The 288,358-nt window shown below is 40.5% G+C and overlaps 4 protein-coding genes across 10 annotated transcripts; 2 read left to right on the forward strand and 2 right to left on the reverse strand.

The window, feature by feature from the left end:
- The first annotated feature begins 22,953 nt into the window (after positions 1–22,953).
- Positions 22,954–126,263, forward strand: UBR2 (ubiquitin protein ligase E3 component n-recognin 2). Of its 4 annotated transcripts, XM_048843047.2 has the most exons (48): positions 22,959–23,104; positions 26,486–26,514; positions 27,581–27,840; positions 32,448–32,526; positions 36,064–36,177; positions 43,343–43,473; positions 44,904–45,042; positions 46,286–46,348; positions 48,737–48,857; positions 56,293–56,400; positions 58,991–59,079; positions 60,388–60,486; positions 63,255–63,418; positions 63,504–63,603; positions 64,835–64,963; positions 65,808–65,991; positions 67,741–67,802; positions 68,770–68,880; positions 74,514–74,579; positions 79,265–79,387; positions 80,873–80,936; positions 81,388–81,512; positions 83,022–83,074; positions 83,329–83,431; positions 84,168–84,216; positions 84,832–84,986; positions 89,522–89,624; positions 90,411–90,520; positions 90,801–90,881; positions 97,434–97,615; positions 99,266–99,465; positions 102,524–102,617; positions 104,129–104,290; positions 108,112–108,209; positions 108,734–108,809; positions 110,797–110,945; positions 111,067–111,122; positions 111,606–111,702; positions 114,302–114,369; positions 115,052–115,187; positions 115,821–115,911; positions 116,530–116,660; positions 118,327–118,435; positions 118,696–118,752; positions 120,843–120,920; positions 121,288–121,458; positions 122,285–122,386; positions 123,821–126,263. In XM_048843047.2, the coding sequence occupies exons 1-48, from the start codon at positions 23,080–23,082 to the stop codon at positions 123,960–123,962; spliced, it is 5,238 nt and encodes a 1,745-aa protein (XP_048699004.1). In that variant the 5' UTR covers positions 22,959–23,079; the 3' UTR covers positions 123,963–126,263. The 4 variants fall into 4 exon arrangements, with proteins under 4 accessions (XP_048699005.1, XP_048699004.1, XP_048699001.1 ...); XM_048843044.2 differs by lacking the exons at positions 26,486–26,514; positions 60,388–60,486 and adding an exon at positions 60,217–60,315; XM_048843043.2 differs by lacking the exon at positions 26,486–26,514 and having other exon boundaries at positions 22,960–23,104.
- Positions 126,264–134,755: 8,492 nt separating this feature from the next.
- On the reverse strand, positions 134,756–153,132 carry PRPH2 (peripherin 2). The gene is made up of 3 exons (XM_048843049.1): positions 152,552–153,132; positions 148,219–148,465; positions 134,756–134,992 (listed from the first exon to the last, which is right to left on the reverse strand). The coding sequence occupies exons 1-3, from the start codon at positions 153,130–153,132 to the stop codon at positions 134,756–134,758; spliced, it is 1,065 nt and encodes a 354-aa protein (XP_048699006.1).
- A 13,232-nt stretch (positions 153,133–166,364) lies between these two features.
- Positions 166,365–169,483, reverse strand: TBCC (tubulin folding cofactor C). Its single transcript, XM_048843040.2, has one exon. The coding sequence runs from the start codon at positions 169,371–169,373 to the stop codon at positions 168,249–168,251; it is 1,125 nt and encodes a 374-aa protein (XP_048698997.2). The 5' UTR covers positions 169,374–169,483; the 3' UTR covers positions 166,365–168,248.
- BICRAL (BICRA like chromatin remodeling complex associated protein) lies at positions 169,418–240,037 on the forward strand. Of its 4 annotated transcripts, XM_048843038.2 has the most exons (13): positions 185,770–186,040; positions 188,417–188,566; positions 212,118–212,166; positions 217,307–217,355; positions 217,455–217,523; positions 220,382–222,085; positions 224,398–224,503; positions 225,767–225,867; positions 226,434–226,495; positions 226,644–226,789; positions 226,983–227,077; positions 232,481–232,583; positions 236,229–240,037. In XM_048843038.2, exons 3-13 carry the CDS (start codon positions 212,123–212,125, stop codon positions 237,026–237,028), a joined length of 3,279 nt encoding a protein of 1,092 aa, XP_048698995.1. In that variant the 5' UTR covers positions 185,770–186,040; positions 188,417–188,566; positions 212,118–212,122; the 3' UTR covers positions 237,029–240,037. The 4 variants fall into 4 exon arrangements, with proteins under 4 accessions (XP_048698993.1, XP_048698994.1, XP_048698995.1 ...); XM_048843036.2 differs by lacking the exons at positions 185,770–186,040; positions 188,417–188,566 and adding an exon at positions 169,418–169,491; XM_048843037.2 differs by lacking the exons at positions 185,770–186,040; positions 188,417–188,566 and adding an exon at positions 170,031–170,362.
- The last annotated feature ends 48,321 nt before the right edge of the window (positions 240,038–288,358 follow it).

Genomic DNA, 288,358 nt, shown 5'->3' on the forward strand with positions numbered 1-288,358 from the left:
GTCAGTGTCATTATCCCCAATTTACAGATAGGGAAACAGAGTAACAAAGAACTAAGATATGTAGGGACCTAATTCCCATGTCTAAATGAGGATCTGAGCCTTTGCCTCTTTGTCACTCAATTTTCCTATCTGTAAAAAGGGGATAATGATACTCGGAGAACCTGGCCAAAGTGACTTGTTCAACTTCTCAAAACCACCCAGTCTTTAAAGGTAAGCCCAAAAGTCACTTACTTTAAGCCACTTGGCAACCTGAAATCCCTCCACCCACTGGGTGCTAGTTTCTGGGAAGACTCTAGACTTTGTTTTAGGAGTTGCCCCTTACGTGTTTCTTACAACTATCTTGAGAGAAGGGTGTGTTCACACATCAGTCCATATGAGATTTTAACACAACCCATAGCAAGGTTTCACCCAGGTCATATCAGTCGTAGGGAAAAGGAGAAGCACCATTTAAATGGTTTTCATGTCTCTCTCTCTTTCTCACTCAAATGGCACAAAAATTTGTTGGATAGTAGAGTTTGAGTACAAGACCTGATGTCAGGAATGATGTCTAGAATTACTTTATTTACTGTATATATATTAGCAATTCATATTTTACAGGAAAAGATCGCCACAAAGTGTCACGGTGACATCCACGATCAGGCTACTGGCACCAGTTAGATCTTGTTATCGTCAGGAGGAAAGACCTACCCTTAGTGCAGAACACTTGAACATTCCACAGCTGATTGTGACACTGACCACTCCTTGATTGTTAGCAAAGTGAAAATGTATTCTACTATGAACTTGATTATTACTGGATGCCCCTCCTGGATGGAAACATTTGGGTCACAGGTCAGCCTGGGATGGGGAGGGACCCAGATCAACATCTAGCTTGTAGACAGCACATCCATCCAAAGGACACTACGGATTAGGAACAGGAAGTGAGACAAAGGATTAGTGTGCATGTTTGTGTGTAGGCATGCAAGTAGCTGCCTGGGAAATGGCCTTGTGATAGGGGAGACTAGGTAGCAGAATCTAATCGGCAGCACTTGTAGGTATAACCAGATAAGCATGACCAGGATGATTGGCCTTGGAGTTCCCAGGGAAGGACTGAGAGTTGAGTAGGGCTGAAAAGGAGAAAGCAGACATGATAGAAGCAATTCTGTGGTTTCCAAGGGACCGTATCATATGCCCAATACCAGGTTTACAATGGCTCCAGTGGCAGCATGGCACCAGGCCCAGGCTCCAAAGGGGCCTTGGCCCGGCCCAGCCTGCTCTGCTTGGGCTGCGATCCGAGGCCCTGACAGCTCTTCTCCACCCCAGCCCCTGCCCAGCGCTCGCTCCTGTTGGGTCGCAGGCTTGCTGAGGGTCCTCTCTGCCCTCTGGCTCCTCTCTACCTCCTGGTCACAGCTGAGGCTGAGAGAGCTGGAACCTGGTGCTGCCTGCCTGTGGCTGCTGACCTCCCACCACAGCTCCGCACCCGCCCCCCGCCCGGGGGACTGACTCCTCCCCCTCTTCCTGAGCTTTGCATGCCAGGGGCTGGGGTTGATCCCTCCTCTTCCCAGCTCCACATGCTGTGGCCAGGGCTGACCCCACCCCCGAGCTCTTCTCACCACTGCTGGAATTGGGGCTGACCCCTCCTCCACCCGAGCTCCCCGCACCACTGCCAGGTGCTGGGGCTGACACTCCCCATACTGCTGCCAGGGGCTGGCCCCCAACCCCCACCAGCTCCATGCTGCCCGGGGGTGGGCCTGACCCCCCAAGCTCCGCTACCTGATACCTTGCGTCGCCAACCCCACACGCGTTCCTCCACGCCCCACTCGGGGGGCACACCCAACATTTTTGGTAAACTGGGCATTTGTTCATTTGCTCTTGCCAACTGATCAGTTGGCAAAAGCAAACGGGACAAATGCCTGTTTTTCTCAAAAAAAGTCAGGATGGCCGGGACAGAGCTTAAAAAGGGAACTGTCACAGCCAAAAGGGGATGTATGGTCACCCCACTTCCAGGCAAGTGAGTCCTGAGGGAGCCCAGCTGGGGTGAGGGCAGAACCTGGCCTGGCTGATCGTGCCACTCTCGAGAGGCCGGAGCGATTCCCTGCCCCAGCACTGTACCAGCCCCGGCCGCGCTGCCAGCTCTGCCTGGCAGATGCAGTCACCTCCCAGCAGGGCTCGTGAGTGTGGCCGGGGGACAGGGTGTGAGGGAGTGGGTCTCTGAGGGATCTTTGGGGGCAGTGTTGGGATGTGAGGCGGTGTGGCTGCTGGGCAGTGGAGGTTTGTGTGTTTTGGGTGCTAGGCAGTGGGGGGGTCTGAGTGGAGTGCTGTGTAGTTGTGGTGGTGGGGCTGTGGGGAAGTGCATGAGGCAGTAGTGGTGCAGCTCTGTGTGGGGAATGCTGGGCAGAGGTGGTGGTGTGCAGGGCGCTGTGCATTTCTTGTGGAGGGGCTGTGTGGGGCGGCTGCTGGGCCTAACAGTTCTGGGGGATGCTGGGCATAGGGAGCTGGGGGCTGTGTGGCCCAACCCTGTGGAGAAGAGGCACGCTAGCAGCACAGGGCTGGGTGGGCCAATGTGCATATAGCAACTGCCGGTTTGTATATAGTGCTCTTGCACTGGGCTGCGCGGGGCCACACCTGGCATGCCATGCCCAATTGCCCCTGGCTGGCCCCTCCAGGGACCAACCTCCCCATGCTGTGCTCCATTGATCCCATGGGGGCCCACAAATATGTTTGGCGCCAGACCCACAAAAGGTTAATCTGGCCCTGCATATGCCAGCTGGGGAATAATTGGAGTATAATGCACATCACCCCATATACCAGGAGCCGGGGGGAGGGAGGTGTAGAAGCTAGTTGGCTCTATATAGCTGGGGAAATCCCCAGCACGGAGATTGTGGGTTGTTTTCACTTCCTTAACCCCTAAGTATTAATTGTGGCCTTTTTTTAAATTTTTTTTACTTTTGTGAAATATGCTCAGCTCTGAGACTGAACACGACAGGTCTGTAGGTTTGTTCCATTATATATCCTCTGCTGTTCAAATATTGCATTGTTAGAGGCCATTTCCACTGAAATATTTGCCAAAACTCCCCTTAAGTACAGTGGTTCCATTCAGAATCACACCTACACCGAGGTATATTTTCTAGTGATGATCCCATGTTTTCCCTTTCTTCACAGCTAGGCAACCCAAAGATGTTGGATTGTTCCACACCTGAAAATCCAGGTGTCTTTTCTTTACTCTCTCTGACCTTGCTACTTGGTAGGTTGGAAACTTTTTCTGTTTGGTTTTTTGTAAGACTGTTTCACAGTCTGAGTAATGTGGGTCACTAGGCTTTCCATTCCCACTCCAGTAATGGTTATAGTATTCAAATGTATGTATGTCTAGTTCAGTGTTCACAGTTGCAGCTCCTGCATGCATTCAATCTGCTTCTTCACTGCATTCGTAATTAATTGCTGTATGCTCTCTCTCCTCAGCTCACCTCCTTTTACCAATGGTAAGTCCACTTTGCTCAAGTGCTCTTACTGAAGCACTACAAGATGGCATCTTTCACTTGTCAGGAAACAGGATATTTAGGGTCGAATGAATAATCTTGACATTTGTTTCCCCTTTGCCTTAGATATTTTACAATAGTTTTATGAATCTCAGATATTATACATTTATTGGACTTTGTGACTGTCTTAAATATTCTTTACTTGCTATGTGTAGTGGCCCCCAAAGAGATGTCTGGCCATTAGAGATCCTGACACACACCCACAAGTCTGGTTCTAATGATCCAAACAATGAGGTTCCACCATTTCCCTTTGTAGACTTTTGCACGGTGCACGGTAATAGACCCCCTCCACGCTATGGATGTTTTTACTAATATGCATCTTACATTTTCTTTGCTCCATTTCTTCCCATTCTAATTATATGCTCTTGCACGACCTTAAAACTTGTATTTTGTCTCTAGGTAAGAATATGCAGTCCCATACACACACACATCTTTGTCAAGCTGATCATAAGTATCCTGATTTTGTAAAAACAAACAAAGTAATAAATCAGAATCTCAGCATTTGTACCCAGCTCTGGAGGCTACAGAATGCTCCAGTCACCTCTTAACCTGACTACTGCAACATCCAGCTTTCTAGTTTCCCCTCTCTATTCCCATCCAACATGCTTCCAGTAAAACAATTTTATTTTTTCACCATTCCAGACATGTCTCCTTCATTCTTGAATCTGTATGTCTGCTTCAGTTCTTTGTCCTCATTTAGTATCTCTCTTTAGGTATAAGGTCCTCTGGCTGCATCTATACTCATACACCATTTCCTGCATTACACCCAAGTCTCATAGTTATCCCCTGTGTCTCTGTCAACTGCTCCAGACCCAGTCAGTAAAAAGCAGGTCAGGCTGCCTAAAAGTAGGTCTATGCTGTGTTTCTAACCATCTTTAAAATAAGCTTAGCTGAAAACCAGTCCGGCAAATTTCCCAAGGTACAGAGGTCCGTAGAATGAAATACCTAGGCACAACAGGGTCCGTTAAGTAGCCCAGTGCTGTGTTAGCAGGAGAGAGGGAGGAGGGATGACTTTTGTGGGTTTGTCAAACCTTTATTTGTTCATGTTTGTTTTGTATTTAATAGGCTTACAGCTGTGTCTTTGCTCTTTAGAGCACTGTATTATACACTGAAATGGATGGTTCCTTTCAGCAATTAAACAAAGCCAATAACCTGAAAGAAACCATAGCTGAAAAGCACAATCTTGACCTCTGATTGACCTTGACATTTACAAGGAAAAAGAACTTTTCGTTTAACAGACAAAACAAGTCAGTGAGCCAGGAGGAACTAGAAGAAAATGGTTGTGTTGCTTTTTGATTACTTTGTTTAAACCAACATACTACATGGTTTACAATACTTCATTACAATGTATTAGGGCTTGGAGATGATTTAATGCCTGTTTATAATTCAGACCATTCTTGAAATAAACAAGTGAATGTTTGGAAAATGGATGAAGCTGGTCTGCTGGAGACATCATTAAACACATCTCTGAAAAGCAAAACACGGGCATACTACACTTAAATGTCTTTTCCTCCTACCTTTGGCTGTATTTCAAGTATTTTACCTAATGATGTATATTCAAAAGTAACATTGCACTATAAAATTGCCTAAGTGTTTAAAATTGTCTAATACGTATAAATGTGTAGGGTATTGCTTTGGACATAGAAAGGCCAGTTCTTCAGGGTTTTTTCCTCCCACTTTTAAAAACTGTTTAGCTTTTAAAAATGGGGAGTGAAAGAGAAAGGAGAAAAGGCAAAAGAGAGGAGTTGGTACTGTTACGTTAGACTCCCTTGCTAGAATCTAAATTAAACCTGCTACAGGCAGCTTTAATTTATGCTGACTCTGTTGTGATGATGGAGGGGAGAATTGTTTAAAATGAGGAACTTTTTCATTTTCCTATAGTCCCAGGTAACTTAGGGCATGACTACACTTGCAGATGTAGAGCACTTTGAGTTAAACCAGCCTTCGTAGAGCGCAGTAGGGAAAGCGCGGCAGTCTGTCCACACTGACAGCTTCAAGCGCACTGGAGTGGCCACATTTGCGGCACTTGCAGCGGCATTGGGCGTGGTGCATTATGGGCAGCTATCCCAGCATGCAAGTGACTGCAATGTACTTTTCAAATGGGGGGGGTGGAGTGTGACAGGGAGTGTGTTGTGTGTATGTGGGAGGAGAGAGAGCAGGTTTTGGGGGGGGGGCTGAGAGCAAGTCAGCATGCTGTCTTGTAAGTTCAGACAGCAGCAGATCCCCCCTTCCCCTCGCCCCTCTCACACACAGCATTCCACAGTAATGGTTGCTTTGTATCGGAGCAGATAAGCATGCCGGTTGCCAGAAACAGAGCTTTGAAAGGCCACATCCGCATTCCTACAGCGATTCAAAAACAATGACAAGAGTGGCCACTTGACTTAAGGGGATTATGGGACATTTCCAGAGGCTGATCAGAGCACAGTAATGCAACGCCTTGTTCACAATGACGCCCGGCTGTTGTAGCCAAGGCGCAGCAAATGTTATTCCACTCACCGAGGTGGAGTACCCGCAGTGTTGTAGCCGCGGATTCAGAGTGCTCTACGTGCCTTGCCAGTGTGGACGGGTAGTGCGTCTGGAGCTCCTTTATTGCGCTGTAGCTCACAAGTGTAGCCAAGCCCTTATTCACTCCTTCCCCCCACCTTTGACAGGTGGTCGGGGAGAGAGGAGAGGATTCACACTTTGCGTTATGTAGCACCCACAGATCTGGATTTAAGCATGATTTCCATTCCCTTGTGAAAAAATCTGGAGGCTGTGTTAGTATGTAAAGCTACCTTAAGTGGTTGCTACTCAATGCAGACATTGCCCATCTTGTTTTCCACCCCTCTGTGGTCTGATGTGCTCATGGTGACCTGAGCCACCGTAAAGGTGGGCAAACATATTCTGTACCAGATGGACCCAGTGCATTGTCTTGACATTCAGCTGCAGATACAGTGACTTACAGTAATCCAGTCTGCATATGACAAATGCATGGATTACTGTGGCCAGGTCACCTTTGAGAGGAAGGGACAAAGATTCCTAGCAAACTGGAGGTGAAAGAAGGCATTTTTGGAAATTGATACTACCTGGTCATCCAATCTTAGTGATGAGTGAGTCAGACATGAATGCAAGGAACTAGACTAGATGACATCTCAAGGTCCCTTCCAGTCCTAGGATTCTATGACTGAGGCTTTGGACCACTCTGAGAAATGGAGGCTGTATAATTTTGAAAAGAGGTGGACACAACATCATGGCCAGCTCTTTGAAGTGCTTCCCCTTTCCAAACAGCATCACTTCAGTCTTGCCTTGGTTCAGCTTGGGCCAACTGTTCTACAACCAAAAGCTAATGTCCTGTAGGCATTCTGACATATTAGTAGTGGTGATGGTTGCATCAGTTAAGAATGAGATATATAGTTGACTGTCATCAGCATACCGTTGGCAGCTAACTTCATTGCATTTCACTGTCTCTCCCAGGGGTCTCAATAAATATTGAAGAGAAGCAGGCAGAGGCAAGGTGTAGGGGCGACATGTGGGGTCAAGTGCCCCCGCAAAAGGGTTCTGTCCTTGCAAAGTCAGCATGAAACAGGACTGACTCCTGGCTTAGCCATTTCTTCAGAGTCTGGAAGGCCCTCTCGCAGTCCTCGGACCACTCCATGGCCGAGAGTTCTTCATGAGGTCTGAAAGGGGGGACAGCTAGGATGGTGAAAACTGGTATGAAGCATCAATAGTACCCTACTAGCCTGAGGAACTGCCTTACCTGCTTCTTGGTCATAGGGATGGGGCAGTCTCTCAGGGCTTGTACCTTGTCCACCAAGGGGCATGCCTGGCCCTTTCCCACCATATACCCAAAGTATGTCACTTCTTCCTCCCAGGATCCACCCTCCCACTCTTTCCTCGACCGACTCCGCATGTTCTGGTCGGCCTTGTCTTGGCTGACCTTAGACTGTGGGGTGCTCAAAGTAATATCCTCAGGTTACACCCTGCAGTTTGTGACCAACCGTCCCTCCCTGTCCCACTTCAGGGACCCTTCTCACGAGCAACTCCTCGTCCAAGAGGTCGAGAACCTCCTGCACCTGGGAGCAGTGGAGGAGGTCCCTTGAGACATGTACTCCTGCTACTTCCTGATCCTAAAAGCAAAACGGGGCCTCAGACCCATCTTGGACCTATGTCATTTCAACAAGTCTCTCAAGAATTTGAAGTTTCGCATGGTCTCCCTGGCCTCCATCATCCCCTCCCTGGGTCCGGGATTGTGGTATGCCACCCTCGACTCGAAGGACGTATATTTCCACATTTCCATTTTTCCGGGGCACAGGCGTTTCCTTTGTTTTAGGCTGGGCCAGTGCCATTTCCAATTCACAGCATTGCCATTCAGTCTCTCGTCAGCCCCGAGAGTATTCACGAAGTGCACAGAGCCCATGGCTGCTTACCTGAGGCACCGGGGTGTTCAATTTACCCCTACTTCAACGACCGGCTAATAAAGAGTTGGTCCCGGGATCAAGTGCGGCAGCATCTTAATCTGGTTTGTTCCACCTGTCACGATCTGGGGCTGTTAATAAATAAGAAAAAAGTTGACCTTAAGTCCAGTGCAATGCATAGAGTTCATTGGAGTCGTCCTCAACTCTGCTCCGGCCAGAGTCTTCCTCCCTGAGGCTTGGTTCCAAGCCATGGCGGACCTCATCTCATGCATGCAAGCCCAACCTCTCGCATGCCTGTGATTATTGTGTCACATGGTGGCATGCACTTACATGGCTCAACACGTGTGGCTCCGTCTCAGGTATGGCTGGCCTTGGTCTATGTACCCAACAGACAGAGCATGGACTGGGTGGTCAGGGTCCTGGACCATGTACTGTCATCACTCATCTGGTGGCAGAATCCTACATTGGTGTTGGGGTGGGAGGGGAAGAGTTCCCTTCGTGGCTCTGTCCCCATCAGTGACCCTCATCTCCAGTGCCTTGAACCTGGGGTGGGGAGCCCACCTGGGTGATCTCAGCATGCAAGGCCATTGATTGAGTCATGATTGCTCCCCACACATCAACATCAGGGAGCTCAGAGAGGTTCATCAGACCTGCTAAGCCTTTCTACCTCACATAAAATAGCAGGGTGGTCCGGGCCGTGATGGACAATATACCAGCTATGTTCTATATCGACAAGCAAGGCGGAGTCAGATTGTCTGGCCTTTGCAAGAAGCTCTCAGGCTCTGGGTCTTCTGTGTACAGCCGCACATCTACCCGGGGCCAGGAACGCTTTGGCAGATCGCCTCAGCAGGACCTTCTCATCTCACCATGAGTGGTCCCTCAATCCAGAAGTGGTCATCATCTTCCAGAGGTGGAGGACTCCCCAGGTGGACCGGTTCACATCCAAGGCAGAACAGAAAATGCCACATTTTCTGCTGGATGCGGGGGAATCAAGAGAAGCTCCCTGTCGGATGCTTTTTTACTCCTGTGGTTGGGCGCTCTGTTGTATGCCTTTCCCCCAGTGCCTTTAATTCACAGCGTCCTCATGAAGATCAAGCAGGACAAGGTGAAGGTGATCCTCATAGCACCAGCTTGGCCGCACCAGCACTGGTTCGGCATGCTTCTGGACCTCTCGGTGGCTGTCCTCTTACAGCTACTGCTCAGGCCGGACCTGCTGTCCCAAAACCACAGCAGTCTTCTGCATTCGAACCTGGCGGCAGTGCACCTGATGCTTGGCTGCTGCATGGTTAAATGCGGAGGAGCAGCAGTGCTCAGCTGGTGTCCAAAAGGTCCTGTTGGGCAGCAGAAAGCCCTCCATGAGAGCGACCTACCTGGCCAAATGGAAACGGTTTACTTGTTAAACCTCAGATAAAGGCATTCGGCCTGAGTGGGCCTCATTGCAGTTAATCTTGGACTATCTTCTGCATCTCAAGCTCCAAGGCCTTTCCCTTTCATCTATCAAGGTCCACTTGGCCACTATTTCGGCCTTCCATCAGCCGCTCGAGGGTAGGTTGGTTTTCACCCAAGACAGGACTGTCCGGTTCCTCCAGGGCTTCGAGCGCCTCTACCTGCATATCAGGAATGCGTCCCTCCGTGGGACCTGAATCTTGTGCAGTCGCAGCTCACGGGGCCTCCCTTTGAGCCTCTGGCTTCCTGCTCTTTCCTTCTCCTTTCCTGGAAAGCCTTGTTCTTGGTTGCAATAACATCTACCCACCGGGTCTCTGAGATTAGGGCACTTACCTCAGAACCACCCTATGTGGTCTTTTACAAAGACCAGGTCCAGCTGTGGACTCACCCGGCTTTCCTTCCCAAGGGTAGTTTCACAGTTTCATACGGGCCAGGACATTTACTTACCTGTCTTCCAAAGCCGCATAAGTTGGAGGAGTGTAGGTTCCACTCCCTAGACGTCAGGAGGGTGCTAGCCTTCTACATTGAAAGGATCAAGCCATTCCGCAAATCAAAGCAATTGTTCATCTGCTGCTGGCCTGGGGTACTGGCCGCCAGCCCCCTTGTTACGCAGACAAAACTACACAGGATTGTTTCAGGGGACAAGACGAGATGTCACGTTTATTCTAACACAATTTGATTTATGACCAATAACTAATATCTAATATCTATGTACACACACGCACATCAAATGTTCTGCAGCTGCTGTATAGTTACCAGTCCTGAATGTAGCTTGAGTTCGTGGCTTGGGTTCGTAGCTTGTGGCGGCTAACTGGCCAGGAAAGCCGGGCACAAGGAAGAGCTGGGTCTCTGTTGGGCATGCACCGGTGCCCTTCCATGTTGGCAGCAGAATGTTACCCTCCAAAGTTTTCCATCTCACCCATCCTTTCTGTAGGCTTTAGTTTGAATCCAGAGTCTATAGGTCTTGCTGTGTCATGCTGCCTCTGGTTTCGGTATGATTGATCACCTGTCAATTGCAGACATGACTTTCAGCCTAGGACCTGGCTTTGATGTTTCTTCAATTGGACTTTTGTTCTTTTCTTTTTAGGGTGGACTCTTCTTGTTTTGTCAGGGGGTTGTCTGCATCTTCAGCCATTGGTGTTTACACTTTATTTCATCAGGACAGGCTGGGGCTGGAGGTTGATTCCATCATCCATCCATACCTCATTCACACATCTAAACTAAACTAATAAGATTACAGCAGGGTTTTGCAAAAATGAAGGTTGCAGCAAGCTTTTACAAAATGGAGTGAGCATTTTAAAATGGAGTTTGAGTTACAATATGGACAAGTGTAAGGAATGGCAAACAGTGAACAGAAGTTACAATATAGACAACTATAATGAATGACAAACAGTGAGTGGAAGTTACAATGTTGAAACAGTGTAAGTTTCAGTGATTTAAGCAGCAATTGGATTGAAAGTGAAACTCAATTAGGCAGTTATTGGGGTAACCAGTTTTATGAATGAATGTTGTTTCATTTATAAAACTTTACCTATGAAGTTATATTAATAAAGTGAACAATTAAAAACAATTTCATTGATCAGTTCTACACCCTGCCAGCTAGGGTTCCAGCCACCAGCCACGAGTCGTGGGGGCTCCGCTGCTGGCCTGGGGTACCAGCTGCCAGCCCCCTGCCAGCCAGGGTTCCATCCGCCAGCCCCGCTCAGCCCGCTGCCGGCCTGGGGTCCTGGCCACTGGCACTGGGCTCTGCAGCCGCCCCCAGCTGGGGCCCACTGGCCCCAGCCTGGGGCAGTGAGGGGTACACACAGGGACAAGACGAGGCACAGCTCAGCACCCCCACCTTAAAAATTGTTCCAGCGCCACTGTACTGGGATATTTTTAAGTGCTGATTTGCTGCTTACATCACTATCACGCCACGTGGAACAGCGCACTGCATTTGACGTTGAGATTAGAATGTACATGCAAGAACTGGAATCAGAATTTTCTGATAAATTTCAAGATTTCCAGCAATTTGGCCAATGCTTTCTTTTCTAATTAAACCTAAAAAGTTCAACAAGAGCAACTTGGATTGGTCTGTATTTCAGTCGATGGGTGTTGAAGATTTCGAAATGCAGCTCATTCCGTTAAAAAGCTCAGAATTGTGGGCATCAAAGTCTGGAGGTCTGCGGAGTGCACTTGAAGCTACCGAGAGAGATCATGGGGCCTCTGTTCTGACCTGCTGGACGTCCCTGCCAGTGAAATTTAACTGTTTGAAGAAAATTGTGTTTGCAATGCTTTCAGCATTTGGATCCACATACCTGTGCAAACAGGTATTTTCACACATGAAATCTGTCCTCTGTCCCTCTACAGTGGATGGCACTTTGACCTAATAGCTGGAGATCCATGTTGTCATCAAATGGAGTTGCAAAGAGTTGCAGAACAATCAATTTATAAGCACCTGGAGGATAATAGGATGATAAGTAATAACCAACATGGATTTCTCAAGAACAAATCATGCCAAACCAACCTAATTTCCTTCTTTGACAGAGTTATGGGCCTAGTGGATGGGGGGAAGCAATAGATGTAATATATCTTGATTTTAGTAAAGTTTTGACAGAGTCCCACATGACATTCACATAAACAAACCAGGGAAATGTGGTCTAGATTAAAGTACTATAAAGTGGGTACACAACTGGTTGAAAAACATATTCAAAGAGTAGCTACCAATGCTTCACTGTCAAACTGGGAGGACATAATTAGTGGATTTTTAATTCAATATTTTAATTGATGACTTTGATAATGAAGTAGAAAGTATGCATATCAAATTTGCAGATGACACCAAGCAGAGAGGGGTTGCAAGCACGTTAGACGTCAAGATTAGAATTCAAAACAACCTTGACAAACTGGAGAATTTGCTTGAAAAAAAAGAAAAATCAGTGAAAATAATTGCAAAGCAGTACACTTAGGAAGGAAGAATCAAATGCACAAAGATAAAATGGGGAATAACTGGCTAGGTAGTAGTGCTGCAGAAAAGGATCTGGTGGTTATAGTGTGTCACAAATTTAACATGAGTTAACAATTCTGGGGTGTATTAACAAGAATGTTGTTTGTAAGACATGGGAAGGAGTTGTCCTGCTCTACTAGGCACCAGTGAGGCCTGAGCTGGAGTATTGTGTCCAATTCCATGCACCACAAAAAATATGTGGACAAATAGGAGAGAGTCCAGAGGAGAGCAACAAAAATGCAAAGAAGTTTAGAAAAACATGACCTATTAGGCAAAGGAAAAATTAGGTATGTTTTATCTTAAGAAACGAAGATTGAGGGTAGACCTGATAATAGTCTTCAAATATGTTAAGTGCTGTCACAAAGAGGATAATGATCAACTATTTTCTATGTCCACTGGCAGTAGAACAAGAAATAATCAACTTAATCCATTCTGCAGCAAGGGAAATTTAGATTAGATATTAGGCTATATCTACACCACAGTTTATGTTGGCATAATTCATGTCATTCAGGAGTGTGAATCACCCCTATGAGTGACATAAATTACATCAACATAAGCTCTGGTATGGACAGTGCTATGTTGGTTGGAGAGCTGCTACCACCTCTCGTGGAGGTGGTTTTATTATGCTGATGGGAGAGCTCTCTCCTGTTGGAATAGAGCGCCTTCACCAGATATGCTTCAGCACTCTATGTGTAGACAAACCCATAGAAAAAACTTTTTAACTATAAGGATAGTTAAGCACTGGAATATGCTTTCAAGGGAGGTTGTGGAATCCCTGTCTTTGTTTGTTTTTAAGAACAGGATAGACAAAAATCAGCCAGAAATGATCTAGGTATACTTGTGCTCTTTCTCAAGGTCCCTTCCACCCCTCCATTTCTATGATTCTATGGTCTAACATTGTTTTGCAAGACATGACATTGCATGACTAAATCATGTCATCATGACATGCTGAAATCATATTAGCAACAGTTCTCAACCAGGGATCCAGGGCTCCCTGGGGGGTCACGAGCAGGTTTCAGGGGGACACCAAAATAAACCAGAGAGCAGGGCCAGTGTTAGACTTGCTAAGGCCCAGGGCAGAAAGTTGAAGCCTGAGCAACTTAGCTTCGTGGGGCCCCCTATGGTGTGGGGCCCTCGGCAATTGCCTTCCTTGGCTTCCCCCTAATGCCAGCCCTGACTTTTAATTTACTGGGTATGCAGAAAAACAGTTGTTGTGGCACAAGTGCGCCATGGAATTTTTATAGCGTGTTGGGGGTGGAGGGACTTAGAAAGAAAAAGGTTGAGAACCCCTGATATTAGGATATGAAGATGTAGCATCACCATTCCCTGGCTGATAGGAGAGAGAGAGTATTTCCATCCTATTGTCTCTCCTCATATTCCCTTGTGATAGAATCTTCACTGAGATGCAGGTCAGTTTGCTTAGTAATACTTGTGCTACCTAATAAAGTGCCACCTTACTAACCCCAGGCTGAATACCACTGCTGTAAAGGATAATGGCCACATTTATGCTCATGTTTTCTACTCCACTTTTAATTTTAATATAAAAACAGATTTCCTCCTATATCCTTCCCACTGTTATTTAATTTATCCCATATTTTTACACTGTCCATTTGATATCTTGCCCCTTCCCCTCAAAGTGTGTCTAAAATCTTGGGGAAAATAAACTCGCTTGTGGTTTACCACTGGAAGGACTACCAATATGGTATTACTACCCATTGTAAAAATAGAAACTTTCTAGTTTACACACTGCTTGCCATACAGTATTGTTAATACTCAAATGGAGTTAATAATTTGAATCAACTTGTTAAAATACACCAATAAAATTATTTATATTTTTATTATATATGGTCAATTGTGGAAGTCTTGCTTTGTGAAATGTATCTTATCAATGTACCAACTATTGGGTTGCATATTTCACATTAATTTTATAATTTATGTTATTAGAGGTGAGATGCTGTAACTGTGCCTTAGTGGGTCACAACTGAGGATACCAAATTTAGGACAAACTGCTGAGAAATAGGGCAAACACAACCCAAAACTGGTGATTATTCTTTTATAAGATTTACTAAACCAGCCACAAAAGTAAACTTCTATTTCACCACACTGACTAACAAGAAAACATAAAGGCAGTTTCCTCAGGCATTCCAGTTCTTATATCACCACCAAAAACACTGGATTCAGAGATGAGTGGTTCTTTACAACCAGTCTCATCAAATAATAGGTTCTTCTGATCCCAAAGGACCAACCACACACACCCAGGTCAATATAAAACTTAGATCTTACCCAAAAATCACGCTGATGCCAATCCTTTTGTATCTAAAATTAAAGGTTTATTTATAAAAAGAAAGAAAGAAGAGAGTTAAAAATTGGTAAAAGGAATCAATTTCATACAATAATGGCAAAGATGTTGGTTCAGGCTTGTAGCAGTGATGGAATAAACAGCTGGCTTAAGTCAAGTTTCTGGAGTACATCCACAGCTTGGATGGGTCATTCAGTCCTTTGTTCAGAGCTTCAGTTTGTCGCAAAGTTCCTCCAGAGGTAAGAAGCAGAATTGAAGACAAAATGGAGAAGGTGCAGCTGCCTTTTATAGTCTTTTGCCATGCAGCCTGTGCTTCCTTTGTTTCAGACACAAGCTGCCCAGCACCTATTAGAGTTCTTTCCATGGGCATGTCCATGCATGCCTTGCTGAGTCATAAGGTGTATCTGCCTTCTGTCAATGGGTCAATTGTATAGCTGATGGTCCATAACGGACCATCAAGCAGCAAGCAGTGCTGATGCCAAACTGTCTGGGGGTGTCACCCAGAATCATAGCACAAGTCTGAAATACAGACATACATACATATCTATAACTCATAATACAAAGGTGATGCAAACATATAAACAAGATTACCATATCTGGCAACTTATAACATTTGTGCAGATATCTTACATGCCAAATTTGGCTGTGACCAGTGTCCCAGTGGGGGATAACTATGGTCACTCAATTAGGATGAACTGCAAAGAATGGGGCAGACAATTCCCATAAAACTGGTGGATATTCCAATACTTATAACTTCACATACAAAAATGACATATGCATACAGATAGCATAATCGTAACCAGCAAAACATAACCTTTTCATAGACACCTCACTCGACAACCTTTGTACAATATTTGCTGCAAATATATAACAGTGGTTGCAACAATGCTCTATATGGTCATATTCTAATCAGATAACATCACAGATGCTATTTTGGACAAGACAAGAAAGAGAATTTGTAAATAGGATTGACAAATCTGTTTTTCCAGTATTGACTTCTAGGTTAGTCTTAACTAAGAAAATGATAGTAGACTGTGACTGTACACCTCTCCAATTGGCACTAGTGAGAAAAAATATGTAAATGAATGCATCTTAAATTAATCTACATTTGCAATGCAAAGTCATTATTTTGGTCATTGAAATCTAACTATGAGGCCTTTTAATATTACATAAAGATGACTGAGCAAACTGTTCTGTCAAAATCATTGCTGTAAGAGATGTACGTCCTGCTCCTGCAAAGACTTACACACATGCTTCACTTTCGCTTCGAATGGCACTATTTATGTGCATAAAGTTAAGCATACGATAAATCTTTGCAGGAGCAGGACTTTATACACAGGTGTTTGATATCAACCAAATGAAAATAAAATGCTGATAATTTGTTTTAGGTGCAAAACCAATTAAGAAGTTACAATAGCACACTTGTTTTACAAACCAGACAAGGAAGTAAACATTGTTTGAAAAAGGTCACTTATTTTGTCATCCAACCTGGCTAAGAGGAACAAAGAAGAATCTTTCATAATGATCAGAATGCAAGCCTGAGTCAATCTCCTGAGACCGAACAGTTTTCTTTATTACTGCCAGAATAAAATGTTAATGTGGGAGAAGAATAAATTGCATTTTATTTATCTGGATCTATAAAAATGGCTCCTAGCCATATACTCTAGGCATTACTGACATATTTTGTAAGTATTTTTAAGTTAGTACTCTAACATAACTGAACTACTTCAGTCAACTTCAATACAGTCAACAACCACCAAACCAGCAACTTAAAAGCTCAGTTTCCATCTCCAACAATTTCTTTCCATTACAATTTCCCCATTCCTGTTTTCAAATGTCTGGGGAAAAGATAAGCCTTGCAACAGGCCTTGAAGATCATCTGATTCAAGCTATTTTGGACCAAGCAGGGAGCACATTCCAAAACCAGAGAGCCCCTTTTGTGAAATTTGCCCTGCTAGCAGCCCTTTCTCATTATAACAGCAGGATTTCAGCTTGAGCATATCTGCTGATCTCAGTTGTGGTAAGGGGGAAAGAATATTTAAGGTAGGTAGGTCCTAAGATATTTCAGGTTTCACAGATCAAAACCGATTTTATATGGGAATGTTCAATCACTATTTGAATAATTAGTATTTAGTTTATTTATTTACATGGTGTATTTAACTTTTATTTGTTTAACAAAGATAATACTTACTAAAATGCTGTTGTATAATAGAATTCAGGAATTCACCCAGAAGTACAAATAATGGCTTTTAAGGACAGAGGCTATGAAAGAAGACACGCTGGTAACTAGCGGGTAAGCAAGGAGGTAAAATAATCCTAAAAGACATTGTGTGTGCACACATCCTAAAGGACTATAGGCTGCAGGATCAGGTTTCTGTGGGTTTTTGTGGGGTTAGAGCTAAGGATATGTTGTAGACCTGCAGGAAGCTACCATCGAGAATGCATTCTAATCCTATTAACGTTAACTCCTGTTGGTCTCTTCTCTGCACTGTCATGCCTTCTCAGAGGATGGGAAAAGAAGGCTGGGCAGTATGACTCCTCAAATTCAAGTATGATGTTTCTGAATTCTAATAAAAAGAAAAGGAGTACTTGTGGCACCTTAGAGACTAACCAATTTATTTGAGCATGAGCTTTCGTGAGCTACAGCTCACTTCATCAGATGTATACCGTGGAAACTGCAGCAGACTTTATATACACACAGAGGATATGAAACAATACCTCCTCCCACCCCACTGTCCTGCTGGTAATAGCTTATCTAAAGTGATCAACAGGTGGGCCATTTCCAGCACAAAGCCAGGTTTTCTCACCCTCCACCCCCCCACACAAATTCACTCTCCTGCTGGTGCTAGCCCATCCAAAGTGACAACTCTTTACATAATCAAGTCGGGCTATTTCCTGCATAGATCCAGGTTTTCTCACATCTCCCCCACCCCCATACACACACAAACTCACTCTCCTGCTGGTAATAGCTCATCTAAACTGACCACTCTCCAAGTTTAAATCCAAGTTAAACCAGAACATCTGGGGGGGGAGGGTAGGAAAAAACAAGAGGAAACAGGCTACCTTGCATAATGACTTAGCCACTCCCAGTCTCTATTTAAGCCTAAATTAATAGTATCCAATTTGCAAATGAATTCCAATTCAGCAGTTTCTCGCTGGAGTCTGGATTTGAAGTTTTTTTGTTTTAAGATAGCGACCTTCATGTCTGTGATTGCGTGACCAGAGAGATTGAAGTGTTCTCCGACTGGTTTATGAATGTTATAATTCTTGACATCTGATGTGTGTCCATTTATTCTTTTACGTAGAGACTGTCCAGTTTGACCAATGTACATGGCAGAGGGGCATTGCTGGCACATGATGGCATATATCACATTGGTGGATGTGCAGGTGAACGAGCCTCTGATAGTGTGGCTGATGTTATTAGGCCCTGTGATGGTGTCCCCTGAATAGATATGTGGGCACAATTGGCAACGGGCTTTGTTGCAAGGATAAGTTCCTGGGTTAGTGGTTCTGTTGTGTGGTATGTGGTTGTTGGTGAGTATTTGCTTCAGGTTGCGGGGCTGTCTGTAGGCAAGGACTGGCCTGTCTCCCAAGACTTGTGAGAGTGTTGGGTCATCCTTTAGGATAGGTTGTAGATCCTTGATAATGCGTTGGAGGAGTTTTAGTTGGGGGCTGAAGGTGACCGCTAGTGGCGTTCTGTTATTTTCTTTGTTAGGCCTGTCCTGTAGTAGGTAACTTCTGGGAACTCTTCTGGCTCTATCAATCTGTTTCTTTACTTCTGCAGGTGGGTATTGTAGTTGTAAGAAAGCTTGACAGAGATCTTGTAGGTGTTTGTCTCTGTCTGAGGGGTTGGAGCAAATGCGGTTGTATCGCAGAGCTTGGCTGTAGACGATGGATCGTGTGGTGTGGTCAGGGTGAAAGCTGGAGGCATGCAGGTAGGAATAGCGGTCAGTAGGTTTCCGGTATAGGGTGGTGTTTATGTGGCCATTGTTTATTAGCACTGTAGTGTCCAGGAAGTGGATCTCTTGTGTGGACTGGACCAGGCTGAGGTTGGTGGTGGGATGGAAATTGTTGAAATCATGGTGGAATTCCTCAAGGGCTTCTTTTCCATGGGTCCAGATGATGAAGATGTCATCAATATAGCGCAAGTAGAGTAGGGGCTTTAGGGGACGAGAGCTGAGGAAGCGTTGTTCTAAATCAGCCATAAAAATGTTGGCATACTGTGGGGCCATGCGGGTACCCATAGCAGTGCCGCTGATCTGAAGGTATACGTTGTCCCCAAATGTAAAATAGTTATGGGTAAGGACAAAGTCACAAAGTTCAGCCACCAGGTTAGCCGTGACATTATCGGGGATAGTGTTCTTGACGGCTTGTAATCCATCTTTGTGTGGAATGTTGGTGTAGAGGGCTTCTACATCCATAGTAGCCAGGATGGTGTTATCAGGAAGATCACCGATGGATTGAAGTTTCCTCAGGAAGTCAGTGGTGTCTCGAAGGTAGCTGGGAGTGCTGGTAGCGTAGGGCCTGAGGAGGGAGTCTACATAGCCAGACAATCCTGCTGTCAGGGTGCCAATGCCTGAGATGATGGGGCGCCCAGGATTTCCAGGTTTATGGATCTTGGGTAGTAGATAAAATATCCCAGGTCGGGGTTCCAGGGGTGTGTCTGTGCGGATTTGATCTTGTGCTTTTTCAGGAAGTTTCTTGAGCAAATGCTGTAGTTGCTTTTGGTAACTCTCAGTGGGATCATAGGGTAATGGCTTGTAGAAACTCGTGTTGGAGAGCTGCCGAGCAGCCTCTTGTTCATATTCCGACCTATTCATGATGACAACAGCACCTCCTTTGTCAGCCTTTTTGATTATGATGTCAGAGTTGTTTCTGAGGCTGTGGATGGCATTGCGTTCCGCATGGCTGAGGTTATGGGGCAAGTGATGCTGCTTTTCCACAATTTCAGCCCGTGCACGTCGGCGGAAGCACTCTATGTAGAAGTCCAGTCTGCTGTTTCGACCTTCAGGAGGAGTCCATCTAGAATCCCTCTTTCTGTAGTGTTGGCAGGGAGACCTCTGTGGATTAGTATGTTGTTCAGAGGTATTTTGGAAATATTCCTTGAGACGGAGACGTCGAAAATAGGATTCTAGGTCACCACAGAACTGTATCATGTTCGTGGGGGTGGAGGGGCAGAAGGAGAGGCCCCGAGATAGAACAGCTGCTTCTGCTGGGCTGAGAGTATAGTTGGATAGGTTAACAATATTGCTAGGTGGGGTGAGGGAACCATTGCTGTGGCCCCTTGTAGCATGTAGTAGTTTAGAAAGTTTAGTGTCCTTTTTCTTTTGTAGAGAAGCAAAGTGTGCGTTGTAAATGGCTTGTCTAGTTTTAGTAAAATCCAGCCACGAGGAAGTTTGTGTGGAAGGTTGGTTCTTTATGAGAGTATCCATTTTTGAGAGCTCATTCTTAATCTTTAATAATATTTCAGAAGTAGAAAGGTAAAGACATGACCACAAAAGGTCTGAAACATTATATCCAGGAAGATGTTACACTCGTGTTGAAGTAACAGATATACAAATTACATTGCTGTTTAGATCCCATTCCTTCATATGCAAAGCGTGGTACCTCTCACATGACCAGACCACAGAGGTTTTATTGCTTTTTCCATGCTTATCACAGAAAGAAGGGCATCTCATTATGTCATGTAGCTTTTTTTCCTCTCCCTTCCTTCTGGGAGAGGCCTCATCCCATATGCCTTATGCACCTGCAACTCATGAATAGAAGGTGGAATGGACATTACGGATAGTTTGAAAAAAAAAAATCCATGATTCCAGAAGGACTTTTGGCATTCCATGGACTTTTATTGAGAAAGCGGCAATGAAAAAATTAATAAAATGCACTAGGTTAAAACATACATCCCTGATAAATTAAGAACAAAAGCAAAGTAAACTTATTCTCACAAGGTTGAAAGTCAAAATAAATATTCCAAAGGCCATTCATTTATCTGTTCTGCCCAGCTATGACCCAGGCAATCCTCTTCCAGTTACTGAAGGCAAACTCTCCCAGAGTTCTGTCTTCCCTGTTATTCTAAAAGCCCAGTGAAACTCCAAAGCAAATTTCACACTCTTATAACACACACATATCACTGACAAAAACCACAACCAAGTGAGTTCTGAAACCATGAATCTCCATCAAGCAATGCTTGCATAACATACCATGTCTTGTGTGTGTCCATGTATGTATGTATATGATATACACTGATGCCCTCTACTGGATGAAATGTCAAATTGTTCAAGGGTTATCTTGTTACGGCATAAGGCCAAACTTATGTATATATTATTAATAATAATACACTGCCATAAGTATATTTGTTGCTTTACAAACAAATGAAAGATAGGCTATCTGCCCTGAAGAGTTTGCAATTTGGTCATTAGTTGGGGAAACTGAAGGGGAGGAAAAAGAAAGAAGAAACAACAACAACAAAACCAACAAACATGCACACAAGGATCAAAAGAAACTGGTGGAAAATTGCTAACACACATTGTTATCTTTTTACTCCCTCCTTAATATCTACCATTGTTGTGATTAGTACAAATCACCACCATCTCTGACTACTACCTTATATAATCACATCTGTCTCTCCCTTGCCCTCTACTTCCTACCCATTTGTCTGTGTATTCACCTGTTGCACATTAAATCCTGGATTGTGAACTCTCTGGAGCAGAGATTGCCTTTGTGTTATTTGTACAGTGCCTAGCATGATGGGACCCTAATCCCGGTTTGCAGTATCTGTTCAGTACCACAATTTAAATAAAAAGAAAAGGAGTACTTGTGGCACCTTAGAGACTAACAAATTTATTTGAGCATAAGCTTTCGTGAGCTACAGCTCACTTCATCGGATGCTTGCAGTGGAAAATACAGTGGGGGATTTATATACACAGAGAACATGAAACAACGGGTGTTACCATACACACTGTAACCTTTCCCTCCCCCACCCCCTCCTCCCCGCTCTCTTGCTGGTAATAGCTCACCTTCCCTGATCACTCTTGTTACAGTGTGTATGGTAACACCCATTGTTTCATGTTCTCTGTGTATATAAATCTCCCCTCTGTATTTTCCACTGCATGCATCCTATGAAGTGAGCTGTAGCTCACGAAAGCTTATGCTCAAATAAATTTTTTCGTCTCAAAGTTGCCACAAGTACTCCTTTTCTTTTTGCGGATACAGACTAACACGGCTGCTACTCTGAAACCTGATAATTTAAATAATAATCTCTAATTAGTGTATGGCATTTAGGACTGGTCTACACACAAAATTGCACCAGATTAACTGAACATGTGATGTTAAACAAATGTAGCTTGCACCTAAACTGCTAAAAACTAGGTTTAAACCATTGTTAGGGTCCACACACAAAGTTACATTGATTTAACTAAAATGGTTTACCATCTCATCTTTTATTATACCAGTGCAAGTAGACAAACCTCTAAATACCACAGTGATATATGCTTTGAATGACTTAGAGGAGACAGATTGAAGCATATATGAGAAAATACCTGTAATGGAGATTGTGCTGTAGCTCAAATGAGTGAGGCCTATGTTTCTGGAATGGAAGGTTTGGGGTCAATGCTACTAAACTACCTAAGACTAGATGATCTAGGAGTCCTTTAGGAGTCACAGAACAACTTGCAGGAGAGTATATTTACAGCATTGCTAACCTTTGCACTATTTGTACTTGTCTTAAAGCCCCAACTCCTGGATTCATGCAATTAAACAAAAGGAGGAAAAAAGCAAATTTCTAGCCGTCCTAGTTGTGGAGAAAAACCTTGGGACCCACATTCACACGAAAGGCTTAAAAACTAGAAAACAAATCAACTGAGCCAAAAGATATTTTTTAATAATCTCTGGATTTTTGGAGGCCTGGGCTCCTGATTTTTGACCACTTGCGATTGGAGATAACCCTGGAAAGTGTGTGTGTGTGTGTGTAAGCTAACATTACAGGTGTTGCATTGCTGAGGACAAGAAGCAACACACCTCTAAGCTGACATGAGGCACAGCCCCCTGATGCCGCCAAGCTGCAGTGCTTAGGGCCTCAAAGCCCTGGGCCATATATGTGGGGGAGGGGAGGGGAGGGGAGAGCGAGCAGGAAGGTTATGACGCCAGCCAGCCAGAGGAGAGAGCCGCCTTACCTCCCTGAGCGACAGAGCACCAGCGCCAGGAGAAAGACTACATCCCCCACAATGCACCGGCGGCCCATGATGGCGTCCCCGTGGCGGGAGGGGGAGGGCTGTTATACGCCGCCCGGCGGCGGGGGGAGGGGGAGAAGCGGAAGTGGGTTCTCCCCGCAGGGAGGCCGGCTGGGTCCGGTTCCGGGTGTCACCTACTTGGCGGTGCTGGTGGAGGGGGGAGGAAGATGGCGTCGGACTTGGAGACGGAGGTTCAGGCTATTGACAGGAACTTGCTGGAATGTTCTGCCGAGGAGGCTGCCGTGGTGAGGCTCGTCCGCCCGCGGGCCCGTTAGGGGCTCGGTCCCGCGGGGCGGGGCGGGTATGTGGGCGGGCGGGCCGGCAGGGGGTCTGTAGGGCCAGGCCCGGGGCGGCCGGCGCTGGCAGGGGGGAGGCGGTCTCTAGGGCTGCCGGAGGGGAGGGGTGAGGCGAGGCCTGAGGGAGACGGGGCGTAAATGCGCTGGATGGCGAGGGGCGGTTGCGGCGGGGCTGTTCAAAGGGGTCCCGTGACTTAGGCTCATTCTGCCCCCTGCGTGTGAACTTGCTGCTGTGACAAGCCCGGCGAGGGGTGACGGGACCTGGAAGGGAGGCGCAGAAGCCGCTCTCCCGTCTGCCTGGCTTGTGCGCGTGACAGCCCTGCCGTGTAGAGTCCGCCCTGCTGTTTCCTCTCTCAGACCGGTCACTTGCCCCGTCTCTTGTTTTTCACTGACTGTGTTTCAGGTGGCTGGTTCCTCCTCCCTTCGCAGTTTTAAAGTGTTGTTCTTAAGATTTCTTGGGAGAAGGTTTTAGAAACAGTGTTTCCTTCTTCCCCCTCCTTAGCTTTTAGGTCCCAAGCTAGGAAGGAGCTTCATGTGTACAGACCCGTGAACGGCGTCCCATTGATTTCAGTGGGATTCTGTGGGAGAGCAGTGGCCTGCCCTCATGGACCTGTTTGCAGGATTGGGGCTTTCATAAGCAAGCAGTTTTGTGTTCTGTGCCAAGTGTGTTTGGGGTTATTAGGAGGAAAAGCCCAAGAGAAGATGTTAGTAAGAACAGTTTAATATCTAAAATTTCCTATGCTATTACATTGAGTTTTAAGGTACAACTGCAGGATGATGGACCTCTCATGCTCATGGAAACATTTAAGAGCACTGTGTTTAATGTCTCTCTTGTGGGACCAAGGCCCTGTAAGCACTTATGTATGAGAGTTCCATGATTCAGGTGCAGAACTCTTGGGTGTAACTAGCATCAGAGCCTAAAGCTCTTTGTATGTACATTTCAATGACAGATTTACAATTACTTATCTGGAGGAAAAAAAGACATTCCCGTAATTCAGATTATCATAGTATTTTTATTCTACTAATATGTATGTTACCTCTTTTAATGCAGATATGGGGTGGCAACTGTGAAAATTGATTTGTTCCATGTTTTCTCTGCATTTTATTTAGCTGGTGTGTTTAATGTAGGGGAATAAAAATACTTTGCATACAGTGGATATTTAAAAATATTTACCTACATAAACATGACTAGGTCACTGTCACAGGTTCTTAAAACGTTTACAAGGACTAGAGCAGGGATTGGCAACCTATGGCACTTGGCCCGCGCCGCTTCCTGCAGCCCCCATTGGCTTGGAGCAGCAAACTGCAGCCAGTGGGAGCTGTGATCGGCCAAATCTGAGGACACAGCAGGTAAACAAATTGTCCCGGCCCACCAGGGGGCTTACCCTGGCGGGCTGCATGCCAAAGGTTGCCGATTCCTGGACTAGAGTGTATTAGGTGGCAAAAAGCTATTACCAGAGAGTAAGGCTTTTGGGGAAAGGAGCAGCAAAGGAGCATGCATCCTTTTGCTTCTAATAAGAGCCTCTCATCCTGTGGTAAAATGTAATTTTTTCCTTTTTCTCCCACACATCACTTTACATACTGGTATTTACATCCTAAATTCAGTCATGGATTGATCTCTTTCAGATATGCAGTAATTACATCAGAGACTAAATTACAAGCTTTGTGGTGGTTTTATTGCAGTTTCAGTCTTCTAAAATGGAAATCTTTTGAGAAACATACATATACTTTTAATTATGTTTTACGTTTAAGTAAAATCACTTATACATGCTTTGCAATGTTGAGTTGACTTCTTGCAGGCTCATTGAGTGAGAGGTATTCCTGTTCTGGAACTGCCTCTGAGCCTTGCCTACTGATCTCCAATTGCCAGATTTGCTTGGTGGTAAAGCGGGCTTTGCCATATTCTAACATTCTTACTGTCCAAAAATGATTTCTATGTCACATTTTTCCTGTTACTCATTTTGTCAGCCAACTTTTTGGGACAGTTCAGGGAAAAACTCATTTGATCCTGCTCTGGGATACATTACTTTCTCCTAGTAGTCCATACTACTTTGCTTCTGATTTCTGTTTAGACAAGCCAGGACTTGAGTCGAATCTTAAAAGCCCCAGTGAGGTCACTGGGGCTCTGGACAGACATGGGGCATGTGGGTGGAGATGACACTACGCAGCTTGTGGCATTGGAGCCTAAAATTTCCACATGCAGTTACTTTGTATAAAATTTAGTATTTGCATATGCAGCTTAGCTTTAGCTTTGTCTTGCATGGGCAGATACTACAGCTTGTACATGTAATTGCAATATTTGTCAGACAGATTAAGCAATCAGTTCATACATGTATTTGAAAGTGGAACCCTTGCTGAGATTTGATAGGCCTCAGAGTTTTATTTAGAAAATTAAGTTCTGTATCCTTGGCTAAATGTAACCTACTTCAGGGCAAAATTAAAAATAGATTTATTAAAACAGTTAATAATTTTAGAAAATATCACTGACTTTCAAGGATAAATTAGCAGTTTATGTGAGACCCTTACAGAGAATCTTTCTACCAGTATCAGAATAACCACAATTATTGGGAAGGGTAGGCTGCTTACCAGGGACATGAGATTTTTCTCTGACTGGGTACTTGTCTGAGCTTGTAGTAAAATGAACTCCGGTTTTTCCAGATAGAAGGTAGTAATATACTATAGAGTTGAGATGAAGCAAATTTAAGATACTTGGCTAAGGAAAGAATTAAAACAATAGACCTTATGTGTACTGCAGAAAATGGCCTTGGAAATGACCCACTTCTTGGAGAAACACCGCAGGAGATGCAAGGTCAATTCTAATGTAATTAGATTTAGTTCCCAATACAGTAGTAGAAGATATTCAGCACAAATGAGGAAGACTAGATTTTTTTTCAAAAAGTTTTTAGTTATTTATTTATTTACGAAGGCTTACAAGAACAAAAAGTTCAAATTCTTGGAGAGAAAAGAAGATGCGGGGGGGGGGGCGGGAAGACAGTGTAGTTTCTTTGGTCTCTTATAAGAATGGTTGGTTTAACTATAGAACAAAGTAACTCTGAGATTTTTGGTTGATGGATTTTATTATTATTTTTTTTTGTAGTCTTTCACCCAGGGCCAGGTTGGAAAAATTCCAGTTCTCTGAGCACCAAAGGTAGTTTAGTACTAGGAGACCGAGTAGTTTCATTCCCAGGGCTTTGAGAAGTCAGGACTGGGGGCAGGAAGGGTAGAGTAAATTTCTACCATCAGTTCTAAGAATTGTATCAGAAATAGTCTAGCAGTAAAATTAGCTGCTTCTAAACTGTTTAAATATGAAATTTTCTGCTATGGTTCTAGGTGTTCAGCGTTTTCCAAAGAGGCACTGTGTGAGTATCGTAAATGGAAAAATTGCTATATAAATTTAAAATTGCAAACAGTATATAAATAAGGGTAAACCCTAAGCTCTTTCATGAAGATTGTTTCAGAATGGTGTTTGTCTACTCTAATATAGGTCCTTAAGACAATAAATTATTGCAGTGAGATCAAGCTATAGCATCTGGTTTCTAAAACCAGTTATTTCTGTATGAATAGTTCTTGCTTTTCATCCATCTTTGGGTTAATTCGGAATGAATTAACTAGTATTCTCATAATCTGAAGTTACCAAGAAGTATTTGGTAGTAGTAATTACATGTTGGTAAGGTTTATACACAGTACAATACTGAATCAGTGCATACTTGTAGTATATGTATATGTTCGTTGTTGTTTATATTCTATAGTAATGATTATCAGTAAAAATGGCAAACAGTAAAGTCTTCAGTTACATGGTTGAAATAAAACAAATATAATGAGAGGGACAAACTTTTACAATATACATATGCCATCTCACCTTTTGTACCTTGTGTAATTGAGGGGGAAAATTTTTGACTCTAGGGGATACAGCCAATACACCCTTTGAAGGTCACTGTTCAACTTGAAACTTTTAAAAACTGGAATAACAGTTCCAGTTTCAGACAGATTACCCTTTTAAACAGTATGTCCTGAGTTTGTTTTTAAAAAGGATTCTTTAAACAAAAAAGTGTAAGGAATTTTCTTCTTTATTGATGTTTGAAGGTCCTTTCAGAAAGGAAAGAATGGACTATACGCTATGATGGAGATTTTTGAGAGTTAGGCGCTAATTCTCCTTTGTGCCTTTGAAAATCTCCCTGTGTGTGCTGTCAAATTCACAAAATATTCAATTTGGAAAAAAAAATTTTTGCTAATGGTTTATTTGTAGTACTCTATGTTACTTGTAACTGTAGTAGTTGCAAAATTTTCACAGAGAAATTTGACTTTAAAGTTTGCGGTGTCCCTTTAGCTCTTAGGTTGAAAAGAAAGGTGCTACAACGTTTATGACTGGGTGGTGTTGATTTTATTTGTGAGTAATTTTGTTTAATGTTTTCTTTTTAATTAAAGAAATGGCTACAAGCACCTGATCTTCCTAAAGAAGTATACCTGCATCTAGCCTACTATGTACCAAAAATTTACTGTAGGGGTCCTAACCCTGCTCCACAAAGAGAAGACATGCTCGCACAACATGTACTGCTGGGACCAATGGAATGGTATCTATGTGGTGAAGATCCTGCATTTGGATTTCCAAAACTTGAGCAAGCAAACAAACCTTCCCATCTCTGTGGTCGGGTTTTTAAAGTGGGGGAACCTACATACTCTTGCAGGTAGGTTAATTCTACAATTCCCGTAAATTATTAATTCTCAACTTTTTTTGGTGGAAACATTTTTGTCCTAATGAAAATGTTAATTGTCCATATGTATTTTTAGTATACTTGGAACATGGTGGGTGTTGTTTGGTTTGTTATTGGTAACATACTAAAGGCTTAGGAGGAAGAAAAATTAATTACAGCATCAGTATAATTAAACAGCCTTAGTTTTTGAAAATGTCAGCGTTGGTTATTTAAAAAAAAAAATACTCTTAGATAAAGGGGAAGGGAAGGTGGATAAACTGTCAAATCATGTCCAGGGCTTAAATGCAAAAATTGAAATTAATTAATTCAAATGTTTAACATGCATCTACAGATGTCCCGCCTGTGTTCTGAATATTTTCCAATGAAAAGTTCAATTAGTGGTGATTTAGATTGATAGGCAAAAGAAACTAACTTGTTCATCAAGCCCACGCCCCCATTCAGATGTCTCTTAAAAATCTCATTTCTGTTGTGAAGCCTACAAGAAGTGAATAGGAGGATGTTACCAACAATATTAAAAAACACACTATCAAGACCTGTATATGACTTAAAGTAACTATGATTTTATTGTCACCTTGTCTGTCTTGTTCCTTTCCCATTTTTTGCTATGTTAACCTTTGTACATTTTCAGCACAAGAACCACATTAGAATGGTCATACTGGGTCAGACCAGTGGTCTGTCTAGCCAGGTATCATGTCATCTGACAGTGCCCAATGCCAGATGCTTTAAAAGGGAATGAACAGAATGGCAATCATCAAATGATCCGTCCCCTTTCACCCAGCCCCAGCACACCTGGCAGTCGGAGGCCGAAGGACACCCAGAGCATGGGGTTGTGTACCTGACCATCTTGGCTAATCGCCACTGATGGACCTATCCTTCATGAACTTATCTAATTTATTTTTTGAACCCAGTTATGGTTTTGGCCTTCACAGCATCCTCTGGCAACGAGTTCCACAGGTTGACAGTGTTGTGTGAAGAAGTACTTCCTTTTGTTTGTTTTAAACCTGCTGCCTATTAATTTCATTGGATGATCCCTGGTTCTTGTGTTATGTAAAGGAGTAAATAACACTTCCTTATTCACTTTCTCCACAGCATTCATGATTTTATAGATCTCTATCATATTTCCCCTTTAGTCGTCCTTTTCTAAGCTGAATAGTCCGTCTTTTTAATCTCTTCATATGGAAGCTGTTCCATACCTTCAGTCATTTTTGTTGCCCTTCTCTTTATCTTTTCCAATTCTAATATCTTTTTTGACACGGGATGACCAAAACTGCATGCAGAATTCAAGGTGTGAGCATATTTACTGCCATCTTATCTATCCCTTTCTTAATGGTTCCTAACATTGTCATCTTTTTTGACTGTTGCTGTACACTGAGGAGATGTTTTCAGAGAGTTGTCCACAGTGACTCAAAGATGTCTTTCTGGAATGGTAAAGCTAATTTAGACCCAATCATTTTGTGTGTACAGTTGGGCTTATGTTTTCCAATCGGCATTATTTTGCCTTTATCAACGATAATACTTCTTATTTTATGAAGTGCTTAGCACACTTCCGGTTACTTGAAAAATTATGCTTTAAATAAATTGGTTAGTCTCTAAGGTACCACAAGTACTCCTTTTCTTTTTGCGAATACAGACTAACATGGCTGCTACTCTGAAACCATGAATAATAAGCTTATCCTAAATTTAAGCAATTTATTTCTGTTCTGTCATTCCCCTTTTCTCATTCTGGGATATTTGGGGGTCTTAATTTTTTGTCTTTTGCACCTGTCCTCTGTGTCTCCGTTCCCCTTTTCACTGAGCCATTGGAGAATGCTGGCCATTGGAGAAAGCTGGGGGAGAATGTGGACTATCAAATCCACTCCACTATCAGAAACTCAGTACTGGCTAAAGTGCTGAGCAAGTGTGGAAATAAGTACCTACAAGCAGATTTTCTTCTGCCTCACTATTGCAGCAAGCTAGTGAAGGAGGTAGGGTCATAAATTGAGTTGTGTGAATATCTGATTTTTTTTCAGTTTGCTGGCAGTTCAAAGGGAAAAATTATTTTGAGTCAACTCAAAACTGAGTTACTTTTTGAATTTCATCTAATTGTAAAGTTGGGGGAAAAGCTTCATTTTGGGTCAAATGAAACATTTTATTTGAGCTGAAACAAAACATGTTTTGGCAATTTAAACTTTTTTCAATAAAAGCAAATGATATTTTGGTCTAGATTCACAAAACTGAGGAGGTGGTGGGCATGGTGGTGCCCCCTTTTTACCCAATAGCCCAGGATCTGGGACTTGAACCCATGTTTCTTATATCCCAGGTGATTGCCCTAATAACCAGGCTATTGGTTATTATGGGATGGGTCTCTGAGTCTCCCCTGTTGAAGCTGTTTCGTTTTGTATTAACTATTAATTGGAGCAGGGACTGGAACCGGGGTGAGGCTGCTTTCCCTCCCGCCCCTTACCCCCTGGTTAGTGTCATTCTCCCTCTCTGGATTGATGAATAATTTTTTATACAAAGTGGAGCAGCTTCAACAGGAGATATTGAGACACAGGGGGGTCTCACCTGGGATATGGAAATCTGGATTCAAGTCCCAGTGGGGAGTTGAAGCTGGATCTCCCACATTCTGGGTGAGCAACCTAACCACTGGACTATGGGGTGTAAGGGTGGTAGTGGCAGCAGAACCATCTCACCACCTTTGGTTTTGTGAGTAGCTCCTAAATACTTTTGTGAATCTAGCCTGAAAAAAATCAAATCTAATTCCTAATCACTGGGCTATAAAGTCATTCTTACTCTTTCTAACCCAGAAACATGAAATTTCCCTTACTTGAGCTGATGAAAACTGCCCTGTGGGAATTAGAGTAACTTCTTCCAAACCTGTATTTTCAAGACCAACATCTCAAGATACTAAGACAACAATAGCCAGTGTTGTAGGAAAGCATGGAAAAATGCAGTTCCTTGATATAATCGTCAGAGAATGATAGTTTTACTGTTTAAATTCACTTGGTATCTTTATCTCAGCAGAAAATGTGAAAAATAGTTCAGGTACACCAATATGGTTGATCTTTGCAGTTTTCAATATGGAAAAGTGATTTGTGCATATCAGGATTGAGTCTCTACTTTTCTGCTAGGGCTATAGTACATATATTGTTCCTGAGAATCCTTTTGTACTTAATAGCTTATACTTCATAGTTGGCGGCAAATGGGGGAGAATAATCTTTTTCTTAAACCCTCCAGGATACAATTTTTTTTATTTTTTGTAATCCATGAAATACTCTAAAAGTATGAGGACCTGAAAAATATTATTTTTATTTATTTATTTTTAAGAAGCTTGTAGACCTGCAGCAATGGATGTTAGGTTTCCATACTTGCCAAATAAATCATCTTTATAACTGCTGGTGAATGGCCATGTGCATTTTTAAAAATCCCATGATTATTAAACAGTTAATTTCCCCCTACACAATATAATAAAAATAATTGACTGCCTGTAACCAGAAACAAGAGGTTATACAAATGTAAGTTATTCAGAACAAAACAGCTTGCTGGGATTAGTCACAGGTTTGTGTTTTCCCCACTAATTAAATTTGCACTTAAAATAAACTAATGTAAACAAAAAATAGTATTGGTAATATTTATGTATATTTATGCTGTGGATCCATGATTATCCCTCTACTAATACTGATTAATTGGACAAAATGGAATTAAGAATATAGTAGGTGCTTCATAGTCGGTTTCTTTTTTTAAATCAAATAAGGGATTAGTTCATGTGAGTTCTTGTTTTATATTCTTTCCTGATGGACATCTCAGGAAATCCTTAGTTTCTCTCCAGATATTTTTTTAGGTGGTCTTTATTTTTCCGTTTTGAAATCTGATTCCCTGAATCTATCTCAGTGGCTGTCAGTCAGTTGCCTATAGTGTCAATATATCTTTGATCATTCTTGTGATTTGTTTTTTTTCAAATGTTTGGCTATATGTAATATACAATTGCCTTGTTCAGCTGTTCACCTATTTTCTAGAGGTGGTATATCCAAGTGATACAGTTAGTACCTGTAAAAAGTGTTTGCCTTCTCTAAGTGGTCCTTGACCTTCTGGTTGTTGTGAAAATCTTGTTCTTGGAACTCATTAGAAGATTGTAGGACTAAACTTAGAAGCAAAGAGTTGGTTCCTAATCTTTTTGCATGTAAAAGTTTCATATCAAGGTGTGATGAAAATCTATTTGCACTGATTACTTAGGGCCATGTCTAGCACTTGCATCCTATATCCTGAGAAAACTTGCTTCCTATACCTTAAAAACAGGTTTGAATCTGGTAACATAGCTGGGTTACCAGTTAATGTACTTGTTTCATCTACTGAAGGTAATATGTACATTACCCAAATGCTTTTCCAGGCCTACTGCCCAGGCTGTTTTTCATAGCCATTCCTGCTCTGGGAATAGTTTTTGATAAGACAATGAGAGGAAATTCTATCCCATTTCTGAATAGCAAACAGTTTAGCAAGAAGGCTCACATTCATGTATTTTGAAAATAAACTGTTGTGAGATGCATAGTTAAAAGCTAAAGTAATATTTTTTATGTTTAATTTTTTCCTCTGTTTGTTTACAGAGACTGTGCAGTTGACCCAACTTGTGTGTTATGTATGGAGTGCTTTTTGGGAAGTATTCATAGAGAGCATCGATACAGGGTTAGTAATCTTATTGGAGTATATGAATTGGGTATAATATTTCTCTTATGAATGGGTATATTCAGAGTTCCAGTATATAATTTATATTTAAGAGTGTGTATGTATTTCAAAATAAAGTGTGCATACGAATATACATGCACAGTATGGTTGGAATGAAAAATGTGCAGTGTAATCTTACCAGACCTGGGAGTTGTAACCTCAGTTTAAAAGCTTAGCTTTAACAAGACTTAGTTAATATTTGAAACCACTGAGCAAATTATTATAGTGTTCCTACACTTTAATCTTAAATATATTCACAATTCTAAATTAAACATAAACTGGAGTTAGTTTTATTATGTTAAACTTGTGGTTTTCAACCTTTTTCATTTGTGGACCCCTAAAAAATTTCAAATTGAGGTACAGACCGCTTTGAAAATTCAACCTGTGATCCACAGACCCCTACCATAGAAATCTGGGACTGAAAACTGACTGAACAGAATTCAACTATAAGTGTTGCATATGCTCAGCATGGCATTGAGCGCAGTGTGAGAAAGGGCACTAAACTGTGGGCTTCTATGGTAATGGCACTTTCAGATTTTGACCTGGAGGTGGGGGTATTCACATATTTTTGATTGATCAGAAAAATGGAATGCCTTTTCTGGAGTCTAAAACTTTATTTTCATGGTTACTTTATGCAGACACTTTAGACATAGTGTGCAGATCCCCAGGGGTCTGCAGACCACAGGTTGAAAATCACTGTGTTAGACATAGTTTCACTTAGTTTGGGCACTATATTTAGGCTTGTTTTTTTTTTTAAAAGGTGTTGAACAAACGTACGAGTGAGAGAAGTTAGTTTTAAAAAAAGGAACATTTTGGTTTCTTAGATTTAAACATACTTCTGCACTGCCACGAATTCCTGCACAACAGAAATTTGTTAATGCATGAGTAGGGACCGACCAAATTCATGGTCAATTTTGGTCAGTTTCACGGTCATAGGATTTTAAAAATCGTAAAAGTCTTGATTTCAGCTATTTAAATCTGAAATGTCATGGTGTTGTAATTGTAGCCGTCCAGATCCAAAAAGGACTTGTGAGGGGTTGCAAGGTTATTGTGTGGGGGGGTTGCAGTACTGCTACTCTTACTTCTGCGCTGCTGCCTGCAGAGCTGGGCCCTCAGTCAGCAGCTGCCACTCTCTGGTTGCCCAGCTCTGAAGGCAGCAGCACGGAAGTAAAAGTGACATGGTATGGTATTGCCACCCTTACTTCTGTACTGCTGCTGACGGGGCTCCGCCTTCAGAGCTGGGCGCCTGGCCAACAGCTGCCGCTCTCCGGCCACCCAGCTCTGAAGGCAGCACAGAAGTAAGGGTGGCAATATTGCAACCCCCCTAAAATAACCTTGTCGGGGCGGCAGGTTTATATAATTTTTGGTGGTGCCCAGAATGGGTCCAAGTCTCTCTTCCCTCCTCCCCCCCCCAGCCCCTACCTGCCTAAGGCTCTGGGGGGGAGTTTTGGGTGCAGGAGGGGTGAGGGGTTGGGCTCTGGGCTGGGGAAGGGGGTTGGGGTGCAGGCGAGGGTGTGGGGGATGGGCTCTGGGAGGGAGTTTGGGTGCGGGCTCTGGGCTGGGACAGGGGGGTTGGGGTGTGGGAGGGGGTGCAGCGCTTACCTTGGACGGCTCCCAGAAGCGACCCACACCCCCCTCTGGCAGCAGCTCCTAGGAGGGGTCTCCATGTGCCGCTGCCCGCAGGCACCGCACCTGCAGCTCCCATTGGCTGCAGCTTGGGGTGGGGGCAGCACACGGAGACATGCCCCCCTCACCTCCCAGGGCCGCAGGGACAGGCTGGCTGCTTCCGGAAGTGGAGCAGGCAGGCAGGAAGCCACCTTAGCCCCTTTACGCTGCCGGTGGTGGTGGTGGGGGCCCCGGGCCCTTTCAAATTGCTTGGGGGTGGCAGGCGGGGCCAGAGGGATGCTCCGGGGAAGGTGCGTGGGGGCAGCAGGCGGGGCCGGGGAGAGACCTGGCTCTGAACTTTGGTGGAGCCGGGCCCCTGTGCTCATATTGGTGGAGTACGCAAACTATGGGCTGATACTTTGAACTGAACTTTGTGACCCATCTACAACTCCCTTTTGGGTCAGAACCCCCAATTTGAGAAATGCTGGTCTACCCTGTGAAATCTGTACAGTATAGGGTAAAAGCACACAAAAGACCAGATTTCACAGTCCATAAAGTGTTTTTCATGGTCGTGAATTTGGTAGGGCCCTGTGCATCAGAGAGAGAAAACGAAACTCTAGAAAGAAAAGTGACATAGATTAGTTTGTCAAGCTGAGTGAAATATGAAAGTAAATACACACAGCTGAAATGAGTAAAATAAAAATTTAAGCTTCTTTAATCTACAGTACTGTTAGTAGTACAGGTGAGTATATTTTTTTAAACTTGATGTTCCTTTTAACTAGCACAAGTATTTACTTAATTAGTCTTTACATATTAGTCCGTTTCTTTGGTATTGTCAAGTCTGTAATAGAATTTCTGTAAAAGTGTTACAGATGAAACAAGTGGAGAGAACTTCTTTTCCTTTCTCAATACCCTGTGATAGCATACTTACGTTTCCTATTGTGGAGGGTGTTAGTATGCACTCTTAATTTAATAACTAGTAATGCAATATGAAACAGGAATAGAGGTTTTTGGAGGTGTAAAGTATTCTGTCAAAATGAAAAGAGACCTGAGCACCATGACTAGACAGAAAAGGAGAATGTGTACTGTGAAGAATCTGTGCATCAAAAATAGGTGTCAGAATCATATGTATTTATGAACTCCATTCACAATTGTGATTTAGGAAAGAATTGTATTCAATACTTATTTCAAGAGCTTTTAATTTTAAAATGAACTAACAGCGTGGAAATAGAGCAGTGCAGTGTACACATGCACATATTTGTCATTAGAGAGACAAGGTGAGTGAGGTAATATTAAACCGACTTCTGCTGGTCGGAGACACAGGCTTTTGAGCTATGCAGAGCTCTTTGGGTCACAACACTGTAAACAATTTTTTTCACTATCAACTTTAGTAAGTGTAACAGAAGCCAGTTGTTATAAATGTGGCCCTCAAACTCTACGGACTATCCCTCAGATGTCCCTGTATAGTAGGATGTAGCAGTATACAATTCGTTTTGAAAACTAAGTGTACTGTTTATAAACGACATTATAATGCAAAAATTTTAAATATTGGAATTTGAATAAAAAAGATTCTATTTAAAAAATAAAAATAAAATCAGACCAGCCATCTGTGACTGATTCAGAATAAACATATGCTTGTAATTTCTGTGTTCTATAAATACATCCTATGCTGTATGCGACCTGCCCATGCCTATGCTCTAGAGTTACTTTAACAATATAATTGAAAAAGTTTTTAAAAAAAACAGATGAAGGATGTATTGACATGTTTTTATCATATTTATTTGAGTAGCATACAGGAAAATCTCTAACAACATAAAGGTTAATGTATTGTTGCTTTCAGTATACATAGATCTTGCACATGCATACAGTTTTGTGTGTTTTAAACAACTTCAGATGACAACATCAGGCGGAGGAGGTTTCTGTGATTGTGGTGATACTGAAGCTTGGAAAGAAGGTCCGTACTGTCAAAAGCATGAACTTAACACGGCAGAGACGGCAGAAGAGGAGGTAGTAAATACAATTTTTATATATAGATATTGTGTAATAGTGCTAACTTAGGACATTGAATGCTGCCAGACCAAATTATGCACAATTCTGAAATTCAGAAGGTAAGGGAAAATAAATCTCTAATCATTTTGTATGTGACTTCTGTAAGGTTATAAATTCACCTCAAAAAATAAGAAAACTAAATGCTATAGAAATAATATCTATATACTTCAGTGTTTTAGTGAAATGGTGGACTCTTACATTTTTAATAAATATTGGAGCATTCGTAGTGTCCTAATATTTGTTAAAGCTTTGAGACCATGAGTAAACCAAACTGAAAGAGAATTTGCGTTAAATGATTTAGTTGGTTGAAAATTTTGTCTTTATATATTTACTATATCATCTCAGCACATGGATATTTGTAACTTTTTATCTAAAGTAATTAAAAGAAGTTATTTAGGACGGAAGCTATTAGTCTTCTCTACTCAGCCAGTAAGTAAAACAAATTGGAAGCTTGCAGCATGCTAAATATAAATATTGGTACTATACCATATTATACACTTGATAAAATTAATATAAAATTACATATTAAAACTACTTTGAAAACAAGCTATTTAGATTGAAAAGTCAAGCATGCAAAAATAGAAAAAGCTAGATTTCTGGTTGCCCAAGTAGCCTTAGTTCTGTCCCTTCTGCATCCATCCTATGCACTGAGTGAAGAAAGAGTGCTGTGGGGAAAAAGAAGGGTAATTAAAGACTGTATTGCAATGCATGCATATAAGGGAGCAAACTAAGTTTGCACATGCAACCTAGATTCTGACATTTCTTAACACTCGTGCTAGACTTTGCAACCTAAATAACTTTCTTTTAAAGTAGTTTTTTAATGTAACTTCCAAGGGGTTTTTAACAGGAAAAAGTTTAAAACAAATACATTTTGTTAGTTACAACTGTAACAAACCCCTCATCATAGATCATCAGCAGGGTTTGAACCATGAATCTTCGGCACTGCAACAGAGTTCTACCAGTTGAGACACAGGGCTAATCATGTTAGCTGGTAGCATAAGAAGGACGTTATCCCAGAAAGACGGATGGACAGCTAATGCTGTGTGCTGGGTCCAAGGAGGTTTATGTGGGGAATCTGCCCTGGCTCTCCATTTCTTCTCCACTGGGTCTGAGAGAGCGCCTTCCCTTTTTTGGTGCCCCCAGAGAGGAGCTGGGACATGTGCTAAAGGGGATGGTGCAGGAGCCCAACATTGCTGTGTCTGGTGTGCGTGCATGCGCACTCTCTCCTCTCCCCTCCCCCCCACCCCCCCAATTGCTACAGCTGCTCCAACAACTGCTAGATGTTTCCAGGTAGTGTGTGGTGGTGGTGGTGGTATGGTGGTGCTGCTGCTGCTTGGTAAATGTGTGGGCCTGACTCTTCAGAGTGGTTTGTTAGTTACTTTTGTATGCTGCCAAAATTTCCCATGGAACACAAGTAACAGAAGGGAAATGGTGACTTTTAACAGTTTATAGCTCTGCCAGATCTGAACAGAACTTAATGGGAGAAGGGAAGAAAAGTCCCTAATCTGAGGGCCATGTCTCTGCTGAATTTCAAAGGCCTGCTGCAAAAAATGGAGATGTTTAGAGCCTCTCAAAATATTCTTGGGGTCTTATTTTTTTTTTTAATAACTGAAAGTGTTGGGCATCTCATTACTGTTGTTTTATATTTGTCTGTCTAACTGCTCTAGGAGCCTCTGACATATATTTAAAAATATATCAAATCAGAGAAAGAATCAGCAATCCCGTATATTTAAAAAGCTAGGGAACAAGGCAGCCCAAATAAACCAAATCCCCATAATACTTAATATTCCCCAACACTATATACTTCTTCAGCAGCTCTTTTAAGAAGATGTGCCTGCAGCATTTATTATTTTTCGTTTGTATTTCCACATCATGTAGGAGTCCTAATCATGGATCAGGACCCCGTTGTGCGTGGTGTTGTACACAGAACAAAAAGACAGTCCATGCATTAAGAAGCTTACAATCTAAGTAATAAGACGAGATATAACCGATGGATACAGGCAGTGAGGTGGGGTGAGGACAAGGAAACGGTGAGACAGCATTGGTCAGCATTGTAGGCAGCAGTATCAGTGCAGCAGCAGCCACACAACTATTGTCAGTTTTTTTCTGTAGGCATTATGGCAAAGGAGAGCTTTAAGCAGCGTTTTGAAAACAAGTTAGTAAGGTGGCTTTGTGCATGTTTAAAGGGAGCTCCTAGCAAGTGTCACAGGGAACACAAAGGTTCTTGGTTTGAAAACTTAACAAATGGGTAATGCAGGCTGGCATCATGGGTTGATCAGAGGCAGGATAGGGAATGAGATGCTAGGTAGGGTGGGGAAGTTCAGAGGGCTCAGAAAGTGATATAAGCAGTTTTAGACTTGGTAGCATTAGTTTTTTATCAGTAAATGTCTATTTTTTTACCATATACATACAAACTTGACAAAAATATTTCTAGCTGTGATGATCAAAATTTACAAATGGGCAATGTAAGCTTGAGAACTTATGAGAGTTTGATATTTATCTTTGTATGTTTTGGCATGTGATGTTGACAATTTGTGTTTTAACAGTTATTAAATATTAACTACTTGAATCTTAACAGCTACATTCCCGCCTCCTAGTTTTTTGGTGGCTGTGAAATTTTAAATAGAAAAAATGCTGAAAACTCCTAATTTCATGTAACTGAAATTTTTAATTGATAAAAATCAGGAAGAGAAGCTTAGAAATAAACATAGATATTATCTGTCAAAATTACAACAAAAAAATTTGAATTCTGCCATGCCTACTTACGTTTGCTGCTACAAACAAAGGGAAGCCAGGGGAGAGATGCAGAGAGCAGATGAGAAGCCATTAGTGATGAAGGACTGGAACTTCCAGTCATGTTGCCAAGTGACAATGATGAACAATGGCGAAAGAGAACAGGTGGTGGTCTGAGAGGGGGAACTCAGCAGCAGAGATTAAAAAGAGAGCAGTACTTGGTGAAGACCAAGTCAATTGAATAGCCCTTATGGTGAGTGGGAGAGTGTATCTAGGGCTACAGGTTTAATGAAGTGGAGAGGATGAGGAAACATGCAGCTTAAGGGGCAGATAGGTTATCATGGAAGTTAATGTCACCAAAAATGGGTGTGGGAGATTGCAAGGAGAGGAATAGAGGGAACTCGGAGTCAAAATCTCAGAGCAGGGCTGATGGGGATGAGTTGGGTGGACAGTAAAGTGGAGGAGGAGGAGAGAAGAGTTGAATGCAGCAGTGTTCAGAAGAGGTGGAGGAGTGGGATGGGGAGGTGGGAGGGATTGGAAGTGATAGGAACAGGAGATCAGAAGACCAGCATCTTCACCATGGTGTGATCCAGAGTGGGGAGTGAAAGAAGGAGAGGCCTTCATAAGAGAAGGCAGTTGTATGGGCATTGTCAAAGGAAGGGATCCAGGTCACTGAGAGAGGCAGGAGCTGGAGGGAATAACCTATGAAGAGGCTGTGGATTGCTGTGATCTTTTTAGAGATGGATAGCTAGAGAAGAGGAGGGAGGTTAGGAATAGTGGCACAAGACGGGTAGAGATGGTGGTGGGGACAGGTGAGGGGATATAGTGCCAGAGTTGTCGTCAGAGGTGATGAGGACTTTCAGATTTGGGACCTAGATTTCTGCTGTTTGTGGAGGGAATTAGATAGGGTGGAGAGGGGCAGAGATGTAGGTAAAGATGGTAGAACTGTAGAGGGAGTGAGGGTAACCAGGAGGAGTTGTTGATGGTAGTGGGAGAAAAGGGAGGAGGAGAATGATGATGCAAAAAAGAGATGTGGTGACAGCTGTGGGTGAGTGGCAGATGGTCTGAAGTTTAATAGATCCTGGGGTATTTTGGACCTGGGGGAGGACAAGGAGTGCATTCCAAAGGAGAGCTAGATAGATTCATGGAAAATAGATCCATCAATGGCTATTAGCCAGGATGAGCAGGAATGGTGTCCCTAGCCTCTGTTTGCCAGAAGCTGGGATTGGGTGACAGGGCATGGATCACTTGATGATAACCTGTCTGTTAATTCCCTCTGGGGCACTTGCCATTGGCCACTGTCAGAGGACAGGATACTGGGCTTGATGGACCTTTGGTTTGACCCAATATGGCCGTTCTTCTGTTCTTATGGAATGTACTTTTTTTTTTATGACACATGAATTTCTTAAAACTGAAAACTGCAATAATATGATACCCATCAGCCCTGCATAAAACTAATAAATCAATCATCTGGAGCTTTCTGAAGTTAAATTAGTTCATGGAAAAATTGGCTCTGTTTATCTTGAGGCTATTTTAATTCTCCTAATGGGGAGAAGAGGTTGTGTGGTGGTTTTTGTTTTGTTTTGTTTTTTGTTTGTTTTTAATGAAAGGGGAAAGCACATGAGCCAGGAAAATAAGAGAAAAATGGTTATTGGAAAGTCACTATATCTGCATTAAGCCTCAATTTTAATAGATTATTTTCAGGAGCCAAAAAGAATATAACATCTGACTGACCTATCATGCATTATTTGTTTACTTAAATACACATTTTTAACTTAAGTCCAGGCTGTGGAGGTTTATTAAGTGGTTCCTAATTTTTGTTTCTATGTCCACTATGTGTGTGTGTTCTTCAAAAGGCTGCCTATATATATAATCTATCTATCTATCTATCTATCTATCTATATAAAAACACATTGACCAGCCTTTGAAACCAAAAATACATCACTCAATTCTGATGACGAAAGGCTGGATTCTTCCACCTTCCTTAGATCTGGTAGAATAAGCGTGGCAGAATGTGGTGCTATGGCCTTGTAAACATAAAGACTATGATATTTTTAGCTAAATATTTAAAGTGACTTCTGTGCAAAGGAAGCAACTCTTTTGCTGGTCTTTATCAGTCACACAGCTGATAACTGTTTAGTTTTCAATAAAATCCTAACAGTTCTGATGACATAGATTCTAAAATAAACGTGTAATTGTATCTATGTGCATAGTACAGAGTTACTACCTGGTACAAATTTCTTACATGGTCACACTGGCATGTTTGATACAAAGAAGTAGATACATAAGTGATAAGTCAGGCCTGATGTAATAGGATCTGTAACAATTATGTTCCCACTTATATATAATTTCTTTTTAAAAAGGATAACTTGCAAACATGGTGTTAATCTTTATTGTATGCTGGATACCCCAAATTGCCAAGATTATGAGGGTCATTCAGCACAAATTTATTTAAAATATCTTCAATTTTTGTTTTTGTTCAGTGAGTTGGTCCCCCTGAAATCTGGTCTGGTCAAGCCTTGCTCTGCACTTGCAGCATGCAGCAAGCTATATTGTCTCAATTACCATGGAAGTCCGTTATAGACTGGCTCCATGCTAGAGGGAAGATGAAACACTGGAGAGTTAGTGCATTTAAAAAACAAAACAAAAAAACTGCACTTTTTTTTACCCTTTTGATTGTAAAATAATTTTAAAAGGTAGTAAAATAGCACCATGTGCTCCAGAGGCTTTCTATCTGATGCCTATGCCTCTCAGGAGGCTACCTTTGCTCCAGTGAAGTTCTCTGGTACATCAAGTTGCATTCTGATGCATATGGTTGTGGAGTAGGAGTAGATAGCGGTTACTCCAGGGAATCTGAAATCACGAGTGGGCAAATACAACTTTTGAATCTTTGCTGTGCTCAACATCCTTCTTACTTTTCCTATTTTCAGACTGATGACATAACCTTAAAGATGGTTAATAATAAAATATCTATGGGTCACCTTTAAAATGTCATTTTATTTCAATATCCTTTCCTTCTCATGTGGACCATGCGCTCCTTTTAAGGAACAACCTAAATTTTCAGCATCGATGACATCACCAAACTAGTGTGCACTGCTTTCCAAAGTCAAGTTGTACTGCTTCTCACTCATTTATCTTAATTTATTATTATTTATTATTGTAATGACAGATTGGCTAAGGTTAACAGTTGCTTGGTCTTCATGTGTTTAATGCTACTTATCAGGAGGAGGTAAAAACTCTTATAAAAATTTGCTTTGGAGTAAAACTTGTCAAGAAGAAGGAGGGGAGACAGGGAATTGGTTTGCTAGCCCTGAAGGAACAGTTTGATTTTTTGCAAATGTTATTTCTAGTTTAAGATTCCAAGTTCTCAGTCATAAAGCTCTAAAAGGATTTCAGTTCAATAAATAAGCTGAAATGTGATTGTTCTACACTAGTTTCTAATCACTTGTTTTGTCCAAAAATAGAACCATTGTCTGCTAATTTTAGTTGCCAGTCTGTCTTGTGCTATAGTTTGAGCAAAGGCATTGCACTGCTGGGGGCTCAGTGAACCAACTTCATATTCTTTTGGGTTTTATTCTGTTTTCCTGTTAAGTTATGAAGATGCAATAACAGTTTAAAATAAATCAGGGCTGTTTTGGGTGCAAGCAGTCATTCTCCATTTCCTTTTCCACCCCTCCCTCCCCCATTGTCATTTAATTCCTTAGTGTAGATGACACCTACACATTTGGACCATTTCTATTTTTCACATGCATATGGGGGGAATTCAGTACCTATTTCCCACCAGACTATAATCACTTCAGTGAGCCATTATAATCAAACTGGCATTCTTCAGGTTTTGTGGAATTCATGCATGCTTTACAGACTTTTTTCTGCACTGAATTTCTACTTTTGAAAATAAATTAGTAAGGTATGCATAACTAGTGAATGGCTGTAATTTTAAATTCAACTGTGGCATTAAATGGGATAGTATAAATTTAGTATTTATGTGTTTTGCATTTTGGTGTAAACTTTTAGTTTAGATGTGGCCATCGAGTACCACCATATCTTAGAAATATTTAACAAGAAATCATCATATGGTTACACAGAAACAGGCAAGAGGGAGAGGAGTGAAATATACTATTTTGGCACCTGGAATCTTGTTTACAATTTGTAATGTACTATAACTAGTGTGAATACAAAATTTGACAAAAGGAGGTGTGGCTTTGATAATTGTTGATACTATAACTGACTAAGTTAAGTGAAATATGAATAATGAAATGTCCAATACAAGCAGGATAATGATGGTTTGAGCCCAAACTCAAATGGTTCTTGTTATTATTGCTCATTTTCTTTGTTTAATTTTCCTATAATGTTTTTCTACTATCTCACTACAATCAATTTCACTTTTCAGGATCCTCTGGTGCATTTATCGGAAGATATGATAGCAAGAGCTTATAACATTTTTGCTATCATGTTTCAATATGCAGTAGATATATTAACATGGGAAAAAGAAAATGAATTGCCACCTGGTTTAGAGACTGTGTAAGTATATTCTTTGTGTTTGAGGTTTTCAAGACGTGCAGGTGTTTAAAATATAAAACTTACTTTAATTATGTTTTTTCCAAAATACTTCAATACTTGAAGATAGTCACTTCAGTTAGTAAAACTCACTTTGCTCACTTTAGTCTACATCAGTGATACTTGGACTGCGGCTCGCGAGCTGCAAGTGGCTCTTTAACGTGTCTTCTGCGCCTCTTTGCAGCACATGGTATTAAAACACTGATTTAATTATTAACGAGTCAGGATGTTTTTACTATGTTATTAACAAATTAAGTTGTCAACTTGCACTAAGTTATTAACTTATTTGCTGTAAATATGAATAGTACTATAGTAAATGAAACAATGAAGTCACACTACTGTGGCTATTTTGAGTAAGCTCATCACTAATTTGGCTCCTGAACCACTGAGGTCTGTATCACCATGCTGTCTTCCTTTAACTCCAATAGGAAGATGATGTAGACAAGTGTCTTTCAAAACATTTTACAGTTGGGATCATACAATGGATCATCTCTCTTCCTTTTCCTGCTTGCATAGACCATCTCCAGTGTTGTCTGGTGCTCAGATAATATCCTTGTAGCAGCTACAATTGTTTACGAGGAAAAATAGTATTTAATTCTATGTATCATCTTAAAACAAGTAGGGCAGGTTGATGCCACTTGACCAACCAGCTCTCTTCAAACCCACTGTTGGTCCGTGAATTACAACTTGGGAATTATCACTGTAGAGTGAAATAAATAGCACTAGGAATAAAACATCTTTATTTAAAATTTGATTCTACTACAGTAGTTTCTTTTAGTTCTGCTTTGTGTGGGAAAATACTGTAAATGGTGGAAGTTATAGAATTATATTTAGCACTGATTTACATTTTTTTGATAAAAGTATGGAGAACTCGTCTAATGGCTTTATTGGTTTAGTATCTTATGTTATGAAGTGGTAAACATAGATTTGCAAAAGACTTCTGGATTCTGGTTGCTTGGTGGAGAGAGACCATTAGGGAGACCTAGAAAAGAAAGGGGTAGGAAAATAACGCCAAAGCTATGGGAGAATATTGTATAACAAGTATGTTAGATAATTTTTCCTTACTAGAAAATGGCTAGCCCAGAATAAAAAAAGTGCACAGAAGTAAAGTCAGGAATTGTCAGACTGACTTAATACTCTGCATCTTTACTCACTAGGAGCTTAATCCTTCAAGGTGCTGAGCACTCTTGTAAGGTGCAGAATGCCTTTAACTCCCACTGAAGTCAGTGGGAGTAGAAGGCACTCATCAGCTTCAGGATAAAGCCCTGTTGATTTACATCATGAGTGCCAGGGTTAACCCAAGCTTAGATATTGGGCTTGTTGGAAATTATTAAAATTAAAAATAGATTAGAAGCTTAGTACTTAATTATATAAATGTGGTCTTTATTTTATAGTGAGAAGAGTGACACTTACTACTGCATGCTTTTTAATGATGAAGTCCACACGTATGAACAAGTTATATACACTCTCCAGAAAGCTGTCAACTGTACACAGAAAGAGGCCATTGGATTTGCAACAACAGTAGACAGAGATGTAAGTAACTTCCTTGCTGGAACTTGAATTAAAAGTAAGGTCAGGGTGAACATATATGACTAAACTTAGTGCTTTTTACCTTTAAAGTGGTTGTGAGTCTTCCCAGTATTCTTTCTCTCCTTTCACCCCTTGGCAGATAAAAGGCTTTCAGAGGGGATAGAGAAGAGCTGGCAGTTTCACAGCAGCTGGAGAGAGCAGGGAGTTTAGCACCGAGTTGACTTTACCTTAAGGGGCCCACTGATCTCCTCAAGATCACCCTCCTAGCTCTGCACATCCCACAGCTGATTGTGTGTGTTTGAGGATGGAATTCTTTTCTTCCAGGATACATTTGTGCCTCATTTCTACATCAAACCATTGGCCATCTCCTTCAGGGAAGGCACTTCCTCAATGTCCTTCTTTCAGACTGTTCTTTGCTGATGCGAAGTGAGAGAGTCAGTTTGGGGCCTCAAAATGTCTAAAGTTAAACATGACTTTTTTCAGTTATTCTCCCTGTCCCAGATAATATTTTTGTAAATCATTGGTTAGGCATCATATAACTTAAAAGGGACACTCCTCTGGTTAGGCATAAAAAGTGCCGGACTTTTCCCATATTGTATGTCCACAATGCAAGCTTTTTTTTTTTTTTTTAAACAACTGAACCTTGCTGCATGGTAAGAGACTGACACCTGAATTGATGTTTTGAAAGCAAACCAGTTCATATGTACTATAAAACATATACATATGTACATATAAAACATTTTGTGAGCCACTTTGTTTATAATACAACATGAATAAATCAACTGTGCACATTTTTAATAGGCATATTTAACACTAAAGAAAGAATCACTGATTATAAGGTCCCCAAAATATTCAGATAAAGCCAGCACTGCAGGTACTATCAGACTAGTCAGGTGAAACTATAGGCCTAACAAGCTTTACAATATAGCTTCTTTAAAGGTATTAAAATATATCATATGATATAAAATGTCCTATTTTTAAATTAGCTGGAAAAGTACCTTCATACGAATACTATAAAATATACTTTAATAGGAATTAGTGTTAAATTTTTGAATAAGAAGGTCACTGTCAGATTCTTAGGATCATATTAAGCTTTTTCTAGAAAGCAACTGCAAATGTGATTAATATAAATGGTGACTTATTGCCTATGATTTACTGTTCTTATTTACATTAAGACATAGAGTTGAAGCTTATTCTTGTGTTTCAACAAGCTGCTTATTATCATCTTGTTTTTATAAATTTAAAGGGACGTAGATCAGTCCGATATGGAGACTTCCAGTATTGTGATCAAGCAAAATCAGTAATAGTGGTGAGTGATTTTACATACTTAATCTGTTCTTCTTAGATTCCCATAAAATGCTTAGTACAGCACAGTTTTGAAATACCATGTACTATTTTGATATTTTAATGTGCAAAATATTAATTTTAACTAATAACTCTGTGGTGGAGGTTGAGGATGGCAATACAATGCCAGTCTATACTTTCTCGCATCTTTCTGTGGCCTAATCCTCATACCAGTGCACTTCTGGAAACAAGAATCTCAGGTCTAGGGCAGTTTTGACACATCATATTTCCATCTCTGTAATTCTCAATACTTAATCAGCATTTGGAATAATGTTTTTATTTCACTCTTAAAGAGCAGAAAATATCTCATGGAAATTTTTGTATTTACAAATTTCTCCTTTTCTTGATGGTTTTTTTTTCCTTCAGTTTCTTGTTTTTTAGGTACGCTTGCATGAAAGGAGAATTTTTGTTACTTAGTTCATCTACTCTTAATTATTCCTTGCTTGAAATACTAATATTCTGTGATCACATTCAACTAGCTGTTGTCAGAGGGGATGACTTCAGGTTAAGCCTCAGAAGCAGATATTCATAAGCAGCAAAGAACCCTGGGTTTTTTATGCAAGTGTCATGAATAATAAAGGTTTATGTCTTCTACATTTGTGCTTGTCCTTTTTTAAGCTTTAGAATCAGAAATGCATAATATTGACCCAAGATTCTTTTAGTATATAAATTCTAGAAATTTTTAAATTTTAGACTAAACTGAATACAAGTTTGCAAATTCTACTTTACAGTAACGTTAACAAATATTGCTTTCTAAAGAAAAGAGAAAATATATTTCCAATCTCTCAGATTATGCGTGTTACACAAATGTCTTTTTGTAGTTGATTTAATGAACTGGGAAAATCATTTTCATGCTTCCAGATTGGAGCACAGTTCTTACTGTGGAAATATTTTACATCACTTTTTAAAGCAGCGCTTTCCAGTGAAGTTGTGGGGCATTCTCGTTAAAATACATGGTATATGTCACAGTAGTTTTGAGACTACACATCAGATCATAGAAGTAAAAGTAACTTATAAAATGCTTAAGCTATCCTAGAATCTTATACTTTATCAGTTAACACCAATAAAGTCAAGTAACTGAATTTGTTGTGTGTGTTACTTTGGTAAAAAATTGTTCATTTTTTTTTTCAGTGAAAGCATAAGTCACTGAAATAGTTAAACTGTTAAAACTTAAATTGTAAAACTGAAAATGTACTTAAGCTACAAAGATAAAAGTTGAATAATGTAAGGAAAATGAGTGAATTTATTCATAGGGACATCTGTTTACCATCAGAGCTTTTCAAGTGAATTACCTGTGTGAAACAATTTATTGTATGTATAGTATTAGACTATTTGGTTTTCATTCAGTTTTACGAACTGAAGTGACTATCTTCAAGTATTGAAGTATTTTGGAAAAAACGTAATTTCATATCTCTGTGAACAGGCTTTCATGCTGCATGCTTGTTTAGGTTCCAGAAACACATAATTACGTTTCAAAATTTGGCATTTTATTTAGTTGAAGGGACACCATCAACTTGAAAATTGCATTTCCATATCAGTTATCTTTACCTATTGTTATTACAAGTAATCCCAAAGATGAGTAGCACAGTAAGAGATCAAAGGGGAAATATATTTCTTTAATTTCAGTGTATTTACTTTGTGGATGGTTAGTTTCACTATTTGATTTTGCTAATCAGCTGCTATGTCACTCTTATGCATTGCTCTGGAGGAAGCTTGCTTTCATACTTTCTGCCTGAGGTTTTTCAAAAGGGTGTGTGTCAGTAAGAGGCAGGTGTTAGATGTGTGCCCAGGAGGAGAGGAAAGGTGATGGGGAGGGGCAGCTAAGCATGCTGGGTGTTAGTTTTTGACGTGGCCAAAAGATCCTTCAAAACATCTTATTTTTTTATTGGAAGTTTTTATAACAAACTGTTATACTGTTTCAGTGCTCAGTCAGAAAATTATACAGTGCGCTCCTGTTTATGTGAAGGGCCTGGGGAATAGTTGAAATGTCTGGTTAACTGGGGTTCTGTTGATCAGAAGTGCTATTAACTAATGTAGGCCTACCTTGGGTGGGGGAAGGGAGAAAATACTATGGATATCAATAAAGGGAATTCAGAAAACTGGAATTATACTGGATTTTTTTTCCCCAGCTAAAAATTTTAAGAATAGAATTGACAGTTTTCCTTGTTTATGTACTGTTGGAAATAATCCTATGCTGGAAGAACTGTGATAGATTGCCTATTAATAGGTCTCCATTTTAATTTGTGTGATAAAATGTTTTAATTTAGTGTGCTGTGTGTTTCTCTACAACAAAACTTGTCTTTCCTGATATTCACTTTTAACTAAGCTTCCCCCTCCTCTTTTCTTTTTTAAGAGAAATACCAGTCGCCAGACAAAGCCACTGAAGGTTCAGGTTATGCATTCATCTATTGTTGCCCATCAGAGTTTTGGTTTGAAGCTCCTGACTTGGCTTGGCAACGTTATTGGATATTCAGGTAGGCAAATTCAAACACTTCTGCTATAGACTAGAGGATAATTTAGAGGCTAACTTAATGCTAAAAATAATAATAAAAATATTTTATATTAAAACAGCTTACCTCAAATACGTAACATGTTAGACAAACCCATTAATAACTTTTGACACACTTCATCCTATTGTCTGCGCATTGATTTGTGCTCCCCGAATCCTGACTCCCATATGAAAGTGCTTTATGTATTCACCATGCTAAAATTGCTAGTGTTGAGCAGAAACAGTTTGAGAATTGCTGTTGAGTGGTGTGTGCTAACAGCATACCTCTCTGCCCTTGATCACTTTTAAATGAATGAAATAAATTAAAACAAGGGCATCCTGAATAGATGTTAATAATACTCCTTTTTTTATTTAATGAGAACTGATTGTTTCATATATGTCACAGTGTAACTAGAACAGCAAAAATGTACTTAATGTTCTCAAATTCAAGGAGTGTGAGGGAGGAAGTGAGCCAGTGAAGCACTGAACAGAAGTTCAGAAGGAGATTCCCTCTGTAGAAGGAGGGAATCAAGGTATGCAGTCTCATTTCATGGGGAGTATCTTGTGAATTCTGCCTGAAGGGCTCTCTTCCCTCTCATACAACAGCATTCTTATGGTTGTGGCTAGGGAAATGAAAGTAGGGAAATATAGCTTATTAATGAACTATGGGCCTAACTTTTGATTTGGTTCCATCTGTGGCATTTACATGGCACCATGGTCCTGTTTAAAGAGGACTCTGTTAATGTGAACTAGGTACCTTTAATTTCATGCCTGCAATGGCCACCCTAGGAAGTTACAGTGCAACTTGCTAGCATGTGCTGCAGTTCACATCCCCGTAGTCTGAATTGTGGGGCCATGTAGACGTAACCTATGTCTTAGCCAACTAAAGGGACAGAAGTGAATTAAGAGGGAAGGGCTTTGGCATGGTTATCAAAATATAGATGTAACCCCACTAAAAATATTGTTTTGGCTATGTATGTTCAAAAATCTTCTAGAGTTATTAGTATAGTGTTTATGCCATCACCTGCAACATCATAGGACTGGAAGGGACCTCGAGAGGTCATCTAGTCCAGTCCCTTGCACTCATGGCATGGCTAAGTATTATCTACACCATCCTTGACAGGTGTTTGTCTAGCCTGCTCTTAAAAACCTCCAATGATGGAGAGTCCACAATCTCCGTAGGCAATTTTATTCCAGGGTTTAACCACCCTGACAGGACGTTTTTTCTGATGTTCAACCTAAATCTCCCTTTCTGCAATTTAAGCCCATTGCTTCTTGTCCTGTCCTCAGCGATTAAGAAGTAGAATTTTTCTCCATCCTCCTTGTAACAACCTTTTATGTACTTGAAAACTCACCTCAGCCTTCTCTTTTCCAGACTAAACAAACCGAATATTTTCAACCTTCCCTCATAGGTCATAATTTTTGTTGCTCTTCTCTGGGGTTTCTCTAATTTGTCCACATCTCTCCTAAAATATGGCATTCAGAACTGGACACAATACTCCAGTTGAGGCCTAATCAGCAAGGAGTAGAGCGGAAGAATTACTTCTCATGTCTTGCTAAGAACACTCCTGCTAATACATCCCAGAATGGTGTTTGCTTTTTTTGCAACAGTGTTACACTGACAACTCACATTTAGCTTGTGGTCCACTATAACCCCCAGATCCCTTTCCGCAGTACTCCTTGGCAGTCATTTCCCATTTTGTATGTGTGCAACAGATTTTTCCTTCCTAAGTGGAATACTTCGCATTTGCCCGTATTCAATTTCATCCTATTAGCTTCAGCCCATTTCTCCAGTTTGTCCAGATCATTTTGAATTCTAATCCTATCATCCAAAGTACTTGCAACCCCTTGCAGCTTGGTATCATGTATACATTGCCATATCTAACTATGCATTAGTTTGAATGATTGGACATGTAGTTCTTTTCATATAATTTAATATATAAAGTAACATAAATCAGAAATTTCTGACTGGGTAGTGATAGTGCATGTGTTTGGTAATATACTGCACACGCTATATATCTGGGTTAGTTGTGAGTATGAACTAACGGAGAGACGAATGGGATATACAGTTTTGAGGAATGCTTACTCTGATTTTCAGGCAAAACTTTCAACCTGGCATTATCTGTATTTCATTTTTTGTGAGCTCAATTTTGTGGTACAATTAGTTGTGCTAGTCACTTTCATAGATTCATAGATATTAAGGTCAGAAGCGACCATTATGATCATCTAGTCTGACCTCCTGCACAATGCAGGCCACAGAACCTCACCCACCCACTCCTGCAATAAACCTCTCACCTATGTCTGAGCTATTGAAGTCCTCAAATCGTGGTTTAAAGACTTCAAGGTGCAGAGAATCCTCCAGCAAGTGACCCATGTCCCATGCTACAGAGGAAGGCGAAAAACCCCAGGACCTCTTCCAATCTGCCCTGGAGGAAAATTCCTTCCCGACCCCAAATATGGCGATCAGCTGAACCCTGAACATGTGGGCAAGATTCACCAGCCAGATACTACAGAGAAGTCTTTCCTAGGAAACTCAGATCCCACCCCATCTAACATCCCATCACAGGCCATTGGACCTATTTACCATGAATAGTTAAAGATCAATTAATTGCCAAAATCATGTTATCCCATCATACCATCTCCTCCATAAACTTATCGAGTTTAATCTTGAAGCCAGATATGTCTTTTGCCCCCACTGGTTCCCTTGGAAGGCTGTTCCAGAACTTCACTCCTCTGATGGTTAGCAACCTTCATCTAATTTCAAGTCTAAACTTCCCAATGGCCAGTTTATATCCATTTGTTCTTGTGTCCACATTGGTACTGAGCTTAAATAATTCCTCTCCCTCCCTGGTATTTATCCCTCTGATATATTTACAGAGAGCAATCATATCTCCCCTTAGCCTTCTTTTTGTTAGGCTAAACAAGCCAAGCTCCTTGAGTCTCCTTTCATAAGACAGGTTTTCTATTCCTCGGATCATCCTAGTAGCCCTTCTCTGAACCTGTTCCAGTTTGAATTCATCCTTCTTAAACATGGGAGACCAGAACTGCACACAGTATTCCAGATGAGGTCTCACCAGTGCCTTGTATAACGGTACTAACACCTCCTTATCTCTACTGGAAATATCTCGTCTGATGCATCCCAAGACCGCATTAGCTTTTTTCACGGCCATATCACATTGGCGGCTCATAGTCATCCTGTGGTCAAGTACCAGATTGCACCTGCATATAAGTGACTTAAACATATGAGTGAAAGTGAGGGTCAATACAGTTTTGTGCCCACAACTGACTAAATTAAACCTTTTTATGATTCAAAAGGAAAAAAAATTCTATATTTGCTGGTGAGAATAATATGCTTACATCCTAATTTCTGAACTCTATATATTGGTAGGAAATAAGACATGGGTCTCTTGTAGTTACTTTGCTGAATGATTTAAGCATCTCGGAAATGCAATATTGTACTCTCTAAGGTGTCATCTTATGAAATGGGATTTAGAAATTTAAAAATGGTCTTCTTTGGCCTTTTGTACTCTTGCTCCCAGCCCATCCAGATTCTGCCCACCAATTTGTGCAAGCCTCAGATCTGCTGAGTACCTTTCACAGGGTCTGAAGGAAGGAGGGGAGAAATGTGCTGCAGAGGTGATTGAGCCCCAATTCTGCATGGGCAGAAGGAGAGCCACATATGAAAGGTCTACTCTGGCCACCCACCTAGGAGTAATGATCTGGGCCTTCATATTTTATGAAATGAATGTCAAGCCTTTGCCAGCGCATGAAGCGGAAAGCTTATTCTGGTATTTGCATAATAGGATGCAAACTCCTGAGTAAACCAACAATAAACTAGCAAACATATAGTTCTCATCCTTTCGGAAATAAACTGTCTATTCACCTTTTATTGGATAGTGTGGTGGATTTCTTATTCCCCATCTTTCCCAATATAAAAATAAACAAACTGAATGCTAGGAGTTTAGTGTGCATCCGCAGTGGGGGGATTGTTATAGCTGCATGTGAAATGAAAATGTCACTTCCCTCCCATTATCAGAGTGCTGAACAACCTGTTGTAATCAGACTCCTTCAATAGGGCATAGAAAGGCAGAAGTGTAATCCGTCAGCATTATTCCTTTTAGTTGGATGTTTTATGATGGTCAACCTGCTGTAAAATTTTAAAAAGGAATTTGAAGCAAATCATGTAGTGCAGCAGTCTCCTGAGACACACATTAACCTTATATAGGACAGGAAAGTCCTTATTACAAAATGTGTGTAGTTATAGAAGCATAACTGGAACAGCATATTGAATAGCAAATGGGGAGATTGCCCTAAAGATTCTACTATCTATGTAGGTTTCATATTTCTGAAATGTTCCTATGGGCCCACCACTCTGATAATCTCTAACCCTTGATGGCCACTTTATCCCTTCGATGTCTCTGATGCCATCCTCAGCTGCTCAACATGACTTGGGCAATAAAATAGTTCCATTAAAAATATACCACGATTTAATCCCTGTCCTTTCTAAAAAAACTATTTTTAATATAGTTGCAGAAAGCATGTTTGTGCTTTAATAATAATTATTGTGAATGGACTTTACTGCAGAGTTTTAGTTTGTATCTTTCTGCCACCCTTGTCTTTTCCCCCCCCAATTACATAGACTTTTTTTTACTTTGAAGTACATTTCATATGATACTTAAAGAAGAAATATCTAGGAAACTTTTTTTTTTTAAGGAGTCAGTTGTTGCTTTTTAAATGCAGGAATATTTGAGATTTGTTTCTGATGAACTCCCTCTAGCAATCTAAGATGATAGAGAAGAGTTCTGACTTTTTTACAACTGTTCGCCAGGTTTGAACAGCAAGGTACAGTCTCCTTTTCAAATCCAAACCCAAACTGTTTGCCCTAGATATGAAAAAATGTAACATTGGAAAAAATCTCTGTAGGGAGAGGAAAAAATAAAACTCAAAGGGTACTGGCAAGGGCCCCAAACCTCTATTTGCATCTGTTAGGAGCTGTGCACAGGTCAGCACTATTAAATTAACAGGGTTCTGCACATCCACTGGGTTCCATGCTTAGAGCCCTCCGTAGATACAAAATTTGTATCCACATCAGATCCGCAAGCTGCAAAAATGGTCCACAGGTATAAAATAGATATCTGCAGATTTACCGGGCTCTAGATACAAAATTTGTATCCCCATCCGATCCGCAATCCACAAATTTTTTTCTGTGGATAGCTGAGGATTTGCTGGGCTCTGTCGATGCTCACTGATCCAGTAGGACTAGGGCTTAGAATTCTGCTTTGGGAAAGTACATGCATAATGATTATTGCTATCAGTGTGATCAATTCACAAACGGAAATGTAAACTTCAACCTTGGAACTTCTTATTTTAGGATGATAGAGTTTATCAGTTTATTTTGTTTGGAAACAGTATTAAACTGTCGTTTTTTGAGTAGATTGTAAGCAACAGCATACATTGTATGACATAATTACCATCCTTCATTCTTTCCAAAGACCTGCAGAAGAGGAGGATTAGGAGCTAATCTTTTTGGAAATAAATCATGTGATTCTTTTGTTGGCAAATATCCATTGCAGCGTTCTTCCCATAAGAGATTAATTGAATGCTAAAATTGTCCATGCATTGATTATTAGATTTTTTTTCCAGGAAAATCCATTATTAGAAAACATCTTTTGGAGAACGGGGTTTTGTTTATATTCTGTACATTCACATACAGAGAAGAACTTTCTGTTTTATAGTTCAGCCAATTATAAGAAAATGGCTTTTGGGGATATACTTCTAAAGCTTTCTACTCAAAACCCCCACCTGTGGGCCAAGACTGGTTGCATGGGATTGGTACAGATACCAGTATTTGGATGTATATAGTATTATAAAAAGGGGAAGGACATAAAATTAATGGGATTAAATGGAGAGTTTTCTTTATATTAAGTTCTCCAATAGTGAGAGATGTTAATCTGTGAAATAAACTCTCAACAGAATAAGTGGAAGCTATTTGTAAATTTATAGTGAATGGTCCTGTATTGTGACAAAGATAAACTAGATGACTTAATAGGTTTGTCCATCTCCAGGTTTTGAAACATTGGAAGCATGTAGTCTTCATGAATTATTTCTAACGTGTATTTATTCATCAGCTGCTGGGTGTGGTGCATTGTATAAAAACACATGAAGTGAAAAAGTTTGTTTAAAATGGTATAGGTAGCCATTTTTGTAATGTTCTTCATCCATTAAACTGAAAAGGGACTTAGTTTCCTTTTGAATCTTCCTTTTTATCACTTCAAATGGTCTTTCATGATAAAACACAACCATTTCCAGACCTGGGTGTTTAAAATTGGGCTCCCAGAACTACATTTATGCAGCTAAATCAAGATGGACTGATTTTTTCAAAAGGTGCTGAGCCCTTGATTTCACTGGGATTTGAGAATGCTCAGAGCTTCTGAAAATGAACAATTTAGCTGTCTAAATGGCTTAAGGTACCCAATTTTAGACACCTGAGTTGAAAAATTTTCAGCTCATAACTTTTCATTATAACAGTTTATATGCAAACAGTTCTTGAAACAATTTGCTTTTGCTAGTTAACTTCCTCAAGAGAGGGAAAATGTACGCTCATTAAACCTGGGATAAGGAGTCAGGAGATCTAGTCAGGTCTCTGCTCAGATACAGATTTATTATCTTGGTATCTAGGGGCAGAAGTACATGAATTTAGGGTGGGATTTTTTTTAAAGTGCAATTTATGCACATTTGAAAAATCCCACCCTCAGTTTGGTAGTCTTTCAGTGTAACTGGATATTTTTATTAGAGGGAAAAATAATTGTCCCTCTTAATTTCCTGTGCAGCCATCTGTAGGCAGAAATGCAACACTTTTGCTGCATGGGAGGCCAGACATTGGAGTGTTCTGCTCATTCTGCTGAAAGCACACTAACCACGGTGCACAGGAGTGGAGAAATAGAATTATGGCTGGACCAGGAGAACAGGGAGGATATGGTCAATTGTTTCCTGTAGATGAGGAAGCCACTGACTAAAACATATGGGAAGTAGGAACCAGTTTTTATGTCCACTGCTCCACCAGGCCTTTAATCCTCTGCCTTATTCACTTTGAGCGTGCCCATGAGCAGTTTATAATTGATATGTGCCTGCCCTGGCTCTCCCCTTCCCCCAGAATTAGCTTTTATTTCCTTTCTTATTATGAAAGGACAGTTCAAAAGCAAAAGAAAGTGGAAGATATATTTCAGACCTTGATTATTTTTGCTTGGTGAGCTTAAAAATAAATATTGTGTGTGCGTGCGCGTGCGCACACCCACACCCACACACACCGATGCACACTCAGTATATTATGTAAACTTCCATTATGCTACATACACATTTAACATAACTTTTTAATGTTAAATAACTTTTGTATATTTATTCCATGATTTGTTTTTGTTAAGATGGTCTTCGTCGAATATTGTGTCAGGTTGGTTTACAGGAGGGACCAGATGGTGAAAATTCTTCTCTTGTAGATAAACTAATGCTGTCTGATTCTAAACTGTGGAAAGGTGAGTTGTCCCCCACTATTTTTAAGAAAATGACTTTGTATGTGCTAATAGAAAGCACTCTGACCATTTTATTTTGTCTTATCTGTTCATGTTTTAAGCAATTTTTATTGCCATCCATTATAGATGCAATTGCCTGTTTACAGATATACTGTGTTTTACCTCTTCACAAATTGGGATTATGCTGAATTGTGAAAGAATGGGATGGCCCTTTTAGCACTATAGTGAAGGTGGAGTAGAGCTTTCTGTTTAGAACAGACTTTTCAAAGGGCTGTAAAGTTTACATGTGTATACATATTGACCTGAAAATTGCTAGGCCAGTTGAAGGCCCAGGGTAAAGACAGCAGCACAAATATGCCGTCCTTTGGGGTTCCTGAGACAGAGGCACATTCCTCCAAAATGGTCTTATTTTAAAATTTGCTGGTTCTGTATAAGGACAGAAAGATGCAGAGCTATTTTTTCAGGATGTATTCAAACCCATTGAGCCGAGAACACCCTATGGAAATGACTGCAGCAGTTCACACACCTGTAAGTCTCCTGTGCTGCTATTCCAAAGTGCTTTAAAATCCACTGGCTTAATATGATTGGCCTTAAAATTGTCAGTCCAGGGAGTGTGGTAGAGTCTGATATAAATTTTGAGTCCTTTGTTCTAGGGCATCCTGAGATACATCCTCCCCCCCTCCAAAATGACCTGTTTTTAAAATGACATTTAAAACAAACATTAGAAAACCAGGGAATACATAGTTTGCCCCTGTGGCAGTGAATGGAAATATAACAGAATTTTTCCAATCACAAACACATGCCACTTTCTCGATACCTCCACAACTCCAGATCTGTGTGCTACTGATGTGTTTCCAGGAACCCTCACTGTGCTCTGTGCACAACGTTGGTCTGAGGAGTAATAGAAGGGATTGGCAGACATATCTCCATAGGTACTAATTGTATGTTTACACTGCAGTTAAAAACCCATGGTTGGCCTGTCCCAGCTGACTCAGGCTAAGGGGCTCAGACTAAGGGGCTGCCTAATTGCAAGGTAGACAGTTGGTAGACAATTGGTGCTTGGGCAGGAGCCCAGGCTCTAGACACTGTGAGGTGGGAGGGTCCAGATACTCAGACTGCAGCCCCTTTCCAAATATCTACGCCACAATTAAATGGCCTCTTAGCCTGAGCCAGAGCTAACTGGCACAGGTCAGCTGCGGGTGTCTAATTGTAGTGTCGACCTATCCTAAGGCTATGTGTATGCTGCCCCTCAGTTCAGACTGTGCGGGTATGCATAGCAATGTGCACTAACGTGCAGCACTGTAACTCTCCCATGTGGGGGGCTCGGCAGGCGTGAACTAAATGGTTCCTAGCCAGAACTTCTGGGTTCTAATTCCAGTTCTGCCATTGACTCCTTGGGTGTCCTTGGTAAAGTGGCTTTGCCCTTCTTTGCCTCAGTTTCCCCACCTGCAAAATGGAGATAATGACACTGATCCACCGCACAGAGGAAATCAGGCTGATGATTATTATACATTAATGTGAACTAGGAACCTTTTAGATTGTGTCCACAGCACTCACATGGGGGAATTACAGTGAAGTGCTTTGTGCACTGTTCACACCTCTGCAGAGCAGTATAGACAAGCCCTTCAACTAAATGAAGGATAATGTGATGCAGTCTCTGTGTAAGGGACTCATTAGAGCAGGGATTTAAGTACACTTTAAAGTTTCTCCCATACTGCTTTCTTTCCTCCTTCCTGCTGACCTCCAAGTGTCTTGAGGAAATGTATAGTGCTGTAAACTGATTCCCATTCTAATGGTTCCAGTAGGCAAATGGGAAGAGTTAAGGTTGCATGTAGCAGGGGAAGAATGACCCTACCTGTACTTTTCCTGATTTTCTAACGCTTTTATTTTGTGTGGTTGAGTATTTTCCTTGTCTTCAGAATTTTCTGTTTTTGACTGCAAACTTCAGTGTTCTTGAAAGTTATGAGGCACTGATAATTGACCATCCCTTCCCTTTTACCAAAGTTTTTGTTGTTGCAGAATCTCACATGTAAACAGGAAGTAGAATGAAAGTTCAGATTTCTATTGTAACTTTTGGAACTATTTGCCAATTTTCAGGGGGAACAAATATCTGTAATCATTCCACATTAAACAATTTAAAGTGTTTAATTATTGGTATTTGACTTAAAACTGATCTATAAAGATTTTGTTTTTAAAAACTATGTTAACAACATAGTGACGGAATTTATGTGGAGAATTAGTAAAAATAACACACAAACATATTTTAAAACAAAATAGTTCTGAACTAGTTCCTTCTTATCTGACAAATCCTGAGTGCACTGTTTTTTGTATTTCCTTGCAACAGTTGACTATGTCCTCAATGGTGCAGAAAAACATAGGGAAGAAGAAATAACCCTACAGGAAAAGTACTTTTTGGGGGAACCTGAAGCTTTTTCTCTCCATTTTCTATCAACTGCCAAATGTTATCAAAACACTCTTCCCTCTAGATTGGAGGGCAAAATTTCTTCTTTCTTTACGAGGCTACCATTACAATTACTTCCATGATAATCTGACAGTCAATAATGGCAAAATAACATGTAAATTTTCTTAACAGGAGCTAGAAGCGTGTACCATCAGTTATTCATGAGCAGTCTACTTATGGATTTGAAATACAAGAAACTTTTTGCTATCCGGTTCGCAAGAGTAAGTAACTCTTATGATGAATGGAAAATGCTTCAAAATATAGCCTAGAAAACAGTTTCAAGTAGAACATACAAAACTAATGATACTCTGTTGTTTGGAATATTGGTTGGGATTGTTTGTTGTTTTTTTTAACAGGTGAAACTCTTTAAATTAGAACCTCTCTTGATTTGCTTCTGTGTTCAAAAACTTAGTTATCATAGTACCTTACCACCCGGAAAGAAAATAGATCTTTTGGGTTCCCAATCTAATGCAGTTGTTAGATCATCTCTAACACAGAATGCATCACCTCTGATGTTTTATCCTTCCCAACCAACCATCCAGGATCCCATTACTTGAGAATCAGTCATTAACCATTGTTGGTAGTGCTATCCTGAAGTGACCTCTGAAAGTCAACTATATTTAATATTATTACTTGCAACAACTCATTTTTGAGATGCTTTTAATCAGCTTTCTGACATTCTGCTCACTTTCTTGCCTCAAACAAATAACTTTTTTTAAATTAGTAAATAAAATATTAGTAGTCTTCATAGTGGTAATTAGAATGGGTGAGTTGATTTTATGCATGTGTAACGCCGACAGACTGTTAGCTAAGGCTGTAGAGCAGACTCATAATCTCTTTTTCTCTCTAAGTGGTTTCAGTGCCATTCGATGGGACAGAATACCACACCCAGAAGGTGTGTGGGTTATATACTTCCCCTAGCTGAGGAAGCACATCCAGAGCTTCAGAGACTTCCCAGTTGAAATCCCGGATGAGCCCCCACTTGTAACACCGACGGACCCTGGTTGTCGGTGGGCAAGATTGAACCTGGGACCTATGGAGCTTAGTGCATGAGCCTCTACCACATGAGCTAAAAGCCAGCTGGCTGTTAGCTAAGGCTGTAGAGCAGACTTATAATCTCTGTCTGTCTCTCTCTAAGTGGTCTCAGTGCCACTAGATGGGACAGAACACCACACCCAGAAGGTGTGTGGGTTACACATGGGCTGGAAAATTGTCATCCCACTGTGCAAGGTTTCCTTTTAATGATGGATCAGTACCACTGTCTATCATAGTGTTGAATTTCCCCAGTGCAGACATTGAATTTAAAGCAAACGTCAGGTCGGTGTGGATTAGAGGTGAATTTCCCCCTTGTTGTTTAGAATTACCGGCAGTTGCAGAGAGATTTTATGGAGGATGATCACGAGCGGGCAGTGTCGGTGACTGCTCTATCTGTCCAACTCTTCACTGTACCTACTCTGGTGAGTAGTGCTTGCCTTTTTTAAAAACTGATAGTTGGCACTCCTTGCCTTTTTTTGCCTCCTTCTTAATAGAACTATGAGCGATTGCAGAGTGATTATGTGAAAGATGACCACGACAGAGAGTTCTCAATTGCTGACCTCTCGGTACAGATATTCACAGTGCCTTCACTTGTAAGTACTAAAAACTTAAAAAAAGAAACTCTTTTTTTGTTAGGAGCTGCACTAAGAACTTGAGCTTATAGACCACTAGATCTCTCTGAACATTTGTAGTACTACTGTGCAAATCAGTGTGCTGCTGACTTATGAAAACTAATTAGTAGTTTGTAAATATAGGTACAATTTACTAAGTGGAGCTGGACCTATGCTGCTAAATTTTGAATCTGTATCAGAATGTCCCAGAGTAAATGGGACCTATTCCTTTATTTTGGACACATCTCTTAATTTTTTTCCATTAATGAATATATAGAGAGAGATTACCACTTAATAAATAGTTTTAACTTCTGACTATGCCAAATATCCATGGTAGGTGTTGTAGGGGGTGGTTACAGAGCACACCATCCAATGGTGTGGCACTGCACCTACCATACCTGAATTCCCTTCTTGATTCTCCATTCCATCCATATGCAGCCAGGAGTGTTCACATAAGGTTCCCTGTCTTGGGATCTGATTTATTAAATCCTTACAGAATAAATCTGCAGTTCCTTTGGCCCTTCTAGGTTCAAATTCTTCTTTCCTTGGGGCTTCCAATTTATTCTTCCTTCAGGCTATATTTCTCTCCGCTCCCCAGCTCTCTCTCTGCCTGAGGACATCAGACAATCGCACTCCATCATCTGGGCTTCTCTGGGAAGACCTGGGCTTAAACTTTTTCTTCTCTTAGGGCAGGGTCTCCACAGCATCTTTGGTCTGTGATTTAATCCTGATAGGTTTCCCCAGTCCACCACCATCCTGGTTCTACCACAGGAGACCCTCCTTGCAGGTCTCTGTTGACTCTTGGTTTCCTTTGAACGTGAACTGAGAACACTCCTTTTTAATTTAAATGGACAGACCAACCTGTTACAATAAGGTTTCTATTAAAAATCAACTACTGCCTTTTGCAGGATTTTGAAAACTTTTTTCTAACAGAAATCATGTCTGTCTGTATATCATAAATTATTTTTTAAAGTGAAGAATACTTAAAAAGAGTAGATGAACTCAACAGAGTTTCTATCTTCATGAAGACATCTTTGGAAATTAAATAAAATGAGGAAAGAAAATCTGACTTACATAGAATATTTCTAAAAAGAATGCTGTTGGAAGTTTTCCAAGTGGAATCAACTTAAAGGTAGATTTAAATTTCTGAGACACTGGAAATCGTGGCAGTCAGGTAGGTGTTTTAGGAACTGATTTTAGGATAACTGTTCTAAATTGTGATTTGTTTTTAACAGTTTGCTAGGTGCTGCAGATGTCAGCTGGTAGCATATTCTTACCTCTTGATTCAGGAAGTCAGGGTTCTCTTCCTAGCTCTGTCACTGACTTGCCCTGTGTGCTAGTGCACACCACTTAAACTCAGTTTGCTCTTCAGTAAAATGATATCACCACCACTTGCGCTGGTGTTGTGGGGCTTATCTAGGTAATGTTAGTAAAATACTTAGTATCACTTAAAAACAAATTATGTTTTAAAGCATATTCCCAAAATGTTTTTTTAAAAAGTTTTAAGTGTTATCAGAGAGAGAAAAGCCAAAAAGGAAGTGTGAAAGAGGTCAGAGTTGTAGCCATAAGGATTGAGACAAAGAAAATATTTTTTGAAGTATAAAGGTAATATTTTAAAAAATAAGATCAATTAGATTAATCAAAAGCCTCAGTCTCATTTCCAGGTTCTTTGCTAGCATATTTCCCCAATTAAAGCCATTATGTATTGGCTTAATTTAATTAATCCTCTTAATCTTATTAAAAATTGCTCTTGTACAACACAATCACTTGGTTGTACATGGGATATAATCATGTACTTTGTATGTCCTTGATCCAGCAAGGTACTTTATTCATGTGCTTAAAAGTCAGGCACATGCTTATCATTTTGGATTCCATGGGATTGCTCATGTACTTAAAGTTAGACATGTTTCTAATTACCATGCTGAATGAGGAATCAATCCTTCAAGATGACCACACATTTAAATTAGACTGCAGTTTTGGTTTAAGTTTTTATCACTTAGTGCTTTCTTTGTGTATAGTGTAGTAAATTATCAGGGTACTTAAAAACATGTTTAAACTGGTGAATTAAATTAAAGAATGGAAAGTCCTCAAAAAAGGTAGTGGGCAAAATTTTCAAAGGGCCTCTGTGATGTAGGAGCCTAAGTTCCAGTGTAAGTCCATGGTACTTAGACCACTTAATCAATGACTAGCTGCTGAAAATTTTACCCAGTAAACAACTGTGAAGAGGAAGCAGGAATATCTTTCTGGTCTTTTGTTTGCAGCCTCAGCATTTATTCCCAAATACATGAATTGTTTTTCTTCGGCAATATTGCAGAAAATCTTTTGGGGTATTTATTTTCTTACCATAGTCACTAGACGACCCAATTCTGCACCAGTACTCCATTGTGCCTGATGCTTACAAACCCAGAAGAACAAAGATGACCCTTACCCCATCACATCTTGCCTCTTGTCTTTTACTTAGATTGTAACAGGTGGATTCAGACAAATGGGGGAGGACAAAGAAATGCGACAGTATTGGTTAGCATGATAGACATGGGGGTAGGCAATAGATAGCTTTACAGATGAATTTTTATTTTCCCCTATGAACACCATTTTAAAGTAATGTTAAAATATAGAGGAACACCAGCAATATAAATGGTTTGACTGAAAAGGCATAGATTTTACTGGTAAAAATGCAATATTAATTTAGCCTCTTTCTCCTGTCAGCGATGTCTGTTGATTACAACAAACTTTAATGTACTTTCGCATAGGCTCGAATGCTGATAACAGAAGAAAATCTTATGACCACGATCATCAAAACTTTTATGGACCACTTAAGGCACCGTGACATCCAAGGCAGGTTTCAGTTTGAACGATATACTGCCCTTCAAGCTTTCAAATTCAGGCGGGTTCAGAGCCTTATTTTGGATCTCAAGTAAGTATCTCAATACTAATCAAATTATTGAGTACTTTAAAAAATGATTAAAACTAACTCACAGATTTGTTTCTTCTGTATTCAGGTATGTGTTGATAAGCAAGCCAGCTGACTGGACAAATGACCTGAGGCAAAAGTTTTTAGAGGGTTTTGATGCCTTCTTAGAGTTACTAAAGTGTATGCAGGTATGTGAATCTGTGAATTTTAAAATAAGCACCATAAATTTTCTGTCTTAGTAAAATGAGTATTGTCAGATGTAGAACACGTTTTTTTTTTTATTAGTAAAATTGTTACTTCAAAGTACTGGTCATCTTCAGGAAATTAAGTTATTTGAGCATTACCAAGTGTACTCAGCTCTGTACAAACATACTGAGAAACAAAGTCCTTGTCCCAAGGAACTTTATGAATTTATAGCCTTGATGGTATCCTTTACTGTAATGTTTTTTGATTCCTTAATACAGTGGTCTCCTACGTTTCTTGTGGGAATAGCATATTGCTATTCCCAGAAAACTATGGCGGGCGCCAGACACCCCGCTGCTGAAATGCTGCCGAGAAGCGGCAGTGGCAAGAAGCAGCGCTGCCGAAATGCCTCTGAGAAACGGCAACGCTTCTTGGCGGCATTTTGGCAGGTGGTTCTTCGGTGGCGGCATTTCAGCGATGGGGTGTCCTGCGGGCGCACAAAAGTGCCCTGGTGGGTGCTATGACACTTGCGGGCACTGCGTTGGGGACCACTGCTTTAATATATTACATGTTGTTCTAAATTTTTTAAGTATTTTGAGACTAATGATGCTTTTATAAGGACAAACTACTACTAGGGCAAAAAGGCCTGACCGAACAACACTCAGTCTTCTCAGTGCTCAGTGACTGGACAGTATGCTTTTCCCAGAAAATGTTAGCTTTTGTTCATCCTTTTAATACATTTATTTTTGCTGGGGGCATTCCGTCATAATCAGACCATGCTTGAATGTCTTTTTGGGTTTTAAATTATTCAGATCCACAAACTAATAAAAAATAAATCCCCAGAAACATCTTTAACAAACTGAATTTGGTATTTAGAGGTTTTTCCTTTTTAAGGTTTTGCCTCTTGATTAAAAACTTATGTAGAGAGAATTAATGACTCTGTCTTCAATTTGAGATGCTTCCTAAATCAAAAATAGGATTTGCCTTACCAGATCAGACCAGTGACCTGTCTAATCCAGTATTCTTTTATTTCCTCTGCATCCTGAATTGTTTAATACCATTTTTTCATCTTTGTTTTTAAATTTGGCTCTTTGATTTCTCTCAAGATTTTTTCTATACTTCTGTGATATGAGCAGAATGTTGAAACTGTATCAGTAATTACTCACTTAGTCTTATGGTAGCACCAGTAGGGGTTTTTAATAACAGTTAATCTTTATGATTCTTTGTGGTTTTTAGGGTATGGATCCAATAACTCGTCAAATAGGACAGCATATCGAAATGGAACCAGAATGGGAAGCAGCATTTACATTACAGATGAAATTAACGCATGTTATTTCAATGATGCAGGACTGGTGTGCTTTAGATGTAAGCTGCTTCTGCTTTTATATATGAAGGGAGATGTAGGTAGATGCATATCTAATTAATAGTAATAGAACAAACATACATACCTGCACAGATTTATTTTGCCCAGAAGCAGTATTTTTAATCTGTGATGGATTAAATCTACATAGGGTTTCAATTAACAAAAAATCTGTGTATGTTTCTTGGAATGGACATAGGAGATCACTCTGAACATTTTGGAGTTCAGCTAAGTATCCAAAAGTTTGTATTGACACAGTGCCTGAAGAGTAGATTTACTGGAGAAGAAAGAGGGGAATAATTTTGTAATAGAGGAGTTATCAGGTCCCAGGCCCTCTTGATGCCATCCAGAGAGGAAAACAGATTGCTGAACTCTAACAGGATGATCTGCAATCTCTCTGATGACAATTTCCTCCTTAAATGGACCTGCTGAATAGGACTTCATATGTGGTGAGTTCTCCTTTTAGAACATATGAGCCCAGAATAGTCAAATATTAAATTTGACTTTAAACTGTAAATATTCACCATAATCATGAACATTGTCAGCAGGCTCATATAGTGACAGGTACACGGTAAACTGTGATACATACTCCTATTTAATCGGACTTAGCTTGGTGATTTGTGTCCTCTTTAATGAGTGAACAGCACTTGGGAAAGAGAGGAACCATTGACCTTCTGTGCTAATAAGGAAATCTTCAATTTTAAAATAGTAAGATTATATTAAGAAAAGTAAAAGAAACTTTGCATTGAGAAAAAAGTATTTTTGCATTTAGTATGTTATAGACTGTACATCATTTCAAAGGGCTCTGTTTTCTTCGTGATGTTTATAAACCACAATCTTTTTTTGTAGGAAAAAGTACTTATTGAAGCTTATAAGAAATGCTTGACTGTGCTGATGCAGTGTCACAGTGGCTTTACTGATGGTGAACAGCCTATCGTTCTCAGTATATGTGGTCATTCTGTTGAGACCATCAGATACTGTGTTTCTCAGGAAAAAGTTAGCATTCATCTCCCAGTTTCTCGTTTACTTGCAGGTAGGAATGAACCTGGTTTTAAAAACGTTTCAGAAAATTGAAGTAACACAAATATGCATCTTGCATGCTCACAGATATGCGATTATATGCCATCTGAGGATAGCCAGAATACAGTGTACTCTTGCCATCTCCCCAAGACCTCTCCATGCCAGGGGCTGTGGGAAGAGAGGTGTAGGGGATGGCTATGCTGGCACTGTGCCTGCTTGGGACCCCTTTATGCCCTGGGAATCCCCAACAGGGGGTTTGCAGGTGGTTTCTGCTCCTTCTGTGTCACCTCAGTGGAACAAAGGGGAGTAGACAGGGCAGAGGATCTGCCCCAATGTATGGATTATGGTTCCATGCTGTTTTTGAAATATGTTCAGCCCTCAGGCTGAAAAGATTGGACACCACTGTATTAGAGAAATGGTTGCAAAATATTATCTATGCATTACAACCAGCATTGTTCATCAGGAATTTAGGTAGTGATTGCATTTTTCCCCTTACATTTTGGTTCAGTAATTGAGCAATTCTATTGGAAATAGATGAAGGCTATCTCTACATTAAGAGCGTTTTACTGGTATAGGAATACTGGTATACTTAGCCTACTGGCAAGGTGCTTCTAGCATGAGCACAGCTGTACCAGCAAAGCTGCACTTTTCCTGGTATAGTAAAACTGCCCCCCTTGAATAAAACAGGCCATACTGGTAAGAGCACAGTTTTGTCAATAGAACTGTCTGCATTAAGGGGTTGGACAGAGCCGTGCCATCAGGTCAGGAATTCACACATCTGACTGACATAGCTACGCTGGCAGAAGTCTGTAATGTTGACCTGGCCTTTGACTGAACTTTAGCTCAAGTGGAATCAGTAAGTCATTTAGTAGCAAGAGTGACTGGCATGCTGACAGTTAAATTTTGGAAATTAAGTGGGCATTTGATATTGCAAGTTCAGTCGGTCAGGGTCAAATTATTTTGAATCTTCACAAGCAGCAGAAGTGTTGCAATTAAGAAAAACTTGTCATGTTTAATAGCTCTTAAAATTAAAGTCTGAAGACTGAAAGAAGGGGAAAGTGAGTTTGTCATTGGTAACTTGCTCTTATAGGTAAAGGATGGTAATTGGGGAATATTTCTCTTTTATGAAAAGAGCCGGTATTTATGAAACATGTATCCTTTGTTGCTGAATAGTATTTCCAAGACAAGGGAAAGAGCTTTACTTCTTGTACTATGTATCTTTGTATGTGTGTGCACGTGTGTGTGTGTGTGCTGTTCTATATACACTGCAAAGCTGATCATCTGCAAAACTGAGAGGGCATGCCTTAGGAAAGGTCGGATACCATGGTGATGAACGCAGTATAAAAATCTGAAAAGAATAAAATTGTTTAAATGAGGTGATCTTTTTGTACCTATTGAAATACTATATTAACTGAATTTCATTCATTATATTAGCTGCCAGTTATGGCCTCTGTTTGATTGAGACAGGGGTATAACTTTAGTATTTTGGTTAAAAAAGGATCTATACAATAGGAACAGACTTCATCCAAAAGTTAATCTTTGACATGCTCATACGTAATTTCATAGGTGTCTTGATGAGATGTATGAAAATTTGATTGTGTGTACATTCTGCATGGCTTGGGGACTTTGTCTGGATATACTGATGTGTCTTAAAACAGTGTGGAAAGCTTAAACTATGCAGATTGTGGCAAGAAATGTATTTTTTTAGGCTAATATGAAGTATGTATTAAAATGTATACTTTTATTTTGGATATCCATACAGGTTTGCATGTGTTGCTAAGCAAAAGTGAAGTGGCATACAAGTTTCCAGAGCTGTTACCACTGGTACTGTGAAATTTAATTAATGTTTATAATACATTTTGAAGATGAAAAATGCCATATAAGTGTTTAGAATTTAGGGGTAACAAAATAACTTTTTTGTTATATACTTTATTTAGGAAGACAATCTGTTTCAAATATTGGTAGTTCTTTAAGAGTCAATCCACAATCAGTGTTTTATTAAAACTGTTTAAAGATTTTATATTAAAATCTCATTTTTGTTTCTCATACCCTATCTCCACTTCATGTTTCAAGTTGAGTTTTGGGACTGTTACCAGAAATTAACTCCTTCTGTTGGCAGTGACAGCTTTAGCATATCCTGATCCAATACTCTCCTATTCTCCACGTGTCTCTTTTGGGGCACCTCATGCAATCGTTTTAAATATAAATATGGACATTGCTTAAATTTTAAGTGTGGAGGAGAGGGAGGTGGGATGTTATAAGAAAAGGGCTAAATGGAAAGAACATATAAAAAAGAAAGGAGGAGGGGGTTGAATTGGCGGAAGAGATGACACTGACTTGTAAAAGAAGAAATAGTTAACTTTTGAATGAATAAGGGATACACAGAGTAAGAGATCAAACAAAAGGAAGAGGAAGAAAATGATAGAGAGTTAAGAGGAAAAATAGTGATCTATGATTAACTTTCCAAAAATATTAAATAGTATGATAGTATTGATGCATTTTTTTTTCACATTCAGGAGAAGCTTAAAGTATAAAAACAGCTAAGGGTTTTAAGAGTAGGATATTGATCTTGGCCAGTACAATACCAAACAAAGGTAAAATGTGGGATAAGTTAACAGGAAGGGTTGATTAACTCATTTTAATCTATTTAATTTAAACACTTACAATATGTTTGTGTTGTGTTTCCTTTTTCTGTTCCTAAAAGTCTTCAATGGTTTTATGTCATCTTAGATTAATTACATTTTTGGTAATTAAACTAAGGTTTTGCTATTTTATATTTTATTTTCTGTAGAGTGAACTTAGCCCACCTTTGTTAATAGAACACACGCTACGATGTCTAGTTTTGTGTGCCCAAGTGCATGCAGGCATGTGGAGAAGAAATGGGTTCTCCCTTGTTAATCAAGTAAGTGGTTTGATAGCTGTGATGTATATGTTTATGCTAGTTTGTTGTAATGATCCTTGTGCCATTGTCGGAAATGGCTAGAATATACTCTCTTTCTATTAAAAACAAAAAACCCTCTAATCTAACTTTAAAAAGTCACTGAGGGTATGTCTACAATGCAAAAAAAAGAAAAAAGAAAAAAAAAAGACCCATAACTGTGAGTCTCAGAGCCTGGGTCAGCTGACTCATGTCTGTGCTACAGGGATAAAAATATCTGTGTAGACATTTGGGCTCGGGCTGGAGCCTGGCCCCCTTGCTGGGTTTAAGAGCCCGGATTCCAGCCAGAGCCCAAACAACCGTGCAGCTATATTTATCCCTGTAGAATGATCCCCACAAGCCAGAGCTGGTTGACCTGGGCACTGAGACTCTGCCACAGATCTTGTTTTTGCAGTATAGATGAGAGTTTAGGAGCCTAAATCCAGCTGAAAGTTTTTGGGACCTACACTTCTAAATCATGTAGTAGATGTGTTTTTTGAAAATTTTAATCAGTCTTTAATTACATGCTCACATAAGGTTTGTTTCCACAGGACCCCTGCCTCATTGAGTGAACAGGCCAGGTAGTGCTGAATAAATGAGGCAGCTGCTAAAGGTTTTTATTCTCTTCATTCAGTTAATGGCCCCAGACTTATTTATTGCACACTATTCAAAGCATGCAAGAAATACAGAATTAAGTATTTCCTCATGCCCTTTTTGTAGGGTGCTCATCGCTGTAGTATTGAAGTGTCTCACAAATGCTAATTTATTTGCATGCCTCCACTGTGAGATCAGAGAGCAGTGTTATCCTCATTTTACAGATGAGGAAATGGAGACAAAGAGACTAGCCTGAGGCTGCACAGTAAGTGGCAGAACCAGGATTAGAACTGAATCTCATAATTTCTAACCTTGTGCTCATGCCTCCAGATCACATTTTGGAGTTGCTGAGCATGCACAGCTCCCATTGACTTCAGTTGCAGGTGTGAGTTCTGTGTTTCCGCAGATCAGGCCCCATGTGTGTCAAGTTGAGCAGTCAGTAAACAAGGAATACACAGCTAGTGGCTACCTGCCAAAGTGATTTGCTCAGGATAACATAGACTATGGCAGAAACAGGAAAAGAGCTCAGTTCTTGTTTGTGGTGTTCACTTCACTTAACCACAAAACCAGCCTTTCTCTCCCTTTAGTCCCCCACCACATTCACTACACACTTTCCAACTTCTGCAACAAATGAGGCAGGAATCCTACAAACAGCCTCATTCGCTACTCAATCCTAATTCATCCTTTGAACACCATCCATTCTGTGCACTGAATAAGATGGGTCCTGTGGAAAAAATTGTATGTGATCATATAATTAAATATGGTGTTGTAGTTCAGCCTCCTTGGGTACATGCATTAAGGTTGTGTGGTATAGGGTTGAAAGGTGTAGTTTTAAATTCTTGGAGGCCAAGTAATTTAATTTTAAAAATGACTACAAATATTTATTTTAGAGAAACAATAGTAGGCCAGCTCTTAGTAATTGTTTCTCTTACTCTTGGGGTGTGGCTCTCATGGCTTAGTCATATTGGGGTTCTTTTAGGTACCTTAGGGGATACCCTGATTACGACCAAGCAGAATACTCACAATTATTAACCATGGCTATTTTATTATTAAAGAAGGGACGGGAACACTGAACACAAATGATAAACTGGTTACTTTTGTTAGTCTCTTTGTACATCTCTCTGTGGGGAGCTTTTAAGAGAGATTACACCTCTAGGGCTCCTTTTCTCCTGAAACAAAATTATTTTACCTAAGGACATACTGTGGAATGGATTCGCAATCATATTAGTCTTAACTTATTACTCAAGACTAATATGATTGCAAATCCATTCCATTGTATGTCCTTAGATAACTAAAAATGTTTATAGAGGGCCAAAACAATTTTGTTTCATGGTATATTGACCTGTTGGCTATTAATAAATAAGCAACCAAGTTTGTTGTTGTTGTTAAAGTAAGCAGTCTTAAGTACATCCTATGAAATTGAAAAAAATATTTAAACCAGTTATTTAGAAGAAACTACTTAAGGAGCTGTCTTGAGACAGGCCAGTTAAGCAATATTAAGAATGTTCGCAAAAAGAAAAGGAGGACTTGTGGCACCTTAGAGACTAACCAATTTATTTGAGCATGAGCTTTCGTGAGCTACAGCTCACTTCATCGGATGCATACCGTGGAAACTGCAGCAGACTTTATATACACACAGAGAATATGAAACAATACCTCCTCCCACCCCACTGTCCTGCTGGTAATAGCTTATCTAAAGTGATCATCAAGTTGGGCCATTTCCAGCACAAATCCAGGTTTTCTCACCCTCCACCCCCCCACACAAATTCACTCTCCTGCTGGTGATAGCCCATCCAAAGTGACAACTCTCTACACAATGTGCATGATAATCAAGTTGGGCCATTTCCTGCACAAATCCAGGTTCTCTCACCCCCCTCCCAAAAACCACACACACAAACTCACTATCCTGCTGGTAATAGCTCATCCAAAGTGACCACTCTCCCTACAATGTGCATGATAATCAAGGTGGGCCATTTCCAGCACAAATCCAGGTTCTCTCACCCCCCCCCCCACCCCCATACACACACAAACTCATTCTCCTGCTGGTAATAGCTCATCCAAACTGACCACTCTCCAAGTTTAAATCCAAGTTAAACGAGAACATCTGGGGGGATTTAACTTGGATTTAAACTGGGGTGGGAGGAGGTATTGTTTCATATTCTCTGTGTGTATATAAAGTCTGCTGCAGTTTCCACGGTATGCATCCGATGAAGTGAGCTGTAGCTCACGAAAGCTCATGCTCAAATAAATTGGTTAGTCTCTAAGGTGCCACAAGTACTCCTTTTCTTTTTGCGAATACAGACTAACACGGCTGTTACTCTGAAACCTGTCATTAAGAACGTTAAATCCCCCTATTTCTCTGCTTACTGAAGTTTATCCCCTGTCTTCTCTCCAGGAGTACACATACTAACAACTTGGTGATTAACAAGAGAAACTATTAGTCCTTTAAGTTACAATAGCATTTCAGTACCCATAAGTTTTAAATATAGTGTCTGAATTAACTTCCTCTCGCCAATCCATGTTGAAGTTGTGGAAGGGTTTTCCTTGGTTGGTTTCCTCCTGAGTTTTCTCTCTTTCTTATCTGCCTGTGGCAGCTTGCTTGTGGAGATGGAAAGCATGAGTTGTGGTGTACTTGCTGTCTAAAAAGAGTAGCTGGAAGTGCGTGGATGATGTGCCCACTTAAGATCTTTTATATCCTTTCTCCTATTTTCATGATATTATAGGAAAACACTCCTTTTTCAGGCTTGTTTAGATTCAAGTTCAGTGCTGTCACTCTTTTCACTGGCTCCATGCCTTTGTGGATGGTCCTCGTTCTTATGAATATGTAGTTTATTTATGAGTATGCAACATTTCTTTAATTGCATTTTTTTTCTTGTGGCAGGAAAACATCAGACAACTTTCAAAGCTAGTTATAACTTTTTTCTTTTTTATTCATTCCATTTTCTGAGAGATTATTTAACTTTTATTAGAATTTGACAGGAAATGAAAATCTGTTTTCAAAAACTCCCAAACACTCCGGTTCTTTGTATTGGAAATTTTCAGTTCTCAAAACAGTCTTTTAAAATTAACTCTTAAAAGTCTGTTTAAATTGTGTCTTCTGTATGACAATTTTTGGATTAATGATTTTGCTCATCTTCCTGAGTAGATTGAGTTGTTTGAACCTAATGCCAGTAACTAACTAATTTCCAACCATATCCATATTCTGTACTTAAATTACTTCTTATATTAGTAACCAGTTATAGCATCAAATTACCTTTCTGTATTTGTACATAAAACAAGTTACTATTTATATAATAATATCAGACAGTTGTTACATGAACATTTCATTTAGATACCAAATATACATTTCAAAATAAGTTTGCCATCTTAAGCATTTGAACACTTAAAATACTTCCAGCCATACATGTTTTTCTTAGCGGCTTATCCGAATGAAGTTTTCAGAGTAATTATAAAATTAATTTCAATTAGATTATTTCTAGAATTCCATGTGTGGCTTTAACTGAGGTTTTCTTTGCACAGATCAGGCTAATAGACCTGCTCGTATGCCTTCGTTTATTGCTCTAACTCATCCTACTGATTAACAGTCCCTACTACTGATAATACACCTTAACATACCCTCTACTTCAAACATATATGTTTTGCATTTTCTGCCTTCTTGAGGTATGCTTCTCCTTGGGAGACAGAAGCAGAAACTTTCTGAAATTCCTTTGGTTAACTTTAGATATACAAGGTAGATGAGAGAGTGCCTTTTATTGGACCAACTTCTGTTGGTAAAAGGGAGATGTTGCAGAAATTTAACGTTTTGTAACATAAGTAGCTAAATATACCTATTGTTATATTTCCAAGATCCTGGCTATAACAGTATTGTAGCTATCTCTCAACATTCAGAAAAGGTGCAAATAAGTTTGTAACTGCTTTAAAATAGTAAGTTATAATTTTATTAATATAGTTTTTGCATCAATATTGAGGTCTCTTCTCCACAAGGGGCAGCCTAAGTTCTGGCTGTTCCTAACTTTCATGTGCTTGACTTTGCAGTGTTCTTTTAGCATATGGCTTTTGGAATGTATTTTTATTTATTTATTTTTTTTAAGGAAAAAGGTAAAAGCAAATTCTGTTATGTGCAACCATAACAACTGGTCCACTGTGCATCATCACTAGGGTTTGAACCCTGAATCTTCAGCATTGCAGCACAGCTTGAGCTAGTTATCTGGAGGAGAAGGCTGTTTTCCTGGAGATTTGGGGTAGAAATGGACATCTGAGTGGGAAGGGGGTTCAGGGAGAGCCTCATCCAGATCTCTTCCCCCCCCCCCCCCCGGAGTTGAGGGAGGTCCTTCCCCATGTGATGTCCCTAGAGAGAGGGGGTCCGCTGGAGCCATGTAGTGAGTTCTGGGGTTGCTGGGGGGAACCTGGTAAGTCTGTGACGCTGGCCCACCCCCCAAAAGTTCCTGGAGAGGGTGTCTGTTCCTTGGGTTTCCTGTACATTGTGTTTGGTGCTGCTGCTTTGGGCGTATTGTGAGGCAGACTTAAATTAAAATATTTGTGTTAAATTGTTTGGGCATGCTGTTAAATTGTTTGGGCATGCACTCAGTAGAAGCGAAATGGCAGTTCTCAAAAGTGTCTGTCAACCAACCTGAACTGAACGTCATGGGAGAAAGAAAAGACACTTTTTTGGCCACAGGACTTTCTCACTGGTGAATTTCAAACAATGGCAAACAAATGAGGGTGTTAAAATTTTTCAAAAGAGATCAGGAGTCTTTCCTAATGGAAAATATTAGGCAACCTAGATATATGGGTTGTTCCAGTTCCCTCTTTAACTATCTTCAGGTATATTACCTCACAGTGAGTCAAAGGTACGTAGGTATCCAGTGTGCATTTGATTTTTCAGGAATTCCTCTAATCCATTGGCTAATTCATCCCTTTTTCTCTAATCCTCTATCATGAGACAGAGTTAGTTTCTCCATTGACTAAAGAAAGCATTTTCAGAGCAGGAGGAGAATTTATTAATAAAATGCATTATTTTTCAGATCTATTACTATCATAATGTGAAATGCAGACGGGAGATGTTTGATAAAGATATAATAATGCTTCAGGTAATCGCTTCTTTGTGTTATATGTTATATATGTATATTGATAGAGAAACCTTAATATTGTATGTCCTGAATTTTTAACTTCTTCACATTTTTTTATTGGGGTTTCAGTTCTCCCCTTTTGTGTTTAAATTGTCTTTTTCAAGGGAGGAACATCTCATTTAGGGGGAACTGTGAAACTGACTATTCTGTAGAGCTGTCAGATGAACTAAGTAAACAAACTGAAAGACTGGGGAGAAAACATTTCAGTCTGGCTTCTTTCAATTATCAGTGTTACCAACTCTTGCAATTTTCATGAGTCTCATAATATCTGGTGTTTTTTCTTAAACCCTGATCCTGATTATTTAAATCTCAGCATCATTTTAAAAAATTAAAAATAAAAAATCTCACCCTCATGATTAAAAAGAGAAGCTTGAATAATAAAAGCTCAAAAACCAGAATGCAACCCCAAATTTATTTCTAAAATCTCATTTTTAAGACCATTCCATGATTTTTTTGGCTCTGACTCATGATTTTTGAACATTTGGGGTTGGCAACTCTGTTATCATAATCATTTGTTACTTGTAAGTATAGAAAGTACAAAATTTTCAGACACATGATTTGCAAGATGGTATCTCCTTAATGCGGTATTTTAATCATAGAGATGCATATACATAAATCAATTCTATAAGTAAAATTTTATTTGGAAGTCTTGGATTTTGATTTTGTCCTCTATCACAACGGTAAACACAACAGGCCTGACCCGACAAGATATTGACCTGCTCATCACTTCAGAAGATAAGGCCCTAATTTTGTCATCTAGATTAACATTAAGATGAATATTCAAGAGCAGCTCTATTTTTGATCCCCACTTCAGGTTAGAGGCAAGTGTTAAGGCCTGTATTTGCCCAATGTTAATCTAATTTAAAATATTCTCTTTGCAAGAATTTAAGAGTGTTTAGGGTCCCCAAAAATCCCTGATCCTAAGCTCTGCCCTTAAAGCTGCCTTCTGGCAGCAGTAGAGCCAGGGTCCCTATAGTTAGTGGAAGGTGTGTGGTAGTGACTGCACCCCTAAACCCTGAATTGATAGAGCCAAGCACGATAAGAATCAATGGACGCCTTCCATCCTTTCCTAAGGTATTTAGCTGGATGATAGGCAAGGTGGAGAACAAACATCCATACCAGAGATGTCCCTCTACTCTTTAATGCCCCAGCCTCTCTATGAATTGGGAAACAAGCATCTTCCTCTTCCTCCTCCTCCCCCACAAGTCCCCTGAATGGGGAGAAGGACTGAGATGGGGGTTTGTGTCGAGGATAACACAGCCTGTTGTTCCTCTGTCCTTTGTGTTGCATTAAAGGGAGCTCTGAGAGCAAGGAGAAGCCAGTGTGGCTCTTCTTGTACCAGGGCTGTTGGAGCTCAGGTGGCTGGTTTGGCCATGGCTCTCCCTGCTCTTCTTTCTCCCTGTGTATTGATGTAGATATGGAAACCATAGCCATAGTATGTTAAACACACAGGCCGAAACTGTATTTAAAACTACTACCCAATTGAGGTAACCATTCCAAACTACCCAGTGGAGTGGTTGCAGTGCAGACCTCAATTAGTACCAGTGATCCCAGGTACTACAGACCTGAGGGTAGGCTTTGTATGCTGTCAGGCCTGCCCAGGGACCCTAACTGGAAGCTGGAGTCCTGCCTTTCTGTCATCCTCTCTGCTACGGATAGGAGAGATGGGTGGAGCCACATGCTGTATGACAAACTGGGGCATACTACCTCACCATGCCCAACTGTGCCCATGACCAATGCCCAGGCAACCCACAGAATTAGAGACCTCAGATTAAACATTTTCTGAACCATCTCCATGGAACCTGTCCAAATTGTGATGATTGATTGTAATTCTAAATCCTAAAATTCAGCTTCCAAGATCCTGAATGGAAGGTGATAACCCATGCAGCAGTTTCCCACTTTTGCCATATGGTAAAAATCCCTTCCGTATCCCAAACTGGTGATCAGCCCCCAGGATCGAAGGAGATCCATCATACTAGCTTAATGGTGGGAAAGGTGGGGCTGACAGGCAGCGTGAAATGGCTGCTCACTTGTTCAGCAAACTGTAGTGATTTATCTGCTGCTCCAGCTCTTCTTGGCTGGAGTGAATCACCAGGTCCCATTAAATCTCCACCACTCAATGCAGCAATGGCATGAGGGACAGGCTCTGTTGCCTGGATGCAGCATTCAGTATCTTTCACCCCTCCCTGCAGCACAAGGAAGATGGGGAAGGTGAAAGAGAAGCATGAACCCCACAAGTGTGCTGAAGACAAATGACGGGGGAAGCAGAGGGAGCATGTGGATCATTGCCCTCACTACTTCTTCTGGTAGAGATTTCATTTCTTTCTGACTCTTGCTGTTTCCATCCCTGTTAAAGCCACACCCTCACACAGATCCAGAGGGCAAGTGTGCTTCCAATCTTTATAATTGTTGTGGGAGCATTCCCCTTCTGTGCTAGGCTACTACAAGACTGGTCCCTCTGGCTCCAGCACGGCTGTTTCTTCATGTGGTTCCTTCAGCAAGCCCAAAAGGACAAACTGGAATGAGCAACAGGGGATGGATCACTTGATGATTACCTATTCTGTTCATTCCCTCTGGGGCACCTGGCACTGGCCACTGTCAGAAGACAGGATACTGGGCTAGATGGACCTTTGGTCTGACCCACTAGGGCCATTCTTATGTTCTTATGGAGTCTTTACCCTTTTGGGAGCTATGTGACTTGCAGATGTTTGCAGTGACACAAGGCAGTCTTTTCAAAACAAGACCGCTTTTATTAGTCAACTGGAATACCATTTTTTAGGGTCCTTAGGTTGGGATGGAAAAAAAAGCTTACTTGTGTTTATGTTGGCAGCAATACCTGCCTCTTTGGCCCCCAATATCCAGGATTTCATCTCTTCTCCGATACTGAGCAGCAAAGTTCTTATCACAGTGTGCTCTGACTTCCAGTCACTCTGTTTTGCCTTCCCGTCACTAGAAGTTAATGCCCTTTGTTGATCTTTTATTGTATCTCCAATTTAAATCCATTTACATATTGACAGTTCTTGATCACATAGGCATGTTTGAATTGGAATGAATGAATGATCAACACCCATCTCTTATTCCCCTGTCTCAGAGAAGGATTTAACCCCATAAGTCCTAGTAGGTCACAATACATAAGTGAGTGGGGAAACGGAGTCGTGCGTATTTTTTATAAAAATGCAGACATGTTACACATTCTCCACTTCTCACTCCCTCCCTTCAAGAAGAAACTGAGGGGGATCACTTGTCCAGTGGTCTAGAGATGTTTGTGCTATTGTGCACTACTTTCAGGACAAAGCATCTGCTATTGCATTTGTGCTCCTCTTAAAATGAGTTACTTCCATGTCATAATCTTGGCGGTGTAGACTCCATTTTAACAACTTGGTGTTAAAAAACTCTCATTTGATACAGCTCAGCCAGGCGTGGTGGTTTCTCATTCGTGATTAGCATGATAGTGTATATGTAAGTATTTTTAAAAGGGGCTTTTCAAGGACCTAAATCTTTCTATCATTAAACTAAAAGCCAAGAGAAGATTTGCTCATCTGTCATAGGTAAAGCCAAATAGCTAGCATGAATTATGAACAGTTCAGGAAAGATGGGTTTCTGAGCTAGGTTCGTTTGCTGCTGATCAGTAAAAATTGGAGCTGATGGCTATGCTGCGCTTACTTGTCCCGAGGCATGATGAAGCAGCTGTTCCAAATGGGGGACCAGAAAAGGTCCCCTGTTCTCCTGAAGGAAACCAAGCAAGGTGAGCAGTTGTAACATTACAGAGTTTTGAGTTATCCACAGTCCTTTTCAGTGAACATCAGCAGAGGGATATGGCATATTCCTGGGTTGAGGACAGGAGTTCTCAGGGGTTCTAACACAATCATTCACCCATAGATTATTTTATTTTTTTAAATAGGTCCAGGTTATTCAAATAGATAATGTTAGGCAATTATGGATCCTGGTCCTCATTTTTTCTTAAACTGTAGATTGATGGGGAAAGGAATGTTACCACATTTTAAACCAGTATTCTTTTTTTTATAATATTATTTTCTGATCAGGGAAAGCTTGGAAAGTCTTCATTTACCAAGTTTTTTGGGGAGGAATTATTTTTAAATAAGTAAAAACTTCATTTATATAGGCATATTCAATGATCCACAGTACTTCTTAGTTTCACAAATTGGGGTGGCAGAAACAAAAAGATAGTGATGAGATAAGCCTAAGAACTGAAAATTTAGCTTGTATGGATTTTATTTATAACACGTTCGCGAAAGATCTTAAGTTGTAACTTTTTTGGGGTAGGGACTGAGTCTCTGTTTTTAAAGCACCAAGTCCTATGGGGTCCTGTCCACGATTAGGGCCTCACGAAGTTAATTCAAATCTTGCATTTCAACTGTCTGGTAAAAACCAAAAGGAAAACAGCCCTGGTCTTGCAAGAGACTCTGTTCAGGCAAACCTGTACACCTCTCTGGCATCACTTGCAGGATTGGTGCCTATATGAGTAATTTAAGTTTGTATGGAGAAAAATAAATTCCATAAGGAATATACTATGAACAAATATAGTACTTTGTGCATAATATCCATCCACCCCATAATTCCACCTGTTCACTTTTGTACATGTGTAATAAACTTTCTGTTTTTCCCTTGAACTTTTTTTTAAATAGACAGGTGTGTCCATGATGGATCCAAACCATTTCCTGATGATAATGCTGAGTCGCTTTGAACTTTATCAGATATTTAGCACTCCAGACTATGGCAAAAGATTTAATACTGAAAATACCAATAAGGTACTCTTTTTTTTTTAAAAAAAATATTTTTGTCATAATTTTTTAAATGGAAAAACTGCTAAAAAAAAATTTTTTTTTAAACTCTTAATGGTAAACAGATGACTACAAAAAAAACCTACAATTTAATAGTCTAGGGCCTTGTCTACCCTGGCACTTTTGTCATTAAAATGTCTGTCACTCAGGGGTGTGAAAAAAACCCCCACTGCCCCTGGTGATGGAGCTACTGCCCTTCATTGGAGGTGGTTTTATTTTGTCGCCAAGAGAGCTCTCTCCTGGCTACAAAGAGAGGCTACATGGTGCACCTTACAATGGTGTGGCTGCAGTGGCACAGCTGTGCCGTTGTAAGTTGCGAAGTGTAGAAATAGCCTTAGAATGACAAAGTAACGGCATTGAAAGGAGTGTGGAAGTTTTGATTCCTGGGCCATGTAGCACTAAAGCAGAAATTTCCCCATATAAGGAGCTCTTGGGTGGTTTTAAAATGTAGATTTAAAATGTCATACCACTATTGTTGTCTCACTCTGGCTAATCAGGTTCTGATGTTCTGCGAAGACATTACACTGGACTCTTGGTGAAGAGACAGTTTCTCATGTCGTTCAACAGCAGTCTGGTTAGAGAAAAGTGATGATGTTGGATTCCAGAGGGAGAATCTGGCAGAAACAGTGGTTATTACTCAAAATAATACCATGGCAGAAATAGTGTCCCTAGCCTCTGTTTGCCAGAAGCTGGGAATGAGCGACAGGGGATGGATCACTTGATGATTACCTGTTCTGTTCATTCCCTCTGGGGCACCAGGCACTGGCCACTGTTGGAAGACAAGATACTGGGCTAGATGGATCCTTGGTCTGACCCAGTAGGGCCATTCTTATGTTCATATCTGACGTGCGTTAACACAAGTGAACTCGGGAAACAAGAGAAGCTGTTTTGAAAGTGCTAAACTTTGTAAATTAAGTTATGATGCATTAATTAGAAAATCCATTAAATAAACACCTTCAAAGTTGATATGCACAAACTTTTACCTAGTTTCTAAAAAACAAAATGAGAAACAAACAGAACCAGTCCTCCATACAGATGTTTGAATTGTTGAAGAATCTTCAACAAAACCAAGATTCTCGGTTTGCATGTGGCGAAAAACTTGCATGTTGTGATGTTCCTTGCCTCATACACTTGCATCTGGGTATTGAAATGCACACAAAAAAAATCACACTCAAAACTTGCTATGGGTGCAGTTTTGTGTAAATAAACTGGAATTTTAAAGTAACACCACAAATTAATAATGGATCATACGTTTAGCATTTAAGAAGAGTATAAAGAATTATTACTGCATCTCAATAAATGACTAGCACTGATAGGTTTAAGGGTGAGCATGGGCAACAGACCGTAAGCTGCAGTTTGAAATCCTAGAAAATCTATTTTCAAAAAATATTTTAAAATATGTTGTTAACTGAAAAATGTTTATTCATTTTTTCTCCATTTATTTTCATTCAGGATGTAGTTCAACAGAATAATACTCTTATAGAAGAAATGCTATATCTAATTATAATGATTGTTGGTAAGTTAAGATGTGTTTAATCAATTCATTTCAAGTTGGATCATCTTGGTAGCATTTTACATAGCCATGTGGACCACTTGAGTTTGTTTCTGTTCTCTCATTTCTTGCACCTCATGATCCTTTCCTAGGAGAAAGGAAAGACCCTTCTTTGTTCAGCAGTGGCCCTTCTGACATAAGAGTCACATTTACCAGTCCCTAAAAGTGTTCACTCCAGTCATTCTTCTCTAGACGTATACTCCTAAAGATACAGGGCCTCAAGACTAGGTTGGCTTAATTTGTGTCTTGGGAAGGGTGGTGGGTGAGCCAGAGTTCATGAAAGCCCCTTTCCCTGAGGCTATGCGGGGAAAGAGAATAAGAATACTTATTTTAAACTAGTTTTTCAGTGAGTAATTATGAATTTGTTCATTATTGTGTTCATAATTATGTTAATTAATTGTTTTTATTTTTACAGGAGAGAGATTTAGTCCTGGAGTAGGACAGGTAAATGCTACAGATGAAATCAAGCGAGAAATTATCCATCAGTTGAGCATCAGACCCATGGCCCACAGTGAATTAGTAAAAGCATTACCAGAAGATGTAAGTAATTTAAAAAAAAATATGTACAAAGTAACCTGTATCCAAACCTTATGTGTCTGAATCTTCTGAAACAGGCTTGTGTCCCATACCTTAAGCTGGGAATGTGTTCCTCTGTAAGATAAGGGTATGGGCAAGTTCAGATAAATGCTACTCAAACAGTTGGTGGAGAGTTGTGTGGTGGAAGAAGGAAATTCTATAGAAGAGGAAGGAGTGGAGCATCAGGAACTCCTCAGCCATCTGCCTTCAGACTGTCCATAATTGGGAGACCTGGTGATGTGCATTTGCTCACCATCTGAGTACCTTTCCCAGACCTGAAGAAGAGATCTGTGTGGTTTCAAAGCTTGTCTATATCACCAACAGAAGTTGATCCAACAAAAGATATTACTTCACTCACCCTTGTCTCTTGGAATGTATAGTCAGTAGAGGATCCTAACTGCAGGTTTAAAACCTACTGAGCAGCTCTTGCAACAATATAAACTTTCAGTTAGCTTAGGTGTATTCAGCATCCCCAAAGTTCTTGGCTAATTGAGACTGCATGGTATTATGCCCAATATAGCGTACTGTAAAATGGAACGCTGTACTTGGATAAGAAGAAACACTGATTATTGTAAATCTTGGATAAATACTTGTATAAGATAGCAAAAAGAGAATTCTTCCAATGTTTTTAAAATGTGGCTTTAAAAAAAATTTAAAACTGAAAACTCCGGAAGAATTGTGACCTACTTTCAAGTTGTGTAATAAATTTTCATTGATTAAAAAAGAAACTTTTTTATGAAGATGATTCCAATCTCTGTGAATCACTTGAGAAAGTAAAAGTAGATTAAAACCTGGAATTTAAAATGAGTTACATTTGTGATTCTTGAGTAGTTAAATAAGGTAGTATTTACTGATCCAGAGAGAATGTCTGAATGTCTGGTTTGGTTTTTGTAACACATCTTAAAGGGGGGATGCTTGCATGCAACTTGAAATCTAATCAGTTTTTAAAAATGCTTTAAGTACTTCACTAACCATGAGTTGTCCTGCCGGGTGTGTTGTTTTTTTTGTTTTTGTTTTGGTGGGGGAGTTTGAAAGGGGGATTGCAAGCACATTTTACTATTTTTTACTTTGCTCACTTGTATTTGTATAAAAGGCTCTTAGAAACAGAAGAAACTGACAATACATAGGACGCTGTCAAATGCATAAAATAACAAAAGAAAATAGTTCTGTTTTTTAATCTTTCAGTTCCAGTAATTTTAGGTGTAACTTGTACAATAGTAGCTTTAAAAAAAAAAATACTGAAGTGTAACTCTAAAATTGGCATGGTCTCTTTTAAGATAAAACTGTAAAAACCATTGAATTTGTTTAAGACTGCTAAAAAAGACATACGTAGAAAGTGCCAGAAGAATGACTTAGTACTGCATATATTTTGCATCATGTGCCTGGTGCTGTATTTGATATGGCAGGAAAGAAGTTAATCAGATAACTAATGTGGTTATACATAATTTCTTTTTTTTTTTCAACTCCATGCAGGAGAACAAAGAGACTGGAATGGAAAGTGTAATTGAAGCCGTTGCCTGTTTCAAGTATGTTTTACTTTTTATTCTGATATCTCATTTTAAAATATTGAATGCGAGTTATTTATGTAAGGGAGCAAAACCATAGGCTAGAGCCGAAGCATTTCCCCACACAGCTCTGCTCAGGTGCCTCATTCATAACCTGTATCACCTCTGCTGTTTTATTCCTAGGATGTTTCATGAGCAGCAATTTTTAATCATGCCAATTTAGTATTAAGTTGCTCATATCAATGGTTTAACTAACGTATGTTCTTTCTTTATAGAAAACCTGGATTAACAGGCAGAGGATTGTATGAACTAAAACCAGAATGTACCAAGGATTTCAATCTCTATTTCTATCACTTTTCAAGGGCAGAGCAATCTAAGGTAACTAACAAAAACCAAGAGACTTATCACTTCTTACATTGTCTTCTGTGTACTTGGCTTCTAAAGCTGTATTCTTCTTTTAAGGGCTAATATGAGCCAATATTTTACAAAAAGCTTTACTCTTCTAGAGCATGTTTAGAGAATTTGACTCTGATTCTACAGGAAACCCTATGCCACTGAAAAGAACAGGAGTACTTGTGGCACCTTAGAGGCTAACAAATTTATTTGAGCATAAGCTTTCGTGGGCTACAGCTCACTTCACCACGGTGCAGAGATCCACTGAAATCAGTGAAGCTTCATGTAGGTGTAGGAGTCTGCCTGCACAGAACTCATTGCTTGGTTAGGGTCTTAATGTACCAAAAATACTTTGATGTCATAAGTTTCCATTCAGTTTTATGGAGTTCACCCACTTCAGTGGTTCCAATTTATAAAAGTTCTGATTTGTCTCAAAATTGTTGTGTTAAAATAAATCCAGATTGAATCAAAATACAAGAAAAACTTAGAGCAACACTAACAGTGAAATAATCAAATACAAATGTAACTTAAAGTAAAATATAAAGCAAGAAAGTAATAAATGTAATTTCCAGTGAGTTTTGCTAGTGTCTTTAATGTAAAGATTATGGGGTAGAAGGAAAAATTGAAAGGACACAACCAGGAAAGTAGAGGGTGTGTGTGTGTAGTCACTTTGTGTCTTTGTACAGATTTGGAATAATCTTAGCACCATTCCTTTTGTCAGGCAGAGGAAGCACAAAGAAAGCTGAAAAGACAAAACAGAGAAGATACAGGTATTACTTCTTGGGGAAGTAGAGGGGAGGGGAAGTATGGTATATGTATTCCCATGGATGCCCCCATTTTCTCTTATTTTCGCACTCAAAGGCTATGCATTAGAATAACACCACCTTGTAGAGTAGCCAAAAAGCAATCTTTTTCTCCAACCCAGTAAGCAAGGATTTGAATTTAAATCTGTCTTGGAGCCAGCCTTCTGAACTCCTTATCCCCCCAGCATAGTTGCTTTTCTAACTCAGAGTAATTCTTGTTAAACAAAGGTGTCCTATTTTCAGAAAAAAAAATTGGTCTAATATCTGTAATGCCTACTCTTAGTGTTTTATATATTAATGCTTTTACTTCATTTCATTACCCCAATAATGTAAGGCAAAACGTTTGTGCAGAAATTAATGCTTTCCTTTGTTCCATGTCTCTGTTTAATGCTTTTTTATAATTCAGTTAAGTAGTTTTTAGGTTTATGAAGTACTTTACCTAATAATACAACTTATCAAGCAATTACATAGTACAGTATATTGGTTTAGATTCTACTAAATTGTTAAGAGAAGTTCTAAATTGTATAGGTATTGGGAACGTTTCAAAAGCTTTAATGTTTAGCAAATGAATTTCTGTTTCAGCACTTCCACCTCCTGTTCTGCCTCCTCTCTCTCCTCTTTTTGCAAGCCTGATTAATATTCTCCAGTCCGATGTCATGTTGTGCATTTTGGGAACAATACTCCAGTGGGCAGTAGAACATAACAGCTATGCCTGGTCTGAGTCCATGCTGCAGAGGGTATGTATAGACATTTAAGTCTGTGCACGTGTTAGAGTAGAAATATCCATTTTAGTGTATTGATATTTACATCTATGTATAGATCCTGGTAACTTTAATGGCATCAGGAATATCTTAACAGCCAAATGAGCTAAGCTGAAAAATGTAGAAGATCAAATGTAAATTGAGGATTTTTTTTCTAGCTTACTGTTAGTTAGAAAAATAACACATAGTGTCTTCACCTAGTTAATTAGTATTAGTTTTGAATTGCATGCAGCAAATCATCTTTGAGTATGAAAGCACAGGTAGGGGAAGCAGGTTCTAGAGCTCTTGGTACATTTTTAACAGGTGGCCTCAATTTCAAATATATTTGTATATGTAGGAGGAAAGAATTCTGTTTGGACTAGTTAGAATAATTAATTTTATGGTAGGGAAAGCATTTGCCTTCTCTTGCAACCTTGTATTTTCAAGATTCTGTAACTTTCAAAAAACAGTACATTTGGGGGTTGAAATATCGAAAGCTTGTTCTCTACTCAAAGGTAAATCTTTTTTGAAAAATGTGATTTTTAAAACAACAAAAAAAACCAAAAAAAAAACCAAACGGAATGAAATTTTGAGACACACAAACAAAACTAAAAAGCAATTTTCTCCAGTTACGGGACTTTTGAGATTCTCTGTCAATTTATAATTGCCTTTTTTTTAATAAAAACACATTTTCAAGCTTGGCATAGACTTAATTCCCCCATGAGGGCCCTTGTCTTTGATGTATGAAAAAAATTAGTTTACAAATAAAAATTTAATCTTAACTGGCAAAAATAAGGATTACTCATTTATTTAAAGACTGTAGGATTGGGCTCAAAATTCTAACCATTTGAAAATGTTTTTGATTCTGAGATCATACATGTCTTTATTGGAATGTTGAGACTGAATTTCCCAACTGTGCTTTTAAAATTTACTCTGTTTTGATGCTTTGCACTCAAAATATGCAGTGTATAAATTTGAACTGAATTGAATATCACATAAAAAGAAAAGGAGTACTTGTGGCACCTTAGAGACTAACCAATTTATTTGAGCATGAGCTTTCGTGAGCTACAGCTACAGCATCCGATGAAGTGAGCTGTAGCTCACGAAAGCTTATGCTCAAATAAATTGGTTAGTCTCTAAGGTGCCACAAGTACTCCTTTTCTTTTTGTGGATACAGACTAACACAGCTGCTACTCTGAGACCTGAATATCACACCATAATATTGTACAAAATAATAACTATGTGCTAGAGGGACAAGATGTAGTTGCTGTGGGAACCATAACATTGAAATCTTAACAACGTAAGAGTCAGGAAGTTTAATCATAATTAAGGCTACAATTTAGTCAAGGAGGTCACGGCAGTCACGGATTCCGTGAATATACCGGACCTATGTGACTTCTTCCGCTTCAGCTGTGCTGAAGCCAGGGCTGGAGGCGGGACTGTGTGCCCCTGCCCTGCTGCAACTGGGGCTGGATGGCTAGAATCAGGATCCTGCAGCTCCTGCCCCACGGTTTGTGGAGGGACTGCAGCAGAGTCTACACGTCCCTGCTCCATGGCTGTGGCCAGCTCCAGAACTGCAGCTGCACCTTCCCCCACTGTACCCCCCCTTCCTGTGGCTACTGCCGGGGGCTGTGCTGCAGTCGGGGCTGTGCACCTCAGCCTCGTGGCTTCTGCCAGGAGCTACAGCTGCGGCCACGTGCCCCTACCCGGCAGCAGCAGCTGGCTGCGGCCAGCTCCAGAGCTGGGGCTGCACCTCCCCTGCTGTGCCCCAGCCAGCCCTGTGGCTTCTGCTGGGCATTGTGCTGCAGCTGGGGCTGTGTGCCCCTGCCTGGGGGCTGCGGCCAGCTCTGGAGCTGGGGGCTGCTGGAGCTGGGGGTGTCCCCTGCAATGGTGGGCGTCTTGGCCTGTCAGTCTCCCCCTTCCCCCATGAGACTCCTTTCATCCTCCCTATTTAGCCCTGCCCCCACTTATTTTTAATAGTCACCGATAGTTCACGGGCGCCATGAATTTATGTTTATTGCCTGTCACCTGTCCATGACTTCTACTTAAAATAACCGTGACAAAATCTTAGCCTTAATCATAATTCAATAACACATTTTTCATATGTTTAATAGTCAGTATTTGAATATGTGAGCCTAATTCTACTCTATTTGCATATTAGTCCCATTGAAGTGAATGGAAGTTGAATGCATGTATTGGAGAGCAGAATTTTGCCCAAACAGTGACAGACTGCATCATATTGACAATTACCCATCATATTGACAATTATCAGATAGTTTGGCTTGAATTAATAGTTTTCCAGTTAATTCATTTTAGTTCCTTGGTTATGTTGGAGGATCCCAGGGCTTTGCACTTTCGCTTTATTATCTTCAGCAGTGTTACACTCAGGATTAGTGACTGTTTGTCTAATAAATGGCCCAAGGTGGTTACAATTTACTAGGTTGCTCTTGTTGTTAATTCCTGGAATTGAATGCTCCAGGACATGTGGAAGAACTTTCTCTGACTTTTCTGGAACTTAATCTATGTTAGCCAGAGACAGTGTGTTTGACAAGCTTCAGAGCTCACTAATAGGTTTATCTATTTTAAACTCTTGATTTCGGCCATTTTATGGCCAGTTGGGGCAGTCTGTATTTTCAGTTTAATGCGGCACCATTTATAAATTGGTAAATAACTGGATAATTATGGGTGCTTCACCTTAGGATGTATGTGCTCCCACGCATTCTTGATCACAGACTTTTAGTTAGCAGGGCCTGCACCTGCATGCGATACACCATTGTGCTCTGATCAAGGATATGTAGGGAGGGCAAACCTGCCACTGCCACTCCAGTTCCTTCACAGATGTCTTTGGCTCAAGATGGAGCATTATAGTGTCCATGTTAGCTTCACAGCTACTGCCTTTATTCTTTATTTTTTTCTTAGTGTTTTATTTAATTTTGTTCTTTGTTTCTCATTTGGTTTAAGCACAGGCTTATGCTTTTGGGGGGTCCTCCCCTCAGTCCCCAGCCAGTTTTTTTTTTGTGGTTAGGGCCTTCTTCACCTTTGGTGTTCGTCTGCATTCTCCCTGGTTAGATTATGCCAAAGATCCTGGGTTTCCAACCCTGCAAGACCTGCCATGCTTCGTTCCCTTCAGTGATGGGCATTCCAGGTGCCTCAGATAGAGTCCCATGTCCCATCTAAGTGCAAGGTCTGTTCCAGATTAAGAGCAGATCTAGGAAACTGAGGAAAGATAGATAGAAGCTCCTCTTAATGGCGTATTCTTGAGAGGTGTGGGGGGGTCCTACTTCCTCTCTGTACATTGGCCTCAGCTGCTCAGACTGTTCCGGTGTCTTCAACCTTGGTAAACAGAGACCATGGGCCAGCTTTGGAAATGAAACATTCTAAAAGGAAGAAACCACATTCCCTAGAGAGACTCCAGAAGAAGGGAAAAGTCACCTTTGAGGCCAGGGAACTAGGAGACTTCGCATCCTGATATGAGTACTGCTAAGTCTTTTACAGGCCCCTGGACCAAGATGCCAATAGACCAAGACGACTTCTGGTACACCACTCATCGAGAAGTCTTCTAGCAAACTGCATCAAAGAGCACTGTCATCGTTGGTACCAGAGGCGGAGACCTCTCGACCAAAGGACTCCTTGCGGAGCAAGGACTTCTCTAAGAAGCCTTCTTCAACTCCAGTACCATCCTTGGGTCACTGTGTGACCCAGGGAGTCACTCAGTGCCAAGTGGCAGAGGACACGCCATCCTGTAACTTGCATCAGGTCAGACACACTCGTTGCTCCATCATTGCCTTCCCATCTGCTGCAGAGTCTTTTGGGGTTTTTGGTTGAGAAGGAATGGAGTGGTGGCAGGTCTGCCCCTCCTTATGTACCCTTGCACTGGAGCATGAGGGCATAGGTGCAGACCTCTGGACCCATGGCTACTGCTAACTAAAAGTCTCCAAGAACGGACTGTAGCATGCACATCCTAAGGTGGAGCATCGACAGGGACAACACCTCCAAGAACTCCAGTTACTGTACAGATAAGTAACCTTTTCTTCACAGTTGCTACACAGGAATACAAAACCTTGGAAACACACATGTAGTATACAGTACTTTTTGTGACTTGGATACAGTAATAAAAACTTAGTTTTCAGAATTAAGACAGATATGCCAAAGACAATCTTAGAGAGAGAGGGTGGGTGAGGTAATATCTTTTATTGGACCAACTTCTGTTAGTGAGAGAGACAAGTTTTCGAGCCACACAGAGCTTTTCCTCATTTCTCTGTGTGGCTTGAAAGTTTCTATCACCAACAGAAGTTGGTCCAATAAATTATCTCACCCACTTTGTCTCTTTCTAATATGCTGGGATTGACACAGGTACAACTACGTTGCAAAGACAATGTAGGTAGTTACTAAATGAAGTTCACTTTCTTGTAATTTTGCTTTTTACTCAATTGTTTTTCTCTCAATATAGTGTTTTTAGTTCCTTATAGACATTAGGGGATTGTATAAAATGATTTTTGATACAATGTCTGAAATTAGTGATTTTTATATAGGTTTTGCACTTGATTGGAATGGCACTACAAGAAGAAAAACAACACCTAGAGAATCTCAATGAAGAGAATGTTGTAACATTTACCTTCACTCAGAAGATCTCAAGTATGTCCATTCCTCAAATGTTTAGCAAATTCAAAATCAGGAATATTAATCTCTAATATTTTGTATATAAAACTCTTCTGCCCTTCTGAATTGAGATGCATTAAAAGGCCACTTTAAAAGATGCTTTTTTAATTCACTTTAATGCTGTATGTATATAATTCAATGCATAAAACCCCCAGAAGTGTAGAATTCTACAAAAATAATCCGTTGTAGAAAATGTGCATGTACATAAGTGTTTAGGTTCTGAAATATCTAATAATAGGGGTAGTGTCTGATAAGCTTAATATTTATCCTCTTGTGTTTTAAATATTATCTTTTTCTAATATTACATTTTTCTAAAATGTCCCACTGATAAGCTTTTTTGTTGTTTGTTTTACTACAAATTGACTAAATTAATATTGCAACAATCTTAAATCCTGCTCCTTAACTTAATGACCAAACACTGGGTATTTTGGGCTGATAGCTGTATATTTGATATAAGTATCTTGTTATCCCTCCCATGCATCTTCCAGCTAGTTCCTGTGATCTGATAAAGTCACTAAATTGACAAGATTCTTGCTTTGAAGTGAGCAGAAAGTTTCTCTCTATCATTCCCTTGCGCCAGTTCCAAGCTAGCACAGAGGGCAAGTGGACAATGTGTATGGTCTTGAAAACCCGGTCAAAATTATATCTCTTAATCTATAGGATTTAGAGATGGCTTATGAAGTTATTTTGAAACATAACATGTTTAGTCCAGTATAAACAGGTCAAATACACTAAATATAGCTGTCTATATCTTTGCTCTAGGACCTGGAGAGGCACCCAGTAATTCCCCTAGTATATTAGCTATGCTAGAAACTTTGCAAAATGCACCTCATCTGGAAGTGCACAAAGACATGATCAGATGGATACTGAAGGTAAATCAGAGTTTTATTTCCAGGATTTTTCATGAATGATATAAAATGTTCATAATACATAGCTAATTAAATTGGGCTGGTTTTAGAAATGCATTATTAGAAAAAGTGACTGTTTCCTTATGCTTTCCTCCACCAGTTTGTTTGTTGCATCCTCTCATCTTACAGCATCCAGCACAGTGGTGTTCTGGTCCATGAATGGGAACCTTATACACTATCATAATACAAATAATAATTGTATGTTAGTTAAATGCCATAAATTAACTAATTTTTCTTGTTGCAGACTTTTAATGCCATTAAGAAACTAAGAGAGAGCTCTTCTACGAGTCCTGTGCCTGAAACTGAAGGAAATATTATAGAAGAGGTAAAAATAAGCTACAACAGGTTGTTGTTAGTTGTACTAAAACAGATACAGGTCATGAACTGCAATGGACTACATTTTTAATTAGTGACCTAAAATCAGGGTAGAATCTGCAGATGTCTTTTAAAAATATAGTTCACATTCTGGCACACAAGCTGTAGTTTAGTCAGCCTAGGTACAGAGATGTTAGTTCAGTCTGTGGGGAGGGGTTCTTACTATATAACTTCATCAGTGAGTTTGCATTTTTCCTGCCTGAGGCCTCCCTAGCTGGTAAGCAGGGCCTGGAGACTCTACTCTTTCCATTATTTCTGACTATTTTGGAGGCTGCTCAGAGACATTTAAGAGAGAAATATTGTTTCTCCTGTTCTGTAGGTCATTCCATGTGAAAGGGTATTAGATCACCCTACCTATTTAGGTCTAGACTGTGCTCATTAGGCATGGCTTGGAGTAAAGGGTATTGGGAAGACACAGTACTTTAGGGAAGCACAACTTATATGGAGGGGAAAGCAGTGCCATGGCCCCACCTCCTTCACAGGAGAAGAAATGAAGCAACTTCTGCACTTCTGGGACTCACACATGGTCTGCAATTCTGCCTGTCTCTTACATGAGCCAGACAGATGAGAGGACTGCATAAGAGCCAAACAGAATCATTTTATTTATTTAGATTGTATAATCTTTTGTGACTTATAAATAACTGAGGAATTTAAAAGTAAATATGTTAAAAATTGGAAATGTAACATTAAGTTCTTGGAGTGCTTGCACATGTTCATTCCAGTGTAGGTGTGTGCGTGCCCCGAGCACAGTTGCTGGCATTTTTTCCCTTAGTGGTATACATTTGGTTGGTTCTAGTGCTCCCTGGCATTGCGGGCTCATAGCGTTTGTATAAAGGTCCCTACCGACTCCGCTCCCCTTCAGTTCCTTCTTACTGTCCATGACGGTTGCTGGAACTTTCATTGCCTAGGCAATACTTCTCTTAGTGGATTTTCTCTCAGTTTTAGTGTACATAGTTATTGTAGTTTTAGAAGTTAGTGTAGTTTTAGTAAAAAGAAAAGGAGTACTAGTGGCACCTTAGAGACTAACCAGTTTATTTGAGCATAAGCTTTCGTGAGCTACAGCTCCCGAAAGCTTATGCTCAAATAAATTGGTTAGTCTCTAAAGTGCCACAAGTACTCCTTTTCTTTTTGCGAATACAGACTAACACGGCTGCTACTCTGAAACCTGTAGTTTTTAGTAGTTTCTAGATTGCTTGGGCTCCTCCACTTTTAGATAATGGAGTTGTCCACTGTCCCGGTGCCGAGGCATGCTTCGGTCACCAGGGTTCAAGCCTTGCACTTTGTGCAGTAAGTCTATGCCTTTGAGAAACCCGCACTTGAGCTGCCTCAAGTGTTTAGGGCATGCTCATAGGAAAGACTGCTGTCAAATTTGCAAGGAGCTTAAGCCCTGGATTCAGAAGGACCGAGCTGCTCGATTGAAGATCCTACTCATGGGGTAGCCCTAAGGCCAGCCCCAGAGCCACGCTCAGACTCAGCACCAAGTGCCTCGGTGCAGAGCGCTCCATCAACCGGGTCTCCTGGCACTGATCATCTTCCCTGGTGTACAAGAAGAAACACTGCAAGCACCAAGAGAAGAGGAGTATCTTTGGTGCCAAAAGACTAGGGAGAGAGCAAGACCCATGCCAGGCTGCTCTTTGTCCCTGATACGTCACCGTCAGGAACCCGCAGCCACGGCACCACAGTGCCCTCTAACGATGACTCAGAGTTGCTGACAGCGGCAAGATCTCTTCAGCGACCCTCTTCGGCACTGAGTGGCATGGCACCGCCCTGGTCTCCACAGTGCAGCTCATAGTCATCAGACTTGGAATTGGGACTGTAGTCCCGCACATCGGTGCAGCCGACCCCACCGCTCCCCAGGCATTCTTACCCCACCTCAGCACCGAGTTCTTTGGTACCCCTGGGCACCTGGCTGTCATATCTGTGGGGTCTGACTACCATGCAGTGGCCTTTCTGGAACCCTTGGGGGTTTTTCCCCACCTCATGGACTTCTTTGAGAAGCCAGGGCACCACCGGTACTGTGCAGGGATACCCCAGAATCGGACTCTGGTACCGAACACAGCACCAAGCCCCAGGACAAAGCACTGCAGGCTCCTGTGGGTGCTGAGGAACCAACCAAGGTGCCTGGTCCAACATTAGCCCCCTCTTCCTCCTCCCTGGACAAGGCCATGGTGGTACCAGCGACGTCCCCATCTCCAGATAACAATAAGGCTTACCATGATCTGTTGAAACAGGTAACCTCAAACCTAGGGGTCCAAGCGAGGATGGTCAAGGAGGTGACACATGGCCTCCTGGACATACTTTCGCCAGCGGGCCCCTCTAGAGTGGCTCTACTGCTGCATGATGCTCTCATGGAACTGCTTAAGGCCCTGTGGCAAACCCCTACCTCCCTCTCAACGGTGGCAAAGCTCACAGAGCGGAAATACTTTGTCCCCGCCAAGGGATACGAATTTCTTTTTTCACCCCCCCCACCCCCCCCCGGGGTCATTGGTGGTCGCAGCAGCCAATGAGCTAGGTCACCCAGGACAGCCAGGTTCTACGCCCAAAGCAAAGGACCCTAATAAGTTGGACCTATTGGGGCAGAACGCAAACTTGTCAGGGGCCTTCAGCTTTGTATAGCTAACCAGCAAGCCCTGCTGGGGCGCTATGACTTTAATATGTGGGAATCAATGGCAAAATTTGGGGAGCTATTTCCCCAGGAACCCAGGCAGGGGTTTTCCTCCCTAAAATGAGGAAGGCAAGACCATGGCTCGAGCGTCTCTGCAGGTTGCCCCGGATGCTGCTGACTCTGTAGCCAGGTCAGTGGCAACTGCGGTTTCAATGCATAGGAGCTCTTGGTTGCAGTTCTGGGGGCTTCCCCAGGAAGTGCAACAGACCATCCCAGATCTCCCATTCAAGGGCTTCTCGCTTTTCTTGGAGAAGACAGACGATAGACTGCACAGCTTTAAGGGTTCCCAGACAACCTTGAAATCCCTGAGACTTTATGTACCCAGCAAGTTCAAGGAAGCGGTATAGGCCTCGGCAGATGAGCCATTACTTCATGCAGACTGCCAGGCAGGATCAACAGAGGAGGAGGAACAGGAGATATAGGCTCAGACCCCTTCCCCAATCTTCCTCGATAGGCCCTGCACATTCGTTTCCCAGACAACCTGCATTGTCCAAACGCCTGTTTTGATGAGACACTTGAGGTCAACATCACAATCCAATATGTACTGGATCTAACTACCCCCAGTTCTCCAACCTCCTTTCCTATTTCCTGGATGCCTGGGCCCATATCACCTCAGACCGCAGGGTTCTCAGCATGATCCAATTCCTTTCTACTCTCCTGCCCTTCCCTCTTCAGGGACCCTTTTCACAAGCTTCTGTTGGAACAAGAAAGCCAATCCCCCCTTCAGGTGGGAGCTGTCAGAAGGTTCCTATTCACTTGAGAGGAAAGGGGTTCTGTTCCCGCTATTTCCTAATTCTGAAAGCCAAAGGTGGTCTCAGACCTATTCTAGACTTGTGACATCTCAACTGATATCTCAAGAACCTGAGGTTCTTCATGGTCTCCTTGACTTCCATCATTTCATCACTGGATCCCAGGGATTAGTATGCTGTCCTCGATCTAAAGGATGCCTACTTCCACATTTCAGTTTTTCCTGGTCACAGGCATTTGGTAATGTCTGTAGTGAACTGAAACCACTACCAGTTTGTGGTGCTCCCTTTTAGCCTGTCGACCGCCCTGCAGGTTTTCACAAAGTGCATGGTGGTAGTAGCAGCCTTCCTCAGAAAGAAGGGAATCCCCATGTTCCTATACCTTGACAACTGGCTGGTCAAGGGCCAGTCCAGAGCTCAAATGGAGGCCGCCATCTGTCTCATCCAGTTGATCTTCAAAGCATTAGGCCTTCTGTTAAATGTCCAGAAGTCCACCTTGATCCTGGTTTAGAGAATAGAGTTGATTGGAGCACTACTTGACTCTGTGCAAGCAAAGGCTCTACTTCCGGATGACAGGATCCTCTCAATTATGTCCCTAATAATATCTCTTCAAGGTCATCGGATCACAACCGTGCGAAACTGCCTGAGCATCCTGGGTCACGTGGTGTCATGCATACATATAGTACAACACTAGACTGACTCAGACATCTACAAGCCTGGCTAGCCACAGATTACTCCCCCTCTTGCCATCACTTGGACTCAGTGCTCACGATTCTGGTACATGTCCTCAGCTTGCTAATATGGTGGCTAGATTGTATGTGCAGGGGTACCCTTCTAAAATACCCAGTCATCCTTGTCTCTGGTATGCGATGCGTTGGCTCTCTGCCAGGGAGCCCACCTGAGGTCCCTCAGAACCCAAGATCTTTGTACTCAAGAAGAGCTTTCCCTGCACATCAGTGTCAGGGAACTTAGGGCAGTGGGTCTAGCCTGTCAATGTTTCTACCTCACCTGACTGGCAGATCCATTTCAGTCCTCATGGACAATACGATTGCTATGTTCTACATAAACAGGCAGGGCCGGGTGTTTTCTTTCCCCCTGTGCCAGGAAGCAATCCACCTGTGGGAGTTCTATATATCAATCACTCCATCAGTCAGAGGCATCTTATGTTCCTGGGACTCAGCAGATCTTTCTCCTCTCACTGTGAGAGGCCTTTTTGTCCAGACATTGTGAGGGACATCCCCTAATGATGGGGGACACCCCTTATAGATCAGTTTGGCACCTGAACCAACAGGAAGTGCCACCAGTTTTCCCTGTGAGGTCACAGCCCAGGCTTTCTTGCAGATGCATTCTGGTTAGTGTACAAGGCACCTGTGCTATACATTTCCTCCTATCCCACTGATTCACAAGGTTTTGATGAAGATCAAGTGGGACTGAGCATGGGTCATCCTCCTAGCCCCGGCAATATTGGTTCTCCATCCTTCTAGCCATGCAAATGGATATACCACTGCAGCTTCTGCTGAACCCAAACTTGATATCCTGGGGTCATAGCCAGCTGTAGCATTTGAACCTCGCATCCTTTCATCTGGTGGCCTGGGAGGTCCATGGCTGAATCCAGAGGAGCTAGTTTGCTTAGAGCAAGTCCATGAGGTCCTCATGGGCAGTAGAAAACCATTCACCAGAGCCACATACCTGGCAAAATGGAAGTGATCCTCCATCTGGTGTTCTTGACATCAAGTCCTGTCCTTGCAGTCATCCCTCCAACTTACTCTAGATTACCTGCTGCTGCTCGGACAACAAAGTCTAGCCATTTTATCAGTCAAGGGCCATTTAGTGGCTAGCTTGGCCTTCCATCCCAAGATTGACAACTGCTGTCTTTTCACAGTCTGTCTTTTCATGGTCATCTGGTTTCTCAAAGGCCTGGAGAGAGTATACCTACAGGTTAGGGATCCCACCCCCACGTGGGACCTAAACTTTGTGCTGTCAAAGCTCACAGGACCCCCATTTGAACCCTCTGGCAACATGCTCGCTGTTACAGCTCTCCTGGAAAGTAGGCTTTCTGGTGGCCATCACTTTGGCCAGGCGAGTTTCGGAGATCCAAGCCTTCACCCCAGAGACCCCATATACCGTCTTTTTCAAGGACAAAGTTCAGTTGAGACCACACCTGAGATTCCTTCCAAAAGAGGTCTCGCAATTCCATTGCAATCAAGCAGTTTTTCTGTCAGTGTTCTGCTGTAAGCCACATGCAAATAGAGAAGAATAGTGCCTCCGCTGGTTGGACATTCGGTGTGCCCTGTCTGTTTTACATACAAAGAAGCAAACCATTCCACAGATCCACTCAGTTCATTATAATAGCAGAAAGAATGAAAGGTCTCCCCATTTCTGTACAGAGAATCTCATCGTGGATTACTTTGTGTCTCAGAGCATGTTACGAGCTCGCAGATATTCTGCCCCGGCCTAACCTACAGTGCGTTCTACAAGGTCCCAAACCTACTCCGCCGCTTTTTTGGCACAAGTTCCAATTCAGGACATCTGCAGGGTGGCAACTTGGTTGTCAGTTTACACGTTCATGACTCCATACGCCATTACAGAACAGATCAGAGAGCATGTCAGCTTCAACTGGGGTGTGTTCCAGTCAGCCTGTCCTTAATCTCCAAACCCACCTCCAGTGCAACTGCTTGCAAGTCACCTACATTGGAATGGACATGTGCAAACACTTGAAAAAGAAAAAATGGTTATTAGCCTTTCTGTAATGGTGGTCCTTTGACATATGTTGCACATGTCCATTCCAAAATCTACCCTCCATCCCCTCTCTGAGGCAGTTGGCAAGTAGAAACTGAAGGGGAGCGGGGTTGGCAGGGTCCTTTTTACTGACGCTATGAGCACACTACTCCAGGGGGAACTAGAGCTGATCCAACTGATACAACTAAGGGGAAAAAATCCAGCAACTCTGCTGGGGACGTGCACACACTTCCATTGAAATGGACATGTGCAACACATCTCAAAGAACAACAGTTATAGAAATGTTAGTAACCGTTTTTGGTCCATTGTAATATCTGTTTTAAAAATTATTAACTGAACAATAAAATTGCAGGGTTCACGAGATAAAGACAAAGCTGAGAGGAAGCGAAAAGCTGAGATTGCCAGGCTGCGCAGAGAGAAGATCATGGCTCAGATGTCTGAGATGCAGCGGCACTTCATTGATGAGAACAAAGAACTCTTTCAGCAGACTTTAGACGAACTAGCTACTTCAACCTCCAGAGTACTCGATAATAGGTGAAGGGAAAACATTTTAAGTAAAACTTTGAGAGAGTTGATAAATCTCTTTTGTTAATTTCAAATCAAATATTTTCTGGTTTTTCTATTTGAACTCAAAAGCTAAATTTTCCTTTTCTCAGCTGACAACTGTCCAGCTCTTTCAGACCATTTGTTGCTTTTTCAGACCACTTTTTCCCTGCACACTGCTAAAATTATTGCTGAATTTGCACTAAATATCCATGACTGATTCAGAAAATTAAACAGACAAAAAAAACCTGCCTGACTTATAAAATCTTGGTTAGGAAGTGTGGCCAGCATGATTAATTGTTAATTATACTAGGGAAAGTTGTTTTGGACATAGGGAAGTGGGAGTAACTTGTATCTGTTTGTGGGGAAAAATTATTTGTAACCAGCTGAAGATCTAAATTAAGGTGTATTTTGTGGGGGATTGGCAGATGGAAACCATGTGGTATTTGGTCTGTGAAGCAGTTGGGGGCAGCTGGGAAAAGTACAAGCTTGGCCTATATTTATATATTTCTGTTTTATCTGCTCTGAATAAAGATTTATAAAACTCTATGGTAGTACTTATGAAATCCTGAAAGTAGTATTCCAAACCTAACAATAGACCATTAACATTAAAAAACCTACATTAAAAGAGAGTTAAAATGCCATCTTAAACTAACAAAACCAATCTGTTAAGAAGTTGTTGGGTAAAAACCAAAGCCTCCAGTATTTGAGTTTGGATGCTATCTTTAATGATGATCCCTGTCTACTAGGTATAATTGGATATTAAATTATTGTCCCCCTCCTTGTAAACTTTAAAAAACAAACCAAACTAAAGACTACGATTTGCATACACCTCTCTAGCTTTTACTTTCAAGCTTAATGGTAACGATTTAATTGCAATTTTAATCTGGAAACAGTTAAAATATGATTTCAAGAAAACAAAATATTTTCATGTTGTCAACATCTGGAGGACATAAGGTCTCTCTGAAATGTATAGTTGTACAGTGGTTTTTGGGGACATGTGCATGGATGTATATACAGTAACTCCTCACTTAACGTCCTAGTTATGTTCTTGAAAAATGCAACTTTAAGCGAAATGATGTTAAGTGAATCCAATTTCCCCATAAGAACTAACTCCCCCCCACCCCATTTATATTATGTTGCAGGGAAATTTTTTCACCGGACAAGAGATTATATACATATACAGTATAAGTTTTAAATAATTTTAAACAAACAAATTAATAGAGTACTCACCAGTGATGATTGCGAAGCTTGGTTGAGGCAGGGACATAGCAGGGTTGGGGCACCAGGGCTTGCCCTGCTCCACCTGCCAGACACTCCAGCCGGGGAGCGGGCAAGCCCCCGTGCCTGGATCCTGCTACCAGGCTGGAGCACCGGGCTCGGGGGTGCCAAACAACGTTTTAAGAGAACATTGAAGAACTTCAAAGGAGTATGTTCTCTAATAGGTCAGCAACCTAATAACAAAACAACGTTAACCGGAACTACGTTAAGTGAGGAGTTAATATATGACAAATGTTTGCTTATTTACAAAATGAAAATGAATGAACATAAAACTACACCAATAAACTAATAAAAACTTAAAGCATGATCTAATTTAAATAATTGTCAAATAGTGTACTCACTGGTATAATTTGATTCCAGTCCTACAGTTTCAGATACAAAGCTTACAGCTTTGGGACCAAAGCAAACTAGAGTGACTGAACGGAGACAGGTTGTTACCTGTATATTGTGTCAAGAAGAGCAGGAGGTTAAAGTGGACAGCAGGGCTATGGTCTTGGCAGCATTTGTTCAGAGATCTACTGTATTGTCTAAAAACCGGAACAAAGTTATTCAGGATCCTGGTAAGTTGTGTTCATATTTTGACTATAACATTCAGAAAGAATCATCTGTATCTGCCCTGATTCTTATTCTGAAGTAGAGGTGTTCCACTGTGCCCCTTCTTATTAGTTATATATTTGTGAGCAAGTTCAGATATTGTAGTCAGTGGCAAAACGCTCACTGACTTTGTTAGCGACATGCCTCATAAGTAGTAGCTAGGAAACACAGGCAATATAATATCTAAAACGCTTCCTCTAGTCACAGTTATAAATTCAGTTATTGAAAACTGAGGTGTATTAGGTGAAGGTACTATATATTTTCGTGGGTAGAGTAACGGGAATGAGAGAGGGTCAATATGGATGTATTGGAGCTGATATACCAGTCATTATTAAAAGGCTTGGGCATGTGAAGCCATTAAATGTTTTCCAGTTACTTGAGTTTAACGCCAAGCCATTCCTCAGTGGCTTTCAGATGTTAGTCCCACGTTTTTCTTTATTCCATCCCAATTATTGGTTTCAGAGTAGCAGCCGTGTTAGTCTGTATTCGCAAAAAGAAAAGGAGTACTTGTGGCACCTTAGAGACTAACCAATTTATTTGAGCATAAGCTTTCATGAGCTACAGCTCACTTCATCGGATGCATAAAGTGGAAAGTACAGTGAGGAGATTTTATATATACACACAGACCATGAAAAAATATACATTGTAAGGAGAGTGATGACTTAAGATGAGCTATTACCAGCAGGAGAGTGGGGTGAGAGAAAACCTTTTGAAGTGATAATCAAGGTGGGCCATTTCCAGCACATTTCCAGGAGTTAACAAGACCGTCTGAGGAACAGTGGGAGTGGGGAAGGAATAAACAAGGGGAAATAGTTTCACTTAGTATAATGAGTCAACCACTCCCAGTCTCTATTCAAGCCTAAGTTAATTGTATGCAATTTGCAAATTAATTCCAATTCAGCAGTCTCTCGTTGGAGTCTGTTTTTGAAGTTTTTTTGTTGAAGGATAGTCACTTTGAGGTCAGAAATCGTGTGACCAGAGAGATTGAAGTGTTCTCCGACTGGTTTATGAATGTTATAATTCTTGACATCTGATTTGTGTCCATTTATTCTTTTACGTAGAGACTATCCAGTTTGCCCAATGTACATGGCAGAGGGACATTGCTGGCACATGATGGCATATATCACATTGGTGGATGTGCAGGTGAACGAGCCTCTGATAGTGTGGCCGATGTGATTAGGCCCTATGATGGTGTCCCCTGAATAGATATGTGGGCACAGTTGGCAGCGGGCTTTGTTGCAAGGATAGGTTCCTGGGTTAGTGGTTCTGTTGTGTGGTGTGTGGTTGCTGGTGAGTATTTGCTTCAGGTTGGGGGGCTGTCTGTAGGCAAGGACTGGCCTGTCTCCCAAGATTTGTGAGAGTGATGGGTCGTCCTTCAGGATAGGTTGTAGATCCTTGATAATACGTTGGAGGGGTTTTAGATGGGGGCTGAAGGTGACGGCTAGTGGCGTTCTGTTATTTTCTTTGTTGGGCCTGTCCTGTAGTAGGTGACTTCTGGGTACTCTTCTGGCTCTGTCAGTCTGTTTCTATAGGACAGGCCCAACAAAGAAAATAACAGAACACCACTAGCAGTCACCTTCAGCCCCCAGCTAAAATCTCTCCAACGCATTATCAAGGATCTACAACCTATCCTCACTGTACTTTCCACTTTATGCATCCAATGAAGTGAGCTGTAGCTCACGAAAGCTTATGCTCAAATACCTTGGTTAGTCTCTAAGGTGCCACAAGTACTCCTCTTCTTTTTGCCAATTATTGGTGTAACTTGAAGCCTGATAGTGCAAGATCTAGCAAAAATACCCCACATTCTGGTAGGCAAAATAAATAAATGAATGAAATAAAATATGCTATAATAAATTAAGAGGCAGTGCTGATATCTAGCTACAGTGGCAAATGGAGCTGCCTGCCCCAGTGTTTCAAATAGACCTTTCGCTATGCATGAGGAGGCTTGTTAGGAGCAGAATTACCAGCTCAGCTTCACAGTTGCCTCAGCCAATGAAACTCCTATAGTTTTCTGCTTGAGGATGTCTGCAGTGCAGGTGGGAGCGAGTTGCACAGCCTGCCTATACAGACTCATTAGCAGGGTCCAGGCTAGCATGCTAAAAGTATAAATGTGAATGTTCCTGCTTTGGCCTTCAAACTCACTTTATCCTCTAGGCTTGAGAGCTTGAACTGGAATGTCCCACGTTGATGTTTTTAGTGTGCTAATGCTAGCTCCCACCTGCAGCATAGACATACCATCAGAGTCTCCCAATTCTCCCCCATTTATGCCCTCCTCAGAAATCACTCTGGGCCATAATCTCTCACTACACTGAGGATATGTTTTTAGTACATATATCAGTTCTATACCTGGATTTATGTTAAACATTTGGCAGCAGTCAGTTCATTTAATGTGCATAGGTGACACATGCCTTAATAATCTGTGTAAAATATTTCTCAGTACAGGGTTTTTTTTTCCTTGTTAGATTCTTTTTGGTAGAGAAACTCAGAAAAAACACTTTGGTTTCAAGACTTTTCTGGAACAGCTAATTTTTGGTTGGTTGGGATTGCTTCATCCTAAATATTCTCTGTTTATATTACGTGTATACAAATACACAACATTTTTCTGTACTATACCTCTCTATTCCACTTACAGAAGATGAATAATGTTCTGTAGGCCTGATTCCCCTCCCCTCCCCCCCAGGGGTCCTGAGCACCCAAAATTCCAGTTAAACTGAATGGGTGCTGCTGGTGTTCAGTGCCTCTGAAATTCAGGGCCTGTTTGATGATTTCATCTTTAATAACTAATTATTATGTATTTATAACTGAGCCTTTAAACTGTGTTTCAAATGACCTAGCTAAAAAGTATATTTGTAGGGATTGGTAGTATGCTTTAAATTGACTTTCTCAAAGGACTAGTAAAAAGGTGATTTTTTTAATAACATTTAATAAAGCATGTAAATGACAAATGTAAATATTTTAATGTCAGAAATAAATATCTGTTTATTATAGAAAGATTTAAATGCAAAATTGTTTGTTTTTACGCAGAAAAATATGACCCATTATTCATGCATCCAGAGCTGTCATGTGGAACACACACGGGTAGCTGTGGACATATTATGCACGCTCACTGTTGGCAAAGGTAATTGCCATGTTTAGAGTTAATAGAAGTGAACTTTATTTTAAACTAGACATAAATGATCCAATCCTTCTCCCACTAATACCAGTTGGAGTCTTAACGTTTACTTCAGTGGAAGGATTAGATGTCAAATACATAATTTAAAATAAAGGCTGTTATAGACCAGTAAAGATATCTAAGATACAAAAGAGAGAACCCATTATAGCTAAATTGCAAACAAGATTTATTAGAAATGATAGTTTAGCATCTGTCATCTTGATATTTTGTCATATAGAGGAGGAATTTATGTGCATGTTGTTAATACTAAAAAAAATTAGTTTACAACTTAACAGTTTTTAAATTTGAGTGGATAAAAGTTTAAATAATGTCTGTAGAAGCCAGAAGGGTTTACCTTCATATGTAAATAGTACTTGTATAATGCTAGGATATTCCCATAATATTAAATATGCATCCTGAAATGATCAATTCTTTACAGCCATTGCTAAATTTTAATGTTTAAAAAAATGTTTGAATTCTTGCTTAATCTGGAGTTGAGCAAATAATTTGCAGAGAATAACTTATTTGTTCAATATAGCCTTTTCTTCTGCTTGTAGGATGTCCGTATTTCCTTGAATTTGTTCTTTAATTTGCTAGACTGCTATTTTAGCTGGTACGTCTTAATGCAAGTATTCAGTAGTTGAGCTTCATTAATTTGTTGATTAGTCACAAGTCTTTAAGGCATTGCTTCTGCTTCCTGATTAGAACACAGTTTATGATCAGGAAAAGAGCTTGTAGAATAGTGGAAGTTGGCAGTATGTAAGGGCTTGTCTACACTTGGAAATTTAGTAAAAGAGCTATTCTGGAATATTTATTTCACTATAAGCTCCCATATGGACACAGTCTCTTATTTTGGAATAAGTTCCCGTTTCTCATTTAGCTTAATCTACTTCCCAAGTGGCTTAACATCAATATTTGTTTCTTCTTCTCTGAGCAAGCAGACTCCCACCCTGCACTCAGGATTGAGTTCTATGTTTGGAATTTTGATTCTTTAGTTCTGGAACACTTATTACTGCATAAAACTTTGTCTTGGTACTTTGGTTTCCCTGGCAATGGCCAACAAAACTGGGAACAGAGAACAAATTTTCATAAAGAGAAGGAAGAGGCACTATTCATTGCTAAAAATTTTTTTTTTTCTGAATAAACCTGAAGCCAAGGATTCTCCCCAAAGCCGCCTTCTTACAGTCTATTTCAAACTTACTTAAAAAAAAAAATCTAGAAAATCCTGATTTTTAAACCTGAAAAGAATCTTACTTTATGTGATTTGAGGTCCATTGCACTAATATTTTTGGTTGAAAAATTAGCTAGAGCTAGCAATTCATAATATTTGATCAACAAGAATGTAATTTTCATATCCAATATTTGTATTTTAGATAATGTTCTTACATGAGCATGAAAAAAATGTCAGTACATATTGATTCATACATTAAAATACTATTTTACTGACAAACATTAAATTAATATATTGTTTTCTAAAGGTATTTTGATGCTGTTCAAGCAAAGGAGCAACGAAGACAACAGAGATTACGTGTGCATACAAGTTATGATGTAGAAAATGGTGAATTCCTTTGCCCTCTTTGTGAATGTTTAAGCAACACTGTTATTCCTCTGCTTCCTCCACCAAGAGGTTTATTTAACAGGTCAGTTTGCTTTTATAAGCATCCTTGTTAACCATGGAAAAAGCCCCCTCTTAAATCTGTGTAATCTAAAGAATCAGGGCACAATTCTGCACATGCCTGTTATCAGAGCTACACATAAGATGAGATGGTAAATGTTTGCAGAGTTGGGAGGTGCATGTGTACTTCTACCAAATTTTAAAACGCTTTGCTGTCAGTGAAACTGGAATGTGAATTAAACACAGTCAATGGACTACAGAATTGCCAACTCGCTTTGGTATAGAGAGTCTTGTGATATTTTTTTAAAAGTTGCTCATCTCAGGGACAGCAGATTTTGTCATGTGAAAATCCTGAGCTTTTCAAAATTTTCACCATTTCCCATTATTTTAATAATCTGAAACTAGAACGAGGTTGCCCTCAGTCAAGATAGCTGCCTCTTATGCTTTGTGGTTTGGAAATTACAAGAGTATAGAGGGATAGGGAAATGAGGATAATTGTGTGAGGATAGAGGAATGTGTGGAGGGCAGAGAGGAAGATTGGTAGGAATCACGAATATAGAGTGGCAGGAAGGGTGACTGATTGGACTCAGCAGGAGAGGAAAGAGCTGGAAAGAAATTGAAGGACTGTAAAGGGAGAATGGGAAAGGAAGGAAAAATCAGAGAGGAAGGTGAGTGTTGGGGGAAAGGTGGGTGTAGAAAGGAAAGACTAGCTGCTTCTGCACACCAGGGAGTGGAGTTTTCCCTCCAACTACCAGGGAAGGAGATGCTCTCATTACTGTGTGTGTGTATTTTTGTGTACGTGCAAGGTTGAATTTTCCACTTAATATGATCTCACATGCGCTAAGGATTTTCCTCAGTCAGAAAGCAGACCTCCAAAACAACTTGAATTTATTCTTGTTAAATCATATGTACCAATTCCATTATTTTGGTGGGTAGGGCATCGTGGCTTCTTGCTTTAATTATTTTGGTAAGAACTTCAAATACCTTTGGACATAGGTGCCCTGTACATAAATTTATTACAAGTTTTAAACATTAAATATTTGTCAACCATGTGGCAGGGCTCACTTGCTCTTGCCTCTGCTCAAGTCCATGAACAGCTCAGAGACCTTTTTGCTGATAAAACACCCGGTGCAGTTTATTTACAATATTAGGTTCCACCATCCTTATACAATATATAGCCTTACCCCTATAGTCAAGGGAGCCCTCTTCTCCTTAGGCAAGCAGAGGAGAGTGATCCTCCACTTGCTTCTCCACTTCCATCTTGTGCCTCTTGTATCATCTGTGTAATGGCTTAATTAGCCTCTTAGTTCTCCTCAACCCATCAATTAGGCACAGCTCTTCTTAATAAGATCTCTTCTAGAGTAATTAATTAGAGTTGCAGTGACCAGAGTGCTGGCTCACCTGTTGGTGCCCAGCACCCTGTCACAAACCTACAATTCTTAAGGTCTTTGTAGATAGTACAGAAACTTTGTGGTCTGCTAAGTTGTTATAAGTTACTAATAATAGTAACTGACGGCATCAATGTGCCTCTGTATGATAAAACTAAATCTTGCATTAGTGCTGTGGAAGAACATAAGAATGGCCATACTGGGTCAGACCAAAGGTCCATCCAGCCCAGGATCCTGTCTACCGACCATGGCCAATGCCAGGTGCCCCAGAGGGAGTGAACCTAACAGGTAATGATCAAGTGATCTCTCACCTGCCATCCATCTCCACCCTCTGACAAACAGAAGCTAGGGACACCGTTCCTTACCCATCCTGGCTAACAGCCATTAATGGACTTAACCTCCATGAATTTATTCAGTTCTCTTTTAAACCCTGTTATAGTCCTAGCCTTCTTCACAACCTCTCCAGGCAAGACGTTCCACAGGTTGACTGTGTGCTGAGTGAAGAAGAACTTCCTTTTATTTGTTTTAAACTTGCTACCCATTAATTTCATTTGGTGGCCCCTAGTTCTTATGGGAACAAGTAAATAACTTTTCCTTATTCACTTTCTCCACACCACTCATGATTTTATATACCTCTATTATATCCCTCCTTAGTCTCCTCTTTTCCAAGCTGAAAAGTCCTAACCTCTTTAATCTCTCCTCATCTGGGACCCGTTTCAAACCCCTAATCATTTTAGTTGCCAGTATATCTTTTCTGAGATGAGGGGACCACATCTGTACGCAGTATTCAAGATATTGGCGTACCATGGATTTATATAAGGGCAATAAGATATTCTCCATCTTATTCTCTATCCCTTTTTTAATGATTCTTAACATCCCGTTTGCTTTTTTGACTGCCATTGCACATTGCATTGACGTCTTCGGAGAACTATCCACGATGACTCCAAGATCTTTCTCCTGATTAGTTGCAGCTAAATTAACCCCTATCATATTGTATGTATAGTTGGGGTTATTTTTTACATTTATCCACATTAAATTTCATTTGCCATTTTGTTGCCAGTCACTTATTTTTGTGAGATCTTTTTGAAGTTCTTCACAGTCTGCTTTGGTCTTAACTATTTTGACCAGATCTTAGCTATCAGTGGAACACATGAATACAGTTTTCTTCAGTATGTCTGTTTCTGTTGTAGTGTACTGTCTCCACGTAACAATGAATTGTCTAGTTTCTCCAGGTCGAATATTGTCAAAGCAGATAAAACTAAAAAGATTAAGGGTGACTTTTTTGTAGATTACAGTACTGCTTATCTGTTAGCCTTTGTAATAGTTTTGTGACCATGGGAAAAAAAAATATTTACATACAGTCACTTTTATTCAAAGACACTTCATAAAGCAAGTTCTCTTTGTGAAATCCATAAATATTTTATTGTTTTGGTCATTATCTATTGAAAATTTCTATTGCCTGCATAGACGCACATATAAATTCAAAACTCTCTTCAGTAACCCAAGTTCTGGAATATAATAAACATTTTTAATGGTATCCTGATAAATTTTAGATTGGGTTTATAGGAAAAATATCTAATGTAAAAGATCTGTGTAGCACAGTGGCACATGGCAGAACCTGTAGTTGAGTAAACATCAATCATTATCAGATTAAGAGGTCAGAGCTGCATTAAAGAGATTTGCACTGCAAGAGTAGAATCCACCACACACAAACTGTCATGTGGATTAGTTGTCGTCCGTCCCCCTCCTTGAATGCTGTCTTATTTCTCATGGCAAGTACATTTTACAGGGGCAGTGACAAAACTATCTCCACACAACTTGAAACAGAGACTTTTATGGTTAAGTATTTACTAATTGTAACATGGGTCAAAAGTCATATTTGCAACCCAAAAAAATTACCAATAATTCAAACATGAAATTTGATTCTGTTGAAACTAAAATCTTTATGGAGACCTTAAGGCCTCAGGATTTGTGAATTTCTGTTATCCCTGTTGATGATAATATACAGATAGCTATATCAAACACTTCATTCAAAGTACTATCACAGTGAGTTGGTCTTCTGAATGAGGGGGTAGGAGATTTTAGCAAATGTGTAAGATGCACCACTGTAGAATATAGGAAAAGTAAGAGTAGTACTTTACATGGTAAATCCGAGTAATCTATAAAATATGCACACGTACCAGATATTCTATGGAACAGTGGAGCAGGACTGTGTTTCAGTTTTAAAAAAAAAAAGTCATGATGGCATATTGTGATGGTTTATTGCATTTTGAAGTATAATTATGGTTTACACCCCTCTTCTCCCATAATCTTAATATCTGATTTTTTTTTCTCAAACTTTGTGCTCAACCTTACATAGGAGAAATTATGCAAATTATTTTTTTCAGAAAGAGAACAATAATATATATTCTGAAATAGTTTAATTTTTAAAGAATGTATGTATTCTGTCTTTTGACAGCTTGGATTTTTCAGACCAACCAAATCTAGCTCAATGGATGAGAACAATATCCCAGCAAATCAAAGCATTATATATACTTCGCGATGAAGAAACTGCTCGTAAGTCTGAAGATCTAATATTATATATCCTGAAGTATGGAAATGTTGTTGTCACTGAAAAGAGACTCGGCAAATTGTCACTTAGACATGGAGGTTTTACCTTCTGGTATTTTATTTAAATCCAGATCAGGTTGATAGTCTCTCTGAAAGTTCTCATTGGATAACTGCTCCTATGTGAATTGACTTTGTTGGTCTCCAGTTAGTTCTTAATGTACCAGTTCCATATGTCACAACTGATCTAGCTGGCGACCATGTTTGCAGTCTCAGTACTGAAGCCAAGAATTGCATGGCAATGAGGGTTGAATTAACACTTTCCATACAGCTGGTCTTTCCGTAGTGCAGCTGAGATGATGCTGGCAAAAAAATGTGGTGAAGTTACATCGCCACTGCCCATGTTATAATTATTCTGAGGAATTCTGAACTTTAGTTTCCAATGTTGTCAGTCTGCAACTTTCATGAGCAGTAAAATTCACAAATAGATAAAATAATATAATTACAGAGTTTATTGGACTTTTTTTATACAGATAATTCTTGTGGTAACTCAGAAAAAATGGATGAGCTACAACTACCTAAAGGATTTAGGCCAGACTTCCAACCAAAGTATGTATTTCATCTTTAAAAATTATTCATACCTTTATGTTATAGCAGGGGTATAGGCAGAGGTGCAAGTAAGCCGGTACGCCCCGGTACAGCGTACCGGCATGAGCTGGTGCACCGTACTGAGGCAGCCCAGCTTCCCCGGGGGCAATTTAAAGGGCCTGGGGCTCCCAGCAGTGGCTGGAGCCCCAGGCCCTTTAAATTGCCTCCAGAGCCCTGCTGCTGGAGCCCTGGGGTAGCGGCTGCAGGGCTCCAGCGGCTATTTAAAGGGCCCGGAGCTCCCCTGCTTCTACCACCCCAGCCCTTTAAATAGCCACCAGAGCCCTGCCGCTGCTACTCCAGGGCTCCGGGGCCATTTAAAGGGCCGAGGCAGTAGAAGAGGGGAGCCCTGGGCCCTTTAAATAGCCCCCGGAACTCTGGGCTGCTGCAGCTACTCTGGGGGAGGGGCGTGCACTTACCTTTCAGGGTGGGCTGGGGCTGGCTCTGACCCCTTCCGCCCTAGACCCAGCCCCTTCCGGGGGCCAGACCTGGCCCCAGCGTACCAGTAAGTCACCCCTGGATATAGGTCTAAAACTGGGGTATATTTGTGTGCTATAGTGCTTCAGCTGAATAAGCTAAAGAACTCTGAATCACACTTCCATTAGAGGAGCTGAGCTTATGTTGAGAATTTGGCCATTATACACCACTACTTTTGCACAACAGTCAATCCTCGATTTACATGGTAGTTATGTTACCGAAAAAAACACTGTGCAAATAAAATCGCATTAAAAAAATACCGAGTGTCTATGGGACATAAGGGTTTTGGTTCCAGGCTCACAAGATGACCTCTCTAATTTATACACTACAGTACTACAGGTTTTATTAAATATTTTTAATGAAATTTAAACTTATTACAGTACAGATACTAACCTTTACTGATGTGGAAGATGAACTTGATACAGTATCAGCATCATGTTGTTGAAGTCAGAAGTCTGAGTTTTTTGTTTATCTGGGGTGTCTGGGGCGGCTGGGGAGTGTGGAGCAGTGGGGTGGGCCTTGACTTTGAGTGGGTGGGCAATGATGAGGGCGGTGGAGGGGAGGCAGGAGGGATGGGGCAGGAAGGGTGGGGCTGCCTCCACTCACCTCCTCCAGCTGGCCTTGTGGGGGTCCATAGACATTCTGGCAAGGGGCCCCCCAGGCACGCACCTGGGATAGGGGGTTGGAGTGTGGCAGCTTGCACTGCTACGCCTACCCGCCTGGAGCTCCTGCCAGAGCATGGGGTCAGGGGCTTGCCCTGCTCCGGCCGCCCAGCGCTTCTGCTGGAGAACAGGATCAGGGACTTGCCCCCTCCACCAGCCTGTCGCTCCTGCCAGAGAACGGGGTCAGGAGCTTGGCTCACCTGGTGCTCCTGCTGGAGAGCGGGGTTGGGGGCACACCCTGCTTGGGCTGCCCGGCGCTCCTGCCGGGGAGTGGGGTCAGGGGCACGCTCCGTTCAGGCCACCTGGCACTCCTGCTTGGGAGCAGGGTCGGGAACATGCCCTGCTCCGCCCGGCTGGAATGCCAGGCAGGTGGAGTGGGGTAAGCCCCCCTGTCCCGACCCTTTTTTAATGGGAAAGTAAATTAAAAATTCTGCCCTCAAATTGGCACATATTACTCCCATTAGAGTCTTAAAGATATTCTACCCAGTTGTGTTGAGGGCAAAGTCTGGGTAGTGCCGTACAAATATGTAAAATTCCAGTCTAATCCAGACAACCAAAAAATTGATTACTGCATTGCATGGCACAAACTGTTTAAAATAGCATAAAATGCCAAGTCTTCCAGTATTCACACAAATGCCACTGTTTAGTTAGTAGACTACTTTGCTTGAGTCAGGTAAGCAGGACATGGTCCAAAAGATCTGTCAACTTTGTATAAATCAGAGCATTCAGATATTATGCTTCCACTTGATGTTTAATTTGCCTATTTTCAGAATAGACTTTTAATGCCAATCAACCAATATCTCTCATCTCAGGAGTCTTTATTCTGAAAGCATTAAAGAGATGCTGACAACATTTGGTACTGCAACATATAAAGTGGGACTGAAGGTGCATCCCAATGAACAAGATCTGCGTGTACCCATAATGTGCTGGGGTAGCTGTGCTTACACAATACAGACTATAGGTAACATTTTGTTTGTAGTAACAACTACTGTGTGTTGGCAAGAGGCTTTTTATTTATTTAACTTTATTTATTTTTTATTTAAATTTACAGCTCTGAAACTTTTTTTTTTTGCCTTCTGCAGAAAGAATTTTAGCTGATGAAGATAAACCATTATTTGGTCATTTACCTTGCCGACAGGTAGGATCAAATAGCAGCCTCCGTTCTGAATCACTGGGTTGTCTTTTTTTTAATCCAGAGTGCCAAAATTGTAGCCTGAAATTATTGGAGAGTTTCATTTTAACTTGGGTTACACCCTTTTCTCTACTGATATCTGATATATTAACTTGAAACAAATGTAAAATATAATTAAGTTGTTTTTCTTCATGAATGCTAAGTATAATGGGCTTGGGTTTCTCGTCATAATGACAGTCAAAGCAGGGAGCTTTGAGATTGTAACTGTGTTCTGTAAATCTGTTTACACGTGCGCACACACACACTGATATCTTTATTACATTGAATTTTTGGCATAATCTATATCTCTCAAAATTATGTGGTAAAGACTAGCTACCTATCTAGAGTAATGTACTATATAGATTATAAAGGCATCATTTTATTCCATCTTGAAGACCTTAATTGTGGTGATTAGTTTGGGGTTGTGTGGTTTTTTTTGTTTTTTTTTAGGATGACTGCCTTACTTCATTAACAAGATTTGCAGCAGCACATTGGACAGTTTCATCTCTTTCGGCAGTACAGGGTCACTTTTGTAGGCTCTTTGCATGTAAGTTCAATTCATTATACTAATTATTTTTGCATAATCAGTACAGCCACTGGTAAAGCTGACAAAAATTAGCTTACAGCAAGCAATATGATTATTTGAGAAACTATATAAGAAGATAAAACCCTGAAGAAACTTTAAAAGCTGTGAGACTTGCAAACGTGCTTTTTTATCTAAAATTTACATGATTTAACATTAATTTGATAAGAACATTTATTTCTGGCATACTTATTGTTACTGTGAATGCACGAATCAAGTTTCAAAAATACACTACAGGAAAGTAAATTTACAGAATCCCTATTGTGGAATGGACTGATGGCGGTTTTTCTTTGTGACCCAGATTTTTTTAACTATTGTTAACAATATTTTAAGTAATTTGGATCAATAATGTTGAGATTTCTCAGTATTAGAACTCGGGGGTGTTTTAGTTTGAGTAGCTGGAAAGCATAGCTTTTGATACTGGCTGAAAAAAAAATCTAATGTAATTACATTGTGTTAACTTGAAAACTATTTGAATTAAAATATCATAAAGCCCTAAGCTTGAAATGTTTGTGGAAATAGATGAGCAGTCTTAGACATCCCAACACTTGAGATCTAAGTCATCTGAAATAGAATATAATAAATAAGATATATTAGCCTGATTATTAGAGATTGTGCTGCTCAGCACCTTTGAAAATCAAGCCAATATCTATACCTTTGTATAAATACATGTATGCTATAAACAGTATATTTCTTGATGAAAAGAACAACACTGTCAAGAATTAAGTAATGTCAATGTCAATAGAACCCCAATGTAAAATTTAAAGCTGTATTAGTTTAACTTACCTTTTTTTTTTCTTCAAGTTACTTAAGTCCTTGTAAGATGAGATAAGTGACAGTAATAATAATCATCAGTAAAGCAACAATTACTTTAACACAAGGTTATTAGATGGGATGGCTTGTAGGGTCTGCACTATACAAAAAGTGCTGTTTTCAGACAATGTTGAGATTCATATATACTCTGAAGCTATTAATAGAATCAATAGAAGTGGATCAGTTGCTGACATCTGCAGTACTAAAGCCAACAGTGAACACTTGCAGTACTAAATCTCTGATAGAAACTGGGGGAAAAAAATTATCATAGGTGTTTATGAGTTTGTTGAATTTACCAAAACACTAGCACTTGTAATCTGAAGGTATTGGAATCATCACAGTAGTAAATTGTTCTCAAATAACAATAGCTGTTTAAATTTGCCTAAGCATTCTTCAGTTATTAAGGGAAGATTAAGTGCTCTGGAAACAGTAAATCACCTCTTCACTTGGAGTATTTGCAGTTGTCAACATAAAAATATTCTCAGGTGTGGTGGCTTACATTACTGTACAGTTTGTGACTAAGATTTTTATTATGCTCTTCATCTGGATTTTTCTATCTGGGGTAACGATGTTCAGAGGGAATGCTTTGTGATATTTTTCTTTGGATGTTGCTTTAAATAGTAGATGGTTGTATCTTCAAGGAGGTTGGTTTTTTGTTTTGGTTTTAAATGGAGGTACTCTCCATGCAAAATGGGTCATCTATTATTGCGTGGAGTGCTTGATTTATGTTTACTGTATGCTTGCTATTCTAAGTTTACATTTGCACATGGTACACTAAAAAAAAACCAAACGTACTGTTTTGTTAGTTGCATTATTATTCCACTGGTTACATTTATTTAAAGTAAAATTTAAAACTATGGGAAGCACTAGTGTCAAATCAAAGCAGGGGTTTAAACCAAGGCTCATATTAAGCTGACTCTCAGCCATGTACATATCAACTGCTATCCTATTTTCCAAAATCAAAGCTTTGTCTTTGCTACAGACTCACTCAAAAAAAAAAAATCTCAAAAATGTGATCTCAGCTGGAACAATAGCTCTGAGAGGTGTCACTTTCCCCATTCATCTCAGTGAGGTGGTGTCATCACTGGGCTTCTGAGTTGATTTAAATTTTAGCATGGTAATTAATTTGTCTTATAAAATAGGAGAGAAGATTCACAGATCTACACAATTTCTGTGAGTAAGGTCTCATTTTTGGTGCCATAAGTGGAGATAACACCACTTATTTATTTTTCCCTCATTAAGAAGGAGCCAACCCCAAAGAGCACTGCAGAGATTATGGACATATTGAAGCCCGGAGAGGGGAACCAGGCTCAAGTAGCCCAGCAGAGTTCAGAGAGCTGCATAATATCATATTTTAAATGTCTGCATAATCTACAGTGAGCAGTGTCTCATTTTGGTAACTCGCATGGGCAGAGCTTGGGAGAGTACCACCACTTTTTCTATTGCAGTCCCAGTTGTAACCAAAAGAAAAATCAGAACAGAATGTACTATACAGTTTTATACAAATTATTTTGTTCTTATCTCATTTTGGTGAAATATAAAGTTTGGAAACTAGAATAGAACCTGCTCCAGCAGTGTGCATAAGTTCTTGAATTAATTTATTCCTAGCCAAAACCGGAAAGAACTTGTGAGTAGACACTTAAAACATTTAACACACAATTAAGATTGCTATAGTCTATTCTGTAGCAAAAATCAGTGCCCATTCCCTTTGTTGTGTAATTAATACATTTTTTGTTTTTTATATATTCAGCACTGGTGCCTAATGAAAAAAATGGAAATCTTCCATGCATACTTGATATTGACATGTTTCATTTATTGGTAAGTTTTTCATAATGAATACACCTACACCTTTGGTCCTATAGATTACATCTACACTGCAAAAAAACATGGGGCAGTGAGTCTCAAAACCTGGGTCAAATGGGAGCGTGTGAGCCCCATGATTCTATGGGGCTAAAAATTGCAGCGTAGACATTCCTGCTCAGGCTGGAATCCAGCTCTGAGATCCTCACCGGGTTTCAGAGTCCAGGCTCCAGCCCAAGCAGGAACATCTACACTGCTACTTTTAGCCCTGTACTCTAAGCCTGAGTCAGTTGACCCAGGCTCTGAGACTCGCACTGCTGGGCTTTTTGCAGTGTAGATGTACCCTTAAGCATCTTTTATATATCAAAGCTGCAGTTATATATTTTCTGCATAACCACAAGAGTTTCGAGGAAAATGTATGGCAAGTTACGATTCTTTCTCACAGATGTTTAAACTTAATATTTTTTGCTATATTACAGTTTATTCTCTGACTTGGGAAAAAGGGCAGGGAACCCTGCATTATTTGACAGTTATCCCTATGACACATGAAGGAATGGGATAACTGGCATTAAAATTAGTCCCATCGAGTGTCCTGCAGCACAAAGGATGACATCAAGAAAAAACTTACTTATTCTTGAGGCTGTGGCAGAGAAGGGGAAGATATTCATTCTCTTATACTTTCTATTTTTTTCTATTACAGGTAAGCTTGGTGCTCTCTTTTCCTGCCATATACTGTCAGGATTTTTCAGGGGTTAGTCTTGGCACTGGAGATCTTCACATCTTCCATCTTGTCACAATGGCACACATAGTGCAGATTTTACTTACTTCATCAACAGGTAATGCCTCCGTTTTTGTTTCACTATACATTTTTCTTTTAATGAACACTAAGGCCGGGTCTACACTTGAAAGTATAGCTATGTTGCTATTTCATACAAGCAAAGAACCCTTAGTGCTAATTAAAAGCATACTCTATCAGTCACAAATCATACACCCCCATCAGCATAACTGTGCTGGCAAAAGATTACGGCGCAGGCTGGGTTTAAACTTTTGTTTCCCAAAGAAAATAATCTGTGCTTACTAAAGAAAGGAATTAATGCATCCTGCTTTTAGTACTCATGTAACAAGAGGGTCTGGATATGGTATATTGTGCAAAAAAGATCTGTTCTGTGTGACATTGGCAGCCATTCCTGATCCCTGGGAGGAGACAAAACAATCTTTTCCTTGTTTTCTAATGGGGTATTTCTCTTGTTTGTTCTTGGCCTTCTTGTCAACATTTGGTTTGTCATTATTTTAAATGTTTGATACCGATGATAATATAGCCAGGTCTTTAATGCTTCATTTATAAACATCTGTAGTATTCAGAGCTTCACCTCCTCTCTCACCTATTTCTAAAAAAGATTTGTCCATTAAAAATTAAGTGATTTCTAGGTTTAGAATTGTACCTGATTTATTTTTTCTTTGATCTTCAGAAGAAAATGGCATGGACCAAGAAAACCCTAATGGTGAAGAAGAAGTAGCAGTGCTTACTTTGTATAAATTTCTTTGCCAGCATACAGGAAGGTAAAATTATAGTCTCTAATTTACACAACCATTGTTTGGTGGTGGGACCAGCAGAGAATCTGTAACACCATATAAAGGCTGAATTTGATGTACTGATGCTGTTAAGAGAATCATATTTTAAATTAAAAAGTTCTTACTCCTTGTGTGCTACCAATTAATCCTGGTTCATGATTAACTGAAAAAAGTCACATGACAAATCAGAAAATGTCTGTAATTTACCTCTTTAGAGTTCAGTAATATTGGACTATAGAATAGAATAATTTTGATCAGCCATTTGGCATACATAAATAAATCTTGATAGGTTGCAGATGAGTTCCAAGAACTTATTTACTTCTTAGCCACTCAGCCTCTCCCAAATTTTTGATTCCTTATTGTGTTATCTATTGAAATTTAGAGATTCATAAAAAATATTTATCTTCCCATTAGTGTTAGCTTCAAAGTAAACACTCTTTACCTGACATTTGTTTTAGCCAAAGTCAAAAACTGCTCAATATGAAGTATGGCCTAACTTTTATTAAACATATTGTTGTTTAGCTCAGCAGCTTTGTATTAGCTCTATTTTTTACTTACACACACTCTCTCTCTCTCTCTCACTAATTTTATTCATTCTGTTTTAAGTGCCTTGAAAGAAATGTCCTCAGGCTGGCATCTGTGCAGGAGTATAAAAGCTGGAATTATGCCTTTCCTGAGATGCTCTGCTTTGTTTTTCCATTATTTAAATGGAGTCCCAGCACCATCAGAAATTCAAGGTAATGTCCATTTATTGCTAGATGTACAGGGACAGCTTTGTAAATGGCATGGAAAAAAATGATTTAAATGCCAATGAAAATAAACCACATTAAACTGTCCTTTCTGTAGTAGGTGAAATTAATACTTATTAATAATTAATATTATAAAAGTATAATTAATGCTAATTAATAATGCTGACTTATTACTGATTCAGGACTGTATCTGCACAAAACTGCAAAGCAACAGAAAAGGTTTTTTAGTTTTTGAAAAGTCACTTTTTAATTAAAAATAGGCAAAAACCAAACAATTTTGCACTGTTGTATCTTTGTGTTTCAAAATAATATAGGACACGAAATTGATATTCTAGCAGTTAAAAGGAAGTAAAGGCTCATTGCTTGTTTGAAATCTCATCTTTATTACCTTGAGCATTCTTCTCGTACGAGACCTGCTCCTGCTCCCTTTGACTTCAGTGAGATTAGCAGCAGGCCCTTAATTTTGAATTAATCTTCAAAAGTGAGAGTGTTACACTATATTTACACTACAGTTGAATTCGTGATAGCAACAACCGTAGCTGAGTTCCAGCTATGGTTCAGATAGGATTTAGATATAAGTCTGGAGGTGTTAGTCATAATCAAAAAGAAAAGGCACATATGAACACATACTACTCTCGGTTCCCCATATTTAAAATTGAATTATTTGATATTTTAGTTCTGAATTAAAATTAAAGTCAGTATTTTTTTTCATATAGGCTATTATCAAGACTAGCTCTTGCTGTGTAACATTTCCTTGAGTTATGGCCCCTCAACAAAATGTTGAAACGAGTAAAGGATACTTTTATTGGACTGTATGCAAGACTTTGCGTGAAAAACACTCCCTTCTTCCCTGAACTTCTGTTTTACATAGCTGGGCTTTCCAGTTTTTTCACAGTCTGGACCACATCTTAACTGGGAGCTCATTTCATGAGCCATAACTGGCACTAACTTGCAACCTTATTTGCACTGCCATTGCTTGTGCTATATCTGTTCTGTGAATAAACAGAGAACTTCAGACTCCAGGACTTTCAATCTGGCACCTCTGACCAGCCTTAAATTCACAACACATCTTAACGTGGAGTGTGTGGGGGGAAAAGTCACCCTTTTACATTATAATTAAGGCTATAAGTATGTCACGGAGCTTGCGGAAGTCAGAGAATCTGTGACTTCCAGAGACCACTGCAACACTGGGGCCCCGGAGTTCCCCAGCTGCCACCACCAGTGGGGGATTCTCCCTCCGCCCCCCAGCTCCCAACCCTGCAGGGTGGTGGGGGATCCCCCGGAGATCCCCAGCCACCCCCTCCCCGGGGGTGGGGGGTCCCTCCGGAGCATCTTTGGGGGTGGGGGATCCCTCCCAGCCACTGGGCAGGGGTGGAGGGCTGCAGCTCCCTGCTGCTGCATGCAGTGGGGCATGGTGCTGGACCCTCCTCCCTCTCCCTTTTTTCAGGGATGTTTTTAGTAAAAGTCAGGGACAGGTCATGGCTTCCATGAATTTTTGTTTATTGCCTGTGACCTGTCCAAGACTTTTACTAAAATTATCCATGACAAAATTATAGGCTTAATTATAATCCCCAATTAGGGTTGTGTTTTATTTGCTGTTGGTGATATCTTCCAAATGCAACTATTTATTGTCTGTCTTTTTCTGCATTTACAGTAACTGGGGCAAGCCAGTTTGAACATTTATGTAGCTATCTTTCCTTGCCAAACAACCTCATTTGCCTTTTTCAAGAAAATAGCAAAATTATGAACACATTAGTAGAAAGGTATGAAACTTTATTCTTTAATTCTAACATAAAGTATGCTGCCCCAGAAATTTAGTGTAAATATTTTCCCAGTAATGCATATATTTGGAAATGAAAGATGAATGTATTTTAAAAATTACCTGTAAAATACAGAAGTTTTTGGAAGAAGTCTTTTGGGATGGAAAGTATATTAAATAGATCTATATTTTTTACTTGTTAGTAGTTGTTCCTCTATAATATTGTTTAATGAAGACTAAATGGCATCTTTTTTTCTCTTGAAGTTGGTGTAGTAACAATGAAGTAAAAAGGTACCTGGAAGGCAAAAGACAAGCCATAAGGTGAGTATGGAGGGATTTTAGGATGGGGGAGAAAAGTTTTGGGTTTTTTTGTTGTTTTTTTTCCCCCTCTGTAACTAAATGTAGCAATTTTTCCTGTACTTGGTCTGTCAATAAAGTAACTTACAAAAATACAGCTTCAAAATGCAATTGAAAAGCATAGCTAGAGGAAGAACCGAGATATATTTAATTATCTGTAAGGAGAGTGAAATACTGTTTAAATTCAGAGATTCTGTGAAGCTTATAACGATCTGTTCTGGATATCTCATTTAACCTCCTGCATAACACTCAGGCCATAGAATTTCATTCAGAAGTTTCTGCATCAAGCCCATAACTACTGGTTGAGCTCGAGCATATCAGTTTGAAAGACATTATTAAAACTTACATTGTGTAGAACAGTGGTTCTCAACCTATTTACCTTTGCGGGCTGCATGTGCAGCTCTCTGTGGGCCGCATCCGCACAATATATATACTACAGTAGAAGCTGTGTTATCTGGCACTTTACCAACTGGAAAGCTGTAGAAACCGGCATTTCTGATATCCATTAAAAGTCTGGTTGGTGCAGGGCAAACAGACTCCCCGCGTGGCTCCATGTGGCTCCCCGGAAGCGGTGACATGTCCCTGCTACTCCTAGGTGGAGGAACAGCTATGCGGGCTCTGTGCGCTGCCCCCGCACCAAGCACTGGCTCCGCAGCTCCCATTGGCCAGGAACCGCAGCCAATGGGAACTGCCAAGGCGGCACCTGTGGGTGGAGGCAGCGCGCAGAGCTGCCTGGCCACGCTTCCACCTAGGAGCAGCAGGGACATGTCACTGCTTGTGGGGAGCCGCCCAAGCTGAGCGCCGCCTGGATCCGGCACCCCAAAACCCCTCCCAAAGCCTGTACCCTGCACCCCATCCCGTGCCCCATCCCCTGAGCCCCATCCGACACCCAGACCCCACCCTCCCACCCCGTTGGTAAGTATAATGCTTAGTTAACTGGAATTTTTGACTTAGCGGCACCCCCCAGGCCCTCACATGCCGGATAACAAAGCTTTTACTGTACCTGTATGGCCCTGAGGATGTCACGTGGGCCACAGCTCTTCGCTGATCAGGCCGCTAGTGGGCCGCAGGTTGAGACCACTGGTGTAGAATCTGAAGGGAAAATATGAAGGTCTTGACATTAATACTCATGATTTCCCAATTACATAAATATTCAGTGTTAGTGTTTGTGTAATGAAAAAAAGAAACACAAATTTACTCCTTGTAGCAGAAGTCTCTTGGATTAGAGAGTGGCTGTTTTCAAAACAATATTAGTTGTATCAGAGACTTGCTTACAATATTCTGATCCTTTAGCAGGAGAAATGTTCATATAATCCTATCGTGTATCAGGTTGAAACACTGTCTAAAGTATGCAAATGAAAGAATATATAATTCTTGGACTTTTCTTGAGCCATACAGGAAAAATAATAAAAATATGACTCCATGCAAACCAAATCTAGTGTGCTTCAGTTATGGGATGTTGGAGTCCTATTTGGTACATCAGTTTATGAGGCTTATCACATCAAGCTGAAAATGTGCTGCTGTTTAACTATTCACATGGGCAGAGAGGAAGAAAACTAAGGCTTGTGAGTAGTGCTATGAAACAGCAAATGGAACAGTATCAAGTAAGGGCTTATTTATGTGGTGAGGTAATACACTCAAGAAGGGTGTGATATCTAAAGTGCACTGACTTGTGCATTAATTGGTCTGTGTAAACCCTGTTGATGCACCCTAGAAGTTCATTAGTGTCCTTTAACATAGCACTGGGATGAATGTGGTTCCAGCATGCCTCCACCAATACTTATTAGGTAATCATATAAATTGTTCTATGATTTAATATAAAATCAGTGTAATATTTAAAGAAATGTGTGTTCACAGTAATTTTTATATCAAATTTCTTACCCCTATATGCCATTTTAATGTATTGTCATAGATACAGAGACTGGTGTAAGATATGGAAGACAAAATTGAGTGACTTACATAAGATTGTTCCTGAGGTAACACTTGGGAAAATATGAGTTTGCAATGATTGTGTCCACTGTTTGTTAAACATTTGATTGTTTGTTTCATTTTAGCTATGCAAGAGAATCTAACAAATTAATAGACCTTCCAGATGATTACAGCTGCCTCATTAATCAAGCATCTAATTTCTCGTAAGTTTTTTATGCAGTTATGATGGTGAGCGTTAAAAGCCACTTGTTGCTTTTGATGAACGGAAAAATCTTCTAGCATGAGAGCCTTGAAAAGATTGTTTAGAAAATCATAAAGTAAATGGCATATGTTCACTGCCATCTTTTCCACTAATGTGCCTTATCTTCATTACTTATTTAAATGAAACATAAACTAAAAGGTTTGGGTGGGGGGAGGTATTAGAATCTGTAACTTCATTTAACTGGGGAAGTTTCCAGAATAAATTTGAATCTATTGATTACCATTTAAAGTACTGAGCTATAACTCCATAGTAGAGATTTAACTGTATTCACCTACCTGTATGGATTTTTTTTGTTTGCTTATGCAAAGGTGTCCAAAATCAGGTGGTGATAAAAGCAGAGCACCAACATTGTGCCTTGTATGTGGGACCATGCTATGTTCTCAGAGTTACTGTTGTCAAACAGAGTTAGAAGGGGAAGATGTTGGAGCCTGTACTGCACATACATATACATGTGGTTCTGGAGTGGGTATATTTCTCAGGTAAGGACTTCATTGTATCTAAATTTTATTAGTAGGGTACATGTTGTACATGAGCATGAAGTGAATATTTCCATAAATGTGACTGTTGTACTGTATGTAAAGACAATTATGTTCATAAAAAATAAGTTAATTAATAGTTGCACAAAAAATAGAGGTTTTTTTATCCTCATTGCACTTCAGAATTTTTAGGAGCTTTTATCTTTGAGGGAATAAGATCTCTTACAAGGTTCAAAGCTGAGCAGAAAAAGGATGTGTTCCATGTATTGTGTAACAGTTCATGGAAATAAATGAAATGATCATGGTAAACGTTCTATTTTTTCAGAAATCATGAAAATAACTTTGGTGTAAAACTTAGCTCTTAATTAATTTCACAGGAATAAAACTGTGGCATCAGATTATAATAATTCTCCCATCTGCTGACACAACAATACATGTGCATTGAAGGATTAGACCACACAACTTGTTTCAGGTTTTTCATAAACATTTGTTAATGAGAAGCCAATTTATTTATTTATTTATTTTTGCAGTGTTAAGTAGCTTCTAAACAGATTAGTTCAGGCATGCTGATATTTATGCTGTAACAGATAAAATGTGGAACAACATTTTGTTTGTACTATTTTATTACGTATATACTATACACATGGCATGGGAGGGATTACAAATATTTTTGAATGGTACTTACATTTTAATTCCACGGTATGTGGAGATTATATAGAATCACAGATACATGTGTGAGTTGCAAGAAGCTAATGTTCGTGAAAATACCAGAAATGTGGTCACATCACAAAGTTCATGACTAAAATGTCCTATGTGTCTCTCTGTGCAGAGTACGAGAATGTCAAGTGCTATTTTTAGCTGGAAAAACAAAGGGCTGCTTTTATGCTCCTCCCTATCTTGATGACTATGGAGAAACAGACCAGGGACTCAGGTACATTTTCTAAAGAATGTTTTAAAATATTCATTGAAACACTTTTTTTTACTCTCAAAAGCAGTTGGTTCATATAATAAGCTTAGTTATGTATTAAATAATTTATAACTAAGCTGCTAAAGTTGGGCAATAATGTAGTTGTGTGCTGCAGTAATGTCTAAAACAAACCTTTAAAAAAATATTTATTTTGTTAGAAACACCTGATGAGAAATAATTTACCTGGTATAAAGAGGTTTCCTGAAGGGTAAAATCTTGAATAATGTCTCCGCATCTCTGAGGTTCCATAGACAATACAACTGACAAATATATGTCCTACTTTTTATGCATAATTTGTTTATTAAATATAGTTAATTATGTATATATGTCTATATCAGATGAAAATCTCCTGTTGCAAGTTGACTTTATGTAGGTCTGCATGCTGGTTTCTGTGCTGAAGCCTTTAATCTTAGGGGGAGGAGGTAGCTTAGACTTCAGTAGCATTTACTCTTACTGGCTTTATAGGCAATGGAACCAGATCCTTCCAAATGGTCAGAATCATAAAGTGTAAGCTGGTGGTGGCATACAAAAATTGTTTAAAGCTCACTTCTATATTGCCCGAATCCTGGTGCTGCTTTGTACTTGCTGTTCCCCCAGCCCAGGAGCTGCTTGTAACTTATGCCAGCATTTAACAGTCACAGGGAACTAGAACAGGCCAAGTTTTGTGTGTCGTGAGGGTGGGTCGTCCCCCTCCCCGACCCTCCCCAATTCTGTATCAGTGTCACCTTTTGTCCACAATGCTGGCAGGAGATGAGCTGAATAGTGTATTGGCCCATGCATTGTCTAGTACAGTCCTGCAAGGTCATTCTTGCCTGGGTCGGATAAATTAAGCTTGTGCTATACCACTGGTGTTATTTGACCATATAGTGGCACCTGACAATTTGATCCTCTATTTCCACTGGCTTCAGAGGGGAACATGCCTCACCTAAGCAGTTTTCTCAAAGTTTGCCATAATATGTACCTCACCTATAACCAGATAGTCCAAATATAGTGAGGTTGAGAAGCATGCCATGGTTGTCTCTCCTTAACTTCTTCTGCCTTTATAGATTATTTTTTCTCCAATATGCCTCCTACTGTGGGGGAGCATATGGCCCCAAACTAAGTTAGTATCTCTCCTCATCTTGAAGAGATGACATGTATCTACACAAATGTAAAGGGCTGTCATTTTTAATGATGCTCATTACGCAAGATGAAAATTTTGTCTGTAGAGCGTCAAATGAAATACTACAGGATCAAGTTACTTTGGCATCAACTCTCAATGCAATTTTTGCAACAAAATATTATATATACAGTAACATTAAAAGATTATGTAAGTGTTTTGTGTATTATTTGTGAGTACATAAGTGCTCTATAAGACTTCACAGTTGTTAGTTTCCTGATAAATGTATTTTTTTTCAGGCGTGGGAATCCCTTACACCTGTGCAAAGAACGGTTTAAAAAGATTCAAAAACTCTGGCAACAGCACAGTATCACAGAAGAAATTGGACACGCACAAGAAGCAAATCAAACACTAGTTGGCATTGATTGGCAGCATTTATAATTGGTTATCATCTGAGAAGACTGGAACTTTATTTATGATGATTTTTGTAACCCAGTAAATTTTTCAAATAAAAGAGGGATTAGGAAAAATTTTTTGAGGAAAATAAAGACACAATTCCAGTCCTTCTATTTAACCTTTGTTTTCCAGTTTATTTTGTAAAGATCCTGGTTACAATAACCATGTAAACTTTTTTCTATGTAAGCAGGTTTTACTAGTAGTATTATTTGCACTGTGCTTCCTTCACATGAAACCTCTTGGGGTATAGAACCTGGGCAAATGAACTTAAGTTTCTGGGACAAAAGAATGACTCTTCTTGGAAATCTGACTCTGATTTTTCTAATGAACTGCAAGAGAGAAAAAAACTGCTGAAATGGAGACTAGATTAAGCACAATTATTGATTGTGTTTTGCCCTTTGCTAGTAATCTGAGCCGGTTTACTTTATTTATTATTCTGCATTTTAATACTTAAACTGTGTACATGCAATGGAATAAAGTAAGGATGAAAATAATGTAGCAAATGGATGTATCTGTCTGCATCAGTGGATAACTCTTAAACTCGGTGTATTTAAAATTTATTTTTTAATTCGTATTCTTGCAGATTTTTTTGCCTTCCAGTTGATTTTCTTTTTACTAAAAGAACTAACACTAGCTTATAAGTAAAACAATTTAATTTAAAGCTATTTCTGAAGCATTGCACTCCTTACACCTATTGTGTGGTTTGCAATTTGAATATAGTAGGGAAACCCTTTCATTTTTCATGATGATTGTTTTCCCAAATTTAAAGGGTTGACGTGTTTTAGAACATATCTTAAGGCAATTGGCAATATATTAAAAAAAAGTTACATTTTTCTTCATTTTTGACTTCCATCTTTAAAGGAGCAAATACCACCTACATCTTATTGCAGTTTACTAATTTCAGGTCTTCAAATAGAAACTCTCAGACAAAAATGAACCATTTTCCTCTGCATATGAAGGACATCAGTCACAGAGCATTTGTTTACTCCTGTTCATTTCCTTTTAGTTGTACCATCAAGTACATTTACTTTCTGACATAGTAGACACTTGACTAAAGCTCTGTAAAGATGTTTGTCTATAGTATATTTTATAAATATATTCTATATCTGCACAGATTTTGCACTTGGTATGTAGGTGCCTGATGGTATAGTTGTATGTAGTAAATGCAATGTTAGACCCCCCAAGAAATCTCAAAATGACATGTTCTGATAAAAAATCCATAATCTTAATGCCTTCCAAGTTTTTGGTAAATTATTAAAACAATTTATTTACATCGTCCTGAGTTTTAATAATCAAAGTGATTCTTTTACTGAGGCTTGCTTTTGATTTCCTCTTCAGCCCAGACAAGCAATCCTTTAAGTGGCTGCTGTCTTTATTTACAATAGGTTTGATTGGGTTGTTTGTATTTTTACAGATTTAATGTTTCAGAATAATTCTGTATATGTCACAGTGTACAGGACAATTCTCCACAGGCTCAGAAATAGTCTTGAGTTAAGATGTAGACAATACAAAATAGAGAAACTGAACAATTATCAACTCCTATTTCTTAAGGCTGGTATTAGATAAGACATTCTTGTCTGTAACGGCTCTTTGATCTTCATATATACACCTCACTTTTTTATAAGAAAGCTGCAAAATCTGCAGGAAGAAAATCAGCATTAATGTTCCGTCAGTCTACCCTTCCTCTCCTTAGTTATATATCAACTTCTTGCTGTGCATGTCATAAAAGAATTTTCTTCTTCTGCAACACTATTCTTTTTACTGAAAGGCTTCCTGCTTCTGCTTTATTCCTCCTGTCTAGGGAACTTAGTTAAAATTGCATTAAAAAAATCAGTTTTATCATGGGTATATATATTCCAGAAATAACAAAATGGTATCTGCCACAATTCATTACACCGACAGATTTTCTGGGTAAATCAAAATATTGACAGAAGGCATTTTTCTCATTTTTCTGAGATGCAGAGGGTTGAATGGATTGATGGAATTATGGCTGCAAAAAATAGCAAAGTAAACAATTTATCCTGTTTTCTGTAAGATTAGTCATTCTTAACAATCTGGTTTCTTTTCTGATTTGTTTTGCATGTATTTATGTTCACTGTAGAAATATTTATATAACATGGTTTCAGTATCAGGGAAGAAATACCTGTAATAAATTGGCTATAACTTTAATATCTGTGGACTACTTGTAAAATTTGGAATGTATCATATGTAAAAAAAAAAAAAAAAAAAAAAGAAAGTAAAAAAGTTGGAAGTATCAAAATAAATGCTTTCGGTGTTGACATTAAATACTTTTATAATCTTTTATTTATTTTTAGAAAAAGTTTTGCTGAACTTTGGAATTGTTACCTTTGATTACCTTGTTGCTCCATAGTGTTAATCACAGGATAAGAAAAATACCTGGATATGCAACACCTGCAATTCCCTGACTAAAAATTTAAGCTGATTATAATATTAGTGTCAGTTACTTTAGTTCACTAACCCTGTCTTGACCTCTACCAAAAAGTCTGATCATCATTTAGCAGACATACATTTTTTAAAGAGCTGATTAGTAAACACAATTTAAACTCACTCGGAAGTAAATCAAATGGGGCAAACAAAGCCTGCTATTTCTTTCCCCAGGAGGTAGGATGTTGCCTTTTCTGTTGCAAACTACTATGTACGTAATTTTTTTTGTTTTGTTTAGAATTCAGGTCTATCCGTCCTTTGTGCTTCATTCATAGCTGTCCAGAGGTCTGGGTCTCTTCGTCTTGTTCATGTCTGCTAATTACCTGGTAACAGTTGTGCAGCTCAAAAATGTGAGTTATAACCTGTTGCATAACATTTGTAATGAATGAATGTCAGAGTTATTTAAGTTTACAACAACACATCTACTTAGTGAGTGAGACTCTTCTGAAGCCCCAAGCTTGTAGTAGAGAGAGCTTGCACAGAGTTTCCCTCCAAAACTGGTTCAAATTTTCCCACAAGGGCCTTCAGATCAGACCCTACCTTTTTCAGGCAAGATGGCACTTCTTTGCACTGTCCCTAACCTATCATGGGAAGCTGCCTCTTACTTTGGTGCAACAACCATATAGTGCAAGTTGTCTGCTGATGCCGTTGGTCCCCACAAGTCTGCATTAACTAACTTCACTGCTTTCTGTTGCTGGTTTCTGTTGGTGAAGAGTTGCTCATGCTAGCTCCACTGCAATTCTCTTCTGCACTCCCCTGCCCCGCCCCGAGCTGCCGTGTCTCCTCCCCCCCCCCCCCCCCCACCACTCATGCATGCTCTTGTATGTCCCTCAGAGGGCTTCCCATACTACCTTCTGCATTGGTTAGTCCAGGATCCTTTCTACAAACGAGCATTGGCAGGGAGATGGATTTGGAGGATCTAATAGGTCTGTAAACACAATACTGATGGGCCTCCATTTTTGATTATTTTCTTTTTGATTTCCTGGTAATTTCAGTGTTCAAAAATTTTAAAAAATTGTGAAAATAGGTAAAAACCAAAAACAGAGGTGGGGAGCTGTATTAATGGGGGCTAAGGGCATGGGGTGCTAGCTATATCACAGTTGAGAGCCTCCTGCTCCCTGCATCATTGGGCAGTCTTGACTGCCAGAACCCTGCTTCCTGCTTTCCGGACTCCCCTACTGCACAGAGGAGGTGAACAGGGCTGTGCTAAATGACTGGGATCAGGAGATGAAAGGGAGGCTAAACCCTGTAAGTACCAGCTCCCCTGAAAGAGAAGAGCCTCTTCCTGGGCCCAGACCTTCAGCACAGCCCCATCTGCTTCCTGTGCACATGGTCTGTCCATCAGAGGAAGCAGATGAGTCTCTGTGCTCTGGGGTTGCGCTGAATGGCTGGGATCAGGAGATGGCTCTGTTCGGCAGGAGTCCAGTACTTATAGAGTGCAGCTTTCCAATCCCTGCGGGCCTGACACTGCAGTGGTCAAGTAATCGTGGCTGCTGGGACCTGGCACCCTGCCTGTCTCCAAAAAATTCTCAGATCCTGAAAAAGCCAAAATTTGGGTGACATTTGGTAAAAAAACAAAAAACAAACTAAATACGAGTTTTAAAAAAGACCAGGAGTTTTACTAAATAAATTGGTAAATACCAAAAACGAAGGACCCTACAACTACACTAATAAACCTCCTTACCTTGGATTGGCTCCTCCTAGAAGGCGAACAGCTGGCTTATTTACAGCCCACTTAGTGGAACAATCTCCGCTCACTAAGGCTCTTCACCTGTGCATTTCCTTCAAGCTGTCTGATGTGGTGAGGACCAAATCTTCAGTCCCACTCCCAACACTTTTCTACATACCAGGAACAACAGCACAGATGTTGTTTTAGTCAAACAGTGACCTAGTATCCTAGTACCCAGGTATGAAAAGGAAGTCTCATTGGATGAAATATAAATGAACCATTACTACTTGTAGTCATTGGAGATCCCATGTAAAATTCTGCAGATAACTGATCTTTCTGTTTGCTGATTGTTCTGAAAAATCAAAGAAAATCATTTATTTTAAATGTTTGAAAAATTGAAAAATTCATTTCTGGTCAAACAAACCTGTTTAGATTTTGAGCTTTTAACATTTTATTTTTTTAAATTGATGATTATTTCAAAATAAAGTCACTTTGAAATGTTTCATTTTGAAAAGAGCAAAAGATTTGCGGGGAGTGTGTTTTGCCAAAACAATTGGGCAAAACTGACATGACTTCACAAAACACTTTGGTTTTGTCAAATCTACGTTTTTTGCTAACAGAGGGAAAAAAATAGGCTAAAAAATTTCACCCAGCACTAGTCCCATAGTACTTTGTGCATAAGCGTTTAGTGTTCTTGCCAAATTCTTACTCTGGTATTTTGATTTTACTAAATTCTTCCTGTCTTCTTGAGCTGGATGTTAATCTTCACTTGTACTGCTAAACAGCTGCCGCAACCCATTTCAGAGGTAAAATACCTACCTACCACTTGGGGTATCAAAGGTGTGATTCAATAACCTAAGTTTAATTAAAGATAAGTGTGTTGTATCTAAAAAATTGCCAAACTATGGTTCTACTCCTGCAACTAAGCAAGTGCCTGGCTGCAGCAGCCCATCCATATATTATCAATTTTGGTATAGGAGCCTAAATATTTACATTTCTGGGCTCAGACTTCCTGTGGAAAGCTTAGAGCACATTTTGCAGCTGATACAAACTTCAAGACAACAGATATTTTTGAATAGTACAAAAGTTATAATAAATTTAAGTATTTTTTCTTAACTAAAATGAGAAGTTCAGACCTAAGGAGAGGTGAGTGAAATTTTAAGGTCTCTTTTTGTTACATTTCATTTTCTGATGACAATATAAATCAGTACCAAATGATCCCAAATTAAACCTATAGTGGCATAACTTCATGGAAAGGGGAAAGAAATTATGCAGGGAATTTGTAGCACCAGTACTGTCTCTGTCCTTGGTTTATTTGGACAATTTTAGAGTAATTGCAAAGCAAATTAAGCATGCAGCTGCACTCATATTTTACATGCAGGATGGTTCAACTACATGTTTCATAATCTCTAGCTGTTAAGTCTGAGACTAATGATAATTTAATGTGCCACTAGGATAAATGGGACATTTCATTGCTCTTAGAACCATTTTTTGTCTACCGAGCTACATTAGTTTCTGTACAAAAGGCTACTTTTGCAAGTAGCAGGACTCAGTTCTTTTTTTTAATGGAAGTTTCGCATTCTGCAGAATACGAAGGTGTCTTGGGGCTAGATAAATATATCAAGTGGGCTAGATCCTAACACCCCTTTATCTAGGATATGTTTGAGAGAAATAATGGTTCATTTAACATGATTATTCACTTCTATTTCATTGGAAGTTGTCACATTCTGAAACTATTTCTGTGATCTCTTACTTCTAGAATTATGCTTCATTTTTCTTCTCTGATTTTTAATGGGAGATCTTACCATGAGTCAATTTGGGGAAGTATGTCTCTCATACTTGACACTTTCTGTCCCACTGAAGCAAAATGTGGTGTGTGTATATATCCTGCTGGTTAAAGTTGTTCTTAGTGAGTTTCAGGTGTGCCTGGTTTCTCCTGATTTCTGTTTCTAGTTGATGGTCACGGATTCTGTTTTGGGAGGAGGGGGCAGTCTGACATTCTCTCTCTCTCTCTCTCTCTCTCTCTCTAATGCATTGAAATTCAATAGCCTCATGAGGAAGTACAAAGCTTTAATTAGATCTGTTGCAGACCTGCCAGATAGTCCTTTTGTGCCGACTTTTCATAGTGCATTTAATTCTAATGCTGGCCTTTTCTGAAAGTCTGATTTTTCTGCAGCATCAGTCAGAATAGTTGGTCACTAATGGTACATTGACATTCTAATGGGCTAACATCCATAAGATAAATTGATTATGACTACTTTGGGGAGCCATGTCTGGTGGTTTAAGTACAGGATTGGGAGTGCACAAAGCTGGGTTCTATTCCTATGTTTGTGAGCATACCTACCTCGAGTACATTTTGAGTCCTAATTTGTTTGTTTATAAAGTACTTTGGGATCCTCATATAAATGAGTCAGTCACTGAACATAATAGACGTGAAGTAAAATCTTGTAAAAGATTGCTACAAGTATGACTAGTTCCGATTTAACTGAAAATGAAGAGCTCTGCATTTCCTCACTGTTTATTTACCAGAAATAGCTTTATCTAGGCATTCATCTCCCAGTAGGGGACCATTATCACATGACTCTTCTCTTCCTCTAGCCTTATCTCTTAATTAACTAATCCCTAATGCTCTTTATTTTTTAAATAAGCATGTGATCTGTCCTCATTTTACATTGACTCAGTTAAGGGCAATGATTTTTTTAAAAAATCTAGTAAAAATTCAGTAGAGTGTTGCTGGAATGCCTTTCTTTACTCCATCCTTGTAAATTGTCTTTAACAATTGCAGTTCTTCTGGGGAGCCTAATATAGCCTTCCTATGTTACTTGCTAAGCCGTACGCACACAGAGAAGGGACTATTTGTTCAGTATTATCAGGTGTCCAGGGTAGTGTAATGCACGAAGGTTAATCTTATAAATTGTATTAAGGTTACTTAGGAACTGTTTGCTTTGAGGAAGCAGTTTATATTTTCCTCACTCGAACGCTTTATCAAATAAATGTTCCATGTCAGGTCAAATAAATGTAATTGATAAAATAGCCTCCTTTGCTGTGTAAACTATGTTTTAACAAAAAATAGCTGTTACTTAAATGGTTAAAATTTAAAACCTTAAGCCAGTTTTCAAACCTGGATGCCTGAAGTTAGGCTCCAGGAAGGTACCTTAAAACGAAGTGATCTGATTTGTATTCGTTTTGGGCATGCCCACCTCCTACTGAAGCCAATGTGAACTGTAGGTGCTTCAACACCATAAAAACCTTTTGGAAATCGGGCCTAACTTCAGTCACTCAGGTTTGAAATCTTTATCCTTATTATTTAATTTAAAATAATAAAGTGGGGTGTTCTTTAATGCAATGGCTTTCCGGGTCAGATTTTTTTTAAAAAAAAATGTTAAATTGAATTGTAAAACCCACTTGAATTGATTTTCAGAGATCCTGAGGACCTGCAGCTCCCAATGACTTCAGCTGAAGTTGTGCTTTTCATCACTTCTGAAAATCAGGCCCTGGAAAATTATATTGCTCTTGAGGTCATTGGGAGCTGCTGGGTGCCTGGACTTTTTAAAGTCAGGCCATTTACTTAGGTGCCTGAATATAGACTAAAGAGCCTAACTTGTGGATTTTATGCTTGAAAGTCTTGACCTTAACTCCTTTTTTTAATTCTCTATGGAGCAGTATATACATTAAGCATTCAGTCTTGCATACACAAAACTCCCAGTGATGTCAGTGGAGAGTGTTATGTGCACAAGGAACTCAAGAAGAGGTCCTAAATGAGTCCAGTGCATTGTGTTACCAGTAAGAACTGGGAGAGTTGGGGGAGTGTCTATACCTCCTTAACCTATCCAGAAGCTCAAGATGTGGAGCATATGGTTTTTCCTCAAAGTATTGTTCACAGGAAGGAAGGTTTCCAATTATGAAAACCTATAAAATAGGGCATTTATATACAAACTGAAGACCTTAATTTAGAACCCGAAAGATCAGCTATCATGCAAATTAAGGAAAAACTGTATTCAAGTGTATATATTTAACATTTTCATTTAACAAGTGTTTTTCTTGCAATATATTTTAATATCTAAATTTACATTTGTAAGCAGCATATATATATAGATCTATAGAACAGCATTTACAATATCACAGATTCTTTGGTTTCTGTCTGAGATTGGACAAATAAATATATTACAGGTTATATAATACAAATCAGTCATCATACAATCCAGTAATAATCATAAGATATTACAGAGACCTTCCTTAAGTGGGAAACTTTCCTATTCAATGTTAGCGTATTTAGTATTTGATTTTATTTATGAGCCCAGTTTCAGTAACCAATAAAGCCTACCCTCTCTGTGTCCTGACACAGATCTGTCTCCTACAATGTGTCTGTCCATCTAACACAATGAGGCTACTGCTCTCGGGATCAGCTTTGTGATGCTGGTGGTAGAAGCAGAAGCGGATATGAAAGAGAACACAAAGAACCCTCATAAAGGGAGAGGTCAGAATCCTTGTCATGAAATTCTTCATCTAGGTCATCTTTTGCAAAGCTTTCTTACTGACAGATCTGGACATAAGAAACACCAATCAACAGCTTGTCCTTTGCCATGGACCAGCTGAGATGAGCACCAGGTCATGTGGATTTCTAACTGAGAAGAAGGCAGTTTAACTTTGTGCTATGCACAATTTTCCTCAGCAAAGCATGAATGGTAGCAAGTGGAGTTTAGCAAATGGACTTATCTGTTGATGCCCTCATGCTATTTCTGTTTTGTGGTGTAAAAAGCTAGTTTGATTTTTCTCACAATTGCTTTATATCCACCTTGAGGAGGTGGAAAGGTACAATAAGAAAAAACCCAACATGCAAATGACCTGTAATGTCCTGGACACCGAAATGTAGAATATGGTGTGACATACAGAACATCCATAACTGGCAAGTTATTAACTGATTCCATCCATCAAAAGAGGAGCTGTCCACTAGTTAAAATAAAAGTTACAGTAGCTCTGTGTCTGGAATACTGCTGGGGAGAACCATTTAGAAAACATACAATTCATTAGAAAATATAGCTATTTAGCTGAACACTGATTAGGCAGCTGTAGACAAAGCATCTGAAGACCAGCAATCAACTAGATTGGTAAAATGTGGTTGAGAGAAAATACCCTCAATTAGACAAAAGAGTAAAACTTTTGCAGAGGGAAGTTTAAAAAGCTCAGTGCCTGACCATTGCAGATGCTTAATTCTTTAGAACTGTACCTATACTACTAACAATGTAGGTTAGGCTAGGTTTTGCCCTCTACAGTTTGTCTCTTTGCCTGGGCTTGTCCGGCAGCTGTGCAAACAAATACCCCAGATATCCCTTTTCAGGAGCCCATACACAGCAAATTCATTCTATGTTTTATTCCAGCTTCTTAGAGCCTTGGTGTTTCTCTGGCTACCACCATATTTTGAGTGATATACAATGTGTTCCAAGTGCACCTAAAAGTAAATCTCTGACAAAGAATTAATAGAATGACACCCTAAATTTTCTCCTTTTAGCACCTTTTATCATGTGGTAAGTGATAAAGGAAATCAAAGGATCATAATCTGGCAAAATAATCTTCTCAAAGATTAGATTAGTCCTAATTTTTTCCAGTGGTCTAAGGATAGGTTTAATGCATTTTTCTACTTAAGGACAAATGGAATGGATTTGTAAATAATTTGGAAAGCTCCTCTAATGCTTTAAGTGTTAATTTCCAAGGTGCCATTTTTTGTTATGAGTTGGTTGCAAGGAATTCTCTGGAGAAAGAGCTTAGGTTTCATATTATTTTAAACATATGTACAGAATAACCATAACTGGCATATGATTGCTTGATTTCACCCTTTAGTTTAAATATAGTTTAAATTACTTTAAATATAAAATTCAGTATAATATCTTCCATACCCCTTCAGGATATATGGCTGAAAAACATCCTGAGAAACAGTAAGCATAAGCCGTATCTTAGTTATTGTCACGTTAGTTGCACTGTTCTATTTAATTACAATTTTTACACAGTGCATAAATTCTCAGTACAATTGTTTTTTATTCTGTTCATCTTGTGGTGAACATGAAAGAAAATACCATCTCTTAGCATATTAACAAACATCATATTATATGAGAGATTTGTGATAATACCAGGTAATCTAAAAGTTATATACATTTCTGAAAAACTTTCCTTCAGGTTTATTTTTAAAGATTTTACTCCACAAAATACCAACCTGTTTGCCTTTTAACTTTAAACATTAAAGTATGTTGCTCAAATGTGTAAACATGAGTAAAAAACAATTAAGTTTTCAAATGCCCTTTTTACATTACCAAAAAAAAAAAAAAAAAATGGAAAGGGTCACAATGTGATGTCAGCCAATTTAAAAAAAAAATCTTTTGAAGTCTAACTATCATGCAGATATGTGTAGACCCAACTGTCCCGAACAAGTGAGCATGGAGTCTTAAAGCCCTAATTGTGGTCATTTCCCATAGAAGTTATGGAGACCATTACACTCACTATGAACATAGGTAAATATATTATCCCAAAGTGCACTATATAGCATACCCCACATATAAAAAAGTATGTAGAAATGTATACTTGTGATGGTTTATACATTTTTCTTAAGTACGTATTCACAATTCTCAGTTTTTTCATTTTTCTTTGATAAAGTCCACCTCTGTCGAGAAGCTCAACTGACTGTTGAGATGGCTGGAGTCTTTCCACCTTCCTCGCCTTCAGCCCCTTCAGCACCTGCATCCACTTGATTGAACTTACCAATCTTTTTCAAACTTTCTAATGCGGATTTGAAAGTGTCTGTCAGGCTCTGCTCCAGCAGCCACCCCTCGCTTTCACATTCAGGATCCTCAGGATTGGCGATGCTTTCCAGAGCGGTTTGCAAAAGACGCAAACCAACCATCACAGACACCTGCGTAGGATGCATTGGAAAAGGGCAATGAAATGCAGTAAACCCCTTCTGCACATGCGCACGGCTGAATAGCTTCACCCTCTAGCACCACAGAAGTAATACTCAACCTGTAAGTTGACTCTTGAGCCCTGCTGGTGGTATATGAGCCTCTGCAGGTCTGAGCAGTACTCCATTTTCTCTACCTGCATCTCAGGTGATTGCAGTGCAGTGCCAGGCACAGGAATGCTCTCTGACAGGCTCAAAAAGGCTGTGCAGCCCAGAGCAGTGGTATGAGATTCCCCCAAGATTAAATGAGTTGTATGAACTCTCCCTTCTTTTGAGTAGCTAGGAGGAAGAAGAAAGTGGAGAGATTCCCTTGCCCCCAAAGGGTCAGAAGCGGGAGGCAGGATGGCGTAGCAAGGAGTGGGAGGAGAAGTAAAGACCCCGAGGAGCAAGGCAAGAGAATGGGGCAGTAGAAAGGAGAAATTATGTTGCCTGGAATGAGGGAGGAACCACAAAATAACCACCAGGTGATGTGCTCTCATCCATGATTTCTGATATTTGGCTCATGGATGGTGGTGACATGGAATCTTGCTGAGGGAATACCCACAAAGTCAAGAAGTAGGTATTACAACATGTCAGACTGCTGCCCAATGGTGATTTTTTGTGCCTTTGACTCAGCTTGTTGTAAAAGTACCTCTCCATCTCATCAGACGCTGCTGCTCTGTGGAGTATAGCCTTTCCAAAGGCATTTGAATGGCAAGTCCCATGTCTCTGCACTCGACCTTAATAAAACTTTGAGCAACATCAGCTTTAGTACCTTCAGTCTATTTTAACTAAACATAAACTCATTTTCATGCTGACTTACTGTCTTTGGCACATATCTTAATATGATCAAGGAGATTGTCCTGAACAAAAACCTGGTCATGAGGTCCAGGACCCTAGTGAGTTTAGTGTGTGGACCATCAGCTAATTCATTTGTAGTTCTGTTTTCTTTTTATATTTAAAAAGATAAAGGCAACACAAGAAGCAACACCAGTGTATTCGTCATTGTTTAAATCTGAAAAAAAAATTATTTGGGTAAAATATTTACCAGTTTCAGAAACCTCCATCATATATTTTCTATGGTGTTAGGGTGGTTTAACACCACTGACACTCACGGAGGAACCCATTAGACCTCAACTCTGAGTTCGGAGAATAAGATGCCATATGGGAACCTTTTGTTTTTAAGAGTTCTTCTGTCTCCTAATGCTGTTCTGAACTGCTCAGCTTCCTGCTGTGTTGTATTTATGGAGAAGACTGAGCTGACTGAGAGACACTAGTGAGAGGAAGGAAGCACTGCCTCTAGAAGAGCCAACTTTATGCAGCATAATAGAAGAGCAGGTAGGCTAAAAACAGGAAGAGAGCGCAATAGGGTTAATTCAGAAACAAGGTCTAGTCCACTTATTAATAATCTCGTGGCATTTGTTCGACGAGTAGAGTGTTAGCCCCATTATCCTGCCGAAATTCCAACCGTAGTAACTGCATTGTCTTCCTAAATTCCCCTGCCATTTCAACCCTCTACAGTATTCCACCTCACTTTTCTTATCCTAAACAGTTGTGTTGTTACTGTAGGCTGTTAACACATTAAATCCTAATGGCCATGCTTTATTGAAGTGATTGCTCTCTGTCTACAGCACAGTTGTGACTTAATTGATAGTGGTAAGGTACTTTGAGATTTTTATGATGAAAGGAGTCATTAATGTGTAAATATTAGTATTCATTGAGACCCTTTAAGGGATAGGGGCAAGCTGCAAAACTTCAATCCAAATTTGTGATGGGAGTGATGCAGATCTGTGATTTGGTTCAGCCCCTTAGGATCAGTTGCAAAGTTCAGATCCAGATTTTGGACAACAATAAAGATTGGGCTGCCAAGATCTGGAGTGTCGGTAAGACTACGTCTGATTTTAACCATCCCTAACATCAGGGTTATGGTTGAACACTGTCTCAGATCCCTAGTTAAATAAGACTACTTTTGGTTACCCCTCAATTCCACCCTACAAATGCTGCAGGCAATTTTGTCTTCTCTTACTCAAGAACAGAAAGGGGGGGGGGGGAAATCTAACACAGACTTCCCTAGCTACTCCACGTATCTCCCCAAGGGCAGCTGGAAAGAAAGTTGGCTATATACTATCGAGTGCCTTTCATCTCCTCTTTAGAATGGGACCATACAACAAAAAAAGACGCATGTCATTGTCCGCTACAAATGCTTCCGGAACCTGCTCCTGGAAAGCACTGAGTATTTTCTCATGAATTCACAAAATAAAAACTTTAGCAACTGACACCATTTTATACCAAGATCAAAGTGAACATTAATTTTCACAAATAACTCTTAGATGTTAACTGATTTCTGTCAATCTTGAGGTCAATCCTTCCAATTTTGGACCCAATCCTGCCACCCTTACTCATGAAATTAGTGCCATTGCCATCAATGATTTACTGCTGTGAGTAAAGGTTTACAAGAGTGGACCCAAAATGTAGTCTTCATATAACTATAGAGCAAGTAATTTTCACTGTGCTACTCCATTGCTCATGAGCAGAAGTTCCGTTATGGCTGGCTCATAAGCGTTCCCACCATTTTATAGTGCATATAGTTCTCAACTGCTCTGAATTGTTTTGATATGGTTTTGGCAGCTAGTGTAGCTGAAACAGCTTCAGACAAGGTTCCTTATTACATCCCACAATTTAAGACTCCCTTTTCTAACAAGGTCTCACTTTGTGGTTTTAAAATTCTGAGCCCCAAAACACACCTCTGATATGGACTGAGAGTGACTTACTAAAGAGCAATGCAATGCGCATCTCCTCCAGTGGCTCAGCCCACCTTTTCCACCACAGTTCCAGCTTCTGACTGTCTCGGGAGCCGGTGAGTTAATGGTTGAAAAGTGAACTTGTATGTCCTGTATGAGAGCACAGATCAATGATCTGTTTCTTGTTAAACTGAACCGTTTGGTAAATTATCTACCATACAGAAGTTTTTGTATCGCACCCATTAATATTGTATCAAGGTGCTGAACAGAACGGTTAGTTCTTCAAGTGTGTCTGCATATTCCCACTTATGGGCTCTGTGTCACCATGTGGTGCCTTGTGTTGGAATCTTCTTTTAGCAACATCAGCTAGAACACTCTTGCACTCCCCACTCCTCTCTTCAGTGTCACTCGTGCTCTAAAAGGAGGCATGTTTCCCCAGTTTCAAGATCGTCTTCCTCATCTCCTGTTACGAAGAAGAGGCCAGAAGGTGTCATTTGCTTGTTCGCAAAACATCCTATCCTTCCCCCTACTACGCCTACGAGGTCCCCACAAAGCTGGATCTCCATACATCTCTCTGGATCCATTGTTATCCTCAGTACATTCTATCTCCGATCCAGAACAGGATCCTTACCAGGAGGAAAACGGGAAGAACGCAGAGATCTTTGGGTCATTTTGTATCACTCTTTGGTCTGCCTCCTGTAGGCATGTTCCCCCTACTCTAGCTGTTGGGGAGACTGGCAGTCCTGAGGCCAGTGGTCTTATTCAGGGCCACGCCTCAGGAATTTTCAGTTACCCTCCACATGGATGGAGAGGTAATGTTTCATCTGTAAAGGATCCAGCAGTCCAGAAATCCTGGGATCTGACTCTTCCAGATCTGTTGACATTAGACAGTGATCCCTGAAATGCTGTCTGAGGAAGACGAGGTGTAACCCTTCTCTTTAAACAAGAATATTTGGAAATGGACTAGGAACCTGGTTTATCACCTCTTCTCCTTCCAAAGATGCTACACAGTTCCATGATTTCGCGGATTTTATGAGGTCCACTTTAAATCTTTCTGCAATGCCTGTGGAATAAACTTCTCACCTGGTGTTTGATATCCTTGGTGCTACTTCAATACAGAATATCCCTACCAATTTTGGATGGTTTGCTACAGCTGGCTAAATCTGTGTGCACCATGCCTGCTCCTTGTCAAAATGTTTCTAAGAAAGATCACAGGTTTGTATCAGATGCCCTTTGAAGGGTTTTCCTGCTTTCATATGCACCCTAATTCACTGGTGGTGGCTGCTGCCAGAAACAGGAAAAATCTGGACAACCACACTCCCCCCTTCCCCCCCCCCCCCCCAGCTGGCAAGGAAGGGAAAAGATTGATCAGTTGGGGCGAAAGGTGTTCTTTTCATTGACGGTGAATTCTCAGGTGGTCATGGCTTGCTACCAATTCCATTGATGGCAGAAGCTCACATTGTTTTTACAAGACTTACCTGACAACAGAAGGAGGTTGGAAATGTAGCCAAGCATTCCATGGGGGTCTCTTTTGATGCTTCAGAGTCTGCTGCCAGGGCATTGGTGTCTGCTGTAACCATGAGGAGGCATGCTTGGTTTTTTTCATCCTCCCTAACTCTAGATACTAAGCGTAAGCTGGAGGAACTCTCCTTTGAAAACAGAGGATCTTTTCAGTGATGAAAAGACAAAAGGCCTGCTGGAAAAAACTAAAGGACATGAGACAGGCGGCCCAATTTCTAGGTAGATTCCCTCTGTTATGAGGAGGCCTTCTACTCCTTTCTGGTACTAGCGACAGTACTCCCCAGTCTTCGTCTTACTTTTCATCCACTCAGAGATGTCAACAATACCAGCAGCCTTCTGCCTTCCAGAGTCAACATGGAAAAAGGTCTTTGAAGCCAAAGTTTAAATCTAAACAACCTGCTTCCTCATTAGAGTCTTTGTGGCAGAACAACAAGTGTCGTTTTTGATGAGATGATCAGGAGTCAAGAAGCAGCAAATCAGGACCAACCAACTGTTCTCTGGAGACAGACTAGCTCTGCATTATCAATACATCAAGGCAAGTTACATAGGATTTATGGGTACTAGAGATTGTAGCTCTCCCCAGAAATGGCCTCTCCCCAATTCACCCTACCCTTCACTCTTCAGGGACCCCTCTCATGGGACTGTTGTTCTTGCAGAATTAGATAAGTTGCTACGGATAGGAACAGTTGAGAAGGTCCCCAAATGCTGGAGGAGTCGTGGCTTTTACTGCTGTTACTTTCTGGTGCGGAGAAATGATGTATCAGACAAAATCTCTAGACTTAAGGGACCTGAATAAATACATTTGGAAGTTTTGGTTCCATAGTACCTTTGCTGTCAGTCATGGATTGGTTTGCGACTCTTGATTTAAAGGATGCATATTTTCGTCAGTCGATTTGTCACAATCATCGAAAGTACCTTCAATTTGTGCTGGATGAATGCCATTTTCAGTACAGGGTGCTCTCATTTGGTCTCTCCACATCACCTGAGTTTTTACAAAGTGCCTGTCTCTGGCAGTGATTCACCTGAGAAATCAGGGTATTTTTGTTTACGTCTGTTTGGACAATTGTCTACTGAAGGCCAGTGTGCGCAAAGACCATTCTTTTTTCAGACCTCCAGGCTTCTTCTCAACTGTGCAAAGTCAATTCCTGTCCTACACAAAGGATTCTCTTTGTAGGGTCCATACTGGACTCTGTGGGAGGGAGAGCCTTCCTAGCAGAGGTCAGATTTCTCAAGATGAGCCATATCTATTAAAAACTCAACAGTGTCTCACTCAGAGTAAAATTCCTTTGTGGTCTCCTGGGGTCTGATGGCAGCCACTAATTATGTGACTCTATTTGCATGTCTGAGAATCAGACCTATGCAGCACTAGATGTCTCAGGTCTACAGACCAAGCCTTCATGTCGCACTATGCCCCAGAATGTCAGTCTCCCTAGAATAGTGGTCAGTCAGAGTGAATGTGCTCAGAGGTTCAATCCCCTGGATCCATCTTGGATGGTAACTTCAGATGTGTCAAACAAGAATTGGGGGGATGCATTTGACAGTTCGAGGGCACTCGTATTGGGAGAGAGCCCTGCACATAAACAAGTTGGAATCGAGATCTGTTCATCTGGCCTGTCAGGTTATTCCTTCCTCACCTACAGGGGAGGGTTGTACAGGTGGTGGCAGACAATATATTGGCAAGGTATTACATTAACAAGCAGGGGCTGCTCATTCTGTTCTCCTGTGTGCAGAGTAGGTCTCTGGGATTGGTGTATCAGTCACTATGGCTATCTTGTGGCCCTAAATTAGCTTGGAAAAACCAATGTAGTCACAGATCATCTCAGCAGAGACAGCTCTCAGATGCCTGAATGGTCCCTAAAGGATCAGTTGGTTCAGACTATATTCCCCAGCTGGGGTTGACCAGAGCTGGACCTATTTGCAACGAGGTCCCACAAAGTGTCACCTCTTCTGTTCCAGAATGGACAGGGACAGTCTATCCCTGTCAGATGCTTTCCTTCTGTACTGGGGAAAGGGTTTGATATTTGCCTCCCCCCCTCCCCCCCCTTCAATTGATCCAGTTAGTGAGAAACCAACATCAGGGCAGGGCAAGGATGATTCTCATGTCCCTGTCTTGGACATGTCAACAATAGTTTACTGATCTTCTGAAACGGTCTGGCAGAGTCTATATGAATCTTCTTCTGTTTCCAAGCTACTGTCTCAGCAGGAGAGCAAGATCTTTCACCCAGACCCACAGTCTCTTCACCTGATGGTGGGTGGTCAGACCTTGACTCTGCTCTTGAGCAGTCATGTCCTTTGTGCAGGACATACTAATTAACTCTAGAAAATTATCTACTAGAAGCTGTTTCTGCTTAAAGTGGATCAAATTTCAGGCCTGGATGATGGGAAAACCTGATTCCCATGTATCTGCTTCTATTCTTTATGTCCTGGAATACTGAATGTATTTAAAATCTCAAGGGTTATCTAACACAGCATTAAAAGATCACTGGGCATTCATCTCAGAGTATCACACTTTAGTTAATGGTAGATTGCTGTTTGTTGATCGTTTGGTCACAAAGTTTATCAACTTTGTATTCCCCTCTTAGAGAGCCTGTCCCTTTTTGAGATCTCAATTTGGTGTTGGCCATGCTGATGAAATCACCCTTTGAACCCTTGGCTGAATGTTCTGCCTATTATTTATCTATCAAAACAGTTTTCATTATTGCTATTATGGTGGACAGGAGAGGGAGTGAATTGAATGTCCTAACGGCTGATCCGCCTTTCACTTCTTTTCATAAGGCCCAGGTAGTTCTCAGATCTGATCCTAGGTGCTTTCCTGAGGTGTCTGATTTCAACATCCGACACTTAATTTGGCATTTTCTGTTAAACTGCATCCCAATCGGAGGAATCTGTCCTACACACTTTAGATGCCAGAAGGGCCCTTTTTTTACTACTAAGATAGAACTAAAAGTTTTTGTAAATCATCTAGATTGTTTGTCTTATGCTAAACACCATGTGGGTTATACAGTTCCTTCACAGATCGATCATGTGTTACTGACTATTACTAGCAAAAGTTCCTGCATCTACTTCGATTCCACTGCATTCCACTACGGCTGTGGCTACTTCCTTCACTTCTCTTAAGCAGGTGCCAGTTGCTGAAATTTGCAGAGCTGCAAGAGGGACTGTGGTGCACACTTTCACTCAACACTATGATTTGGACTTGGCCTCTAGGATGGATGCTGGATTTGGCAAGGCAATGCTTGTCTATTGAATTAGGATCCTGTTCCCACCTCCAAGTTAGTTTCAAGTACTGCTTATCAGTCTGTCCCGTAAGTGGGACTGTGCAGAGCCACTGGAAGAAATTTAAGTTACTTATTTGTAACTGGAGTTCGAGGGCTCTGCATATTCACACTTCTCTCACCCTTCCCCTCTCTGTCGGAGTCTTTGTTGTTGGGTGTCTCTAGCTTTGCGGTGGAAAGTGGCGAGTGCACTCCACTCCCTATATAGCCTCAGAATGTTGGTGATGCAGAGGGGAGGGGAAGGAGATGCAAGACCCTTCTAGCAGTGTCACCAAGAATACGGTTTTACCGCAAGGTGACACACACAGTGCCCGTAAATGTGATTATGCAGAGCCCTCTCAACGTACCAGTTACAAGAAACCTACCTTCATATCTCCATGCCAATGAAATGTTCATGTTATCAGCAAAATCAATGTAACTGGAGTAGAGTCTCAACTTCAAAAATACCCTTTTTGGTGCCTCACTGGTATGCGTTTCAGCTGTAGATCCTTGGCTAATTACAGTCCATCAGAGAAGTAGTGATAGTTGTGGTCTGAAAGCTTCATTGGTTTCATTGATTGTCCATTGCCAAGAGGAGATCAGTAAACATCTGTGATAAATATTAGTTTTATTAGCACCTTTGAATAGTGAATAGTGATGCATTGTTGACTTGCTGCAGGATCTTGGGGGGATGCCTAAAGCCATCCCTTGACTGGTTTTCGTGTTCTTCCCTTTTTTAAAGTTCTGAGTTGTTAATCACTGACTCTTTCATCTGGTCAACATACATGTGAGATTGCTCGGTGAGGAGGTGGGGATGGTCTTGGCTGCAATGCCATCAGTATAATGACAACATTTAGCTTTAAATCTTCTTTAACACCAACGGTGTGGGTTCTCTTCTTTCTCGCAGCGGTTGACTGAGCTAGAAGGCATACTCAGCTGGCTGAGGATCAATTCAGATGCGACAGGTATGCTGGTGGGCAGGGGAAGTGTCACATGGATCTCATGATGGGCTAATGGTGACTGCTTGTTCTACTGAAGGAGTCAGCTCAACTTTAGTCAATGGGGTCATTTTAGACCTCTGGCTTACCTCTAGCTCTTTTACCAATTTATTGGGATAACAGACCTCCTTTCACTGCCATAGACGTCCCTTCAACGATCCATGCCTATGTTACCTACCTGTTAGACTTCTGGAACATGTTGCATATATGGCTACCTTTAAAAGTCACTAGGAGCCTTCATCAAGTGTTGAATGCAGCTGCATGTTTGCTTTTCAGGCTGAGTCATCCAGAGCACATCCTGTGTGTTTCAAAGGCTCCATTTGCCTCCTACTTGCTTCAGGGTCCAATTCTAAGTGTTGGGTTTACTCTTACACCACTCATGAGGCCTACCTAAGAACCCACCTCTCACTCTGAGCCATTGTGATAGCTGAGATCCATGTATATCTGTTTTATACAATGTTTTCTGAGAGTCTTAGCTACCAGATGAGCCTCCTCTGCTGGTAATCTTTAGTTTGCATTTCCTGGACAGTCCTTAGGTCTGGAAATTGCTCTCTGGACTGGTTAAAACAGGTAGGAAAAGTCACCAGAGTTTGAATTAGTTGACCTTCAGAGGGAAAGCCCATCTGTTTACCTGGGATTTATCCTGAAGCAGATTAGCCAGAAGGTGCTTTGAACTTTTTTTTTACATTGAAGACGGTCAGTTATGTAGAGTCTAAATGTTCCCAGAGGATATGGCATGTCACGTGTTTTTATAAACAAAGGAGCTTTAATACTTAACAATTTATTCACTGTTTGCTTCTAATGTTTCCCATAGAAGCTTGAAATGAAATGGTCTTTACAGTACTTGCTCATGGTTCTAAAGACAGATGGAGTCAATGCCTCTTTGCTCTTTATTCCTCTCTCTGCATACCAGTGTCACTGAAACAATCGGAGGGAATACACACAGCTCTGAAAACATGGCATGGTGCTTATTAGTTAGGTGCTGTTGCCGTGCAGCTAGTTTGAACTCTCACTGTTTCCGGGTACAAAGCAAAATTGGGAAGCTATGGTGGTGTTATTTGGCTTTTCAGCCACCCAGCGTAGATGAAAATAAAATGAGAGAAATGGCTTTTTGTAAAGGGAACTCATGCCTCACCAATCTATTACAATTCTTTGAGGGTGTCAACAAACGTGGACAATGGTGATCCAGTTGATATAGTGTACTTGCACTTTCCAAAAGCCTTTGACAAGGTCCCTTCCCAACAGTTCTTAAGCAATCTAAAGAGTCAGAGGATAAGACGGAAGGTCCTCTCATGGATCAGAAACTGGTTAAAAGACAGGAAATAAAGGGTAGGAATATATGGTCCGTTTTCCCCATAGAAGAGAGGTAAATAGCAGAGTTCCCCAGGGATCTATACTGTGTGACATTCATAAATGATCTGGAAAAGGGGGTGAACAGTGAGATGGCAAGGTTTGCTGATGATAGAAACTTATTCAACATAGTTAAGTCCAAAGCTGACTGTGAAGAGTTACAAAGGGATCTCATTAAACTGGGTGACAAAATGGCAGGTGACATTCAATGTTAAGTGCATATTGGAATGCATAAAGTAATGCATATTGGAAAACATAATCCCAATTATACATACAAAATGATGGGGTCTAAATTAGCTAAATTAACTAAAATAAAAAAAGGGGGATCTTGGCATCACCGTGGTTAATTCTCTGAAAACATTCTCTGCTGAATGTGCAGCAGCAGTCACAAAAGCTTTACAATGTTAGGAACCATTAGAAAAGGGATAGATAAGACAAAACCTATCCTAGTGCCACTATATAAATCCATGGTATGCCCGCATCTTGAATACTGTTTGTAGTTCTGGTTGCTCCATCTCAAAAAAGATATAGTAGAATTGGGAAAGGCGCAGAGAAGGGCAATGAAAATGATTAGGGGTATAGAACAGCTTACATAAGAGGGGAGAATAAAGAGATTGGCACTGTTCAGTTTAGAAAAGAGACATCTAAGGGAGGGGGATGTGAGAGGTCTATAAAATTATGAATAGTGTGGAGAAAGTGAGTAGGGAAATGTTATTTACCCCTTGACATAACACAAGAACTAAAGGCACCCAATGAAGTTAATAGGCTGCATATTTAAAAAAAAACAGACAAAAGTACTTCATATAACACGCAGCCAACCTGTGGAATTCATTGCTGTGGGACGTTGCAAAGGCCAAAACTGGTGCAGAAAGAATTAGATACATTCATGGAGGATAGGTCCATCAATGGTTATTAGCCAAGTTGGTCAGGGATGCTACCACATGCTTTGGGTATACTGAATCCTCTGACTTGCCAGAAGCTGGGACTGGACGACAGAGGATGACTTACCTAATAATTGCCCTGATCTGTTGATTTCCTCTGAAGCATCTGGCATGGGCTACTGTCAGACAGGATACTGGGCTAGATGGACTGTTGGTCTGACCCAGCATGACTGTTCTTATTTAGAATTTGAAGGATAATTTCTGATTTCAGTTTGTAGGTAGGCTGAATTCTCACCTAAGCCAAGGGGTCAGTGTCCCTTTAGTAATATTACCCAGTATAGAATAGTCTTCTCCTTATTTAATACTGACATGAATCTAAAGAAAGAACTGTAATATTATTGTATAAATTGGTGATTGTTGGTTTCCTAGATTGACTTCTTTCAAGGACCCCATGTAATGGTAGCCTTCCCTTTGCTAAGCAAGGAGACGGTCATAAATGTGATTCTTCATCTGGTTAGACGGGGACTGAGTTCTTCCATAGCATCCTGTTCTTGGTAGCAGAGGGAGCTCAAGACCCAAATCTGGATCCCCTGCTCTGACACTACAACATCAGGCCAGCCACATATGAGGTGTCCCATCTTAAAACAATAAATATAGCTCAGTATTGCCATTGCTCATGGTTGTATTATGAGTCTCACGCTGTTTGGTGTTTTTCAGGAGCCCCAGTTCCTGGCATCCTCTGATTGTATGAAAATCACACCTTTCATTGAAAAAATGAAAGAAAAAAATTCCACTCCTTATTCCTACAGAGAAAAGCTTGAAAATGTGACCTGGCTGCACCCTGAAGGTCTGGAAACTAAAAAGCAAATTTTTTTTTTCATTTAATGATTTCTATCGATTTCAATATTTCTGGGGCCTGATTCATGATTTAATTTACATTTGATTAGCATTACCATATGGTCTGCTCCTCCATCCTGTAATTCATTGCCTTTTTTCATATATATCAGTACAAATAAGAAATGTATTTCCACTCCTCTGTTTGTAATGTCTCTTGGTTTTGATTTTCTATAAAGTTGCTGGCTGATTTTCCCCCCATATTATATGTTTTTACAAGAAGCATCAATGTCAGCGATGGGTGGGGATTGTTCATTTTTTAAAAAAAACAAACGCTGCATGTTCTGCTTTTCCTTTGGGTATGCAATGATTTTTAGAGGTAGGGAGGAAATTGAAGGTTTCAGTTGTATTTGCCAATAAAAAGCAAATTTATCCTTTTAAAGAGGAAGTAGAATATATGCAGACAACACACCACCACTTTATATTAAGGCTGTAATAAGTCATTGATTTGTATTTATTTAAACTTAAAAGTAACTCCGCATCAGAATGAAATATTTAAAATGGCTGCTCCCTACTGGCAGCAGCCATTTTAGGTATACTGCAAAGTATGCTTCCGCATATTTCCCAACCTGAACTGCACCCTTCCCTGCTGATCTGGCTCCCTCCTGCTATCCTGGCAGGCTCCGTACCCGCTCCCTCCTGCTATCCTGGCAGGCTCCGTACCTGCTCCCTCATACCAACTCCAGCCAGTTCCAGCCGATGCTCTGACTCCATTCACATTCAGTATTCACTAACTACTATAGCCAGTTAGCTGGCATTCACCCAAATGCAGAAAACGTCTTCCTCGCACTGTACAGAATGTAGCTTAAAACCAAAACTCCACTACCAGGAATGGTGTCCAGTAATAATTGCAATGTGCTGTTTTAGACAATAATACATACTATGATTTTTAGAAGCAGAATGGAAATGAATTCCTGTTCTACATTTAGCCAGTTCAACTAACCTATCATCTGTGCTCAAGTAGTTTGATAGAATCAGTCAGGAGGCCTAAACAAAAATCCTGGATCTGAACACCACTGAACCTTGTTGTGTTTGGACTCTGAACCTGGCTCCAGATCCAAATGTTAGGGATGGCTTGATCTCTTCACTGAATTTTACTTTCACTTTCTGCTCCAAAATACACTAGCCATTTTTGACTTATGGGTTTAATATTTTTGACTCTCAGTTGTCTGTGACTCTCTCTCTCTCTCTCTCTCTCTCTCATTATTTTCTCCTAAAACTGTATTTTGTATTGAAACAGAAATGAAATCTGGTACCTTTTTTCTTTCTGACTATTTGTCCATGATATCTCAGTACAACTCTGGGAAGAGGGGCTGGTTTTATAAATTAACCTGTTCCTCTGTTAGCTGACTAATTCTGATGCACAGCACAAAATATTGTAGGCCACAAAACAAGCATTAGCTATTGTTTTAGATTTGCCATCCATAGATTGGTGGATTATTTATTTTAAATAGCTATGTTAAATGAGAAGTACATTTTTCAATGGATAACACGGACTATTTCTACAATCCCCGTTCTAATCAAACAGACATAGATGGAGAAACTGCCATGTCAGCATGTTACCTCAAAAAGCCAGACAAAGAGGACAACACCACCCATGGAGCTCATCATGCTGCTGTAGTAGAGCAGAAGTGCCTCCCTGCAGCCGCGATTCCACAGGTTGAGCTCCTCTGTTTGGTAGTCGTAGCTGTAGTGAGCTGAGTTGTTAGTGACTTGGTACTGGATGCAGGGTCTTGGGGAACTAGGATTGCAGCAACTGAAGGGAACTCCGTCAACCAAGTACCTTCCATCCACATTGCTTTTAATTCGACTAGGAATGGGCAAAGGGCAGAAGAAAGTGTAAATACATAGATAATATTCAGCTGAGTGAGAATTTGAATACATGAGAAAGGGGGAACCAAAGGCAAAATAGTTTCCCAAGTGTTTTATGATCATGCACTTTCTAAAGATCCTGTCTGTGTCCTCCATATATACACTCATGTACACTTACCATGAAAAGCCTGCACCTGCTTTTCCTCTCTGTAGACCTAGGCATCATCTTTGTTGAAATAGCAACGTTCCATCCCCAATAATATGGGAAATTAAACAATATTAAAGACAGAGGTAAATTTCATGAGAGGTAATCGGAGAGGATTACTGCCATCCATGGCCATGGATAAAGATCTACCCCAGTCACTGGGGCTGTCGTACCCAGCACCACCACTAATCCATCATCTTTTCTTTGACAATAGCCAATATCAGGGTACACTAATTAACTTTAGTGAAAGTCACCCAGGATTTAAAATAAGTGTGCTTTAGCAATGATATGTATAAGGGTGTTTGAAGTCTGTGCAGGAATTATTGACCTGTTGTACTCCATTTTCGAATTCAGCACTCAATAAAATAACCATTTAATCTAATTATTTGTGCCTCGGTGTGTCCAGCTAGATATTTATAAAGCACCCAATCACTGTAAATATCTGTGCCTGTTTCCACCAAAAATTGAGAGGGGCAAAAATACTTTGATGGCTGGAGCGCCAGCAAATATCCCCAGCTTATCTAACACCTTTACATTTGGTGCCCATGTGAAACAGACTCTGACATGCGAAGTATGTAAAAACCTTTTGGGAAATTTTAAAACCCTGAAATCTCCTCCTCGATCACCTGTAACTGCCAGCGAAGGCTATATTTTCAAAGCTGTGCTCCATGAGGGTGACCGCAAAATACGTGTGTGTGTGTGTGTGTGTGTGTGTCAACTGACAGCCAAATGGGTAGCAGCATGCACAAATGAATGGTTTTGTAGGTGCAAAGCTTTGAAACCATAGTCTAAATGTCTCTGAATACCAAACAGAATCCAGTTCTGAATGTAGCATGCTTAGGTTCTGTTCTAACTCCCACTGACATGAACACCCAGAATCCCTTTCATTTCAGTAGACCATGAATCATGTTTAAAAAGAAAAATCAGATGCTGCAGGTGAAATCCTGGTGCCATTGAAATCAACAGGAGATTTGCCATTGACGTCAGTGAGGCCTGGATTTCACCCTAGATGCACATCCTGTGACTATACTGAGTCCTCTGCAATACACACAATTCTGAATTGAAGATCAGAATTGGGCCAATAGACTCAACCTGATGGGAAGCTGAATTTTTTTTTTAAAATTCATTCTACTTCCCACCTTAGTGTTGGGCAAATCTACAAAAGGAAATTGCCAGGAATCTCATATTCCTGAGCAAGACCCTATTTTTTAAACACAATATAATCCTGTTTTCTCCCAGTGCTTTGCCCTTCTGTTGTTGATGGATTAAGTTACAGCTCACAAATCTTCAGATAATGCTAGTAGGGTGAACATCTCATTATGTTTTCAAGTAGTTATTTATATCTAAGGATGTCTTCCGCAACTCAAAGTGCTCCCACATTAAGCAACAAATAAAAATGTATTTGTTATAATGTCTCAGATCAAAATGCTACAGAATAATAGTTGAGTGGGTCTTCAATATTTTTAAAAGCAGCCAAAATGGCAAGCAAGCAAACAGATCACTCAGGGATCTGGCTTGGTGCATGTGAGAATATTTTTTTTTTAAATCGCTTCAGTCATTTACAGTTACATAAATTATTTTCAAAAATGCCTCAAGCCAGAAAGTCGTCTTTGTGCATCAGTAAAACATTATAAATTGATAACATTTTAATCAAAATTCATAGGCCACTGTTCTTAAATATTTAACTTGGCAAAAAGGTTGCTGGGTATTCACACTGACATCTTTTTTTAATAAAACAAGTTAATTTGTTTGCACTTTTTTTTTAAAAGAGTGGAATTTATGTGCCTGAATTGATCTGGAGATTAAGACCTTCCTATACACTGACCTCCAAGCCATTAAGGTGTTTCTGGTCAATAATCCGTTCCACTTTCTATGAAATACAGAAGCCATATGAGGTCAACAGGAGCTTAACAGCAGTGTGTCATATACGTTCACCAAGATCTCAAGGACATATTTATTTTATAAAAGAAAAACCGCAAACAACATTAAGGGCTGGTTGATTTTAGTTTTCATTCAGTCTGAAGTATCAGCAAAGTCTGAAGTAAATTAATAAAAGGAAAAAAACCCACTACACCATTACAGCTATTGCTGTGTCCTCATTTCAGATTCTTGGAGTGATCTCATGTAACTTTTACCAAAATTCAGTGGAGTTGTGACAGTTTACCCCAGTTCAAGGTTTGCCCCCTGTACCAGAGCTGTAGCCATTGAAGTGCAGCACTGGGGACCCCAGAGAACTGTGTTCTAATCCTGGCTCTGCCAATGATTCACCAGGTATCCTTTGGCAAGTCACTTAACATCTGTTTCAGTTTCCATAACTGTAAGTAAGGATTATTCTTCCCAATTTATCCACCTTTCTCATAGGAATGGTGTGAAGGTAAACTCACTAAGGTTTGTAAAAACAGTTTAAACACTTAGCTGAATAAAGTCTAAGAATTATTTAATCTTATTCTCTCCTCCAGTCATAAGGATTTATAGGCTTCATTTTCTGTACATCAAGAAAATCTGAGTACCTTCACTCTGATATTCTCACTTTTGTTTTGTCAGATACAACATGATACTCATAGGTTTTATATTTTAAAGAATTACAGATAATGTTGACTGTTATGTTCTGTTACCTATTTCATGAAGAATACAGTAGATTTATTCTTTGTATTTTCCCTTTAATTTCATATCATCTGAGGATGGGGGCAATTTGTTCACATATTAAAGCACTCACACACAAAGCTGACTAGTTGTAAGTACTATACTAAAGGACAAGCACAGCACCCCAAAGGTCAGACAACAATTAATAGCACAACATGGTAGAGAGAGTATAATAAACCCATTAAGGGAAGTAAAAATTAAAATGCTGAAGGGATAAACAACCTTGTAGTTTTGATTTAAAAAAAAACTGAATTAATAGTAAAGGAAATAATATACTTCAGCTGGCTTTCATAAAGATGAAGTAGTGATACAATGCCAGAGTCTAACAATTCCAACAGTTCTGCAAGACAAGGTCCTTTTTAACAGTAAGTCAGTGTTATTCAATGGAAATACTCTTCAGAACAGGTAGAGTTTAATACTTTGTTATTCATGTACTCTATTTCTGGAGAAGGCAGGGAAATGCTGTATGCAACTGGGTTTATGATGTGGAAGAGCTGAAATATACATAGGCTTGGAAGTATTATATTTTTATCAATAAAATGTGAGTAAACATTGATTTCACTATACACACACCCGCTGATGAAGGAATATTTCCATCTATAATAATCAAAATGTACCAATAAGAAATGCTGCCTGAGACTCATGTTAGAGTTTGATTTAAGGATATTTATTTTGTATATTTTGACATGTGATGTTGACAACTTTTTGAATCAACATCTGTCATTAAATAAATATTGTCTGACACCCCTGCATAATTTTCTGCAACTGTGAAAATTTAAGTTTTTAAAAATGTTTAAACTCACTATTTTATGCAACTGTGAAAATTTAAAACAAATAAAAATGCTTAACAATAAACAATCAATATCAAAAAGATAAATAAAAAGTGAGTTCTTCCAAGCCTAAATATACAAAAGGAAAGCCTGTTGAATGGCAAATAAAATGTTAGATGTTTTTATATGGTCCTTTAATATTTAAGGCTAGATAGAAGAGGATAATAGCTCAGAATACTACATTTTTATGCCCCAGATAATGTGGGGTGAACTTGTCAGGAGATGGTCATCTGTTTGAGACCTTGGAATACTGGTCTCCTGATTTAAAGTATAAATGGAGAGAAAACCCATCCTAACCAAAAGTAGTGTAACAACTCTGAACTTCCATCTCTGTTTCAATGTAGATTTTTTTAGTGTGAGATGGATCAAATAATTCTATAATATAAAATCACATTAAACAACTTACTCTTTCACTTCTTTGGAGCCAAAATCCAGATATCTGTTGCTGATCCACTGAATCTCAAACCAGTCTCTGAAACCATTGTTTCCACAGCATCTGAACTCAATTTGGAGCATGTCAATTGTCTTCTTCATGAAGCATCTTCCTGGGGTATCAGTGTCCCTATAGAACTTCATGCCATTTTTTAGCCCATATGCTAATGTTGTCTCCAGAGAACCTCTCATGAGAAAGCAAATCAGAGCAATGAAAAAAATTAAGAAGTTAAAAAAGAAACACAACACCAGGTAAGGTTTCAGCAAAGGCTTCCACTTTGCAAATTTAGTTGGATCTAGAGAATCATAGCAAATTTTGCCAGCAAGAGCGTTGAAGGCGCAGGATAATATACCCATCAATATCAAAGAATTGGGCACAAAATGGCTTTCAGAATTGTCCATCACTTCACTTCGCTTCCGGAGCTCAATTTTGAGGAACAATCCCATGCTAAAAACAATGATTCCTGCGAACACTGAAAACCAGTTCATGAGCCATAGTCCCTGAGCTAGTTTTACCCTTTTCTTCTGGTTGAATTTGACTTTTAGTAGTGCCATCTTTGTAATACTGGATATTGAAAGATTCCACGGTATTGCTCCTTTTCTTGACTATGAGCAAATTTAGAAAGAACTATTCAGGCCTTTAAAAAGGCTCTGCATGGCATACTTTTAAGTGAGCCATTTTTCAGTCCTTCCATCTTGAGTTCCTAACCTAGGACCCAAGCAAGCAAATAACAGACGTTTCAAATTAACAATTGCACGTTAATAGAGAGAATTTGCAAATAGCACCTACACCTATTTCTGGTGGTGACTTCCGAGCAAAAGAGAAACAGTCTCAAAATTTCAAACAAGTTGATCTGGATCTACAAGACGTCATTCTAATACCTTTAATCAGTTTGATCCAATTTAGAGAAATCTCTGCTAACAGATGAGCAGTGGAAATAATCCCCTCATTTTACTATTTAGTGGATTTGTGCCTTCATATGATAGGTTACATTGTACTAGAATGTCAAAGCCTGGAGATATAAAGAGATGCTTGTTACCAGATGAATATAGGTCCAAGATAAAAAGCTGTGTCAACAAAGAAAAGTATTTTGTATATGACAGTCTGAGTTACTTGTACCTACAGCTAGAAACACCATTCTAGTGCATAGGCTTCTCTGTTCACCCTGGACGGCTTACAAGTTTTGTTTTGGGAGCAGTTAAGAGCATCATTTTCAGTAACCTAAAAATTTAAGCTTGTGCAAACCCCGAAAGAAAGTAGACTATAACTAGCCCTGACAAGATAGAAAAAAGAACCATCAAATACACTCACTAAATAAATCATAGCCTAAAATCCAGAAACATTTGTTTGAGTCATGAGCAGTTTATTGGCTAATCATGATGGGTCAAGGTGTGGGAGAAAGATTTGTCAAGAAGGCATGAAAAATAATTGCCTTCAGGGGAGTTACACCAGCGATGAATTTGGCCAGATGATTAAGAAGGGAATCTCTGCTTCATCATCACTAGTTAATACATAAGAGATACTATTTTAGTCCTTGAGACTCTCTACAGAACATTTTAAGACATACATAATGGAATTCCGTGAGTCTCACCCATTTTCATTTAGTGGATGAATTGTTAATACAGAAATTGAACAGAAAGGGAGGTGGCTCACAACAAGACATGCTTACATAACATCCTTGTGGCAACTCCAGCACTCACTTACACCGAACAGCAGCATTAGGAATGTATGTATGTAGATTTAACTGCCTTTTATGCTATAAATAGACTTGGCAGAATTCAATTTTTATAATTTCAATGCATTTTAAGCATTTTTCTATTTTTATTAATTTAAATTTTCAGTTGTGGGAAATTATGGGGCATTAGACAATGAGGGTTAGACAAAAATTATTTAATGACAGACGTTGAGGTTCAAAAAGTTAAAGGTTTATAACTGTTAAAACACAAATTGCCAACATCACATCAAAATATATTAAATAAAGAGTCTTCAATTAAACCTGAATAAGTTCTCCAGCAACATTTTTCTTACTTTCCCTATCTGTAAATTTCAATGACTATTTATAGAAGTACTGTACTTCTTCATCAGTTTGTGTTTGTATGGTAAAATCAATGTTTACCAATAAAAGCGAATACTTCCTAGCCTAGCTAGTAAGGGTTTAATGCTTTTAAAAAAGAGTTAATAATAGAGTCTCCTTTTTCTCTCAGTTTCATTTCCCTCTCCATCTATTCTCATCATCTGGCTCAGAAACAAAAAAAGAGAGACTAATTTGGAAACCTCTGCAATAAAGAAAAGTGGACTAAGCAAACTGGAAAGACACATGTAAAAATAATAGAAAGGAGAGTGCTCAGGTGTTAATGCAATGTATTAGACCAGAGATACTCCACTCTCAGTGGTTCAAGAGCCAGATTAGCTATCAGCATTACCCAAAAGAGCCACAGTAGTGTGAATTCATTGTTTCATTTACTATAGTACTATGTAGTCATATTTAAACAGTATGACAGGGGAAATGTTATATATTATTCTCACAGCAAAATGACTGACCAAGTATTATTTTATCAACGACGGTTGGTTAATAACATAGAAAAAGCATCCTGATTGGTTAATATTTAAGGCACACAGGGTTTTAATATCATGTGCTTCAGAGAGCTGCAGGAGACACATTAAAAAGCCACTTGCAGTTCAAGCCTCTCAGGCTCAGTCTCACTGTATTACAGCCTAGAAGAACCACACTAAGGGTATGTCTACACAACGAAATTAGGTCGAATTTATAGAAGTCGGTTTTTAGAAATCGGTTTTATATATTCGAGTGTGTGTGTCCCCACACAAAATGCTCTAAGTGCATTAACTCGGTGGAGTGCTTCCACAGTACCAAGGCAAGCGTCGACTTCCGGAGCGTTGCACTGTGGGTAGCTATCCCACAGTTCCTGCAGTCTCTGCTGCCCATTGGAATTCTGGGTTGAGATCCCAATGCCTGATGGGGCTAAAACATTGTCGCGGGTGGTTCTGGGTACATATCGTCAGGCCCCCGTTCCCTCCCTCCCTCCGTGAAAGCAGCAGCAGACAATCGTTTCGCGCCTTTTTTTCTGAGTTACCCGTGCAGACGCCATACCACGGCAAGCATGGAGCCTGCTCAGGTAACCGTCACAGTATGTCTCTTGGGTGCTGGCAGACGCGGTACAGCATTGCTACACAGAAGCATCAACCCATTGCCTTGTAGCAGCAGACAGTACAATAGGACTGGTAGCCGTCATCGTCATGTCCGAGGTGCTCCTGGCCACGTTGGCCAGGAACGCCTGGGCAGACATGGGCGCAGGGACTAAATTTGGAGTGACTTGACCAGGTTATTCTCTTTAGTCCTGCAGCCAGTCCTATTGAACCGTCTTATGGTGAGCAGGCAGGCGATACGATGGCGATGCTAGCAGTCATACTGTACCATCTTCTGCCAGGCAGGCAAGAGATGAGGGTGGCTAGCAGTCCTACTGCACCATCTTCTGCCGAGCAGCCATGAGATGTGGATGGCTTGCAGTCCTTCTGCACCGTCTGCTGCCAGCCAAAGATGTAAAAGATAGATGGAGTGGATCAAAATAAGAAATAGACCAGCTTTGTTTTGTACTCATTTGCTTCCCCCCGTCCCCCGTCTAGGGGACTCATTCCTCTAGGTCACACTGCAGTCACTCACAGGGAAGGTGCAGCGAGGTAAATCTAGCCATGTATCAATCAGAGGCCAGACTAATCTCCTTGTTCCAATAAGAACAATTACTTAGGTGCACCGTTTCTTATTGGAACCCTCCGTGAAGTCCTGCCTGAAATACTCATTGATGTAAAGCCACCCCCTTTGTTGATTTTAATTCCCTGTAAGCCAACCCTATAAGCCATGTCGTCAGTCGCCCCTCCCTCCGACAGAGCAATGGCAGACAATCATTCCGTGCCTTTTTTCTGTGCAGACGCCATACCAAGTCAAGCATGGAGGCTGCTCAGCTCACTTTGGCAATTAGGAGCACATTAAACACCACATGCATTATCCAGCAGTATATGCAGCACCAGAACATGGCAGAGTGATACCAGGCGAGGAGGCGACATCAGCGCGGTCACGTGAGTGATCAGGACATGGACACAGATTTCTCTGAAAGCATGGGCCCTGACAATGCATGCATCATGGTGCTAATGGGGCAGGTTCATGCTGTGGAACGCCAATTCTGGGCTCGGGAAACAAGCACAGACTGGTGGGACCGCATAGTGTTGCAGGTCTGGGACGATTCCCAGTGGCTGCGAAACTTTCGCATGCGTAAGGGCACTTTCATGGAACTTTGTGACTTGCTTTCCCCTGCCCTGAAGCGCATGAATACCAAGATGAGAGCAGCCCTCACAGTTGAGAAGCGAGTGGCGATAACCCTGTGGAAGCTTGCAATGCCAGACGGCTACCGGTCAGTTGGGAATCAATTTGGAGTGGGCAAATCTACTGTGGGGGCTGCTGTGATGCAAGTAGCCCACGCAATCAAAGATCTGCTGATATCAAGGGTAGTGACCCTGGGAAATGTGCAGGTCATAGTGGATCGCTTTGCTGCAATGGGATTCCCTAACTGTGGTGGGGCCATAGACGGAACCCATATCCCTATCTTGGCACCGGAGCACCAAGCCGGCGAGTACAGAAACCGCAAGGGGTACTTTTCGATAGTGCTGCTCTGGTGGATCACAAGGGACGTTTCACCAACAGCAGCGTGGGATGGCCGGGAAAGGTACATGACGCTGGCATCTTCAGGAACTCTGGTCTGTTTCAAAAGCTGCAGGAAGGGACTTTATTCCCAGACCAGAAAATAACTGTTGGGGATGTTGAAATGCCTATAATTATCTTTGGGGACCCAGCCTACCCTTTAATGCCATGGCTCATGAAGCCGTACACAGGCAGCCTGGACAGTAGTCAGGAGCTGTTCAACTACAGGCTGAGCAAGTGCAGAATGGTGGTAGAATGTGCATTTGGACGGTTAAAGGTGCGCTGGCGCAGTTTACTGACTTGCTTAGACCTCAGCGAAACCAATATTCCCGCTGTTATTACTGCTTGCTGTGCGCTCCACAATATCTGTGAGAGTAAGGGGGAGACGTTTATGGCGGGGTGGGAGGTTGAGGCAAATTGCCTGGCTGCTGGTTATGCACAGCCAGACACCAGGGCAGTTAGAAGAGCACAGGAGGGCGCGGTACGCATCAGAGAAGCTTTGAAAACCAGTTTCATGACTGGCTAGGCTACGGTGTGAAAGTTCTGTTTGTTTCTCCTTGATGAAACTCCCCGCCCCTTGGTTCACTCTACTTCCCTGTAAGCTAACCACCCTCCCCTCCTCCCTTTGATCACCGCTTGCAGAGGCAATAAAGTCATTGTTGCCTCACATTCATACATTCTTTATTCATTCATCGCACAAATAGGGGGATGACTACCAAGGTAGCCCAGGAGGGGTGGTGGAGGAGGGAAGGAAAATGTCACACAGCACTTTAAAAGTTTACAACTTTAAAATTTATTGAATGTCAGCCTTCTGTTTTTTGGGCAATCCTCTGTGGTGGAGTGGCTGGTTGGCCAGAGGTCCCCCCACCGCGTTCTTGGGCGTCTGGGTATGGAGGCTATGGAACTTGGGGAGCAGGGCGGTTGGTTACACAGGGGCTGTAGTGGCAGTCTGTGCTCCAGCTGCCTTTGCTGCAGCTCAACCATACACTGGAGCATACTGGTTTGATCCTCCAGCAGCCTCAGCATTGAATCCTGCCTCCTCTCATCACGCTGCCGCCACATTTGAGCTTCAGCCCTGTCTTCAGCCCGCCACTTACTCTCTTCCACCTCTCCTCCCGGTCATTTTATGCTTTTCTGCACTCTGACGTTATTTGCCTCCATGCATTCGTCTGTGCTCTGTCAGTGTGGGAGGACAGCATGAGCTCAGAGAACATTTCATCACGAGTGCGGTTTTTTTTCTTTCTAATCTTCACTAGCCTCTGGGAAGGAGAAGATCCTGTGATCATTGAAACACATGCAGCTGGTGGAGAAAAAAAAGGGACAGCGGTATTCAAAAAGACACATTTTATAAAACAGTGGCTACAGTCTTTCAGGGTAAACCTTGCTGTTAACATTACATACATAGCACATGTGCTTTCATTACAAGGTTGCATTTTGCCTCACCCCAGCACGTGGCTACCCCCTCAACCCTCCCCCCTCCCCATGGCTAACAGCGGGGAACATTTCTGTTCAGCCACAGGCAAACAGCCCAGCAGGAACGGGCACCTCTGAGTGTCCCCTGAAGAAAAGCACCCTATTTCAACCAGGTGACCATGAATGATATCTCACTCTCCTGAGGATAAAACAGAGAGATAAAGAATGGATGTTGTTTGAACGCCAGCAAACATACACTGCAATGCTTTGTTGTACAATGATTCCCGAGTACGTGTTACTGGCCTGGAGTGCTAAGGTGTCCTACCATGGAGGACGCAATAAGGCTGCCCTCCCCAGAAACCTTTTGCAAAGGCTTTGGGAGTACATCCAGGAGAGCCACGAATGCCAGGGCAAATTAATCCTTTCACATGCTTGCTTTTAAACCATGTATAGCATTTTAAAAGGTACACTCACCGGAGGTCCCTTCTCCGCCTGCCGGGTCCAGGAGGCAGCCTTGGGTGGGTTTGGGGGGTACTGGCTCCAGGTCCAGGGTGAGAAACAGTTCCTGGCTGTCGGGAAAACCGGTTTCTCCGCTTGCTTGCTGTGAGCTATCTACAACCTCATCATCATCATCATTTTCTTCGTCCCCAAAACCTGCTTCCGTGTTGCCTCCATCTCCATTGAAGGAGTCAAACCACATGGCTGGGGTAGTGGTGGCTGAACCCCCTAAAATGGCATGCAGCTCATCATAGAAGCAGCATGTTTGGGGCTCTGACCCAGAGCGGCCATTTGCCTCCCTGGTTTTCTGGTAGGCTTGCCTCAGCTCCTTAAGTTTCACGCAGCACTGCTTCGGGTCCCTGTTATGGCCTCTGTCCTTCATGCCCTGGGAGATTTTGACAAAGGTTTTGGCATTTCAAAAACTGGAACGAAGTTCTGATAGCACAGATTCCTCTCCCCATACAGTGATCAGATCCCATACCTCCCATTCAGTCCAAAGCGGTCACAATGGAGCACTCTGGGATAGCTCCCAGAGGCCAATACTGTCGAATTGTGTCCACAGTACTCCAAATTCGACCCGGCAAGGCCGATTTAAGCGCTAATCCACTTGTCAGGGGTGGAGTAAGGAAATCGATTTTAAGAGCCCTTTAAGTCGAAATAAAGGGCTTCATCATGTGGACGGGTGCTGGTTTACATCGATTTAACGCTGCTAAATTCGACCTAAAGTCCTAGTGTAGACCAGGGCTAAAATAGAGCTCTTCTCCCTCCGCCCCTCTAAATGGTGGCCAAAAGAACAGGTAAACAGAACTGTGATGCTCCCAATTTCTGAGGAGGAAAGCACAGATCATCTGACCTATGTGCATCCTCTAGTGGCTGACAACAGAATGGCTAAAAAGAAAAACAGTGTAATGAGAAGGCTGTTCCAATCATCAGATCTATTAGCACAGAGTGAGTCTCTTTAAAAAAAATTAAGTGTAAAATATAATAAGAACAAAACCACTCAAACCAGAAGCCTACATGTGAAGAGTCTGGTATTGTACAGTAAGACGGAAGTCATTCTGTTTCCATTTGAAAGCACAGGAAATCAGAGATTATCTCAAATTGTGAGGAGCGTTACATTAGTAATTGTAACTACTGCTAAATTATCCCAAGCTTTTTTAAAAACTAGAACGTTCCTTACCAACTCTAATGACCATTGCTTTGAAAAGGGGGAGTGTAGCGAGGCAGTGTGGCTCCCCGCCGCCCCGGAGAGGGTCGAGCCCTTCCAGACACCAAAGTGGGTGGAGCTAGGAAGCTCTGAGCCCGCCCCTCAGAGGGACAGGCGGGCGACCCAGAAGTAGAAAGGTGCAACCGGGAAGTATAAAGTTGGGCCCTCAGAGCTCACTAGAGGACCAGCTGCCAGGGAGGCTAGACGCAGGCAGCCTAGTCTGCAACTGGGAAAACTCCATGGCCCCAGGTCCATGCCAAGACAGCTAGGCTAGGCTATCCAGGGGAGTTACCGGACTTGCCGCTTGTCCACTGCCCCGAGGAACCCATGGTGCTGGATCCCCCTGGAGAACACCGCCGTGATCCAGGTATCAGAAGGAGGGGAGTTAGGAAGTAGCCCGGGGACAGCCGACCTTAGTCTGGCTGTAACTCTGCCAGAACCCATGTCAGTGTGTTGTGGTCAGGATCCCCACTGACCCAGCAGTGGGTACTGAATTCTGCACCCTCTTCACTGTCTAGATGGATTTATGGTGGAGCCCAATGTAGAGCACACTGCAGTAACCTAATCTCAGAGAAAAAAAAGTATGTGTAAGGGGATATAATTTTTTTTTTTCCTGCTTGGCTAGTGTTGGCTGAGGGGGGAAGAGTTCTAAATATTGTGTGTTAGACTCCACCAGTCTTATGCACAGTGGATGATAGGTCCATCAGTAGCCATTAGCCATGATGGTCAGGAACACATCCCTATGTTCTGGGCGTCCCAAATCCTCTGTTTGCCAGCTGGAATGGGATGATAGGGGATGCATCACTTGATGATTGCCCTGTTCTAGTCATTTTCTCGGAAGCATCTGGCATCTGCCACTACTGGAAGACAGGATACTGGGGTTAGATTGACCACTAGTCCCACCCAGTATGACCATTCTTATGTGTAGCACCTTATTCAACGCATAGTTCTATTGAGGCTACTATGGAGTAAATGTGGCAGACTCTGGCCCTGTAATTTTTAAGTGCTGTCTGTGGGCTTGTCTAGATGGGGAGTTTGTGCTTGGCAAGCTGGGGGTAAATCTACAGCACACTACCTGGCCACGTGGACCCTGCTACTGTGCACTACGAATGGTAGCAGTACCACATAGCCAGTGGGCCACATGCTAGTGCACCTTAGATTTCCACCCCAGCTTGCAGTGGGATAATTCTGTCCAAACAAGGCCAGTATATTCATGTACCTGCTCATTTTTCCTAAATAAATAAGGCATTTGAATGAGTCAACTTTCATGTTAGTTTTCATGAAAAATAAGTTAATGGTTGACAGATGGAATAGTATTGTGTAGGGAGGAATAAGTTTTACAGTGCTGAAGTTTAAAACAGGTTATTAACCTATGCTTAAAATGTTTTATTAAACTTCTTTTCTCCCAACACATTCCACCTTTAAGAATCTTTGTGAAACCATAAAATGAACAATATTTATACCATCATAATTACATCTCTTGTCATTTTCCATTTGATTTTGAAGAGACAACTGTTTTCTGACAGAGTATGGTAACTGCATTTTTGGCATCTCAGCTGGCATGCCCTCATTCATGCTGAAAGGTCCAGCATTGCAGCTCCCCTCCTTCTATGTCCATTAATGCTGCTTGGAATGCCAAAGGTCACAGTATAAGACAGTAGCGGGAAATGGTCCTTTTCCCGACTGGCTGAGCATGTTACCTTCAGGACAGAATGCTTTCTTCTGGGTCAGGAATGGCCAGGACTCAGTGCATGGCGGTGAGACAAGGCCATACTGCTCATAACACACTAACACAGTTGCTTGAACCCAAACACCCCTTCCACCAACACTCAAATCTCTCTACACTGCAATAGAACACCTGTGAATGGCCCTTGTCAGCGGGGCCCCAGAGCCCAGGCTCCAGCCTGAATCTATATGGCTATACTGCAACTATACAGCCCATCCCGGGGCCTAAGCTCCTCTGGGGAACTTTCTGATGCCCTCCTATTTCCCCCCCCCCCACCACCGCAAGGAACATCCCATTGCAGAAAACAGACAGAAAAGGGACAAAAGCTGGTCTGGGGCCTGCTATGTTTCTGGCTCCAAATGAATGTTTGTTAATATAGGAATGGAAGGGATTTCTATTCTACACACTAGTGCAGTGGTTATCAGGAGTCCCAGCTAGCAGCTAGTGGTAGATTGTATCAGGGGTGCTGGAACAATTTTTATAGTGGGTGTGCTGATGAGGAAACCATGTTTTTGGTGTTTGTTATGACTACTTGAAGACAGGGGGTGCAGCAGCACCACTGAAGTGTATGACCGATTAGCTAATGACAGATTGTCGCATCGTCTGTCCATCCCCTCCCCCACAGTATAGAGTTCAAAATGGTGACCAGAAAATGCAAACGGTAAAAATGCCTTGAAAGTGAATTTTTACTGGAAAGCTGCAGATTTTTGGCTAGGGCATTCCTATTTCTTAATAATAATTTTACTTTTCCATGCCTGTAAACATGCTGCTCTGTAACCACTCAATGGTGTAACAAACTGCCTGGAAACAGTGAGCTGGGGGTGGGGAGAAGGGAGGTGGAAATGTGTTCTATTTACAAATCTAGTCCCATAGGTGCCAACTCCATGGGTGCTTCAGGGCTAGAGAACCCAGAGGAAAAAAATTAGTGGATGCTAATTGCCACCAGCAACCAGCTCTCCCCTCCCGCCCAGCACCTCCTGCCTCGCAGCAGCCCCACCCATCAACTCCTCCCCCTGTGCCTCCTGCCCACCATGATCAGCTGTTCTGCAGCATGCAGGAGGTGTTGGGAGGGGGAGGAGCGTGGACAGGGGGAGCTGGCAGAACGAAGTGGGAAGAGGTGGGGTGGGGTCTTGGGAGAAGGGGTGGGGACAGGGTCTGGGGCAGAGTGGGAGCAAGAAGAGGCAAGACAGGGGAGGGGGCTTAGGGGAAGAGGGTAGGTGGGAGGGAGCATGGCCTGGAGCAGAGCGCGAGGTTGAGCACTCCCAAGGCCAGAGGAAGCCAGCGCCTGTGTTTTAGTATATTTCAGTTAAAGGTGGTCCATGAAGTCCTACAAGAGGGGTTTGAAATGTTGTCCACAAATGTGCCTGGCGGGGGCAGAAGAGGATGGCTGTGGCGTTCTGTGTGTTTGCATGCATCCATAACAGGCTAAGCCACGTGGAAGATCATGCAGCATCCTGTTGATTCCTCCATGAATTCTGACCCAACCCCAGGTGCTGCTAGCTGCAAACTTTTCCTGTATCTAGAACTCCAGATAGGCAGTTGTATTTCTGTGGAAGATATATTTTCCAGGGCCATCTCAGTAGCTAAGCAGCCCACTCCATTCATAGATGTGCTGTTCAGTCACTATACATTTGAATTCTCCAGTTGCATACAGTGCTGGTTTCTCACAGGCAGCTTGAAATAACATCTCCCTTTGCAAATTGGGCACAAGAACTGATGTCCTCCAAAATGTGGGAAGCCCAAAATGATAGAAAAATCTTTTGTAGCATGGCCATTGATGGCATCCCCCAACGTGAGCTGTTCTGCAATTTTTTTTTTAAAAGCAGCTTTGATTTTTTTTTTTTAAACTTACCATTGTCTCTGAACGTCTTTTGCTGCTATTAACCTGGCTGTATCCAGGGAGCTTCTGTGCTTGCAAGCATCCCTCTCACATGTACTGAAATTCAGTTTTGAAAAGTAACATTTTACATCTTTGAAATTCCACAGTTCCTGCACAGAGCTCTTTGAAACAATAACCATCTTGTCCTATTCCAGCCCCTGGACCTCTATTGGCTGCAGTACCTCCACAGTTCGCCCACACTGCAGCAGAAGCCAGGGTCAACGTACCTTCACGGACTGTTCAAGAAGCATTTCTGTGATTAACTTATGGTCGAAGTTTTGGACAGGCCCACCGACAGTGGGCAGTCTAGTACCAAAGACAGAAGGACTTGTGGCTAGAGCAAAGGCTCAGGCTTGCTACACAGCTTGGGGATAGGGTTTCAGCACAGAAGCAAGCACTTGCTTAGCAGTTCCTGGAACAGAGATGATAGTTCTCAAAAAGGAGTACTTGCATCCAATGAAGTGAGCTGTAGCTCACGAAAGCTTATGCTCAAATAAATTGGTTAGTCTCTAAGGTGCCACAAGTACTCCTTTTCTTTTTGCGAATACAGACTAGCACGGCTGCTACTCTGAAACCTGATGATAGCTCCGTCATTCTCCCTTAGCCAAGCAGAACTGTTCAAGTGGCTATTATCACTAATGACTCCTGCTGTACCTACACCACAGTCTGAATCCCCTCCCTGGGATCTTGTTATGCAGTCCAGAAACAACTTGGACCATAGCTGGGTGTGCATGTCATCAAGCCCTCTGAACAGCTGGGCAGGGCAGCTGTGTCCTATGTAGTTCTCCATAGTGACCCCTTCCCTTATAGATACCTCCACCCTTACTGCCCTGATGCCAAGAATGCAGCCAACATGCGAAGAAGGGAAAAGAGAACAGGTGGCTAGTGGACATGAAGCAGTATGGAGTTTCTCTTTTACATGCACTTGTTCAGGCACTTTTTATTTTTAAAAGGTTGTGGTGTTAATGCTATTTTGGTGTAGTAATGGCAGTAGGTCAGTGGTGAACTTTTCACACTGCACTGTGGATGCCAGAGCCCTGAATTCAAGTCCAGGCTAGAAAATTCTTAATCTAGGATTTACCAGTGTAGATATTCAGCCCTGAGTTCTCTAATTCTGGGTCTACTGACTTGAGTTACAAGTTTTCAAGTTACAGTGGGGGAGGTTTAGATTGGATATTAGGAAAAACTTTTTCACTAAGAGGGTAGTGAAACACTGGAATGCGTTACCTAGGGAGGTGGTAGAATCTCCTTCCTTAGAGGTTTTTAAGGTCAGGCTTGACAAAGCCCTGGCTGGGATGATTTAACTGGGAATTGGTCCTGCTTTGAGCAGGGGGTTGGACTGGATGACCTTCTGGGGTCCCTTCCAGCCCTTGTATTCTATGAGTCCTACTAACACTGGGTTTACATTGCAACAGAAACATACCCTTTTTTCCCTATACAAGGCCTGAAGTATGGGTAATTGATGCTGGGGAAATAAGAGGGCACTTTGTTTCCTCACTCCTCTATGTGGACACAAAGTAGCTCACAGTTATGCTAAAAGTTAAGTTACTGAAAAATAAGAATTTTTGTTGAAAGTATTTTGCATTATTCCCCCAATTCTAAGCTGTTTTACAGAAATTAAGGCATTTAATTTGACTTCAAGCTGCTCCTATATTAATGTTATATCCATGGGATACAGAAACTAAATTTTAACCTTTATATTTATATACACTATACCTGTCATTCAACATTAGTGCAGCTTTTTTAGATACAATACTGTTATTTGTTCAATTCCTTTACTTAGAGTAATTCCCAGGTAGGAAAAGAAGAAAAGATTTTACATAGCAGTAGATACAGCCTCTGGCAAGGGTGAGGGGCTGTGAGACTAACCATATCACTTTTATATTTATATATACACAGACACTTCTTTGTATGAGTGAGTGAGTGATCTATTAGACTCAGGATAATGACCACTTCAAACTGAATTATGATGATTCATTTCTTACTGCAATTCTATACGTCCTAGACAGTGCAATCATTATGGCTAACCTTTAGACGGGGAATAGTAGTTTGTATTCAACTGCCTTACTAATTGTCTGAAAATTCTCTTCTGAAATTTTAAACTTTCCTCCATGATTAAAAGACCCAGAACTTTCTTAAGAGTGAAGCACTTTATGGAAGAGGACGCATTAAAAATGGGCAACTCACTTCAGTGATTTTTGAGACAGTGCCTACCACCTATCTCCATATAACACCTAAATTTTAGTCTCTGTAACCCATCTTTAGTCTTTCCTCCCTTTGTTGATTACTCCTGGGGAATTCTGCACCACTGATTCTTTATACACATAGAGCCTACAAAATAAAGCTACAACATTTGAGATGTGACATTTTATAATGTCCCTTTAAAGATACAATACGTACAGACCCCTGAGAACTATTTTCTTGGAACATATTCATTAGACTGCCAAAACAGTTTCAACATCAGCAGAAAATCAGACAAAAAAGGATTGAGTTAAATACAGTTGCTAAAGTACATTCATGGTATTATACCTGAAACTGTGAGTCTGAAGATGTAAATTAGTGTAAGAAACAAAACTACAAAGTTGTGAAAATACCCCCAACCCCATACAAGTTAAACTGTAAATGAGAGGGTAACAACTTTATTCTGGAAAAAAAAAAAACACAGAATAGGTGACACTATATTTGTTCTTTAAAAACAGTCAGGTAGAGTACCTTCAAATAGATGCTGCCTTATCATGATTATGAATGTGTTTGATGTTTTAAAACATTGCACTTCAGCCCAGAGAGCAGGGTTTGTTTTTTTCAGTAGGCAAGGCAGTGTTTATATTTATCTACACTAATATTTTAGAGTAGAAATGTTCTTAGGTGTAGGAATGTTACAATGAAATGACCTTTGAACAAGGCAGTTGTTTCAAATTTCCACACTCTATACCATCTGTCCTACTTGTAAACAGAGTGCTTTTAATGGCAGTTCCTGTATATAGTTTGGTGTTTTTTTTTAAAAGGACAAAGGCTTGCAGACTGTTCCATATTGTCTTCTAATGTAAGTACATAATGCTACACAATGTGCTTTCTGAAAGTCTACTGCCACATCTTCACCATAATAGGTTTTGGTAAATAGCCTATGCAACTTGCCTATACAAAAAGTAAAGGCAGCAGTACAGACAGTAGAGCAAGAGTTTGTGGTTAAGATTCTTCCTCTCCTTCCCCCACCAAAAACAATTTCACAGCAATTCAACCCCTTTAGGCAAATGTACCATATTACTAGAGCAAGACCCTGGTGGTACCAATCATCTATTGCATACCTTAAATATGTGCACTCTAAGAAATTGTTTACACTACTTTTTACCTCATCAACAGATTAGCCATTACAAACATTAATTGCCAATCTGGATATTTCCCGAATAGCTATTTCAGGCTACAAACATTTGCCCTTTAGCACCCAGATTAGCATTTATGAACGTATTTACCTTGAGTTAACTGGAGATCAAAACCTTGAGTGTAGGGTTAGTCTCCACCAGGAAAACAGGGAGGTCCTTACCTGTTGGCCAACATATCCTAAAAGCCTAGGCAGACAAGGCAAATTGTAGTTTTCATCCATGTTAGCAGATCAAAGTAAATCCTAGGCCTGGTCTATGCTGAAAATTTAGGCTGACCTAGCTATATAGCTTAGGGGTGTGAATTCTACATCTCAGGAGAGTGAATTTAAGTCAACCTAAACCCCAGCGTAGACAGCACTAGGCTAACGAAAAAATTCCACCTCTCTGAAAAGCTTTTACCATATTACCAACCATGAAGAACAAACATTTTTTCCTAGACAGGGTCGCAGCTTGTAATAGGCTATAGAACTCTGGAGTCTGAGCATTGTATTTCCTGATCCACTGAAGTGTACATTACCATAAGGCAATTCAGATTTTATCTTGTTGAACAAAAAGTAGGCAACAGCATACCTCTATTTAGAGGATCAGCATACAAATCACAGAAACCATAAAGAGTTGTCACAGGGATACTGCAGTGGTTACCAGCCTCTAGCATAGCACATCAATTTACAGCAGTTTAGAACAAGCAGTTTAATCCCACATTATAATTCAGCATTTGAAGACCCACAAACTGCTATTGTTGTTTTAGAATAAATCAATGTTAGTTTTATTTGCAGCTCTGCTGGGACCTGCTGATCAGTCACAAGTTTCCTCTGCAGTCTCAGAGACCGGAAAGTGTTTCCTTTGCAGCCCCCATTCAGTCCCACTGGGTGATTCTCTCCTGCTCAGGGATCACGCTCCAGTTAGGCGAGGGCTCATCTCTGGCCAGCCAGTCAAAGTCATCCACCAAGTTCCAGTTATTCCTGCCTCTGTCCAGCCCGGAGGACTCGTAGTCGTCCTCGATGCCTGGGTAGCTCCAAGTGTAGGGGGCGAAGCGGACGCCGCTGCAGTCCTCCACCATAGCCCGGCTGGTCACCTGCACGTAGATCCGGGCGTCCCGGGTGCGGTGGGTGCGGAGCTGCTGGCAGGCCAGCGCCAGGAGGCAGTCGCTACACCCGTCCACCAGCACCGAGGTGGAGACGGGGCCACAGAGCACGGTGCAGCCCCGGCAGTCCCGCACCCGGAGCGTGTTGGGGTTGCCGCGGAGCAGCACCCGGCAGTCGGTCAGGTCGGCCAGGAGCACATCGCGCTGCAGCAGTTCCGAGGGGCCGAGCTCCAGCGTCTGGGCCTCGGCCCGGCTGAAGCCGCACAGCGGGGGGCCGCTCCCTTCGCCTTCCGCGGGCAGCTGGCCGGCCGGCGGGGCGGACTCCGAGGGCAGCTGGCCGGCCGGGGCAGGCGGCGGGGCGGACTCCGCCTCCTTCCTGCGGGCCCGGAAGGCGAATCGCTTCTTGGGCTGCAGCTGCTGGCGCCTGGCCGCCAAGGCCGCCTGGAGCCGACTCAGCGCCTCCTGCCCCTGCCGCACCTCGTACGGCGCCAGGAAGCGGACACTGTCGGTGAGGAGCTTCTGCAGCCCTTGCAGCCGGGCAGCCGCCTCCTCCAGCGACTCGGTCTGGCCCGCCGCATCCTCCTCCGCCTGGCCCGGGCCGGGCCCCAGCAGCGCCTCGATGGCCGCCCGCTCCCGGGAGAAGGCGGCCGCGAAGAACCCGCTCTGCTCCTCCTGCACCGCCTGGGCCGCCTTCTCCTGCCGCCGCCGCTCCGCTTCCCGCTGCCGCTCCGCTTCCCGCCGCTGCAGCCGCTCCGGCACCGCCGCCGCCGCCCGCGGCCCCAGAGGGGCAGCCCCGCCGCCGCCGCCCGGAGCTGCCGGACCCCGCTCTGCTGCCGCCGCCGCCTCCATCTTCTCTCCCGTCCCGCCGCTCCGCCTCTCACTAAGCGGCCTGCTCATTGGCTCCCGGCACCCTGGGCTGGGTCCCCGCCCGCGATTGGCGGCCGGCCTTTAAGGCGGGGGGGATGGGCGGGGCCTCGTGTGTTTTTAAAGGGGCCGGCGCCTCTCTGCGGGACGGGTGAGTCTCCGCATTAGACGTGGCCGCCTGTGGGTTTGTTGTTATTGGGCTTCCGAAATTAGAGCCAGGCCGTAAATAACCCCGCGTGACCCCCTCCCCCGCCAGCGCGCGGGGCCGGTCCCCTGCTGAGCCCGGCGGAGGAGGCCGCGCGACCAGTAGCAGCAGGTGCGCGCGCTACTCGCCGGCCGCGCGGCGTGGCCCTGCTCCTCCGCTCAGCAGCCGCCTGCTCGCGGCTGGGCCAGGCACGGGGGCAGCCTCGGCTTCGCCCGTCAGGAGAGACCCCCGCGGGGGTGACGGAGCGTCGGCTCCCCCCTCTGACCGGTCCCTTCCCTCAGCTGCGTGCTGCGGTCCCCTAGCCGGGGCCTTCCTGCGTCAGCGTCAGCGCCCCCCGGGCGGGGGGAGTCTGCTGAGAGCAGCCGGAGGAGAGCGGGGCTGGGGCTGCGCGTCAGGCGCGGGCCGGGGTAACCCCACAGCAGGAGCAATAAGGGGCCAGAGCCGAAATAACCCTGATCCCCTCTCCCCTGCCATGACAACCCTCCCCCCCCCCCCCCGCGGCCTGTTCCCTCTGCAGAGCCTCTTCCGGTCGCCTGTCCGGTCGCTTTGAAGATGGGCTGCAGGGAGGTTTTCTTCCCGCTCCCTGTTTTCTTCCTTCCGTGACTTCTTGTAAATAATTTGCAGTCTGGGGTGTTGTCGCGACTAGAATGTATTTGACGTTCAAAATAAAGTCTGGCCTAAGCGAGTGATGGCTGCCCACTGAATTATGTTATTTTTATTGTGAATTTCTGTGTATTGTGAATGTCTTGGCCCAGTAGACTACAAAGAGGAAGACCTGGGCTGTGCCCCTGAAGGAACTTACAGAATAAATGGACAGGTATTGAAAGTACTATCAAAATTAAGACCGAGTACACTGGATACCTAGGGCTTAAGGAGGCTCCAGTATCAAAGTGGTATAGATAAGACAAACATTTGTAGTACTTCCTGTACTAAATTTCATTTGGTGCAGCTATGTGATGCTGGCTGATGGCACTGCACATGCTCCTCAGAACTATTATCAGGGATCGAGTGACCTTTTTCAAAAAGTCAAATTTGCAAATGGAGTATTTGGAGGCACAAATAAACAGGGATCTAAGTAGCTATTTATAGGTGCAAATGCTCAGTTTGACTGCACCATTGCAGTTGTGTTTTTCATGATTGTGCATCTGACTTCTTGTCTCTCTGTTTTATCCCGAAGGGAAGGGTACAGGTGAAGGGTGTGCATGTGAGTCCTAATGTGTTTAGAGGTAGGAAGCTGTTGCAAAAATATAGAACTACCAAGGATTTCTCTCACTCTGTTATTCTTTTTACTCTGTTTCTTAAATTTATTTTACAGTCAAGGCATATTTTTGAAGTATGTTTGTTGCTGAAGCTACAGAAATAAAGTAAGCTTGCTGGCTTCACGGTAGAAATATAGTCCGCTGTCGCTGTGAATTGGCAATTCTCAGCAGAACATATATTTTTTGGTTAAACTGATGTTCTGTAACACAAAGGAAGTTTATATAGTATGAGGAAGATTGCTTTATAAAAAAATAAATCTTAACACCTGTTCAGTTCTACCACTTGCCATCTTCCTCCTTGAATGTAGAAAATGCATAAAATATAAACAATTATAAAATCCCCCCCGACAACCTCAGAAACAATCCATTAAAATGAAAATGTGAAATACTCAGAGAAAGTGGTCTGGGTTTGATATCTTTTATTTGGAAAATAATCTGTTTTTTGTCTGCTATAACAGATTGCCTGTCACAGTTAGGAGTGGGCATTGAATCTGACTGACTTTGCAAGCTATAATATTTTGTTTATTGGAGAGACTGGGTTTGATTTTTGTGTCAAAAGTAAAATTACAGCATTAGCTACTAAGGAGTATCTGGACGGGACCTTGCATGTATTAAAGACAATCCATTTTGGACCTTGAAGGAAGAGGCAGTAAAGAAGGAAGGCAGTGAAATGCCCTTCTTTCTTGTTTTGCAAAAGCTTAAGTTTTGAAGGGTTCTGCATTGCAATGGAGAGGGGGTATTGGTGGAATAACTTTGATGTTATGATTTAAAAATTGAAGGATGAATGTTTGTCTAGTGAGATAAGTACTTCTCAGCAGGTTTGTAAGCGTGAGGCGAAAGTAACACAGTAATTGCAGTGGAGTCATATTGCTTTCTTGTAATTGATTTCCAGCATACCAGAGGTAATAGTCTATTCAGATGGAATATAGAAGGGTAATGTAGTGTTTAATGCATTCCAGCACTTAGCTGTCTCAACACTGCAAAGTTAATGGGTCCAGAATTCTGCTTGTAAAGGAACATAAGAGTTTTTGAATCTTATAAGAAATATCTCTTAGGCTTTGGAAAAGGAGGGTGCTGAAATCATGAAAACTAGAAAGAAATTCTGAAAGCCTCTCATTTTTTTCCTGTTTTGTAGGAATTTTGTCAGTATAAAATATAAGTTAACTGAAATATATAAACATGTCCTAGAGAGACGCTTATGCCAATTAACAGCGGAAACAAATCCATCCCTGATGTAACTGCTGTGGAGTTATATCAGACATTAATTAGGTGCAATGAGCTTAGTGTAAAAATAAATAAAATTTTCCTTCAACATTATTATTTTTTCTTGTTTCTGTTATTAAAATAAGAGGGAGATGTATGTTGTCATGTGACAGGCAGAGTTTCCAACCTTATGCTGTCACTGATGTAGGCAACACAAATAATGCAAGTGTACAATGATAAAAGCACTTATCCATGAACACGATAACTTTGACAAAAAACAGTAGTCTCGTACCATTTCTCAGCATCTCAGGAGAGAGCTTTTGAGAGTGCAGTATTGAAGTCTCAAGTTACGAAGACTTCATTACCTTTACAAAATTGTGTACAATCAATTGTTTTGTGCTGGAGGAAATGTCCGAAATAACCAGACACTAAACTACATTTGTCAAAATACATTAAATAAGTACTGCTTGTGATGTAATATTTTTTATTCTTTACTCACAAAACTTGGTAATCTCACCAGGGTAACTTCCTGCGGTTTACTGATGGTACAAAGTAGCAAGAGCCAACTGTATTTGTGAGTATGAGATTCACATAGAGAATGGAATTTTTTTGACACTGTTAAGCCACACAAATGAACTATGGTGTTAAGAGGCTAACCAAAGTAGTTTTGTACCAGTGAGTTACATGGATATCAGAGGGTGACACTGCATACTAGTAATGAAAGGTTACAGAGAAAGGAGCAACAAAATCCTTTCCTTCAATTTTCTCATCTAGAAGTTACAACTTTCCTTTCCTCATTTAGAATTTCAGATTTCAATAAATAATTATTAGTACAGTATTTTTTGTAGGAGTACCGAGAAAATCACATTCAGGCCTGGCTGTGACACCTCTATTTAAGGTTGCACGTTTTATTTTAAGCCCCTGCTTTCTGTTTATAACATTACCAAACTTTAACCATTTGAGTTGAAATTTTCAATGCTTGTTCTTTGCCTCAGACTGAATTCTGGGGGGAATTTCAGCAAAAACAGTGTAGCTATTTCTGAGACCATGGTTAGAGAAAAATAGGTAGTTTTGCCAATCTTATTTTTTTGAAACTGTTTCTTTGAAGAGTTCTAGTGGCTTCATGCTTTTGAGTGGGGAACTTGAAATTTGGCAGGTGAATGGGCCTGTGGTTAGGAAGATGCCTTTCGTTGTCTCTTTGACAATCCATCCTGGCTTGGTTTAGCTCTAAGCTTCTGAAATTACTGAGCATGTGCAAACAGCAGAGCTTTTTAGGTGCTGCTGAAGTCTTTGAACATTCTGTTAACCACAAAGCTGTCAGTGCTTTAGACAGGCGTTCACCTGTACTGAGCATGCACCAGCCCTATGGAGCTCTTAAATGTCACTTGTATTAAACATGCTCCCAAGCCCTGCTTAATCTTTATCACATTGTTACAGGTATAGAACATTATCTACATTTGAAATGCTTTATTGATTTGTTTTTTTGATTTATTGATTCATGGCCTCTTGAAGAAAGAACCAGTGGACAGAGGAATACGTTAGAATGTTGATTCCACTAGTACAAAAATATTAAACTATGTCCTTTGAGCACATTAATTTGGATAACCGTTCTAATTAATAGAGGTTACATTTTTTTAGGGAAATATGTTCTTAAAAATTAACCTTAAGTTATCAGTGTAACGCTCTTTTTTTTTTTTTTGGGTAAGAAAGTCATTATGGGTATGTCTACACTGCGGCTGGGAATAAGCCTCCCAGCCTGGGGAAGACAGACTTGGGGGCTTGAGCTAGCATGCTAACAATAGCAGTCTGGACATTGAGGCTTGGGCTCTCAAGGCTAGGGGGCTGGGTGGGCTTGAGAGTCTGAACTGCAGCCTGACCAACAAGGTCCACACTGCTTTTTTAGTATACTAGCTCAAGTCCTGCTGGTGTGAGTCTGTCTACCTGGGCTTGGAGGCTCTCTCCGAGCTGCCGCATAGACATACCCTTAAAGGGCCCAATTCTCTTCTCAGTTACACTGGTACAGTTACTACTGAAATCAGTGGAAGTTGCATCCCTTTATTTGAGGGGAGAATTAGGTATCTGGGTTCAAGTTCCAAGTCAGAAGTTGGTTTCATAATTTGCCACTACAACTGTGCCATATAGTACTGTTCAGGTGAAAGTTAAAGATTGCATTGCACTTTTGTCACTACTTAAAAACTACAGGGAATAACTCTATAAATCTGTCCAGCAGTATCTGTCTGTCAAATAGGATTGTTTTATCAAAGACCCAAAGCTGCACCACCAAGAAACATGGATAATGTGGCTCTGTGTGGGCATAGGAGTCCTGCATTGTTCTGAGTCTAGGGTTCAGGCTTGACAGTGTGTGAATTGCTGATGGCTGCATAACAGGTGCTGCATAATGGATGCTGCATTGGTCTACACAACTGTTGCACCATGAGGGTCTGATTCTCATTTACACTAAGGCCCTTTTACACAGCTCTGGAACTCTGATGGGGCCTTAAAGTGAGCATATGAATTATATTTACACTTACTTTAAGACCTTTTTACACTGCACACTTTACATATTTTAAAAGGGCCTTACTGAAAACGAGAATCAGGCCCCTAGTACCTAACACATTATTGAAAGCACTTTTGGATACTTTGCACGTGAAAAGCTCTGTATAAAATTCTGTTCTATTTTAATGCCGTTTCATATTTTGTTTTGTAAATATAATTTATCAAATCTTTTCAAAAAGCCAAAGTAATCACGATAGAAGCACTTACAAAGACAATTCCTGCCAGCATATATATAATTAGGATATTGTGTTAATATTTCCATTATTAATTCCTATTTCCAGAATTTTTAAATTCATTATAATTCATTGTGAGCTGAAACTTGGTATAGGTCTCCTCCGGAAGCACTTTTTTTCCTTTATTGGATAGAGACTTCAAACCCTTCTATTGGTCCTGTTGACACCCTGATTTTTCCCACTTTGTTCTCTTCCTTTTGGATATGTATACCTTTGTCTGTGTACTGTACGCTTGAAGGATAGGTCCATCCCCACTGGTTCTTACTACTCAAGTTTCTGTTTCTGTGTCTGCAAGGCCAGACATAGGGTGACCAGAAAGCAAATGTGAAAAATCGGGATGGGGGTGTGGAGTAATAGGAGCCTATATAAGAAAAAGACCCCAAAATTGGGACTATCCCTATAAAATCGGGACATCTGGTCACCCCTAGCCAGGCATGTGATTCTTATGTTGTGGCTCTGCAGAGACAACGTATTGAAGAGGAATATGCCCTAGCCTTTTCCACATTACTTTTTGTATTTTCTCCTGCGAAGCCCTGGTGAAGGTGATTAGACATGGCTCCTTTAACGTACATTACTTTTTCAATCAACTAGAATGTGACACTAGGAGTTGACATAGGATACCTGTTTGGGCTGCTTTTAATGTTTTAGGACTTTTGTTTATATTTCTAATTTAAAATTAAAACTAAATACTGAGGACCAAATTTTTTCCTGATATAAACAGGTGGAATTTAACGGAATTAAATGGAGTTGAATTTAAAATGTTGCAGGTCATTAGTCTGTAATATGGGCAACTCCCTTCTAATATATATTGGAAATTTGAAAAAACCCTAAAATACTGAAATCTGAAAACTGTCTACGGTATATTCCCATTATATAAGTAGTTCCATTGATTTCAAGTCTGGATCCTGCTGCTTTTCATTCTGATTTTTATTATGCATATGGAACAGGGTGGCTCAGATTCTCCAATGCAACAGTGAAAGCTCTCACAGGTACTGTAGATAATCCAGAAAAAGCCTAAATTGTTAGATAAAATTAGATGAGGAGTAATGGGTTATGAAGTCTTTCACATGTGGGTCCTTGGTTTAATCTGGCCTCAGTAATGACTGAAAGTAGTTATCAGTTTACTATTGGTTTCTGTATGGAATACATGAAATTCAGCCTAGTTCCTAGTGGTGAAAACCATCATCACAATATTACCTGGCAACATGATGATATCATTGAAGAAGCTAAGGATTGAATTGGAATTTAGACTGCTCTACGCTTTTAGCCTTAGAAGTGGTTTTTCTTGTCAAGGAGCATCAGCAGGGCAGTATGGGAAAGATTGCATTACTACCTCCCATGCTGCTGTGGATAATGATAGACTAGAGATTTAGCATTCTGTGGATTAAGCTTTTAGTTCTTTTTATTTTGCATTTAAATTCAGTTATTTTTTGAAATCAGACTTTAACTGTACCTTTAGTATTATGAAAATTTAACAGTCAAATGTGTACCATGGTTGAAACCCTTTATAAAAAAATAATCTAGTATCTTCCATTTATTATAGAGTTTTAAATGGCAAACATTATTAAGTCTGAAATTCCACTTTTGTTGTAAACCTGTGTTTCACATGCTCAAATCTCTTTCAAAACGTTTTAGCGGTGAAACTTCATGTTTGCAGGGAGGAAGTTAGCACAGATCTGGGGCTTAGTCTGGAAGACACAAGATGTGCTTCTGTTCCTGGCACTGACTCTCTGTGTGATTCAATTGGTTAAGTCCCAAATTTTTAATTCTCTCTGCTAATTTTGAGTGCCCAGCTTGTGATACCTGGAGACTGATTTTCAGATACTGAGTTCCTGCAGTTCCCACTGACTTCAACTGGAGTTGCGAGTGCGCAGCTCCTCAGCTCCTCTGAAAATTTGGCCTTAGGTGTCTAAAGCTGAGCATCCAAAAATGGAGGCATGCAAAACTAGAGGCAACTTTTGAATGTTTGCCCCTAAACTTCTCTGCTACAGTTTCTCCTTCTGTAAAATAGTTATAGTAGTCATCTGCTTTATAGGTGTATTGTGAAAGTTAGCTAATTGTCACATTTGTAAAGCACTTCGAGATCCTTGGTTGATAGATTTTATAAGTGCAAAGTAGTCATATATTTGGTCTCAACTGAAGATTGTGTTTTGAATATCTAACCCTTTGTTAAATAATGAAGATATATAAGACAGTGTTAACGCATTTATTTATAAATAAATAGGACCCAATCTTCCATGCCACTATCTTAAATGCAGGTTCCATATCATTGCATGTGGAACAGATTCCTACTGCAGTATTTTTCAAGTTAGTGACATCATGAAACAAAGACTGTCCCATAGCTTCACATCTCCATTTACAGGGATTACACAATGATTCTCTGCTATAAAAACTGAAAAAGTTAACAGTTTGGCTCATGGAGAGCTAGTTATCATACTTGGCTCAAAACAATGGCCCAATCTTGCACATTTTTTTACGAGAATGAAAAAATGAGCAAGAACTGGGCCCGAATAAAGTGTAGGGATCAGGTCAGAAAAGTACAGTTTCTTTTGTCTGCCAGTGTTTGTTTAATTATTTAGAGCCCAACGTTGCAACCCTTATTCATGTTGAGTAGTTCTTGAAGTCAATGGGACTTTACATGTGACCAGATGGTTCATGTGCATGTGCACTGGGCCTCAGTCTAAAGGGTTCTGGCTTTTAATGAAAGCCTTAAGATTCATTGAAGACTTCTGAGAATTTGTCGGCCAAATTTCCTGGCACTTCTGGAGCAAGGGCCAGGGTAAACCCTGTCTCCCAGATGGAAGAATTAGAGGGGAAGCTCTCAAGTAAAAAGATGCAGTTTCTATTTTCCTCAGGATTATTCTCACTTAGGAGAGAATAGGGTCCAAAATAATTTAGCAGTGGAAGTATACTACAGCAATTACTACTTTGCATTTATTCAAAAATATAAAAATGACTTAAAGATGGGTAAGTGATATTATTCTCTTTTAACAAATGGTGAAACTGAGGTCAAAGTTATTGTGAGCCAAATTTTCCAAAGTGGCCTTTAATTTTGAATGCTTCCATTTCTGGCTGCACAACTTCAAGCACATTGATCCTGATTTTCAGAAGAGTTGAACACCTAAAACTCCAATTGTGAGCAGCTGGTGCTCAGCACCTCTGAAAAGATACTGTGTTACTAGAGGGAATCATGTAAGTACCTAGATAACTTGGAAATGAGGGCCTAGGTGTTTGCAGCTGAACACCCAAAAATAGAGGCCACTAATAAAAACTTGAAATTAAGTGATGTACCCACAATCTCTCAATGAAATAATGGGAGAGTCAAAAATGAACACAGGATTTCCTTTGACTCCCATTATCTACTCATGTTGTCTCCCTTTTATTTAATGTTTTTCCTGCTACAATTCTACTCAACAGCAGATGCTCCATCATGTTTCTGCTTTTTTGTTGCAACCCACTGGTGTTTAGCTTCTGAATTACATCTTTAATATTGCCTACTTGAGCTACATCCTGAACGGTGTATGTCAAATGCTGATTGTGCCTTTACTGTGGTGGACCCTAAGATGTGGAACTTATTTTCGCCTTGGCCTCTATTCCAATCCGTTACCGTCACAGGTCAATTTTAAATATCTTACTTTTTTTCCCCCAGTTTCTTTTGTATTACTTTTACATAACCATTGTTGATATCCTTATGTGCTTATATCCTTATGCATTCCCTATTTTTCCCTACGCAGTCATTGTTATAAGGAGAATGCTTTTATTCATTCTCTCACTGTAGTTTTATATGTTTATTTTATTTGCCAATTAAAAGGAGTATTTGTCCCTTACTCTAGGTGTTTTTGATGATCCTTAAATGTACAATTGCGAAAGAGATTCTTCCAGTAATCAGCCTTCAACCATTAATGGTGATAGTCACAACAACCAACAATAAAACTGCAGCAAAAAGCATATTTAATCTATCTGGACAAAGCCTTACTAGTCCTTCGTAGCTAGAGAAAATAACATGACCCTTGCAGTATGCCCTGATCATCAATACATTCTGACTATTTCAGACATTCAGGGGAGGGGAGAGAGTTCCAAAACTGAGGGGACCTCTTGGTTAACACACTGCCAGCTGCGCACTCTCTCTTACAGTAGTGGGGCTCTAGCTCGGGTGCACCCACTGATACAATTTTGACAGTATAGTACAGGGAGACAGATGGTCTCTCCAGTAAGTAGGGTCTAGGTTAAGTAGGGCTTTCCAGGTTAAAATCAACATTTTAAATTCTACCTCGTATTTAACAAGTAGCCAGTGTAGATCCAGAACCATGAGTAAAATGTGCTAATGGCAAGGTTTCTAAATTAGCTGCTGAGCCTTGCACCAGCATCAGTCTTTGGATAGATTTAAAATGTAGTCCCATCTAGAGCACATTGGGCAGTCTAATTTGGAGGTGGCAAAGGTGCAGAAGACAACTGCAAGGTCTAAACCTGATAGAAACAGTTTCAATTTTTTCACTGCATATAATAGGCAGGGTAGAGAGGGGGAAAAACTGATTTGATTGTAGTTGCTGCCTGATCTTCTGATAGCTTGGAATCTAGCCAGACTTCTAGATTGTGCACCTGTTCCACAAATGATCAACATCAACAATTTGCCTAATTCAGGCAGGCAAAAATTTTCTTTGTCATCTGTTCTGGTTGTTTCCTCAAACAACCAACATCAGTCTAGTCTAAGCAGATAGCTATCATCCACTAAGGCAACTGACTACTCTGGTACTCCTATTCCAAACACCATATCAAGAGTACTGCCCAGCATATGAGTTGATCCAGCAACCATCTGGCATAGATTCACCATTGTCATGATGTCTGGCATAGATTCATCATTGTCATGATGGCCATGAACTCCTGAGCTTTTTCAGAGAACTTGTCATCCACATGGAGATTGATGTACTGTAATCTCTTACTATCAGTTTTGGTGTCTTTAAACCCACTATGGTGAGCAACCTGAGCAGCTCCTAGAAGGATTCCATTGTGCAGCAGGGTGAGTAACAGACTAACACCAATCTCATTTTAACACTGTTGCAGGACTCTCAGAGAAGCAAGACACAGCACGCTATATATGTGAACAGTTTTGGACTAGATTTCTTGCATTTTTGGTTGGATGTAAACAAAACAGTTACACCACTCATGCTGGCACTGAATACTCAGCTGAAGTCTTGTCCAAGCAAGTCTTGGCAAACCTGCAAAGTCAGGGGCCTCATCTTTCACTGAATCCTGAATCATTCTAACTTCATTCAAAGTTGAACCTGTATTAATCGGCAGGACAATAGGACAAGATCATTGTCCATTGACATCCTCTCCTTTCGAGAACAATTTTGGTAAAGCCAAAAACGTCAAAGTCAAACATCTCAATAATATGTATTTTCCCCTCTTTGTCTCCCCCTTCCCACTATCACAGGGCTCAAGTTACCATCCCCCAGGCCTCCAAATCCCAGCCCATAGCAGCATTGCTCCACCTCCTGGGGCAGCCTAAAACAACCACTTAAGAAGGGAACCAGATGCCAGAGCTAGATACCCAAATGCGGAACTCAAACCAAATAGTAGAATACATTTTGATACTGTAATTACCATCCAAACAGTAAAATTGTTCTCATTATCAACAGGCCATTTACCCTTGCCTCCCATCCCCAAGCTGAGTTCACTACCCCAAAAGGGAGAAAACAAAAACAAAATAATTTTTATGTGTGTTGTACTATTTATTTTATTGTGAATTGTTATACATCATTCTGAGTGACTTGGTGGTAGGTATGGGGAGACGCTTCAGAAATAAAACTAGTATTAATTCTGAAAGGACATAGGGTAGTCTTGTTTTCCTTGTATTACATGTAATATAATCACCTACTTCTACTTGTCAAATGTTAAGCTTAAGTACATTAATGATTATATGTCCATAAGAACTTTTCTATAATCCAAAATGTAGAGGTTTACATTTGCTTTTGAAATATGAGTTAATCATAGTTGTTTCTTTAAAATTACAGCTAATGAACTGATCATTTAAAAGTTTATTTTTTGTCTAGTTTTGGATTAAAATTATATGTATATTTGGCTATAATAAAAGGCGAGGCTTTGTATTAAAAAATAGGAAAGGAAAGCAAAAGAAATCACTGTTTAATTGGAGCTTTAGAGCAACAGCTGTAAAACTCACTTGGTTGTCCTAATTGCCATGAGTAATAGAAAGAGGCTTTGAAAAGTAATCCTTTGTAATGTTTAAGATAATAATTATATTCCAACCAGAGTGCAGTTGTTTTAGAATTAAGTCTGTACTGAACCAGTTAGAGAGCTGGATGTCACAAATAACAGGTGTGGAGAAATATATATCAATGTACACAAAGAAGAGAGCTATCCTCAGGAAGCAGGGACTGAATTTAGAGCTTGAGTCCCCAAGAAAAGACTCCTCAAGGATAATAAACCTCAAGTGCTATATGACTTGAAATGGGTCGTTAAACACGAAGTTTATATACAAATGGTGGCGCACAAATACCAGTTTTCTGTTCTCTTCCAAACATGGCCAGACCTCTTTCCAGACCTGGAAAAATATGTTTTCACAAGTAGCGTGTTTGTATTTTCAAGTCCTCGTTCATTAAATGTGACAAAAAATATTTTTAGTTTTCACTCTTCAGTATACGTTCCCACACAAAAAATGCCACTTAACACTGAGTTAAGGTTAGACTGCTTATCTCACCAACAAAAAAACATAAAACATAAGGAAGTATACAATAAGTAATTCAACAAATCTTCTACACTCCACTCATCACATCCTTTTCTCAACCACAGCTGCCTCCCTTTCACTACCCACAGATCTGAACCTGAAAAACAAGCCTTAACTTAGCTAAATTTATTGGGTTTGTGTTGCTTTCATAAGTTACAGTCTACATAGTTCTGGACGTGGTTTTGTATTGGTTTGTAACTGTGGCATAGTATCAGATTAACAAGAGTGGCTGTGAGGATTTTAAAAAAACATTTAGGAAGTTTTGTGAATGGATGATGTATGCTGGTAATTGTTTGCAATTAGGCAGTAATTTTTATGTGGCAGTATCAATGTGGTATATTGGTGTATTATATTTATGATCAGAGTTCAGGTTGAACACTGGTTGTTCAGAGGGATGAAGGAGACATGGATCACATGTGCTGGATGGGAAGTACTTAATGAATGGAGTGGAGTTGTGGTATTGAATGAGTTTTTACAGTTTGCATTGGAGGATGATGCAGACTAGCAATCTTAACTCAAAGTTTAAAACTGGAATTTCCCAGTTTTTTAAATGTGTCAGTACTATGACAGCTATCCATGTGAACAACTATTAGTACTGTACTGATATGCACAATCCTCTGTTTGCCTTCCCACCAGAATCCTCTTATGCCTCTTCATAGCTCAGCTTTCCTTCTGAATCCTGTACGGCTGAAATCTTTTCTTCCATGTCATCCTGTAGAGCTCTTGTTCCCCTCCATGCCTGATTATCTGCATACTCTCACCCCACCAATATCCCTGCTTCTTATCATGGCCTCCTACTTTCCTACTACTTTCAGCTTTTAACTGTTGATCTGTCTGTAAATATAGATGTATTTGTACTTATATATATTCATGTTAATATACATTTCATCTAAAAGTTGTAGAAGGAGGGAAAGAGGGGATATATGGTGACCAGTTGAGAGACTGGGAGAGCTCATAAAGGAATAGAGCTGTATGGAGTCACGGGAGGAATGTGTACTACCAGTGAGGGGATGGGGGCCACACAATCCCTCCAGGCAGGAGGTCTGAAAGTGGTTTCAAGGGGTAGGGATATGGGGCAGGGGTATGAGGCATACCTTTCAACTGGCTCAGCTCCAAATCTGCAATGCAGTGTGACAAAGACCCAAAATTAAGGACACATGCAGGAAATTTAGGATGCTGTGAAACTAAGTCCTTTGAATGTAAATAGATAATTCTGTAATCTCTTTTTCTTGTAATTCTGTTGATTCTAAATAATTTTCAACAATAAAAGTAAAGGGAGATGCCAAATTTGTGTAGATTGTAGGTCACTTTGGCATTAAAATAAGTGACATCAATCAAAATGAGATATTTGAGGGGTAGGGTTATGGGTTACGGGGGCGGGGTGAAGAATAGAGAAATGGGACTTGAGTGCTGGGAGAGACCTGCAGGTGGAAAAGAAGGGGAATGGTGTTTCATCGGACTGCAGATTTTCTCCCCTCTTTCTCCCCTTAGCTCAAACTCTTTTTCACCCTCACCTCACCTCTTCCCCTGCCCACCACAGTTCACCTCTCCCCCATGTCTCCATATCCCTGCACACCTGCTATAGCTCCTTGCCACACCATGTCCTCACAAGGATTTCCGTGCTCCCACAACCTTGCTTTGCTCTGGTCCCCTCATTTCTGAGCACCATTACTTCTCTTGGTTCCTTATGATGGTTGAGGAAGTTGGTGGAGCCAGGGAGCACTCAGGATGTGTGTAGTGGGGAATTTGGGGAATAGAATTTGATTGGGGGAACCAGGCTGTGGAGGAACCACACTGGCACTTGAAGGTCTTCCCCATCACTGCTGGCTCTGTTCCCTGTGCACTAAGTCAGCATGGACATAGGGAGCACTTGATGTGGTCTCAGTGCAGGGGCACCCGCAATTCCCCTTTCAAAAAGGGAGCAATTTTAAATGTTAAATTCAATAGTCCTCTGAAAAGTTACTGTTTTAAATATGAAGAACAAATTCGAGCTTTAAAGTGTAGAACGGTGGGATTTTAGTCCTGCTTTAAGTGCAAATTTCATTATTGTCCGAACTATTGAGTCCTTTCCAATGTCTTGTCTTTAGAATTTGGCCTACACAGTAGTATTTATAATAGTCTCTATGGATTATTCGTGCAGAGGGGAGTGGGAACTCCAAATGGGTACAGGTTTATCACCCAGCAGAAGAGGCAAAGGGTTCTTATCTCTAAACCTGTTGACCAACATAGATCTTGGGGGCTGTCGTGGAGGCAAGGTGCCTCAGTACATCCACTTCATCAGCTCCCTGCAGTCCCAGAACCTGGACAGCAAGGTTATTGTTCTAGAAATTCCCTCCAAGGGGGAGGAAATGCAAGTTACTGCAGCCTCTACAGTAATTTACATTGGCTTCCTTATGTTTCTTTGACAGGAGACCCCACCAAAAATCATTTGACCCTTCTCCCCTTTCTTCTCACTTTGCACTGCCCCTTCATTACCTGTGGAACCCTAATGGTGGTGCTTTATAGGACTGTAGAAAAGGAGCCAGTAACTGCACGCTTCTCTACCCTTCCAAAGCCAGGATCTCTTCTGTTCACCAAATCAGAGGAAAACATAGAGACCTATATTTGGAGCCCAATCCAATAGTTCTTAATCATGCAAAAATCTCATTGAAGTCAATAATATTGAATGGGGTGTAATTCCAGGAAGAGTTTGGCCCAAATGGCGTTTTGCCTGAATAAGAACTCCAGAGGTGGTGTGCTTTTGTGTGCTTCATTTTAGGGTGGGATAACTTAAACCATTAAAGGTAACGTTAACCACATCTACATTTAAAATTAGGACATTTAGATACTATCTGTACATTAATCAAAGGTAATCTAGCCCTTGGTTTCTCAGAGAGGTTCTACTTATATCAATCACCATAAGCATTTTTTTGAAGTTGGTCATTTTATATAAAAACTGAAAATGAATATTTTCTGGGACTTAATGAATAATGAAAGAAAAAGAAAAGGAGTACTTGTGGCACCTTAGAGACTAACCAATTTATTTGAGCATAAGCTTTCGTGAGCTACAGCTCACTTCATGCATCGGATGAAGTGAGCTGTAGCTCACGAAAGCTTATGCTCAAATAAATTGGTTAGTCTCTAAGGTGCCACAAGTACTCCTTTTCTTTTTGCGAATACAGACTAATACGTCTGTTACTCTGAAAGAAAAATAGTGCTGCCAAATACATTCTCCAAATCCTGGTCTCTAAAAAGTTTTAACCAAATTAATTTTTCAAGAAGGGTGCGGGGAAAAATAATTTTAGTCCATAGCCAATAAACTCACCTCCCCTTGCCTTTTTTGTAAATTGCTCATTTATGAAATTATTTTCACTCTGAAATAAAAAATTCTGAAAACTAAAACTTGCAGCATAAAAAGGAGAAAGTGGTCTTTAAAGAGCTATAATAACGTTACCTATAAATCTTTTCATTGTAAGAATCAGGATGCAATCCTCAATGAGAGATTTTTCTAAGCAAGACTTACAAGATCTTATCCAAATTTTATTTTGAAGGAGAATTTATTTTAATGTTACTACTTTATTCTGAAAAAAAGCATTTCAGCTATTTTAAATTACGTAAAAACCATTACAAACCCAGATTTTTAAAAGAATAAAAATTATAATAGGTTACTACTTTTGAGTGAGATAAATAATTACAGAATTCGGTATACCAACAAGTTCACTCCTTGACAAGCTTTGGATCAGATCTTGCCTCTCTAGATTATTCAAAACTTTAAAAATCAGTGGAAATTCTGCATTTGCAGTGGCTTCGAGACTCTATCCGAAAGTTCACTTTCTTACTGCTGACAGGCATTTCTAATTAAACTTGCTTTTAATTTAGTTATGTTTTGGAGGTGGGACACAAATCCACAATTCACATTTTTTTTTTAAATACAGAAAGGTCAGTAAATTGCAACTTTTAACACTAAGAAACCTGTTTTATACATCTTTAGATTAAAAACAAAAACAAAAATTGTCCAGTATTGTCAGTCTGGAAGAAATCTTGGAGGCTTTCTACAAGTTTTTAGGAAAAAATACAAGGTTGTTTTGTTTTTTAAACAAAAATAAACGAAGTAGATTACAACTTTTAAGTGAAAGTGAACAGCTGAGCTATTTCTAGATGGTCAGACCTTCAGTTCTCTTAAAAAAAAAACTTTTAAAAGTGTCTAACTTTAAAAAATGAAGAGCAGAGAGTTAATTAGAGCTTGGAAAATAATAATAATATCTGCGTGTGGTGGCTGCCTTTGCCTTTTTCTCTCTCTCTCTCTGCTTATTTCTCTCTCCGTGTGGCTGGCAACTCCTGCTCTGTGCTGTGCTGTGCAGTGCAGTGCTCTCCTCTCTCTTTCTCTCTCTCTCTTCCCCCCTCCCTGCCTCCCTCCCTTCTCTCTGTGTCTCTCTCTCTCTCTCTCTCGCTCTTACACTGCCAGCCCCTGATGTGATGGCGAAGAAACCCCGTTGACAAGGCACTGCTTTTTCATGACGGTGAGTTTCCCTTTGAGTGTATTATAATTTTGTGATAAAAATTTCAAGGAAAAAAAAACACACAACCTCCTTCCTCCCTTCCTTCGGGGAGGGAAAAGAGAGGGGGGAAATCTATCTCCAGACAGACAGAAAAGAAAGAGGAGCAAATTAACAACCAGGAGTTGCCAAAACCAGGATATTAGGTTTCAGCCCAGAGAGCTATTGGCTCTGGGGCTATGTATATAAATATATATCTAGAGAGAGCGAGAGGGGAGACAGGGAGAAAGAAGAGGGATATTTTGGTGGGTGGTTGTTGAGCAGATGCTAATTCACATGGAAATGAAATATTTATTTCTTTTTCAGCGAGGCTGCGGTGGTGGCTGCTGAGGCCACTTGGAAAAAAAAAAGTTGTTTCTTAAAATAAAGAGGAGAGAGAGAAGGTTTCAGGTCCAGGCTGATCACTGCAGAGAGGGGAGAGGTTTGGGGTGGTTTTTTTCCCCCTCTTCTTGCTGATGCCATGGAAATGCAGGAGAGGAGGGGGGGAAAATCTCTTTTAATGACTCATTGATTGAGCTGGTTTAAAATTAGTTGTTGTTGGTCTTTTTTTTTTTTTTATTTTCCGCCCCCCTTGATGGCCATCGAGAGGGCTAGAAAGAGGAGAGGGGGAGAGAGAGAGAGTGCGTGTGTGTGTGTGTGAGAGAGAGAGAGTGAGGAGCGAGGGGGATAGAGAGAGTGTGAGAGGGAGAAAGAAAAATAATCTTTTCAAATCTCCTCCCTCTTTTTTCCCCCCTCGTTTCTTTGCTTTTCTCTAAAGCTCTCTGGGCTGTGAAACACTCTTTCTTCCTCCTCCTCAGGAAAATGGAGACACTTCGTCTCTCTCCTGGCTGTGTGGGGCTGGGAAGGATTTTTCTTTTTTTCTTCGCTCCTGGCTTGATTTTCCCCCCGCTACCTGCTTCCACCATCCTGATCTTGTAATTCCTCTGAATTCGTTTCTCTGATGTGTGTCTGCTGCGGATTTATTTTTCATCGGTTTTAATGTAGCCACTAGATTTTGTTGGTTTCTTTGCAGGTTTCTTCAGAATTTGCCTGTGTTTATTTTTGCCACGGCGTGGAACTGATGATCCCCGGGTGCGCGTGCGATTTTTGGGCGGTGGACTTGGGGTTTAATCATCTTTCTTTTTTTTTTTCTTTTTTCTTGTTTTGCTTTGTAGGATCAGACTCCCCCCTCTCCCTCCCCGCTTTGAACGTATTTACCTGTAATCTCGCTTTCTCTCTATTTTAAAACGTAATAATAAACCGAGACTCTCTCGAGTAACCCTTTTGGTTTTGCGTTTTAAGGGCTGTGTATCTGCTGCTTGGATTTTCTGCGTATCCGGTTCCTCCGATTAGTCCTCTGAACCATTTTTTTTTTTTAATTTTGAAAAATCTCCTTCGGAATTTGAGCCAAAACCAAACACTGGTGGCATTATGGATGGGGCTTCATTGAAACCTTCTGAGCCGAGGAAGGGCAAAGTAGTTGTTGGGTTTTTTTTTTTTTTTTTTTGAGGGGAGGGGGTTGGTTAATTTTAGCGGCTTTCTCCTCCAACCTTAACAAAAAAAAAAATCCTCTTTCCGATCACGGGGTTGTGGGGAAAGTGCTGTAATATGGCATCGTATTTTTAAAAACACCCTCTAACAACTGAAGGGGAAATAGGACACGGTTTGTGTTTCAAGTATTATTTAATTAGTGGAGGAGGGGAGGGGAGGCGAGGCGCGGGGGTGGGGGGAGGCCTTGGGCTTTTCCTGACACACACTCTCTGCTCGCCTCGGTCCCGTCAGGATTTCAGTTCAAAGGAGAAAGCCCCGCCGCCGCCGCCGCTGCCTGTGGACTCGGCTGTTGGTTTGCCGCGCGGGGCTGGCTCGCTGTGTGCGACTGGGAGAGCAGGAGAAGATGGCGCTGCCTGGCTGCCTGCCAGCGTTTGTTGCGCAGTTTCACTGTGACTCTCCTCCCTCCTGGCCTCCTCCCCTACAGGCGCCATTTTAAAGCCCTGGGTGGTTGGGGTTTTTTTGTTTTTCCTTCATTTTTCATTTTCATTCCACTGTGTGGGGCGTCGCCCTCCTCAGGTCATTTCCTTTGCTCATTCGGACTGTTCGAAATGCTGCTTGTGCAGCAAAGAGCACTTCGTTCCTTACTGAGGGAAAACCTCCTTCCCTGGTCTCCTTCACTGTGGAGATGGGTGTGAACGCCTCTCCCTCTCTTTGGGGGCGGAGGCGGGGGAGGAGATGAAAGATCATGTTGCTGGGTGTGTTAAGGAAACATGACACGGTTATGTACTGAGCTCTCAGTAGCTGTTTCCGGAAGGGGCCCTTACACATCTCCACTTCATTTTAAGTCTCTTCCCTTCCTCCCCCTTTCAGATTGTCCCCACAGCCCTTGACTCAGCTGCCAGAGCGAGGGGTGCACTCCTGGGAGGTGTGAAACGCCTTCAAATCCAAATGACTTCAGTGGGGTGTGAGGGAGCTCTGTGTCCCAGAGGGTGGAGACCCTGTTGTTTAAAGGCTGACAACGTGAGTGGAATATTTGTTGGGTTACCTGTGAACCCAAAATATGGCCCAAACTTGGGGAGGGGAACACTCATTTGAAATTCATTTCACAGTGAGATTAAAAGCATTTCTCTTCTTGTGAAAGCTGCTGTCTCAGGCTTTGATACTCAAAATAAGGTGCGTTAATAAAAAAGTAATAGGAGTGAGACATTTCAAAATACAGATGACAAATTAAAAATTCTTCATCGCTAGAAGGACAATAAAAACACCTTTAATTAGCCTTGCAAAATTCTACTTAGCCACATGCCTAGGGCAAGTAACCCATTTGGTGGGTGAGTAAACAGCAAATTTTTCTTATCCTCTGCTAGATAGACATGAATTTGTATTTTGTGTGGGGGAGAGTCGGTATGTCTTCATGATAATTTTTAAGACTGATTTTAAAAGAATTTCCCAATGAGAAGGCTCCCTCTGACTGGTAGTTCTGTTATGATGAAACATGGGGGGGGAGGGTTTTGTTTTGGAGCTGTGTGTATTTCAGTGAGACCATTGAAATCTCCCTCCTATTTAAAAAAATAAAACTTCATCATTCAAATACTACACCGTTTAAGGTATACTTATTAATGTGCATATTTAGAAAAAGGATAAAATCTATATTCAGGACACATGAATGAACTCTGTCAAACTGTGTAAAAAAACTACTGAAGCATGTGGCATATTGTTTTTCCCTTTTAATTTTATGCCTTTTGATACATCACAGTATGTTCCTGTCAGACTCAGACCTCTCATTCCTTAATGATGGTACTGAAAGATTTTCTCATTTGGGATTAATTTTAAGGCATTTTTTCAAAGCCTTTGTTTGTTGGTGGATGAAAGGATTTTGAGTTGTATTTTCAGTGAGAAATTAAACATTTTCCTCATTTAATTTTTTTTAAGTCTCTTCCTTTATATAAATTATAATGTCTAGAGCATATCTAGATACAGCCCTATGAATGCTTGTTTGTTTTTTGAAGACAATCCATATTGATGACAGGACAATAAACTTTTCCAAATTCATTATTTAAAGTCAATTAAAAGGAAGTGAAATTCTTGTTTGCGTACAAATTTTATATTTTTTAATACATGAAAACGTGTCACTTTCAGAGCTGTTATTTTACATTATTTTGCTAAGAATAGTATTGAGGGTGTGAAGGAGGAGTCATTTTATTAATAGTACTGATTATTTATACTACAGAATATATCTGATTCACACTAATAATTGGGAGATCCCTTGTGGATTATTGTAGTAATTTGTGCAAATTAGTAAGTGACAAAAATATGGTAACAGTACCAAGGGTACTGTGTCAGTAACTGCTCAATCCTGCAAATGCTTAAACGCATGCATATGTGTACTTGTGAGTAGTTCCAAACACTTACAGGATTGGGTCCTAAATGTACTAAGGGCATTTTAACAAGTGTCACTTTGGCCTGGCCTCCACTTGAAAGTTTTGCTGGCACACCTGTGTCAGAAGTGTGAAAAATTGCATCCTTAATCAACTTACCTGTGTTAGCAAAAGCCCCTGTATAGATGCAGCTATACCAGTTAAAAAAAAGTCCTGTTGCTGGAATAGCTGATTTTGTTTGGGAGACTGGTTGGTATAAGGCAGTGGTAGTCAATTTTTTGTCAAGATTCAAATTTCTTGGTCAAGGTAAAGTCAAGATCTAGGCTCCAGGAAAAAAAACAACCCTCCCCACCTCCCCCAGTAATGATAATAAGTAAATAAAAAGATTTCAGGGTCTGTTCAAAAGTGTCTGGTGGTCTGGATTTGGCCCATGGTCACCTATTGGCTACCCTTAGTATAAGCTATATTCGCAGAAGTGTTCTTTTGGTAGTGTAAACTGCTTCTCTTCTAGGATGGCCAATATAGCTATACTAGCAAAGACAAGATACTGGTGTAGATGTTTATATCGGTAAACTGCGTCTTTGCCGGTATTGCCGGTAGTGCCCCCTCCCAAGTAAGATTAGCGATAGCAGCAAAAGCACATTTTTGCTAGTATAATTGAATCTATGGTAGGGCTCGTGCTTGCACAGCTATATAAGTCGGGATCACACTCTTTTACACCCCAACCAACATAATTTTGTTAACAAGAGCATGAGGGTAGCCACAGTTATACCACAAAAAAGCCGTTTTGCCAGTTTAGCTTATTTTGTTTGGGGAGCTGGTATAAGCTATTCTGGACAGTATGAAATGTGTCTCCACTAGGAAGCTTTATTGGTATAGCTATACTAGCATAGCTGTACCAATAAACCCTTTCTAGTGTGGACAAGGCCTTTGTGCTTGCCTACTTCAGAAAGTTTTGCCTCTCTAATTACACCAGTATAAAGCAACAGAAAAAAACCCTCCAGTGTGGATGCAGTTATACTGGTTTAAAAGTGCTTATTCTGATGTGGGAAGTGAAAGTTAGATGGGTAAAAGGCACCTTTATACTGGTATAACTGCATCCTCCACAGAAGAGCTAATGGTGGTATAACTACGTAGGTAAAAAAAACCACACCCCTAAATGACACAGTTACACTGTTACAACTTTTCTACTGTAGACCAAGTCTTTGATTTAGTTATAGAAACCGTGTTTTGCTCTGTTTTTTCATTCAGAATAATTGTGTTTACAGATTAATGAAATGGGAATTAAGAAAATTAATTAATGCTATATAATACACCCTTTCCTCTCTTAACTGGATTCCTCATCTAGATGATATATCTTCTAGAATTGTTTCAAGAAGCATTTTGAATGAGGAAAAGTTTTAAAAAAAATCAATGAGACAAATCTTCCTTAAAATACTTCGCAAAATCCTTCATCACAAGGTAATGTTTAAAAAACAAACAAACAAAAAAGCTTTAAAGTTAATTGCAACTGGAAGGGATCATTTTTCAAAGGGCTAAGCTTGTAACACTGCACTCACGCAAAAGTCCTATTGACTGCATTTTCATCAGTAAAACTGTTGTCGCATGGGGTGTGAAACAAACACCCCCCGACTGACATAAGTTTTACCGATAAAAAGCACCAGTGTGGACAGCGCTTTGTCAGTGAGAGACACTCTCCCATCGACAAAGCTACCACCCCTCGTTGGGGGTGGTTTAATTTGGTCGACTGGAGAGCTCTCTCCTGCTGACAGAGAGCAGCCACACTGCGTAGTGGCATGGCTGTAGTGGCACAGTTGGACTGCTGTGCAGTGCACAGTGTAGACGTAGTCTTAGTATGAATTTTGCCTGAGTGAGGAGTTACAGGATTGGGCTCTAAGAGCTGAGTTTATTAAGAACTTTGTGGACTGTGGGTAAAATCCTGGACCCACTGAAGTGAATGCCAAAACTCCCATGGACTTTGGGCCAAGAATCATCTTGTATCTTTCTTGAGGATTTCCACTCTAGTTTTCTGGGTAAACTAAGTACTATAAGTTCAGTGTGTTCAAACATTCAAACTGTTCATTCATCTATTAGTTCAATGTGTTCAAACATTATTTGGTTTCTAGAACAGGATAATTGAAGGGTACATAGTGTCATGCTCAGCATGAATTATCACCAGTAACACAGTATTACTTCATACATTCCTCTGTACTTTAAAGGTGTTCTTTCTGTCTTTTCCAAGATATCTGATTATTACTTTTAGTGACTAGTCAGGTGTATTGATAGGAATGCCACTGAAAATGTCTGTACTGGACACTGATTTACAAGTAAATTAAGTAATCAAATTCTGTTCCCAAAATTTTTAAATCTGGGATTGCATTATGTCACTTTCTCTGTCTGGTATCTTTAAAAAATATGTAAACATAGCAAAAGAGCATGAGATACAGCTGTTCTGAACAGCAGATTAAATAAAGCCAACTGAAGAAACTGGTACAAGAAATTATTCATAACACTGTATTGCAATATAGCAGGTACTGTAACATGCTATGATATTGAATATGATGGTATTTTGAAATATTCAAGAACATCTCAGCATATAATAGAGAAGGAAGTACCAGTTTTAGGCAACAGTACTGAGAGCTTCAGGAATCTATACAGACTTTAGACAGTAATTTAGTTTCTTTCACTGGTGTGCATATTCTTAAAATGTCAGCATATGTTTTACAATTTTACAGTACTGTACATCCAAGCCTCTATGGATATATTTAGGGCCTTAGTACAAGTATGTGAAATTCAGAATGGTTTCCCAAATCTCAAATGAGGCCTCCTTAGTTTTCTGAGCTATTATTAACGATGAATGAAATTTAAGGAATATTTGAGTACTGGATGAACTGCCTTTATCTTTTTTTTTTCTTTGTGCAGTGCTTTAGTGTGCATGTGTTACTTGCCCTTCCAGTGCAGAAACAGTATATGTCACTGTAAAAGGATACAATCCTCTAAGATGATTAATGCTTCCTGAAAGGGAATTAAAGTGTAGTGGGAGTCGAGGACACTTGCAGAGGCGTCCAGCAGCCCACTGGAGATAGTACTTTATGTATTTAATAGGTGATTGTAGTGATGTATGTAATTTATAAAATTACTCTGTGATGTATAGTATATATAATGTTACATATCACAAAGTAGTTTTCCGATCTTTTATCAACCATAGTTTTTCAGTAAGGGGCCATTAATATGCAAATTGTTCAGGTGCAAAATTTAAATTGCACCTTTCTTGTCATAGAAGTACTTTGAGAATATTAAAATATTAATATTTATTTCCAGAGTCACACAATTGATTTGCAACCTTATAATCTAATCTTTTAAATAAAAGATTCCTCAGTATGAGACCCCTAGATCAAAAATCCATTTTACACAGAGAAAAAAGTTGAGATTTTAAATACCATATATACTCGATCATAAGCCAGTTCGTTTATAAGCTGCCCCCCCCCCCAAGATGGATAAGTAAAAATGGTAAAAACTGTATGACCCTTTCATAAGCCGACCCTATATTTCAGGTGTTGGCAAACTTCGGCTCCCAGCCCGTCAGGGTAAGCCGCTGGTGGGTCAGGACGTTTTGTTTACCTGGAGTGTTCTCAGGCACGGAGCCCCTCAGCTTCCAGTGGCCACGATTTGCCATTCCCAGCCAATGGGAGCTGCAGGAAGTGGCGCCACTTCCCGCAGCTCCCATTGGTTGGGAACGGCAAACCGTGGCCACAGGGAACTGAGGGGCTCCATGCTTGCAGACGCTCCAGGTAAACAAAACGACAATGTATTAGATATTCAATTCAATGATTTCATAGAGTTTAAAATGATCAAATTTTGGTGTAGACCCGTTTATAAGCCAACCCCCGCTCTTTGATGCGTCCCCTTTTTACCAAAATATTCGGCTTATGAACGAGTATATACAGTAAGTGCCAATGAAAAAGCAAATGTTTGTGATTCTATCTTAAAAATATAGAATGTAATTTGGAGTATAAATGATTTTGAGTAAAGTACCATAGTTGTATAATTGCTGAGGCTTATCTTTGCCTGGGCCTGGGGAAAATATTCACAGGACACAATTGTACCTTTATTAGAATATGAACAGAAAGTACAGTTTTTGAGTGGATGGGCTAACTGAAAAAGTTTACTGTACTTTTCTCAAATTAGTTTCACTTGCTGGTTTTAATGTATAAAAATGACACCTTGATAATAGTTCATCCATTTTTCTCCACACTACTCTCTTTATACATTTCATATTCTTAGTTTTAGTGTAGTCAATCAAATTCCACAATGTTGGCCACTTTTTTCCAATGAACATTCTCTAGCAGTGCCTGGTGCATAATTTTCAAACTAACTGGGGTAGGGAAGAGAAACGTATTTTAATAACATTTCATGTACTTCAGTTGTGCAAAAATCAAAATTTGCTTCTTGAGAGTAAAAGGCAGACAATGTGGGGGAGCAAACTCCGTAGCTGACCATTTATATGCCTGGTAAGTTTTTGTGAGAGTCAGATAATATCCCCTTATTGGAAGGTTCTCACATTGCCATTTTTAACAATGTTTTAGAAATTTAAAAAACAAAAATATGTAGTAATAAGGGTTTGAACTTACTTTTATTTATTTTTTCTGCATATTGCAGAATTCTCAGACAATACAAGCCAGATTCCTTGCAGAGCTCCCTTCAATTACATTTGAGGCCTTGTTTTAACTAGTAAGCTAACACATGGTAATTAACACATTGAAATCCTCGTATGGACAATACAGTTGTAGTTTTAATGCATTAGCAGGTCTATGTAAATGCATGATAAAATACTTCTATTTTTTTTTCTTACGTTGACACACCCTTGGGGCAGTCTTGGCCCCATTGAAGTCAATGGGAGTTTGCCATCAAATTTAGTACAGCCAAGATTTCACTCTGGGGGTTTTGCCTGTGCAAACACCGCAAGATCAGACTTATTGTGTTACACACAGCTTTGATGTAATTATGTTAATGAAGGATATAGTGGTAGTCTTGATTCTGAATTTTTTTCTTTCCGTTACTTTGAGTTGTACAATAGTAAGTTTTAGGGCTGTCAAGCCATTAAAACAATTAATCATGATTAATCACGTGATTAATCACACTGTTAAACAATAATAGAATACCATTTATTTAAAATTTTTAGATGTTTTCTACATTTTCAAATATATTGATTTCAATCACAACACAGAATACAAAGTGTACAGTGTTCACTTCCTGTTTATTTTTGAATACAAATATTTGCACTGTAAAAACAAAAGAAATAGTATATTTCAATTCACCTAATGCAAGTACTGTAGTGCAACCTCTTTATATGAAAGTTGAACTTACAAATGTCGAATTATGTACAAAAAATAACTGCATTCAAAAATAAAACAATGTAAAATTTTAGAGTCTACAAGTCCACTCAGTCCTACTTCAGCCAATCACTCAGATAAACAAAAAGAAAAGGAGTACTTGTGGCACCTTAGAGACTAACCAATTTATTTGAGCATGAGCTTTCGTGAGCTACAGCTCACGAAAGCTCATGCTCAAATAAATTGGTTAGTCTCTAAGGTGCCACAAGTACTCCTTTTCTTTTTGCGAATACAGACTAACACGGCTGTTACTCTGAAACCTGTCAGAAAAACAAGTTTGGTTACATTTGCAGGAGATAATGGTGCCCGCTTCTTTTACAGTGTCACCTGAAAGTGAGAACAGGTGTTCGCATGGCACTGTTGTAACCGGCGTCGCAACATATTTATGTGCCAGATGTGCTAAAGATTCATATGTCCCTTCATGCTTCAAGCACCATTTCAGAGGATATGTGTCCACGCTGATGACGGGTTCTGCTCGATAACAATCCAAAGCAGTGTGGACCGACGCATGTTCATTTTCATCATCTGAGTCAGATGCCACCAGCAGAAGGTTGATTTTCTTTTTTGGTGGTTCAGGTTCTGTAGTTTCTGCACTGGAGTGTTGCTCTTTTAAGACTTCTGAAAACATGCTCCACACCTCGTCCCTCTCAGATTTTGGATTGCACTTTAGATTCTTAAATCTTGGGTCGAGTGCTGTACCTATTTTTAGAAGTCTCACATTGGTACCTTCTTTGCATTTTGTCAACTCTGCAGTGACAGTGTTCATAAATCAAACGTGCTGGGTCATCATCCGAGACTGCTGTAACATGAAATATATGGCAGAATGCGGGTAAAACAGAGCAGGGGGCGTACAATTCTCCCCCAAGGTGTTCAGGCACAATTTTAATTAATGCACTATTTTTTTAAGAACATCATCAGCATGGAAGCATGTCCTCCAGGATGGTGGCTGAAGCATGAAGGGGCATATAAATGTTTAGCATATCTGGCACGTAAATACCTTGCAACGGCGGCTACAAAAGTGCCATGCAAGCGCCTGTTCTCACTTTCAGTTAACCTTGTGAATAAGAAGCAGACAGCAGTATCTCCCGTAAATGTAAACAAGCTTGTTTGTCTTAGCGATTGGCTGAACAAGAAGTAGGACAGAATAGACTTGAAGGCTCTAAAGTTTTACATTATTTTGTTTTTGAGTGTAGTTATGTCAGGAAAAAAAATCTATATTTGTAAGTTACACTTTCATGATAGAGATTGCATTTCAGTACTTGTATGAGGTGAATTGAAAAAATACTATTTCTTTAGTTTATCATTTTTACAGTGCAAATATTTGTAACAAAAAATAATATGAAGTGAGCACTGTACACTTTGTATTCTGCAATGGGCCACTCTCGTTACTACTTCAAAAGTTACTTTTTCCTCCCTTGGTATCCTGTTGTCAATTGAATTGTCTCGTTTGACTGACCTCACACTTCGTAAGGCAACTCACATCTTTTCATGTATTTTTACCAGCTCCTGTATTTTCCACTCCGTGCATCTGATGAAGTGGATTCTAGCCCACGAAAGCTTATGCCCAAATACATTTGTTAGTCTCTAAGGTGCCACAGAAACTCCTCATTGTATTCTCTATTGTAATAGAAATCAATGTATTTGAAAATGTAGAAAAACATCCAAAATATTTAATAAATTTCAATGGGTATCCTATTATTTAACAGTGCGATTAATTGCAATTACTTTATTTTAACCGCAGTTAATATTTTTTAGTTAATCGCGAGTTAACTGTGATTAATCAACAGCCCTAATCCGTTTGAATTTTTTACAACAGTACTCAACCCAAGAGAATAAAAATGTAATATACATTTTATCAGAGGAGTGAAATAATTCAGAACTATTACAATGTAACCAGAATTGTAATAGTCTTCCTTTTCACATAGCTGTTAGTGACAAATTTTGTTAGGATTTTGCATAATGTAAATAGTTAATATTATAGTAAGACTGTTATTTAAAATACTGGAAAATAGTGTAAATATAAGTAAGTATGAAATATTTCATGCTTTTGGCTCTGATAGTTCAGTTGTATTGTAAATCTCATTGAAAAATCTAATTTCAGATATATCCAGAGCAGACGCAATATGTAAAATCATATCAAAATTAATGAGATTTTGTGTGGTATACTTTGTATAATTTAAATAATTTTTTAAAAGCATAAACTTAAAACGTTAAGAATGTAGCTTACTGTGTATGCAGTTTGGTTGTGTTTCAAACTAAACTTGCCCATTTCCTAATTTTAAAAAGTAAAAATAGATAGAGCAGTAATTTGTCTTAAGATCTAAAACATTTATAAAGTAATTTTTGTTCTGGTACTTAAAAACCAAACCAAAGCAACTAAAATCAAGATATCTCACTATTTGGTGAATTTTAAAATATTTTAAACTGACTTTTGCAATAACAACAAAAACAGTGGTCTCCAGGCTAAAAATCTCTGACAAGTTTTGGTTTGATGTGATTTGAAATGGCTTAATTTATACATGCATAAATCTTTAGCAACAATGGTGCTACTGCAGTCCCCTTTTTAGTGAAGAATTTAAAGATGGAAAAGAAACCTGAAAAAGCAAAATTCGGTGATGGTAGTGTAACACTACAAAACTGATTTTAATATGGAACGTCATTGGAATTCAGTTAAATAATTTACAATTTGGAGGGAACAAGGAATTTAAAATATTTAAATATAAATTGTGATCTTGATTTCATGCCTAGTATAAAGTGAACAACATTGTCATTGAAATATAAATAGTGTTCAGGGACAGTTTTTGAGGAAGATATCGTATACAACGAGATTTACCAAGTGGAGTCCTGATTCTGTGAATACTTACGCACGTTCTTGAAGTTAATGGGACTTTAAGCAAGTGAATAAAGTTTTTACTGGTTAGAGTCTGCCTTAACTTGTTAAAAAAAACTTCAGCCCATTATCTATACCTTTCCGCTTTGATGAAGAGTACAAATAATACCTTTAGTGCAGTGGATAAAGAAACTGGAGGTGATAAAATCTTTGTTTTTGTTTGAAAAGGAATATTGAACACCTTGTTTAGTGTGTTTTTTTTTTTAAATTACATTTTTTAAGTCTGAAATCAGCTTTTCCTCGAGATTTCACATAACGAGGAGATGCTTGTTTCCCTCTGCTTACACCGGTGGGGAGGAAGAAAACTTAGTGGAAATCAAGCCAGGGGCAAAGGGATCGAGGAGAAGGTTGTGGAGCATGGAAGCCCATCTGTTGATATTCGGTATCGCATGTTTGGGGATCTTTCTATTGGAAGTGGCATATTTAAGCAGAGCTGGGAAGCAGACAGTCTCTGTGGCATGCTTCTGTCCTAACACAGAAGTTTTCCAATGTTCTATCTTTCTTGACAGCTGAGCTAGGAGAGAAAGAGCGAGAGTCTATTCCAGATTGTACTTTAAAAAAAAAAAAAAGTTACTAATATTCCAATTGCAGAACTGAATTCTGCTTTCACTTACATTTTTCCAATCCAGTTGGAGACTAACCTGAAGAAATTGCTATTCCATAGGTATAACTGAGGGAAGAATTTGGCTTGCAAAATCTTAATTATTGATAATGTACAGGCTGAAAATATACAGCCTAGATTTCTGATCTTAGATTGGGTTTGCAGTACTGACAATTAGAAAAGTCATAGTCTTTTAATCTGAGAAAATTTGATATAGTCAGTGAGAGACATTAAACAGGGAACCCTTATTTAGTCACTTTTCAGAGAACTGTGCTTCAAAAGAAAAAATATTTAGAAAAAATGGTTGTTAATTTAAAAATATATTCATTTTGGGCAGATCATGTCTTGTGGCCATACAGGGAATAAGAAGATTTACAGTGCTCCCATTTTTCCCTGTATGGGCTCCCATGCCAAGGGTAGCTTCTTGGGGAGGAGAGTAGCTTACACATTCCCCTCCCTTGTGCATGTGGATGAAAGTAGGCAGGAAGAGGTGGTGAATGGACTGAACCTTGGCTCCAATCCCACAACGTACTGGTCAGCCTGTTGGGGGATCTAGTCTATGCCATACCTGGCTAAGGATACCTCCCCACCAGAGTAAGGGGGAAACCAGGAGGCATATTGTGGAGTGACTCCGGTTTTCCACTTGCCTTCTGATCTGTTCCAAGGGTAGTGCAACAATATACTTAGGACTTGTGGCAAAGCCAGAATTTATCCTTTCATTAGGTGGATTGGTGATTTCTTCAGACATTTAAATGGCACAACTCCTTGTTCACTTAAGGGGGAAGCAATTGAGAAAGTCCCTGAAAGTTTGGTCTCCCTGGAGATTATGATGACAATTTGATTACCTTGCAATTTTAATGAGATTTGATTATACTATCTCTATATAAAATCATAGTGAAACTATTTTAGTGCAAGTGCATGAGTATACATTGCATTCAAATAAAAATAACCTCTATAGAAGTGGACTGTTGCAATGTTAGATTATCAGTAAGAAGCTTAATGAAGCCAATATTGGAGTTTAGAAACAGTGTGAAGGTGTATCCAAAACTACCACTGCAAATGTAAAAGAAAGATATCTCAGTGTTATATTGAGCCTAAGTCACCGTAGCTCTTGCTTGCAAAGAAGATTAAATGCAACAGCAAGATTAAATGATCATGCTATGTCAGCAAGCCAATATCTATCTGCTGTATCTGTCTTTCTTTGACTACAGTAGTTAAAAGGTTCATATATAAATTTCCCATAAGGATGTTCTAATGGTTACCATATTCTCCTTGGGTCAGTATGATTGTACTTAAAGATAGCAGCACACATGGTTTCTCATTAGTGAGCCTGAAATCTTAACTTCTTAGTAAAACCTACGTTAAATGAGTCTGACTCTGGTAAATGAATATTATTAAACTGCTCTAATTTCAGGACCTTTGTTCTGGCCCTGTCCTTAGCTCTGTTTTCATAGTTCACTGTGTTGTGCCCAGATGTTACTGTATCTTGAATATTCTGTTGGCTCAGTCTTGCCCCGTACTGTGTTGGTGTGCAAGGGCATGTAAGGAGTCCCACAAGGAGTAGAGCCAGGACCAGGACCATTCCATAGTGCACAAGAGTGGGTTAAGAGATCAGAAAAGTTTATATATTCACCTTCCAACTGTCCCCAGTGCCAGTGAGACAAGGTGGGTGAGGTAATATCTTTTATTGGACCAACTCCTCTGTTGATGAGAGAGACAACAGTGCCAGTAACATTTTCCTAGTAGAGGTGCTGACTTTCTAATTTCCCGAGGGTGTGCATGAGCTCCACTCCGGCTCAGGCCCCACCCCTACTCCAACCCTTCCCTCAAGCCCCTGCCCCCATTCTGCCCCCACTCTGCCTCTTCCTGCTTTGTTCTGCCCCCTCCCCTGAGCACGCCCTGTCCTCTCTCCACCTCTTCCTGTCCTGCTCCTCCCCCAGTGCATCCTGCCTGCTGCTGAACAGCTGATCCCGGGGGGCCCGCTGACGGGCAGCAGGCGCTGGGGAGAGGGGGAGGAGGTGGTCGGTGGGGCCCTCCGATGAGTGCTGAGCACCCACTGTTTTTTTCCGTGGGTACTCCAGTCCTGGAGCACCCACAGAGTTAGCACTTATGGTTCCTAGAGTATTTATTAACAAGTAGGCTTGGAAGGATTAGATTTTTATTTGTAAATGTCAGTAAACGTCGATTTCACCATACACACACAAACTGACAAATATTTTCATTGATAGTAATTGAAATTTACAGATGGGGAAAGCAAGAAAAATGTTGCTGGAGAACTTATTTGAGTTTGATATAAGGTTATTTACTTTGTATACTTTGACACGTCATGTTGACAGTTTGTGTTTTAACTGTTAAGGCTTTAACTTTTTGACTCTGTCTACTGTCATTAAATAGTTATTGTCTGACTCCCCCATAATTTTCTGCAACTGTAAAAATTTAAATGGCTAAAAATAGAAAAAGGTGCTTAAAATAAACATCAATATTATCTGTTGAAATTATTTTAAAAAAATCAAAGTTTGCCTAGCATCATCATAAGACATTCAAAAGTTATATTGTGTCTTTGTTTGGCACTGATGATAATGGTGGTTGAATGTAAGCAGACACCACTCTGGCGAGTTAGTTGTGTTGCACCTGCTTAGAACAGGGCCACATTTGGTGTGATGATGATAAATTGATTTTTGACAGATTAAATTGTGTGGAGATGATAATAATAATACTTACATATTTGACATGCTACATAGCAGAGGCTTCCAAAAAGGTTATGATGCATCTTGTCAATTACTTGGAATTTATTCCACATTCAGTGCTTGCATTATAACTCCTGTTGATGTTAGTAGGTGCTTTGGGTCTGCATTCATGAAAGGGTAATTTCTGTGTTAAAAGTTTTCACTAGATACATAGAGCATAGTATAGCATGTCAGAAAATCATCTGGAAGCACAGAAGAATATATATATTCCTATTTCAATAAAGAGGTCAACCCACTTTCAGTGGATAAATGAATATTTTTAAAGAGAGAAATAAAGCTTGCTTTCATCTTATGAACCTGTATGTTATATTTTGGTCTGAAACATAATTTATTGAAGAATGATCAGTCGCTGAACAAGCTGAGAGATGATAGGACAGATCTGTTAGTTCATACAGTTCGTCTTCTGTCAGTGCTGGAAAAATACTAAACAAAACAAAAGTAAAGACACTACTTAGCTTTCATTTATTTAATATGTTGAACATGACAGAACACAGGTAGCCCATCCAGCTTTTCTAGTGTAGGTGTTTATTGAGGTTAACTACATCCACGGTGTTTTTCTGTCATGCTTTGGTATCTGTATCTAAATTGATTAGTTTGTAGTGTAAGCTGTTTAAATGTAAATACTTGTCTCATGAAACTGTGAAATGTCAGATTTTCTGTGCTCTTTTTCTTCTGCTGTCCCCCTCTTTCCTTGACTGTCTCCTGGGAGTGTAAGGCTTGGATCTTTAAGAAATGTTTAATAAAATTATAATAATTAACTACTTGATAATTCTTTTAATGCCCAATATATCATATAGTTTAAAATTATTAATTTCTGATGGAAAACAGTCTGCAGATTCTAAGTATGTACATATTTTTAATAGTTTGGGAGGTTAATAGATTTTTCAATATTTGTTGGCATTTTAAGAAATGAGTGAGAGTGATAGAATGCATTTGGTACTTGTCAAACATGATTTGAAGCCAATTGCAGTCTTTGAGACAAAGTCAGAGGTGAGTCAAAGTCTAGAGGGGTGGAGGTTCATATAATTCACATCTTCCAGTTCTCACCCAACACCTCCAGTTTAGACTCACTTAAACTCCCGTAGATTTATTTATTTTCACATACTCTTACCATTTATATCCTCGACTTACACTCCACTGGCAGTGAGTCTGTAGGAGGTAACAACTCACAGCTCAATCACTGGTATGTTGGAAGCTTGCTTTTAATTGGGCCCTCATTCTTTTTCTTTTGGTTATGTGAAACTTAGAGATAATGGGCTAAATTCTGTCAGTGTGTGTTGAAGGGCTAAAAGGGAGGAGTGTGCAAGTAGAAGGGGTTGAATGTTTAAGTAGTAAACCCTATTGAAAGTTATAACTTTTCTACAACCTTTTGTAGCTCTTTGGTGTGTACATTATACCAACTTAGACGTCTGTATGCGCACACATTGGTAAATGGAAATAAATATGTGTAAGGAGTTTAATTTACATATTACACATCACCTGTTAGGGTTGCCAACTTTCTACTTGCACAAAACCGAACACCCTTGCCCTGCTTCTTCTCTGAGGCCCCACCCCGTGCTCACCTCATCCTCCCCTTCCTCTGTTGCTCGCTCTCCCCACCCTCTCTTGCTCATTTTCACCAGGCTGGCTCAGGGGGTTGGGGTGCAGGAGGGGGTGAGGATTCCAGCTGGGGGTGTGGGCTGTGGGGTGAGGCCAGGGATGAAGAGTTTGGTCTGCAGAAGGGGGTTCCAGGCTTGGGGGGTGGAGCCGAGGGGTTTGGAGTATGGGAGGGGGCTCCAGACTGGGGGTGTGGGTTCTGGGGTGGGGCCAGAAATGAGGGGTTCAGGGTGTAAGAGGGGGCTCCAGGCTGGGGCAGGGGTTTGAAGTGCGGGAGTGGGGGTGAGGGCTCTGTTGGAGGGCTGGGAATGAGAGGTTTGGGGTGCAGGAGGGTGTTCCTGGGATTGAGGGGTTCAGAGTGGGGAGGGGGAACAGGGCTGGGACAGGGGATTGGGGTGCAGGAGGGGACCAGGGTTTCAGGCTTCAGGCGGTGCTTACCTCAAGCAGCTCCTGAAGCAGCAGCATGTCCCCCCTCCATCTCCTAGACAGAGGTCCGGCCAAGCAGCTCTGTGTGCTGGCACGTCCGCGGGTGACATCGCCACAGCTCCCATTGGCTGTGGTTCCCGGCCAATAGGAGCTGCAGAGCTGGGGCTTGGGGTGGGGGCAGTGTGCAGAGCCCCCTTGATGCTCCTACAGGTAGGAGCTGGAGAAGGGACATGCCACTGCTTCCGGGAGCTGCAGCTAGCCCCGCAATGTTGCTGACCGGACTTTTAATGTCCCTGTCAGTGGTGCTGACCTGAGCCACCAGGATCCCTTTTCGACCAGGCGTTCCGGTCGAAAATCGGACACCTGGCCACCCTACCTCTTGAATTTACTCCTTTTTCTAAACAGGTAAGCTTAAGGACTTACACTTGCTTGCATCACATTGAATTTGGCTCAGTATCTTTAATTTAGTTCCCCTATGGTATTTATAGAGCATCAATCACAATAGTATCTAGGTATCTATGAATAAAATTCTGCTATCAGTTACACTGATGTACATCTGGAATAATTTAATTGAGGTAAATAGAATTACTTCAGCTTTACACCAGTGAACCGAGCAGAATTTAGCCTAAATATCTAAAAAGAAAAGGAGTACTTGTGGCACCTTAGAGACTAACAAATTTATTTGACCATAAGCTTTCATGAAAAAGTACTCCTTTTTGCGAGTACAGACTAACACGGCTGCTACTCTGAAATCTAAATATCTAATTAGCCTCTAAGTTTCATACTTAGTTCTGAACTTGAACCACTTTTCCACAGACCACATCCTCTATATGCTATTTGCAGATCTTTTGCAGACTATGTGCAGTATCATTTTTTCTCTTGCAGTTCAGTATGGCATCATATTAAGTAGGAAGTTGTGGCAGTCACTTGAGGCTATAATAGTAGGAAGTTGCTACAGTTTCTATTATTTGAACTGTATCAAGTCCCGAGAGCATATGGCCCTTCTAATATATATGGATGATGCCCTCAGTAGATGATAGCCATTTTTGGATATGAGATGTCCAGCAATATGATCTGTGTATTTTTGGCTAGTGTGAAGTACTGTTGCATTGATTGTGTAAAGACTACTGATAGTGATTTTTTGCATATGTCTATTGAACCAAATCACTGATAGGTTAGAAGGAAACCATGGAATCTATTCTCCTTTCCATACATGCACAGAATTTCTGATGGCATTAATGGGAATTTCATTAGACATCTAGAAAAAAGAATAAGGTTGGTCCTAAATCAGGTATCTTGCACTGACACATTTAATCTGTAAAGACCTGTTATGTGTGGATTGTCGTCCAGGTTATTTGTATTTTGTGATGCTCTTTTTTCTGTTTATGTGATGTTTAGAGATTATGGGCCTAATTCTGTCTGAAACCTAGAAATTGGTGTAACAGACCCCTGAATGAGCATGCAGATACACTGCAGAGGCAATGTTTACAACTATCCTCCTTCTTATCAAAGCCTATATTCAAACAATCTGTGCTTTCCTACTAACAGAAGAGGTAACTTACTGAAGACTTATGGCTGTTTCTGCACAAAAGCCATTTCACAGTTAGGAAGTGTATGAGCATAAATATTGTAGTATGCCACGTAATATGCCTCTGCTACTCATATCTTGACTAGCCTGAGGGGTAATGTCTGTGCTCATATTTCTGAGCCATTTTAAGTGTGGTTGAGTTTTTTCATTTAAAAAAAAGTTTGTCATTTACAGGGTACATGCTTAGGATCCTATGTTTTAAGGCAGGGTTTCTCAAACTGGGGGTCGGGACCCCTCAGGATGTCGTGAGGTTATTACATGGGGGGTCACAAGCTGTCAGCCTTCACCCCAAACCCCGCTTTGTCTCCAGCATTTATAATGGGATTAAATATATTTAAAAGTGTTTTTAATTTATAAGGGGGGTTGCACTCAGAGGCTTGCTATGTGAAAGGGATCACCAGTACAAAAGTTTGAGAACCACTGTTTTAAGGGGTAGGTTTCACATAGACAAATCCCTGGGTGGCTCAGTTCCCTTCTAGGTGAAGAACTCTGTACTTGGGCTCTTAAAAGTCTAGTCCACTGGCAATGTGAGACTGTAGCTCACAGCACAATTCATTATTCTGGCATGTTGTAAGTGTGCTTTTGTTTGGGACCTTGCTTATCATGGCTGCCCTTGATCTTTGTTGCTTGCTAAAATGTAAAGTGTATGTATCTAGTTCCGTAAGCTGGAAATAGGAGGGGTAGGGTTTTTTTTTTTTTTTTGCGTAATGGTCGGGTAAACGTTTCCGACTTACGCAAAATTCGAGTTATGCAAGGCTTTCCGGAATGGAACGATTGCGTAAGTCGGGGAGCGTTTGTATTGTTAACAGTATGTTGGGTAGATTTTAATAGAACTTGAGACTTGCAGACTGAAGAAAAACATATTGGTAGATATTTTTCATTTTGACTTAGTCAAAAAAGTCTTTAGTGTCAAGACTTCATAAAGTGTAAAGATTGTAAAGAAGAATATGAATTACCACTGAAATTTTTATTTATAATGCATTTTCATTCAGTCCTACCTTTTCTTTTTTTTAATTATAATTTGCAGATTTTGACAAGTGATTGAGCTTTTATTGTCAAATTCAAGTTATTTGTTTTTATTGGTTTGATACACATGTAAATACTGAAGCTGAGCTGGGGTGGGGTGGAGTTTTCAAAAGCACCTATGTAACGCAGCACAAATTTTATTGATTTTCAGTGAGACTTGTGCATGTGAGGGCTGGTCTACCGAAAACTTATATCAGCATGGTGACGTGTCTCAGGAGTGCGAAACTATGCCAAACTAAACCCTGGTATAGACAGGGCTAGGTTGATGGAAGAATTCGTCTGTCAATCTAGTTACTGCCTCTAGGGCAGATGGATTAACTACAGTGATGGGGGAACCCCTCCTGTCAGTGCAGTGAGTGTCTACAGTGAAGCATTATAGTGGCCTAAAGCTGTGCCACTGTAATAGGGTATGTATAGACAAGCCCTTAGAAAATCCCACTACTAAAGTAATACTCCATGTGTGGACTCACAATTCTGCTGTTAGAACAATAGAAAGAACAACATGCTATAAACACTACTAGGAATACAATTAAAGAAAGGGCTAGGCTAAACATTTATTCTTAATAGTACATATTTACAGAGTGCAGTGACATAATAAAATAGTGTTTATGTTGTAAGTCATTGTGGTTTAAATCCTCAGCCCAGCACCCATACTGAATACCTGGATTTGGCATTGAGTAGATGGGCTAGTCCATAGGGGAAAGAATTCTCTTTCGTAGAGTGTAGAGTCACTCCATGGATGCTACTTTAGTCCAGTAGTTGAAATAACCATCGGTAGGCTCAACTTGTCCCCCTCCCCTCCTGCACCCAACAGGAGTGAGCACTGGAGGATCCACACAGTGGTGGGCCCTCTGTCACCTGCTTCTGCAAACTAATGCAGAGGGAATCCTTACTGAGTGGGCCTCTTCACTGTAGAAGGGCTGCATGCATCCTGCTTATCCCACCCCAGACCCATTTTGGATAACACCTTGTTTGCGAGTCCAGGTGATAGGGGAGATAGTGTAGTTGTCAGCAAGGTAAAAAACAGAGGAAATTGAGAGAGATTACTAAGAAATTTCATTTTGGACATGTTAAATTTGAGGTAGTTGCAGGACACTCCTGAGGAGATGATATAAAGGCATTTGGAGACGTGAGTCTGGATAGTTGGATGGGAGGTCAGGGTTATGGAGATAGATTTGGAAAATGCCATCATAGAGTTTGTATCTTAGATAGTGAGAGCAGATGAGGTCACCTGAAGAGCGAGTAAAGGAGGGCAAGAGAGGCAGTGTAAGGGTAGAACCAGGGTGGAATTGATTTAAATCAATTTGATTTAAATCATGATTTAAATCACTAGTCAGGAAGACTCAATTTAATCATGGATTTCTACATAAAAGTGCATTTTTGTGGTTGTTATAACCTTAATACAGCAAACATATAATATTTTAACAAAACAAGCACATGAATTTTTGAATTTAGTTTAAACATTCAAGTTTTTTAAAATCAGGTTTGTTTTTGTTAAAATTGTTTTTAACTAAAATAGTTAAATGAAATATTTAAAAAAACAAAAATTAAATTGATTACGTCAGCCCGGTCAACATGAGAAACTTAAAATATTGGCTTTTGCAGCTAACTCAGTTGTCTTCACTTTTATTTTCCTGTTTCCTCATAATCTGGAAAAGAAAAACAAGCTTTCCTGCTTTTCAGGTCCAAAACGATTTCTCAATTTGGAATGAATTAGTCCAAAGAAAGAAAATATTCTTTATACACTGGCAGAAGAAGTTACTGCTGTTAAAAGTGAGATTATCATTTCAACAGTCTCTGAATCCAAGTGCTTAAGTGACTTCCACCAGTGAACTGGTGGGACTTTCTTTAAAACATCATCGGCAAACATATGTTTCTTGAATGGTTCACCTTTAGCTCTGAAGTTTATTATTTATTGAGTGATCACTTTAGATAAGCTATTACCAGCAGGAGAGTGGGGTGGGAGGAGGTGTTGTTTCATGGTCTCTGTGTATATGGTGTCTTCTGCAGTTTCCACAGTATGCATCCGATGAAGTGAGCTGTAGCTCACGAAAGCTTATGCTCAAATAAATTGGTTAGTCTCTAAGGTGCCACAAGTACTCCTTTTCTTTTTGCGAATACAGACTAACACAGCTGTTACTCTGAAAAAAGTTTATTATAGTTGGCATTATGGAGGGATGATTGCTGGATGTCCATGTCATAGCCAACTCCTCTTCTTCAGCAGTTAAGGTTTGACCCTGGTACCGAGTATTGAGAATATTTGCAAGAAAATGAGCTGGCGATAGTGTTTGTCCCATTCATTTTTTTAAGGCTTGTAATTTAACTCTGTCATTGCATATTTCTCTTTTTAAGATCTCACTCAGTTCCTTCCAAATGTCAACAGTGTCAGCAAGAAAACAGCTATTTCCCTGCATTTTTTTCAAGGCTACAGAAATAGGCTTCAGGGTACTCAGCATGTGTTCAGCATTTCTCTTAAGCCCAAGGTTGAGAACGTTGGTTGTGACAGTGCCATCTGTTTTTTCACGATTTTGTTCACAAACTGTCATCAGATTAGGCCGGTTCTTGATATAGTGTTCAAAACAGTTTTTCAGAGGGTGGAGATGGATGGCAGGAGAGAGCTCAGTAGATCATTACCTGTTAGGTTCACTCCCTCAGGGGCACCTGTCATTGGCCACTGTCGGTAGACAAGATACTGGGCTGGATGGACCTTTGGTCTGACCCAGTATGGCCGTTCTTATGTACACTACTGAGTTCCATCACACGTCTTGTGGGAGAGTTAGCTTGGTTCCTCCCACTTTTTTCAGAGCAGCTGCTGCAAAGTGGTTGTTACGGAAGTATTTTGCAATTTCAACATTAGCCTTTATTTCTGTAACACTGAAGTCTTTGGCTAGGAGGTGCATCAAATGAGCACTGCAACCGTATGTTATTAACTTGGGACTGTCTTCTAAATTTCTTCTCATGTTGGATACATTTGCAGCATTATCGGTGACCAGGCTGCATACTAGACATTTGAATTTTTTTTCACAGTTTGTTACAGCTTTTTGTAAGAATTCTGCTGTGTGTGCATTTCCTTATTGTCTAATGTTTCTGTAAAGAAGACATTCCCTTCTTCTGTTGTCACACAAGCACATACAACAGGATCATTGTGGACATTGCTCCACACATCAAGACTCAGGTTAACAATTTCCCCCTTTAGACCTTTTGCACACTGCTCAATTTCTCTTTCATACACTTTATCCAGCAATTTGCCTGCAACATCTGCTCTGTTGGGTGGACTGTATCCTGGTCTTAATGACTGAACCATGTTAATGAAGTGTGGGTTCTCAATCATACGGAAAGGAGGGTTTGTTGCATAAACAAACTGAGCAATTTTTTCATCAATTACCTGTTTTTGTAATCTTCTGGTTCTTATCACAAACTTAACTATGGTTGTTTCTGAATGATGGAGATTTTTTTTCTTTTTGCTACAGGTGATATACTGTGGCTATGTGACATACATGATGTGACTGAAACACTATCATTGGTAGATAACTCTGAAACTATTGAAAATGATGGTGATCTTGACTGTGGATAGTCTTCAGAATCCTGTATGTTGAGGATGGATTCTCCTAAACAAAATAAGTCAATGCAGTTATTTAATTATTATTAGCACACTGCTCATTTAGTATTACTCATTGCATTCACTGACACTCAGTACTACTTTAAAGGTGAAATTGTAAAAGGAAGATCTGCCTATTTCAGCTATTTATTTTTTTTATCACAACTGCATCTAAAATAATAGTACCATAGAGTAACAACTATATTTTTTGCTCAAACATGAGAATTCAAAAATAGTCCAGAAGGAAGACAGGCAGCCTTTAAGAAAGAAGTATGAAATAAAAACGTTTACCAACCTGAAGATCCTGCATGTTCAAACATGTTCTTTTCATCATCTTCAATGCAGCTTCCTCCTGAGAAGGATCACTTCTCATGATGTTGTTTCATTTGGGCAACCAGGCCTTGCATTTCATTGTTGCACTGTTTGCATTTTGTACGCATGCCTTCTTACCCACAGGTAGAGGATCTTCATTAAAATATTCCCAAACTGGGTCTCTTTTACGGCCTGCTGCCATTATAGGTTTTCCCTTCCAGTGAGTGAATGCTATGATAGATCTCAAATCAATGAAGGGTACACTCAGAAAGACCTCAAGACTTCTGGAATATGCTGCTCAAACGGTTTCACTTTTGTTTCTGCTGCCTGTCCCTCCCTTCACACATTTATCTCCAGACTTCTTCTGCTTGTCCAGATATATTCTGCCCTCAACAATCTTCTTATTCACTGAACTTTTTGAAACTTTGCACTTTTAGAGAGAGGTAAGGGATTGACTCTGTGTACACAAATTTGCAGAGGGACAATAGCGTTGAGGTCTGTTATTTCTCACCTCTTTATTATTAATTTAAAAATATTTTTGCTGTTAACAAGCATGTTATCTCTGGAGACACAAATCCACAGTTTGAGAACTGCAAAATTAAGCATCTCTGACGGTATCTTCTGGGCTGCGCATTGAGTCCCATTGGATAGATAGAAAGATTAACCTAAATAATCTATACAGAAGTCCCTGGAACCCCATAAGATTGGGTCCCTAATCCATGAACTATTGGAACTCATTTACAAATCTTTTCCTAAACATTACATGAATATATTGTCTCATACTATAGAATTATAATTTATAATCCCTTTTCCATGATGAGATATCTTTGAGCTATACTGTATCTTTACATAGGTTTTTTCCTCAAAAAGCATTTTATCAAAAAAATCCGATTTAAATTAAAAAAAAATTATTAAAAAAAATAGTTGATTTTTATCCACTCTGGATAGAACCTTAAGGGGTGTCAACAGAGTGGAAAAGGGCAAAGGAGATAGAGCAGTGAAATGAGATGATAATGGTTATTGTGGTAGGAGAACCAGAATCCTACAATCTCAGAAGCCTAAAGAGCAGAGCAAACAGAGGAGAAAGTGATCAACTTTATAAATGCAGAAGAACATCTGTACCAAACTGAACCAGCAGTGAGTAGGGGAGAAGGTGGCCATGATGGTTTGGAAGTAGAGATAGGGTGGAACTAATGTACAAGTAATTAAATACAATCCAGTTAATGCAAGTGATGTGTGTAGCAGATTTTTTTTAGGATTTTCAGTTACTACTTCTATTACCAGGAGATCACTCAAGTATGCTTATGAGTATCACTTAGAAGAAACTAAGAGTGGGCATAAATTTCAGGGCCAGCCACTGACACAAATGTGTGTTAAAGGGTTCTGAGAAAACAGCATACTTCTCAGCCAGCTGCTCAGTGCCTTATCACTTAGGTTGGGCAAATAGTGTTCTTCCCAGCCCACTGGGCTGTGGTTTCTACTCCCCTCAGCTTACTTCACCTTATTGTATTGTGAATAACAAAACACCATGCTTCGTAGTCCCCAATGTTCCAGGTTTTGCAACACTTATTTGTTCCCTGATGGGTTACCTGTCACTGTAAACAAAAATTTCCTGAAAAGTATTTTACTGTGAGAGAAATATGAGTCTATAATTAACGTTTTTCCATCTACAAAGTGATTCAGTTAGTCAGTTTGGTCAGGCCGTTGTCTTCCTCCTTTTTTAAAATAGCCACAGAATGACAGGATTAAAATACTGCATTGTGTTTACACAGGTAGGTACACAGGGCTAAATTCTGCACTCAGATAAGAGTGCAGGACTCACATTAGCTTCAGGACTCGTATTAACTTTTGTGGCTGTTGTTCAAGTTCATCTAAGAATGTGGCCCAGAGTAAATATCACACAATTCCCACAAATTGTTTATTGAAAAAATGGATGTGCTTTGAAATTTTGTTTTATTGTTGAAGGAGATCTTTTCTCTGATTTTGATGAAATAGCAGTTCTTTCCTTTTTTCCTTTAGTTGTCATGGATGATGACGACGATGAGTCCTGTCTCCTTGATCTTATTGGGTAAGTTCTCTTTAAGAAATTCTTAAAGAAGAATCTATGCAAAAATCATTGTACAAAAATAATCCATATAAAAGATGATTAATTTCCAGAAGTCTCTGAAAGTTGGTGTCATGTGATAGTTTGGAGGCCTGTAAGTGAAATGAACAGATAGTCACAATCAAAGTTTATGCTAATTGGAGTCCACTGGTATTTGGCATGACACTGACTTCCCCTCTTGCCCAATGATGATTCTGTCAGGTCAGTGCTGAGTCACATTAGGAAACAGGGAAACTTATCCTACACTATTGATGCAAAGAAAATACCTCTTTTTTTGGCTAGATAAAGGACTTTAGCCTTCAGGGCTGTAAGTATAGCACCTTCACAAACATTACCTTCTAAATGAAAATATAGTTAAAATATATAGACTGTTTCAAAATACAAGCCACCAAAATTATTTTTACAGAAGATAAAATGCATTTGTGTACCAGTTTAATAAGAGTTGAATTGTTACCCAGTATTATAAAGAATTACAAACAATCAGGAATTTTAAAGGTTATCAACTTTTGTCTTTTCAAAGGCATTTTTATTTTAAATCCCTAATTGTGTAAAAAAACCAACCAAACCAACCCCCCCCCCAACCAGCCAACCAAAACCACAGTCTTCCTACTTTGAATTATTTCTATTCCGTTCTATACCACTTTTACATGCAAATTGATGTGTATTCCATATGGGATTCAAAAATCAATATTTAGGTACAGTTGCCACCAAGAAAAGCTTTGTGGAATTGAGGTATATTCACTGTAGGCATGGTGAAGTCCTTTTCCCTTGGCTGGCAAAAATATCAGTATAGTTCGTTAAGAGCAGACATTTATCGTAATATGTCCAAAATGTGTAGAATATATTGAATATCCAATATCTAGTACTTTCTTCAGACTGAATTTTTTTCCAAATGTTATGCCAGTCACTGCAATAGGAAAGTTTTCCTGCATGGTTCTAGGTATAGATGAAGTCAAGAAGACAAATCTACCCACATATGTCAAGTATAGAGAATAGTGAGCTTTATCTTGCATTGTTTATGCACCCAAAACTTCCACTGAAACTAGTGAGAGCCTTGAATGCAAAAGGAATGAAGGAAGTATCAGGCCCAATAATCACTATAATTAGATTAGACTAGTATGTGAATAGGCTACCAAAATAACAAATTGTTGGTAGTGTTGCCTAACAATCGTCATGTACAGTATTATAATATGAGACTGCTGACTTCAGCCACCAAAGGGAACATATTTACATCCTGCTTGGAACATCATCTTAAGAATTGTCCAAATGGAAGCAAAAGTGGAACAGCTCAATAATAAGCCAAGTTACAAGAATTCCAGTCCAAGTCCACAGAATGCTCAGAAGATGAGGTCCTACAAATAGGAGGGTGTTGGGGTGTAATGCATTATTTGTTGTAGTGTCCTTTTTTACTGCTTGTATCAGCTATCATTCAGAGCATATGGCAGGACAGAAAAACTGAAGTTTGTCTCCATTAAATCTTTCAGTTTGGTAAGTGTCTTCTTATCTTTATGGATTTATTTTTAGAAATAATAAAAGTTATAAGAAAGGATGGTTAGCTGGGTGATGATGAAACATCAACATTTAAATTTGTCATGATCATTAAAGCTGGTAAGCATCAGCAAAACCTCATAAACCCAACGTGTTCATATATGAATGAGACAGTGAAGCCTTTCCCCTTTGTCCTTTTAATGTTCTGTAATCTGTACTGAAAATAAGATTTCTTTTAAAAATATAGTGTGTGAAGGTTGTAGTGTGTGTGAGTAGAATCTGATCTTAGATGCCTAGATGTTAACTGAGTGTCATGTATATCATGCAATATGTTTAAAATGTGTATAGTATAACTTCTGTTTGAGCTACAGCATAGCTTTTAGAAATATATCTAGTCTTAATTTAAAGATTTCAGGTGATGGAAAATCCACCAAGTCCCTAGCAGTGTTGTTCCAATAATTAATTACCCTCACTGTTAAAAATTTACACCTTATTTCTTGCCTGAATTCGCCCATTTTCCACTTTCAATCATTTGAACTCACTATACACCTTTTCCAGCTAGATTACAGAGCCCTCTGCTCTACTATATGCATTAATATTAATTTTATACAGGTATTAGGTTTCCAGCTCTCTCCTTTTAAAAAAAAAATTCCCATTTAAATTAAAATAAGTATAAAAGTCATTTCTTTAATTAGTGGAAATAACTAGTAAGCAAAAGCTTACCATCTTATTAGCAGAACAAGTGGCAGGAAACAAATATAGGTCCATTCTAAGATTAACTCTGTAGTTTACATTTAAAAATCACTATTTGTCTTATTATCGCAATGGAGTTTGAACTGGAATGTACTTTATGAAGATTTTGAAAACGATTCAGGTTTTTCCCCCTATTTTCAATCTAGTTTAATTAAAAGCCAACTGTGATTATTTATTGTGGCTAATTAGGCTTGATTTAAATAGATATGACAATTAGCTGAGTTGGAATGAATCAGATACCCAATTCCATGAAAATGTTTGCATACTAAACTAAAGCCGTATTCTAGAGGCACAGAGTACAACTGGCTGAACCAGAAGGGTTCAGGGCATGCGTATAGTAGCAGCATGACTTTCTTGGTGTTTGTGAGCTTATGCTAGGTGGAAACTTGAGGTGTCTTTATTTTGTTTTCTATTTTTCTTTTAGGATGATCAAGAAAGAAGAGGGAAAGTTTCAGATTGACCTTGGTGTTTATTGGGGAGATCCATAACAATGTTTTATTAGTACTATTTACAAATAAAGATTATTTCTTTTAAATCAAAGAGTTCATGTAACTTTTTGAATTGAATGTGTACATTAATGGGTGTGTGAAGAAAATAATTGCTATATTTAGCAATAACTACAAAGTAATCCCTGTAACTTAGTCACATATTTGTTTGCATACAGTGAGAAATTTTACCACCAGATTTGCATTGCATGAATGTGTATTTTTTAAATACACTTGAACTCCAAATACTTAATTCATCTAGCTGCACTTTTTTTAATTGTGTATCACTCTTTCATTTAACAAAATATTATCTTGAAGGCTCTTAAGCAAAATAAGCTGTCATGGGAGGGTAACTGGTTAAAAGATATGAAACAAAGGGTAGGAATAAATGGTCAGTTTTCAGAATGGAGAGGGGTAAATAGTGGTGTCCCCCAGGGGTCTGTACTGGGACCAGTCCTATTCTACATATTCATAAATGATCTGGAAAAAGGGGTAAACAAGTGAGGTGGCAAAATTTGCAGATGATACAAAATTACTTGAGATAGTTAAGTCCCAAGCAGACTGCGAAGAGCTACAAAATGATCTCGCATAACTAGGTGACTGGGCAACAAAATGGCAGATGGAATTCAATGTTGACAAATGCAAAGTAATGCACATTAGAAAACATAATTTCAACTATATATATAACAGGGGTTCTCAAACTGGGGGTTGGGACCCCTCAGGGGGTCATGAGGTTATTACTTGGGGGGGTCGTGAGCTGTCAGCCTCCACCCCAAACCTGGCTTTGTGTCCAGCATTTATAATGGTGTTAAATATATAAAAAAGTGTTTTTAATTTATAAGGAGGGTTGCACTCAGAGGCTTGCTATATGAAAGGGGTCACCAGTACAAAAGTTTGAGAACCACTGATATATAAAATAATGGGGTCTAAATTAGCTGTTACCATTCAAGAAAGAGATCTTGGAGTAATTGTGGATAATTGTCTGAAAACATCCACTCAATGTGCAGCGGCAGTCAAAAAAGCGAAAACAATGTTGGGAATCATTAAGGAAGGGATAGATAATAAGACAGAAAATATCATATTGCCTCTATATAAATTCATGATACGCCCACATCTTGAATACTGTGTACAGATGTGATCACCCCATCTCAAAAAAGATATATTGGATCTGGAAAAGGTTCAGAAAAAGGCAACAAAAATGATTAGGGGTATGGAGCGGCTGCCGTATAAGGAGAGTTTAATAAGACAGGAACTTTTTAGCTTGGAAAAGAGACTAAGGGGGGATATGATAGAGGTCTATAAAATCATGACTGGTGTGGAGAAAGTAAATAAGGAAGTGTTATTTACTCCTCATAAAACATGAAATAGGAGTCACCAAATGAAATTAATAGGCAGCAGGTTTAAAACAAACACAAGGAAGTATTTTTTCACACAATGCACAGTCAACCTGTGGAACTCCTTGCCAGAGGATGTTGTGAAGGACAAGATTATAACTAGTTAAAAAAAAGAACTAGATAAATTCATGGAGGATAAGTCTATCAATGGCTATTAGCCAAAATGGTCAGGGATGGTGTTCCTTGTTTCTGTTTGCCAGAAGCTGAGAATGGGAGACGGAATGGATCACTTGATGATTACCTGTTCTATTAATTCCTTCTGGAAGACCTGGCATTTGCCACTGTTGGAAGACAGGATACTGGGCTAGGTGGACCTTTGATCTGACCCAGTATGGCCTTTCTTATCAAGTTATCAAAGGAAAAATGCATTTAGTCAGTTACACAGTTGATTTGGAAAAGATATAGCTTTTTCCCCAGAGAAGATAATGATGATGTTCTTGAGAAAATTTTCTTTTTTATTAATAGATTGGCAAGAAAACATCTTAAATGTTTAGTTTTTATTTATTTATTAAATATGGTAGCTCTTTATCAGGACACTAACCAATTTGCAGGCAATAGAGCTGATTAGAGGAGATTATTCCTATTTTAGTGCTTACATTTCTTGATCTAATATCATTGTTTGTCCATTTAATGCAAACTCTTTTGTGTTGTAGATTATTGGGTATTTATTTTAACAGATGGTGTAATCAGTAGTGGCCTATAGAATGGAAGTAAACATGTAAAGTGATATTTAGATCTTTTTGTAGTAATGAAAAAAAAAGGCGAAAAATATAAATTTACATATTAACATGGTTAGCTGAAAACAAAAAAGAGATCCTCGGCTGATGTAAGTTGGTATAGATCTGTTGAAGTCAGTGGAGCTACACTGATTTACATGAATGGAGCACCTGGCTCAAGGTTTTTATTATTTTTTGTCTTAATTATGCTTTTTTAACAAATGTAAGTACTTAAAAGTGATAACTTCTTTTGTTTCTTTTTAAAAAGAGATCCACAGGCACTGAATTATTTTCTACATGGACCTAGTAGTAAATCTGTAAGTAGTATTCTACTATACTATTCTAAAATTACACGGACTTTAGTGACTGCTTTACTATTAGTTTAACGTTACTTTACTACATTTGTGCCTTAACAGAGCAATGAAGACTTGACTAATGCAGGGTACTCTGCAGCCAATTCTAATTCAATTTTCGCCAACTCCAATGTAAGTATTCAGAAGAGAAAATGTGTATTTATTGTGACTACACGCTTTCGTCATGGTTTGTTTGTCCTGTATACAGCTAAATGGAGTAGATGTTGAGAATGTTAATAAATGACATAAAATAGGCACGTCTAGACCTGGAAACCTGTGAATGAATGTTCAAAGCACCTATAACTTTTTTGTAGTCACAGGTTTTATAGAGGCAAATTGTCTGCCCTCATCATCTGCTCCTTTTATTTATTTATGATATTTATTTTATTAACATTTATATTGCACTACAAACATGTAGCGAATGACATTATTCCCTACTCCAAACAGCTTACAGTCTAAAAGACAAAGATGTGACAGGAGGATAAGAAAAACACGTTGGTTGGATGAAACTGGGAAAATGGTTTTAGGGTGTGCACAATTTTCAGCTAGCCAGGAACAATGATCACAATTTGCCACCTATGTCGCCATCATTAGACAGCAGTTCCCGGTATATACCATGGTACAGGTGAATTTTAAGGAGGCACATGAAGGAGAGTAAAGTCGTGGATTTTGACTAGGGTCTCTTCCCACGTGTCAGAGAGAAAGCAGGAAGGTGCTCATGGGAGAAGTGGGCATTGTGACATTTCTTTCCCATGACAGTCAGTGGTTGCTCCCTTCGGTCCTGCTGATTAGCAGGAGTGGGGGAAGCAGGAGCCTATTTCCTGCATGTCTCAGAAACTGGAGACTTTGGGGGTGCCCATAGGAAACGGTATTAAGGGGAGACAGGAGACGCTGGGGAAGGTGGGTATTGCTGAGGGCAATGGGATTGTTTTGCGGGAGGAGTGATCCTTTAGGGGCTGTGGGAGAGGCAGAGAGCCTGCTACAGCCTGAGACGTTTGTGATGGGCAAGTAGCCAGGAGGGCAGTGGGAGCTGGGGCAGGAGGGCTTTTGGTTGTAGGTTCGTGGGGCACTATCCTGCATTCTTCCCTCACTGCCATTTAGAGTAATAGGATTTAAGGCCAGGAGCGACCATCAGATCAATCTAGTCTGACCTGTGTATCACAGGACACCAATACATGCACACTAAACCCGATAGCTGAAATTAGACTAAGGTGTTACAGCCCACAGGAAACTAAACTATTATAACCCACCAGCAGAGTAGGAGGGACTGAGGTGCACCAGTACCAAAGGACCCTTCAGTGGCAGGATATTAAGTGAAATACACCCACATGGACCTGACAAGCGACCTGCACCCGTACCACAGAGGATGGTGAAGAATCCCCAAGGTCAATGCCAGTATGACCTGCAGAAAAATTCCTTCCTGACCCCACATAGGGCAACCAGCCTCTAAGTATGTGAGCAAGAACAAGCCAGCCAAGCACCTGAGAGAGAATTCTCAGTACCACCCAGAATTCCATCCAGGGTCCCATCTCCAGCCATCGCCATCTGTGATGCTTCAAAGGAGACAAAAAAGCAAAACAAAAAACCCACAAAAACCAATATCAAAACACCCAAACCAACACCAGAATATATTGGGGGGGAAATACCTTGATGACCCCTACAGGTGACAGCTATGCATGAGCTTTTAAGAATATCAGACATGAACCAGAAGGCATTCTCAAGGTTGCTGTGCCCAGCCCCCCTCCATCACAAGCAATCATGTCATACATCCCACTCATAAATTGGTCTGGCTCTCTTTTAAAACTAATTAAGTTGTTTGTCCCCACAGCTCCTATTGGGAGGCTGTTCCTAAACGTCACTCCTCTGATGGTTAGAAACAGTCTCCTGATCTCCAGCCTGCATTTGTTCAAAGCCATTTTATACCCATTTTTTCTAATGCTAGCCCATGTCACTCACTGTGTTCTATTTTCAGCCTCTCATATACCCTCTGCTGCCACCACTGCCTTTTCCTAGAGTGGAATGCACCACAATGACATGACTCCCTGCACATGGAGAGGGAGTGGCCAGAGCACAATTCCCAGATGATGGACGGTCCTTTGGGTAGCATAGTCAGCTGGTACATGTTAGAGCAGTCCTCAGGCTGTTCTCATGTGGACAGAGAATCTGGGAGATGTAACCAGGTTTCAATTAGTCCCACTTCTGCTGCACGTAATAGAAGGTGCACACAGCAGAGAATCTGGCCCCTAAATTTTAGGTGTTTCTGAAGTGCTGATAGAGTATATGTGCCAGATTTAATCCATGTGTTTTCATGCATGTACTGTATATTATAGTTTTACAGGTAAAGTTGCAAGGTTTCTGTTACTTTTTTGAAAACCTTTAATAAAATAGCAAGAACTATCCCTCAGTATTCCAGAGTGACAGAGATGCTTTCATAAAATAAGCTAGATTCAGTAAAAGGCAGACACCAACATGAATTGAATAAATAAATTATACTCATGGAGTAGTGTGGCAATCAAAGAAAGGGGGACGAAAGCAAACATTGAAGGTAGAGGTATGAGAGTTTTCTAATATGACAATATGTGTCATGCAGCAGTTTGCACAATGTTTATGTGAGACGTCCAAAGCCAAAAATTCCTTACCCTTCAGGGGCGAGGCAGAGTTCAGAATCTGAAATTGGCTCTGAATTTCACACCCAGACCTTGCCAAAAAGGAATTGGGTTTTTGAAGACATCTTGGCTTTGAATGGGTTGAGATTTGAATTTTGCACCTTAGCAGTGCTGCCCCAGCAGTCTGTTTTGAGCGCATAAGTGATGTAAGGGCTTTGTGCTAGCCCTGTGCACAGGTTGAACTTCACCGTGCATACGTAGCTACAAGGATGTGTTGTTATAGAGGGGCTTTGTTTTTTGCAGGGAAAAATTTATTTGGAAACCGTTTGATTCTTACATTATTTAAAAAATGCAATGTAATTTATTTATTATTTTTCATTTTAGAACACTGATCCTAAATCCTCCATCAAAGGTGTAAGCAATCAGCTTGGAGAGGGGCCTAGTGATGGACTACAACTGTCAAGTAGCCTTCAGTTTCTTGAAGATGAACTTGAATCTTCTCCTTTACCTGATCTCAGTGAAGATCAGCCTTTTGATATTCTTCAGAAGTCCTTACAGGAGGCCAATATTACTGAACAGACTTTGGCAGAAGAGGCATATCTGGATGCCAGTATAGGTTCTAGCCAACAGTTTGCACAAGCTCAGCTTCATCCTTCTTCATCAGCATCCTTTACTCAGGCTTCTAATGTGTCTAATTACTCAGGTCAGACGCTGCAACCTATAGGAGTTACTCAAGTGGTACAGCAACCAGTTGGAGCATCTTTTGCAAGCAATACAGTTGGTGTGCAACATGGCTTTATGCAACATGTGGGAATTAGTGTTCCCAGCCAGCATTTGTCTAATAGTAATCAGATTAGTGGTTCGGGGCAGATACAGCTGATTGGTTCATTTAGTAATCAACCTTCCATGATGACTATTAACAACCTTGATGGATCTCAGATTATATTGAAAGGCAGTGGACAGCAAGCACCTGCAAACATGAGTAGTGGACTCTTGGTTCATAGACAAACTCCTAATGGTAACTCACTGTTTGGTAACTCAAATTCAAGTCCAGTAGCACAACCTGTAACCGTCCCATTTAACAGCACAAATTTTCAGACATCTTTACCAGTGCATAATATCATTATTCAGAGGGGTCTAGCACCAAATTCTAATAAAGTTCCGATTAATATCCAACCAAAGCCTATTCAGATGGGTCAGCAAACAGCTTACAATGTGAATAACTTGGGAATACAGCAGCATCATGTACAACAAGGGATTCCTTTTGCTTCAGCAAGTTCACCTCAAAATTCAGTAGTTGGTCCTCATATGTCTGTTAATATTGTTAATCAGCAAAACACAAGGAAATCAGTTACTCCTCAAACAGTTAGTAATGCTGGAGGTAGTATTGTTATCCATTCTCCTATGGGACAGCCTCATGTATCTCAAAATCAGTTTCTCATACCTACAAGTCTCTCTGTCAATTCTAATTCAGTTCATCATGTGCAGACCATAAATGGACAACTTCTTCAGACTCAACCTTCCCAGTTGGTTTCTAGCCAAGTATCTGCTGAGCATGTTATGCTGAACAGGAACTCTACAAGCATGCTCAGGGCCAACCATTCATATTCAGGACAGATGCTGAATAATCAGAATACAGCTGTTCAGTTAGTTTCTGGTCAGACATTTACAGCTCCTGGAAGTCAAGTTATAGTAAATCATGGAACTTCTCAAATTGTTGGTGGACAGGTGCCATTACAACAGGCATCACCAACAGTGTTGCATTTATCACCCAGTCAAAGTAGTGTTTCTCAAGGTAGATCAGGTTTTACTACAATGTCACCTGGACAGTCTACAGTCTCAAATATGTCAGCATCTAATCGATTTGCTGTTGTAAGTTCTTCTGGCACAGTACATCCCAGCCTGGGGCCACCAGTTCAGTCTGTTGCATCAGGAGGAAATTTTACTGGAGATCAACTTACACAGCAGAACAGAACACAAGTTTCAGTGAGTGTATCCCATTGTCTTCCAGTTTCCTCTTCGAAATCTATCAGCACTTTCAGTCGCACATCAGTAGGAGTAACGCAGCAACAGTTCACTTTTGCTCAGGTATGAATACCCTTTAAGTACCAACAAAACTGCACAAAAGCATTCTAAAGCATTACCTTTTTCTTTGGTGGGGAAGGACGTTAATAGGTGGTATCGTTTAATACTGTATTCTCCAAATATTCACACACAATTTACTGTGCTTACATTAATTGTTTTACAAACAAATATTGTTGATCTACTGAAAAAAAATCTAATCTTGCTGCAACCATTTAATCAAAAAACATCTTCGAATGTTTCTTTAATGTGGATGACTCTATCATTCCCATTAATTCAGAGAATCTTGCTTTTGTTGATTAGTGGTGTGATTTTTAAAAGTGTTCCATGTGTGCCTGTTTCTGCTTCCAGTGAAATCAATAGAAGTATTACCATCGATTTCAGTGGGAGCAGAACTATGCCAGCTCAGCACTTTTGAAAATTGCACTGTTAGAGTCATAAGGCAAAACTCTGTCATGTGCTAAGTACCTGAAGGTCATTTTGACTTCAATGAGAGTTACGCATGCGAAGGTCCTCTCAGTATTTGGCCCACATAAATTGGAGATGGGAAAGGGTATATGGTGCTCTAGGCCATTTCTCTGCCAGCACAGGATTATTCCCTGTAGCATATTTTATTTGTGTGGCTTTAAATGTCTCAGTGAGTTTGGATTTTCAGTTTTGGAGTTTGAGGCAGAGATACACTCTTGTGTAGACCATTGAAAGAGTTACAAAGAGGTTAATTTTATAGAGCTCTTTGGAGAGAAAAAATTCTCATATAATCAGTTGTGAAAGAAAAGCCTTATAAATATGCCTTATAAATATGCCTTCTTTAGTAAGTGATCAGTAAATATTAAAATAGTGATATTCTGTGTAACTCTGAATCAGAAACTGCATATGTGTTTTGAGATAGGAGAAATGAGCTGGATTGATTTGTGTTGTTGGGCGCAGTAAGTGAATGACGAGTGTCACGTGATCAGTAGTGGGAATTTACACCACTTCTGAAATCAGCTACAGTTATTTTGTGTTTTCCTTAAGCATAATAAATTGGTCTAGTTACCTGTTCTTCTTTGAGGTGGCCTCTGTACTTTCCCACTTGTGGGATGGGAGCTCTGGGAAGTTTTGAAAAGCAGTGTCCGTTGGAGCCACAGAAGTGTCCTCTTGTTGGCACTGAAAATTCTGAGGCATAAAAGGGCTGTGTGGCCCCAGCTACCTCAGTTCTTGTCCATGATTAGCTCTAGCTTTTTTCTGTGCTCGCAGCCATATTTTTAATTTCAAACCACCTTTATTTTATTGGTAAATTATATTTTAATTAATTAGTCAGTGTTAGGTAGTGTACCACTCTCTGGACCAGGATCCTTGTACAGCTTGTGAGACCCTCACAAGTTAAGAATATGCAGATATGATTTCCAGAGGAAAAAAGGGTTACTTAGTTATCTCACAAATGGTGACTTTCCATACTTTCTCTACTTCCTTGGCGTTGTACTCTCCTGCAACTCTTCAAATTTGTATATTTAGGACAGTGGCATTTATAAAACCTGTACTGAAGGCACTTATTAGGATGGGTAGGGATGGATAGTTTTTTGTTTTATGGGGACGTGGTACAGTAGTCTTGAAGATTTCCTTCCTCTTCTGCAGAAGGGCCTCCCAGAACATTTCAGTATTCCAGTGCTGCCAGTTCTACACAGGAAACGTGTTACACATCAGTACTCTTTGTACTTATGAGGACTGACTGGCACTGTGTTTATAAGATCTATTTATTTATATGTCAGGACAGAAAGTATAGAAGAGAAGGGAGTGTAGGGAAATAGTTAATTTCCAACCAGTCAGCACAACATGATTATTTTTCATGTTTGGGATTCCAAATGTCATTAAAATATCACACAACAGCTATTAGATGCTATGTGTGCCAGCTCATCTGAGATTTAAATTTATTAATATGATTGCACTGAGTTTTTCTATTAACATTTCTAGGTGTGGGGGTCATTGTGTTGGTATTGAGAGAAAGTAAAACTAGACTTACTGCTATTATGGCACAGTTAACCTTGCAGATGTTGAACTGTTTTAGAAGATTTAGATTTGGAGGGGGAATTCTTTGAAGGAAACTGGCCTATGTAGAGAAAATATAATATAATAAGAAATCTCCTCAGAAGACATGAGTATGTATTGAAAGTATAGTTTTTGTTCTCATTTTGTTTCTTTGATGCCATTCTTACATAATCACGGGGGGTAGGGGAAGAGTTGAACTCAATTGTAGGATTCATTTTTGTATTGTTATTAGGTCTGTTAAAACTTTCAGTGATTACTAGACTAACCTTAATTTCTCTATGGCATTTTCACAGGCTCAGAAAAAAGTTATGAACCAGTCCTCACCAGTTTCTGCATCAAAGTCACAGGATAGCTTGAGACAACCTCAGCTAACAGGTCTTCTGAGTAACACGTTGCCAGGTCAGATATTCTTTTCATGATGGTTTTCCCCAATCCCTCTGGCATTTGAAGTGGGTTCTCCTTCATTATGTCAGGCACTGACTGATGGTCGGTGGCAATGGGGAGTCCTAACAATTATTCTTTTTTTTTTTCCGTTTGAGGGACAACGGTGCTGAGCCCACAGACTTTCTCTTTAACAATTGGTCATATGCTCTTTTTCCAGCAAGGATTGCTAGTAGCCATCTGATTCTATTTGCTGGAATGATAGACAAGATGTCTTTGTGCAATGAGCAGTTAAAAATATTTTCCCACAATCCAAATGTGTCATCTGTGTGATGTGTTTAAGCATAGGAAGTGAGAAATATCAAGTCACTTTCAAACTAAGGTCTTCTGCTGCAAAATTCCAGTTATGCCTTTGAGACTTCCCGCCATCCTCATGTGATAACAACTCTTAACTGCTCACCATTTTGTCTTTCCTAGTAATGGATGTCTTAGAATCTAATCAGCAGTTGTTGTTTTGTAAAGAGAATGTAAATATCAGTTTTCAGTTAAGGTAGTGATGCACTGAACACGAGAAGATATTATATGGGTTCTTGAAATGGCACCATCCTAATTACAATTTTAAAGTTTCTAATGTAGACTTAAGTCAACAGGAAATATCACTAGACTTCTAGTTCCATTTTGATTTAATATATTACAATGAATGTACATGTTCTACACAATGTTTTTGTGCAAAATGTAACAGTACTATTTGTGTTACATGTGGTGGGTGTGTTGGGCTGAGATAATTCCTCTAAATTATACAGTAAGACAATCAGATGGGAGGCTGTCCATCTGAATCTACAACAGTATGTGATCTAGCCACTCATTCACAACTTTTAATGGCGCTGCAGAGTCTTGAGTTTATAATTTTTGGGAACTATTAGAAAAAGCTGGATAGACTCCAGTTTATCTTTTTACAAATCCCTTTTGGGATGATGCTTATGATATTTGACTTTTTTCTTATTTTGGATGGATGTGTTTAGAGATTTTAGACTGATTTTCTTTATTTATAAACATTTTTATAGTTTTCAGCACTATAGTATCTGAGTACCATTTTACTATGTACTGATTTCCTTTCGTGACTGTGGTAGCAATACTTCTGTGCAGATATTATGTGTCAACATCAATCGAAATGTAATTTTCAGATCAAGTAAAGGATTAGGCACAGGACTTCAAATATTCTGTGATGATTTGTTTTAAGAATCATGAGTAATAGACTGTTTTTAATGTGTACTTTTACAGGACAGGATTCTGGAGGTAAAATCATCCAGCAACCTTTAGGAACAACACAATCACAGCAGGAAAATGTAGTAGGATCATCTCCTGTCCAACAACATGTGCAGGTAGGGAGCATTTTCCAGTTAATCTGTTTTTCTTAATTTTAATGAAGATAAGGAACCAGGAACAGTGTAGAAATATTAATTAATAATCTCCTACATGTTATTCTCATTGATCCCTACCCTAAACAAAATCATTAATCTTCCAAAAGTTTGTTTTGGTGGGAGGAAGGAAAGAGGAATGTCTTCCAACCCCTTAGAGATATTCCAGGAGCCTCTTTACAGTTTTAAAAGCTTTTAAAACAAAACCTTTTCCTATTTTCTAAATATGAATGAATCAATATAGCAATCTGAGTGAAGGTATGTCTGCTAATTCAATACTGTGCGCTCTGCTTTTGATATCTAATCAATCAGAAAAGTGCTCTAAGGCTACACCCCATAGTTATTCCATAGCATTTTTTATTCTTTATGTGGTGGGACTCAATTGTTAACATTGTTGTTTACTACCTATGTGGTAGGTTTCTTTTTGGGGGGCTGTGTAAGATGATACGTAGTTTTACCCATTACTTACTTCATTCATGAGCAAAGCAGGAGTCATTTATGCTAGCTCACATTTATGGATGTTCATACAGGTGGATGTTCATACAGTTGGACAAAAGAGGCCTGCTGCTAAACAGCTAACAAAAGGAGCTTTGTAAGTCATCTTTTTTTTCATTTGTAGTTTTGTTATAGACATTTCTACTAACCTCTGCGTTTTTCACTCTGTCAGTTCGTAAACTGTAATATAGCCTTGCTGTATTAGAATAAATGTTAATTATTGATATTACTCACTTTCCTTTTAGTATCCTACAGCAGTTACAGAAGGAGCAGGCACATGCTGTGACACCAGATAAAAGTCAATTCAGATCATTAAATGATGCAGTCCAGAGACTCCTCTCATATCATGTGTGCCAGGGATCACTGCCAACCAAGGAGGATTTAAGAAAAGGTAATTTATATTTTAATTTGGTATGATAAAAGTTGTGCTGTTGTTTATAGAATTTTTAAGCAGTTAAATATTACATGGGCTGCTGAAAAAATTGATTGTGTAAATCAGAAAGACTAAACAGAAAGGACACTTTCGCGAGTCTGTGCTAGTTATTGAAGAACATTATCTAAATGTATTCCCTGTGTCTTTTTAGTGGACAGTGAATTTGAATCTGTAGCCACGCAGCTTCTGAAAAGGACACAAGCTATGCTAAATAAGTACAGATGTTTGCTCCTAGAAGATGCAATGGTAAGAATGATAAGCAAGAAAAAATTATTTTTGTGAAATGTATGGATCAGTTAATGCAAATTGGAATGAATTATTAAAACAGGTTTAATGATGCAGAACAGAGTGATCTCAGAGTTGTATTACTTCCCTCTGTATTCACAAGTATTGTGTGGCTACCACTGGGTAGCTGCAGTGGTTCTGCAACTGTACTGCTCAGACATTTGGGGCTAGGAGAGCCTGGAGTTGTGCTTTCAGAAGTGAAATTGGCTCTGCTTGGGAAGGGGTTAGAGAGGGTGGATAATGCCAGGAGAATTCTAGAACAGGGGTTTTTCTTTGAGTAATTGCTCATGTGTATTCCACAATAGGTGTGCGTGCTCGCCATGTGCACCGGTGCTGGAAGTTTTTCCCCTAGCAGTATCCGTAGGGGGGAGCACCCCCCTGCTACCCCTGGGCTGCGCTCCCCCCACCCTCAGTTCCTTCGTGCTGCCAGTGAAGGTGCGTCGGAATTGCTCAGCTCCAGTTCATCCCTAGAACTCTTCGTTTGATCAGTAGTACCTGTAGTCAGTTAGTTAATTCAGTTAGTTTAGTTAGTCATTGAGCCCGGTCCAGGGCATGGCCCGCGCTCCAGGCTTTGTCATGTGGCTCTTGTAGGCGTTCTATGCCAAGGAGCGACCTGCACGCAGATTGTCTGCGCTGCTTGGGAGAAACCCGTATCAGCGAAAGGTGCAAGATCTGCAAGTCTTTCAAGCCCCGGACTAAAAAAGAAAGGGACATTAGGCTCTGGGCCATCCTGATGGAGTTGGCGCTGGCCCCGACCCCGGCACGCCGCTCTGAACTGGTACCTGGCACTGAGGCGTCGATACGCGGAGACCCTCCAGTACCATCGTCCAGCCGGCACCGCTCCCCATCCACGGGCCATGCCAAGAGGACCGGAAAGACACCCTCTTTGCAACGGCACCAAGGGAAGTCTGGGATAGAGGCTAGGCCCATGTCAGGTAGTCCTTGATCCCCATCAGGCCCTAGGCCTCCGACTCACGTTGAGCAGAGTAGCCCAGCCCCTTCAGAGCAGGCCTCTCTGGATGTCCAGATGCCATCTACGCCCGAAGCCCTCCAGGCAGCCAGGGATGTCATGTCCATGCTGGTGCCCGGAGCTCCGCCGATGTTGGCCCCACACTCAGAGGCAAGCCGCCGCTGGGATCACCGCAGTCGCCACCGGCCTGGTACTGGTCTCGGTCAAGGGAACGTTCCTGACACCGCTCACTGCCCAGTGACTGTTCAGGGCTCAGTCCATGTGGATCGCCCTCGACACTGGCCAGACTGTTGGGATGGATGCTGTCCGACCGGGACTCACAGCACCGCTTGTCTTCGCGGAATGAATATCGACGGGACCGTGGTGGACGTCGCCAGTGGTCCTCGTCTTGCAGGAGTTACCGCAGTCGATTGCGGCTCGTTTAAAGTTGCGCAATGCTCCCTTATAACATTGTTTGGCAGCCGCCTGCTTTGTTCACTGCTTGTAGAAAGAGCAGCCTGTTGGAGCTAGCTGGTGGGGGCTTGGAACCAGGGTGGACTGGCAGCCCCCCTATCAGCTCCCCGTTCCCCTAAGTTCCCTGTGTGGCAGCCGCCCAGCAGGCTTTCAATTGCTGGCAGTTCAGCTGTCCCTCCTCCCGCTGCCATGTGCTGCTCCTGCCCTCTGCCTTGAAGCTGCTCCTGGGAGCCTCCTGCTTGCTGTGCGGGGGAGGCGAGGGGAAAAGGGGGGGGCTAATATTAGGGTGTCTCCCTCCCCCCTGCTCCTGCCACCCACTTACCCTATCTCCATAAAGCAGGGGGCAGGGGTGAGACGGACGGACATGAAGGGAGCTTGCAGGCAGCAGCTGCTGTCTCAACTTCCTGATTTACTTAAAAAGGCAGTGTACTTAGAGAGGGATCAGTGCACTTAAAGGGGCAATGCGCCACACACGCACACTCTCTCTCTCTCTCTGTCTATGTGTGTGTGTGTGTCACTGTCTGCCATGCTGTCATCCCTCCCTCCATTTGTGCTGCCTTGTGGAGTATGAGGCTACATTAACAATGTGTTAACCCTTGAGGGCTCAGCTGAGTTCTAGTTCATCATTTAGCAGGAAGGCATTCCCTGGGAAATATTCCACCCTCTGACTCCAGCACCTCAACCAAGCTTCACAATCATCATTGCTGTGTACAGTATTAAATTGTTTGTTTAAAACTTATACTGTGTATACATATATATAATATAGTCTTTTGTCTGGTGAAAAATATTTACCGGGAACCTAATCCCTCCTATATACATTAATTCTTGTGGGGAAATTGGAATAGCTTAACATCATTTTGCTTAATGTCGTATTTTTCAGGAACATAAGTACAACGTTAAGCGAGGAGTTACTATATTTAATAAATTTCAATTGGTATTCTGTTTCACAGTGTGATTAATTGTTTTTGAGTTAATCACATGAGCTAACTGCGATTAATCAACAGCTCTAAAAAGAACTCTTTGTTTGCTTCTCAATGTGCCAGTAATATCAGTTTCCCAACAATAAATGTAAGTCAGTACAAAAGCAAAGATAAAAATGATGTTACGGTTGGGAAAAAGAAGCTAGCGAAAATATGCACAGAGCCTGCTCATGGTCTTCCACATTGTTTAAGTGCCACAGTAGCCCCAAACATGTGACCCTCTGCTCCTCATGCATTCCAGAGATGTGTGCTTTGCTTGGCTCTGAATTGTTCAGCATGGAGGGGATCATTTTGTGGTGGTGTGGATAGGGCCTCTGGATCTATATTTATGTTGATCCAATGTCCAGCCGGGGGTGCTGAAAGGCAGAAAACTCTATACTGTGCCATAATCTGAAATAGTAGTAGTGGAGCGGTTATTACTTGCCTCTCACAAGCTATAGGTGGGTTTCTGGATTTTCACCAGACATGCATTTATTTAATGCGGGATGTAAGCATAAAAATTGGTTAGTTTTAGTTCTCAATGAGACTCAATAAATATTTGGAAATATTTCTTTTTTAAATAAAAATACTGTTGGGAAATAAAGTTAAGCCAATGGGAAAGTAATTTTCCTTGCTGCTAGGTATCCAAGGAGTATAGTTATCCAGATACACACAAGTGAGTATTCATATAGCTGGATTATCTGCACAGTGAAATAAACCTAGAAGTGTTTATTTCAGAATAATACGTTGGAATCAAATGTGCTGATTTTCAGATAGGGGTATGTTACTGTGTGGTTATTTCTGATGCTCCATATCTTTATTTGTTGAAATGATCTCACATTGAAATTGTTCATTTCAGTGTGAGGTTCTAAGGTGTAGATCTCCAGAGATAAGCATGTTAGCAAGTGCTTGGGTCTGCACTTGTTCATTTGTTCGTTTGTGGTAATGTGCAATGTGATTTCTTTACCCAAAAACCCCCTTGTATAATATCAAATTGAAATAGTTACATATTCTCTCATGTAGACAGAATGTAATAATTGTGCATTTATTTGAATGTTTAATAAGTGAAATAAATATGTGTGGATGTCTACATATATATGCATGCTTGACTCTGTGTTTCAGGATTGCTATATTTAATACTTTCCTAAGGCCCCAATGCAGGCAAATATTTATGCCCTCAGAATCTCATCAAAGTCAGTGGGTCTACCTGTGTGGTTCAGGTTGCCAGAATGAGGACTAAATTGATAAGAGGAAAGATATACTGTACATAAGCAGTATGCTAGTTTCTATTGATTGGAGGTTCTTTATTTCTAAAACAAATTTTATTCAGTCTTAACTATGTTTTCCTCTTTGAGGACTCTCTTTACTACGCACCTGGACTTTATTCATAGCTCTGCCATGGACATTCTATTTGGGTATGTCTACACTGCAGTTAAAAACCCATGGCTGGACTGTGCTGCAGGGCTGTTTCATTGCAGTGTAGACTTCCATGCTCGAACTGCTGCCCAGCTCTCAGACCCTCCCACCTTGCAGGGTCCTAGAGCACAGGCTCCAGCCTGAGCCTGGAAGTCAACACTGCAGTGAAACTGCCATGCAACCCAAGCCATGCAAGCCTGAGTCAGCTGGCATGGGCCAGCCGTGGGTGTCTAATTGCAGTGTAGATATACCCTATGTGACTTTGGACAAGTCACCTAAGCCTAACACAGGAAAGCACTTAAGAATGTTCTAACTTTAACTGTGTGAGTAGTCCCACTGATGTTGCTACTCACATTCTTAAAGTTAAGAAGGTGCATAAATGCTCTCATCTGGCCTTGTCTTCACTGGTAAAAACAAAAAGTTTTTAAATTCATGTTAAACTAACCCTTATTAAAATCCTAGTGAAGGCAAAGCAGATGTTGCTGCATCTCGATAGCAAAATATGCAGCACAGTTATAACTTTCCCAGAGAGTAAGAAGCATATGAAAACAGGCTTACAATAAAAGTGCTATAAAAAGGAAAAACTGCTATAATTTATGTAAATAATAATGTTGGGATCTATTGTGTGAATATCAGGGTATCCTCATAGTTGTTTCAGGCTTGGTGTGCTTTAAAGTCTTTTTAAAATAGTGTGGGTTTCAGTACAGTCTCTTTTACATTATCCTGAGTTTTATGGACACAAATAATTGTAGGTACAGTTGACATCATTTAGGCATCTGACTATCTGATTAGACAGCTCTCTGACTGACATCACATATATTGGGAAATAATTGTGCATTCAAAAAGAGTAGGTTAATATAAAAAAATCTATCCTTTATATTTTGAATCATTATACAGTCATTCAGATTCTGTAACATTGGAAAGGAAATGCTGTTTGGAACAGTGTGCCATGGTGTTGGATTTAATTGTATGGGATGTAATGTAGCAGGCAATGGGTTAATCCTCTAGTGCTTGGTGATGGATTTTTCCTGGCTTAATCTCATTGTGAGCAATGGATGCAGCAGAGCTGTCAGCACCAGAGAGTTAACTTAAAAAAAAAAAAAAAAAAAAAGGGGGGGGTGGGGGATGGGCAACAGAAGTGTGTTAATAAATGCTACAGTATGGGCTCTTCATGAGTGTTTTTTCTAACAAAGTTGTTTCATGCTAGATAATAAACTGCAAATGTGAATGATAAATAATGTAGCCCATCTTGAAACGTTATTCTTTGTATAATTATATTGATTCACTGTTACAACAAAGCTTTAACAAATAAAATGCAGTTATTTATTATTTTGTATTCCAGTAGTGCCTGGAGGCCCCAATCAAGATTGGGACCCCATTGTGCTAGGCACTGTACAAACACAATAAAAGACAGTCCCTGCCCAAAAAAGTTAATACTAGTGGAATACAAAAAGAAAAAAACCCTAAATTTTTATTTAAAATCCATCCTCTCATGCTCCAAAGCTGTGGCGGGATTGTTTTTTTATATGAACATATGAAGTAACTTCTAGGAATTCTGTTTTGCAGCGGATAAATCCCTCTGCAGAAATGGTTATGATTGACAGGATGTTTAACCAGGAAGAAAGGGCGTCTCTGTCCCGGGATAAGCGCCTTGCACTAGTGGATCCTGGTAAGAAATGTTTAACTTCAGCACTGTGAAGTAGAAAACTATTTGCATAATCTTCTAGATGCTAAAAATATTAGAGCCAAACCAAGCTATTGATTTTAAGTGCAGTTCCTCTTTGAAACCATTGGTTTCTGCTTCAGAATTAATGGCTTATGGTGAAATCATACCTTCAGCTTCAAGAACCTAAGTTGACGTGCTTAACATCGAGAGACTTTGTAAAGTGAAAGTTGTTCTCAGGGAAAAAATAATGGCTGCACTGGTGGGAAACCATGCAAGAACCCTGTTAGCAACAATCATGTTGTTGCTTCTGTGGACAGAACCTTTGAGTCTACAGCCAGCTAGATACAATAATACTGAGAGAATGTCAATTCCCTCATTCACTTAATGAAGTGTTACTTTTGGAGCCCAGTGACCACTTACATTCCAGCATTGTTGACTGTTTCACTACTGACAGACCAAATCAGAAACATTCAACAAATGCACTTGTGTAGTATAGGTGTATGTTCCTGTTGCATCCTGATGCACTGTTCATCTTAAAGGACATTGAGAGAATGTAAAATACAAATATTAGGACAATCAAATATTCAATGAAATGGTATTCTTTTAGAGAGGTAGCCGTGTTACTCTGTATCAGCAAAAACAACAAGGAGTCCTTTTATCTCTAAGGTGCCACAAGGACTCCTCGTTGTTTTTGGTATTCTTTTAGATATCGTATTCAGATAGTTAGGATGCTTGCAAATGCTTTGGTGCCTTATTTTGCAAACCTTACTTAATGGAGTAGGAGGTGTAGGATATGGGTCCTTGTATTGCTATCAGGTAAAACGTTTATGATCCTGCCCGCACCTCAGCATGCAGCAATTTGTGGATTTATTATAAAGCTGGTCAAGCAGCAAAGACAATTGGGTTTGGATATTTTGTTAATAACTCTTCTAGCGTCTTACTCCGTTATGTAATATTAAATGTAAGAACAGGGAGGGAGAAAAAAACTAAAACTCCTTAGCAGAATTTGGGCAGATTTGGGAGGAAAATTCAGTTTTTTGCAAATATAGATGATCCCTTTCTGTTGTTTGGTCCCTTGACCTCCTTACACTGTAAACTTGTGAAGCAAGTGGCTATCAATTTAGCATTTAATGGAGACCTGCAAAGGAACAATAACAAAAATTGTTCTTTTTGCTTCTTTATTATCTATAAACAAGGGCTAAAAGGATTTTTTTAAAAGGCTTTGTTGCTTATTTTTATCTTAGAAATACAACTGCATCTTTTCTGTTTTTTGCCAGGGGATTAGTAGGAATAAATACCTGGAGTGGGAGCTGTTTTGCCCTTCAGTTGAAAGAGTGGTGGGCTTCTTTTACAAGGTTGAGTTAAAAGGTTTTCAGATAGAAACAAAGAGTTTTGAACAATGTGGCTAAAAATCCCTTCTCCAATTACTTGCCCAGTTTTCAGTCTCCTAGCTTTATTAATTCTACTTATTTCCCAACTGCTTAAAGTGTGCTAGGTGCCTCACAAAAGGAATAAGACTGGTTCCCACCTTAAAGAGTTTATAGCCTAAATAGGCAAAACATATGGAGGATAGGGGAAAGGGACATAACGTATAAGCAAATTGTTGTTCTAATGTGGCTAGTTCTCCAGTCTTCCAAGGAATCCTCCACCAGAAGTAGGGAAATCAGGAAATAATATTGTTAATATATAGCATAAAGTGGAAGGCAAAACAAAATCCCTCCCCACAAAACTGTTTTTCTTCCTTTGCAGTAAAAATGTATTTCTTATGCATGATGCTGTGAAATGTAACATTGGTTTAATAAGGAAACAAATGGTACAGAAATGGGTGTTCTTATATTTTTAATATTTTAGCACTAGATTTAGATGAGCAGCTCTTGCCTGGGTATAAGGGAGATTCACAAGAAGCTTCCCTCTCTCCTCCTTCCCAGAGTAGCTCGTGTAAGGCCCAATCACACTTGGGCCCCTGTGATCAGGAACTTCTAGTCTCTTCCTCCTCATGATAAACAAATTGCTCAAAAGGGGGCAGAGAAGAGGTGGGGCCATGGCCCCGACTCCCCTCTGCATTACCCCTTAGAGTGGAGTTGGTGAACTAGGTAAACAATATGCACCAACCATCACTGGGGGAGCAATCTGCATAATGGGAAAATCTGGCACAATCTCTCCGGGTATTCCCCCAGAGGCAGTGTAGCTCCACACCATTTCCTACTCAGGTCTGTGTGTAAAGCAGGCAGTCTTATCCCTAACTTACCTGTTAGCATACCTTTAGTAAGTGTAAGGTCTTCAAACAAGTTTATCTTCTAATTCATTGTTCATATGTTGGTTTAACTCTCTCCAGAAATGTAAGAAAATTTCACTTTTTAGTATCTTTTGTTCATATTAAACGTAGTTGGTTTTTATTCGAATGAAAAATGTTTTTTAGTATGCTTTATATCCTGATGCCATATACCCGAGCACCAAAATGTTGTTTATGTATTCATTATACAGAAAATGAGCTTGTACTCAAACTGCCTATTTTGAATATAATTCTCAGTAGCCTTTAGAAATGCTTGGAAAAATTTCAGTAAAATACTGTGTCAGAATTTTCCGATTTGTTGAAATAGAAATGTTCTGCTGTATTATGTAGATTTTTGAAAAAAATTCCACCAGAAACCAGACCTGAAAGCCCTGAGCCTGAGGGTCCCAGGTTCATGGCTCTTTGGCAGCTGGGATTTCCAGGATCCCTTGCTCCGGGGCATCCTGCCAGGGCTTCTAGTAGACCTGAGCAGAGAATGGTAATTCCATTTGGCAGACAATTTCAAAATTTTTGGTTTTCATTCTGAACTGGAGTGAAACCAAATTTCAAAATCTTGAAATCCTCCATGAAACAGAATTACTGGGTTTTCTGCCTAGCTCTATACAGTGCTTAGCAAATAAAAAGCAGAATCCATAGTCATAAGATGAGTGCACATTCCTTGTGTGTATTTCCATTACCCGAGAACACATATATCTCAATCCCTGCTGTATTCCCTGGAGTTCTGTTCTTATAACCATCTCTTTTTCATGTTTTACTTTCACTACAAATAAATAATATGTTCTTAAAAGAATAGTACAGTTACATCTTGGCTACACTGATTACCATTAAACCAGACATTTGTCATAGAAAACAGCACATCCCCCATTTACTCAGAAACTTTCAGTAGGGACAGAAGAGCTTCAGAATCCTGGAACAGCCAATACATATAAGGCTCAGAGCAACGATAGAAAGAGTCAAGGGGGAAGTCTGAGACTATTCCAGACACTCAAACTTCCCCTCAGACATAATTTGTCCAGCTTGTATCTGGCTTTATCTGGGAGTACAGTGAACTATACTTAATTTGCCCACTGGTTAATTACATCAAAATCTCAGGTATTAGGCCCTGATCCAGCAAAAATATTTAACCATGTGCTTATGATTCCATTAAAGTCATATTCTTATCGTCCAATAAATGGACAGTAAATACTAGAGGCGTTTTCAAACAAGAGAGGGCAATGTGAGCAAATAATGTCTGTTTGATCATGGGTTTTAATGCTCAGTCACATTCGAATGCTTGTTCTGTTTAGCACTTCTTTACATTTACTGTCTTTGACATTTATTAACTCCAAACTAATATGTTTGTTTTTAATTTTCAGATGGTTATCTGGCTGATTTTTGTTGTTCCTCTAAACGATTTGATGAAACTGTTGATGAAGCACAGTCCAGTGAAAGTGATCATCAGTGTAGTAAATCTTTGACTTCTCACAGTCAGCCTACCAAGATCCAAACCAGAGACCGATCAAAATCCAGCACAGCAGAGTCTACAAATCACAACAAACTTCATTTAGTGCCTAACAACATTGTGACACAACAAGAAGGAAAAATTTCTACTAAAAAAACGGAAAGCCTTACTAAAGCTTTAAAGTTTGAGAAGGCTAGCTGTTCTCCTGACAGTCAATACATGGCTGTCTCTGAAGAGAAATTGGCTGATAAAGATCTTGCCAAGACCAATGAAAATTCTTCAGATTCTGAAGACTTGTCAAAAACCTTGTCAAGAGCTAATCATGGTACACATAAAATGTCAAGGAATACAGTTGAATCTCACTCAGAGGTAATATGTAATAACTCCCTCCAAGACAAAACTCAGAGGAGCTTTCCAAAGAATGAGGTTTTACATCCTGACAACATGAAAGGCTCGGGTGAACCCCAACAGGATTTGCTCCTCAGTAAGAGTTTAGAAACTACATTCAAAAACATTTTGGAACTGAAAAAAACTGGGAGACCGCCACAAAGTGAGGCTACTGGCAGTGGCTCTGTAGAATTAGACTTTCCAAACTTTTCACCAATTGCTTCACAAGAAAACTGTCTGGAAAAATTTATTCCAGATCACAGTGAAGGTGTTGTAGAAACGGACTCTATTTTAGAAGCAGCTGTAAATAGTATCTTAGAGTGTTAATAGTTACAGTACCATGGACAAGTTATGTTTCTCTTAGTAGAAGCAAATGTGAATGACACCACAAGTACAGCCTGACATATGTCAAAGGTTAATCTTTCTAAACTAGATTCTGTTCTGTGTTTGAGAGCAATACTCATTGTGATTACAGTGAGATATCCAGTAAAGTTGATCCTTGTTAGAATGCAGTCTGTTGGGGCCTACACATTTCAAGTATTATAATGATAGTGCTTATGGTAATTGTTTAACATTGCAATTTAATGAGATTGCAGTTCACTGGGCCCTAGGTAATAAGGTAATATACTGACAATCACAGTCATATGAAAAGGCAGATTTATTCAAGAAAACGTTAAAAAGACAAATGGAAGCAACAATTTTCCCCCTTCCATAAATCACTAGATTTTATTTTATTTTTTTCCAGGAAAACCTCGTGGTTAAATACCCATTGTACCGCTATTCAGAAATGATTGTCTGTTTGATTTATTACTAAATCCATCTGCTCTAGGATTTTAAGTTGGAAGGATGTCATCGGTACGTTTATAGGGCTTCATATTTTAAGTGCTTTTCTGTTGTCACTGGGCAGAAAGTAGTACATGAGTGTATCTGTAGTGGGTGAATTTAGTCTGTGGAATGATACTGTATAATGTTAGTCACAACGGTATGATGTGAAATAATATATGCTAGACTAAGGAAAGAAGAACAGAAGCTAATAAGTGGCAAAGTGTACAGGAGGAGGTCATGATGGAGCCATGAATTTATATATATAAATACATATATATGTTAACTCTTGAGGAGAAGGTTTTGAATTTTATAATTGGATATAGTCAACCTAAGTCTTTCTGAAGTGGTATAAATGTTGTTGTTTTTTTTTTAAGACCAAGTGTCAAAAGCACTTTTATTTGAAAACTGTGTTATTAAATTAGTAGTTTATACTTTGAGGGGACATTAGCCTTAATCTGAGAAATTTAAAGGCCAGTGTTGTTGTTGCTTGTTTCTGCTTCTTGCTGTCAGAGAATATTAGTCATCCACAGCAGCAGTCATAACTACCAAAATATGTACAGACCAAAGTTAATCAACTATCCCATTGTTAAAACATATCCAAACTTGTATAATTATTAATTCACATTTTAGAGCCAAAGGAAACCCCTGCGTGGTTTGATTTGGCTGGTGTTCGTGTTGACAAGAATAGAAGCTTGTTATTTTATTTATTTATTTTTAATATGTGACTTTTCCCTTTTATGGTCCATGCTTCTTTTTTAATAGTTTACTTTGGTCATTAGTGCTGTTGTGCACATAAGTGTTCTGCCATTACCGAGATGAATCTAGCATGTATGTCTGCTCAGAAGGGTAGAGCTGTTGTGGTTTCTAAGGCATGCTGTCTATCTCTCTTTCCTTCTGTCTTCCTCCCTGTTGCTCACAAAAATAAACAACCATGTTTCAAAACTTGCTGATTGCCATTATCATAATCTAGAGATCCATTGTGACAAACTGTGGTTGTCAGTCAGATTGCCAGAACTGCCAGGAAAGAAAACAAAAGGCCAGGTTTTGCTATCATTTGCACCAGTGCAAAAGAGAGCAGAATTTGGCCCTTGGGCTTTTGACAGCACGAAATTATAATGCACCTCCATTTTGTTGAGCTGCAGTCCACTATGTGATAACATAAGAAAACCAAATCTAGTCAACCTGAGAAAGATAACAATATTTAACATATAATTAAGGTTCAGTTCCCGTTCAATGTGAATGGAAATATAAATATTTTGTACATTATTAATTGCCATTTCAAAACATTTGTGCCAATTTTAAATTTGTCAAAATCCAACATTCCCAAATGTCATGTAAAACATTTAAAATAATAACACGGTATTGCCAGTTTCAAATTTCTAACTGGGCATCATTACAGTAGACTCTTAGGCAATTAGCTATTTTCTAGTTAATGAGACTGACAGTATAGTCTTTGCCGATTGCCTTTGAAATTTCATAAAGATAATGATGGCTGTGTATCCTGTGGATTATGTATCTTATAATTCATTCAATTTCAGCCAATATGAGCAGTCTAGAAAGGAAGGCTGTAAGTTATATCAGCAATGTAAATTAGTTTAATTTTCATCCTATGAGAAAAAGGTGCACATTTATGGATCCTGTCGCTCTTGGTACCATCTCAAAAGGCGTATTAGCTTTCAAGCATCTGTACAGCAAATATATAACCTAAATAACAAAATGTTGTGTCCACTATGTAAATTTATTTTTCCTGGGCAGTGAATTATAGATAGTGACAAATAAAGATTAAGACATGTTTTTTAACATTGTTGATTAGGTCAGACAAAGGTTTGTCCAAACATCTTATGTCCGGAATCCATTGAGCAAAGGCCAGCAAACTTACTGTTGGATCATTAGTGTTCTGTTATTCATTCATTTGAATTCTACTTTAGGAATACTTATACTTGGTAATGCAGTAAACAGAATATTCTTATATATGAAATATTGTTTTAATAAAGTGTGAATTGGAATCTGATCCAGTGAAATACTTTAACACATGCCTGATTTTAAGCACATGCTAAAATGCTTTGCTGGATCAGCGTAATGATTTCCAATGTTCTTGAATACTGCCTAAGGTTAAAATAAATTTTAAACTGGCAATTACAAAAAAATATTTTAACTTTGAAGAGTTTAGCATAATTTATCTCTTAGACTAGGGAGGCCTTACAGACTGACTTCACTTAAAGAGGATGTGTCACTTATTGTCAATGTGGTATGGACTTTATTTGCTTAAATACCTTCATTTGTATAGTATGTCTCACTTGAAATTGCTTTGTATACATTTTGTAAAAATATTTATAAAATGTTTTGTAAAAAAAGTATAACAAATTGCAGTTTATTTTGTTATGTTGGATAAATACTGTTAAAAGACACAAGTCGGTAAATATATTGTTAATCCATGGATAGGAAATGTTTAGTTGGAGATTACAGATTGAAACAACCATTGCAATACAGCCAAAGATTTGGGAAAAAGTATATCTGTGATTGTCTTGATTTTAACCAAGATGAATAAGTACATTTCCAAAAGAAGGGTTGTTTTCAGCTTCAAGTAATATAGTTGCAGAACAGTCTGACTTACTGTACTTTTTATAATGCAACTGTATTATGAAATAATATATTTAATAGACATGCTGTGCATGTAATTTTTTGAAGATATGCTAATAAGCCACGGGTCATGTGGTAGCATAAAAACATCATTAGTTTTAATCTCTTCTCTCAAAGTGCTCAAGTTGGCTATGCCTTGTTACATTATCGCAGAAGTCCTGTCTTAAAGTGATGAGGTGGTTGAAAGAAGGAACAATATGGTATTAAGGACTAAATCGTCTCTCCCGTGCCTGGGTGTGGTATACAGGGGAAGGGGTACAGGTAGCCCTTTCTTCTCCTCCAGTGCATCTTCTCATGATGGAGGCATAAACTACCTCCTAAGACTAAGGAATGCAGGAGAGGGGAGTTGTCTGTATTAGTAGCCTTGGAGGGAGCATAGCTTGGTATAGCATGAGTGATGCCATGTCACCTCACTCTGCCCCTGGATGACTCAACCCTTCCCTCACAGCATACAGAAAACATGGTTTTCAGTAACATAATACCTCTTTCCACCTGGGTGGTGTGCCTCCTTGCCACTGTGGTTGGGCCTGGCAGACGATATAATTGAATCCTAAGGCCCTGATCCAGCAAAACGCTTCGGCTTGGAGCCCAAATAAAGTAAACATTCATAGGAGGGCATTAAGACTAGGGCCTGGATTCAGGAAGGTAGTGAGTATTTTCAACTCACATGAAAAGAGTTGAAATCTATTCTAATTTGTGACAACAAGGCAAAGAATAAAGCCTAGTTACATGATGCTTTTCACCTGGATTCATCCTGTAACAAAATGAAGATGGCTTTATGACTTGCTTATATGTTGTTTGCATCCTTTTATAAAATAGTTTGGCTAAGCATTGTGTTCAGCGATAGAATCACCAAGAAAACTTCCCAGACATCCAACATCTGTGAGGTATAGGTTACTACACAGCTGTCTTCACTTTAAAATACCCTTTCACTGTGATCAGGATGGAATTGTGCTCTGGTTTTTCTGCAAGGATGAGAAAACTCTAGTAGACTTTTTTTTTTAAAAAATAGATACCTTAGCATTTTCGATCATGGTGTTTGGCATATAGATTCGAGCTTTGGTTTGGATGCAGAATTTCCAAAAACATTATCTTTTTGTATATGTATGAATAAGTTATTTAATTAAAGAAGACATAGGATCACAGCCATGTCTTAATTTCTAAAAAGAAAAGATTGCCAGAATAAACCTGTAGCACAGCAGGAGGTATGTAAGTGAACTTCAAATCCTTCTCTCAAAATCTGCCTTTCGTCTTCCAAAAATGTTTCCTCCTCTTTATAAATTTTGGTGTTTTTCCTTTGGAATGGTTCTCAGTCTTCCTTGCAGTTCTCAAATCAGGCCCTTTGTTAGACAGGGACAGAAAACACAAGGAACAGTTTTACAAGAAGCCAGCAGCAAAACCATAGTAACAGGTTCTGTAGAAGATCCCAACTTCAACAACTACGAGCTATAATGTGCAAAAATCAACAGAATCCAGCCTCTAAATAATATCCTTATATTTTAATTTTCTTTATTATTCTCTGATTTGTGAATCCACTATCATTTTTGTGTCCTTTGGTCCCCAAATTCTTGTGCTAAAAACCATCTAGTCTTTATGCAACAAATCCATGCACTGGATTGAGACTAGAGGACTGAAATTGCAGCAACAATTGTGCTGGCTGATCGGTTTTAAGGATTGCTGCTGTGGAATGCAAACTACGATTTTCAGTTGGGTCAAAAAAAGGTCTTTTTTTGGCTGGAGAGAAAGTTTTCATATTAACCTGAGTGATCTGATAGTTTTTCTTTAATAAAAATTAAAAAAACCCCTATAGAATTTGAAGGACACACTCATTTTTTGGAGCTAGTTTTTTCACAATAAAACTGTACATCATATGTCAAGTCTTCTCATTTGTTAAGCATAGGTTAAATCTTTCCATTTGGAGAAGAAACCTGCTTATTAGGTTCATATGTGTTGTATAGGTTGATGTAACCCTTTTAGTTTTATCCTGACCCCTGTACCCTGAGTGTAGTTTAGATCAATATCGTTACTCTTGCAGATTATTAGCCTGAATTGTGACATTCCTTTAGTGACATTCCACCATTCCTTTAGTAACTCAAATCTTTATGTGGCTAAACAAAGAGAGTGTACCATTTTTGGCAGATCCTTAGCTAGTGTAAATTGTCACATCGCCCATATAAATCCATGGAACTGACATTTTATACCAGATGAGGATCAGTTCCTTTAAATTAAGCAAAGTCTGTAATTTGCCATCAGTGAAATACATGCATATCACAAATCTTTCTGCTTGTGGGGAATGTTGGTTAGTAGTCAAATCAGCATGCCTGTTTTTTATTTTAGGCTGGAATGCTGACACAATGTATGACCTTAGGCAAATTACCATGGCCAGATTTTTGAGAGCTCAGCACCAACCTTTTGAAAATCTATCTGTTTAGTGCCTAATTGGGAGTGGAACCCTTTTGAAAATCTGGCACTTAGGCCTTGAGCCAAACTCCTTGGAAATCAATGAAAAAATGTAAATAAAGAGGAGGACTCTGCTTCTTCAGAGGAATGTGTGAAGTCAAGTCATTAATATTTGCAAATGGCTTTGTCATCCTTGAGTGGAAAATGCTATGTGGAGATGCTGAGATATTACACTGATGAGCATCATGTAAGTACCTACACAGATAGGTGGTAGTATTATTAATTATATGATTTTATTAAAGTTATCGGGCAGTGGCAGAGAGTAAATAGAATGTCACTGATTGATATGTGCAAGTTATTGATTTTATATATATATAAGCCTTTCAAAATCAGGTAATTATTGAAAATTGTCTATATTGTCTATATATATATATATAGTCTTCTTTAAACAGTGACAATTTTCAATAATTACCTGATTTTGAAAGCAAAGCTGAACTTCATCTCAAGTTTGAACTTTGGGCCAAATGATCATCTCAAGATGTAGCACCATATACAAATGGTCATAACTAGTGACTGTATATAATTAATTTTGGTTGGTAAATGGTACGGGGAGAAGAGATGCAGTCAGTTAATGCACTAGCCAGTCACCCTGGGCTGAAAGCCTGCATGGAACACAATTGAAACTGAGTGGCAACGTTACTGAATGAGAAGGTACAATGCTTGATATAAGTGCAAGACTGCAGTAGCAGTGTCTTGTAGCTCAGGAATGAAGTGCATTAGCTGAGCTGTCTCCACAATCTTGTGTCGCATCTTACATTGCCTGACTGCAGGCTCTGATGATTAGGCCCTCCTAAAAATCTCTATTATAACACCATTACACAAATTACAAGCCTTTTCAAATATAATTTCAAACAGCTCTCAAACTAGTCTCTAAAATTATACTGATAAGTTCGTTCATGCAACTATTTTTGTGAGCAAACACCTCATTGCTCACATGTATCAAACGGGTACTGAACTAAGCTGATTTGCATGTACAGATACCCGTTTTCACACACAAAAATTGCTAGCATTGAAGCCAGGTTTAGAAAATGTGGCTGAATATGTCATTTCTCTGACCTTTTTCATCATTGCAACTTGAGGCAGTATCTAAAACTACATCTGTAGCTAGGTCTTGTGAATAGTATTGCAACGTATTGCCCTGGGTCTGCATTAACAAAGTATTTATTAATGTCACAATTTTCTTCTTTAGATCTGGACCACTTTGCTAACAGTTGTACACAACTGGGTTACATCAGTACTAATTCTTGCAAGATACTGAATTTGGATAATTTAGTTTGGTTCTGCTGTGATTGTTAATTTCAGTTGTTTTACAACTTGCTTAATGGAGTTGTTTTATAACTTGCTTAATGGGTGATGTGTTAAATTTCCAGGTAAGTTGAGATTTTATGTTACTATTTATTGTGCATGACTTATGAAATTTGTGTTTTAAATGGTTGCAACTAAACTGTCTAACTTGTTGCAGTGACAGGCAGAACAAACTAAGTTTGGCTGTAGTTCATTGCATGGTCTTAATACACTCATTATTCAGTGTTCCTGTAGCACCATCTGCTGGTAAATAGCAGACAAAATAAAAACATATGATTAATATCATCAAGAAGGAAACTTACTTTCAGAGTGAAATTCACCAGAGGAGATGGGTTTGGAAAGCCCCTAGAGCAGTGCAATGGACATGGCTTGTCCCTGGGTGGGATGGGAAGGGTGGTTGTCAAGTGGGCACTTAAATGGACTCTGAAACTCCTGTGTACAGGTTAGCTGGGTTTTGTGTTATCCCTACTTGGACAGGTGCTAAGAGGGTCTTTGGGGTGAACTGAAAGGGTCAGGTTTCTGGGAGGAGAATACCAAACAGGGTGGTAATTAGTACCTATTGTGGGGTTGGGGGCTTATGAATTGGACACTGGGACTTGGACTGAGACCCCCAAAGTCACCTCTTCTCACAGCACAAAATTTTATATAAAATGTGCTATGAATGAGAATAGATTTGTGGCCATCTCCAGTAATTCTGCATCAGATCTGATGTTGATGGACACCACCTAGAAATGAACAATAATTTTTATTGAACACATTTTTTTCCCGCCAGTATTACACAAGATTTTAACCTTCTTCCCCTTACCAAATTTTCGGGATATCTGGATCCTGTAGGTGTTGTCTGAAAAGTAGATTTGATCATTTAATTTTTATTCCACTTAGCAACTCAGTCTGTGCCTAGACATATATTTGTTCTCTTCCTTGTAGTAAGGCCAGGGTTCAACAAACCCTGGTTTGAGAGAGCTGATTGTAAAAGAAAATATCTAATACCTCAATGTTAGATTTAAAATCATAGAAGCAACTATTAAAAACTGGCTAGACATCAAAAACTTAGGGAATTAGGGAAATGTGTTCAAAGTACTGAATGATATTCTGCAGCAACAGATTCCTGACATGTTAGAGACTGTGCAATTCCAAATTATGGTCTCTGTGCACAATATATACAAGGGAAAGCATTTATTATTTGTGTTAATTTTTAAAACAAGATTATATTTTCCATACTGATAAGAAATATACCCCTGATAGTGAAAGGCAAACTTTGGACTTGTTATCCAAGACTATTAAACCTAAGTGATTAGTGTAAGCTTTCCAAAAATGCACTTAAGTTTTGTTTTTGCCTGCTCGGGGGAGTGGTAATCTTTTCACAGCAAATGCAGGGTAAAATATATTTGTTTTCCCAGGGAGTTGTGGTACTGTTCTTCCTAAGGTACAATTGTACCACACTGATTTCTAAAAAAGGCAAGACCTGTTCTTCTTTGAGTACTTGCTCATGTCGATTCCAAGTAAGTGTGCACAGTCATCGGAAGGCTTTTTCCCTTGGGTCCGCTGTGTAGCTCCTTGGAGTCATGCCTTTGCGGCATCATATATAGTTCCCTGCCGCCTCTTCCGTTCCTTCTTAACACCCGTGATGGTCGTTGGAGCTGCTTTCTTCTCTCTTGCCAATGCAAGCAACCCCCTAGTGGATTTTCTCTTTGTACCTGAAACAGTTAACTTAGTGTTAGTGTTTCAAGTAGTTTTATAGTTAGATAAGTTTTCTCTTGGGGTTTTCCCCCAGCATGTTCTTCCCCTCCTCAGGTGGAGGAGCTGAATCTTCTGTCCACCCCAGACACGTTCAAGGTGGCCAGGGACCTCATAGTTATGACAGCTCCACAATCCCCAGTACCAACACCAGCAGCACAGAGGAGCGCCCTGCCTTCCAAGGGCAAACCGGCCATGATGCGGCACCAGTCGCCCTGCACTCAACACCACACTCTGGCACCACCCCGTTTGGCACCACCAGGGTCACCGAGATCAGAGTAGTCTTTGGACTCAGAGCAGGAGTTATAGGTCTCAAAGCTGAGCCAGCACTGCTCTCAGCACCTATCAAGGCAGGAGGAGGGACAGCAGTTCCCCATGGTGCCCTGGCCACTGTAATGGCAGGTGTTGGTGCAGTGGTCCTTCTGGATCTCATGGGCATACCATCAAGCCCAGGGCCCTGGCTCCAGATCTCTGTCGGTCACCTCGGAAAGGCGGGCTCCCCTGACACCCTCTATGGCCTGTGAACCACCGCAAGGCCCCAACATCGGCACCGAGGCCGTTAATGAGGGGAATGTTTCTGCTAAGGGAAAAATCTTCTGATGACTCTGCACGCACACACTTACTTGGAATGGACATAAGCAACACATCTCGAAGAACAACCGTTACAAGAAAGTAGCTAACTGTTATTCTTTGGTTTCTGTTTTGCCTTTGGCAAGCCAGATGTTGAAGCCAATAAGTTCAATGAGTATCTTAATATCTCTAGCTGAGACTCAGCTTCACCATTTTATTTCCATGATGCTATATTCCATCAGACATAGATTATTTTTCCTTTCAGAACCCTAATAATTGAGGCATGCATTCATAATCATGAATCACTTCTGAAAATGTTTACTTTTGTGGCTTAGTTTCCCATCTGTAAAATGGGGGTATAATGGTATTATCTTTGTCTTTTTTGACTTTTTAGCTTGTAAACTCTCTGGCCCAGAGATTCTTTGTGTGTGTGTGTAATATCATGAACAATGGGGTCTTTATCTGAACTAGATCCTGTACATGCTATTATACTACAACTAAACACAGCGTAGATATCTGTGGTGGTTCTATTGACATTAGTGAAAGCTGAATCAGAGCTGTTCAATGCCTAGAAGTTTAGATTTAATTTCTACCTACTTTTATTCATTAGAATTTCAAATGTTTAGAACAGTCTGACTGTTCATTTCTTTATAACTTCATTATCTTCGTGTGTATAGGTCACAGCTAATGCAAGAATAATTCATGTTTCGCTTAGGTTTTTTGTTTTTAGTTTTGCTTTTATTGTAAATCAGTGTCAAGAATTAGTAAGAAGACAACAGTGCTGTATTAAAATGAAAATAATATGAGCTTGGAACACATCTTTTACCTGTCCATATTATAAACTTAATAACTTGATTATAGTCTGCATGGCATGGATCAGTTACATCTGAAACAGTGATCATGATTTATTGTGTGTGTGTGTGTGTGTGTGTGTGTATATATATATATAGTCTATAAAAATCTCTTCATAGATGTGAGAAATATTTAGGAACACCTTAAATCTTTTGAGTCCCTGTATGACTATCTGGTGGTTGCCCCCAAAAGGAAATAATCAGATAACAAATTTTCCATTCGATAGCACAATTGGTTATTTAGACATTTAAGGCCCAGATCCTGCAAAACGCTCACTCAGGTCAATGGGGTTCTGGCCATGTGTGGGAGTTCTCTTTTGACAGGTTCCCCCCAGGGTGCTACCTGGAACCACTGAGCTCCCTGACCCACCAGCCTGGGCTCCCTCTCACACTGTATTGCTGTGACAAGCTGCAGAGACCTCCAGCCTGCACTTTCACCGACATACATACAGGTAGGGACACACCCAGCTGCAGTTACATGCAGGCTTTCTGACTAGCCCCTCTATAGGAAGGCTTATAGTTATAGTTAAGGCAACTCCCATCTCCCCAGGCGTCCACCCCCTCTGGAGCATAAATCCCAAATTTTCCCATCTTGCACTGTACAGGGAACTGTACAGCGTAAGCTCATAAAATTTGTCCCCTCCCTCAATGTGGAGAGGAATATGCAACAGCTTTTGCTCCTGAGTTATGGTTCCCACACACTTCACTCCAACTCACTGGTTTAGATAAAGCAAAAACAAGTTTATTAACTACAAAAGATAGATTTTAAGTGATTATAAGTGATAGCAAACAGATCAAAGCAGATTACCTAGCAAAAAAACAAAATTGCAAACTAAGCTTGGTATACTAGATAGATTGGATATGAATAGCAGATTCTCACCGTAAGAGATTATACAAGCAGGCTGCAGATTCTTAAGGGCAAGCTGCACTTGCTTTACAGCTTGGAATCCCCAGGTGTTTCATTCACAGGCTAGAAATCCCTTTAGCCTGGGTCCAGCACTTCTCCCAGTTCAGTCTTTGTTCCTCACATGTTTCCAGGAGTCTCCTTGGGTGCGGAGTGAAGAACCCCAGATGATGTCACTCCCTGCCTTATAAAGCTTTTGCATATGGTGGGAACCCTTTGTTTCAAAGCTTGGCTCCCAGACTAGTTTGTGGAAAAATACTGACATCCCAAGATGAAGTCCAGCATCATGTGGCCTAGTCACATGTCCTCATAGAGTCATAGCAGCTATCACTCACAGGCTGTCTGTAGCGTTCTCAGGAAGGCTCCCCAGGTGGGAGATCAGCTTCTCCTAAGGCCTATTGTTTTTTCCTAATGGCCCATTGCCCTGAATAGGCCCTTCCCCACCTACTATCTAGACTGAAAGCATCTTGTCTTGTGGGCATTATCCAGGTAACTACATTTGAAATACAGATACATAGTCAATATTTATAACTTCAGATACAAAAATGATACATGCATACAAATAGGATAATCATATTCAGCAAATCATAACTTTTCCAATGACACCTCATATAATTCTCTTGCATAAAATACATTATAATTATGTCATAATCATATCACAATAATATCACTGCAAAGAATATGGGGTGCATTTCACACCTCTCATGCAAAGTTATGTGAAGCACTGGAGTTTCTATGAGAATTACAAGCCTGAAAAGGAGGCCAGGTTTAGAATGGTCATAATACAGGCCAAAGATGTTTGTTAAAATATGCGTGTGGACCGATATTTCCACTTCCCAATCCTGGTATCCCAGTGTGTTGCTTTACTCAGAATGCTATTTTGGAGTGTAGAGGGAAAAAGCAGCGGAACGAATTGCAATCTCTCTACTTTGTTTCTGAAAGCAGCTGAAGAAAAGGAGGGGGATAGTTCTGCTCTTCTCCCCTGCCCACTTTCACTTCTGTAGTTTTTAATTGACACAGTGACTTAAACCAAGTTCATCTCTAATCTGGTGAATAGCCCAATCAGCTCTGGACGTGTCCATTCAAAAGGGAGCTCAGAAACATCAGTAGTAGACTTCAATTCTCTGCTGCTAATTATCACCCAAATTTAATTTGCATGCCCATCAAAGGGTCCCATGTCTTTCCATTCAGCTATTTGTTTCAGCATGATGAAACAAATTCAAACCAAACGTGGTCAGGTTTCCAGCCCCAAAATGGAAAGAATCGTATCCTTCTCTCTATTTCGTTCTATATACGTGGTGAATTGGGGCCTCAGTGGGAAGGTGAATTTGTATCAGTCTGTGAAATGGCTTCGCTTGTTTGGCAAGTCTGTACAGGGTTTGGCCAATTGTAAAAGCGCTTAAATAATGGCAGAGTGTGGAACATGTTGGGCAGGTATCAGAGGAAGTAGTGGAAATATTTAGGTTACACAGACAGAGAAAAATTCCACTACTATGGAAAATATTTTTTCCCATTTCTCTTGCTCTTTCAGGGTGTCCTATGCAATATCAGGCTCAAACGATGAAATGAGGTGATACTTTCCCTATAAGATCCTCTCTGTTGCAATCATACTAAACAATAAAAAATTCCTTTTTTGCAGATTGTCTGGCTGTTACTCTGTGCTTCTATGATGGGACCAGCTGTCTGTTAGGCTATAGAACCATAACAGTTGTGTGCTTTTTCCTCTTTAAAATAAACGAAAAGTACCAAATGCAAGAAACAGGCCTGCAATAAAATGTAATGCAGTAAGTATCATATGCAATGATGACTGACCAAGCAGACAGCAAAGACTAATTCAGGAAGAGAAACCCTGCAGAGCTCTTCTCTGTGGGTTAAGAGCATCAACAATAATGTTCTCTGCACAAGAGATTCTTTTCAAGATATAAGGCTAAATTTAGTTCTGGTCTCCCGGGGCACCACTACTACGCACTTCAGTCTGAGAAATGCCTTCTCACGCCAAGGCCGAATTTAGCTCTTTGGGTAACTCGGGCATAACTGGTGGCAGATGGTGGTCTGAAAACACATTCTTGTCCATCCTGTCCTCGTGACATGGACAGAGGGAAAAAAACTATATGTAAAAATTACATTAAAAACAAAAAACCCCACCAAAAACGGTGTTAAAATGTTACGGTTGCAAAGTCAAGCACTCAAATGTTAGGAATGCCAGAATTAAGGTTGCGTGTGCAATTTTAATTTGGCCCTCTTTTGTGTATGCATTATGATACAGTCTTTAATTACATGATCACATATTTTTTTTTCCACAGGGCCTCTGCCTCGTGCAAGGCACAGGATGAAAGAGGGACACTACTCTGTAGCATCAGGGCATCCAAAGGAATGAGGTGAGGGTACATTACCTAAAACTCCCACAAACTTTAACACAGCATCGCTCCTTTTTGACCTGACCCTCTAGTCTAAATTCTGATACCAGGGCTCTGAGGATGTTCCAGTTGAAAATAGAAATTGATGGAGGCTGGTATTTTCTTTGACGTAGTCCTCTTTATTTACCAAGGAATATGCAAAGTCTGGCTCTCCAAATGCAGGAGGAACCAAGAACAAAAGGAGCAAATTCTAGTTTAAAGCCTCTAGTCTCTTTTGCCAACAGACCCAAAAGTGCTCTCTCTAGCTTTCCCAGGGTCAGACTGTGCTCCCAGGCTGCTGTCTGTCTTCCTGCCTCTGGGTCTCTCTCTCTTCTGTGTGTTCGGTCTCCCACCTACCCACACAGTGGTAACAGCCGCTCCACCCCCACCCACATGATTGCTAGTTTCTGGGCAGACTCTATTAGGCCTTGTTTTAGGTGTATCCCCTTAAGTGCTTCTTACAACTGTTTTAGGTAAAGGGTGTGTTCACACCTAATCTCAATTGGGGGAGGGATAGCTCAGTGGTTTGAGCATTGGCCTGCTAAATGCAGGGTTGTGAGTTCAATCCTTGAGGGGGCCATTTAGGGATCTGGGGAAAAAATTGGGGATTGATCCTGCTTTGAGCAGGGGGTTGGACTAGATGACCTCTTGAGGTCCCTTCCAACCCTGAGATTCTATGATTCAAAGAGGTTTGTTATCCAAGCAGTCACCACTTAGCACACAGCAGCCTAGAAGAGCAGTACCTGCTTCCCCTTGAGCTGAGGACAGGTGGCTTCCCCCATCCACTCCCCCCATCCCCTGAAAAGAACATTTTGTGCCAGTTCTTGCTCCCCAGTTTCCCCGTCAAATCACATCCACCTGCAGCTCATCTAGTGGGAAGGGAAGCCCATTACACTGGCTTCTCCCAGATACACTGCTTGCACTCCCATGATAGGGGCAGTAACTCTGTGCCTATGGCCATATCTACACTACAAAGTTTTGCTGACACAAGTCACGTCAGCATAAAGCTGCTGGGTTAGTACATCGCTTGTGCGCATGCATACTTGGTTCCTTGCAGCGGCGTTGAGCACACTTACCATGAGCGCTTGTGTTTGATGCCCAGTGCAGTGCACCGTGGGCAGGTATCCCAGTGTGCAACCTGCCATCATTCAGCGTGTTGTCTTTTGGCTGCTTTTGGCAATGAATCTGGCAGAAACGAGTCATGCAGTGGTGACTGGGAGCAAGGTGTCAACTTCCCATAATGCTATGTTCTCCACCCCATAATATTTTGATGCTATAATTTTCGCTCCTATATTCAGTTTCCTATGAACCTGTGCAGGACTAGTCGCTGTCCGCCATCTCTGACAGAAGCATAGAGCCAGCACAGCTTTCCACTATTGTCATGAGCGTTGCAAGCTTAGGACACGTGATTCTCCAGTATTTGCAGAGACAAAAGAAAACAGTGGGAACCATTATGATTTCCTGGTGGTCAGTTTGCTGTGGGACATAGCAAGAACCAAATCAAGGTTGTTGGCGGCATTCATGGAGCACCACTTCAACGCCCGAGAAATAAGCACTCACTAGTGGGATCGCATTGTAATGCAGGCTTGGGATGATGAGCAGCAGCTACAGAAATTTTGGATGCACAAGGCCATGTTCCTGGATCTGTGTGCCAAGCTCACCCCAGCCACCCAATGCAGGGACACCTCTCTTACGTTTTTATGAGTCTATTACTGAAAAGTCAATATCTGTGACCTGTTAGGTTGAGGGATCCATCAGTGTAATGGGAAGTAAATTTACACGCTTGCCTGAGGTTCCTTCCCCGGCAACAGGCTCACCTGTGCTCAGCTGCTGGGACTGACGGACAGTCGTGGAATCCCAAACAAGTCCCAGCTTGTAGCATAGCTGGCCCCTCTGATTGCATGTTCCCCATCCTCCTCCACCTCCTCCTTGTCCTAGCTGTTCACACCAGGGGCTGCGACTCGGTCTCCTTGGAGGTATCCAGAGTGATGTGCACAGTGGTCGTGGGTTCTCCTCCAAGTATGGCACGCAGCTCTTTGTCAAAGCAGCAGGTCTGTGGCTTGGCATTGCATCAACTGTTGGCCTTCCTGGGCTTCTGATACATGTGGTGCAGTTCCTTTGGTTTCACACGGCACTGCTGCTAGTTGCTGTTGTACCCTTTTCCCCTGCACCCCCTGTGCAATCTGCTTGTAGAGGTCTACATTTCTACAGCTGGTCCGTAGCTGTGTCTGCATAGCCTCTTCTATCCACAGGCGCAGCAGATCCAATATCTGCTGTCTACTCCAAGCCAGTGTGTGCCTGGAGCATGTAGCTGGCATGGTCAGATGGGCCATTGTGAACAATAATGGAGAGCTACTAGGTGTGTTTGCCAAACTGGACAATTTGGAAAAGCATTTCAAAAATTCATGGGGCTTAAATGGAAGGGAGGGGGGCTTCCAGTCTCTGTGACCCCTGGGCATTGTGCTTCACAATTGTGACCAGAATGGTTAATGATAGGCATTATGGGACAGCTGCTGGAGGACTGTTAGGGTCGACATAGGTAACATAATGTCTACACTTAATGCTGTGTCAACCTCAGTACATTGATCATGGCCCAGTGCTGCTTGGGGAGGTGTTGTTAGTATTTTGCTGTAATGGGGCACTTACATCGGTGGGAAACAAATGTAAGTGTAGATGCATGCACAACTAGGTCGACACAAGGCAGCTTACATCCACCTAACTTTGCAGTGTAGGCCTCTGTAAAAACGTCTACGCAATGTGCAGGGATGGTCAAAAGAAAAAAATGGTGTACAGAGTAGCTTAGATAAAACTGAAAATGTTACACCATTATACAAGTTAATGGTATGCCCTCTGTTTGGATAAAGCGTTGAATTCTGGCCACCTTATCTTGAAAACATACAGCAGTGAAGGCAGTTCAGAGACAAGCAATGGAAAGGTGTCTGCATGAGGAGAGAGAAAGATTTAGAATTGTTCAGTTTACAGAGGAGTCAAATGAAAAGAGACCTGATATATAAAATAACAAATGTTATAAAGAAGGCAAACCAGGTACCCTATTTACACTAATACAAGAGAAAGAGGACAGCCAGTGAAAAAAGACAAATTTAAAATGGATAACTGGAAATAGTTTTAATCCAAAAAGCATAACTAACCTGTGGAACTCACTACTACAAGATATCATGGAGACCACGAGCCAAGAAAGGATTAGATAACTGTATGGATCATGAAGCCAGCCACCGTTACATATGACAGAACAAAAATTTTTGGTGACTGATGTAGATTACAAAAATAGTTCCAAAATATACCACTAGATGGAGAAACTATCTTATGTTTAGAGACTAACAAATTTATTTGAGCCTAAGCTTTTGTATGCTCAAATAAATTTGTTAGTGTCTAAGGTGCCAAAGTACTCCTTTTCTTTTTGCGGATACAGACTAACACGGCTGCTACTCTGAAACCTATCTTATGCTTGACCAAAATGCATATTTCAACAACCCCTGTTCCCAGGTCTTATCCTCTTCTGGTTTTACTGTTCAGCATTCCTAGTCTCCCTTTTAAAATGTAGATGGCAATCAGTAAGTCCATTTTACTGTGGAGTTTGACAGAAGGATTCTATAGCAGGAAGAGAAGATGACTCCTTGTCAGTTTAGTAGGGTATATTTTCAATATGCAGCTTGATGTTAATATATAAAATACAAATAGCAAAAATTAGAGATACCTGAAGTTCTGGGTAGTAAAACACATCGATTTATATTAGGATATTGCCAGGTGTGACTGCCTTCCATTTCTATTGACTTCAGTGGGAATTGAAAGCACCAAGCACCTTGCACAATTAGGCCCAAACTGAGTACTGTTTATTTTCTGGGGCCTTTAAAAATCAAAAGGAAAGGAAGGAGAAAATGATGTGCTTTAGAACTGAGGCTTAGATCCTATATTCTTCACTCAGCCGGGTAATACTTTCACCTGTAGTCCTATTGCCCACAATGGTGCTGTCTACACAGGGGGGAAAAGATGCTGCTTTTTCAACTGAGTTAATTCAGTTGCGTTAGCTTAACATGATTGGAAAGCCTCTTTGACACCCATGTAGACACAATTTAACACCACCTCACTTGCGTTAAGCGGTCATCTTGTAGCAGCTTTACCTTTAAGTTGTTCAGTTGTGTCTACAAGGGTATTAAGGGGTTTCCAGTAGTGTTGAGCTAACTCGATTGCAAAAAAGCAGACCCATAAGATGACAAATAACAGAAGGTGGATGATAATGAGGTGGCATGGAATACACAAACCCATGAGAAAACTGCAGTGTATTTCAGTCTAGTCTACACTAGAAGGGGTTTGCCAGAATAGCTTGTACCAGTTCCTCAGACAATGGAAGCCATACCTGCAAAACCACTTTTGTGCAGCTATAAGTGCATTTACATTGCGGCTTTTGACAACCTAGTTGTGCTGGCAAAACTGGTAAGTGTGGACCAGGCTGACTGGCAAAACACACATGGGGTAGACACAGCTATAATGGCAAAGTTTCTCTTTGTAATGGCACAGCAGCCCCTTCCTTCTCCCCACAAGTTAAAAAAGCTATATTGGTAAAAACAATTTTGCTGGTATAGCTGCATCTACACTAAGGACCACTCTGGCACAGCTATGTCAGTGAGGGATCACATCTCTACACACCCCTGACCAGAGTCTGTACGTGTATATCTGGCTTAAACTTCTAATTCCCAGCTCGAGACTTACAGTTCAGCTCATCTCAGTCATTGGAGATGCTTGGTTCTGCTTTAACAGAAATGATTCCTGCTTCAGTAATATGAGAACTAAATAAGATATTTGTGTTCCCAGGGGATATAAATGTGTGGGAATGCCCCCAAAACAACCTCAGGGAATGAGTTTTTGTCCTCAGAAATCTGACCTGTAGAGCTGTGCTCAGAGCCAATGTGCCCTATTGAGTCTGAGGGTGTCTTTGCCACGGAGCCTTTGCCAGCACAGTCCCTGGCTGTGGCAGGTAGGAGTGTGGTTTTGTCACACCCCTGACTGACATAACTATGCTGCCCTAATTTAAGTGTAGACCAAGCCTGGCTTAAATTAGAGCAGGCAAAGCTTCTCCTGAGGAGACTCCCATGACTCTTATTAGCCACTAGTTATTAACTGTTTATAGAGGGCTCAAGTGTGAGCCAAGCTACGTGCCCACACAGGGTGTAAGTCAGCTCACTCCTCTCTACGGGCTGCCTACAATTCAGAGGTGCCGACTTTCTCATTTCCCTGGGGGTGCATGCCCCCCGCTCCGCTCCCACTCAGACAAACAAGTTTGTTTAGATTTACGGGAGATAATGCTGCCTGCTTCTTGTTCGCAATGTCACCTGAAAGCGAGAACACAGTTTGCATGGCAGTATTGTCGCTGATGTCACAAGAAAGTTACATGCCAGATGCGCTAAAGATTCATATGTCCCTTCATGCTTCAACCACCATTCCAGAGGACACACGTCCATGATGATGACAGCTTCTGCTCAGTAATGATCCACAGCAGAGCCAGGCCGATGCATGTTCATTTTCATCATCTGAGTCAGATGCCACCAGCAGAAGGTTGATTTTTTGGTGGTTCGGGTTCTGTAGTTTCCGCATCGGAGTGTTGCTCTTTTAAGGCTTCTGAAAGCATGTGCCACACCTCGTCCCTCTCAGATTTTGGACAGCACTTCAGATTCTTAAATCTTGGGTCGAGTGCTGTAGCTATTTTTAGAAATCTCACATTGGTATCTTCTTTGTGTTTTGTCAAATCTGCTGTGAAAGTGTTCTTAAAATGAACATCTGAGACTGCTCTAACATGAAATATATGGCAGAATGCAGGTAAAACAGAACAGGAGACATACAATTCTTCCCCCAAGGAGTTCAGTCACAAATTTAATTAACACATTTTTTTTAACAAGCATCATCAAGCATGTCCTCTGGAATGGAGTCCGAAGTGTGAAGAGACATAAGAATGTTTAGCATATCTGGCATGTTAAATACTTTGCAATGCCGGCTATGAAAGTACCATGTGAATGCCGGTTCTCACTTTCAGGTGACATTGTAAATTAAGAAACAGGCAGCAGTATCTCCTGTAAATGTAAACAAACTTGGCTGAACAAGAAGTAGGACTGAGTGGACTTGTAGGCTCAAAAATGTTACCTTGTTTTGTTTTTGAGTGCAGTTATGTAACAAAAAAATCTACATTTGTAAATTACACTTTCATAATAAAGAGATTGCCCTACAGTACTTGTATGAGGTGAATTGAAAAATACTATTTCTTTTATAATTTTTACAGTGCAAATATTTGCAATAAAAATAATATAAAGTGAGCACTGTACACCTTGTATTATGTGTTGTAATAGAAATCAATATATTTGAAAATGTAGAAAAATATTTAATAAATTTCAGTTGGTATTATATTATTTAACAGTGCAATTAATTGTGATTAATTTTTTAATCATGATTAATTTTTTTGAGTTAATTGCATGAGTTAACTGTGATTAATCGACAGGCCTAATTTTTATCATCTTTATCAAATCCTCTTTGCTTTTTGATGGTTTAGATTTATCAGCAGTCAGTCATTTAAAAAATCTGTAAAACATGCAGTCCTGTGAAAACTATACCCAAACCTACTGCAGTGCACTGGAGACATCAATGCACTGGATAAATCAGTGAGGAGTCGTCTCACTCATCTGTTCAGTGCTGGAGAACCATTCTTTTCTTGACTAGTGTTGCAATACAGTATTTACTCTAAGACTGCAGCCAAGTGCATCAAGAAGAAGAACTGTACTTTTTGCCAAACACGCAGCTGATGACACATATATTAATGCAGTCTGGCAAACCAAATTAAACAAACAGGGAATAGTTTGGGCAGACCTCATTGGAGATTATATTTTGTTATAACACAAGCATGAGCAGCTTTTTATCTATTCCAATTATGGCATCCCTGGGCAACTTTTTATTCAGGAAGCTATTTGCAGGGGGAAAATACAGCAGATAGAACTCCCAAAGCCCAGTAACTGTACATTATTTGGTAGTATCTGAAGTAAAGGAATCAGGCAGCTGTGCATGCCTTTTTTCAAGTGTGGTCCTTTTTAACTGATATATTAAAATGGTCAAGTTCATCTCTAATAAAGCAAAATCACTCCACTCTCCATGTGCTCACCTTCAAACAGCACTCAGTAACATCAGTTGATGTGTAAATAAACAGTAGACTTCAGTTGTCTGCTGCTAATTATCACCCAAATTTGATTTGCACGCACTTCAAAGGGCCCCATATCTTTCCATTTAGTTATTTGTTTCAGTATGATTGATCTTTAATTCGAACCAAACGTGGGTAGGTTTCCAGCCAAAAAATGCAAGGAATGTATTTGTCCAGAACCATGTCACTCTCTCTCTTTCATTTTACATACGGGGTGATTCATGGCCTCATTGAGGAGGTGAATTTGTGTCAATCTGCAAATTGGCTGTACTTGTTTGGCAAGTATGTAAAGGTTTGGTCAGTTATAAAAGGTTTTAAATAACTGTGCAGAGTGAAACATTTGTAGACAGGAATTAGTGTTAAGTACTGAGGTTACACAGGCATAGAAAAATCTCATTAGGAAGGATATGTTTTTTCTCCTTTTATATGTACTTTTTAAAAAGCTCTCTTATAATGAACAGGGACAAAATGATGAAGCAACATGATCTATTGTCTAAAAGACCATTCCTACTGCATTCAGGCTTAATAAAAAAGAATAAATTATTTTTGGAGATCAACTCTCTGTTACTCTGATCTTCCGTGATGTGACCAGCCATAAAGTCTTCTCAGCTATAGAACAAAAACAATTGTGTGCTTTTTCCTCTTGAAAATAAATGGAAAGTACAGAATGCAAGAAACAGGTCCACAGTGCCAATAAAACTCATTTTAATAAATATCACATGGAAGTATGATTTACCAAGCAGACAATAAACGCTAATTTAGAAAGAGAAACCCTGCCATGCTATTTCTTGTGGGTAAAAGCAACATCATTTATGTTCCTTTTACAAGTGATTTACTTAAAGATTGAACATACCCTCTCTCTTTCTTGTTCCCAAGATGTGGGTGGAGAATATTTTATTTTATTCACTCTCTCTCCTTTACATTCACACATGGCCTACATTTTTCTTTTCACATGGAGATTGTTGATGGGAGTTCAGAATTTTTTTTTGAGAAGCCTTTCAAGATATTTCTGTCCTAGGATGTGACATTTCCCAGATTTATGTTTTCTTTATGACTAGAGTAAGTGGGCCTCATTTTAGGGAAGCCCAAAAATACCGAAGATACGCCCCCATCAAGATCCTTTGTGGTGCTTTACGCCAACTCTAAACTACAGATTTCTGCCAGCATTGCTATGTCGGTCAGGGATGTGAAGAAGTGTGATTGTAACCATGCCTGTTTGGTGTGGCACCCTATACCCCGCAAGTAGCACCTAGCCCAGCTAGAGACTGATGAGTCTGAGACAGCTGTGGCTTTTAGCTCATGCAGTAGAGGGTCATACTCTGCGCTCCGAAGGTCCCAGGTTCGGTCCCAATGACTAGGGTCTGTTGGAGTTATGTGATCTCTGACCAACACAGCTCCCTTGGCAAAAGCCCCTAGTGTTTTTACTGGCACAGCCTTGCAAGTGTCCACACTCTGTTTTGAGTCCTGCCAACAAACCCCTGAACTTCTGTTGGTAAAGCTAAACCAGCTCCCTGAGCCATGCTAGTCCCATGCCAGCACTATTCTACTGGTATAATGCCTGTGTGGAGCTACATTACTGGTACCAGTACAAACAGTCCTCCAGCAACAATCCTACAATGCCTCTGTCCCTATGGTAGTGACTCCTCTGGTAAAATTTTTGAACTCTCCTGCCCAGGGATCATAGTGACCAGATGCTTGCCCTCCCGCCCCTGCTTTAAAATCTCTAGTGTGTATTGGAGATGCCTCTTTTCCTGTCAGCCACCCTTTGCAAACACGTAAGTATGGCTCCAGGTAAAGCTGCAACTAAAACTCCAGCTAAACTTCATGATTCTGTCTGGTCCAGGAAAGAAGTCCTGGGTTTCCTTAGCCTGTGTGCAGGGTGTGTGTGAGGGAGGCCGGGGGGTTGGGGTGGGGAGTAAGAGCAGTGCAAGCCCAGCTATGGAATTCCTGAAGGAATAAAGATGTTTATTTAGACATTGCAGAAGAGATGCAGAAGCTGGGTGTGACAGGGACAAGTGCCAATGCTGGGCAAAGGGGAAGGCACTGCAGCAGCCCTACCAGAAGACAAAGGAGGCCAACAAAGCACCTGGCGTGGCCCCCCAGAACTGCCACCACTATGTTGAGCTGGATGCCATACTGAAGGAGGATCCCACCACTCAGCCGCAAGTGACAGCTGACTCCTCATCTGTCTGGAGGAAGGCACTCCAGAAAAGCACAGTGATCATGAGTTCGTTGAGGGGTGGGACATGGGGAGTGCAGAGCCCATGGACAGCCAGGAGCTCTTCAAGACCCAGCCAAACTCAGAGAGAGAACCACTGAGCAAGGAACTCAGGTAGGTGTGTTTACTGCCTCCATTAATGGACATATTTGAACTTCAGTGTTCCCAACACTCTACCCCGCTCTTTTCATGCCCCAGTCCCCTTCTGAAAATGACATCCAGCCACATGTTGGCAGGGAACAAAAGAATTCTGTTTTAAAGTAACCAGTTTATTTGAAGAGTATGCACTGTCATTAATAGGCAAAACAGAAAGAGTACTTAAAACAATCAAAAAGCATTCCCACATACCCAATGTGGCATTCAAAGGGAAAACATTCTCAGCCAGCAAAAAACCCCAATACAAATATAACTCAATGCATTCAAAACTGAAACTGAAATGTACATAAACCAGTAACTGAGTATTCAAAGAAAATACATCAAAACCACAAAAGAATGCTTGCAACAATCCAGTAGCTGGGCATTCGGACTACCATGGTTCTTCAGTAGTACTGTTGTAAACTTGTTGGATGAAGGTTTTCTGTTCCAAAACACAATGTTTCGGTTTTCAAGTCTAAAAGATGTGCATTAATGGCGATGACATGGTGTCAAACTCTTCTCCTACGGCCTCTTTCAGCCATACAGTGCCTCAGTGTGGTCTGGTAAATGCCCTTGTGTCCAGCTGCTCAAAATCAGCACACAGGCTGTCCACTTTCTTCCTCCATGCTGCTGGTAACATTTTCCCCTTGGTCTTAGAAATGTTATGTGAAATACAGCAATAACTGTAGGAATAGCTGGCTCCCTGAGATCTAGCCTAGTCATCAGACATCTCTGCTGAGCCTTAAATCTGCCAAATGCACACTACATAGTCATCTTGCACTTGTTCAGGCAACAGTTACAGCTTTCCTTGCTGCTGTCCGGTGCCCAGTGTATGGCGTCAGTAGCTAGGGAAGCAAACAATAAGCTGGGCCCCCAAGAATCACAATTGGCATTGACGGTGAATGTACCAGTCCAGAAAAAATGTTTCTGCATGGAGCTTTTCATAAAGTCCTGAATTTTTAAAGATGTAAGAGTCACGTACCTGACCACCCAAGGTTAATTCCAGTGAAACATCCCCGGTGATCCACCAATGCTTGCATAACCATGGAAAAGTAGATACTCAGAAGCAAGGGTGTGGGGGCCAAATCAGGATGTGTGTCCCATCTATCATCCCACCATCGTTAGGGAAGCCCATTTCAATTAATCCATCTATTATTTCCTGCATATTGATCCATGTATTGGTTTCAGAATCACAATCCTGTGCAGCAGGACGTGCTTAATGATCTTGGACACTTGGATGCAGACTGCCCTCGTTTTGGATTTTTCAACACTGAACTGAGTGTACCAACCAATCGGAATCTGAGGTTGTTAGCTTCCACAGCATGAGCCTCTTGTCAAAGCAGCTCTCATTCTGGTGTTCCGTGCACAGCTCCAGCAATGTGGCCTTCCTCACCTGAAGGATCTGCAGCCACTGCTGATCATCCCAGATTTGCATCATGTTCTAATCCCACCATGCAGTGCTCATTTCATGGGCCCATAACCACTGCTCCACCATATCCAGCTGGTCAGTGAATGCCTGTGGTACCTGGTGACTTTCACTCACTGCCCACATCACTTGCTTAGTTTTCTCAGTTTCACTGCTGCACATCTGGCCAGTGAGGTGGTAGTTATAATTCCACAAATACAAAAGAATCAGTAGGCCTGTTTCTAAAACAGACCAGAAAGCTCAGCTGATCTGGTCAGCATCCTTGCTTCCAATAGCAAGACAGTGGAGAGATTGAAAACTGGCACAAATAAAACATTATAGGATAGAACAGAGAGAACTGTGGTAATAAAAAACCGAGGGTATGAAAAAGAGAAGACTGAGGGATGGAACAGAGAGAACTGTGAAACCTCGACCACCAAACCCCCACAAGTGCGGAGAGGACTGCTGGAATCCCACTAGGCACTGTAAAATTTTTCTGAAGATAGTGCTTAGGCTAGCAGCATAGCGGACATTGGAATACCTGTGCGTTATGCTGCATGTCTTTTGCTGATACAACCTGTTACTACAACAAGGTGTCATTGGCGATCCCTCGAGGTCGAGGTCGATCTCTTTTACAGCTTTCATTTTTCATGGGTCCTTTCGTGACTGAGGAGTCCGATCCTTGAGCCACACATGCTTGTTGGCAGATGTTGCAGGCGGTGTTGATAAATTTGCTTGAGCAGCCAAACTTTGACATGATTTTCCACATATAAGGGGACTGTTGTCCCCTTACTAAAACTCATTGGGGGTGTTTTGGTTGGCTAGCTCCCAGTACGAAAAGAAAGGGGAAGGGTCGATGGGAAATCAGGACCCTGAGACTGACAGTCCCCAAGAACAATGGGGAGAGGCCAATGCTCTAAGTCAGCCTGATTGACAGGGCAGGCATGCTAATCAGGAATCAGCAGGCCGGGGGTGGGGGGTCCTGTCCTCTGTATGAGCTGGAATTGCCTGTGTCAGACAGAGTGGGGCTGAGCTAAGGAGAGAGCAGGGGCCCAAGCTGGGCTGGGGAGCAGAGCCGTGTCAGCCAGAGGGGCCAGAGAAGCAGCCTGGCAAGCAGGTCAGAGCTGGGAGCAGAGTCACAGAAGCAGCCCACAGAGCAGCCCTGTCCTGGGAGGGGAGCTGCAGCAACCGGAGCCAGAGGGGCCAGAGAAGCAGCCTGGCAAGCAGGTCAGAGCTGGGAGCAGAGTCACAGAAGCAGCCCACAGAGCAGCCCTGTCCTGGGAGGGGAGCTGCAGCAACCGGAGCCAGAGGGGCCAGAGAAGCAGCCCAGGGAACTGGAGGCAGAGCAGCAGCAGTGCTGAGACAGAGTGGTGGAGCTGGGGCTGGAGCAGTCTGGAGCCGGCTGCGGTGAGCAGCTGGGGAGAGTGAGGGGGACTCTGGGCAGCAGGCCCAGTGCAGGGAGACTTCCCCAGCTAAGAGGCTCTGCAGGCCAGACTTGGAGGGAGATCGTAACCCTGACGGGGTGGGGGCGACGCTGGGAAGAAGGGTCCTAGAGCCTGAGGGCATGTAGCCACAGCCAGAGCAAGTGTCCGACCCGCAGCATCCCTGCAGCACAGCCAGGGCCTGAGAAGGAGGCCTGGGACTTGTGAGGAACAGACTGAACTCCCTCACATCCCAGAAACGCTGGTTGTGATGTCCCCCTGCCACAGAGCAGGGTGACGGGTTTTCCTTTAACCTTTCCCATTTTTTCCTTATTTTTTTAAACTGATTGCTGTTTAATAAATTGTATTTGCTTAGAACTGTATGCAATGGTCAGTGGGTCAGAGAAAGCATCTAGTGCAGAGAGAGCATCCCGAAGTGGGGACACCTTAGACCCTGCCCTAAGTGACCAAGACAAGGTTGGGGGTCGAGCCCCCAGGAATCCTGAGCCCAGCATTGTTGGGGCTATGAGGACTCTGCCACACAGGAGACTAAAAGGGGAGCCTTCGAGGTCAGGCAGGCCTCTGTGTAAAGTAAGTGGGAGCGAGAGCTCAGATCCTTTTGCTAGCCCATTGCAGAAGCCAGGAAAGTTTCCCACAATAGCAGGACCATTCCCCCGCTTACACACAGAGCCTCACGGTTGAAGGTGCTCATAAGAAGGTGCTGCGCTGACAAAGGCAGCCAAAAGTGCACACCATTCAGCGACACCGCAATGTTGGCCTCTGTATGCTGGCAGAAATTTTACTGATAAAACTTTTTAGGGTAAATGTGCCCTCAGGGTCCTCGGGAGGCACTGGCTCATAGCAAACTGTGAGCATATTTTTGTATAGGTAACAGACCAGCTGCTGTTCAAGCTCTCAAAGCCAAATCCTGAGCCCATTGAAATCAATGTCATAACTCCCACTGAGGTCAGTGGAACAAGGTTATAGCCCTTACTGCATAAATGGTGAGTCTCTTGCGCAGCACTTCTAGTTTCTACCACAATTAAAATCTGAGGTCTTCTGGGTTGGAGTTGTAACCGGCCAATGTGTGGGTCTCACTGCTTTTTATTGTGACAGCTTATTTAAGGTATGACCCATCTATTAGGGGAGCAGCTATAGAGAATTCTCCTTTAATCTGAGAAGTAGACATCTGTCTTTTCTTCTGGGCCAGTGGTTCTGGGTTCTCTCTCAAATGCCACATGTCTGTGGTTCAGCTGAGCAGACACCTACAATGTCTGCAGTCATGAATTAGTTTATCTATCTGCCTTGTCCAATCTAATCCATGTGTTTCTATAACACTCTCTGACCCAGCAGGAATGCTTTGAGCACTCACTGACAAAAGCAGGATGCTGCTGCAGACATAACAATGATACTGGGGCAATGAGACAGGATTTTGGAACAGACAGTATCTCAGTATGACAGCAACAGGAAAAAAGCTCCTGAGCTCCTGGACCCAGGGATTCATTTATTTAGACTCCTCCCCTATTGTTTGTGTCACGTAGGAAAGGGAAGACAAGAATAGGATCTACTTTTCCTTAAAACAAACAAACAACCTCAATTTCCCAAGTAGCAAATTCTAACGTCTCTCCCAGTGTTCTTGTGGCTCTTACTGGAAATGGAATTCTAGATTTAAAGAACCAAAAATATGTTAGACAACCTTTTCTTCCTCCAAAATACTGGCAGAAAATGTTTACTGCCCCAAAATCTATTCTAGAGCACTGGGCACAGTGACTGGTTTCAGAGTCGCAGCCGTGTTAGTCTGTATTTGCAAAAAGAAAAGGAGTACTTGTGGCACCTTAGAGACTAACCAATTTATTTGAGCATGAGTTTTCGTGAGCTACAGCTCACTGCATCGTGAAAGCTTATGCTCAAATAAATTGGTTAGTCTCTAAGGTGCCACAAGTACTCCTTTTTTTTTTTACAGATGGAGTAGTCCTCACTTTTTTGCTATACTTGGCACTAATTTGCAAAAGGCAGAACTTTCATAATTTAGGCACAACCTCAAGTCATGTAAATTGGAATAAACTAGAAATCTACTTAGTATCCTATGTACTGCATACTCTAATTTGATATCCTGTGCACTAAATATATTCAATAATATATATGTATTACCATGTCATTACTTGGTGCCTGATCATAATGTTTGCCAAACAGAATACAGTTATGAATAACACTAAGACTTTGTCTGTACTTCCTTTCACTTGTAGCAGCAAGTAGTTTACTTGTAGCTACACCACGTGAAACCAGTAGTGCCTGCAGTAATCTGTAGTAGGAGTAGAGTGCAGTGGAGAATCAGGCCCTAGATTCCCCCAGTTTAAAGCTTTATAGTGGAAGGAACTTCCATTATTTTGTCTGGAAACCTAAGTTCATGCGTGAGGAGACTGTGAAGACCTGATTATGGCGATGTCTTCACTGTGACTTTTAGTCATCGATGGAAATAATAATGTAGATATGGTACAATAGTGTAAATGATGACTTTCACTGGCATAAATTGCACCAGTGCAAGGCACAATTTACACAACTGCACTGTGACTACACTAGGGGTTTGCATCAGTGCACTTACATTGATGGTGCGCCACTTGTGCCTAATAACCCAAGTATATGCAAGGTCCCTGACTCCAGAAATTCTTCGATATAAAAGGAAACAAAGAAAATTCCATGACTTGTAAATCAAGAGAAACACTTCCAGTTTCAACAGGGGTGAAGTGCTGGATCTGTGTGCCCACCTCTTCAGTCATCAAGTGAACTCAGAAATCTTCTGGAAAGAGGAAAGAAACTGACACAACATTAACCGACCAAAGAGGAGTGTTACCCAGAGTCTCTAAGAAATAACATCATTATGGCTAAGGGGGAAGGGTTAGCTCTAGTTGATATAGGCAGGAAACAGTCTGAAATCTGTCAGAGAAACAACCAGAGCACTAGGAATTACATACTTTCCTAATACCCGACCCAGAAGATAAATATATTGAGCTGGACTTCTCTCTCTAATCAAAAGTGACAAAGCAGATACATTATATATCTTATTCACCTAAAACTGTAGTTCCACAAAATCTCAGCAGAAACATTTAAAGAGTCACAAACCAAACTGGGGATCACAAGCAAATTAGTGGTAGGGTGAAGGCAGATGTCCCTTTTGAAAGGCTTGGCTCAGTACAGTATATAGACACCTCATGAAAGGCTCTGCAGATGAATTGTGACTCACCAACCTTTCCCAGCCAGCTACCTAGCCACTCCTAATCTTTCAGATTAAGATCATTTTATACTTCAATATTTCTACATTTAAAAATAATTAAAAAAAATCATTGCTGACATGCTTAGAACTTCTGCCAACCCTCTCTCACTCCTCCAGCCCTCTTCCCCCTCAGCTGCTGGAGTCAGTTGTAAAACATTCATTGCCTTCAGTGGCAGGCCCCCATCCCTGACATAAATTATTTCCACATTAGCATTTCAAATACAGTGGACTGTTCTTCCCAGTGCAAAATAATTACTTACCAGTAGATGAAATTTCCCCCCAGAGCAAAGAACAACATCTCTTTACCCAGCCTTCAAACTAAATGCCTCTCCCTAAATGCCTAGGAAATAGATGGGACTTTCTATATGTCATGGGCTTGGGTAGACTAGGTTGGGAGTGAATTCCAAAGCTCAAGATCCAGTTCAAGTATCTCTGCTGATCTCAGCTGTAGCAGCATGTTAAAGGGAGAGTGGTGGTCTCTCAGGTAACCATGTAGGTCTTTGTAAGTTAATACCAACACCTTGAATTCCAGCCAGAAACTTATTAGCAGCCAGTGCAGATCCCAGGGCCTTGATGTAAACTGGTCTTGGCAGGAAACTCCATAAGTGAGCAGACGCATTCTGCGCTAATTCCAATTGTTGAGTCATCTCAGTGTTAGCCCTATGTAGAACGCATTACAGCCATCCAGTCTCAAGGTGACAAAGGCATGGATAACTATGGCAAAGTCCCTGCACTGGAGAGAAAAGACCCCCAACCCTCTCACCAGAGACAGTTGGGAAAAAGCCCAATGTTTTTGTCAAAGACTTGGCCCAAAGTGTATTTAATGTCCATGATCTCATTCATCCAAGAACTTTCTGATTTAGAAAGTTCAAATAAGACTTGTAGGCAGGGCCATCTCTAGGCTTTTTCCCACCCCAAGCAAAACATTTTTTGGACTCCCCTCCCTTTTTGGCTGGAATGCCTCCCCAGATATGTGCCCATAGGCACCGACTCCATGGGTGCTCCGAGGCTGGAGCACCCCTGGTGAAAAATTGGTGGGTGCTCTGCACCCACCAGCAGCTCCCTGCCCCGCCCCACCCTGCCCTGCCCCAGCTCACCTCCGCCTCCTCCCCTGAGCGCGTTGCTACCACTCCGCTTCTCCCCCCTCCCTCCCAGGCTTGCCACAAAACAGCTGTTTCGCGGGGCAAGTCTGGGAGGGGGGAGGGGGGAGAAGCGGAGTGGTGGTGCGCTCGGGGGAGGAGGTGGAACGGAAGTGAGCTGGGGCAGGGAGTGGTTCCTCTGCCCCCCCTCTCCAAGGGTTATGTCCTGTGCCCCCCCCGACCCAGCTTACCTGTGCTCCGCCTCCCCCCCTGAGTGCGCCATCGCTCCGCTTCTCCCCCGCCCCAGGCTTGCCACACAAAACAGCTGTTTTGCGCGGCAAGCCTGGGAGGGGGGAGGGGAAATGCGGCGCACCCGGGGTAGTAGGCAGGGTCGGGGATTTGGGGAAGGGGTTAGAATGGGGGCAAGGAAGGGGCGGAGTTGTGGCAGGGGTGGGGGGCGCAAGCCCCCACCGGTGCTGGGTAAAGTCAGCGCCTATGAATGTGCCGCCCCTGGAAATGTGCCACCTCAAGCATGTGCTTGTTTGCTGGTGCCGAGAGCCGGTCCTGCTTGTAGGGTTTATGTGTATTAGCGTCACATGCGTAGTTTCTGTCCACACTCTATTGAAGTCAATGAAGTTACACTGGGGTAAAATCAATATGAGGTCAGAATCAGGCCCAACAGCTCTTCTGGTGTGGATAGGGTGGAATATACTAGTCTAGTGTAAGTAAATTAAATGGTCTTTCAGTTTCTTTTATAGAGAGTGTGATTTTTGTCGTGACTCATGAAGGTTTATGGCATGCATGTAATTTGTCTTCACTTTTCATCCAAGAGAAAAATATCATTGTACCTGTGCTATGTAATGGGCTGTGAAAAGAACCCCATTTTTAGAATCGCCATTTAAAATTGATAACAAATGGGCTATGAATATACAGTCTCTGTAATTATAAAATAACTGGTTTCAGAGTGGTAGCCGTGTTAGTCTGTATCAGCAAAAACAACGAGGACTCTTTGTGGCACCTTAGAGACTAACAAATGTATTTGGGTATAAGCTTTCGTGGGCTAGAACCCACTTCATCAGATGCATGGAGTGGAAAATACAGGAGCAGGTATAAATACATGAAAAGATGTGAGCTGCCATGAAAAGAGGTCAGTCTAAAGAGACAAATCAATTAACAGCAGGATACCAAGGGAGGAAAAATAACTTTTGAGGTGGTAATGAGGGAGGCCCATTTCAGACAGCTGACAAGAAGGTGTGAGTAACTGTAGGGGGAAATTAGTATTGGGGAAATTAGGTTTAGGTTTTGTAATGACCCACCACTCCCAGTCTTTATTCAGGCCTAATCTAATGGTGTCCAGTTTGCAAATTAATTCCAGTTCTGCAGTTTCACGTTGGAGTCTGTTTTTGAATTTTTTTTGTTGAAGAATTGCCATTTTTTAGGTCTGTTATTGAGTGACCAGGGAGATTGAAGTGTTCTCCTACTGGTTTTTGAATGTTATGATTCCTGATGTCAGATTTGTGTCCATTTATTCTTTTAGGTAGAGACTGTCTGGTTTGGCCAATGTACATGGCAGAGGGGCATTGCTGGCACATGACGGCATATATCACATTGGGAGATGTGCAGGTGAACGAGCCTCTGATAGTGTGGCTGATGTGATTAGGCCCTATGGTGGTATCCCCTGAATAGATATGTGGACACAGTTGGCAATGGGCTTTGTTGCAAGGATAGGTTCCTGGGTTAGTGGTTCTGTTGTGTGGTGTATAGTTGCTGGTGAGTATTTGCTTCAGGTTGGGGGGCTGTCTGTAAGCGGGGACTGGCCTGTCCCCCAGGGTCTGTGAGAGTGAGGATAGGTTGTAGATCCTTGATGATGCTCTGGAGAGGTTTTAGTTGGGGGCTGTAGGTGACGGCTAGTGGCGTTCTGTTACTTTCTTTGTTGGGCCTGTCTTGTAGTAGGTGACTTCTGGCTCTGTCAATCTGTTTCTTCACTTCACCAGGTGGGTATTGTAGTTTTAAGAACGCTTGATAGAGATCCTGTAGGTGTTTGTCTCTGTCTGAAGGATTGGAGTAAATGCAGTTGTATCTTAGAGCGTGGCTGTAGACAATGGATCGTGTGATATGGTCTGGATGAAAGCTGGAGGCATGTAGGTATGTATCTGCTTCACTTAGATCGAAAAATCACTTTGGACCAAATTTTCAGCTGACCCCAGAATACCCTCCAAAATACTCATACATTTATTGCACCCTCAAACTTGGACCTGTTCTCATGTATGTGCAGATGAATTGGATTTCTGAGAGGCCAACTACAAATGCTGAGTACCCACAAGGTTTTGAGGGCACCAACATTTTGCATGTACTTTTGTGGTCCTAAGATCATAGACTGTGGCTGAAAATTTGATCCTACAGTTCATCTTTAACATCCCTTCAGATATATTCAGAAACATTTCCATCATGATGGCCCAGGATATGGTCCTCTGAGATTCAGACAAGAATCCAAAGAAATTCCATATAGAAAAGAATGACCTTAGGAAAATCTGACAAGAAATTGCAACCTTTGTGGAGTTCTAAATTCAGCAACACAAGGTATAGCTGATTACAATCATTGTAAAAACATAAAGTGAGGACCACAAATGAAGGCACTTGGGGAGAGAAGTGTTGTGGGCAGGGGAAAGAAAGAAGGATCAGTTTTTGTCTTTGTGATAGATCCTGTTTTATTCCACAGCCCTTTATTTGTCTGACGTCCAGCGGAAGGGAGAGCAGCAGAAGGAAGGGATCTGTGTTTCTTCTGCACATATGGAGAAAACAGGTAAGGAACACAGCTACTGTTCTGCTGCATGCTGCATACAGCCCAGATGCTGAGCCAGTCACAGCTCAATGGATACATAAGGTTCTGTTGCGTGCTGTCTTTGGAGGCATCTGGAAGACTGAACAGGAGAGGCATGGTGTCATGGCTGAATTTTACGCCTGTGACATTCTGGCTATAGGTTAGGATGCACTCCAGCCTTCCCTGTAGGGAAAGGCCTTGTAAAAATAAACTGTGGTCCATTGCAGTGTATTTTGTGGAGCAGAGGGAATGTTGGCAGAGGAATTTGTCTCCCCTACAAAACCTATGAAAATCACATTTAGCTACAGTAGTTGTTTTATATTGGGAATTGTCTTAATGAGGAAAATACCAGGGAGTTTGATGAGATGAGGATCTGCTCTTCTCTTATTTGATTCAGCTGGGGCTATTGGGAAAGAACAGGGGGACCACTCTGGAAATCTAAAAGATGGATTATTTTATGCACCACTGTCTCATCCCTGTAATGTTTTGCCTATGGACTAGCTTTCCTGTTTGAGAGAAAGGGAGGTAGTGACATTGTGTTAGCCGTTGACAGAAAACTGTTGTTAGCGCACACATATCAGGCTTTTCTGGTTTTGCTAGCAAGGTAGAAGCAATGGAGCAGTTCTTCTCAGACAATTGACAAATTTAGGTGATGTGCTACATTTTACTTCAAACAATAGATGGACTGAACTCCCATTGGAGTCAACGGCTATTCCAAATGCCAACTAGCTAGAGAACTGAGCCCTAACTTAGTAAGATTTTTCATAAAGAGACATCCAAACAGCTCAGCTGCTCAATCAATCAGCTTCTCTTATTTAATCCTTTTCTGCTGTCAGTCCTGGCTACAAGGATTTTGCTGCTTTAAGCAAATTGGAAAACATCTGCCCCCCTCAGAGCCCACAGGCAATCACACAATAAAGAGTCCCCAAATTCTAGGTGACAGAGTGTTCTTCTTCCATGTCTACTGTCCCTGTGCATTAATGACTTCCCAGATGTGTGTGTGTTCACTGCCAGTAAAGAACTTTTCACCAGGAATATGCATGTCCCAGACTTCTGCAGAATTAATTCCTAAGTCTAACTGATGTACAACTGGACAAAGTTAGATGGACAGTGAGTGTTTCATTGATGTGAAATTTTACACCAAATCTGGACGTGGTATACACTTAGTTTATGATCCAGCTGGGCGTGCTTGTTAGTTATTGTTGGGGTCAATCAAAGTGTAATTGTAACATAGGGAAAGACAGTCCCAGGGCTATGAAGATTTGTTTCCAACAGCTGCTATTCATTATTCATTAAACTCTACCTTCTGTTTTTGAAATGAATAACCCCTGGCCTTCTAACAAGGCATCAGACTGTGAGAGTATAGGTTTAATAATCAAAGCTACACTAGTTTCATCCCTAGACAAGTGACAGCACAAGAAATTTTAGCTAGTAGTAGTAGGTCTTGGCTGCAGAGCTATTATTTCTTCTTGTGGAAAACCGGATGTGAGTTAATGAACCCAAAATTTACAGGCACCCTATTCTATATGCAAGTGAACCAACCAGTGAGATATCTTTATACAAGTAAACTTCCTAGTCCTCTGTGAATGTCCTTCCACTGGGGCTCCCTGCATTTTTGGAGCAGGGCTGGGGCAAGATAAGGTGGAGCAAAGGTCTGTCTAATGTGTGTGGCACCCCATGCTCTGGGTGTTCCAAACTTCTGACTGCCAGAGCTGGGACTGGGCAACAGGGGGTGGATCACATGATAAATTGCTCTGTTCTGTTCTCCGAAGCATCTGGCACTGGTCACTGTTGGGAGATAGGATACTGGGCTAGATGACCATAGGTCTGACACAGTATGGCTAGTCTTATGTTTTTATTCCCTGGAGGCCAGCTGAGTTTCAGCGTGGAAATCTGTGCAGGATGTAACACAGCTCTGGGTCCCTTCCTTGCCACTACTGAGTAGCTGCAGGAGGATCCAGCTAATGGGCACATGGTTCTAGCAGGCCTGCCTTACATGCTTGGTAATTTCAGTGGGTGCTTCATGTACTTCTGTGATAGGCACTTCTTTTCCCCAACTACATCAGGACTAGGATTGCCAGTTTTGATTGGACATATTCCTGGAGGTTTCATCACATGACATAATCTTTAATTCCTGGAGACTCCAGGACACCCTCCTGGACACCTGGAGGGTTGGCAACCCTAATTTCAGGGCACGTGTATAGGAAATCGCAATAGCTGAGAATAGCGTGATTGAATAAAATGGCAACTTTGAGTTTGGATGGGAGAGAGAAGGCCCAATACCAGATTGTCTTGTTCCCTTCAAAAAAAATTTAACCCAGGAACAGCTAGCCGACTATTCCTTATGGTGATCCAAGAATAATGTAGCCAAATACTTGGTTACCAGTAGTATTCCAGGGAAGAACTAACATTAAATAAACAACCAGGATAAAACTTGCTCAGGTGACCTAGTTCCTAAATTTGAGTTGTTGCAGAAAAAGTATTTTTGCACATTTTCCTTTTCAACTGAAATATTTCAGGGGGGGTATTTTTCAGTGGAAAAAAAGCAGTTGTACAGCATATTGAAAGGCGAGAGTTAAGATATAAAATAATCAAAGTACAAACCCTATGCAATGAATTACTGCCTTAACAAAGCCCCATTAAAGATGTGGTATTTGGTGGTAAACTATATTTGGGATAGATACCTGTTCTAGTTCTCACAATCACTCTGTAAGCATCCAGAGGGCACATGAGAGCAACGTCTATTGTCAAACAGGAGAGTTAATTGTGGAAAAGATAACTAAGGACTAGGATTGTGCCTGAATTAAAACCTTGGATGACAACACTATCGGGATTTTGGGGTCCCTTGTGAAAACTAATAATAATATATAGGGCTTTTCATTGTTAAACCAAGAAGGTGCTACAAAAATCACCCTGAATTTAGTAAAGAATAATGTAATTTCTACATTTTAAAAACACCCTATAGAATTTAGTAGAAAATTATAATTCTGCTATCGAACTCCATACGTTATTTTAAAAATTGCATAGCAAAGTTATCATTCTCTCTTAAATTTTACAGGATTTTTCCTTAAGATTAATATGGAGTTGCAAGTATCTTAAGCTGTTCTTAAGTCCTGCCTAGGGCCCCAATTCAAAGCCCCGTGACATCACTGTAAGTCATTCCATTGACTTCAATAGAAATTGGGATCAGACCCTAGCAATCTATGCTAAAATAGGCCTGTTTTTCCTGTAGCATCAGTTTTGTATTGCTGGGAAAATGTGCCTCTGATGCTAAACTATCTACAAGGTATTTGTCTGAGATTGGATTTTTCAGCACAGGTCATTACTTTGCCTTTTTTTTTAAAAAATACATGTTTCCGTTAACTATGGTATATAATCATAGCATTAATTAAAATGGGTCCTAGGTATGTTAACACAACCATTAATTTATTCTCAACTTGTATCAATCTTCCATATCCTTTTCTTTTTCCTGTGTAAATTCCACTACCTAGTCACATGGGATTCTTTAAATCAGCACTAAATGTTACAGTTTTCCAAGCAAACATTGGGATATCCATTGCACATGAACATGTTTCCCCAGATCTGTTGGCCTTGTTGGGCAGCTTATCTGCTGTTCCCCCTAAGTCCAGCCTTTCATGTTCAGTTACTCTAAAGACACAAGAAAACGAACTATCTACCCAGTTTCCTTACAGCTTGGGGGTAAGGTTAAAACATCAAGTAGTTACTGTATGTTTGACATTATACTGCCACAACTGATAAGCAAATATTTTCCTTTTAAATGTACATCTGTAAATGTACATAACAAGCTTTCTCATTGCTGTTCTCTATCCCAGAGAAGACCTAGTCTTGTCAAATATAAAATGTCGCCTTGGGTGTTTATCTTGCTAAATCTGTCCACATTGATTGGTTCTGCCTAGCATGTATTTCAAACCACAGTGCTATGGAAAGGTCATATATATTGCCCTTCTCTTCAGTTCCTCACTTAGGGGTGCCCTGTTTGTAATTAAGTAACAATTTCACTTGGGAAAAGAAAAAGGAACTTCACTTCATTCATGCTTCCTTTCTTTCCCTTTTCCTTTCTTTCCTAATTTTACTATTTTTAATGTCACATAATATTTTTAAAGATATTGTAAAGACGAAGAATAGTTAAACACATGTTGCTGCAGAAGCCAATATATTTTGCTTCACTTGAAACACCTTCCATATTGAATATTCATATGTGGCTAAAGTTCTTCATAACAATATCAACAGAGAACTTGAGGTATCAGCTGAATGCAAAGGTTTTGATTGCAAGGCCATCTGGAGTTCTTACTGAAAACACTCCTGAATGCTTAAAGAAACGCAAACCACATTGTATACAATAGGTGCTGACTCCAATGAAATTGAATCACCTTGGGGCAGGTTTGTTGACTAATCGTTGAAGAGGTTGTGAGAAAATCAGCTATTTTTATACCTATGAAGTGGCTGTGACTGAGAATCCTGACTTTTGGGAGAAAATGTTACATGGAAAATGTTGGCGATTACAGCAAAACATCTAAAGCTAGAAATGCAATTTTTTATTTAGTACCATGCCGGATATACCATTTTCATAAAACCAGTAGAGCCTAATTATGTAGCTGCTCCACGCTGGTACTAGAGTGGTGGCTAAATATTGCAAAAAGATCAACACTATTCTTAGCCACAGAATGGTTTGCAAAAATGTGGGCAATTGGTTCTGTCGAGAAATTGACAACATGCCTTCAGGTATTTATGGGAAATATAATGTTACGTGATCCCCTTTCTTGGAGTATGAAGGACCTCAGGATTCTGGGATACCAAGCTTGTTTACCTCTTTTTTTACAGTATGAGTGGTATTTGCTTACAGGTTTTACTACCTGGAGGGAACTGCAAGGATTAGTAATGGGATATAAGGACTTTCATTTGTAGGTCAAATCTGGCCTAATGCAGTTATTACCAAAAATTACACCAGCTGTTTGGTATTCTAATCAAATGAGATTTAAGGTGGGCCAGGTTACCTGGGGTGACAGACCCCGCGAAAATAGAGAGATCCAGTGGGTAGCATTGGTCTCTAGCGATGGGAGGAATGACAGACAAATCTGAAGCAGCATTTTCTGATTTGCAGACTGGGAGCAAATCGTTGACCATTCCAGTCCAGAGTATGTTCTTATATGTTCTCTCCTCGTCTCAGGACCCAGTGCTACAGTCAAAGGTGTCTACATAATGCATATAAGCCTCTGTCTGCCAGATGCTGGGACTGGACAACACGACGGGATGGATCACTTGATAATTGCCCTATTCTGATCGCTCCCTTTGAAGCACCTGGCATTGGCCACTGTCGGAAGAAAGGATACTGGGGTAGATGGACCTTTGGTCTGACCCAGTCTGGCCATTCTTTTATTCTGGTGTCAGAGACACAGGAACACATCCATTGGAAATGAGTTTTGTGAACATTGCAGATCATTGCATAAATCTTGTGGGTTGATTTTGGTTTGACTTCTAACACTGAACTCTCTGGGCCCATCCCATACTCCTTTCTGGGTAGGCAGTTGCAATCACACAGTGCATGCTGACTAACAAGTTCAGTAATTTGCCATCAATATCTGCTCTAATACTCTAAATCTATCCAATTTTAAATACACTCTCTTGAGCCCTCCCAAGTGAGTAATATAACTTGAGAACACAGTCCTAGCCCTAACATGTTGTTACAAGTTTATGAAACTACATTGTTGAGCAGCAAGAGACTTGGCACTTCTCTGAGACATCTTTAAGCTGTGGTTGGTGGTCTCCGGTCAATTTCACATGGATGTGTCATACACACACAAGCAACATTACAGTTTTCACCCCTTCTTGGCAGTCTCCATAGCGGGGCCCAACAGTGAACTAACAAGGAGGTTGAACTCCACTCTTGGTTCTCCGGGACAGAGTCAACGCTTGCCACTTTAGCTGAGGGTTGGCGCACAGGGAGGCAGCACAACAGGAGAGAGTTCTGCAGTTGCTTCCTGTACTGTATCTTCTCTGTGGATAAATACAGGCATTCGGTCTCAATGGTTGTCAACTGACCAACTTTCATATGCAATTAATTCACTAAGAGAGAAAATAAAAATAGCCCTTCTAGCAAAAAGTTACTGTTCTTCTTCCACAGAAACAACAAGGAGTCCGGTGGCACCTTAAAGACTAACCGATTTATTTGGGCATAAGCTTTTGTGGGAAGAAATGGTGTTTTACCCACAAAGGCTTATGCCCATATAAATCTGTTAGTCTTTAAGGTGCCACCGGACTCCTTGTTGTTTTTGTGGATACAGACTAACACGGCTACCCCCGATACTTGTTCTTCTTCCATTATATTCTTTTGCTGACATATGTCATGCTACAATGTTGGTATTTGTCCATATCAGTTGTCATGTATAGAGAGGGCATCAGATTTGCAAGTTTAAAGAGTATACAGCAGGCATTGAGAGAGAAATTCACCGCTGTATTGTTTGTTTTGAATACGGGATTGTTATGGTCATTAATCCACTGGATAGATCACAGATGAACATGCATAATTTATTTTATGGATTCATGTCAATGTTTTATTATTTGATTCTGCAGGGATTAGAAATTAGATATATATTTTTTCTCACTGGGAATGGATGCATTCTGTCTTTCATCTAATTTATTTTCTAATGTTTTTTAAAACCTTATTTAACTGAATATTTGCTTCTCTTGTATTTGTAAAGTTCTGTAGGTTGTTTAAATCATTTGAACTTATATATTTTTGTTGTATTTTGTTTAATCAGTTTAAACAATTCAATCACACATTTTAAAAAAAGGTACTGTTTGTCAAATCCTCATCTGTAAATCAGCATAGCTCTACTGATTTCAACAGAGCTGTCAGTTTTATACCAGCTGAGGTTCCTGGCCACAGAAGTTTACTGTTATAAATGCTAGAGCTGGACGAATGCATCAAAGATTTTTCTACTGATATTTGTTTGGATTTTAAAATGAATTCTCGGATTCTGTTTACACCCCTTTTGTTTGCTTTCTAGGAAATTCTAGTAAGCAAATTTACTGGAAATGTTTGCAGAAATAGTAAACATTAAGCAAATATTGGAATACATCCACAGAAAGTGAATTTTAAGTATGTGATCAGGAGTATTCACAATGGTAACCGGATTCTAAGCGTTACTAGCAGCATGGATCCCCAGAGCTGTAGAGAGTCTACTGGGGAGCTTGGGGAAGGTACAGCTATGGAGGTAGTGAAGCTGTGGCAACACTGACTACAGTGCAAGTTAGCTGCCCAAGTAATTACCTTGGGTCCCTGGTGAGCTTGTACAGACTGTGATGAAGCCCGTGCTGCCATGGCTTCACTGTACATGGTTTCTTTTTTTCCTCCTCCTCCATTCTCTCCCCCTGCTGTGCAGAGCATGAGAAGAGACACAAGGAACACTGCCAGGTCAGTGCGTGAGAGACAAGGTGCGTGAGGTAATATCTTTCAACATTTTCAGACTTTTTTATTTCAAAATGACTTTTCATTTTGAAATTTATTTTCTATTATAATTTTTTTTAATTATGGACAAAGTCTACATTGAAATGAAACATTTTGATGTTATCTAAATAAAAGGTTTCGATTGCCCTGAAATGAAACTTTTTCAGAAATTATATTTTAAAGATTTCAAAACATTTTGTTTTCATTCCAATTCGGAACAAAACAAATGCAAAATTGTGGAATTTCCTATGAAACAGAAATTCCAGCTCCTGCACAACTTGTTATAACTCTTTACAACTAATTGTAACAGATTTTTTTTAAACTACTGTTATCTCAGCCTGATCTGAAATGAATTAACATGGATACCCACAGACATAGTCTGCACATGCCACCAAATTGCACATTATGACATTATACCCAAGCTGATTCCTCACTGTGAAGAAAAGAGGTTGTCTCCACCTTCACTTTTACATTCCTTGCCTTATGTAACGTTACAGTAGAAGATGTGCATAAATCCTTTTAGTAAAAGGCTCAGAACTATAATGTAGCTATAATGTATAATCTAAACTACAATTTGTGAAGAGTTTGCTCATATACAGTCCCCAAAAGGTCGTATCATTCAGAGAAAGGCTTTTCAATAATTTCAATCTTTGCCTTATAAAGTTGCCTGGACAAAAAGTAAGGAATGTTGCCCAAAACAAACGCTGAGTCAGACAATGCCATCCCATCCTGATCTGTGCACAGAGGAAACCATCTGCACATGGCTCATATTTTGCAGGGAATCCCCACAATAGGGGAGAGAATGGAGGAGTAGGAAAAGAAACCATGCGCCACTTCAGCAGGAGAGAGATGTTCTCCTGCCTGAGGCTGCAGTACTGATTGTGGAGAGGCTCTGTGGCCTCTGGAGTGAAATACAGCTCAGTCCAGCACTTCCAGATCTTGGGCTATGAGTATGGGACAAGATTTGGTCCATAATGCACTGGGTGACGGGGAATGGTCAAAACTCAAAGCAATGTACACATCCTTTTACCATCTATATCTCATCTTCCTATCTAGGCATTTCTACCACACTCATCACCGTGGTATCCGAGAGCCATAAGAACTTCTTACTTGAATCAGAGAGGCCCCTGAAGGTCAGCTATGTAGCAAAGGAGTTGAGAAAAAATTAATCTCCTGAGGTTTCTGAATTTTGCAATGTATTGGATCACTCCCTTTAAATGGAATCCTCTCATATCATGGGGCTGTATTTTTGGTTACTCACTGCAGACTTGCTGAGTCTCTGCTGCTGGAAGAATACCTCATTCAGAAAGAACAGCAACGTCGTAAATCCTTATCCTCTCTGTGGTGAATTGCGTGTTAAAGGTGATAAATGTTTCTTCAATAAGAAACCAGGTTCAAACAAGAATTCTTCTAATGAGGCAAAACCCAGACACTTAGAAAAACTGGATTAAGAAACTCAGGATATGCCTACAATGCAATAAAACACCCCTGGCTGGCCCATGTGAGCTGATGGGGCTCACAGGGCTCAGGCTGTGGGGCTCAGGCTCCAGCTTGAGTGCTAGGACTTGTGATGGGGGAGGGTCCCAGAGCTCAGGTTCCAGTCTGAGTCTGAAGGTTTGTGCTACAATTTTATAGCCATGCAGCTTGAGCCCAGCAAGCCCATGTCAGCCACGGGTGTTGGATTGCAGCATAGACATATCCTCAGGAAACAATGGCTCCTCAAGCAGAATGCACATTTATACAATGATAAATTCCTTCCAACTATACTAAACTCTTAAAAAATCAACTAAATACTAAGGGACATTTGAAAATATGTGGCTTCTTACTGAAAAACTTGGTGAAATTTTTCACATGCATATTTGATTATGGACATTTTGAATGTTTGACCTATAGAATTCTCTGAAGTAACCCCTTCTGGGCCCCCCCCCATGTATTCTTAATTTCTCTAACTGCTCTTACAGTTTTATTCTCCTCAACCAACTACTCTTAACCCACAAGCAAAGGATCTGCACACGGGACGTGTGGAACTCAGGACAAATTAGTCAAACATAAAGGAATGATACACCTAGAATAACATTCTGAGACTTCCTTTTGATCTTTTCCAATTTCATTCCAATGTATCAAGAACCAAACTGTTATGCTTGTAGATTAATTTTATTTCACCACAGCATTATTCCAGAATTATAGTGATGTAACTCTGTAGAAATGGTCCCTTATCTTTCTGTCTACCTATCTAATCTATGTACTGATAAACCATCAAGTCATCCTCTTAGTTGAGTGCCCTAAGAACCCTGATGAGAATGGAACATCCTTTGTTATTCTCAACACCCTAGGCATCCAGGCCTGAACTTTTAGAACTATAAGTGCACTCACGTTGACAATCTACAATTCTTGGCGCATGCAAGTCCCTGACGTGTTCACCTGGGGCCTGAGCCAAAGTCCGCTGAAGTCCATGGAAGTCTTTCCATTGACCTTAGTGGGCTTTGGATCAGGCCCTGATTCAGCAAAGCATTTAAAACTGTATTTAACTTTAAGCTCATGTTTAAGTACCCTTGAAACCAATGGGACTTAAGCATGTGCTTAAGTGCTTTGCAGAACAGGGGTTTTGCCTTGGGCATTCTGCATGTACAGCTCAGTTATACAGAAAGAGGTGTGTGTGCGTCTATCTTTGTTCGCACCCTTTAAAAAATAATTGGACCTCCGTTTCCATCCCTCCCTCTTTCCTTCCCTCCCACTATAACAAAGAAATGGCCATGTGGTTATGCTGACAGAATCTATGTTCCAAACAGGAATTTCTTTTTTTTCCTTTTTCCTTTTCCTCTCTCTCTCTCCCCTCTTCTCTTCACACCCTCCCCCCCAGCTCTCCAGATTGGGAGATTGATGCTACCAGCTGGGAAGAGTGTGGAAAACAGCCAAAACTGGGAGCTTCTCAGGCAACCTGGGAGACTGAATGTGTCAAAGGGCATGTCGTTCTGCAAAGTAAAATGCCTTTGCTCAGCACATTGTATGTAGTGTAAGGTTCAGCTTCTTATGTGGTCAGGACATAATTGTCAGCAAAATATGAGTCAGATAGAAGCACAAAACGAGGATAGGGTCTTGTAGCTAAAGCACTGTCTGGTACTTTGGAAATCTTGGTTCATTTCCTGACTCTGCTTTAGACTCCTGAGGGATGTTGGGCAAGTCACTTCAGCTCTCCATGTCTCAGTTCCCCATCTGTAAAACGGTGATGATAATACTTCCTTTGTCTGTCTGATCTATTTAAACTTTGAGCACTTCCCGTGTTATCAAAGCTGACCGTACGTAGCTGGGAATGGTGTTAGGTGCAATCTGTGACATGATTTGGCTAATAAGGTTTCCAGGGAAAACAAATCTGTGTCTGCACTCATCAAGGGAACCATGCTGGCACCCCATTACCAACAACTGTATTTAAATACGTCCTACATACTGTGGCACAATTCTGATCACTGAAAGCTACAAGATGTTAAAAAACACCATTTGCCTCCTTTTCTCAGCTCTCCTCCCATACCCTTTGTGCCTCACGTTTTTGTTTTATTCCCCTCCACCCTCATTCCGGACAGTCTGGCAGTAACGCTGACTGTTCTGATGAGAGAAAGCACCAGCCAGCCATTTTCATGGCCTGTAATTCTTTCACTCAGGGAACATGAGCCCCATAGTAGCGTTATCAGTTTTGTGTGGGTTATGTTACCTTCTTCAATTCTGATATATTTCTATTTTCAGTATGATATAGTTATCTGTTTTTTTTTACTATACAAAAGTTATAACCTCTAAGAACCAACATTAATTTCTTCTGGAGGCTTATGAAAAATATCAAGGGCTAGCCTGACTTGTGGTGACAGAGCATTTCAACATATCCAGAGAAAGAACTGCTTCTGGGCACACATGGCAGCCAGATATAACTTATGTGCACAGCAGCATATGTATAGATCTAGTTCATTAAGTTTCCCATCATGAATCTGCTAGCCAGATACTTTACCAGCCACATTTAATGTACCATCACATGTCTGAGGTCAAATATTAGTAATATCCAGCTGCAGATCAGGTTGAGTTTCAATAAGATTTCAAACAATAATGATTAGGTGAAAGCTTAATATTTTGGAATGGTATAAATTTCTTTGTCTTGTATATTACATCAGGCATTCACAAAGTGGAGACAGGATAAGCTGGTCAGTGCAAGATTCTAGGAGTTTGAGCTAATTCCATAATTCCCAGTATTATCCCTAATAATATGATCCTAAAACCGCTGATGAGATGAAACAACAAAGTCATTGTATGGCAAGGCTGAAATAAGATAATCTACAGCTACTGCTCTGCAAGGTTTAAGAAAATTATAATTTGCAAATAACTTGAAAAACTCCAGAAAATGGACTTCAGCTTGAGGTGATTATGAAACCATAAACGAATATGATGTTCCTCTGTGACCTTGGGAAGGAAGGCTTTGCTAGGCTAGCATCAGTTTACTGCAGAGAAATGGATCTGATTCAGGAACATAAGGTATTAAAGCAAACTTTGTGGCTTTCAAAAAAGAGAGTCCTGTCTCTACATTTTTATTCTCATATTCTAAATATGTATTTGCACACTCAGATTGAGATTTTATTTTTAAATCATTGAGTCTTAGGCCTCATCAGGTCTGGGAACTACTGTGTAGCACAGGACTAGATGTGTAGGTGTCATTAACAATGATGGATGTTGCAGCTCTAATCCCAGCACCCTGAACTGAATATTTAGCTCACGTGGTTAAATCTTCCGTGGGCCTCTATTGTGTGCATGTTAAATTTATGTGCCAATTATTTGCACATGGGAAAACATTTATTTGTGGAAATATGGGCCCAGATTGTGTGGAAAAACTCACCCAAGTTCTTCTCACATCGCTCCCAATTTGGAATGAACAGGAGGTTCTGCCTCCAAATCCCATGGATCAATGTGAAGGCTTTGTGTCTTCACCCCACTTTTGGGGTCCCCTGACTCCCCTCTCCATCCACACACTGAAGAAATGCTGCAGCCAGCTATTCCCCTGCCCATTGCTGTCCCCCAAATCCTCTTTTAAATGCACCCTGAAATGAAGCTGCATTAATTTACTGCTGGAGATTAGAGGATGATCCACATCATGCTGGCTCCAGAACTTCCCATCCCTTCTCTTCTCCATGGCTGGATTCTGAGCTTCTTTCTTAGGGTCCTGGGCAGGGAAGGGTGGACACAAAACAGAGGCCCTTAATTTCTTTGATTTGAGAAAAAAATTGAAACCAACCACCTACTGCCATGCAGTCTTACTGGATAGTACTGTCCAGTGTCTCTCTTATTAAAAACTAAGTGAGATGAATGGCATTGAGTTGGAGGAAAGGGAGGGGGATCAGGCACATCTTCTTGGAGGAAGACAGTCTGAGTAATTCGTTTTCACCTTTGCTGGCGAATGAAGCAATTCAGGGTTAATGTACTGACAAAACAAAATCAAAACCAGAACTCACTGGATCTTTAAGTCATGCATCAGACTAGAGGTCAGCAATTAATTCCGAAGTAACAATTATAAGTTTTTATTAGTTGTTGGGCCTGATTAATTACCGCCCTGTGGGCTCTTTGTACAAGCTTCACCAGCACAGAGGGGCCACAGAGCAGACTTAAGGCCTGCCCCAATGTATATCATTGGCACAGCTCTTTGCCTGGTGCAGAGCTGCTGGGTCTGAGCTCCCAGGGAGACTTGAAATCCCTACATGAAAGGCATTTTAGCAGTGAAAGTATTAGATTAACAGATCATATAATTATACACATTTCACAATATTTAGGGCTGAATTCTGCCCTTAGTTACACCCCTGCAATTTCAGTGAAGTCAATGAGGCAGAATGAAAGCAGAATTTGGGCCTTTGTTTTTCCTCCCATTAACACACATTTTATCAGCTCCTTCTCAGACACGATGGGAGAGATACTTGGCCATGCTAAGGAGTGGGGCCAAGGAACTGTAGACATATCCTACCTGGTACATTTACACTCCAATAGAAGAGCCACAGCAAGGCAGCAGCTGGCCTGGGCCTGGCAAGGCTTGGGCTAGAAATTGTGGTGTCGATGTTCAGGCTCAGGTTGGAGCCCGGGCTTTGAAATCCTGCAAGGGGTCGGGGAGGGGTAGATCTCAGAGCCCAGATTCCAGCCTGAGTCTGAACTTTTACACTGCTTTTTCAGCCCTACAGCTTGAGCCCCGCAAGCCCACTTCAGTTCACACAGGCTCTTAAACTTGGTGCAGTGGGTTTTTTATGGCCATCTAGATGTACTCTGAGCACACTACTATTGTATATTATATACTGTTGCAGGCCTGGAATGGGTCGGCAGTCAGGCCCAAGGTTAGGGGAAGTGGAGAGTCGGCTGACAGCTATCTATATATTTCTCTCCCACATCTATGCCAAAGAGTGAGACTATTTTAACATGGTTCAGAGGCCTATTAAGGCTGAGAGGGGAATATCGAGGACCATGATAACCTATTCTAGGTTTTTTTCCCTCCTGAAAATGCAACCCCCGAGAACAACTGCAAAGGGAGAGGAAGTGGTCCTGAGATTACGGCTTATTGGTGTAGAAAAACTCAGGATACCAATGCTGTCTAGGGCTTGGGACCAGAACTTTGAAGAGGCAAGGCTCTCCTCTCTCTTAGCAGGGGATTTACTGAGAGTTTCTCTGGAGAGAAGGGAAAATTTGATTTGAGGGCATATTTTTTTTGTGTTTGGATTTTAACCTTAGACTCTTCAGTGTGCTGTTCAAAACTTTGTCTACCAGATCTCAGCGAGAGTTTGGACTCCCAGCAAAGATGCCTAGGAGGAGAGGTGGTTTTCTTTAGATTGAACTCTAACATACAGTGTTTCTGTTTGTTTGAGACTTTGCCACCAGATCCCTGGGAAGAAAAAAATCCTTTTCCTTTAGGGGAGGATATTGTTTGTGGTGCTCTGTGGCTGTGTTAAAGAAAATGGTGATTGACAACCTGAGAGCAACCTTGTTATAGTTCCACAATCTCAACAGTAAAGCAAGCCACAATCAAAAGCTTCAAAGTCTGATTTTTTAAGGACTTATTTTCCCCTCCCCTAATAAATCATTATTTCCGAAACGGCCTCAGTGGGTATGTACAACTTAAATACTTCCTTGGAGAATCAGCTGCTTGGCTAGCTGCAGAGAAATGCAAAAGTTATTTAGTAACTTTGACTATTTAACTGAGCAATCTGTTGAGAAAAGATACAACACCACTTGTGTTGATCTTGCTCTCTGAATGCCAGTAAGTCAGTTCAACTACTGGGGATCGTTATTCACTCCAACAACACTGTTTCTCAAACATTTCAGAAACCTGCTTCCAGCTTTTTCCATGGTCAGCTAAAAAGGGATGTTACTAAGACAATTTAAAACAATGAGTTAGTTGATCAATAAAATCAGTAGCTTTATTTTATAAGACTAATCAACTCGACTTGAGTTGACTGCAAAGGAGTAGTGAGAAGTTTGATTAAAAGTCAAACTATGAGCTGTTATCAACCAATCATTTGCTTGGATTAATGATCCAGTTACAGAATTTACTTTATGGCACAATTACATCTGTGTTAAACACAGGTAAGGGCTGTCTAATTTAGCTTAAAATATGTATAATCATAAGTATCTCAGTTAAACAAGGTCTAATTCAGCTGAGTATCATAGCAGAGGGTTGGTCTCTGTGTGTGTGTGTGTATATATATATATGGTTCATCTATTGAAAGATGGTAATTGATATTATAGGCAAGCTATGCAATAACTTTACATTAATTGATATCTGACAGCTGAAAATGGAGCCGTAATTACAGTACAGTGGTAGAGGAAGAGAGAGATACAGAGAAGCAGCATGGTCTAGCAGTTAGAGTACAGGGCTGGGCATTAGAAGACTCATGCTCCATCTTGGTTCTGACTCTTGCTTATGATATGACCTTTGACCAGGTAGTTTGACACAGCTCTGTGGAGTAGCCACAACTCCATGGAGCACTGAAAGACATTCTGAATTTCTCCCAGAACTACCAGTGTGCAGGAGGAGCCTATTATACCCCTTCAAAATCATTCCCATCCCTTCAGCACACATGGAAGGGTTAGGCAGTATCCAGCCCTTTAAAAAAGAACTATTTGCCTCAGTTTTCCCACTTGTAAAATGAGGATAATAATACTAACAAAACCTGCAGTACTTCACAGGGTGCTGTAAAGTTAATTAAGTAGGGCCAAATTTGAGGTAAACGTACTCTAAAGTCAGTGGAGTTACACTCATGTGAATCTAGAGTAAGTGAAAGCAGAATTTAGCTGTTTAATGTTTGTATGCTACTTTGATATCTTCAGATGGAGGATGATGTACAAATGCTGTCTTATTAATTTAATATGCATTTATGTAAACTGAAACATCTTTACAAAAGCAAAGCTAATTCAGTGCTGGGAATCTCAGTAACATTAAAATAATCTTCAATAATAGAACAGCATTACAGTCTATTTTACATATTGCATACAAAAAAACTATATTAAAAGAACATTAAGGGTGCAAAGTCAAACACTCAGTAGTTGGGAAATGCCAGAAGCAAGGTTGCTTGTGCACCTTAATTCAGCCCCCTTGTTTGATTGCATTACAGGATAGTTTTTAATTACATGATCACATACTATTTTTTCCCCACAGAGACCCCTGCCTCATTCAGTACATAGACTGGAAGAGGGATGTTACACTATAGCATCAGGGTATCCAAATGAATGAGAAGAGACCACATTGTCTAAAAATTCCATAACCTTTAACGTGGCCAGCACCCTCGCAGAGCAGCACCTGCCTCCCCTAGAGCTGAGGACAGGTGACTCCACCCCCCCATCCTCCAAAGAACACTTTGTATCAATTCTCATTTCCCAGGCTCTCTGTCATACCACACCCACCTGCAACCCAGCCAGCCGGGGAGGGGAAGCCCCTTACACTGTCTGCTCGCAGATACATTTGTCCCGGAATGTGGTGTCCTGCACTCCCACAATCAGGGCAGTAGTTCTAAGTCTATGACTCTGCAATAGTTGTCAGAGCTCCTGGAAAACATCAGTGTCAGAGTTCCTCCCTTTGCCTTCACCATTCTCTCTGCCAGCTATTCAGCCTCATTCGGCGCACAGGAAGGGTGGTGCTCAACTAATGAGCAGCTATTCAACATATCATTTGATTTAATTTCGTTTTGTCCTCATCATGCAATGTGTGGGTCTCGGCCGTATTTACGGCACACTGTTCAAACCCTGCTCTGAAGACAGAATTATTAACATTCTCAAGTGCTTTTTCTGTGGCACTCAGCACTACAGTAACTGAGAACTTCACAAACAATAATGAATTTATCTTCACAATACCCCTGTGAGGCAGGTATCCCCTCCATTTCACCAACGGGGAGCTGAGACACAGAGACATTGATGTCAAAAGTAACCACTACTTTTGTGTGCCCAATTTGAGATGCCTGATTCTTCAGAGTACTTAGTATTACATAGCACTCTGTATGTTCAGAGCACAGTTCCCTCTGGTGTCAGTACCAAATCAGGCACCCAGTAAAAGGAGGACCACACAATTAGTGACCACCTGTGAAAAGTCTGGTTTAAGTGACTTGCCTGGCATCCCATAAGAACTGTGTGGCAAAGGCAGGGATAGAATCCAGCTCTTGAGGGCCTCATTCGATTGCCTAAACCATGATATAATTCTTTCCGTTCTTGCAGTCTCCTGCTTCAGTCACTACTCACCTTCCAACTTCTGCAACCAGTGAGGCAGGGGGCAAACAGGCATTGGGGAAGATTTTCAAAGGTACAAATGGCAGTTAGGCACCTAACTTCCATTGCTACCTTTGAAAACCTCCGCTAACAGTCTCGCTAAGGGCTTGATCCTGCCCCATTGAAGTCAACTGGAGTTTTGTGATTGACTTCAGTGAGTCAGACTCTTACCACACCACCCTGGTTCATTCTGTGAGCTCTGTCTATTCTGTGCACTGAAGGAACTTTTGAGTGCTTGACTTTGCAACCTTACTGTTCTTTTAGCATAACTTTTTGTGTGTACTTGCCTAGGTTTTTAAAAAAGCAGACTGAAAAAAACAGGGGTGCTGTAACAATTTTTATAGTGTGAGTCCTGAGGAAGGAAACCATGGAAACCAAGTATTTGGTGTTTGTTATGACTACTTCAAGCCAGGGGGTGCAGGAGCACCCCCGTCTCCCTAGTTCCAGCACCACTGGAAAAAACAGAAATTGAATTGTACATATTGGCTACCACGTGGGTAATGAGCAGGATTAAACCTCTAGATCCACAGCATAGCTCTCTGCCACTTGAGCTAATATAGTAAATGATAGCAGTAGTAGGTTTTCATTCTCTGTGTGGACCAGTGGCTGTCACAGTTGTTTTCTGACAGCAGAGGAATGGCGGAACCCAGAAATTCTGGGTTCTAGTCCAGATTCTGAGGGTAGTGTACTCTAAATTTGGGTGGATTTTATGATGACAGCAAATTGTAGCCCCTTTTCCTCTCAAATGTGAAAGTGTTAGGATATGAGGTTAACCATAAGGGAGAGTAGTCTTATATTCTTTTCCTACTGGAACCTAGCTTATTCCCCAGTACGGGCTTGATAGGTTACAGAACGGCTGCGTTCCCACCGGAGAATTTGGATCCCCTCCTAAAAGTGAAAGATACAGCTAAAAGACCCCTTTTTGCTACTCTTCATTCAGTACTAAAGCATTTCTCATTGTGATATATGACGTTATGTACAAAGATAAGCTATTGCTTTCAAAAATGATTATGGCAATAAAATGACTGCACTGATAATAAACCCTTTAGCAAGGATTAATAAAGTGACCCTTGCTGTTTTGGTAAAATCTAAGACCACAAGAACTGGAATTGACCAATAGTAAAGGAAGTTAAGATAATAGAAAAACTGGAAACAGTTTTAATTCTTAGTTCCATTTCCACCAAATTATTGTTA

This window comes from Caretta caretta, chromosome 3 (assembly GCF_965140235.1).
Source record: "Caretta caretta isolate rCarCar2 chromosome 3, rCarCar1.hap1, whole genome shotgun sequence".
NCBI classification, from domain to species: domain Eukaryota; kingdom Metazoa; phylum Chordata; order Testudines; family Cheloniidae; genus Caretta; species Caretta caretta.

Excerpts from the sequence above, each read along its gene's own strand:
- BICRAL (XM_048843036.2), top strand. The coding sequence starts at position 212,123 with ATGGATGATGACGACGATGAGTCCTGTCTCCTTGATCTTATTGG. Across the intron at positions 217,356-217,454 it reads ATGGACCTAGTAGTAAATCT|AGCAATGAAGACTTGACTAA; the intron begins GTAAGTAGTATT and ends GTGCCTTAACAG. Across the intron at positions 226,496-226,643 it reads CAGCTAACAAAAGGAGCTTT|TATCCTACAGCAGTTACAGA; the intron begins GTAAGTCATCTT and ends CTTTCCTTTTAG.
- UBR2 (XM_048843044.2), top strand. The coding sequence starts at position 23,027 with ATGGCGTCGGACTTGGAGACGGAGGTTCAGGCTATTGACAGGAACTTG. Across the intron at positions 68,881-74,513 it reads GGTTCTCCCTTGTTAATCAA|ATCTATTACTATCATAATGT; the intron begins GTAAGTGGTTTG and ends ATTATTTTTCAG. Across the intron at positions 102,618-104,128 it reads CACGCTCACTGTTGGCAAAG|GTATTTTGATGCTGTTCAAG; the intron begins GTAATTGCCATG and ends TGTTTTCTAAAG.
- PRPH2 (XM_048843049.1), bottom strand. The coding sequence starts at position 153,132 with ATGGCACTACTAAAAGTCAAATTCAACCAGAAGAAAAGGGTAAAACTA. Across the intron at positions 148,466-152,551 it reads GGCTCCAAAGAAGTGAAAGA|TCGAATTAAAAGCAATGTGG; the intron begins GTAAGTTGTTTA and ends GCCCATTCCTAG. Across the intron at positions 134,993-148,218 it reads TCTTTGTCTGGCTTTTTGAG|GTGTCTGTGATGGTTGGTTT; the intron begins GTAACATGCTGA and ends CATCCTACGCAG.
- TBCC (XM_048843040.2), bottom strand. The coding sequence starts at position 169,373 with ATGAGCAGGCCGCTTAGTGAGAGGCGGAGCGGCGGGACGGGAGAGAAG.